We start from the raw sequence: 288,358 nt of genomic DNA on the forward strand, positions 1-288,358 counted from the left end.
CCTCCCTCCTTTTTTTTTTCAGTCATCATCTTCAGCCAGCAGTGCCACCGTGGGGCCAGTTGAGCCTTTAGTACTAGTGGCACATTTTGAGAACTGCGGTGGCATGGCAGCTGTCAAACCAGATCCCCTCCTGGGTGTCATCCTACCTTGGGCTATACCACTGGCCATAAAATAGCCCCAATCTTTCAGAGTTCTGACTGGGAATGCAATTGCAAACAGCAGCAAAAATATTTGTGGCTGGCCATCTAAGCAACTATTCAGGTACCACCGTGGGTATCGAACTGAATATGGTTCATTTGAATTCTGAATATAATAAACCACACTTCGCACAAGTACTTCGGATAGCCACTGTTGATGTAACTGTTCGTTGAACGGGCTTGGTCAGGGCGGTGTGGGTTGCAGTGGCCCAGGTGGTCTGATTGGGGGCGTCTTATGTCGCTGACACTGGTGGCACGTTTTTAAGTAATGTGCAATGTAAGGGGCTAACAGCCAATATCTATCTTGGATTTGGCACAACGTGAATAGAAATCAGGAATGGCCTGCTGTTCGCTAGAACAATCCAACAACGTGAAAGCAATCGCAGTTCACTGAAATCATTCGAGGTAAATTCTGTGCAAGAAAGTGAAGTCCAGTCTCGGCGACACTGAATGTGAGTAAACGGACAGCACAAGACCGTTCTGTACCCTTCATACAAGTGAGAGGGCCACTGACAGCAGTTGTTAACAGCAACTTATAAAGATTCCAGTGGCTTGCAGCCCCATGACATGCTCCGTGGCGCTGTTTATAACCCGCTAGTGCCTAGCAGCCCCGCCAGCTCTCGATGTCGTCAAAGCATCACATTCTTGCAAGGCTTAACATTAATGCAGATGTTGACCATCAATTCCATGGACAAAAGAACAAGTGATGTGGTAGTTGTGAAATGCTGAAACTGGTGAATGCCACTTGGAATCTGCAATGGTTAGTGCAAGTTGAATATACAAAAAATCCGGTAATTTCCAAAACTCACATTGACGCATGCATAAATTAAAATGCAGCACGAATGAAACAGCAACCATATCACCGCCTATTTCGAACTTTGGATACACCTGAAAGCCGCGACATGCGGGGGAAAAATCTTAATGGGCATACCTGGGCTTTTGGTGAAATTCTGGTCATGTTAGTATTTTTGGTGCAATATGGAGGAGAAATTTGCATCTGCATAAAGATGGCATAATTGGCGCAGCTGTCCCACCCCAGACATTGGATGCAAACTGGGTACCCACCTTGTTTGAGAGACATGAGTACACTGACTGTGGAGTGATGCAAGGTATTTTGCCCAGTTAAATCAATGATAGACATGCATCCCAGTAAAAGCATAGTTACTTTTATTCGCGGACATATAATACACATACGTTGGGTTCCTCTAGAGTCAAGATCATGTGGCATGAGTTCCAACTCTTAGTTAATGTCCCTCAGGAAACTTGCTATATGTCGATTCATTAATTTCAACCGCAATGATCTGGCTTGACTGGTGGGCACCTTTTCTACAAACACCTCATATGCATCTGAAAAAAGAAAAAAAGAAAGAATTTACATTGGTTCCATTTAAGTAATACTGGGCTTCATAGACATGGCAAGAAAAACTGGCTAAACTAACCAGGCAGTGGCTTAGTTAAACAAAAGGTGTGAGTCGGGTGCTGGTAGCTGCATCATGCTGATGCTCCCTACGATAAAGGCATTACAGTGTGATGACGGCAGAGTGATTTCAGTGCCTCAGAGGTTCACACCAGGTATTCTTCGGCATGTGCGAGAATAAGAATATTTGGCGAACTAATTGGAGAACAAAAACACCCTATGTTTCTCTTGTCCTGTTTTGAGTTTCATTCAGTGAGTGTTTAGAGTTCTGACTCTAGACGAATCTGGATGAAAAAAAGTGGATGTTGATGGACTACTACACTGTCACACGGGCAGAACACAAGCTTGCACACCGCAAAATGTACTGTACCATAGTGCATGCGAAGAACACAAGATAGTGCTCCAAACAATTTGATGGCGTCTTCATTACCTCAGCACTTCACTGGTCTCCCTGCGAGAGCCCCTTAAATCCTGCTCATGCTGCAAAAGCTACAAAATTATTAGAAAAGCTTGCTGATCATGGCAATACAGTCATAATGTGTATATGAGATTCAAGGTGTGCTACAGCATAGAATGATTGATTACACCATTTGAGCTCAGCATGTCAGAATCAGAGAAATCATGCAAAGCAGAATAGAGACTCTGTTCAGACAAAAAAACGCATTTTGTGCAGATTTAAATGCAGATAGATATTAATTAAAGAAGCAAATTTTCCTGGTGCCACAGCACAAAACTGTGTAGCATGAGCAAATCACTTGTCAGGAGAAGCAAGGAAAGATGTAACTAGTGCTTACCACAGGCTAAAATGCAACCACAAGCCCGCAAACACCAGACTACAGTAAGCGCAGGCCACCTGATTTTAATCACATGCTTAATGACCACAGCTCCTTCATCTGCCCTCACGTTTCTTTGTTTCTTTCTTGCCGTCACATCTTTCAGTTGGAGGAGGTGTCAATGGATGGATGGTTAAACCTTTACTGTCGTCGGTTTTCGAGACAAGGGGTTAGTGGGATCGGTAGCCGCACCAGATGGGCGTCAGTTGTGTCTTGATGGCGATCTCTTCGAGCCACTCGGTGATTCGAGCCTGGACGTAAGCGTCTGAGCAGCGCAGTACGGCTTCCCAGTCTTCAAGAGGTGTAGCTGGCAGCATAGTGGAGGATTCTGGAGAAGCCACGCACTCCTATGTGATGTGGTCTAAAGTGGCGCCGAGGTCACACTCCACATTGTCGGTAAAAAAGAACAATTGCCTGTGGTTCGACCAATGACCATCCCGAATAAAATTACGGAAGCACCATCCCCAGTAGAATTGCGGAAGCAACACTTGTGACGAACGCCGCAACGCCTTTGAGTCGCTGCACCGCGGAGGAGTCTGCGGTGGCCCCGACGCGCAAGCTGTGCACCTTGTGACGTCACTCCCTCCTGGCGCATGTGCAGCTGGCGCGGTGGCGGCACCGTTGAGTCACCCGCGCAGCGGAGCAGTCAGCGGCGGCTCCGACACTCTTCTCCAGCTGTGCTCCGTGTGACATCACTCGCTTCGCGCGCATGCGCAGATTGGCTCATCAAGGGCTCTGCGAAATGGCGCAACAAAAAAGGGGGAAGGGGGAAACCTCATCCCTGAAAAAGACTAATGGCTTTGGTGTTGCTGCAGCTTGTGTCCGTCTTATCAATGGATAACCAGTCCGATAATGCTGACTCTCTTTCCCTCTGGTATTTTGCTGCCGCTCAAGTCGCTGGAAAGTATGCGCTCCTCGGATGCCCAATATCATTCAGCTTTCGATGTTGCCTTTGCTATGATCAGTGTTGGCGATGCAGTTCACGTTGCTTTTGCATTCTGTCTGCCCCACTTCAGCACTTAGTCTTGGTGCTTAGTGTGTATTGGTATCTGTGCAGAAGACAGAAGACTGCTCTGCCTGCCTCGCCCCCCCCCCCCCCCCCCTCCTCTCACCTTTCCGTTGAACGCTGTGTGGGCACTTTTGCTGCCAACTTCAACAACCAGATGGCTTCTCACATGGCTCTTCATAGGTATCGTGCATTACACCTCCTTACTCACCACCTTGCAATACCACCTAACCACCTTGCGATTTCTCCCCAGCCTCTTCGGCGACCTGCTCAATGGCCTTAGCGGATTCCCTGAAATCCACTTTCTCTGAATCTTTGCTGTGTGCTTTGTCATCCGACTCGACGCAGTCCGTGTTGCATTTCCTTTTGCCCCGCCTGCCACCTTGAAAGCATCAACGTCCTTGTTTTTGTAGTCCTAGCCTTCTCAGTCTCGGCACATTTGTGTCACTGTTTTTCTGGCTGTTGGCCACTTTCTGGTCTTTGGCAGGTCCAGGTGAGGCTTTGCCGTTGCACGGCACAAACTGTTGTCAGTGGAGTCCCTGGCGTCTAGATGGCATGGTGCTCTATCACCGCCCTCTTGAAAAGTTGTGCCCGGCACCAAGGAAAATGTAATGGTAGTGCAATCCGAATAAGGGAACCCAAAACCAACCACACGCTTGACTTCTGGGTCCCGGACTGCATCGAGTTGTGCCTCACGGTGCCCACCAGTGAATCCGGGGGCGAGCTATAATAAAAGCTGTTGCATAGCTGCTAGACAGTCATGGAAGGGCTCTTTACGTTTTTCTCAGCTGGCCTGAATGCTGAATTTGAAGGTGGCTGAAGCACCGCAATGATCGCTTAGGAGTTTACGAGGAGGAAGTACCTGTAGATGTTCGGAGTGCACACTTGGAAGGTACTCTATCTTGCGGCCCCGTAATTTGGCAACAAGCACTGCGCCTTCGCTTGTGCACTCCGGCCATTCACATCAGTGGTGGAGTCAAGCTAGATACGACAACCGTCCCAGGACAAGTTTCCTTCAAACATATCATGCTGCCTCCCAAAAAAAGCTATACCAAAAATGGTGCACAGTGCTCGGGGACATTGCGAGCAGTTGGAGGCACAGATCAGATGAGAGTGGGAGCTGGGAAATCTTAGGTATCCGAATTCACAAAATCGACATGTTCCAAGTCTGCTGATTCTTAGTGACGGACTTCATGCCGGTGCGCATCCTACCAAGCTCCTCCCTAACAAAGAAAACTCGTCCCTATGCTGTGGATGTCAGTGATCCTCCAGGTGGTCGAAATTACTCTGGAGCCCTCCACTAAGGCACTCCTTTCACTCTTTCTACTTTCACTCCCACCTTCCTCCCTTCTCTTATGTGCGGTTCAGGTGTCTACAGACTGCACTTTTCCCTTCCTGTGAACCAAATATCATTATTATTTTTATTACCTCCAAAGCTGGAGCTGTTGCTTTAAAACCCGGTTCTTTGATACTTTACATCTCAGGGGCAGGCCAATAATTTCCTATAAAGCAGCGACATCCCTGTAACATCACGCATGCATTTATCATGTATCACTGATTCTAAATTGTGCACTTAACCACCTCACCCCCCCCCCCCCCCTTCATAAATGTGCTATGGATTAATGGATGATAATGGTTTCAAATTTTCTCAGCCAAACTTCATCTCATTATTTCTCTGTGCCCACTGCAGCATTGCTTTTTGAAAGAGGGATACAGTAAAACCTCGTTACAAGAGACACTCAAGGGACCCGAAAAAGATGTTTCTTCTAAGCAAGGTCTCTTGTAACCAAAAATTCTAAAAGCACTATGTTGATCAGTTTACTGCACATCAGCATATAAATGCACTCACATGCATTAACAGGAAATTGTTCAGGAAAGCTTAAAGGTATACTGAATAAAAAAACTGCCGCTGAGATTTCCAGCGCAGATGGTAGCTATCGCATTGGGAGTAACCAAGACAATCCACTTTATGAACAGAAATGAGCGGAAAGTAAGTAGTTTAATAAATATTTCTCAAATCGCCACACCTAATGGGCTCCTGTGAAAGCTCTGACAAAACCGGATATCACGTCACAACTACCTGCCTCCCTCGCCACCCCCATTGTGAGCGGTCACACCTGTTCATTTTTCCTTTCCCCCGTGGAACTCCCAAAACGCAAGGACAGACGTGTTTTTATTATTATTATTTTTTTTTTTGCTGCCGGTGTTTCTGCGCACAATTCATCGTTCCCTCCCAGGACGCAAACAATCCCCCTCGACCTCCCTCGTATGCAGCATTCCACACTTCGCAGCATTATGCACGGCGCGACGCAGGGGAACCGACACTGCGTGTAGCTGGCCAACCAACTTCTGGTGCGGGGGCGGCGGCGGCAGGATCACGGGGCCATGATGTTGCTGAGGGTAGTTATGACTTTACACCTGCCGGCTCAAAGGTCGGGAGCGCACTACCTCTGACCCGGCGGCCGCTCAGAAAAGTTAGAAATACAGCCATCCACTCAAAACTAACCCGAATTATGTGTCTGTACTAGTGTAATCTTGTCTTAAGAATGCATTTGTGGTGCTTTCTCAATATTCTTAGATATCTGTTCAGTATACCTTTAACCCTTTCGCTGTCCCGAATGCACCAGTACGATTTCGCGCTTCCCCCCCACGGTCTCACTGATGTACCGGTACGTTCTCTACAGTACATTCAAAACTTCGCACCTGAGTGCGAAGCTGGTGCATTTGAACAGGCTGCACCGTCTGTCAAATCTTTCTAAAAGTTCGTATTGTCGCCTCGCGTTGTGTTGGTATGTATATACTGAAATGTATGGAGCGACCGCGCCCATCCCCGCCACCTGCTTTGCTGATGGGCGCGGTCGCTCTGTGCGCGCTACTCTATCGCGCCAAGCGATCATGCGGCGCGCGTGCGTGCAGTTATGGGTTCAAAGGTTGTTCTGTCCCCTGCCGCAGGTTTGCAGGTTTTTATTTTTATTCTGTTGGCATGTTTGCTACGATGCGTCATGTTCAGGGGCTTGCGCCGTTGTCTCTCCAATAGGTCGACGCATGACTCGATCGCTGCTTTTGCTCTCTCTTTCCGCGTCCTTGCTTGCGGCTAGCAGCAGTAAAGGAGGTTGTTTTAGCCTCTTTCCATCTCCCTCTGCCATCTTGATATCACAGCGTGCCATTTATCTCCGTTGTGCAGGCCATCGAAAGTGTGCCCTCAGTGCGCGCGGTTACTTTCGGATGGCTGACTACGCGGGACCTTCGATTGCGGACTAGAGCGATGGCTCTTTTGATTATAAATACGAGTCGAGCTCGGATTCGATCTCTCAGGAAGTATCAAGCAGTTTTTTCTTATATTATCCTCATTTACCTAATTTATAATCAGGCAGATAATGATGATGTTAATTAACAACACCTGCAGAACACCGAAATGTGCATATTCCGTTGACTATGTTATTTGTATAGCAATCATAATAAAAAATAAATCGCTATGCTCGTTCCCTGAAACCAAGCCGACACTGGGGGTGCGTCACGGTCAGAAACGCCCGACAACGAAAAGGTTAATAAAGTTATTCATACTAGTATGTATTTTTGTGAGTGCAGAGTGCATTCCTTCCCACATTCTGGAGGCAAAGCACTTCACTTTGCAAGCCTTCCTGTTGCTCTAATACCTTTGAAGCACTCTTACATGCTTGTTACCTTCAGATGCTGGCACTTTTCCTCTGAAATGTCCTCGTAGTCATCCTCTACGGCACATATGTCATTTACTTGCGCGAGAATTGCACAATCTGTAAGCTCTTAGGAAACACACAAGATCTGCATCTGCTGATACGAGTTCTTCTACCTCAGCAGTCTCTTGGATGCTTGCCCAAGCTTCATCTTCAAGGTAACTTTCTACAGTATTCATATACGGGCCATACTTCAAGAAATGCTTCGGCACGGCAGACAAAGACAAGACGTAGAAAACACACCACAGTGGGCACGGCGGGCGAGGTGGAACAATGGCCGTAACTAAGCCCTTCTTCTTCCTTGTGCAGGGCTTCATGCTCTGTGTCGCTAGAGGCGCCACAACCTGCTGCGTGTTCCGTGGCGATTCCCCGCTGTCTTCAATCAACATATCACCGATCGGCAAGCATGTGACTGAACTGGAACCACCGCTACATGACAGCGCCACTCTGCCAGACATCTTTCCCAGATCTGTGACGTCATTGGATGCTTCACCTTTAAAAGAGTTCACGCACGATTTCATCCTCAGTGGGCACAGCGGGCGAGGTGGAACGATGGCCGTAACTAAGCCCTTCTTCCTTGTGCAGGTTGGTTTTTGCTCTAAATCTATTAGGAGTGATTGTCGCTTTTTATTAGTCCTGCCGTGCCCAAACCAGTGCTGTAAAATTGCTTATGACTGCTTTCTTGTCCTGAAACTTCTCGTGTGCGGTGATGTTGAGCCACAACCTGGCCCTACAAATGCAGCAATGTTGCAATCAATCATTGATGGCCAGAACTTACTATGCGCTGAAATAGCTGATTTGAAAACTAAAACTGAAAACATGATTGCTGACAGGTTTACGTTTTCGAGGGATTGAACTGTACATAGATGAGCTTAAACAAAAAAACACCAGTTCTCGACAATCTAGACACAGCCATTAAAATGTACGATAAAGTTGTGCGCTTTCAGGCACATAAACCTGCTGACCTGGAAGATAGAAGCCGACGATCAAACTTGGTCATCCGTGGCATCTCCGAAACAGCTAATGAAACTGAATCTGACCTTAAAAAGAAAGTCATTGACACATTCCGCAACAAACTGGGAGTGAAATGTGAATCTGTGGGCCGTATTCGTCAGCTTGGCAGACAGCCGGGAAATAGACCTATTATTGTGTTCCTTCAAGACTTCAACGAAAAGATAGCCATCTTTAAGAATGTCAGTAAGCTGAAAAATACAGGCATTTCGGCCCAGAATGACCTCTCGCAGGAAACACTTAAGAAATGTAAACTTCTGTGGGATAGTGCGAAATCTGAGAAATTGCAAGGAAAAGAAGCTTAGTTCATGACAAGTTGCGGATTGATAACGACACCTTTGTTTGGGATGAAGTGAACAATGTTCGGCAGAAAATATCAGACACACCCTAAGCAGAAGGTTTCATGACGTTGTCATGAAAAGTGTATCAGGCTCCTGAATATAAATGCTTGTAGTATTGCGAACAAAACGGACCAACTCGAATCAATTCTTACTTACTGCCCTCACATTCTTGTCATTACCGAAACCTGGCTTCATAGTTCAATCTGCGACGAGGATTTAATTATACCATCGTATAAAATATTCCGTAGGGACAGGGAAACCCGAGGTGGTGGCGTTGCTGTTGTGATTAAATCTGATATTGAGGCCTCCCTCTTACCACGAATTCAATCTAGCGAATGTTTGTGCCTGAAAATTAATATTTTTGGCCATTTTTTTGGACTGTATGCTGTATACAGGCCACCAGATTCGGCGCCTGACTTCTTATCAGAACTAAAAACGCATATGGCTGATTACCAGAAATATAAATTTTTTAGCTGGCGATTTTAACCTTCCATCTATAGACTGGGACCGCTTACAATCAGGTTCCGATTCTACTAACAATTCTAGTCTTATGTTCGACATTTTGTTTTATCATGATCTTGAACAAGTTGTGCATGAACCAACGCGTGTCACCGATTCCTCATCGTCACTCTTTGACCTTGTTTTTATTCCTCGTTGCATTGAATGTCAAAAATTCTTCGGATACATCTGCGCTGATAACAGTTAAAGATTACAGGCATGCTGATGATATTGCAGTATTAGATCACCTTAATACCGAGTTCGATGACTTCGATAGCGAAAACGATGTTCATGCTCTTTGGGATAAGTTCAAAGGTATATGCTTTTTTTGTTTAGATAACTTCGTACAAAGCAAAATTAAAAAGGCTGCAAAGTACACGCCATGGATGACAAGAGAAATAATACACCTCATACGAAAATCTAAAGACCTAAGAAGAAAGAAAGGGTCATCATGTGACGTTCTCAGTGGCATTCGACGTACCTTATCGCAGGCTATTCACCAGGCGAAAAGCTTTTACTTCAATAAAACTCTGCCTAGTTTTATTCAAAATGACCCCCAAAAATTTTGGAACTTTTTAAGCGACCGAAAGAAACAGGTTGAGAGGATTTTAGACAATGGTACTATGATTGAAGACCCCGAGCTTATAGCGCATCACTTTAATACTCACTTTAGTAGAGTCTTTTCTGATTCATCTGATCTTCAGTGTGAGAGTTCATCACATGCTCCTGATCTTCATATCTCATATCAGGGCGCTCTAAATGATTCTGCGACTAAAGGTTAAAGCTTCGCCAGGGCCTGATAATAGTCCGAATGCCTTCCTTCGTCGTTATGCTGAGCCCATAGCCAGATTCCTCGTTATCATCTTTCAAGCATCAATAACATCAGCAACATTGCCCCTAGACTGGAAATTGGCTAGAGCCGTACCAGTATTTAAAAAGGGGGACCGCCTTTCTGTTCTTAACTATCGGCCAATTTCGATTGTTTCATCTTCCTGCAAGCTCCTGGAGCACATATTGACTAGTTACATTAATGACTTTCTGGAAAGACACCACATTTTATCCCCATTCCAGCATGGCTTCCAGAAAGGGTATTCTACCGTTACTCAATTAGCTACAGTAACTCATCATATTGCTTCGATTCTCGATAAAGGTGGTCAAGTTGACATGATTTTTCTAGATTTTAGTAAGTGATTTGACTGCGTTCCGCATGACAAATTAATCTATAAATTAGAAATCATTGATCTTCCTAGTTTCATAATTGCTTGGGTATCTGAATATCTGACTGGCCGTAATCAATATGAGGAGATAAAAAGCCACACTTCTAACGTCTTACCAGTTACTTCCGGTGTACCCCAAGGTAGTGTGCTTGGCCCCTTACTTTTCCTGATTTTTTGTAATGATATTGTAAATGTCATTAACAAACCTACTAAAATCCGCTTATTTGCAGACGATTGCATCCTTATCAACGAGGTACAGAGTATCTCTGACCAACATGCCCTAAGCTCTAATCTTACCAATATTGTAGCCTGGTGTAATGAGTGGGGAATGAAAATTAACACCGAATAATCTGTCCTACTTCGCGTTACCAACAAGAAAAAAACCGTTTATATTTTCTTGTTCTATAGAGGGCATGCTGTTAACCGAGGTCACTAAATTTAAGCATCTGGGTGTGACGCTAACGAACAACTGGAAGTGGAACTCCCATATTAGCGACATCTGCACATCCGCGTTTCGCAGGCTTTGTTTACTGCGACATAAGCTTAAAGATGCCCCTTCACAGATGAAAAAACTAGCTTATACAGCCTTAATAAGATCCAAACTCGTGTATGCATGCGTCATCTGGGACCCACATAGTTAAACATAGATGCGCTTGAAAAAAATTCAGCGAAGATCTGTTCGTTTTATCTGCTCAAAGTACAGTCGCACTGACTCTGTTTCAAAACTTATGCATGATGATGGTATCAGAACTCTGCAGTCCAGACGCAAGTTTGTGCGTCTGAAATTTTAATTTTTATTAATAAACCGCAAACTTGCTCTTGATCCTAACCCGTATCTATCCCCTCTTGCAACACACATAACCCGCCATACCCATCCCCTTTCTCTTACACCATATTTTGCTAGGACAAACTTATTCAAATTTTCGCTCTTTCCCCGGACTGTTCATGACTGGAATGATTTACCTGAGTATTGCCTTCACTCGCTTGACTCCACTGACAGTGTGCTGCAATCAAATGATTGATGTTATCCTTATGTCTTTTGTTTTTGTAGCACTGCATCAATTCATCAATTTTTTTTTTTTTTTTTTTCTTGTGCCCTGATCACGTACCATTGCTCCGGTTTATGTATCTTGTGCTTGTATTTCATCGTACTCTACGTCTTGTATGCCCCTCCTGCCTGGGCCTTTCGCCTGCAGTATCACATAAATAAATAAATAAATAAAATAAAACATACCACAGAGTGCTCTGTGGTGTGTTTTCTATGTCTTGTCCTTGTCTGCCGTGCAGAAACATTTCTTGAAGTATGGATCACCAACTGGCCTACAAAACAACCCTTCTAAAATAAATAGGCCCTCTTACATCATGTCACTAAATTTAAACCCTGCTTGTCTGAAACAGTTTTTCACAGCTTCACTTCTCAGGACATTCCAGACACCTGAAATCACCTGAACAGCAAACTTCGCATCAATTACTACTGTACAGTCTTGCTGCCTGTGGAGCAACAGGCGTTCTACCAACCTTGTTTTGTACAGCAACTTGACAGAGTACATAATGCCTTTGTCTATTGGTTGAAGGTAGGGTGTGGAGTGTGAAGGAAAAAAATAACTTTGGTGGCTTTGAGCACGAAAACTTTTGTGCTGCATTGTCCACAGAGAAGGACATCAGGATTCTGAGCCTTCATCTTATGATCAAATTTTAACAGCGAAGAGTTAAAAATGCTGGATGTCATTCATGCATTTTGATTTGCTTCATAGGTGGCAGTAATGTGATGCCAGTGGCTGAAACAACGGGGTCATTTTCACTTCATGGGGAAGCACTCCTTCTCAGTTCCTGACATATAGTACAACAAAAAGGATGCTGATATGGAACAGAATTTAGCTAAGGAAATCTGAAGTGCATCATGTATGAGTTGGTACACTTCAGCTGCATTGCACGAGCATGCCTGGGTTGTGTCTCTTCTAAATACTAGTAAGAATTTACTGCAGGGACTTGAAAAAGTTGTCCTTAGTAACCAAGTGTCTCTTGTAATCATGTTTCTTGTATGCAATGTTGTTAACATGGCAGACACAAGAAAACCAACCAAACCATTTTCAAACGTCTCTTATACCTGTCACTTGTAACGAGATTTAACTGTATTTTGAAAAGGTTTTATAATTCGATCCATTTTCAATTCCTCATAGGAGCCAGATTATTTTGCATATCCTCACTTGATACTGCTCGACTAATTATGAGGGATCAAATTAGTAGACAGCTGATTTTTGGTTGGGGCTATTATGGCACATTACCTGGAGAGCTGCACACCATTTGAGCCAGTCTAATACAAAATCCCTTCTTCTGCTGACCGGTTCAAGTTTTGCCCGATTAAGTTTGCTGCTGGAATCTCTATCCATCTCCCGGCTCATGTGTCATGTATTATTATAACTAATACAGCAATAAGAACAGCTTTTAAATGAAAAAAAAAAAAAATACTGTACTTACTTGTAACAGCCACCAGCTTCCGGGGAGTAAGTTTTGGTTTCCCTGCAGTATTACGATACCTTACGCAAGGTTTGCCTGTAACACTCCGATTTTTCAGCTGTGACCTATTCCATAGAAGCCTCATTGTTTCCCTTAAAAACATGGAATCTGTCTTGTTCTTAAGCAGCCCCTGCCAGAGATCGGCTGTGATGTGCACTCCGCGGCCAAGTTCAACCTGCATAACACATTAAAAGTCCATGAACAAACTGTCAATACAATCGTGTTAAACAACACCAAGAAAAACAATTCTAGGGGGCACTCTGGACCATTAAATTGTGACAAGGCGAAAGCCTCTATGCGCGATGGTCCGAAGCTCTCCACTATGGCACCTTTCTTTTTTTCACTCCCATCTTACGGCACGGTTAAGGTGTCCACAGAGAATTGTGACAGATACTGCGCCTTTTCTTTCCTGCAGACCAATCTGAAACGCCGCTCATGCTTGCTGTACTGCGTCTGCTTCTGTATGCTGTGTGGTGCGGCGTTCAAGGAAGCGCCAAATGGAAGGCGCCACACGGATGCCGGATAGGACGCCCGGTGGGGTCAGCTTCATATATGCGTGAATCACCTGGTAACGTCATTACTGGACGTAACGTCGTCATGATGTCAGTTTCGGTTAGACATGGCTGAACGTGATGTTGTGATGATGACGGCACATTCGTTCCTTACGTTACCAGATGATGATGTCATAGTCACAGTCATCTCTGTCATTATCATCACTGTCACTAACCATCACTAACTATCATTATCGGTCACTATTTAACACTAACTAGCGACAGCAGTCTCCATGGCAACCGCACTGGCATGATGCTAGACATGGAGAACTAAGATGTTTCTCACGTGCCCGGCGTGGCTAAGTCGGGATGGTTGACGCCTATAGTGTGACCAAACGAACGACAATATCAGCCATTAAAAGCTTTTGCCTCAAAAAAAAAAAAAATCTTCATGTGCTTTCAGGATGCAAATTTTATCCCAATTGAAGGCTTAGGAAGGGGGCTCCCCGGGAATGAAAATTAGGGATGGTTCCCATATTGTAGAAAGAGGGGGGTGGCGAGGTTCAGAGTATAGAAGAATGCAGTCGACAATTTTGGTAGACATCAGTACAAAAAAAAAAAATCTGTAACAAATTAAGGGGTACCACCAGAAAAACAAGAAGCTGCAAAAGAGAAATCACCAGACCGAAGTTTTAAGCGGAACTTTGATCCCTGCCTTGTCCCAGAGTGAAGCTCTACCATAATAACTCTATCATACCTGTTACCCCTTATAGGTGTTGCTACCTAACGGCTGACAGCATTTATCTCACATTAAGTAAGCACTGCTACTGGGAAAGCGCACGTAAAGCCTACTCTGCTTTACAGATGCGTAAAAACCAAGGGTGTGTGAATATTTGAAACTTCGAATATGGATCCAATATGTTTGTTATTTGGTTGACAGTCATATTAGCAAAAATGGTATAAGAAATTTTCGAATTCACCGCACAACTGACATTTAAAATTTTCGAAACATTCAAAAATTACCGAATGAACCAAAAATTTTAGAATTGCCCACATTTTCGCCGCACTTCGCGCTTCCCCGCAATGATTGGCCACGTGGAGTATGCAGTGAACGAAACCGGGAAAAATCGCTGCGCTCACTTCGGTTTCATTTCAAATGCAGACGACCGTTGTCCAGACGTTTATAAGATAAGATTATTGAGACGCAAACAGCTTTAGAGATGTTCTTTCAGGCCCATTCAACAATTCAAGCTTTCACTCAATTTGGAAAATTTACTAATCTGTGCCCTTGAAGACCGAATTAACGAGCATTCGCTGTAGTGAGCAGCAATGTGAAAGCTACCCCCTTTTCATGCAGGTCCTCCCCGTACAAACGATTGGTAAGCGAAAACCTATATAAAATTTATAGAACTGCATTTTTCAGAAGGGTGTACACTTCTGTGCAATTGTAGTTTAATTTTATTTGAAAATACGACGTGAATTAAAAAAAAAAAAGGCAGACAAAATTTGTTATTTTTAATTTTTTTTTTTTTTCACTAACCGGATACTCGATTTTCGATTCGATATTCGAAGACACTTTTTCCCCATATTCGTATTCGAAAATTCCAGTATTCGCACAACCGCAGCAGAAACATAAGATAGGGTCGTGTTCTGTTATCGTAAGCCAAATAGCCCCAAGCAGCGTTGTGCATTTGATGCATGCTCCGAGGCTTTCCTGGCTGCAAGACATTTAGCTGTTGTATGCAAATAGCAGCAACTGCTTGCATCATCAGCAGCCAGACTAACTGCATGCTATAAAGAAAAAAACTTGATTCTGTCCCCCTCACCCCTCTCCTACTACAGTCACGTTATCCCTGCAATCGTTCAACTAATTCACCTCACTTTCTACAATCTCCAGAGCTGTTCTTGCCATGAAATTTATTTTGTCACCCAAACAGGGCATCACCAGTTGTGTAGCATTTGCTCATCACATGTTCTGCTCAAATCCATACTTTTGTTTTGGCTTTATCTAAACTACTGCATTAAAACCTCAGTGATATGATTCACAGGGTCATGGAAATATTCTTACCTACCGAAAAGTAGCAACGCCGAAACGAACAAAAATCAGCAGATCTACTACACGTCCACAGCTCGCCACTCACGGCGCATATAGTGTGACAGATGATTGCGAAACTGGTGATGTGCGAGCTGAGCGTCTTCGTGAACTTTTCGTGGTGCGTACAGGATGGCAGAGACCGTGACTTGGTGATACACTCACCGACTGATTTTTTGGAATCCAAAAATTTGGACATGCTCGATTGTTTGGACTGCTTCGCGGCACCGTCACTCGTTCCATAGGCCATAATGCATAACAAATGCCGAAATTTTGGAGACCTTACACCCTCTCATTTGATTTTTCGGATCCTCCTTGAGCCAACTCAATCGACAGCCCCTGCCCACGCAGACAATGACCGAAGCATGAAGCGCAATTTCTGTTTTGGAATGAGTCCAATATTATATTAAATATATCAAGAAAACCGACCTCCAGCGTTAAATTTGCAGTTAACAATTCTGGTGTCAACTGCACTTCGCAAGGCTGGACAAGGAGATGCTGCACAAAGGATGTGAAATTGTATCACGCGAATTTCCCGTTATCAAGGGTGCAACAGCTGAAATAGGATTTGTAGCAATTTTTGGAGCAGAAAAATCTTAGTTTTGGAGCAGTAAAACCCATATTTGGAGCAGCTTACGGAAAAAAATTCGGCATTTTGGAGCTAATATTCATAACCTGGAGCAATTTCACGGGAAAGAAGCCTTACTTCCTGTACAAAAATAAGGTCCGAACATTGGACTATATATATACATGTGAGCCATAAAATTTAGTTGGTTTATTTTTTTTAGGCTGTCTCACTTCAATTATGTTTTAGGTTCATTGGGCAAGTACCTGCAAACCATTTACAAATTAACACTTGAGAAACCCATAAGGTAGGGATCTATGCACAAACCTGTAAAAAAAGTTAATCCATAGGTACACTATACAAGGTCAAGCAAAGGAACATACAAGAAATAGTTTGTATCAACACTGCAAACAAATTTATTGCAGTTCTAACCACGTGTAGACAGAAATATCGACTAGAATACATCACGACTAGCACCAACACCAAATAGGCAAGAATGTCCCCATCATGACTAGGTGCAAGGCGAGCTAAGTCGCTCCTGCAGTATTACAATATAAATGCCTTACATGTCTAGTGCAGATGTTGTTTGCATGTCAATGCCTCACATTTTTTAACATTTGCTTTTCCAGTTCCTTGAGTTCTTTAAGGGCTTGCTCAAGGTTTCCATTCCCTGTAGTCAAAAGCAAGCGACCACTTTCAACCTTGTCCATGTCTTTCTCTTTGATGCCAAAGTTTATCATCTCTTCAGCCCTAGTGAGCAACACCTTGCTGGCTTGCACCTGGCCTTCCAATGCTTTCTTCTTTGCTTGAAGAGTACACTGGCTTGAAACAGCCTCCTCTCTTGCCCACTTGCTTGTGCTTTCTTCAGCGCTCATCCTCAGAGCATACTTCGCTCGAGACTGCCTCACACATCTCAAAAGGTCAGAGCTGAGGGGCACCTTACTTGCATCACCATCATAGCGCTGAAGGTAACTTTTAATGTGGCGCATTCCGTTAACACTAGCGATATTCAGAGAGCTCCGTCCATCTAAAAGGTACTTATTTTCACTGAAGCCTCGTTCTAGGTCAGCATTTCCGTGCGGCAGAGAAAACAGTGCTTTTACAAGTTTTGAAAGCATGGGATACTTTGTTTCACCTGTTATTGTCTTCATGCAAAATATATTTGCCCAGTAGTCATCTAGCCTTCCTTCCAGGGTGCCTTTGCTCTGATCGCACTTCAGCATGAGCCATTCATAAACGAGAGATGACACCTGACCATCACCCAAAACCTGAGGAAGTTGCCCCACAATGTAGTGTAAGGACCGTACTTCCTGCTCAGCATTCTCATACTGCAAACCCAGAAACCTTGCATGCATGACCACCTTATTTGTGAGGGGGAGCTTCTGAAGCAATGCTTTCGAGCAAGCAAGGTAAAATGCCCGAGCTCCGAGGCGGAACATTTTTTTCTCCGAAGGGTCCCAGTCTTCCATAGCTTTTTCTGTGTCCAGGTCAACTTCTGGTCGTGCCTTCCAAAAGGCAGCATCATCCAGGTTAAGCTTGGTTAACTCCTTTGCACTCTTGCTGCAAAATATTTCACTTCTTAAGAACCGACTCAGAACTCGTCACACTAATCCTAGAATTTCTTCATGAAGGACATGCAGAAGTGGCTGCCGCCTTTGGAAGAGTTTCTGGAACCCGGTGAAAAGCTCTGCAGCATTCCTCAGAAATAGTACTTTTGCATAAAGGTCCTTGCTGCCAAAAGCTGCAGCAAGTCTGCTGTGTTGGGTCTGGACACCTGGTCCCAGTCTACCACAGTTCTCCAAAAAAAAAGGACTGCAAGGCAGTGAATTGTTCTTCCACGTGGACTAGAGAATCTTGCAATGTCAGCCAGCGATTAGAGACGTGTCGGAGGAAGACATGAGGCTCTATCCCCAAAATTTCTTGATGTTCTTTCAGGCCCTCGGCACGCACAGGGTGCTAAAAATAATACTAAACATCCCTGAAAAGTTCTTCAACATCAGAACAAAATGCATCCAAGCCCTTCGAAAATGCATTGTGCACTTTGTGCAAAGTGCACTCCCCAACATCAACAAGATTTGGGTTTAACTTTTATTTCAGCTTAGATTTCACGCTCTTCATGACATCAGGGCCATCACTGAAAAAGCAAAGAAACCCTTGTTTTGGCAACTCAGTTAGGGCATCCTCTATGCACCCTACAATTATATCCCCAGTGGCACGACCGAGGTTAAAAGTTCAAGTGCTCGACAACAACTTGCTTTGCACTTTCGGAGAAATATCTCATCAGCAAATCCAACTGCTGCGCATGCTGTTCAAGCTTAGGAGTTTCGTCAATCATTAACGAAAAGAAAACATTTGGCCGACACAACTCTGTCAAAAGCTTTAATTTGAAGTAAGGCCCCAGACCATCTGAGATGACATAAGAAAGTTTTGCTCTTCCACAGGTAAAACTCTTCGCCACATCACTGTCGGGAAACATCCTTTTATAGATGTGTGTTGCTGTGTCACCCCATGAGTAGGGAATGCCTTTTGAAACAACAGATTTTGCAAATATGGTTTCAGCCTCACACACTTGGTCTTGCAACGAGGAACGAGGTCTCTCCCGTGAAAAATCTATCGTAGCTTGCACAGTCTTGGGCGCCAGTAGCACACCACTAGAATCGCTATGCTTTTCCGCAACCTCCACATGCTTCCTCATGTTTGCATGGCGCTTCACAGCAGCAGTACCATGCTGAGCACAGCAAATTGTCACATTGCACAAGATACAAAAAGCATCCGTGTCCTTGATGCCTGCCCTGCACCAACCACTGATCACATCATTGTTGCAGTCCACTTCATTCAGCACCGAGGCATTGAATTTCGTGCACTGCCCAGTGAAGAAAGAAAAAAATGTTCATTTTATAACAGGCAAAATGTTCACTACTATTACAAGCAAACTACAGCTGGAAACTAATCTTTTTCAGCCTCCGAAGGGACCAAGAAAGTACAAATAATCGGGCATTTAGAAATAACATTTATCCACTGCAATATTCATAGTAAGCCTCCCTATTCCTCCACCTGAAATTCATAGAAAATATAGGGTAGGGAACATGCATTTAAAAAATAGCAAAAAAATAGCAAAAGTAAAAAATATGTATTTTTCAACAAGGCATGGCTTAAGAACCTTAACCACAGGATGTTATCTTGCTCATAAGTACCATAACGTAATGTTTTTTACTGGACACAAAATCCGCTGCTTGCATCGCATAAGTGCAGCACCAGAACCGCATCATTCAAATCTGGCTGTGATCAACCTGTGACCAAAAACGAGCCCAGTATGACACAAAAAAAAAAGAAACCGATAAGCTGGGGATCTAAGGAATGGAGGTTCGATTCCCTGGTAGACAAGGTTTATTAATTTATTTTTTAAATGTCGATTCGATATGGTGTTTGGGCATCCGGTCTCAACGAAAAAACTTACTAATTTCGCGGTGCGTGGATGGCGCAACAGAATACCGGCAACTTCGAGCAGCAGCACAAAAAGTCGTGAGACACAATGTGACACCTGCATTAAAAGGTTGTGGCGCCTTAAACACAACCGTACTAGTAAAATACGATCCGCGAATTATGCCCGTCTGCTCTGCCGCTTCATCTGAAGCCTGGCAAACGATGACACCGTTGATTTTGGCGGCAGATCGCCCCCACCCCAAATAGGCGGCGTTAATATTTGCAGCACCTCTCTTTGTTCTCCATCTAACACACATCGAACGAATCGTTTGAATGTACTCACCTTTACTCACGATGAACGCCTATCGACACTGTAGCAGTGCGACCAGCTGGGGAAAACAATCCGAGGTAAGCGTCCAAGACCATCTCTCGGCGTCGACAAGCGGCGCACACGAGCTACGGTACCATACACATGCTCACCAACTTGTGTTTTCTTTTCATTGCTAGCGTTCCATGCATAGTTTCAAGCCACCAAGCCTCTGGCTGGATTGGATTGGCCACCGGCACAACTGCATGTTGCCAACGCAGCTCCGATTTTTCGCCAAATCTAGCAAACTACAAACTTTCGCGGCTAATCTGGCATTTTGGCGCAGCATGGCGCAATTTCAACAAATTTCACACTTTTTGCGCAGCTTGGCGCAGAAATACGCAGCTGTATCAAAATGGCGCAATTGGCGCAACTGCTGCACCCTTGCGTTATTCTTCCCCATTCAAGGTGAATTACTTGCATTCTCCGCCGTATCATGCTGCTACCCTCCCCCTCACGGCCTCTCCCAGATAGACAGCAGAGAGAGTAGGGGAGGCACGAATGGCCTCTGCCCCAGACCTCGTCTCTGAGGGCAGCAACAAAGAGAAAGGTGATGGGGCATCAAAGATGCCTATAAAAGGGATGCAACCATGCTGTAAGGTGCAGCTGTCAAGGTGATGCCACTCCAGATGTGTTGCTCCCTGCTCCCCTGCCCATCGCCTGTGCAATCGAGGAAGCCACCAGTTTGGGAAGATCTCTAATAAAGAGCTCTACCCACCGCTGGCTACTCCTCTCACTGTGTTGCTCTGTGCCACCACAAGTGGTGGCTGCCATCATCCTTAGGGGTATGTTTATTTCTCTCCATACTATATGTCCTTCTGTAGATGCCTTTATAGTCTAGGCACTGCACTTGTACAACCAGTTTAAATTTTCTCACTCTGGTGACGTTCTGATTTTTCGATGAACCTTTTTGAGAACTAATGTGCATGTGTTTGTGAGAAAGGGGGCATGGCGGCCGCGCTTGAAGAAAAAAAATTTGTGACTCGTGGTAATGCAGCATTAAAATAAAATTTTTAAAAAGACTTGCAGCAAGTCAAATATCGAATAACATTGTCGACTTTGCTATCTGATAGTGCTGAGTGTTGATAATTACTCAAAAATGGCGCTAGATATTCACTAGTGGTCTTTGACTCCGGGTGGTTTTATTCCATGAAAGCATATTCCGGAAGGTCCGCCCCATGTCCATCATGTATACCCGGCATTTACAGCCAGTTTGCAGCAGCTTTGGTTTGGTGCCTCATTAAAATCAGAGACTGCTTCTGAAGAACGGCATTATACAGATAGTTTATTTTTTCTACAGTGTTCTTGGGTCATTGATCTTCAAAATGTATACTCTACATTTTCTTTGTAAATATTGCACCTGTAGATATCACGCATTTTCTATCTTATTTTTATCGCCGCGTCATGAAAATGGCAATTTTCCAGTTTTTTCTGTGTTCCCTAATACATTTTTTGCTCTGCGACTTAAGTTCTTGGAAAGAGCATTCCATTATGTGCAATTCTGTATGCTTCAACGTGTGCTGCAGCATTATTTGTGGTGGCAAAAAAATATATTGCGAAACCTATGACAAACAGGCATTTTCTCATGGTAACAAAAGAGTTAACTTTGGTAGCTCAGCAAGTTCTATCCCATCTGCTGGATTGGAATTGCTTTGGAATTTCTTGACCGAGGGGTGGAAGCAGTCTCGGGGAAATTTGGGAGCAGTTCAGGGCAGGGAGGAGTATTTAATGACATTTTGGGGCAGCTTTAGAGCAATAAAACGAGAGCTTTAGAGCCTTTCAGTCATGCTGTCGGACACGTTTCTGGGATGAAATGCCTTTAATAACTTCAATAATCTATTCTGACAGACAAAAAAAAATATATATATATAAATTCCTTTTTATTTAGTACTCAGCGCTTGGAAGACTATGCAGGCATCTCTGACAAGACAGGAAAAAAAACAAACATGCACAGGTGTTTACAGTATGACAGCTCTCCTGGTCTAGAATTCAGGAAACACTAGCTATGCTTTCCAAGTGCTGCCACTGTGTATATTGAAGTTCAGAAAGTGAGCACGCACTTCCACACACTCTGTACTACATAGCCAGTGTGAAGATATGAAATTCCTTTTCGTCAAATTTGCAATAAAATGAAGCAGAAATAAGACAGCACATTAGAGAGTCACAATTATAGAATAAATGTAAACTGGTAATGCCGCATGTGATGTGAATAACGTTACTGCAGACTAAGAAATGTGAGCTCTAGTTACACCACGGAAAGTCCGTGTGCGAGGACACTTGGTACATGATTTGAACAAAAACGCCGCACTAAAATCTCATCTCAACCAACATCAAAAGGCCTGCACACACAGTGCTAACTAAATACTGAAGGTTCTGTTGCATCGAACAATATATAACCCGAAGAAAAAGAACACCCTGAAGTGAAACCAGAAGAAAAGCAAAGGAATCCACAGGAGGAAAAACAAAAAATTTCACAAGAAAAACCAAAGGACAACGGAAATCAGAAGAGAAAAATAACAACAAGAATAATAACAATAATAATAATAATAATTGATTCACAGGAAAGGAAAGATGCAGTATCTGTCATACTTGCTCTGTGGACACCTGAACCTTACAGTAAGGGAAGGGAGGAAGGTGGGAGTGAAAGTGGAAAGAGAAAGAGAGGTTCCTAGGGCTCCGGAGTAATTTAACTTGCCCTGAAAAACAGGAACAAAGGGAAAGGGAAGAAAAGTCCCTGTTGTCACTTTCTGCGGTCACAAGTTTCCAAGATATCCAATTTTTTTTTCTTCTTGCCAGTGATAATCAATGGTGCAATATTGCATGTCGTGCCTTTCTTTTTTATGACGTAGGCTTCATTGCCTAGTACTACATTGCACTACCCACAAACAACTAAAGAAATTTTGGTTGCACTTTTACAAATCTTGACACCCCCTAACGAGAAGGCAAGCAATTTGAAGGTGCACCTACCAGCCCATCCACCTCGGGGAGATCAGGCACAGGGGTCCTGTTTTGCTCCTAAAATGAGAAATGATTCATACAGTCAGACACTGGGTGCCATGGAACCATTTTACAAACAGGTTTTTCCCCAACCAGCTTCAGCTCTGTTTAATGAAGCGCACTGTAGTAGCAGGTGGCTGTTCCAAAGCAGCCTGTGCTAAATTCAGCCTGTGCGGAGCAAACTGAGAAAAGAAGCAAGCAACTGATCCCGCACCAGTACAGCAGACAACCACAGCAATGCCAGGTGGCCTTGCGCTGCCAGAGCATTGGCTTTCACTGTAACAAAATGATTGCCCCATTTGTTGGCACTGCCGTTTCACTACAGTCCCAAAAGTACCCGTTTCTCTCGTGCCTTTGTGTTATGGTATGCAGACTGTACACTTCAAGAAAATGCCATGGTGATTAATTGAGGCAGACTATTACAACCAGCCTGCAGATGCTCCTGGTGTTAGCAAGGTATTTTCCTGCAGGCAGCTTACCAGTCTTTCTTGCTGCATTCATTATGGTTTGATTTAAATAAGGGAGTAATTCCTCACTGACATCCATCCAAGCGCAGCCATACAGCTACAAAGAAAACTATACAGCTTTCTCAGAAACTTCGTCCTGATCCGGGAATCGAACCCGGCACCACCGCCTTCCCGGGGCTCTACCGACTGAGTTAGTCAGGACGGTCAGCAGATCAAATGGTAGGGCGAGAGCGAATTGATCTATAACTCGAAGTGGGAATGGTGTTGGTCAAATATTTAGGGGAATCCCCCAAGGTGGAGTAGATTTGTAATAAGGGAGTAATTGCTTATTGGCATCCACCCAAGCGCAGCCATACGGCTACAAACGAAAGCTAGACAGCTTTCTCAGAAACTTTGCATTTAAAGGAAAATTCGTCCTGATCCAGGGATTGAACGATCTGGTTTGGTTTGTGGGGTTTAACGTCCCAAAGTGACTCAAGCTATGAGAAACGCTGTAGTGGAGGACTCTGGAAATTGCGGCCACCTGAGGTTCTTTAATGTGCACTGACATCGCACAGCACATGGGCGCCATGCTTTTCACCTCAATCCAAAAGCGGCCGCCAAGGCCGGGATTCGATCCCGCATTCTTGGGAACAGTAGTCAAGCACCGTAACCACTGTGCCGCCCCGGGGCATAACGGTCTGCAGGTCAGATGGTAGGGCGAAAGCAAATTGATCAATAACTCGAAGTGGGAATGGCATTGATCGAATATCGGTTTAGCTTAAGTTTGGCCTAAGGGGTTTATTATCCTAAACCGAGTTATGTTAGCGACGCCGTAGTGGAGGGCTCTGTAAATTTTGACCACCTGTGGTTGTTTAACGTGCACTGACATTGCACAGCACGTGGGCGCTTTGTGAAAGCCTGCATCGAAAAGCAGTCGACAAGGACTGAATTCACTACGGTGGAGACTGATATATGTCTTTTTCAAGAAACATTAACAGAAAACAGTAATGAGAGACAAGTTGTATTTCAGCAGCAGATTACTCCCTAGTGACTGAGCTAGAGACCAAGGGCTGTTACTAAAATTTGCCCTCCCCTCTTTACATCATGCTGAAAGTTCCAAAAGGCCCCAGTCTCCTCTCGCGGTGTGGCCGATTCCAGCAGTCCACACTGTCCGCAGTCAGTTGGCAAGGCAAACAGTTAGCACTCGTTTCCAACCATTCCGTAGCTTAGGTGGCAGAACAACCCAAAGCAAACCTTCGAGAACTGTCGACGTACATGCAGACACTGTGAGAGTATCTTTCAATGCTCTCTTATAAAGACCAAAAAGTAAATGTTGCCTGAAGCAAGTGATGCAGATGCATGCCTACCTCGCCATCATCCTGAGTAGGAGCAATTTTGCTTGGCTCCTAAAACGAGAAATGACGATTCATGTTATCAGACACCGAATCCACTAAACTGATTTCAAAATTTCTTCCCCAACTAGCTTTGGGTTTGTATGAAAAACTGTGTCCAGTCGAACCTCGTTATAACAAACTAGTATTGGGTGAAAAAAAATTGTTCGTTAGCCTGGTAATCCTTTCAAAAGTACATGCACAAACTCCTACAAACTAGTCTGCTATTAAGCTTAAGCAAAATGTGCTCCACGTCGACAAAGAAGAGGTGCGAAAACACGCAATTTTCAAGCTAAAAGCTTTGTATAAACATGATATCCTGCCTCTCTTTCCACACTGGACAGCAAAAAAGAACACCCAAGTACCATTATTGCCCCCGCACACAGATTTATTTAAGAAACAGTCCAATCTTGGCAACGCTCGCGGCTTCCGCATTGTTTACAGGTCACTCTTCTCTTTATGGTTCTGTCATCGTTATTACTTGCATCATCTGCAGCAATCAGCTGTTAGACGATTTCTCGGTGGGTCAGTTCAGGCGCCATGCCACCACAAACAAGTCAACAATGTGAAGCCGGAGTTGAAGCGGTGACAAGGCTGACAGGCTTCCAATCGTTCTTCACAGTGTCTTTACATGTCTTATATCGGCACTTTCATCTTCTGTCTTGCATTCTAGACTGTCAGCATGCTCGGCATAACAGTTCGTGACAAAGTCAACTTTCTGCATTTGCACTCGACCATCATTATTTTCTTGATTTTTGTCACAAGTGAAACTGCTTTCTCCTTCTACATTACCATCCTACACGATTGAGTCAACAAACTTGTAGAGTGCAGCGTGCTTGGGATGGCTGGAATGATGGCAGGGCAGGGGTGTGACACCTTGGACAGCATGAATCATTACTCATTGGCAAGTGCTTTGTGCACAAGCAGGAACTTGTGGCACCTAAAAAAAATCTGTACCTGTAGATCTACCTGTAGATACTGTACAGGTATCTCTCGATGCACCCTTATAGGGCTCAAAGAGCAAGTGTCGCCGATAGCAGAAGCAGGTGATGCAAACACATGCCTACCTGGCCATCAACCTCGGAAGGAGCACTCTTGCTTGGCTCCTAAAATGAGACATGATGATCCGTGTTATCAGACACAGAGTCTACTAAACTAATTTCGCAAACACATGCCTACCTGGCCATCAGCCTCGGGAGGAGCACTCTTGCTTGGCTCCTAAAATGAGACATGATGATTCGTGTTATCAGATACAGAGTCTACTTTCGCAAACACATGCCTACCTGGCCATCAACCTCGGGAGGAGCACTCTTGCTTGGCTCCTAAAATGAGACATGATGATCCGTGTTATCAGACACAGAGTCTACTAAACTAATTTCGCAAACACATGCCTACCTGGCCATCAGCCTCGGGAGGAGCACTCTTGCTTGGCTCCTAAAATGAGACATGATGATTCGTGTTATCAGATACAGAGTCTACTTTCGCAAACACATGCCTACCTGGCCATCAACCTCGGGAGGAGCACTCTTGCTTGGCTCCTAAAATGAGACATGATGATTCGTGTTATCAGACACAGAGTCTACTTTCGCAAACACATGCCTACCTGGCCATCAACCTCGGGAGGAGCACTCTTGCTTGGCTCCTAAAATGAGACATAATGATTCGTGTTATCAGACACAGAGTCTACTAAACTAATTTCAAGATAATTTCTTCCCCATTTAGCTTTGGTTTTGTACGAAAAACTGTCCACAGTTGAATTTCGTTATAATAAACTAGTACAGTCGAACCCGGATATATCGAACTCGAAGGGGATCGCGAAATAGTTCGATATATCGATAACTCGATATACAGAAATCGGCTTGTGACGGCACTTACGATGCGCAAAAACGATACCGTATTTGCCGCGTAATCAACCCACTCGCATAATGAACCCACCCTCCACTTTTGCACCTGAAAAAAAAAAAAAAAAAAAAAAAGCGCTAAGGACAGCTCGCTCATATGCAAGCGACTGAGCGATCTCAGCGACGAGCGGCAGCGACAGAGCGAAAATTTTCAAACTTTGTAGGAACTACGTCCCTCTAGCCGCTCGAGCACCGCGGCAGCTCAAAACAAGGTTTCTGTGTCGCCGCGGCGGCAGAAATCGCGAGCATTTTCGCTTGCATGTCGATGGCGCGTCAGTCCGTTTCGGTCGTCTCATCCACAGCTCATTGGCAGCGTGCCAAGATGCTGCGCGGCGATAATGTCAGGGCGCGCGTTTATCTTTTGATAGCTCCTGCGGTGGCGGGGAGCGAACTTGGCAGAGTGCCCGTGATGGCTCGATTGCACAAGCCTGGTTCGATTTATCAAGCCGCGCTTGGGGCGGGCGTTATGATCGCAGCAGCTGACCGCGTGCTTTCGCTGATTCATACATGCAAAGATAAACGATAAAAAGAAATAATAATAAACATCCCCACAAAAAAAAAAAGAAAAAAAACCTGCCGCTTCTAAACGTCTGCAGCTGCCATATCTTACGCTACGCCGCGCGTACAGCACAACGATAAAAAAGGATGACTCGCAAAAAAAAAAAAAAAGAGAGAGAGAGAGCTTCTCAATATCTGCAGACGCCGTAGCCACGTCAGCCGCCGCACGCAGAGGGTTCGCAACACACGCTGGATAAAGCGTCCGATGTCTGAAAACGGGCTGAGCTGGCTTGGCGCATGCGTTGCGCGTGCTGAAGGAGAGAGATAGCTTGGCAAAAGAATGGGCACACCCATGCACATGGCTTGCAAACGTCATGTGCTGGCGCTCGGGAAACGACAACTGCAGATGCGCGCGCCTTTGGCGAATGGGCGCGGCGCTGCCCAGACCAGCCGTCGCCGAATTGTCCCCTCTCATTCCTTCCACGCGTGGCTTGAAAACGTCACGCGGCAAACGGCCAAGGGTGATACGATCGTCTTTGGGGAAGGCACACTTTCCAGTGCGTGGCGCGAAGTTCGATATATCGAACGACCGGTGAAATTGAGTTCGATATATGACGCGGCTTTCCTATACTTTTACATGGGATTTTCAAGGGGATATTTCGTGAGTACGATATAACCAAAGTTCGATATATCCGGGTTCGATATAACCGGGTTCGACTGTATTGGACATGAAAATTTGTTCTTAACTCTGATATTTCTTTTTGAAAGTACACGCACAAATTTCTGCAAACAATCCTGCAAATGAGCCTAAGCAAAATGTACTCTACATCAACAGCAAAAAGGTGCAAAAACACCCCATTGTCAAATTAAAAGCTTGGTATAAACATGAAACCTCGCCTTTCATTCCATGCTGGAGAGCAAAAATGAACACCTAAGCATTGATACTGCCCCCGCACACAAACAGATTTATTTAAAGAACAGTATAATCTTGGCCATGTTGCCGGCTTCAGCACTGTTTAGAGCTCACTCTGCTCTTTATGGTTCTGTCATCGTCAATACTTGCACCATCTGCAGGAATCAGCTGTTTGACAATTTCTTGGTCGGTCAGTTCGGGCGCCAAATGCAACTCAAATGCAACACTGGGAAGCTGCAGTTGACACGGTGATGAGGCTAATAGGCTGCCGATCATTCTTCATAGCGTCCTTATGTGTCATATATTGACACTTCTATTTTCTGTTTTGCATTCTAGACTGTCAACATGCGCGGTACAGCAACAATGTTCGGGACAAAGTCAGCTTTCTGCATTTGCTCTTAACCATCCTTAATGTCTTGATTTTTGTCACAAGTGAAACTGCTTTCTCTGCTACATTGCCATCCTGCACGAAGGAGTCAACGAACTTGCAGAGTGCAGCGTGCTTGGGATGGCTGGAGTCATGGCAGGGGCAGGGGTGCGTGGCATGACGAGGCGATGGTTCGATCATGTGGCGGTCCCATGCCATTCATTCCATTCACTCACTCACTCATTATTTATGCATCCATTAATAAAACCTTATTAACAATGATGAACTAAGGCCTAGAGGGGAAGTGGGTGGGTTAGCTGAGGGCGCCAGACTTTTAAATGAAGTCTAGCAGGGCATATGCCTGTCAGCCATTGGTGCTACCGTATAAACCATATTATAGGTCGACCCACTTACCTTGAAGTGAAACAAAATAACTAAAACAAGCAAAGAAAGTCGAGAAGCGCATATATTTACATTGGCTGTGTCCCTGCATCACCGGAGCTATGATCTCTCTCCAAACTTCCAGCAGCGTCGTTGGAAGACGACTCTGTGGTGCTGTGCTCGCTACCTCCCAGAGAGTGTCATCTAGTTCCATTAAGTGTGCTACTTACGCAGCATTCCTTGAAAGGCTGCATGCGAACTGCTCATCTTGTCCGTGGCACCATACGCCAAACCGCCGAACTGTCGCTGAGAGAGCAGCCATGTTGCTGTTCGCTTCGGCAAACATCACTTTTTCTGGAAAGCCACTGTAAACTGCCTCCACATGCCGTCATTCATTGCTAAAGAGGCGTTTTATACTCTCATAGGTCGAACGAAAGAGCGCACGTGAAAATAAATGCGCTTGGGACAAAAAAAAATAACAATAAAGCCAGCAACTGCAGGATGTCATACACTCTGATGGGCTAGTTGGTTTATATAGTTGGTTCATAATAAGTGAACGAGTAAAACTGCACGAAAAACGGGACTGTGTTGCAGCCGCCTTCAGTGTTGCAGCTGATGTTTGAAATGAAGCATGGAGTTCTTTAACATGCACTATAAAACACTGCCACAACACATTTTACCTCTGTGAAATTGCGACTGCAGCCTTGTTTGCCTTGAGACCAGCAGCTGAATGCCCCAGCTACTAATCCACAGTGACAGGTAAGTGAAAGCTAGTCATAATTACTTTGTCTGTGACAGTTCTGCTGACACTCGTCTTATGCCTGTATGATGACCTGCAATCCAGAGCCGCTGGCCTTGCCACGGTGTTTTTCACTTGAGGGTTTGCTTCACCACGCTCCGACAGCTTGCTGATCAATGTTGCTGCCAGGAAAGAAAAGATGGAAACATTGAAGTAGAGCATCACATATGTTGCCGTGATGCTAGATTCATAGGTTCATTCAGAAAAGAAAAAGCTAAGTTAGGCAATGACTTAGTTAAACAATTGGCATGAGACGGCGGCTGCTTTACGCTTCCTACACTCTCACTTCAATGCGGCTCTCCTAGCACAAACTTAATCCAAGATGACAGTTCTGAAAGTTAATGGTTAGTCCTTTAGGCTGACGCTTGCTGCTCTCATTGTAGCAAGGCATTTATCTCCCGCTGCACCACAGTTTTGCCAGCCACTGTCACGTAGCTGCCAGCTCACGCTGACTGTTTAACTAGGCTAGTAAATGATCTTTCACAAAACAGTGAGCATAGTAACATATCCTCCATGATTTTCGTGAAAACAGAATTTTTTAAGGTGGAAGCTTTATTACTCTTTTGTAGCTTCCTCAAAAAATGTGTCCGCTTGACCTTCAGAAGGGTGGTGTGACTTTGACCTAATTAAGTGTATGTGTCCACGATTACTTCCTTACCCCAAAACCTAGCATCAAGAAAAATATGAAAACCTGACCTTGACCCCACTAGGTGTTGACCTTCAAAAAGGAGGCGTGACCTTGATCTGGTTAAGTGTAGGTGTCAGTCACCATTCCGTGGTGTCCACCTAAAATATACTGCATCTTCCTTTTCCCAAAACCTTAACAAACAGGGAGGCAGCCTTGCGTTATGCAATGCCAGCATATGTTAAAGGCCTCCAGGCAGCTGAAGTTACTCTGTGATTCCGTAGACAGGACGAAACAATGAGACGTGCGTACGTTTAAATTGTTTATTCCCTGAGCAGCCGCAGAGAGCCCCCGAGTGCGCGGTGCTCTCTGTGTGGTTTCGCATCATGGCCATGGTATGGTAGAGTCAGGCACAGTTCTAATTGCAGCTCCGAACTTGTGGGAAGGAAGCTGCTACAACTCTACAACCCTCCACTATAGAACCTCTCTCACTCTATCTGATTTTTCTCGTTTCCCTTTTTCCACTTTCACTCAAGTCTTCCTCCCTTCCCTCAAGTCTGACAGATACTGCACCTTTCTTTTAAATCAATGTACAATATACAAGAAAAATTATGAAAACAGTATAGGTGTGATGTCCACACAAAAAAGTAGAAGGCGCTTTCATTTTCCGAAAACCTAACTTAAAGAAAAAATATTAAATAACCACAGATTGAAAAGGGGATGGCACAGACGCTATCGCTGCAATATTCACAGCTTTCACTTGTATCACTAGGTTCAAGCCATGCTTAAACCCCTGCAATTTTTTGTTGGCCCAGTTTAGCCATGTTTCTTTAAATTTCTTTCTCCATTTTGCATCTCATTTTGAGACAGTTTTACTTTATTTTCTCTTCCTACTTATTCCTTTTTTCTCTTATCGCCACCTATCTCCATTCCAAGGTGCTTTGGCTAGCAAGACTGGATATACTTCATGCAGCAATTCACGGTGTAGTTTCATTTCATTTATTAACCTTAAAGGCCCCTTTCGGGGTATTACATAAGGGGTGGGGTAGATAATCATCAAATGTTACACATATTTCACAGATTTTCAAGTGATATAACACATTTCAATGTTGGCGTTGAAGGACAATGGGCAGGTGATGGCAGCAACAGAGTGGGATAGATCGTTCCTGTCTGACGAGGCTCGTGGAAAGAAGGAAGAGGAAAAGGTTACGGTACAGGCGCATGGACGAGTGACTTGACGTGGGAGGCGAGTGCGATGAGATATCTGTGGCGGAGGTGCGCAGATGTACGGTTCTTGGCGGAGTGAGCAGTAACAGAACTTGTGGAAAGGGATAGGGTGGCGGTGCGGTAATGGCAAGAAAGACTTCGTAAGTTAGAATGCGATTTCAAGGATGATACACCGACTTTGTATGAATAAAGCGAGTGAATGAAATGGGCTGCGCGATTTTGGATAGCTTCAAGTGGATCGATGAGGTATCCTTGATGGGAGCCCAAAACAACTCGCACCAGGATGGGGTAGAGTGAAGAACAAACACATTAGTATTGCACACAAGAAGCTTCACAAAATGTGCACAATAAATCAACACTGTTAACGTCCACACAAAGGAGCCATAAGAATGTAACTCACCAAGCTTGTTCACGAGGAGCTTTTCCAGGCGATTGTTTTTCCTCTCGAGTGCGTCCACTCTAGCTTCGAGACATTTGATCTTCTTTCGCTGCATCCTGGTGCTTTCCCGCTCCAGGATCTTTCCCTGCCTTGAAAGAAGCTCATCATCCGAGCTCGAACCTTCTTCGTTCAGGAAATCGCGGATTCTCTTTTTCAGCGATACACTTCCCCTCTCTTCTCTTCCTGACAACTCCTGGAAGCATAATATGGTGCCAGTCACTCAGTAAAACTAGTCCTTCAAAAATGATAAGCATATGTTAATGAGGTAGATTAATAGATAGTGGCTGGCTTGTTGGCTCATCATTCAGAAGTCTACAGCGCAGTAGCAACACAAACAGAACCAGAGAGACGGACGCAAACACGGGCGCTGACTAACATCTTTTTCATTGTCTTCAACTGGCTTATATAGACAGCAGTTGTATGACAACACTAAGGAAAGAAGAAAGAAAAGGAACTAATGAAACCATGGCATGACTTCGTTCCTTGTAGCAGATAAACTGCAAAGACAAATTCAGATATTTATTGTGATAGGCGATGCTCCACAAGAGAATGTGTAATGGGAGGGGAATGCCACTTGCCCCTTCTTCGTGTTTTAACAGTGATGCACACAACATGGTACGAGAAAAATTGGCTGCGATTTAGCTTCGGTTAAACTAAGTGTGAAGAGATAGCTCCAACCAAGGCGCGCCTCTAATATACTTGAGGCTGACGTCAGCGATCATGTGTCTCGCCACGCAGCTCCTCATGCGTTAAGCTACTTCCCACGCCAGTTAACCTTTGACCTTGACTCTGACCTTTGGTGGGAACATATCTCCGCAAATTGATTGTGGCTTAAGTTCCAACTTCAAAGCTATTTGTAGGTCATCGGAAGCACATGGTGACCTTGGCTTTACCTCATTGCCCCGCCGGGGTGGTGCAGTGGTAAGACGCCCGACTACTGTGCTGGAGTACCCGGGTTCAATCCCGACCACGGCGGCTGCGTTTATGGAGCCGAAATGGAGAGGCGTCCATGTGCTGTGTGATATCAGCGCATGTTTAAAGATCCGCAGTTGGTCGAAATTACTTCGTAGCCCTCCACTATGGCTCCTCTTTCTTTCCACTTTCCCTCCCACCTTCCTCCTTTCCTTTATGGCGAGGTTTAGGTGTCCACAGAAACAAGTGTGACAGATACTGCGCCTTTCCCTTCCTGTGAACCAATTATTATTATTACCTTGTGCAGTGAAGCTACTGCATCAAAAGATTTGAATGTAACACAATAAAACTTCATTCTAAAGGCTGGAAGGTGATGTGCAAACCTTCTACCTTTAATTCCAAATCCTTTAAGATGCTCTGACATGTACAGTAAAGAGAGCATGCTACCGACAAGAAGTGGTCATAAATATCAAGCCATCTCAAGGAAAAGGAGCATACGAATGCACACACAATACATTTGAAACTACTGTAAGGTCAACTCCTGTTATCGGACTAAATTCATATACAGCAGAATCTCAGTGGTCTGTTACAAATGATACAAATCCATAAAATTCCCTGGCCCATGTGCATCCTGTACAATCTATAAAATTTGATGTGTTCTCGGCCCTTTCCCAAGCCATTACAAATGAAGTGAAAGCTCGTAATTTGAACCTCAGTCATTCGAAATTTTGATAATGTGAACAGCACTAATTGGCCCTGCCAAGTTCTATACAAGCCTATGTATATAAGAGCCCTTTAATTTGAGTCTTGGCCACCTGGCTTCCAGCACGTGGCCAAAAAAAAACACCCATGTAACAGTGGGGCATGGTTACGAGGCTACACGCTTCCGAAACAAGGAGAAAAAATAAAAGTTGTTAAAGCCATAAGAATAAAGGGCAAATCCAAACCAGTGTTATCAACAGCGCGGCAGATGGCAGCATAGGAGGGCAGGGGCTGGTAGCCGTGACAGCAGAATGCTCTCTGTTTCGTGCGACTCCAAGAGTGGCAACAAAATGCTCGTTAACTTGAGCCCCATTAACTTGGAAATATAGATAAGTCTCACTGTTAGCACATCCTAGCCAAAGACTTTGTAAGGCTATGGTGCCCATGTAATATCAGCACTGTAAGTTGTCAAAATAGCCTTTCTCAAACCTGAACTGTATGTTGCAGAGTTGAAAGTGTACCTCTGACGTTCATCATACAGCAAGCTTGTGAAATATGGCCGATTTCACCTCTAATAACAGGCAGACTAGTTAGTTTTTGGTTCCATTTTAATGAACTTCACGCCATTTGCACCAGCCCACGGCAATGGTAGCTATCAGTCAGTGGCAGCCAGTTAACTAAGTGCAGTTGCATAGCATTTAGGACGATCATCAATAAATAGTAGTGGGCGCTTTCTGCATTCGCATTCGCACATTCTTTCACTGCTTCGAAACTGTGTGCTCATCAAGTGCCGTTCAGCGCAGTACGCAGAAAAACCTCACACATGACACTAACTGCTTGCGAGGGGCACCACTGCACTGAGTCACACCGTAAAGGATGCCGGGGAGGCCCTTATTATCTTCCAGCCATTCTGCTTTGACACTCCGCACAGCATAAGACGCTATAAAGTATTTATGGGAATGCAAAAAATTGTCACTGCTGAGCTGTTCTTGCATAAAAAGCAGGAGACCGTTAAAATGTTTTCCGGCAAATAAATTTACACTGCAGGTGATTCTTGTCACTTTTTTCTAGGCCATTCAATAATTTGCACTTGTTATTTTAGTCCGTTAAGTTCGAATTAACGAGCTGTTAGTGCAAGTGCAAGCTTGGGAGCTGCGATCAAACCCGAGAGCACTGAGCACTATCTCGCATTGTCAATGATGTTACTGCGCAATGCCATGTGATCACAAATAAATCCAGTTAGTTATATAGACTGATTTGCTAGAATAAGTTTTCCATGCTTGAGCAAATAAATTTTTTTTGTTTTGTAGTATAGCTATCAGAGAACCATTTCTGGCAACACCCAGAGTAAGCATTGAAGCCCACGACACGACCAGTGCCGTCCACAAGACCTTTCGCCGTAATGCCGCAGGGAACACATGGCTATTCAAGCGTGTTGCTCTCTCGCAGACCATCTGACTACCCTGACTGTCAGAATCACAAGGACTCCCAGCGGTGGTAGCCATGCTAATGAACAAAGAACAGATCAGAATGGGCTAAGAGAGAGATGGAGTGCTACAGATGATAAAATAATGTCATGTAGCTCATGCCACAAAATCAAAAATCGGAAAAAGAGGGAGCAAGTATGGCAGTCAAATGCATTATTGAGATAGTAAATCTGCAGGGGTGTTTTTCTGATAGCACAAACTTCGGGTAATACTCAATATTCTTCCTGACCCATGTTCATAGGAGAGAAAAAAAAGAACATCATTGAATGCCTGCCCATCAGCATCCACTTAAAAGCTTCTACAATACAATGCCTGCAATGAATAAAAAGAAGGCATTTGAATTTAGTGTTTCAAAGCTGGATTTAGGCTATGATTGGATGCCGCACTAGAACACCTCACATTAGTTTTCGCCACTTTGTGTTCCTTAGCAGGTGCTGAATTGCACAGCCCGTGGTCATTTTTGCATTCAGCCTGCATGGAACTGTGGCCGCAGTAGCTGAGATTTGATCTCTCGTCGTTAGGTTTAGCAGCTAGCCATCAAAGCCACTGCGGAATTTGATAAAGGCTGAATTCACTGCACACTGTCAGTCTACCTTTGTATCCAAATCTTAGACAATATGTAAGCTTTTCATGTCGCAGCTGTATACCATTACAAGAGTCATCAGTAGCCCATACACATTCCTTATTACCCGGTCATGCACCTCCATAAACTTTGTTTGCATCACTCACAACAACACTACAGCAACAGATCACAATGCTAGCTTCATGTGCACATGTATACTTACCTCCACAGCTGGATGCCCATCGGAGGATTCAGCTTCAGAGTGTGTAGTACTGTCCTGCAATGGCGTGTGCTCCTCTGCCATTCTTTGAACTGGCCCAACTTGGGTGGCTGAAAAGAATGAAAAATTATATCACGAACACAGGAAAAAAAATGGCTGCCATACAAATAAAGCTAAGTTTGCGCAATTAAAAATCCTTTTTTCTCTCTCTCAACTAATGCATGGCTGTGCTGCAAATAATCACCTATGAGCATTAACACGGTTGAGTAAAATGCTAACTGTAGTGCACTCCGGCTCGACTGTACAAAAGATGCAATATAACAAAGCGTCCATGATTTTGATTTCCCCTGTGGCATGTGGCTGCTTCTCGCTGAAATCAGGTAGCTCATGAAGATGCTCTTGTTGTCTGGCGGTAGCAAACGCTTCCCGTGCTCCCTTCTTTGTGATGAAGTATGTGTCTTTCTCAATCTGGACGATTATGTAGGATTCTTCGTGCATTATGCTTAGCATGGTCGAGGGTACTATGCACAGTCCAAAACGTATTCGTCATAGTGGCCATCTTTGTCATAAATGCTGCCTTCTTTCCTTCTCCCTGCCACAGAGGTATGTTCACAAAAGCCTCTTTAACAGCAATCATCAAAAAGTACTGCGATCCTGAAACTCTGTAGATTGCTGCACCTATTGCTGGCAGTGGGTATGGGCGCTTCCCAGTTTTTGCATTTAGGAAGCGATAGTCGACCTAAATTTCCTTCGGTGTGGATTCCTGATGTAGTTGCTTCACTAAAATAACGAGTGACGACTACTACAATCTTGATGGTTACATGACTCCTTTTTCTCAGGCGTTCCTTTGTTTGCACTCTAACAAACCTCCTACTGATTTCACTTGTGCTATATACAGCAGCATGCGGACTGGTTTATTATTAGTGAGCCGAGCTGTGTGCTCCACATGAGCGCACAGTCCAGGATCACTCCAAAGGCTGGAAAACATGTGAATGGTGTCAAAAAGTATGGTACGTATTGCAGCTTGCCTGTTTCGCGAGTTGCAAAATCATGTGACTTCACTTGCATGATGAGTTGCGTGATTTCTTCCAGCGACGGACATTTGCGAGTCGCCTGCTTGCAAAGTCGTTCTTAATGACAGTTACACCTTCTGCTGTAGTAGTTTCCCCATTTTGACCGCTACACTGCGGTCATTGCAAAGGATCGCCTTTACCACAGATTTTTGTTTGTTGCTCTCGTTCCAAGCAGTTTTTCGCTATCTATTCAACTGTAGGAATTTAACCTGCGCATCAGATACAGTCAAATGATACATTGTGGCTGGTCTGCACATACAGCTTAATGTGATGTCTTTAACCATTTTCACATCCAGGGTTGTATTTAAACCCCGATGGCTATATGTCATTGTGTTGCTCTAAAGAGTGCCTGTTGAATTACTGAACGGCCTTGAGTATGCAGTCTGTGTCTGAAGTTATGTTCTGCACACATAAACTATAGCAGAGATGCAGTTGATCCCGTGTCCAACAAAGCCAGCATTTCTATGCAACTCTGATTTTCGTGGGTACAAGGATTATGTTACCATCTGCGCATGCTGCCACGATGCAGTTTGTTTACTGCTCTCGCACCGTTTTTTCTTCTGCCACGCAGTGGCTGTTTTCTCTTCCTCGGTGTGGGTGTTGAGTTAAATGCAATCCTGGGTGCAGTACCCTCAATGCAGGCAGCAAGCGCAAGTGTTCACCTTAAGTCCTGAGGGTTCATGTGGTCCGTGATCGCTTTTCAGTGCATGCTTGGGTGGCTTGTTCCATGGGAATGCCTTCGTGCTTGCGCCACTGCTTTTAATCGCAATTATGCAATTCTCAGATTGTTCAGCATGGTTGATAAATTCCAATGCATCCCTTTTTTTTTTAAATCAAGGAATGCCATCCACGAGTCCCACATTTTCTGATCATGCACGTCAAGTGAACTAATGTGCGATGTCATCATTTAGGCCGTACTTGCCATGGTTTACCGGTTGCAGTAGGTTGTCCACATGCTCAGTAAAAGGTTCTTCTTCCCTTTGTCGCCATGCGTTGACATTCTTGATCCACTCACATAAAAGTGGTTGGTTTGTGGGGTTTAACGTCCCAAAGCGACTCAGGCTAATAGAGACGCCGTAGTGGAGGACTCCGGAAATTTCGACCACCTGGGGTTCTTTAACATGCACTGACATCGCACAGCACAAGAACGCCACTCCACTTCGCCTACATCGAAACGCAGCCGCCGAGGCCGGGATTCGATCCCGCTTCCTTGGGCACAGTAATCGAGCACCTTAACCGCTGCGCCACCCCAGCGGGGCTCACATAACAGTGGCTGCTTGTCAAATTCTCTTCATAGCGACATTATCCAGGTGGTCAATCCCGAGGCCAACGCTATGTGTGCAATTCAAAACTGATGTGCGTTGTGCCGAAGGAGTATGGCTATGTACAGATATGTAGCTCACGTCACCCGTTTTGTGATCGAGAGCTGCCGGCTCCTTTGGTGGTAGTGACGAAACCCAGTCAGCGTCGAAGAGATGAACAAAGGCATCTTTATACATATGTATAGGGAATATTTACAGCAAATCGGCACAGGGGCCGAGGACTACCAGCTAGTCACAACTGTAGTTGCACAGCGACGGCCAGAGAGACTATGACGCGTCCCCTCACTGCGAGGGGCACGGCACTCAATGAGTGCTTGCGTAGGTCTTGGACTGCCAGTCTCCAGAGGCAGTGCGCTTGTTTATACAGTCTGTAAAAGATGTTGGCACCCAAATTGTCCAATTCGGAGGCAGCACGTAATGGCGACCTGAGAGGTCCAACCAGCGAGAACGCTGGTTGGACCTCGCCGCCAAGGGACCGGCGCCCGGGTGCCTGGCATTCCAGATATGTTAGAACATGTTGACCAGCGATGCTTCTTGTCAATGTACCGCTGCCTTGAGGAGCAGCATCGGGCTTGCGAAAGGGGTGTTGGTAGGAGAAGACGTTTGGTTGAACGGAATTTGGGCAGCTTGCCCAGGCACAACAGCAACCGTGAAATTAGAAAACAGATATTAAATACAGCCACTACGATCCGAGCACACTGTTTGTGCACGCTCTACACAGAAGTGATCCGTTATCTAAGCTTTCACTGTCCATTCTGGAGAACATTGGGAGACTTGCAGTGGGATCAGGTATTGTAGTGATTTAGACTGCAGCACTGTCGGTGGCCTGTCGCGTGGTGCTCCTGTTTGCCATGTTCACTGGGTGTCCAGTCAATGCCATTTGTCTTTCCAACAGCTGCGCCATTATTTGCATTATTGTCGTAAACAGTGTGAACTCTTCTGTGCCGTTAGTGTACCAGTTCATAGGCTCGTGGATGTTTTCCCAAAAAGTAAGTTTGGTTGTGGACCTTGGTGTAGGTCCTCTTCACTCCCGCGCTCATCGCCAAGTATTGAGTGCATCGCCTCATCATTAGCCGTGCCTGTTATTCATTCATTGTACATCATAATTTGTCTTGAAGTATGGGATGCCGTTTACTGACACCACAGAAGCCAGGGATTACTGATATGATTTCGTCCTGCATTGCTGACCTTGTACAGCTTTGTCCTGTCCGTTCTTGTTCATTGCTTCTTAATGGCGTTACTGCACCCATTGTTGCTTGGTTCTGTTGAAATGTGGTTTTTTCCGTAAGTTGCCTGCATTGCTTTCATTAATGAATCTATGTCGCTGTTCAATCAAAGAACCATATGATAAAACAAATGGTGTTCCAAAAGAAAGAAATTTATCAATTAAACTAGATAACAATAGGGTAGTTTAGAAGAACTTCTTGTAGGGCGAGTTGGTGCATGCTATTGTAGGAACAAGTTGCACACAGAAAGGCAAACACAGGAAAAATAAACACAAGGTGCGCAGATTGCGCTCTTTCTGCCTACCTTGTGTTTATTTTTTCTGTGTGTGTCTTTCTGCGCGCAATTTGTTCCCATAATAGTATGCACCAACTCGGCCAACAAGAAGTTCTTCTAAACTACCTGTCCAGTACGAGGGCCCTTTTATGAATCTTCCTCCTTCACCTTTGCAAGTCCATGCCTGTATGAACCTCACCGTCAGCTCGACATGTCGTGCCAGGTACCTCGACTTTTGCCTGCGAAAGAATTTCGCTCTTTCTGCCTACCTTGTGTTTATTTTTCCTGTGCGTGTCTTTCTGTGCACAACTTGTTCCTACAATAACAATAGGGCAACAATAACAATGAAACTTCAGGTGTTGCGCTCTTGTCCCAAACGTTTCTCTTCAATCTTGTACCTGCTTCTGCTGACATATGATACCTCCCACCATTTCTTCCACTTGTCATAGAGATGACTAGTACCTCAGCAAACAGTACTAATCAATATCTTATAATTTGTGTCTTCTAGTATAATTATCTCACATCCTTTTTCTAGCTCACTCTAACATTATTTTCTTTCATCTCTGGCACTTTTTTTTGCCCAGAGGTATAGAAATCCAAGGAGTGTTTGAACCCTTGCCACTTTTCATTTTAGCCATAATGTTTCTTGCATTCCAGTTTTTGCTAACTCATAGTTTTATGGATGATTGCCCCAATACCAACTCCTTTCTCTTTCTACTTCCCTCTGTTCTACTGAAATGTTCCCAACAGAGTCAGGATTATGTGGCGGTTGCACCAAGTCCAAAGGAAGCGTCTCCACAAACGCATAAACCCATATACCATGAAATCCTTTTGCTCTACCTGCTATTCGATTTCTTCCCAATTTAGCCTATCCCTGCCACTTTTCATGAAAATATTCCTTACATCTCAATTGAACTAGCTGTGGAGCTTACGTCTACTGCTTTTGCCATGGTTCTCGCATCTCTTCCGAAGGATCTTGGCTCCTTCCCCTGAGTCATCTTTGTCTGTATTGCTGATCTCAGGCCTTTGAGTCCCCTTAAAGAAGTTGTTTCGTGCTGACCTATCCTGCCCCTTATCCTCTTGAAAGTGGCACCACTTCAGTGAATGCATTCTAATGTAAATGAGGGTGCGATTCAGACTCGTAAACATCCCAGTAACTTACATTATGCTGTGCCAAAGTCATCACCTTCACCAGCTAGACGAAGGAAAGGCCAAAAGACTCGGTAGGCGGGTCAGTTGGGAGGTTGTTTTGATGGATACTGTCACATTTTTTTTAGGTATTTTAGTTAGAGGTGCGACGGCTCTTCTTCTAGACTTCAATTGTATCACAAGATAAAATAGCATCTTTAAGGAACCACACGACCTGCCCACCCATCGAGCCAAGCTGTTGGTCACTTCTCCAACTGGCTGAGGGTGCATGTTGTATCGGTTGCTCAGCTAACCTTTCCGAAAACTGAGCTGGTAGGCGGCACCAGTTTTTCATTAATTACAAAAACCCAGTGACTGCCAAAGTTACTTCTCGAATGTATATTCCCCACTGTGAGTGATGTTCACTCTCGAATAGGCCAGTAGTTTGCACACAGGAATTTTAGCGTGGAAGCACTATACTCAACACAAACACAACCACAAATCTTGTGTGGTCTCTGAGCTTTTGCCAAGCACATGGGGAAAAAAGACGACATCGAAGTGGAGCATATTTGAATCCAGGGATTTCTTGTAGAAGCAAATATGGAACATTGTAACCACCGCTGGAGCCAACCACCTCATGTTGGTGTTATTGTGCCGTTGGATAAAGTCACATATCCACGAAGAGGATTAGTGAACCATGTGTCTTGTTGTAGTTGTTGCCCTCACAAAAATGGCACATACCCACAATGGGGAATGGCCATGACCAGGCGGTGATTACAGTTTCATCGATTGCATATGTGGCAGAAATGTAATGACATCAGAAATTTGAGCTACTCCGTTCAGTGACAGAGATGTTTTACTGCCGCTCTCTCACGCTGCGTATTGCATGTCATCGTATACATCAAGTTTTATTTGTATTTCAAAATAACAGCTTGAGGGGCAAGTTGGTGCTGCATAGTACCCAGAAATGTGGCGCAACAAGCACAATCACAGAGTGTAGAATTAGTGACTGTCATGCTTGGACGATGTTTATGTTCTGCGGGGAAGAAAGTGCTACTATCTCCTTGGCAAAGAAGAGGTGTGTGAAGAAGATGTATTTGGGCATAGAAGAGGATGAGTGGTGAAGGGGAAGTGTGTGTTCAGATCCATATTACAGTTGATAGTGTGCGCCTGTGTTGTGTTTCTTCTCATGTAATTGTGCTTGTTGCCCCACATTTCTGGGTACTATTATCGGTGTTCAATGAATCTAAACACACCGCTATTGCATTGCCGCTTTAAGGTGCGCATTAAAGGTGGGAAACGGTTTCACTAATGGACTTGGCCCATCCCCAAAACCGACTTTGCGCAATTCGAAAATTGTGTGCACCTATGTTCAAAACCTGCTCCGCTACCCTCAATATTAAGTCCGGAAGTCTTTAAATGTGAATGTATAGTCGAGATTTGGATGCTCTCGCAAGATACTAAGTCGTTTGGCGGTGTCAACCCATCCGTATTTTTTTTTTTTTTTTGAAGCAGCGCATTATGTCGAGGCCCAGGGAGTTGGGATTACTTTCAAGCATAAGATTCGCTGCTGAGACAGCTAGATTACACATTAACGCCAGAAGATGGGCATGACACACACCATGTACATTTAGAATGAAGGCATCGAGAACAGACAATTGCGATCAGCGTTCATGCCATCCTGGTTCGCATGCAGTTTACAAATTAAAACCTTGGAAAAATAGATGACCGGTGAGCATGTAGTCACAAGATTTCTAATAAGACACAAGATCTAACCTCAGCACGACGAGCATGCAAGCGTCCCTTTAGGCCAGCCTTCTCTGTCCTACCTTGCGGTTGTCGCCGAGGCCGACAAACGTTGTCTAGACACGGTCACGGTGTCCAATTGAAGATCGCACACCGAGCCGCTGCTGCCACCGACGGTGTGTGCAATAGTCTGTGCGCCAGCGCTTTATAATGTACTAATTCCTACACAACGAAAGAAAGCACACAAGCGACCTAAGTTCACAAATGCGCGCGCGCGCTTGCCGCTAACACGTCTACAACCATGTACACAACGCTTTTTTGCAGTCTGTCTCGAAAAGGTCACGTGGTACGTTTTTTTTGTAAACGATGATGCACAAAAAATAATGTTATTTTACAAATTTTATTATAAATTGTTGTTAAAATGTTGTATATTGCCTTTTTGTTTTTGTTTTTGGTGTCACGTGATTTAACTGAGACGGACTGCGAGAAAACTAGCGCGCGCGCGCGCGCGCGCGCGCGGTTATCTGTACCGTCTGTACTGTTGTTTCGTTGGGTTCGGTCTCTTCCGCTGGTGGCAACCTTTTGTTGCACTGTCGTAGTCTGTTCTCGCTCGTAGTGAAATTGTAAACACAGGCGAGAGCTCGCGGCGGGAACCACTACCCCTTGCTTCTTTCCGGACACAAACGCGAGGTAAGTCTACGAGATGGCAGGCGCATTAGAATGCTTGCATGTTGAGCACGCTGTCTTTAGGGCAATTTGTTCTCTCAAGAAGTGTGCGTATGGGGGCATAAACATCGACTTCTGATTTGGTAGCTACTGGGTGAGGCGGGAATGGAGTGAGAAGCGAACCGAGGTGGCAGGGACGTTTCTGGCTTCTCTGCTATCGCCGCTTACAGCTTACATAGCGAGATGGGCACGATGTGTGTCGTGCTCGATAGAGTTTCCGAGGTGTCTGATCTCTCGGTCTTCTGGCAGTTGGTGTATGATCTTACCGGCGACTCTCGTGCTTGGAGTATAACATGGCTTGTAACTTTATTGAGAGATTCTGCTTTTCACTTGAAAAACAAGCAGCCAGATTACTGCTTTGAATGCGGCGATGTTCGAGAGGCCAGTTCTAATGTTACCAGATTGCTCCGGAATCTCTGAGTGTCTGTTTTCTGATCTTGAAGAGAAAGTCCCCTCCGCCCGTCAACCCTCTGAACCACAAATTGCTGTTATAGAAACACTAATCACTGTGACGCGCGCACACAGCCGTCCCTCGCGGGGAAGATGGGAAGCGTCGTGCTCTCGGGGACAGTGGGAAAGCCGTAATGTTGTGCCGTAAAGACGGTGCTGGCGGAAGCGGCACGGGAATATTTAACGCAGAAAAACTCAGTCGACTGGCACTAGAGTGATTATGCAGTCATATATGGCACCAAACAGCTATTGACGCGGTGTGAAGTAAAACTCCCAAATGTTGATGGAGCGTGCAGGGCTCAAGATCTTCCACAAATTCACTTTTTAGGATAAAGCGCAGATGAGCCATTTCAGGTTAGGTTTTGAATTTTCAACTGTCATCAGGGAAGTGCCAATTGGGCTAACCAAAATCAGTCTCAGTCCTGCGACTCTCCCGCAAACTTTTGAAGCATCATGACAAAGTCACTTTCTTCGCCAATGACATCATTGTGGTTCCCATCACTTAAGCAGCTTGCCAGATCTTATGCACTTTCTTTTTCCTTAATCTCACACATGCTTCAGCATTGGCCAGTGTGGTGGCACACTGTAAAATGGCTACCCTGTCTAAGGGAGGATAGGTAATCTGCTAACACACCTGGAGTGATGTGTGGGAAGAATGTAAAATGAAAAAGATGAAGACAAACGTAGCACACACCAGGGATGAAAGAGTATTTGGGCAGCACCTGCATGGTCCCTTGGCACAAATGCTTTTGTGTAATTTTGACACACCATGGCACCAAATGGTTTCTTGAAGTTCTTATTTTTTGTAATATGCCAGCAAGCCCCTAACCCAACTTCACATGTTTATGTGTACAAAGTGTCTCTAATTTAATACTTGGCACATGTTCGTGCTCTTTTGGATAGCCACCCGCAATCAGCTGGGGTACTGCTGCATTTGCAGTTAGTACCGTGACTTGAAGGCCATTTGCAACAAAATATTGCTTTGTTAGAATGTGTCTTAAATATGCAGGGCATGTCATAAAGCTTTATAGTAGGCGGCACATATACAGGTTTTGGCCAAAAGTCCTGGAGTTAAAGGATTTTTGACTCAGCCGCAAAATGAAACTGCCACGGCAACATTAAAGACTAAAATGCCGTGAAAAGCAATGAGGCAGTTGCTTGCTATGATCAGAAATTATTTTCTAGCATTTTAAATGCCATTTGACCTTTAAAAGAGTATAAACACCATATTTTGGTGGCATTCTTCTTGTAAATGATGCAAAGACATTCCTGCCTGCAGATCACCACGCAGTTTTTTTCTACGTCCGCTAAATAGTTTTTAATTAAATTTTCTTTTCTCGTTAGTTTCGGTTTCAGCAGCAGAGAGATGATTGGGATGTCACAATGAAGCCCAGATCATGCATGGCATGAAAAATACATGATATAATTGCTGACCGTTCACTTGCTATGGTTCCTGTTTTTGAGGCAGGCTAGCGTTATAGGGAATTCAACCAACACAGGGGTGATTATATTGCGATTTTGTTCACCCGTCATGTGGCCTAGACTAGACTTTGACGTCACAGTTGTTGAAGCCTAAACAGGTGAGAAAAAAAATTCAATTATATATTGTTCAGTATTCATGGGCTGATATCACGTGTTGATCTATGTATAGTAATTCTTTACGCATCATTACAAAGGATAAAATGCGAACCTAAAAATTAGGAGTCCATACTCTTTTAATGATTGCGTGACTGTGCCATTTTGCGGCTAAGACGATTCCTTGGCTTCAGGACTTTTGACCAAGAATATATCTGGCAGTGTGTCCCACATTGGGAAACTGGTGACATGTGACGTAGGTGTGGAAAACCAACAGCCCCCCTCAATCAAGCTGGGTCCATTATTAGTGAAGAGATTACAGATAGGAAGTTAGCCTGGAGGCTAAAATGTGGCTTGGCAGTCCTAGATTTGGTGCTTTGAAATTTCTCGATATTTCAAATTCACTTACTCAGCTGAGGGACTGCACAGCCATGAGGAGCAAGGTGGCAGGCACTGTGCGTTACACAAACTTGCGTGCCGTATGCCTTCCCAAAGTAGGCAAATGGCAAGCATTGACTTGTGTGGCACGTAGCCATCTGTTTTACTTTCATGTGGCATTCCGGTTCGTTCCTTGTCTGGTTTTGTCTCCTCTTGTGTTTCTGGCTTAAAAACATAGTTTTCACAAAAGCTGTACTAGCAGCTCCTTTCATCATTCGAGATAGTGGAATGAAAGCAGAAACCCTGAAACGAAAAATTGGTCTGTCTTTGCTATGCTTTTAATTCATGAAATTGGCATTCACCTCACTCATACTACGCGCTTCTAATTAAAGCCTCTTGATCCTGAAAGTAGTAACTTTGTCTTTAAGCTGTCTTCTTTCAGGCTGTCCACATTTTCTGGGAAACTTCTCATTTATCTCTACATTCTTGGGCAACATCATGTTTTAGGCCACCTTGTCACACTGAGCTTCTGATAAGCGGAGCATATCTCCTACGTTCCATCGAGTTCATCTTTGATGTATTCTGCTGTAGCTAGATTTCACGCTTAACGAGTAATGAGCCGAGAAAACTTGTCTTTGTCTTTTGTTGGAAGGAAGAAGTCAAGGCAACTCTGTCTACATTTTCCTTCTGCATTTCTCTTGCCACATGGTTCAGTAACATCGGAGCAAATACGACTCGGTAGCTCAAGGGGCAAACCGAAGTGCCTGGTCGGACCATGCAGTGCGAAACTGGCAGCCAGTCCGGCTTGGTGAGGACGTCCCAGAGCACGCAGACCCTCTCCTGCCGAACGCGAAGCGTGGGCACAAACACAAAGCCACTTCAGGGGGAAGTTGGTGAGCCACTTCAGGGGGAGGATGATGGTACGTGTGGCTGTACTCTTCACTCCTGGGCAAAGCTTTGCTTTGGTTGCAATGCTGAGCTCGGTGACAGTAGGGACTTGCTTCGAGAGTCTTTGCTTCTTCTGATATCTAGGTGTTCATACCTGCCAACCCTTCTGATTTGCCCTGAAGATTTCCGATTTTTGACCGAACTTTCCGGCTGTACGATCACTGCCCTGAATCTTTCGATAAGCGGCCTCTGCCCATGCAAGAATGTCATTCCTGTTTTTAACAGTGGCACCGTGGTGGTTGTTTCTTGTGGACGGCAAATTCATCAGCGGCCGCCACCACGTGGTGCAGCCGTACTAGATATAAAAGCTTCGCTGGCCTCACCTTCGATCTCGAATAAAAGGCGGCCTCTTAGTGCACTTGACGTTGGAAGGTTTGTCAGCTTGAAGTTTGTGTCGGTTGAGGAGGCGTTGAGAGAACACCTCTAGGAAAATAAAACAATTCCGATTTTTGATCTCGCCAGATTGGCAGGTATGCATAAGGCACGGCACGCGTTTCATATTCACAATATTCTTTTGACGCTGTACTGCTTCAGTTGTATGGGTCACACATCGTTGGACAGCTTCAGTGATCAATTTCTTCTGTTTGGTTCTAGGCTTCTAGGAAGTGGCAAAAACCATACTCACTTGCCTGAACCCGAGCTTCTAAGGCTTAGATCTGAACCTAGTTTCATTTTCATGTAAAACAACACTATACTACTCTATAGTATGCTGGCAGGGACCAGTGAGACTAAACAGCAGTTCAGAATTTCAGCAGTTCAGCAGATACCTTTGGTGCGTAGGCAGGGATTCTCGCTGCCAGCTGATGTGGGGAATCTGCCCAGGACGTACTACGAAAACTCAGCAGTAGCTCAGAGCTTGCCTTTTTCTTCCTATAGTTGGCGTTATGATGGTCAGCTGGAAAGAAAACAGGTATGGTCATATTGAGCTCCAGTGAGTGTGTGGGTTTGGACAAACATGCATGCCTGCATGGGCCACACCTATAGTGTTATAAAGAGGCTCCGTGACGTTGATCAAGCATGAGGTGATGGTTTGTTGTGTGCAAAGGATGGAAACTGTAATGCATCAGTGCGCAAAGAGGCAAAATCGTAATGTTTAATGTTTCAATCTTCTTCGGGAATGCTCGTTTTGAGTCGATGCTTCAGCCCTGGGAAAGGGTTGGCAGCCGTGCCTTTTCCAACGACTGGGCATTATTCAGTTTGAACCTAGTTCTTTCATGCGCGGGAAGGGGTCCAAAGTTCAGTTCTCTTGACGGCCGTCAGCTCTTCGCATGCCGCAGAAACCGAAAACAACAGCTGAAAGCAAACGAAAGCTGATAATAACTCCAGAGATGACGATTCCAAAATCACACTGACAGTTTGGCCAAAAGGAAAAAAAAGAAAAGCTGGTCAAATTGCGCCGAAATGTGAAGAGGAAAGCTGACCATGATGCGGGGTTGAAAGTTTGGGAGGGATTGATTTTATTAGCCTTGGTAATCCTACCAACAAGGAAACATCAGAGAGCTTCGATTGTGAAATCAATCACCCTTTCTTCCTGTTCATGGCATGGTTGCGTGTTTATGACACCATTCGAATGTGGTGCTAATGAGCTGCCCTGGCAATGCAAAAAATGCATACAAACGTCTGCTGCGTGTGTGCAAGGAGCAGTTCTTATTGGTAGCGCCAGATCTAAGAACTGGGCGAGTGAAAGCGGCAAGTGAAATGCATTTTTATCTGCCCTCTTTGTTTCGAATTTTCTGGAAAAAACTTTCGTTTGCCTTCTTCGATTATTTTAGTGCTTCACTGTGCACTGGTTTCTGGAATTCGTGAAGAATCCATTCAGCCACATTAACCGGCACAGAGGAAAACGTTGCGAGGCCCCTTTAAGGAACGTCTATCCCTTGACATTCTCAGCATGTGGCTGAACGCACGGGGGTGGTTGGTCATGTCGGGTTGATGATGCTGTACCAGGGACAAGTTCGGCCTGGCTTCAGTCATTCCTCTGACACGGGGCAGCAACTGCACCTGGACAAATGTATGTGCAGAATACCTTTTATTCCATGTGTTGTGAATTGGCAAAGCAGGGAACCCTTTTTTCCCCCCAGGCAAAAGCTGTAACTGGTCTGGCTGGCTATAGTCGGCAGGAAGTAGTAGACATTCCACACTCGGTGCAGTTGTATGGTTGCGAAACCTGCCAAACTGACGGACGGTCGAGTTTTGGTGGTGTGTAGAGGGTAGTGCCTTCGCTAACGGTACATCATTGGGTAAGGAATGTGTGCATGCGCCATGTTTCAGTACAAGAGTGCCTTTTATCTTGCGAACCCGTGATGTTGACCTCCACAATGTCTCGCATGGCATCAGCTCAAAGCACTGAAGTCATGAATAGAGTCGAAATGCCTCATTCTTGCTGAGTGGCACTTTCCTGCTACTTGTGACCCAGTCGCTTCGGTTTAGTTTATTACCCAAAAATTCCTCTGTGTGTGGGAGGGAGGTTAAGAGCTCTAGAAAGTGCTGTGTAAAATACGTGCACATTTATGAAATGGTGATTAGCCCTTTGCAGACATATACTATCTTTATGGCTGTGCAGCTAGTTAAGACGCTTGTAGTAAGAATGGGCTGAAGTTAAGCAAGCAGCACTAAAGCTAGCGAGGGAAAGATCTATCAAGACTAGACGTTCAGTTATGAAGTGCACCAGCAAGCGTTACATTTGCTGCTAGTCTGTTCCAAGGTTTTGCTAAGGTCGGCCTGTGCTTTATTTGACATCTTTACATGCTTTGGCTGTTTGTCATGTCAGAGATAAGCGCTAAATTGGAAAGGCATTAAACTTGCATAAAAAGGAATCAGATTGGAGATTTTGTACTTCTGAAAAAGAAAACTGCAATTATCAAAGGCATTTGACCTTGCAAATGTGTGCTCCGAAACTCTCGTTTCCTTGCTCCAAAGCTGCTTCAAAATGGCTTAACTACTGCTCCCAAAGCTGCTCCAAAATGCTCGAGCCTGCTTCCACCCCTGCTTCCACTTCCACTAAGACTTCATTGAAAACATGTTGGAACACGTTTGAGACGTGTGCTCATCAAATATTTTACTACGATGACTTGCAGCACGAGTTCCACCCTTCAGGCTAGGTTTCCCAAATGGACGGATGATTGCTTGGCCAGCGTTAAGGTCTGCCGATCTTGCAAACATTTCTCGCCAAGCAGACATTGCCGCTGCTCTGCAAGTGGGTGCCCACAGAGCTCCATAGCATGACCTTTGCCTTGAAAGGAAAGAGTTTGAGGTGCGACTCCGTGAAGTGTACCCAGTTTCTTTTGACTCCTACCCATGCTGCCTCTATCCAGAAGTCTCAAGGTGGCGCTTAAGACAAGACTCCTACCCCAGAAACTCGTATACATTGTGTTTAGCTGCATGACTAGCCTCGACAGCTTGTACTTGTTGAGCGGAGAGTGCGATCACTGTTGCTGTCATCGCATCTAAAACGTCAACTGAAATTCGGAGATGAAGTTTGTCTTCTTGCTACAGCAACATCCTCTAGACACTGTTTACGACCGATGTCTGGAGTTGCTCATCGCCATCGATGACTAGGTCATCGCCGTGGCTCTACCAAGCACTCGATTCATAAGGGCACAGGCATAAAATTTTGCCCAAGGCAAACTCATGGCCGTGGCTGACGTGTTGGTGATAACCGCAACGGGTGTGCCTGTCGGGAAAAGTCGACCACCTCCCGGCCTTCATCCTGGTCACCGCGGATGACTGGTGTGAACATTCGAAGAATGCAGGTGTGACTCTACAGTTCAGCAACAGTTTGCCGTTGTGCGCGAGTTGCACTCACTGTATACGTTCAACAGAGAACTGTGCTCCATAATCCTTCCTGCTTGGTTGATTACAGGCAGTGTGTACACCCGCCCACTTTTTTAACCTGAACGCACAAGCGTCGACCGTTGAGTCGATAAGCGCCATATGACGGGGCACAGCGGCGAAATCAGCGAGAATACGCGCATGCGCGCAATGAGCACTTCGGTGCAGCTGTCCTCTGCGAGGCTGTTCTGGGAACGGGACCTCACCCCTGCTTCTTTTGAGCACCGTTATCGTCATCATCATTTTTCTTTTCTGAACGCTTCCAAGAAGTTAAATAAGCGGTCAGGAGGTAGCGCTGGATCGAATGCGATATACGCCCGCTGATTAACTACATGCGTATCAGCATTTTGTTTCTTTTTCCTATGGATCACGTAGCACTTTCCCGTGGCAAATTCTTATCAATTCAGTTCGCTTACTTCGCTTATCAATTCACACCTTCCTCTCATACAGGAAAGCACGCGGTACCACGTGGCCTTTTCTAATCTTTTCCCAGCGGCATGTAGAAAACAGAAGGAAATGCGATAACGCACAAAAAAGCAGGTGGGGTTGGATCCGGTTCCCGTAACAGCCTGGCAGAGGACAGCTGCACCGGAGTGCTCATTGCGCGCACACGCGTATTCTCGCTCATTTCGCCGCTGTGTTCCGCCGTACGGCGCTTATCGACTCGGCGGTCGACGCTCGTGCGTTCAGGTTAAAAAGTGGGAGGGTGTACATAGCTACCAACATATATACAGAGAACACCATGAAAGTCGTAGGAGTGTATATAACCCACAGCATGATTACCAAGAATCTGGTGCTTCTGTTTGGTGACTTAACAAAAAAAGGAGTGACATTAAGTAAATAAAATCATTATTCAACATACAAACCAGTGTATTTTGTCCTCATTTCGAAAAATATATCAATCAGTGGGTCGTGATAGCATTGCTATGTCATTTTGTGCCAGCGCGACAACCATCGAGTCCTGACAGCACTGCTAAATAAGTAAAAACCAACAGGTTGTGCCATCAGCGGCAAAGTACCGTGAGGAAATTCTCTATATCCATGTTTGGCAGTGTCGATTCCTTTTTCTTTTTTTTTTGCTGCTTGCTTTTGTACCGTGGCTAGACAGTAGCAGACTGAAGAGAACGGGAGCTAGAAGCTCCATAGTCTCCCGTCCGGTGTGCACCCTGCCTTCTCTGCTGCGGTCATGGCGAGCCAGTGGCCCGTTTCTGGTGACACCATGTGTGCCTTATGATGATTGTGGGCAGAATTTGTAAACACCAGCACCGGTGTCTGCCATGAAATGGGGGAGTCCCAACTTTCAAAATAATTGCAAATTTGCAGGTCACTTCTTATGCACGCATGCAGGCTCAGTGGCATTTACAGTACACAATGCAAGTATTCTATAGAAACTGTTCGAACATGAGCCGTGATTGCATTGTGGGCTGTGTGCGATATTCGTGACACAAGGTGCTTTCATGCCATCGCCTGTATTCACTGTTTGGTGGTGCAGTCAGGCTGAGCTGCTCTTACGCAGTACGACAGTAATGCACGTAATGCACCTTGCACGAAGAATGAGAGGTTTTATTTGAAGCGCCCAGTTGGCGCCGCGTTTCTCGAAAGGAGCTGCCTCGACGATGTTGAACCTTGTGGAGGTGAGTTCATTTCCTTCGAATTGTTGCATTTTGTCAGTAACTGTTTCGTGGAACCTTTGTGTACTGTTATCATTGCGGGGTTGTAAAATGCTAAGAGGTTTAGGTTGTTATTTACAAATACGTAATGATTGTACGGTGATAATTTCCATCTCCCAGATGTTTAATTCTCCTTCACTTTGTGCCTCATCTTTCCCAGAAAGTTTGGAAGTGCTGGGCTCATCAGAAGCCGGCTGCCATTTCTGGCTTCTGATGAATCCGTCTGATAGTTTATTTTGTGGCATACCGGCTTGCAGTGAGTAGAGCTCGTCCATCACAAGTTTTTTTTTCAGACTACATACAGTGATGCGATTTTCAGCTAAAAGGTCATTTTGGCTAAACTTTAATTAAAGAAAATGTCTTTTAGGAGGTTAACCACTTTCTGTCAAGACCTTGAATTTCCACAGTGTGACTCTCGACAAGTTTGGGGTCTTGTTCCTCATTTTTTTTTCAGAAGTCGTTATGCTAACCTATGCTGTTTAGTTGTGCAATAATGCTACGTTCATTTTTTTTTTCATATACACGTTGGTCTATGCCAGTTTAAGCTTGATTTAAAATATTAGTCATAGGTAAGCGGTTGTTAGGTCTCAGTAATAAGATTTTTCTGCAAAGGAACAGTGCCGGTGTTAGCAGCGTCACTTGACAGCCCTGAATGAAGTAGAGTAGGCAAATTGGACAGGGAGGGGCAGTATAGAGAAATCTTGATGCAATGGTTTCAAGCAGTAGATTTTGGGGCACTGATTTCGACCATTGCCACTGCTCAAGGTGCTGGTGGACGTTTGTTTTCTCCGTGCAGAGTAGTTTTTGTTAACCCTTTCTTCAACAGATCATGACCTCTAATGTTTTTGTAAAAGAGCTTTTGGGCACGTTGGTTACTTTGCTTTCATGTAAGTCCAGCACGAAAGAAGACGAGCACAGTCGGTGCACTCACAACTGATTTTATTTTTCGCAAACGCATGGTAAATTAAAGGTTGCGTCTTGGATGCACGCACAGAAAAGAAGAAAGGAAGGACAAGTGCCACCGTCAAAAATGGATCATTTTTACACAGTATGACACATCAAGTGGCAGAGAAAAGGTCATGTTCTGCTTTGTACAAGTGAATTGAAGTATCGCTTGTGCAATAATCGCCCCTTTTCTTGATACGGTTAGCTTCCAATAGTTCACGTGCAGTTTGATCTTTGCTTTTAAGGCGAAAACCTTTAATGGCTCATGCTGTTGGGGACAAAGTGGGCCCCGCTTTTGCGGCGTTCTGATTGGTCGAGGCGGGATGCGTCCCTGTCATCTGCAATGCCACATTTGAACGCGCGCCAAGGAATGCCACGCGACAGGAGTGATTGTGTACAGTCCAAACTCACACTTGCCGGAGAAAGGGTGGTAGACACTGCGTCTTTTCTGTAAACCAATTATAAGTATATTTAGCACTGCAACGGATGCTGACAAGAGGCTAACGACGGGAGGCAAATTATAGGATAGGAAGGGTAGGCTTTCGCCATTCTCCTCTTAAGAGACATCTTAGAGACCTTAATTGTTTGCCTAGAATTCTTTTCCGCGATAAAGCCCTTCAGGCTGTGTAAAAAAAACTTTACGATGAAAAAATGCCGTCCCACAATAGCAAAAAAAAAAGAATGTTCCTACTTTTGCAAAGACGTCGGAAACGAAAAGCTTTCCAAGCAGATTATATCAGTTGTAAAGGCAATGCTTTGAATGTGTTTTTAGTGCAAAGACGCATGGACCAGATGTACCATTTCAAACTATTGCTAGTGAAAACGGAACATGGACAGCTGCTTGTTAGTCGGTTCCTGAAGAGATCTTCGCGAGTTCTCATCGTTAATGACCCTTTCCTTATAGAGAATTGTAGAGAAATTGTTGATTTCCTGAAAACAAACCGCAACATTGGCTTCGCATTCTCTGTGGATGTGAAAGATTTGCTTTATTCGATACCCCACCAGGAGTTGTTCGTATCACTAAAACTGTGCATTGACAAGAGTGGTGTCGTCCCTTTCCAGAATTTGGCTGGTATGTTTCAGTAGGATGTGCTGTCGGGCTAGTTGGTGCAATACTTCAGACATGATATAGTTGCGCGGGAAATGACACAAGACAGGGTACAGGACGAGCGCAAACTACCAACTGCTTCAATTGGAAGAAAAAGAGACATAGTTAAACCCTCGACCACGCATGTGTTCATAGCTTAATCGCTCTCAACCCAACCGGTATCGGGAACCAGCAATGACATGGCTAAGCACATATGACTAAACGCTTATAACAAAGGTAATGAAATAGAAACAAATTAAAACTTAGCAATAGCAGTCAGTCAGTCGTAGCAAAAGCAGAGTCAAGTATTCGAAGAAATAGCAGTCAGAACCTGAAGTGTAAAAACAACAAGCAACAAGGTAAAATAACAAAACCAAAGGTAAATAAAAAAAAAATTGTAGCAATAGCAGCGGTCCCTCGTAGCCAAAGCAGTGTCATGTATTCGAAGCAAAAGCAGTCAAAACCTAAAATGTAAAAATAAGAAAAACAAAAGATAAATTGTGCGAATGTGAAATTCAGACCAGCTTTGATTGCCAATTAGCAAGAATTTTGGACTAAGCTATCCTAAGTCAATCGTGACAGCTCTTGCTGAGACCCTCCTGCAAAAGGTAAAGTAGAGCCTACGACCACATAGACGGGGGAAGTTGAGCACACCTTTCGTCCAGAAGTTGCCTCTTATCTGTACTCGGTCTCGCATAACTTGAAGAAAGTGTGGCGCACAGGTTTGGGGTGCCGCTCGTTTTTTCGGCTCCGGTAAAGCTTGGCCACCTATGACCTTGCATCTCCGGTAAGGAGTCCAGTAAAGCTGGATGCAGGAAAAATCATGCCAAGCCTAAGAAAATCATGCCAAGCCCCATGTACAGTGCCAGTCAGGAGCGTTATATGAAATTCCATTGTCATACGGAAAAGCCTATATCTGCCAATCAGGCACCTGTGTAAATGGTCGGTTGAGGGAGCATGAAAGAAATTTAGAGAACAACGAGGATGTGAACTTGGTTAAGCATTTGCAGATCTTGCCAGGAACGTTCACTGCATTTTGATGGTGCAAGGATTCTAGGCAAAAGCAAAAATCAAACTGCGCATGAACTATTGGAAGCTTACCATATAAAGAAAAGGGGCAATTATTGCGTAAGCGATACTTCAGTACAGAACAGAATATGACCTTTCCTCTGCCACTCGATGTGTCGCACGGTGTGAAAATGTTCCATGTTGACAGTGGCACGTGTCCTTCCTTTCTTCTTTCCTGTGCTCGCATCAGTGACGAAACCGTTATATTTCTCGTGCGTTTGCAAAATGGAATCAGTTATGAGTGCAACGGTTGTCCATGTCGTGCGTGTTTTTCCTCCCTATATGCTCGTCTTTTTTTTTGCGCTGCAGTTATGTGAAAACCTCTAATGTTGTTGGTCACATTTGTTTGCTTTCTCGATCATTTGAAATTGGTTTTTCAGTATTGCTGAAGTTGGTTAACACAACTTGCATACTGCTGTGTGTGGAACCAATCTTTGCTCTCGATCATTTGAAATTGGTTTTTCAGTATTGCTGAAGTTGGTTAACACAACTTGCATACTGCTGTGCGTGGAACCAATCTTTGCATGGGGGAATCTTTTAGTTCACTTCAGTGTAAGTTTTGTTCATTGGGGAGAAATATGAGACCTCTCGGCTTTGGACGAATCTTCCTTGCTCTGGGAAGGTAGTGCTGCTTGGAGAAGCCCACATATTTTTCGTAGCAACACCGTGGCGGTTTTGCAGCCACTACTCACCGAACTATTAGCGATAGATTCCAGGGATGAAATCCTGCACACCAAAAATGCATGATGCAGCGGTGAGATTTACAAGTCACTTCTTTGCCCATTCGTAGCTTGATTAACCAAGCTTCTCTTGCCATACTTTTTGGGGCAAAAATATGAGAGCTTGAGCCTGGTTTCATTGCATGCGTCCAATGTAGAAAAACTGAGCAGTAACAGGATTGCAACAGCTGAGGTAAACTGCTAAAACCCTTGTGACGACGCAAAATGAAAATGTGCAATGCTGGTACTCACAAGCAGTACTACGGAGAAAAATGTGACTCAGCTTTTAAAATGCACACATTCAATCGAGCGCCTGCTACAGCAGCACCAAGAGGAGTCATGTGATCCCACTTGTTTGTCTATGTCTAGCACTGTTCACTCTAGCGGTGGAGCTTGCACTCAATGTTTCAGTTTTATCTGGTGGTAATTTTAAATGTGCTTTCAGTTGATAATGTTGCCAGGTAATTTACTGGGTGCACCGTGCTGCCATCTGTTGGCAGCACCTGCATGACACTGGAAGGAAAATGTGTGCTCTTCTACTGTGCAGTGAATCTCGGAATATGTAGTTTTCATGTTTATCGCTTTGTCATTCTACATGCAGCCTATCCGAGCCATTAAATAGACTTATTCGGCAACAAAGTACCTTGCCAAGTGAGCCGGCTGCGGCAGAATAGTTCCCCGAGGCCTAGGATGCGTTTGGGTCACAGTCTTTCTGTAGTTTTTTATAATGAGTCGGTAGGATTATGAACATCTGAAGTTTTATCTATTTTCTCAATAGTGCCGATTGTTTCAGTTTAGTGCAATGTCCAGTATATTTGGCGAAAAAAATTAAAAAAAACACACAAAGGAATATAGTAAACCCACGTGCAGTTCAAGTTTCGATATTTGTGTGTTTTATTGTGCACTGTGACCTGAAAGTTATGTTTTGACAGTACACAGAAATTCAAGAAACGGGACTTGCCTTTCTGGCGTGTGCATCAATCCTGCACTGCTGAATGCCGTCGGGCTTCAGCTTGTTTTTTTTTTTTTTTTTGAACGTTTTATCAGAAATTTGAGCAATATAATTTCATCAGTGCTGCCTAAATGATGCTAGAGGACATCCAACATATTGGAGAGGATGCACATACACCTGTCTCAGAAGCATAAAATGTCAGTTTGGTCCGCCACTATGACTGTGCCATGATCACCATTTTGCAGCCTTCACTTAACACATGTTCTGCAGGTATTATGGACCGGTTGCGCCAATATAGTCTGAAGGGAGTGGCTGCAGGGTCACTAAACAATGGTAAAAAAAGAGGATTTGTACTTGAGAAGCGTTGAGCCTGTGCAGAACATCAAGTCGTGCCATTGTGGTGAAAATCAAACGTGAGCCTCGTGGATTTGGTGGGGCAGTGCACACAGCGCCATTCGGCTCTCAATTAGTGCACTGGAAAAGATGCCAGGCCTTGAGCATACAGAACCGGTAATCAAATGCTTAAACTAAACTATGGAGCTGTGCTCTGGCTAGCTTCTTTGGGGTCGGCTTCTACTTACTAAGCAGTTTAGTGACAGCTCGATGGCAATCTTGCTTTGTGGAGTGACTGCTGCAGACATGACTGTGTGAACTCCCTGCCCTTTTGCCTGTTCTCAGAGGTAGTGACCACGATTCCTCGCTTTGGGACGTTAAACCCGATGAACCAAACTGGCTACCATTATTCTTGCAGTTTCTAAACTTGGATCGAAATCAAAGCTTGCTGTAAGCTTGGTCGTGTACATCTCACATTGCCACGTTAATAAACCACCTTGTAAAGGCATGAGTAAGGTCTTGCTGTTAATATTACATGTGATCATAGTGCGCAGTGTACGAACTCTGTAGCTTGAAAAAATAAAGAACAGTTAAATCCTTGTTTTTAAAAAAAATAAGAGGGTCTCTTAGATGCCTCTTAAGAGGAGAATGGCAAAAGCCTACCCTTCCTCTCCTATCATTTGCCTCTTACCGGCATTCGTTGCAGTGCTATATATATTTATATAATTGGTTTACAGGAAAGGAAAGGCACAGTATCTGTCACACTTTCTCCGGCAAGTGTGAGTGTGGACGGTACACCATCGCTCTTGTCGCATGGCGTTCCTTGATGTGCTAGACAAGAACACATCTTGCAGAATCTCATGCACAGATCTAACGTCTCTGGAGGCGCAAGATCTGTCAACGCTTCCACAGATCTCGCGCACGGGATCTGTTTCCATGAGCCTGGAAACGCTTTCGCCTTAAAAACTTCGAAATTGTTTGTAGCATCCTTTGCTCCTGCAACAAAAAAAAGTCTCCTGATCCTCCTGGTGGTGCAAGATCGATGCTAGTGTCGTTGAGCTCACAGCCATTATATTACTTTCGGAATGCTGTACTAATCCAGTCTCTGAGCATATGTTGCTTGCAGCACGGTAATATAATCTTGTTAATTATGCATTCAAATTAACACACTGTGCTAAAACTTGCACGTGTATGTTTCAGCAGGAGAATCGTGTAGCCTGCTCATCAGTAGTGATACCTGACTGCTTTCCTTATTGGCTTATGCATGCGTGAAGGAGGGGGCTTGCTGGCTGTTTTACCTGGTTGCCTGGAATGTGCACTGATGTTTGTTCTAGGAAATTTAGTTTTCGCTTTTGTTTTGTGTGTTTTCATGAATAAATATTTTTAGTTGCTGACAACATAGTTGTAAATTGATTCCACGTCGACAAAATTGGGCCTGGACTCTGCTTTTGCGAGAGACCTCATTGCTCTGCAGGGGCCAATGAAGATACTGTAGTCTGTGGCCCAAAGGAATCGTTAATAGTATTTCTGGACACATCGCACATAATGTTTTGTTAAAATCACTACGTAGTTGTGCTTCAAAGAACATATCACTGAAACAACAAGCTCAGAGCCAGTAGACTGTGTTCACAAGATCACTCCGCGTATTGCTCCACTGACGGCTGAGTGGCAAGCCACCACGTTATTCCGTGAAAAGCCCTCTGCATGTTGGATGACCCCTGCTGCTTGCGTTGAATTAAAAAAAAATAGCCATGGGTCAGGATGTTTGTTCTAAATTTAATTGGGTAATTGGCCACACGGAACAATGATTCGAAGTTTATAAGAAGGCTCGGAAAGTGTATGTTGAGTTTTCACCACGAAAGACAAAGTCAAAATTCTTCTTAGTAGAGCTGTAAGTTTTTTGCGCACCTAGGCAGGGAAGCTATGGTGCGTAGGTGTTTTTGGTTCAGTGTATTCGTGCCTAAAGGAGAAGAGATATCAGATTGGAACGGCGTGTTCCGCCAGAAGGGATGAGCATCTCACATTAGAAAACATGGACGACCATGCGGATCATGCCAACAAGCGGTTTACAATTGAATTTTTTCTCTCATGCTGCTTTGAGCTCCAACAGCCACCCAGTAGCTGTGCTGTAACAGACAAAGTTATGTGAGGATACAAAAATACAGTATTTTGGTCGCTCTTTTCAACTCACACTAGCTCTTGCGCAATCCTGCCCTAGAGTTGGAATTACAGTGAAGAAGCATCGATTAATATATGGCTGTTTTTGCAAAACTCGCGATCATGAACTTAAACATCAGTAGCGCCACAGCTGTCGTTCGACTGTTGAAACCAAAATGGCAGTAGCGAAAAATTCACTTGCAAATAATTCAGCTGACATAGCTGAAATCCACATCATGACTCGTACATACTATTGTCTTGCACACTGTTTCAAAAAGGAAAAAAAAAACACGCAAAATGAGATGTCTGTGCCTCTTTAAAAGTGCAGATGTAGAGTGATGAACCCAATTAGAGTGGAAAAAATGGTTGAGTGGTATGCTGATCTCAATTAAAGACGCAGACACACCGTGTTTAATTAGCGTGTTTCTGCTTTGGAATTATGTTTAGTGTAGAGGGCACTACCTCTCCACCAGCGCGGGCATCTAGCAACCCTGTACTTCGAGTTATGCTTACGTATTTGTTTTTGTGTCGCAATCAAGACATCCACAATTCGGTTCCAGAGGTGTGCTGTGCTCGGCTCTGTCAACTATGCTGTAGGTCATGCCGCTGGCCGGTAATACATTGCTAATAAGCATGGATCACCGCATAACATTTTCCGGCACAGATAGCAAAAAAATAAAAATAATAGAAGTTTTTCTATAGACAAAGTTACCAATAAATTTTGTCAAAAATCGCTCAGAGAGTAGCGCTGTTTAAATCGGAGGATACTTACTGAAGAAACAGGGAAACCTTTCCCAAAGCTTTATCTTTGCTTTGAAGGCTTCTCCGTACAGCACGGACGCCATGTAATGGCTGCGGCTTAAGCACCAGTGTGGGTGGCTTCCCCACATTGCAGCTGTGCAGCCTTTTAAATGGTACTTCAGAGTGAACGCAATCAGTTTTCCCCACCTTCGTGAAGGCGGACATGAGAGCAGGATCATTGCTGCAGGGCCTACCGCGTTGCAGCCTCCATGTCACTGTCGACGGGTGCGAGAGGTGTAACATATGCTGGCCGCCTAGCTTTCAGCCTTCCACACTGCTCCCTCTTACGCATTGCAGTTGACGGGTGTGAGACAACAACACAAACACTTCTGTGTTGCGGTGAAGCCTGCTACTTAGAGGGGGTGCTGTTTTGCGCAGAGGAGTTCAATATACCCCTTTTAGGGCAAACTGCACTTAATGTCTTAAATGAATATCACGTGTGTTTATCAAAAATGTCTAGGAAGAGTTTGATATGGCCAGTAATTTGTAATAGCTGTATTTGTTATGTCGACGTTTGGTCCCAGGTGGTCGAAATTTTTGGAGTCCTTCGCTAGGTGTCTCTCATAGCCTGAGTCGCTTTGGTACGTTAAACCTCGCAAACCAGATCATCATAATTTATTTTATTTTCCCATATATGATTGCATGGTGGTAGCTGAACGATGGTTATGACGTCATGAGTGAATTTTTCGTTGTGATGATGTGTAAGACATTACTGTTAGTCACAAGCTTCACCACTGACTCAACAAGTGCTGGCGTTGGAACTCGAGGAGCAACTCGGATCACATGACTCTAAGTGCTGCTGCGGGAGCAGGCGCTCGACTGAATTTGTACATCCTAAAAGTTGAAAGTCTCGTTTTTCACCAGAGTTTTGTTTCTTTGTGAGTGGCAGCATTGCAAATTTATATCTTTAATCATCGCTGGGGCTGCTGCAGCTTATTTAATCTGTTCTCCTGGTCCTTTACTGTGCAGTACCTCAATGTTGGACGAAACAATGGAACCTGGGTAAAGCTCTCATTTTTTTGGGTAAAAAGCTCACTTAATCAAACTACAAATGGGCAAAGAGAGTGGTCATTCTCACGTGTGCAGCAAGCATTTCAGCAAGCAAAATTTCGTCTGTATGGACTTGGCACTAAACAGGTCAGTAGCACCCTAAGGACAAATGCGCACATTCACCTTGTAGTGCTTATCACTAGTGAAGCCAACAAGGACTGATAGATCCAGCAGAATGAAAGATCGCTTGGTTTCTTCATGTAGAAGTACCTTTCCAGAGCAAGGGAGGTTCATCAAAAAGCCAGGAGTTGTCGGAATTCTTCCCATTGAAAGCATCGGTGCCCGACTATAACAGTTTTCTCTGGAACAAACTAAAAGGTTCTGTTGCCACGTGCAGCAGTATGCATGATGTGTTTTCATAGGCAGCTTCAGCAGGAATGAAGTAGTAATTTCAACTGATCAAGAACAGAAATAAACATGAGCGAGAATATGCCAAGTTAAAGGTCACCAAACTACTTTGTGCGGAGAAAACAGCCCGAGTGGCTGTGATTGCAGTCAGTGTACGAGACATCCGAGCATGGAACATAACTCTGCATAGTTGCATTAAAAGATATTTCTCTTCATTGTCCTCAAAGTCCAACTTTCCTACTCAACTCTTTTGAAGGAAACACTCGAACGACATCACTTCTAACAGCACTGCTTCCACTGGCCCTGTCCGAAGGCGCTCCACATCTCTCGGGCATCTCACAGCTCCATTTGTCTCACAGTGAAATCTTATAGCCGAAATTTCATGGCCACTTACCTCTTACTAACTGTGTGGCTGCAAAATTTAGTTCTTAAACAGGCCCAGACCAAAATATGTATTAAAGAAATGAATGTTATATTTACATGCACTGAGCTGCGTAGGAAAGCATTGGACAGCAGTTCACTTTTCCTTACCTCACTTGGTGCATTACATGGGCACTGGTATCACCACATGGTATTCTGTTGTGACTGCTAAATTTTAATTGAATTTTTTTTTCTTTTCCAGTTTCAACAGCCAAACGATGGTTGTGGCATCAAAGTTCCGCATAGATCATACGGGGGATAAAAAATCTGACATAATCACTGCTTCTTCACTCCTTATTCTTGCTTTTGAGGCAGGCTAAGTTTAACATTGTAGCCATTGAAAACAACAAAGCATAAATTATATCGCTATTTTTTATATCTTTCACATGATCTAGTCTGGACTTTGAAATCATATAGCCATTGCTCGGTTGTTGAAACCGACACAATTGATGAACTATGTTTGATTAGGAACGTTTAGTTCTCATAGACGAATATTAAGTGATGATCCATCTACAGTAATGTAGTAAGGCAGTATTTGCTCATTGTCATCAACCCAAGTTCAGCCATACGGCTACAAAGGAAAGCTGTATAGCTTTCTCCGGAACTTTGTAGTTAAAAATTCGTCCTGATCCAGAGATCGAACCCGGAACCACCGCCTTTTTGGGGCAGTCGCTCTACCAACTGAGCTAACCAGGACGGTCAGCAGAACTGATGGTAGGGCGAAATCGAATTAATAATTCGAAATGGGAATGATGTTGGTCACTTCGAGTTATTGATATCAATTCGCTCTCTCTCTACCATCTGTTCTGCTGGCCGTCCTGGTTAGCTCAGTTGGTAGAGCGACTGCCCCGGAAAGGCAATGGTCCCGATCAATCCCTGGATCTTGACGAATTTTTTTTTAACTACGAAGTTTCTGAAAAGCTGTATAGCTTTCCTTTGTAGATGTATGACTGCGCTTGGCTGGATGTCAATGAGTAATTACTCCTTTATTACAAATCTACTCCACGTTGGGGCATCCCCCAAAATATACAACCATACAGTAATGTCATACACATCGTTAACCAGGAGAAAATGTGCAACCGAAATTTGGTATTCATGCATTGTTAAGAGTTGGTGTCAGTTAAAACATCAAAGCAGCAATTATATTCCAGCCCTTGTATGCCTCGTGTGTTCGTTTACTGACTTGCCGCATTGCAGAAGTTGTTCAGCAACCTGAAACTAAAACTGCAGGAAACTTCAGATGCAAATTATTTATTAAGTGCTGCAGAATAGCACATAGCGACCCAAGTTTGCTTGTGTGACGCACATTATTCCAAAGCAGTAACACACTAGGAAGAATTTAATGTATCTGGTGTTTTAGAGCGCTGTGGTGCCAAATTGTTTTCTGTAGTTATATACCTTCATTTCTTTTCAGCCACCCAACTTGAACCAGTCTCTAGAATGGCAGAGCAGCACGTGTCATTTCGAGATGATATATTCTTCGAAGCTGAGTTCGACAGTGAGCGACCAGATGTGGAGGTGATTATAGGCTTTTTGCATTAATATTGTGTGTATTATTATTCCAGGACTGTTGTGAATTGCGCTAGTAAATTTTACTTAGAAGTACTTTGTCGGATGATAAGAGACCTGTGTGCATTCTGCTGGTTCCTCTCTCTCTTGATGGGATATTGGGACATGTGAAACCAGTGTTACTCCATTTTCGGATAGGATAGAAGCTTTCAGCGAAATAAGTGACTGAAAGTATTTGAATGAAGTAGCTCAAGGATGCTTTCTTATGATTGAGAGAGTGGTTTTGCCACTTTTCATTGTTTGTGCAGTTGAGACCAGGTGCACACTAATGTGGCAGAGGGGCATGGTGCAGAAAAATGGCAGAACTGAATTCCCAAATTTGTGCCTAGAAATGCATTTGCAATTTCCTCTGCCAGATGCATAGAGGCTCATGTAACTGCATGTTTAAGACCCCACCCATGTCTTTACGTGAGTGTGTACGGTTCTTAACGTCAACTTACAGTTCTACAAGTTCCTCTCTCATTGTGGTCTCGCATCGGGTATTATAAATAAAGTTTCAGTCTTGTACATCCGCATAGGCTGATGAGCCTGGTTTGCACTGAGGAGATACCATGTCCACAAAGGGAGGCTTCTTTCCAGAATGTCGCCCTTGAGTCAATATGAGCTCAAATAAGCTTTATTGAAAGCCATTCAAACTGTCAGTCTTGACGCACTTGCTAGGGTTGGGTACAAAGGGACTGAAAAGCCACTTACGCCAAGGAAAGCATACAGGATGCTTTTTTTCTGGTAATCAATCAGTTAGAAAGTGAGAACAAAAAAAAATGCAATCTCTTGCTGCCAGTTGGATCCAACTCTACTGGACCATTTTAAGAGTGTCAAGCAATCATGAGTGTTGTGGAAAATGCAATTGCTCTTTGGCATCTCATTGTTACATATCATGACAGCAGTTGCAAAATAATGTGCTAGCAAATGTAACTGATGATTTGGCGTCTGCCTTCGTTGGTGTCAGGCTCGAATGCCTCTTTGAGATGTGGCTGAGTTGATTGCTCTAGAAGAACTTGCTTTCAGCAAGCGGCTAAGCAACTGTATTCTTCCAGAATCGGTCCAGGAGAGAAGGGCAGACCGCATCAAGGAGGAAGAGGCTTCGTGACTTTCTGAACGGAGAAGAGTCAAGCTCCGATGAATTGTACCGCAGTGGGGATTCAAGGTCCCAGGAACGTGAAACCATCAGGGGACTGCGAAAGAGGATCAGGTGCCTCGAAGCTAGGCTGGATGCAATGGAGAGGAGAAACGACCGCCTCGAAGACCTTCTGGTGGACAGGCTTGGTGAGTTTTTATTCACGTGTGTGGCTTTAGAACCATCTTTGCGAGAGAAAATAACCTCAATCTGTCATTCTGGCATTTGGCAGGGGGAAGATGTCATGGCCGAGCATGGTGATTGGTTGCCTAGACACGTGATGTCATGAGACCATGTGACATAGCCCTGTTTGCTGGTGTGCTGGTAGTTGGGAGATTAGTTGGGAATGTGGCAGGGCCAAGAGTAGTAGCAGTAAGATCTATTTTTTTATGACCTCCTGCGAGGGCTAAAGAAATGAATAGCGGTGTGCAAATATTGAAATTTTTAAATATGAAACAAGTACGAATATGGGAAAAAAAATCTCTTCGGATATCGAATATCTGATCAGTGAATGGAAAATAAATGTAGCAGACATTGTTTGTCTTGTTTATTTCAAAATTCATGTGGTGTTTGCAAATAAAATTAAACCAGAATTGCACAGACGCATACACCCTACATATATCCAGTATACATTATATACAGGATTCCGCATATTAGTTTTTCATGGGATGGGCCTACATGAAATCAACTGGAGCTGTCATATTGATGTTGAATACAGTAAACTCTCACCAACTGGGCCTTCAAAGGATGAGAAATAATGTCCAAATTGACCGAAAGGTCAAATCGTCGAATGGGCCTGCAAAAACTTCCAAAAGCCATTTCAGTTGAAATAATTTTATCTGATGGAACACCTGCACGATGATTTGGTATGTTTAAGATGAAATCCAAGCGAGAACAATGTTTTATCACTGTGTCGTCAAGAGCTTTGCTTTGCGCATACTATCAGGACGACCCTCTTCACAAAACAGCCCCATCACGTTTTGAGGATGCTTCACTGCATAGTCCACGCGGTCGAGCATTGCGATTAAGTGCAGAGTGTGATGAAAATACGGTGAACTCGAAAACTTTCGGGGTAGTCGAAATGCTCGAAAAGTCCAAATATCAGTTTTTTTTTTAATATGAATACAAATTGAATAACGAGCAGTTTCGATTCATATTATAAATTTTGAATATTCGCTCACCCCTACAAATGAACAAAGGACAGTAAGAAGCAACAACGAACGTGGGCTGCAGGGAAGGAAATTCTAGCTTCTAATGCTACTACATTGCACTGTTAAGACTACTTACCTTAGCATCACCATAATTTATTTCACATTCTGTCATGACCTTTGCAGAGGGCATTAGAGGGCATTTTTTTTGTCTGTGTGTATGCTCCTTTGTGCAAGTTAGCGGCCAACTGATTTTTGAGGGGCTCACCGGGAACCACGAAAATGTCAATTTGCAAAATGCGAAAGTTTGAACGTCACCGGTAGGATTGCTTTAACCAAACTTTTTTGGCCGTATGGATGGGGAAGTGGCCAGCTCTCACTTATGTCTTGTGTGACTCTGTCTTGTACTGCGTTGTATAGGCAGATAACTAGCAGTGACGACGTTTATGACCTCAGCATTTGATGGCTTTACTGGAGCGAAAGCTTTTACCGTTTTCACCACCTCGGGGACACCCAGCCTGTGTATGGGATGGTCCAAGCCACTGCTTCCGAAGCGATGTCAACGAGTGTGAGAACAGTACGGTTGAAATGAAAGCATGAGCCGTGCCATGAATATTTGCCTCACCACCACCACCAGTCACTTGTTGCGCAGTGTGGAGAAGCCTGCTGCCTATTTCACGGGCACATTGGGTTCTGAGTAGTTTGATGTATCTGTTTTAGGGCAAACTACGTTCAGTTTGAGAGGTGCAGTTTGCATGTGCTTTTTCAGAAAAGTTGACAAAGGGTACTTTGTAGCGAGGAATTTGCATATACAGTCGAACCCGGATATATCGAACTCGAAGGGGATCGCGAAATAGTTCGATATATCGATAATTCGATATACAGAAATCGGCTTGTGACGGCACTTACGATGCGAAACAATGATACCGTGTTTGTCGCGTAATCAACCCACTCTCATAATGAACCCACCCTCCAATTTCGCACCCGAGAATTGGGAAAAAAAAATGCTTTAAGGCCAGCTCACTCACATGCAAGCGACTGGGCGATCTCAGTGATCTCAGCAACGAGCAGCAGCGACAGAGCAAAAATTTTCAAACTTGTTGGAACTGGTCCTTCTCGCCGCTCGAGCCACTGCGGCAGCTCGAAAAAGGTTTCTGTGTCACCGCGGCGGCAGAAATCGCAAGCATTTTCGCTTGCATGTCGATGGCGCGCGTCAGTCCGTTTTGGTCGGTTGTCTCATCTGCCATGCCAAGATGCTGCGCAGCGATAACGTCAGGGTGCGTTTATCTTTTGATAGCTCCTGCGGTGGCGGGGAGCGAACTTGGCAGAGTGCCCGTGATGGCTTGATTGCACAAGCCTGGTTCGATTTATCACGTCGCGCTTGGAGCGGGCGTTATGATCGCAGCAGCTGACCGCGTGCTTTCGCTGATTCATACATGCAAGGATAAACAATAAAAAATAAATAAATGAAATAAACATCCCTGCAAAAAAAAAAAAAAAGCCTGCCGCTTCTTAATGTCCGCAGCCGCCATATCTTACGCTACGCCGCGCATACAGCACAACAATAAGAAAAAAAATGACTCGCAAAACAAAAAACAAAAAAAAACAGACAGAGCTGTTGCTTCTTAACATCTGCAGGTGCTATAGCCACGTCCGCCGCTGCGTCGCCGCATGCAGAGGGTTCGCAACACATGCTGGAGAAAGCGTCCGACGTCTGTCTGAAAACGGGCAGAGCTGGCTTGGCGCATGTGTTGCGCGTGTTGAAGGAGAGAGATACCTCGGCAGAAGAATGGGCACACCCACGCACATGGCTTGCAAACGTCATGTGTTGGCGCGCTTGAAACGACAACTGCAGATGCGCGCGCCTTTGGGGAATGGGCGCGGCGCTGCCCAGACCAGCCGTCGCCGAACTGTCCCCTCTCATTCCTTCCGCGCGTGACTTGAAAACGTCACGCGGCAAACGGCCAAGGGTGATGCGATCGTCTTTGGGGAAGGCACACTTTCCAGTGTGTGGTGCGAAGTTCGATATATCGAACGACCGGTGAAATTGAGTTCGATATATGACGCGGCTTTCCTATACTTTTACATGGGATTTTCAAGGGGATATTTCGTGAGTTCGATATAACCAAAATTCGATATATCCGGGTTCGATATAACCGGGTTCAACTGTAGTAGCACGGGGCGTTTTTGCCTGTCATCAAAATACTAGTTTTGTTGCTGTTGTGATAGCATGGCTGGGGCTGCGGTACAAAATTTTCTTTTATAGCCCGAGCTGCTTGCCTTAAAAGCACCACAACTTTCTTCCATTTGCCATATTCCTCCCATATGGTTCACTAGCTCATGTTCGTTTATTCCAAAAGAAAGGACTTGCCAGAGATGGGTTCTGACAACTCTCACTGCTGTTCAAGCTTGCAAATCCATGGCCTTCCACTTAAGAGGCTCCTTTTTAGCTTGAATTCCACTTGATTTAATTAATTATGCTATATTTCACTTAAAGTCAGCATGAATGAGGTTCCACTAAAGTACATATCAAATGATGGCTTGGCAGCTGTGCTGGGACAATTGTGAACATGGATTGAAAATTTAGCAATCAGTTCAATGCACCCGAAATATCAGGCTATCTAATCTTGCACAAGCTCTGTGAGACATTTCATACTGCTGCAAATAAGTCAGATAACCAAGCATGTCCAGAATTAGGCGTTGAAGTACAGTAGATCCTCACTGATACGTTCCCATTCGTACGATTTTCCTATTTCATATGCTCAAAATCGCGCGTATGAAAACGTACTATAGAATTTCACTGTTTCCCTTCTGGTTACTATGTTCCCTATTTTCCAGTTGCTATCTTCAAAATTGTGACAAAATTAGTCATATCATACGCTTGGTAATCAACCGATCATGCGCTCACGTTCAAGGCGGTTGAACATTCTTTAAGCATAACTGCTATTCGAGGAGAACCATCTGGAAGCAACCAAGGAAATGACTCCAGCTCCTCATTGCCACCTATGAACTGGATTTGTTAACTCTTTTCCGCGCTTAGGATAAAGCAAATACGGATTGACTTTTTCGAGAACCAGAAAGGAGCTGTTCATACTTGATGCCAAGAAATGCTAACCAACACTATGCAGTGAATAATGTCAACTGGAATGACTTCATACCTCAGTCTACATTTCAATTTTTCAAAACTTGTTCATGGATCATGGATCATGGAATTTCCCAGATAATATGGTTTTACTGTATTTTGTTGGTTACTATAATGATGCAGAAGAGGTCCTCTATGCTGGCGTTGACAGGAATTGCTGGTTATGCATGTTTTATAAAGGTTGTTTCACATAAGTTTAGTGTATTTGCTTCTTTGCTGTCCTCATTCTTCTTTTCTGTTTTTTTTTTTTTTTTTTTTGTAGTGTAACTTTTAACTCTGGATTGCACCTTGTCTGGTCTGCACCATGTGATAAATAAAATTGATTAAAGTAAATAAATCCAGGGCCAGTGCAGCCAACTTTGTGAGGCAGTATTGTGGTGGGCACTGCATTCTGATGTTGTCCGTCTCTATTTTTTGTTTGCCAGCACCTCGGTTCAGCACGCCATCGCGGCAGGGCCGTAGATCGGGCCCTCAAGTGAATGGCACAAATTCGCCAGCTCCAGCAGCTCACAGTGCTCATCATCGGGACATATCAAGGCCTCGAACAAATGCAAGCACCGAAGTGAATGGCACCAGTTCACCGCCACCAGCGGATCAGAGCTCTCACCATGGGGTCGTACCGAGGCCTCAAACAAGTGAACGCTCTCAAGGGAATGGTGCGAGTTCACCAGCGTCAGCAACTCAGAGCACTCACTATAGGATCATATCGCCAAGCGACGACACAGCCACCAGCAATGTGGTAATTATCACTAACCTTCTCCTTTTAAATTTAAGTGCCCTTTTCCAAAGCAGCTCGTTTTGCAGCATCATCTGCATCTCCTAAAGTTTAGGGAGGTATACGAATCACAGGGTCACAAAAAAAATTCGTATCATCCGAACATTCGTATCATCAAAACGAAATAAAGTAAGTGTGCAGAAGCATGCTAAAGGTAGTCGCACAGACCTGTTTACATCCGAGGTTTATTACAGTGGCGCGGTCACAGCTCGCGGCTCTCGGCGCACACAGCTTGACGGGCGATCGCGATGCCAAAGACGTGCAGGCCGCGTGCCTCTGCGGACTTCTCGCAGCCTGTACAGCATGACCGGAGATGGCGACATTCAGTCTGCGCCGTGCCGCAGACTGCTCGCGATGTGTACAGTGTGACTAGTAGTCGGTGAAGCACGCGCACCTGCCGCATGCTTCACCGACTACTACTCACGGCTGTGCAACGCTGCAAGCTTTTAACTTTTTGCAGCATGGAAAACTATTGCAATTGCGAAAGAGCCATATCCCCACTTAAGGCAAAGTATGACCTTACTTCTTCTTCTTCATCATCATCAGCCTGACTATACCCACTGCAGGGCGAAGGCCTCTCCCATATTGCTCTAATTAACCTGGGCCTGTGCTAGCTGCATTCATTTGACCCTTGCGAACTTCTTCACCTCATCCGCCCACCTAACTTTCTGCTGCCCCCTGCTACGCTGTCCTTCCCTTGGAATCCAGTTTGTTACCCTAAGCGACCATCGGTTATCCTCACTTCGTACTACATGCCCTGCCCATGCCCATTTCTTCTTCTTGATTCCTACTTTACAGTATATAAGCAGTGGCAAGTATCACTATTGCAGCAGTCTTGCACATTATTGCACGCAGGGTTTTAGGGTTATGCCATAGGCGAGCAAGGTGTGAGCTTTGCTTTTAACTGTGGGCTTAAAAGTTCTCCATGGAAAGTGAGTTTTCTCTCTAGGACACTAATATCAAAAACAAAGAAGCCAAAGGTGCATGCAAACACGCTTAGTGCAACAAAATGGTGTGCCCGCCGACCTAACCACACCAGGCAGTGGCTTCGGCTGCTGTCAGTGAATGGCCACAACAGCCATAACGTCAAAATTGGGTGCAATGCGACTGGCAGGCAGCATGTGTTCAACTGCACTGTAGTTGTGGTTCGTCCTGACAGCACACTTCATGGTTTAGAATTCTTCCAATTATCTGAGGCGCTAGAAAATTAATTTTGAATTGACCCCCAAACAAAAAGGATGTGGAATATTTCTGCATGTTGACAGGAATTAGACACATATAAGCGTTTTTCTAGCGTTTATGCAAGATTACAGAGTAGAAAGGGTCAGCATGAGAAGGTTGACAGAAGGTGGTCTTACAGTTGATACAAAATTTATAGGCCAACCGCGTCTCACCTACAGAAGGGATGCAGGAAGAAAGTGACCCTGGTCGCACCTCGCTCGTCTTTCCTCATAACATTTTCCCCTTAGACTTATTTTTATGACACAGTAGTAATGATTAAGGACTTATGCATACAAAAGTATAACTCATAACCCAAATTTATTTTTCCTTTCTAGTTATGCTTTCTATGTTAGTCGCGGGCCTGGATGAAATGAATTTGCTTGTAGACCTCTTAGTGCGAGACGACAAAAAGACGCCTGGTAATAGCTAAGGGCCGGTAACAATTAAGGCATGGCTGCGACTCGTGAGACTGGTGTCACACTTCATTTGTCGCAACTTCAGCGCCAACTTCAGGGAGCTCAGAATGGGAATGTGGTCTTCTCAAGTACCCTCCAGACCATCTAGTCCATTCACCAGCAATTTATGTGCTTCAAGGGTGATAGTATATCAATGGGAAATGATGGATCCACATAAGAAATCAGCCAAAACTCACTTAGTGGGTTGTAGTTACCCTTGATGTTTCAGTAATGTGCTAGAAACATTTTTGCCCTGTTTCTGAAAACCTCATTTTTGGTGCATTCGGTATTTTAGAAGAGTGATATTTCTTGCTCTACATCAGCTATTGTTGTATTTTTTTCTTGCTTTTACTTTTACAAGGTGCTGCTCTATTTAAAAAATTTTGAAATGAATAGTTTTTTGAAGTCAACTAAATTCCCTCTTTGAGTTCCATCCTTGAAAAGCTGTAGCTTTCATTCGATTGTCCTTTAATGTTTATTTATCTATGTTTGCACTTCTTGGTTATGGGGGATTGTTTATATATGTGCAGTCGGACCCGGATATATCGAACTCGAAGGGGATCGCGAAATAGTTTGATATATTGATAATTCGATATACAAAAATCGACTTGAGACGCCGTGTGCGATCGTGAAAAACGATACCATATTTGTCGCGTAATCAACTCACTCGCATAATGAACCCACCCTCCACTTTTTCCCCCGAGAATTTGAAAAAAAAAAACAAAAGAACTTTAAGGCAGGTTCACATGCAAGTGATTGAACAAACTCGGCGACAAACGGCAGCGATAGAGCGAAAAATTTCTAAATTGTTGGAACTGCGTCGCTCTAGCAGCTGCGATATCTCAAAATAGGTTTTTGCGTCTCTGCGGCAAAAATCGCAAGCGTTTCCGCTTGCACGTGAAACAGCCAGTTGGTGGTGCGTCCCTCCGTTTCGGCTGCCGCACCCATAGCTTATTTAGTGGCAGCATTTTAAGATGCTGTGCAGCGATAACATTACGGCGTGTTTATCTTTGATAGCTCCTGCGGTGATGAGGAGTGAACTTGGCAGAGTGCCAGTAATGGCTTGATGCACAAGCCTGGTTCGATTTATCATACCGCGCTTTGGGGCGGGCATAGTCCGCTGGCACAGAATCATTGGAAAGCGTGATAGCTGCAAATGCTGTTTGAAGCGAACAATGCTAAAAGGCGGTGTCATGATCGCAGCTGACCACAAGTTTTCGACTGTCGCAAAAAGAAAAAAAAATGCCGTTTTTTAACGTGCGCAGCCACCTTAGCTACGCTACGCCGCATGTTCAGTACGACAAGGAAGGACGGCTCTCGCAAAAAAAAACATCTGCTGCTTCTTAACGTTCACAGTCGCCATGGCTTACATACTTTCAGCACGACACAGTATGCGCATCGCACGTCAGCCGCCGCGCGCAGGTTGTTCTGTGTGTCTGCCACGGGCCGAGCATGCGTATTGCATGCTGCTGCGAACGAAAACCGGGAAAAAGAGAGAAAGCTCGGCAGAAGAACGGGCATATCCTTTCGCTTCGCTCTATCGCATTTTTTTCCCTCTCTCGAACTCCACGGCTGCACTGGCTGCATCTGCTCCGTACCAAACCTGTTCCCTCTCGTTCCTTCACCATATGGCTTGCAAACATCACATGCTGACTTGCGACAAACTATCACCGCAGATGCTCATTCCTTTGGGGAAGGGGTGCGGCACTGGCTTAGACCAGCCGTTGCCGAACTGTTCCCTCTCATTCTTTCCGCGTGTGGCTTGAAAATGTCATATGGCAGACGGCCAAGGGTGGTGTTATCATCCTTGGGGATGACTCACCTTCCAGTGCGTGGTGCAGAGTTCGATTTATTGAGCAACCAGTGAAATTGATTTCGCTTTTCAACGCAGCTTTCCTATACCTTTACATGGGATTTTCAAGGGGATATTCCGTGAGTTCGATATAACCAAAATTTGAATTATCCGGGTTCGACATATCCGGGTTTGACTGTATAGAAATCTTCTACACAAGTTCTAGTGTTTAATAGCCACGCTTTCTCTAAACAAAAGACATGCTTTTGTTGGTATAACTAGCTGTCTTTTTTTGAAGAAAAACATTTACAGTTTTTGAGTCAGCACATAAATATGCACAGAGGATGAAGGTTTCTTGAAAATATGTCCCAAAACAAAGTAGGCCTCCCAGAGCTAGAGCTAGGGCCGCCGATACCTTATGTAAAAATCAGTCCGATGAGGTGAGGCGTCTGATGTTTGAATTATTTGTCATTTTAGGAGCCAATTGAGAGTGCAACACTTGCTGATCTAAAGGATGAAGATGAGGTAAGCACGTGTTTGCATTGTTCGCTTTTCTGTACCTTGACACTTGCATGTCGTCCTGTAAAAATGGTGATTTTGGAAATGCCCAAAGTGGCACTGAGAGCATGCTCCGTTTCACGAGCTCTTTATGTTGCAGCATGGAAGGTGGGGCCGGCCTGGGCCAATCACAATTGAGAGCATAGAATTTTGTTTCTACTCTTTTTGCGCTACGTGGAACTTGTGTGGAAATGTGTGCTTACTTTCTGAGCTGTGGCGTGGGCAGGAGTGACACTTGAAAAGTGATGATGTAATGTGGTAGGTATTGATGGTGTGGGCAAGTGGTGCTTTTAGGACGCATTTATACTCCGACTTATGCACGGCGATGCCACATTATCCAAAGCGATACCCTCTACACCTCGGCTGCGCTTGGCCACCAACAGTTTGGATGGCTTTTGAGGGCTCCAACCGCTGTGGACAGGTGTGACCGTTAGGACAGGCGTGACCGTTGGGACCACTAATTTCAAGTCGGGCATCATGCCAGACATTCTGCGCATGCGCACCGACAGCGACACAACGCTCGTCTATGTCCGCGCGGCTGAATTGTGGGGGGTCATGTTCTCGGCAGGAGTGGCGTAGCCAACCTGTCGTGTCCGACCAATGCCGCCACCCGTGCTGTGAGAATGTCGGAGTATAGTTAAACCTCGGTATAACGAACTTCAGTATAACGAAATCCTCGATTAACGAAGTTACAAGGAATACGATTGACGACCCATTTTTCGAACACCCAAATTTTCGGACATGCTTGATTATTCGGACCTTTTCCCGACCCCAGGACATACCTTATAAAAGTCAATGTATTACGCTGCTCGAAATTTCAGACACTTTAAGAACGGTTATTTGATTTTTCGGACATTCCAAGCGTCAGCCGGGCCAACTGCCCCACATTATGAGTGGTGTCGCCGCCATCTTTTTGTTTACTTTTTTCTTTGATAGCCTCGAAACCGGTGCCGGCCTTTTTTTTTTCTTCTTCTTTTTAGCGTGATCGCTTCGACTGCCTGTTCCTCTGTGTTTGCTATGCTTTTCACGTACGTTGCCGAGCGTACCCAGTAGGCCTAGCCGTGGTCACGCTGAAGCGAGAACTGCGTTCTGTCGCAACTGTGGCTCGCATTCAATCGAATCGGCTTCAGTTCTTCAAGAAGCTGTCATTCAACGGTGTCGGTATTGTGATCCAGTGGTTGGTGGTTGTGGTGTGCCTCGACAGGGGGAAAACCTACTTTGTCGATTTGCTTGAAGCAGTTAGTACGCTCGCCGATATGTGCAAGTCTGTAGCACCCACAACGCTGCGCAATTGCTTCCGCAACGTGGGATTTGTGCTGAATGACGAGTCGGCTGCCTTGGACGAGGAGAGCGTCGTCGAGCAGCTGTCAGGCAGTGAGCAGCTTATTCACGACCTTCGCACTGCTGGTGTCGAAATTCCATCGGCTGTCTCGTTTTCAGAGTTCACAGACATACCACGAGTTGGAACTGTGCGAAATTATTAAAATTAGAAATTATTCGCCAAGTACTTGTGGAGTCTGAGAGCGACGTCGACAATGACTCACCTGCAGCAGCGCAGCCGACGCAAGCTGAGCTGATGCAAGCGAAATTCAGGACCTGTTAGCACGGCAGCGGAGTGCGGTGCAGAAAAACATTCTTGACTTTTTCCGGCCTCAAAGTAAATAATAGGCAATAAATTGAGCTTTTTTGGTGCACATTTGTTTTTTTCGGACTGCCCGATTTTTTGGACATTTTCGTGGTCCATTGAGAGTCCGAAAAATCGGTCATCGACTGTACATCACACAATGCCCATTGGAAACCATGTGTATTTTACCTCAATATAACGAAGTAAATGTTTCTATAATTTCATTACAACGAAATCTGCTGACAAATTTTACGACAAATTTTACCCAGAAGGACAAAACTTTCGCAGAGGAGACGACGGCCAAAGGGAAAAGCGCGCGATACTTGTGTAACTCACGCAGATGGGCCTCCTGGGGAGCGCGGCATTCGCTCCCTACAAGCAAGTGATAAGCGATAAGCCGCTCCCCCGCCTCCCGCTTTTAGTGCGTAGTACTACTAGCCGCAATCACTGGTTTCACCGGTGTCTGTCCGAAGCCGTGGGCTCACTGTCGCGGGGGGGATTCCGAAGGGGCGGCCAAGTTTATTTATGACTTTCGCGCGGGTGGTCGCACTTCAGAAGTGATGTAGGAACACATGGAAATGGGCGACGCCAGCGGTTCGATCCGTTCCGATTCTCGGAAAAGTCTCGCTTCGACCATGCCGTGAAGGAGGCAAGCCAGAGCAGTTAAAAAGCACAGCGTAAGCGCAGTGGTTGTGGGTTCAGCACTAACTACTGTCTCACGGTTTGAGGGGAAAGGGTGCGGAAGCCATAAATTGTGGCTAAACACTGGCTGGGGAGAATGCACGGCCGAGGGAGCTGCTGTCGGTGTCTTCTCGGGAAGATGCATGGACGCCCTTTGAAACCGCCGCCCTTGCGCAACCGACCAAGGGCAGTGATCGGAATGTTTGGGCCTTAGGCTTGTGAGTTGTTTGTTTTGGAAGCGCAACCGTCGGCGCTGTTTGTCTTTGTGACTGCTGGCCACCTCTTGCGTGAGCTTAGGGAAGATATTGGAGAGAGTGTAAATCGAAGATGTGTGTGATAATGCATGAAAGGTATAACGTTGATAAGCGGTACTATGCACCTACTTCGTATTTGATTAACTATTCAAATCTATCCCTCTGTCTTTTTGCTTCGTCTCAAATGGAGAAGAGCGGCGGCTCCATACCGTCCCCCCCCCCCCCCCCCCCTCCCCTCAATTTCTGCTCTGCTCACCCCTTTGCTAGGACCCAAAGAAACTCTTCCCCGTGGCTTATGCGTCAGCGTGCACGCCTGTCTGTTATCCCTTTCTCGCGCTGGCCACCGCTTCGTTTGTGCGCTGCTTGCCGCTCGATCGGTTTGCCTATTCCGACTCTCCTTCGCTTTGGTAGCTTTGGTTTCCTGTGTGCATTGCCGCAGCAGCTGTTTGTGCGCTGCTTTCTGCTCTATTCGTCGATTCTCCTCTACGACTCTCCTTCACTTTGTCACTGCCTGGGTCAGCGTCTCTGCCTGGGTCCTTCACAGGAGGACGCAGGCAGTGACACTGACGCTGAAGCCCCAAGTAACCGTGAAGTGCTTGACACAATAAACGTGCTGCGGCGCTACGTAAGTTTAACAGGACAGCAAGAAGCGATGCAATCTCTGTGGGATTATGAACACAGCGTGAGGTCATCTCTGATAGCTGAGCAGATGCAAAAGAAGGTCACGAATTACTTTCAGAGGAAATAAAAACGAAGTCCTTACAACTGGCAAGTGCTTAGGTAATGTTTCCGCGTGCTAGGCACGGAATTTCGATACAACGAAATTTCATTAAAACGAAGTAAACTGCCGATTTTTACAACTTCGTTATATTGAGGTTTAACTGTATAACAAAGCCTTTAGAGTGCGTGGAGGAGCTGGATCATGGGGGCTTAAAGACGTGCCTGCATTGCCCTATCGGCACTCTCAGAACTTGCGTGTTGGCTTAAGGCTTCGATGCCTACATAGTAGCTTAGAAGAATGCTATCATCTAGCTAGCCAGCAACATTTGTAAGAAATATAGCAGGTGCACTAATTATGATGAAAACAATAGCGTGAAAGAAACACAAGGATGGAAAGAGAACGCAAACACGCGCTGTCTGCATTGTCTTTCCGTCCTCGTTTCTTTCGCGCTATCGTTTTCATTGTGAACATACACAGACTTGCCCAACTTTCTGCGCTGCTTACAAAAATTATACAGAGTAAGCTTGGCAAGGTCAGGAAATTTTTGCGTTTTTGTTTTGTTTTGTTTTAGTATTTAACAGTGGGCTTTAACTGTGGTGAAATTTCAGTGCCCAAAGTAGCTTGTCTTGGTTCCTCTTGCAGTTTTCTTCATATTGCACACTTGCCCTCAGAGCTGGCTTTCTTTCTCATTGTGTGTGCAGGTTGATATGGGCGGAGGAGTGTGCATCTCGCGCAGGAAATGGAATCAGCTGTTAGCAGCGTCGAGAGACTCCCTCTTTTGCAAGGGCGCGGTGAGGCTCCTCTGGAGTACGTCAGAGCTGAAAGATCGCAGTGTCACGGGGCAACCTTGTCGGCGCTTCGGAGGAGAAGGAAAAAGGGCCCTCACTCCTGTGAAGCTGAAAGCTGTGGGAAGTAAGTGCAATCGTCAACTGTAGTTTTAGAGCCTGTTCCACCAAGCGAATGTAGCACACCTCATAAGTGAAAGCTGTAGTTGCCGCTGGTTACAGCTTAAACCGAGAAATTCAGAATGCTGTAGCCTATCTAGTGACAGTGCGAAAAGCACATCATTGGCAATGTTTTGCTTTGTTTTTAAAGGTGCACTGGAGAGAGCATAAAATGGAATGAAACTAAGGGTGTAAAAATATTCGAAATTTCCAACACAAGTCAAATGCATTGGTTATTTGATTTGTATTTGAAAAACTGATATAGTATTCAGGATTTGACAGAAACGTTCTCACTTTGGTTTCATCTCAACTGCAGGCATTCCTTGTACACATGTTCATCATATAAAATTACTGTGACGCAAACAGTTTTCGGCAGGTGTTGCAGGCCCAGGCAGCTTTCAGTTATAATTAGAACATTTTTTTCCAATCTCTTAAGGCCAAATTGGCTGGGTTCACCGAATTGCAAAGTTTGAAGTTTGCTGTATACAGCAGCGATATGGCAGCTCTACCCAGTTTCATGTTAGCCCTTCCTTTTCAATATGAAATCCTGTATAAAATAAACTAGATTTTTCATTTGGGCATACACTTTTGTGCAATTTAGTTTATATTTATTTACAAATACCCTGTGAATTCTAAAATAAACAAGACAAACAGTGTTTGCTATTTTTAATTTTCTATATATATATTTTTTTTTCTGATCAGATATTTGATGGTCCAAGGCCTTTGTTTTTTTTTTTTTGCCATATTTATGTTTGATAATTTCGATATTGGCATGCCTCTACTTTTATGTGCTCTCAAATTCTGCGGGAGCACATGTCAAGGCTGTGAAAATTAAAAAAACTAGGTTGTGGCGCATACAAATGATCTTCTTTCCTCTTGCGTCTTGCTCCCTTGTAACGTCTTTCCTACAGGTTGGGTAGCGAATAGGTCGTTGCTCGGTTAACCTCCTTACCATTCCTTTCTGTTGCCTTCCTCTCTCTCTCTCTCTCTCTCTCTTGGGTTGCCATGCTCTGCCATCATGCAAGAAGCGAGCAGACGGCAGGTTGCTATGTACCTGAACTCCTTGTCTGACTAGTCTCAACTAATGGTAGCCAGCCCGCTTCTTTTCCTAATTTGCCCATGCTACCTGTAGCCCTTCTCCTGACTAGCCCATTTTTGGTGGCGGTGTAGCTAGCTTCAGGTTGTAGCAGTTTTTTCTTGCAGTGTGGTTTTATCTTATTGCATCAATATATATTTACAGGCATCCAGCTCTATTTGTACGAGTAAGAGACTTCTGTTCTTTCTTTTAAGAAATCTCGCTTCTGCTTTTCTTATGTCCTGTAAGATTAATTTGGCTGAAATGGAGCTGAGCTTAAATTTTCTAATTCAGCGATTTAAAGTAGTGTACATCCGGAAGCTGTTAATGCGATGGCATCAAAAGCCTGTTTCTCTGGGAAATCCGACTTGGGTGTTGTTGGCGCTGTGAGCGATAATTCACGGGCATGGCACTGGCAGGTGATAGCTGGGAGCTGACATGGCGCCACGTGACATGGTATTTATGTCACGGGGTCTGTCTTTGTTGCATATTATGGTAGCTTACGACTGTGTAATAAAGAGTTGTTTGTAGATACTAGAGGCACCAATTGTGGGATTGGTGATTTAATGAGGGAAGGGGAATGTATGCGATCAAGGAACCAGTAGGGGAGCCATGCACAAAGGGCTTTAATACTGTTGCATCATACCCTTGAAGCAGAGCTTGAGTGTCCGCCTTCCTCAATCTGCATTCATGCAAAGCATGGCTGTACAGTCGAACCTGGATATATCGAACTCAAAGGGCATAGTGAAATAGATATATATCGATAATTCGATGTACAGAAATTGGCTTGAAACGCCGCTTGCGATCATGAAAAATGATACTGTATTTGTCTCTTATGAATCCACCCTCCGCTTTTGCCCCCAAGAATTTGAAAAAAAAAAAAAAAAAGCGTTAGTCAGTGGTGCGTCCCTCCGCTTCGGCCCTCGCATCCCAAGCTCATTTATTGGCAGCACGCCAAGATGCTGCGCGACGATACCATCACGGCGTGTTTATTTTTTTACTGTACTTTTTATATTAGCTCCTGCGGTGGCGTGAAGTGAACTTGCCAGACTGCCCATAATGGCTTGTTTGCACAAGCCTAGTTCGATTTATCACGCCGCACTTGGGACGGGCAGAGTGCACTGCCACAAAATCATAGGAAAGCATGATAGCTGCAAATGCCGTTTAAAGCGAACAATGCTAAAAGCCGGTGTCATGACCGCAGCTGACCGCGTGCTTTCGTTGATTCATAGGTTAAAGAATGGCCGACTCTCGCAAAAACAAAAAAGACACTTCTTAATGTCTGCAGCCGCCATAGCTTACGTTATGCTGCACGTCCAGTGTGACAAGGATGATCGACTCTCTCAAAAGAAAAAAGAATTCTACCGCTTCTTAACATCCGCAGACACCGTAGCTTAAGCTGTGCCACACGTTCAGCACGGCACAAGGCGTGCATCGCACATCACCTGCTGCACACAGGGTTTACAACACACACTGGAGAAAGCGTCCGACGTTCTGTCTGCCACGGGCTGAGCTGGCTTGTCTGCGCATGAATAGTGCGTGCTGCTGTGAACGAAGACCGGGAAAGAGAGGAAGGGCAGAGAGACAAACTGCAGAAGAATGTGCACATTCTTGCCCTTCGCTCTATCGCATTGTTTTCCCTCTCCCGAACGCCACGGTTGCATTGGCTGCGTCTGCTTTGTACCGGTTGTTGCCGAACCGGTTCCTTCTTGTTGCTTCACGCTCATGGCTCGCGAAAGTCACATGCTGGCATGGCAAACGATCACCGCGGATGGGCGCGCCTTTGGAGAAAGGGCTGCTCTGGACTAGCCGTCGCCGAACGGTTCTCTCTCATTCCGTGTGTGGCTTGAAAACTTCAGGCGGCAAAAGGCCGAGGGTGATGCGATCGTCTTTTAGGAAGGCATACATTCCAGTGCGTGGTGCAGAGTTGGATATATCAGACGACCACTGAAATTGCAGTTCGATATACGACGCAGCTTTCCTATACTTTTACATGATTTTCAAGGGGATATTTCGTGAGTTCGATATAACCAAATTTCGAATTATCCGAATTCAATATATCCGGGTTCGACTGTAGTACTCTGAATTGTAAGACTGTAGTACCCGTAACTGGTCATTGTATTTGTTTGAAAGTTTTCCATTTTTTTCTTTGAAGCTCGTCATTGCAAAATCTCAACTACTACAAGCCATGAATCATTCTTTTTTTTTTTTTTTTTTTCAGATGCATTCAAGGTGTTTGTAGAGAAGACACCAAGTCGCGTGCCATCAGCGGAGCGATTGAAAAAAATGAACTATTATATTTCAGAACTGCTCAATGATATCAAGAAGTGACGTGAGCACACACCATTTGTTTTTGACTTCAAAGGAGGTCGCAGCAGCTCGTTGTGCTGCACATGTACATGAATAAAAAGCAGATGTGCTTTCGCTGGAATACGTGTGTACTGTTTAAAATCACGTAGTTGTGTATGTAGCTGACAAAACTGCATAGCGGATTTGCACGTGCCTGTCTTGTGTGAGTTGAAATGAGGCAGGCACAAGTTTTGCATCCAGTATGCTCTATATCGCGAGGACCTGTGCATATTAGCTTCATGTCTTATAAACACCTGTACACACCATGCTTCATACCAGCGGTTGGGCTACCTATTGGCAAGCTCTCGAGGCCATCTGCCGCACTCTGCGTCTCTTTCTATGTGTGTGTTTGTTTTGATGGAGCGTAAAACATTGATCAGTGTGCGTATTCACGTTCGTGCAAGCCTTCACTCGCATGAAGGAACAAACTGCTACCTAGCTTGGCTGCTCAGTTTCAAAACTTCCAGTAAAGGACATTTCAGCCACTTGCCCGCTTTCACTCGCAGCCAGTGACAGTAATAAATAGCACTTGTTCGACGTGAGATGCCATCATTTTCATTATGTCCTCTGTTTGTTTATGTTTATGTTTAGAAATGTTTGTTACCTTTATTTTTTTGTGCTTTTTATCACTTCACGATCAGTGATACCCTGCTGGAATGGGTCACCGGTTAGGGCTCTTCGGGACCTGGATAAACACTGGCCATGGTGGGCACATTTTGGTGGAGGCAAAACACTAGGTGGCCGTGTACCGTATGTTGTCAGTACACAGTAAAGAACTCTAGATGGTCGACATTATCATGAGCCCTCCACCTCAAACCAGTCAAACCAAGTCAAACCAGTCACCATCACTGATAGTTTTCATAGTTGGGTGAGGCAGGTTCATTCAAGATTTGCAAGATGTGAAAGAACGGAGTGTATATTGTGTGCACATATGACAGGTTGCCTGCCTTTTGATGCAAGTACGCTTCTATGGGAAGCAATGTTTGCAAAAGGCGAAGGTCGGGTGTCCACAGAACAAGTGTGACAGATGCTACGCCTTTTCTTTCCTGTTAACCAATTATTATTATTATGCAAATTTGAGTTGTAAGGGGCTCATTCTTGCTGTATGTCTCGCGTGAAGGGTGTGGTTGTCGAGAACCTGTTGACGATGCCTTGGCAGATTGCATTGCACATGGCTGTGGACCTGCATCCCTCATGAAACTGGTTGTCGCCATAATTGTACACTGCACTGAAATGCAATCTCTACCTTTAAAATTGTCACTTCTGCCGTATGGATGTTGCTGACATCTTTCAAGGCTGGCCACACTATTTGTTGCACTCGCATCCATGAGCACTTGACAATCCTTTGCATCATTTGTAAGCAGTTTTTAAAGTCTATTCTCGATGATTCTGTTGCCTATCTCGAAGTTTTTTATTTTGAAGTTTTAAAATCCCACCAATTTTATGCACCATATTATTGGTGAAAATGCTCAATAATACGGAGCTTTATTTGAGCACTAGGGTTGTACAGACGGTGAAATTTGCAAATTTGAATAAAAAATATGGAGAAGAAATTCATTCAAATATCAGGTATATACTAAGTATGAAAAAAAATTAAGAAAGAAACGGGTAGGCAGATGTCCTTGCATGTATATATCTATATATATCCGGAGTGCCAGGGAATTGGGTCACTTATATTTAATAATAGGCTTTTTGTGGTACAATATGACATATGCATCATTATAATACCAGTGTTGTTGGACATCAAAAAAAAAGGTGGTTGATTGATGATTAATATAACGCAAGTTAGCTAATTTGATACTATACTTCGTCTCGCAAGATATTTGCAGCACTGCGAAAGGCAGAGGATTCGTCTCGCAAGATATTTGCAGCACTGTGAAAGGCAGAGGAGCCGTTGCAATCGTGCTCCTAAGTGCCTCTCGCCCCTGCGCACTATAATATGCTCCTACAGTCACCCCCGCCAAATCGGGGGGGCGAGGGGCACGTTGGAGCACAATTGCCTAATGGAGCCTTGCGCTGCCCTGGGGGCACCGTGAAAACGGTGCTAAAAAGCGCCCCCTAGGCGTCTGCTGGGTAGTACAAATCCCCGGCGTTTGCATTCGAATGCAAGGAGTCGGTATGAATCCATCGCTTTAATTTCTATTATGCATGAATTACAACCAATTTAAGGCGTTGAAAATTCTTTTAGGGCTGTCACGACATAAAAACAGGCAATAAATAATCCAACGTCAGGCATTATACGACATGCAGCAATCGGAGGCGAAGTCTCGGCACGCTGCCAGTGAATATAACCAGACGAGTGTCGCGTGAATTCATGGAGCTCTACCTACACGCAGCTAGGCTGAAGCAAGTGAATACACGAAACCGCAACACGGATAGGTAGCATAAACAGCCCCCTCCGAGGCACAAACAGTCCTTCCGATGGGCACCTTGAGCCGGCCGTGCATGGGCCGTTGGAGTTTGCATTCAATGCATGCATGTGAGCTTGTAAATTGATCCTAAGCTAGTTTTTGCTTTTTACGCGCCGTTTAGCTGACGTCGTTAGGTGCAGATATGAGAAGGCACGCTGACCTCGTTTCACTGCTAAACTGCTAATGGCCTTTGATTTATGTGTTTGCAGCTCTAGAGCCAGAGCTTTTGCCTGTTGGGAGCAGTGGGAACTTTGCATATTAGAATTAAGCGCTCTATCAGATCAAGAACGCACGGTGCATGACCGAAATGCTGTTGTCGGCTGCTTAGTAAATATATATATGCCACAAATGACGTCTATTACTATTTTCCCTTGAAAGTGAATGGTTGCTTTCATGGAGATAGCAAACGTTTTAAATAAACTCTAGTTTATCGTCCTCACCTTTCGTTGCTTGGCGTGTGCACGTGCAGTTCTTACTTACACAGCTGCCGAAAACAGCAGCATAACAGACGGTCTCGCTCTCGATCACAAATAAACACGCTATATAGCTGTACTCTATATATTTCAGCTTTGAGTCGGTGGAGAGACCAACTTAGAACGAACGGTTTTGTTGAAATTGTTAACTTTTTCGTGGCACCGACGCAAGCGAAAATAGCAACGGTGACAATGTTTCGGCACGGATGGTACACGGCAAAATCAAAGCCACATGCTTTGAACATTTCGCCAAAAGGCAGCCGCAGCATTTTTTTTTTCTTTTTTTTTTTTAATTTTAGGCTACTGCTGGTTCACAATGATGTCCATGATACATGATGACTCTTTTCACGCTCACGAAGGGGCAAAAAGAAGCACGAATCGACATAGAAAGCCTGCGAGATATTGGCTGCAGCATAGGCAGAGCCGCCGTTGTACTACCCAGTCAGGCTTTTCTTGGCCGCCATGGGGCGGCGCCACCCTACTCAAAACTCCAGCTCAAAATTGGACCGGGGTGCCTCTGCCTTAGTGCTGGAAATATCTTGTGAAATGATCATAGTTAGGTGCCTGGTGGCAGTAAGGGACTTGTATGTGGCCGCTATCAGTGACCATGTCAGTTTTTAGAATTTCAAAAAGCAATTTCTCCTGGCATTGTCACTCAATTATTAGCCAGAGTCGTGCCAAAATCTCTAAGAATCCAATTCAATCTAACCTTATTTTGTTGCTCTTAGAGGCATGATCGGGCTAAAAGTGATTGAAGGTGTGCGTCGTGCTAGTTTTGACTGGCAATGGCATGGGGTTATTTCTTATGCTTACACTGTGCACGAACTCTCAGAAATATCACAGACAAAGAGGGCACCTTTTCAGTGCCAAATCGCCCAGATATGCACACACCCAAAGGCTGAAGGAGGGTGTTGTTTGACCATCATGAACGAGCCATCGATGCATGCTCGCCAGAGAGCAGATGGCCGCTGTCTAGGCGGGAGCTGTCGCCAAATTGTAACAAGTCAACCACTAACATATTCAAACTGCGTGCCAAAAGAAAATGGCGGCAACGCATCGATCAGTTTGCGTTGGTGACAGTGGCCTAGTGCAACACTCGGTGGCGGTGCGGCATCTCTCAGCGCACGCCTGTAAGCCTGATCAGCCGTGTGGAGGGGTTGCTTGCTCGGAATGTTATGGTAGTTATGCAACCTGTAATGTGACAATACAAAATTATTTCAAAAGTATAAGTCATGTATTGATGCATGTGCCAACGAAATGCATGATGGGCATTGGCACCTAATTGGCTAGGACTTGAGGAGGGTTGAAAAGGTCGTGAAATAACCACAGGTCTAGCTATAAAATTGCACTGCCCCCCCTCCATGTTGAAATAAGTAACTTGAAAACGCAAAACTGGAGGAGCCTTTTGAGAGGGTGGCCGCATTGCACAAGCAATAAAATGATAGTGAAGTTTTGCCAGCCTGCATGGAGGAGCAATGCTAATGTAAGCAAGGATAATGCTGACTGGTGGGACTGCTTTTAGAAAGAAAAATAAGACCCGTCTTTTGGGACTGTGGGAAAAATGTGATTTTGTTGGGTATTGGAAAAAAAGTTTTATTTTTAAAGTATTTGCATCATCTTCCTATAACACATATCGAATGTAGGTACAGTCGACTGTCGAATTCAGCCTTCAAAGGACCAGAAAAGAGGTTCAAATTAATCGAAAATTTGGTTAATTGAATTGGCCTGAAAAACTGCCACAAACCATTTGCATCCCGTTAGTATTCTCTAACGAACACTTTTAAGATGTTTGCCTGCGTTTGAGATGAAACCAAAGTCAGAACAGCGGTTTTTCCTGCATTCTTAAAGTGGTTTACTTTGTGCACACTGTCGAGAACGATGAAGATATGCTCCAAATCCGCCTTTTGCGGGAGGATGTGGCGCCTTCATGCGGGAGCGGGCGAGAAACAAATTGGACGGCAGTGTAGCAGAAGACGCGAAAGCGCACCATACGAAATGGCCACGCCAACGCAGGTAGAAAGCGAAAGCTCCCCCCCTTTTTTGGCCTCGGGGCAGAAAGTAGTGACAGTGATTGCAGTATATCATGTTCACGCAGTATGAGGGAATGTACCGCGTTTTCCGCACTCAAATACTATCTTCGTATTGTAAAAGCGTCTAGCGCGGGCTGTGTTCGATGTGACAGAAAGACGCTCTCAGCGTGCAGGTTTTCGGCAGACAGGAGAGCGCGGAGGCAGAGAGAGAGAGGGGGGGGATCTCAAAGAGCAAAGCAGCCAGGGGTTTGTTGATGCTGCAGAGCTAGGTGGAATCGTCTCCTGTGACTTCGAGCGGCGCATGTGTGTGGGGTGTCGAGTTACCAAGCACAATGCGGTCACCGCAGCGCCGGCATGGTGCAATGGGCGTCGCTTCTTCCTCGCGTCATCTACAAGCATGCAGCTATAGGATTTCATCTACGAAGCTCGGCAGAGAGTCACTTATACACACCCCCTGAAAAGGGCATTGTCCCTGCCGGAATGCACATCTGCAGGAAATGCACGGCATTTTTCTGGCAACGGATGATTCAGCGCTGTAGCCGGTTACTGCCCTCAGGAGTCAGAACGGATGTGGTCGCAGTGGTGAAAAGGTTTTCGGTGCACAGAGAATGGTCATTCTGTTGTGAAAGGATCCACAACCTTTCTGCCTCCGCCGCGATTTCTGCAGAATCAACGACTTGGTGACACATGTGCATCTCCTACATATCGGATGCGCATCTCAGTCAAGAACCAACCCTGTTCTACGTCCAGAGCGATCCACTCTGCAAGTGAACGAGCATGAACCCTCCAGGAGACTCATTTATTGTGCCGGGCGGTTTCCTTGCCGTTGCAGACGGTTGGACGTAGACAACGATTATCAAGCTCCCTAACGTAGTGCATCTAATTGCGTACACCAAAGGAACAAATTCCGAATGCTTTGGCGTGCACGAAGGCGAGCCTTTAATTTTAAAAAAAGTACTGTGCGTTGTGCAAGAGTGTCAAGTGCATCATATGCTTCGAGCATCAAAAACGCACATACTACAGGTATGCATGCATCTAAAGGAAATATGCACGATGAAAAGTACCTACTGGAGTTTGCACCCAGCCTGTAGCGCACCAGTGATAGCTGCAATGAGGATTTCTTCGGTGCGTGATTGCTTTAGTTGCGCCGGGGCCTGAAGGCGATGTATTTTGTCGTTTCTTTTCTTTATGTGCGAAAGGGCTAGGTAGCTTAGATATCACAGGCCGCTGTGTGCGCTAGGCCATAATATTTAGCATGTTTTATCGTGACTGCCGCCTGACTAACAAGAAAAAAGATACTGTGTTTTAATGCACTGCCCTTCGCGAGCCTCATGACCACCTCAACCACTCGGCTCGCGAACGGCGGTGTATCACAACAAACGGCCATTTTTATTTATTTTATTTTTAGTCAGGCGGCAGTCGCGATAAAACATGCTAAATATTATGGTGTAACGCACACAGCCACCTGTGATATCTGCGTTACCCGGCCCCTTCGCACATTAAGAAAATAAACGACAAAATACATCGCCATCAGACGTGCCGAACAAATGCTCATTGTGGCTATCACTGGTGGGTTACAGGCTTGGTGCAAACTCCGGTAGATTCTTTTCATCATGCACATTTCCTTTAAGTGCATACATACCTGTAACGAAGTGTTTTTCGCACAGTCGAGAGTACGCAGTCGGTTGCTATGGTCGGCCATTCACATCTTGACGCTTGGTGGCCCTATTTCAAGCTTCACATCGTTGTTGGTCTCGGCTCGCCGAAGGAAACCTGAAAAACCGCGTCTTGCATCTCGGCACGCTTAGAGAGTGGCAATCGTACGCGGCAGATGTGGTTGGCATTGCTTTGCCAAGCCTGTGACGGTCACCGTCCCGCCCGGTGCCGCCAGCCCCCGTGCACTGGCGGCGCCGAGAAATGCCGTCGACGTCGTCCAATGTGTTTCCATCAGTCGCCGCTACAACTTCGCACATGCGCAGGAAACTCGCGCAAAAGGCGGATCTACGAGGGTCTCCGTTATCCTTTTTTACGGTGCAACGCAGTTGCAGTGCTGCTGCTTCACGAAACAGCCACAATTTACTGAGGGTGTTTTACGGCACAGCCGATGCGGTGAAGCGTAGTGTGGGAAGCGTTCGGTGTAGTACGAATGACCAATTCGCGAAGTTTCAGCGTACTGTAAACAGCACATGGATGCACGCAACCCACTCCATTTTAAACTAAAAACAGGGAAACGCTGAGTAGCATCCACAACACTGCGACTGGCCAAAGTGCGCTCTTGATCACAGCTGCGAGATAGCCTGAAGTTAAAGTGAAACCAAAACTGTGTGACTTCCTGGCCGCGGTGGCCACATTTTTGGATGGAGGCAAAAAGCAAATGCCCGTGTGCTGTGCAATGTGTGTGCACATTAAAGAACACCAGTTGGTTAAAATTTCCAGAGCCTTCCACTATGGCGTCTCTCATAGTCCGAGTCACTTTGGGATGTTAAACCCCATAACATCTAAACCAAAACTGGAACTGAGCTGCGTTTTGGAAATGGAGAACTTCTGGCTGTCGTGCCTGCCACAACTCGCACAAAGTTCATGGACTTCATTTTTTATGCAACTGAGGTTCAGTGAGGTACCTCGATGCGATCCTCTCCTAATTGACTGGAGCAAGTCTGTCTATTGTTCGAATTAATGACCGTCCGGCATCATACACTTACATAAGTGTTGGCTGGGAATGTGCTTCTAAATTAACGGAGGTCAAACTAATGAGATTTTACTGTATTTAGTTGGTCTTTCGCATAGAAATATAATTTCACATAAAGATTATACATAACATGAAAGAAAAGCTTGATGTGAACTTACTAAAAAACAAAACACGAACTAAAAAATGCATGCATGTCAAATTAGGAAATGACCAATGTAATTCAAGTTATGCAAAATATGCCACAATGCCTCTCCTTATTTGTGAAAATTTAGGATGCCTGCAAGTAAGTTTCTGTGGTGCTAATTCAATGCTATGTTGTTTTTTCCTTTGGTGTGAGAATTTTGCATGCCTATGTGCAATTAGTGTTTGGAAACAGTGGTCACTGTCCATTCCCTGCGGGGGTTGCAATTCTCAAATAATGATTCTCGTAACTATGTTAACAAAATGCATTCAAATCAAATTACCAAGGAAATGACATGTTGCATGGTGGAGCCTGTTGTGAAAATGTGCCGTGGTTCCATCATCATGATCACCACCAACCTGACTAACTTCTGTTACCCCTGTCCAGCGCCAGCTGTTTTGACAGTCAGGAAATTTTAGCAAGATTTTGATGTGACGGGAACTTCGGTGGATTTTGATGTGACGGATTTGCAGGATCTTGATGTGACGAGACGGGAGCATTTGAAAAAAGTAATGTGCAAAGCAGCAGGCAAAGTGACGCACAGCTTGGTTCAGACTACAGTGCACATTTCAGCTGCTTTGTAAAACTTGTTTGTACTAGGCGAGGGTCCATATATGGGCATAGCTGGGGTTACCTACTAGGGGTCCAGGGCAAAGTAGAGTAAGGAAATGGGTGACCGCAAAAGGTTGAATTCCTCAAAGAGCGCGAGGGATGTACTGAAACATTTCTGTTTATATCGGAGGAGGTGGACGGTGCTGACATCATGCTTGAGAAACCGATTGCTAAGCTGAATATCACATCTTTCGTAACCCCATGCATATGAGAAGTGCAAAAATATGCAAAATGTTACCATTTTGCTAAAAAGGAGGTGATAAAGAATTGCATAGTTATTGATTATTTAGCTTGCTGTCCCTCGCTAAGCAAGCATGAAGGTAACTGTTGAGTTGGAGAAGCCTTAGGCTTAAACCGTAACTGTAGTAATTACTTTGGAAGTGGCACTTGACTGTAGTTCATATCACACCAGCAGTTTCAGGGATAGAGAAATGTTCAAAATATTAGCAGTCCTCTACCCTCCCCACCACACTTCCCACGTCGCACCCTTTTGGGCCCCACCATTGTTGTTGGGGTGCTTGGCTGCTAATCCCAAGGGCACACGATCAAATCTTGGCCGTAGCAGCCGCGTAATGGGCTATGCCAGTGCATGGTAAAGAACTCCAGGTGGTCGAAATTTCTGGAGCCCTCCACTATGGCATCTGTCGTAGCCACAGCTGTTTTCTGACCTCAAACCTTAGAAACGAAACGTAAACCATGTTTTCTCTCGAGGCTTCCTTCTTCGAAAAGAAATCCTATATTTAAACCGCAACCACTGGTAAAAGCTGTGCCCAGGTGGATACAAGTCCTCTGCTACAAACTTTTGCTAGTCAGGGGATATTTCCCATTAGCTCTTTTTGACTTTGTTTTGTGACTGTAAAGTATCCTGTCTTTCATCTTCAAAACCTATGAGTGCAAAACAAAAAGGTCGAGCAATAGCTGTGGCCTGGCTAGATGCTGTTTTTTGAGCTAAAAGCACGGACGTTCAAAACTGACTTTACAGTTTCTCAAACCAAAAGAAATGCAACAGGTGTGCAGAAAGAGACCGTGCACAAAAAAAAAGGAGAGAGTGAGCATCTACGGTGTTTGTTGATGCCAGCTGCTGTTAAACTCGAGCTCCGGCTGCACTGCTGGATGGAGCTTTAATGTCTCGGGTGTCCCACGAGCGGAGCGGCATGAGTTGGGAGGGGTCAAATCCGTTCTGGCAGCAGGCATACCAGCGCCGACGCATCACCTCTTCCTCGCTTTCTCTGCAGGTTTGCTGGCTTATCAAGTGCGTGTTATTAGAGCCTAGTTTAACTTGACTCCATCCCACTTCCGTGACCTGCTCCTGTAACTATGGCAGAAGTCTGTACAAGATGCACACCCCCCTCCCCCCCTTTTGTCGCAAGGTGTCATCCACAAGGGGTCCCTTACACATCCATGGCTGAGAACCATTGCCACACAGCTTTCACAAAAACCTCTGAGCCAAAGAAAGTTGGCTAGGCAACTTTGTAAACCGATTGTATCCAATGTTGCACCAATGAGTCAGTGATTCATTCCGCCATCGGACAGCCATAAGTCTGCCTCATGTGGCAGAAGCCCATATGTGGCCCTTTTTTGGTCAATGACCCCTTTCCCAAGTGTTTGACCCCAGAAGAGCCGAGCACCAGGCCGGGGTAAATATTGTACCCATTGAAAACCAGTGGGTACCCAGCGGCACCGGGGTTCAAACCTAGTACCTCATACAAATTGTACAATCCATCACCTATCGTGATCAGGCTGCGTGTTGTGCCGTTCCGGGCACCACCTGCACGCAAAGTAGAATGCGAGAGCACTTGATGTCTTTTTCGTCCTTCTCGGCGGTTTCACAGGCTTGTTTGTGTTGTCGCACTATTTTATGTTGTGCGTTGGACAAAGACGGCGAGGCTTCGAGTTCAAGGGCCCACGCACATGGAGCTGCAGTCTCGGACCAAGTACATTTGATTACGGTAGGTGTACTACATGTTTACTATACTTGGGGAAAGCTTCCTGAGGCATTATGGAGCAAGGTACAAGCACATCTGCTGAGCACAAGTACATGCTCATTCAATTCTGAAACATGCATCTGTGAATGCGGGAGATGTGCACTTATATTGTGTTCCACATGACCACAGCAAAATGTCTGCTAGCATTCATCGTATTTTGCTATCTGCTTTTTTGTAGGCGAGTTTGTTTGCAAAGTTGATCGGTTTGGTTTATGGTTTTTTTCATGTCCCAAAGTGACTCAGGCTATGAGGGATGCCCTATTTGAAGGCCCGGAATAATCTTGACCCCAAGGTTCATTAGCATGGGCTGGTATTGCGCAGTACGCAAATTCGTTGCGTGTTCTTTCTATCAAATTGTGCAGTGTTTTGGTCACTGTTGGTATACAGGCCTGTTGTGTTTTGCCTTCATCGAAGTGTGCAGTGCCGGTCACTGCTGCTCCTGTGACATCGAGTGTGTTGTAGTAAGGGCATCTGAGCCGTTGGAGCACCTGTGGCTTCAAAGCAATCTGTACCAGCCGTGTCTTAAAACATGAAAGGCATCACAACCCATGTGCTGGGTCGTGATGTCTGGGCATGTTAAGGAACCCCAGGTATTCGAAATGAGCAGATACATCTACTCTGGCATCTGCCACGCTGAAGTCTGTACACCATATTCTCACTCGAGTCTAAACGTGACAGCCATGCAATGCTGCGGGCCAGGCCGTGCATCATTTGAAACAATTTTTTTTTCTTAGATTTGTACATGTGACAGCGTGCTTCTGACTTTCCGACTTGCAACAATAAACTGTAGCAATTAATAGAAAGCTGTATCATCTGCTTCGAAATTTAATAGCTATTTCCTGTTTTTCGTGCACAAATTATGTGTGTAGTCTGCAAATGCTTAAATGCTATGCGCACAAAGTTATTGCGCACGCCAGCTTTACGGGGTAACAGAGTTTGCAACTCCACACTAATTGTGATGTCAATATCTGATGTCATGCATTACATTAGATGTATTTCTTCATTACAAAGCTTTTGAGGCTCGGCTTGAAGGTGCTGCCTGGTTGCAGTGCTGTTTCTGTCGTAAATTTCTGTCGCGCTTCTTAACACAGCTGATGACGAAACTGACACATATGGCTGTCAAGCAAAAGTGCTGCAGCATGAGCTTCTAAAATTGGCTGCGGTTAAACTGAGTGTGAAACGATAGCTCCGGCTCTCTATGTATACTTGATATTGACGTCAGCGGTTATGTAGCACACCATGCAGCTGCTCATTCATTAAATACTTCCCACACCAGTTGACCTTTACTGACCTTGACCTTCATGTTTAGTGGGAACATAGCTACCCGAAGTGGGTTGTGGCTTAAGCTCAAACTTGACCTCGAAGCTTTTTGAAGGTCATCGGAAGCATATGGTAACCTTGGCTTCACCTTGCATACTGAAGCTATCTCTTCAAAAGCGTTTGCACCGAAGTGTCGTTTGCAAGCAGCAATCGAGGGCATGCCAGCACCATAATGGAACTGTAAAAAGACCACTTGTGTTTTGAAGATCACCTTGGCTCGGCGCTATTCAATCCATAGGGGGACAGTGCCATGTGATGATCTTACCCATTTATTTTCACATGTAACGCAGTACTAAGACAATTTTTTTAATTTGCTACCATTGTGAATAATATGGCCCACCTTATTCTCTACACATCCTGCGATTGTGCATGAGCTCACATTATATTTTTTGTATGTGGGGTACGGCTTGCTTCCTGAAATTATTGTACAAATCTTGACTGTTTTGTATGGTCTTAATCCTTAAGTAGCTTTGACACGCATCCTTTTTCTTTTTTTTTACCGCTGCATCATATTTGCATTTTGCAACATATACGTTGCACGGGGTTTTTTTTGGAGGCAATGGTTGTTTCTTCCTGCTGTGACACCGCTTCTGCATGCAAATGCATTTACCTGCTGCGCTTTGACGAGCACGTCTGCTTACTTTTATTTTTCCATAGTTTGTGCATGAGACAGTTAAGATTTGTGGGCAATACTACTCTACAAGTAGTGGGGCTGTAGGGCTCGTTTTCCCACTAACCAGCCATCACAGTGCATAAGCATGGTCATAATTAAGCTTCCTTAACATTATAAAAACTTTACGCTGTGAGCAGCTATAAGGGAGGGGCACATTGTGTTCTGGCCGCTTTACAAAATGACAGGGGCACTGGATCAGTCACATGAGGCCCTATCTGCAAGACCATAGAGCGATGCACACATTTCATCCAAGCTCACATCGGGAATAGGAGAGAATGTGAAAAATTGCAGGCATTATACATATTATATATTGTACTTCGCCTGACCGAAGAGCAACCATGCATGATTATATGCGGTTAGGCACGAACCCGGTCTGTCATCCCATCTTGCTGAGCTGTTGCCGCTGAACAGCGGCCCAAGCCTGGCTCAGGCCCACAGCTTCAAGCCTGGGCCCTACCCGTCATGCAAGGCTTGGAGTGGGCTGGGCTCATTCTCACAGTGGCACAGTAACTCTTATGCAAAAATAACTGGCCGACAAAGAAGCTCAGATTGCATTACCACTACAAGAGATAAGTTTGTTTTTTATGCACAATGAGAAGTGATAACGAGTTGCATTCGCCTGACCGACTTTTTGGACTGTGGCCTCGTAGATGCGCAGAAATTATATATATATATGGCCTCGTAGATGTGCAGAAATTATATATATATATATATATTCACAGGAACTCAAAAGTTCCAAGAGACAAACGAATAAGGTTGCATACACGCATATTAACTATACTTCGCGTTCCCTGAACATTACTGATCAGTCATATTTTTCAGCCCGAAGTGTCTTAATTATTAAAGTTTCATTGCTGCCAGTAAAAGTCTTCCTTTTCTTTAGAATGAACACAATTTGATGGATTGAATTCATGGCAGAACTGGTCATTTTTCAGAGACCAAAAGCAAAAGGCCATGCTTATATCGTGGTGTGTATGGGTGTAGTAATTTCACAACTTTCTTTATTTCAGCAGACGTTCATGCAAATTAGGAAACTGTTGAGTGAGAAAGGCATCATCAAAAGTGTTTTGGAGTAATTTAGCATACGAACACAAGGATTCGACCTCACTTAAGGCTGCAGCGCATTAGTGCCGTTCGCCCCTTGATCGATAACAAATACTACCTAGCTCGGCATACTTTTGTTGTTTCCCAGCCTCACACTCCTGCTCACAGTTTCTTCACTAATATCACCTTTTTTCTGTGCGGGGGGGGGGGGGGGGGGTGGCTGGTGGCTATCCCTGGGTTCTTCAGTTCCAACTTGTCATTGTCATTGATGGATTGAACAGTTGCAGTAAGGAAGCTCGCTTGGCACATTCAGTGCGAGAGCAGGCTCTTGGTCTTGATTTCATCTGCCTTCATTTCGTGCCTTTATTTCATATGTGTTACTGCTGTAACACTCTAAGTATTGTTCACTCTATAATGGATAAAAATCCGGACGTCGGCCTTCTATGTATGGGCCTGAGCCCGACCCAAGCCCACAACTTTAGGCCTGAGCCCGGGCGAAGCAGCTCATCCTTCGGCCCAGCCTGAGCCCATGCAGTGTTCGAATTGCTGCCCTTCCTCTCATTCTTCTCTGGCCACAATAAACTTGTGGAGACAGGTGCTGCCTCTTTTCTTGCGTAGCACTCCGCGGTGGCCCAGTGATTAGGGCCCTCGACTGCTGGGCCCAACTGAAAAGGGGGTTCAAACCTGACCGCGGCGGCTGCTTTTCGGTGTTGGGGAAAAGCGAGGCGCCCACACACTGTGCAACTTTAGCGCACGTTGGGGAACCTCAGGTGGTCAAAGTTACCAAAGCACTGCAGTTTTCCACTGCGGCGTTCTCATCATAGCCTGGGTCATAATGGAAGACACTGTTGATGTCTGCATAGCTGTGTCTCTGTGATGCCTGCTCTGAGTTGTTATTGGATGTCATAATATTGCTTTGCTTTGTCCTTTTGTCTCTGCCTATTTTCACGTTCATTTCATATCTCCTTATTTCACTTATTAAATTTCTGTAATACGTTTATTTTCTTCCAGTTTTCGTATCATTGAAACTGAATATTTTTGTAATAGTATTTGACCTTGACTCGTCAGTACCAGTGACCTTAAAAATATCTCTAAATGGGTTTAGAACAATATAAAAATTTCAGTAAGATCCTTTAGAGAAGTTTTTGAACTAATAACTTGAATCATGCACAGCCTTGAAATCTGCTGCAACCACTCCAAGTCCAGCTGTCACAGACATCGCACCATCGGCACAGAAGACCCAGGTACGCACATACCTCTGCACCCGATGTCTCTGGAACTACTGCGGTATTTTAATGCTTTATTTTGATGTTTGCCAGGCTCCCTTGCATAATTTATACAAGTATGAGATGCACTGCTAAATTTGTATGAATATCCTCAATGTGCTAATGTTCTATGTGTCGGCCAAAAGTGTTGTAAAAGATGCAAGTCATTCTAGAGTGCTATGTGTCATGTCTCTTGTAGTATTTATTCAGAGTAGTATCATCCGTACTGTTCAGCTAGAGATGCTTTTGCTAGTCCCCCCACATTTTGCAACTCTCAGTTCCCTTTGAATGAAAAAGGGTGTTGTTAATCATATGACATGAAGCAGAAAATTTTTTCTTCTGATGTTGCCACAGCATGTTGTTTTGCAAGCCTGGATTTAGGAAACGTAACAGCACATAGGCTTGCGACCACAAGACACGGGAGAGCGTGACGTGATGCAAGCGTCGCACTTGTGTCACGTCATGTTTTAGTGTGTCTGGTGGTTGCATAAACGTAACAGCGCAAAGTCTTGCAACCACAGGACACATGAGAGCGTGACGTCACACAGGAGAGTCACATGCTTGTGTCACGTCACGCTCCCGTGTGTTTGGTGGTTGTGTGCCTTTGCGCTGTTACATTTCCTAAGTCCAAGATGCACCAACTTGCTCAAAAAAAATGTTTCAATGCGAAGTTTTCGGCATCCCATTTAAGTCGCTGTTATGGCAAGAACGTATTTGTAAGTCAAAGTGTAGCACAGTAGGAAAGCGGGCATCCTGCAGCAGAGACAAGACATTTACCAAAGAGAATTTAAAATGGTAGAGCCAGTTAAGCTTAAGTTCAGGAATGAAGTTTTCACTATATGCCAATTAAGCTGTCTCTTGCTGGTCTGCTTACGGCAAGCAGTGGTCAAGAATGTCTTGAGGTATAGCACTGAAACCCCTTGCAGATAGTCTGCTTACCTTAATCAGAACAGCAATGCTGTTCAGCTGCTGCTATTCCAGGATGCATTTGAGGTATCAAACCCTTTTGGATCAGCGAAAAAGAAGCTTAGAGTCATAAGCATGTATTACAACATTGCTAATCTTTCATTGCATTCCTTTACAAAGGAAAAGTAAATCCAAGTGTGTGTGCATTTCACAGAAAAGGAAAGATTCCACAGCACTAACAAACTCACAAATAGACGCACATAAGACAGGTGCTGACTCAGAATTCTTTTTTGAAACAACAAAATGAAACTTGTTCAAAATGACAAAAAATGAAACATTTTCGACCATGTAAAAAAAAAACAAATGCTCCACACCGACCGTCGGAAGGTATGTATGTCACGTTAGGCCTTCCTTATCCAAGCAAAATTAAGATGGCTTTTCTACTAAATAGTGATACTGAGGTGTCACTGATGCATTCCGATCCCAGCCTTTTTATATAAGAGGCTTCAAGCAACTCATGGGTGAGAGTGTCCCTGCTCCTGCTTAAAATCCTAATTTCTGTGAACTTTGTTTCACACTTTGGCTTGAAATTGCACGATTGGCAGTGGGCGAGTAGATGTGAATTTGAACTGTTTGTCGGAAAACGCTTGTGCTCTGCAGCCCGATCATTCACACATCGGCCAGTTTGGCAGATGTGTGTGAATACATACCTTGCCCACGGTGTGGGAGCATTTGTTTGAGCATGGTCAAAAATGTTTCACTTGTCATTTTGAAGAGGAAGTTTCATTTTGTTGTCGTTTTGAAAAAAGTTGGAGTCTGCGCCTGTCCTCTGTGTGTCTAGTTGTGAGTTTGTATTTGTTAGCTCTGTGGAATCTTTCCTGTACAAAGGTTTTATAATGTTCACTTAGTGATAGCCTTACAGTAGAACCCTGCTATAGTAAGCTTCAGCATAGTAAAAACTCGAATATATTAAAGTAAAACTGAAGCCCTACTTCCTCTTTCATAAATGACTACATTTTCCCCCTTTATAAGAAAGACATTTTTGGCAAAAATCGGTTATAATAGAGTACGTCCAGCCACAGTGACAACTTCCCATAAAATGACATGGCCGCACACATGTTACCCAGGATTGTGAGGCAAATTTTTTTTTTTTCTAAAAAAAAATTAGCATCGACAGTTTTTTTTTTTTTTTTCAAGTGGCTTTACCACCAGGCCAAGCAGTAGTCAGGAGAAGCAGGCTTTACGTAGACTTTGGAACCGTGAGGGAAACCATATAGCGCATAGGAAAATCAAGTAAAACTTCCTACAAACATGTAAAGAAGGCGGTTTGGTCCATTCGGAAAGTAAAAGAGAGTAAAAGTGGAGCAAGAAATAGGGAAGGTACGAAGGAAAAAACGGGCCGAACATTCGCAGCACTGTGCAGCACAAAGAACGAGTCAGCGGTGGCAAGAAATGGAGGCGCGCCGTGTGCAGTTTTGCAGCGTATGACTACAGTGCGTGTTCCTCATCTAGTGCCTTTTAAAAAACAGAAGCAGCGGAGATGACCCCATGTTTGTGCAAGGCTTTTGTTTTCCCATGAAATCAAACTTGATTGTATTCGTAGCCATGTTGCCCTTATGCTTGAGAGGTACTTCCACAAGGTATGAACAAAAAATCTTGTAACTGAAAAAAGAAAATGGCATGAAGAGACGATAAGAGAGAGATGGAAGGTGTTATGGGAGATTTTTTTTTTTTTTTTTTCATTAAGCAACAAGTCGTGTTTCGTATTTAAGCAATTAATTACCAGACAGCATCTTCGGGACAATGTCATCACCAACAACTGATATAGTAAAGACCCTGATATAGTAAAGATTTTTGACAGTCCCAGTGACATTAGTATAAAAAGGTTCTACAAGCCAATTCTCGTGAAACTAGGTCATGATGCTGTGGTAGCTGTTGCCAGTGAACGTAAGGATCTTGAAGACAGCAGAATTTCAGAGGGATAGCGACAATTTTAAATGGGCCTTGGCTTCTATTTTGGGTGACAGTTTGGGAAGCCATGGAATTGATGGTTTCACGGGAAACATTTCTACGTCGATCTACTTCTGTTACTAGTGCGAAGTTAAGAAAGAGGACTTCGTTAACAACTCACATTCAATGGATGCACTGTGCTCACGGGATATGCATTGCATCCAAGTGAGCATGGCTGACCGGGGACACCATGATTGAACAGGAGTAAAATTCGACTAGTCTCGCAATGCCTTGCAGTCATACGTTTGCTAACTGACATCGTGCGATTCTCATGACATATTATTTATTAATTTATTTATTTATGTACAGTACCTACAGCGCCCTCACTGGGGCATTAAAGGAAAACAACATAAATAAAAACTGACATGTGGTATAGAAATGGCCCAAGAAAACCACTTTGTACTTCAGTCAGATATTGTAGGTGCCAAATTTGTGCATGCAGTTCATTCAGTATTTTAGTACTTGCCTTTGCCTAACATAGAGGGGTGCCAATTTTGAAGCTGGCTCTGTCATCTGGATTATGGACATGGTAGCTTAAGAGGAGCGAAGATTGCATGTTGTGTGTTAATTGAAAGAAGCATTTCATTTATTGGCACCCCTTGAACAATCAAGGAATGCCGCAGCAGAGGTCTTAAATTAGTTGCATTCACAAACGAGGATCGAGTGTGTAAGATGTGAACAGTTCTCGCATATGAGCGCATTGAATGTGTATGCTTATGCATCCATGTCGTAACTGTGACCCAGGATGTTGATTTTGTGTTCTACATGTGAGAAATTTGGCAATTTGGACATGATTTGTGTGCCTATGTGCAGAAAGCAAGTAAATAATTTTACATCACTGATATTTTTTGCTTCCTTTGGCAGAAAATGGAGTCAGTGGCATGGGTAATACGAAGACTCGTCCCTGAAATTCCCGAGGAAGAACTTGCTAGTGTAGTTCACTATTTAAAGTCGGAAGGTTATGAGCGTGGAAAAGACCTTGTTTACCTCGAAGCCGAAGATCTGAAACCACATCTGAAGCTGTTTTACATTCGGAAGCTTTTGAAGGGACTGAAGACCTACTCATTTCATGAGCCCTCTAATAGCATTAGCTCAAGTCTGGCGCAGGCAGAGGCATCAGCATCAGCTGTGCGGTCTGTCAGTCTGGCGCAGGCATCAACATCGGCTGTGCAGTCTGTCAGTCTGGCGCAGGCAGCGGCGTCAACATTGGCTGTGCGGTCTGTCGGTCTGCTGCAGGGAGATGCATCAACATCAGCTGTGCAGTTCGTCGGTCTGCCGCAAGAAGAGACATCAACATCGGCTGTGCATTCTGTTGTCTCAGTTAGGCCAAAAACCTCCCAGAATTGGCTGCAGGACTTCCAAATCAATTGGGCTGAATTTCCTGCTGAACTGTTGAGAGATTGTGAAAACAAAAGAAGGCCAAGTCCACGGATGAGGCGCCAGCTAGTAAAGATAATTGGGACATCAATAGCAAAGCACGATCCGTCACCTGGGATAGTAACAGTAAAACATATAACACGGTTGGTGACATGGAAATACCCGCAGTCGTTTGCAGACCTGACGTCAGCTGGGGATCTCATTGGCGACGGCACTGCCTCATTGTCTCGCCAATTGGCTACGTTCCTTGAGAACAGGCTACGACCCTACCGCAGTACCAAGCGAGAAAGCAACGATCTGTCGGAGGAAGTTCAGCTTCCAGCAAAGAGGTTCAGGGGTTCAATGGACTCATATGGCTGTGTTGCTTGGCAGCCCGACTGCCATCCAGAAACCTGGGAGAGCCTCGCTGAAAAAAGGTGCCTGCTTCTAGAGACCAGTCCATATTGCAAAGCTGAAATCTTGAAGCTCATGGCCGACACATACCCATTGCAGCGCAAGGATATTAATGAAAAGAAGCTAACCGCGAAGAACATGCGGGAGCTATGGCCATATCTCCTTGAGGAGTCACACTTTTTCAACCACTTGAGCACTCTAGTCGGTCTCCCTTTTTGTGAGACATTTGTCCTTGGACTGACACAGAAAGGGCGGAGAATTGTTGACTACATGTTTAAACTGTCAAAGAGTGGGATGCGCACATTGCTCGAGAAGGTGACATCTGCTATGGACGAAGAAGGACAGCCGGTTCCACGGCATTATTTTGTACTCGAACTACTGTGTGCCTTCTTCGGTGAGGACTACACCCAGGTGGTTTCTTTTCATTCGGTATGTTGTTTTGTTATTGCACCTTATATACATTGAACTTTCTCATTTGATAAGCATCATTTTACAACTTTCCGAGCCTAAGCAAAGTTAAATACACATTTGCAGTGTCATTAGATTTAAATAATTTTGTTTCTAGAAGTGAAGAATGGGAACTTTCATTTTTATTGAGCTTGGTATGGTTGCACTTAAAACAGTTGCAGTGTTAAAATAGAAAATTTTCAGCTCAAATCTATTACCTTCAAGTGTGCCCTGCCTAAGAGAGTTCAATATATTGTCGCGTAAACAGCGACCTTTACAGTTGCGTCCGAGGTCCAAGGCGTGGCAAAGGTTCTACGAACAGCGTCAGAGTTCAGGCTCGAGGTTAGCACACTTCTTCCTCTCACACTTCTGCGCTTCTTTGTCGTCAACGCATGCTACATTAGCCCCCCCGTGCGAAAAACATCGTCCCGATGCTATATTGAAAGAGGGACAGAGTAAAAGGGGCCGCTATCTGGCATGAAAAGGCTTCAAGCGGACCACGTGGACCACTTCAGAACGCTTGGGACGCCGGGGCTCTGGTTCCTCGTGCGGAACGACTTCATAGTCCAGTTCACTGACGCGTCGAAGAACACGGTAGGGGCCGAAATAACGGCGCAAGAGTTTTTCGCTAAGTCCGCGTCGTCGAATGGGGTACCAAACCCAGACAAGGTCACCTGGCAGATAGTCTGCAGTCCGCCGCCGCAGGTTGTAGCGTTGTGCATCTCGGCCTTGCTGCTGCTGTATTCGCACCCGTGCAAGTTGACGGGCCTCTTCGGCACGCTGTAGAAAAGAGGCGACATCATCATTTGGACCTTCGTCTATGTGGGGCAGCATGGCGTCGAGCGTGGTCGTCACTTGTCGGCCGTAAACTAGGCTGAATGGAGTCATGTTGGTAGTTTCCTGAACGGCGGTATTGTATGCAAATGTTACATACGGCAATACTTCGTCCCATGTCTTGTGATGGACGTCCACATACATTGACAACATATCGGCAATGGTCTTGTTCAAACGTTCTGTCAGGCCGTTTGTTTGCGGGTGGTATGCAGTCGTGCGACGATGATTGGTGCGACTAAGAACAAGGATATGCTGGATGAGCTCTGCAGAAAATGCAGCTCCTCTGTCAGTAATGAGTACTTCTGGTGCGCCATGTCTCAGGACAATTTGAAGAACGAAAAATTTCGCAACTTCAAAAGCGGTAGCACAAGGAAGAGCAGCGGTTTCTGCGTAGCGAGTCAGGTAGTCAGTAGCTACTATTATACACCTGTTCCCACAGGTGGAAGTAGGGAACGGTCCGAGCAAGTCCATCCCAATTAGCTGGAATGGTCTGGACGGTGGCGTAATGGGCTTTAAAAGACCGGCTGGCCTCAGAGGCGGAACCTTTCGATGTTGGCAGTCACGGCAACTTCGAACATAATGCGTTACATCGCTTGGCAAACGAGGCCAGTAATACCGTTCTTTAATTCTGGATATCGTCCGAGTGACTCCCAAGTGGCCGGATGTGGGTTCGTCGTGGCAGGCTTGAAAAATCTCATCCCTTAAGCTTGCTGGTACAACGAGGAGGTATTGGCGACTGTTGGCTGTAAAATTCTTCTTGACGAGAACGCCATCACGGAGACACAGAGAAGACAAAGTACGACGGAAAGGGCTAGGGACCATGCTGCCGGCACCTTGAAGAAAGTCGATTACCTGGCGAAGTTCGGGATCATTCCGTTGAGCATCGGCAAAATTGTCTGAACTAATTGCACTCAGAAATGCGTCGTCGTCACCTGAGGCGTCCGAAGCTGGTTGTACAGGAGCACGAGACAGGCAGTCAGCGTCTAAATGCTTACGACCTGACTTGTAGGTTACAGTGATGTCGTATTCTTGAAGTTGTAGGCTCCACCTGGCGAGACGTGCAGAAGGATCTTTAAGGCTTGTCAGCCAACAAAGCGCGTGATGGTCGGTCACCACTTTGAAGGGTCTGCCGTACAGGTATGGTCGAAACTTCGAAATAGACCACACGATGGCCAGGCATTCCTTTTCAGTGGCAGAGTAGTTTGTCTCAGCCCTAGACAAAGCCCGACTAGCGTAGGCGATCACACGTTGTTCACTGTTCCTTATCTGTACTAGGACAGCGCCCAAACCGACATTGCTTGCATCCGTGTGGAGTTCGGTGTCTGCGGTTTCATCGAAATGTGCTAGAACTGGAGGTGACTGCAGGCGACGTTGAAGCTCCTGAAATGCGTCCATTTGTTGGTCGCCCCATGTAAACGGTATATCAGCCTTAGTAAGAAGTGTAAGGGGGGCGGCTATTTTAGAAAAGTTTTTCACGAAACGTCGATAATATGCACATAGTCCAAGAAAGCGTCGCACCTCTTTCTGGTCCCGCGGCGTCGGAAAATTGGCGATGGCAACTGTTTTTTCAGGATCCGGCAGAACTCCCGCTTGGTTCACGACATGGCCCAAAAACTTCAGCTCTTCATAAGCAAAATGGCATTTTTCGGCTTTCAGAGTGAGGCCCGACGTTTGGATGGCGTCTAGTACTGCGTCTAGGCGACGGAGGTGCTCCTCGAAATTCGGGGCAAACACAATTACGTCGTCCAAGTATACAAGACATGTCGTCCACTTCAGATCTCCAAGAACGCTGTCCATGAGTCTCTGAAAGGTTGCGGGCGCGGAGCAAAGGCCGAAGGGCATGACTTGGAATTCGTACAGCCCGTCAGGTGTAATGAAAGCAGTCTTTTCGCGGTCCCTTTCATCGACCTCTATCTGCCAGTATCCAGACTTGAGATCCATGGAGGAGAAGTATCTTGTGTTGCACAGACGATCTAAGGCGTCATCTATTCTGGGCAAAGGGTAAACATCTTTTTTCGTAACGTTGTTCAGTCGGCGATAGTCTACGCAGAAACGAAGTGTGCCATGTTTTTTCTTCACAAGTACCACAGGTGCAGCCCAGGGGCTGCGGGAAGGGCGAATGACATCGTTATCGAGCATTTCCTTCACTTGGTCTCGGATGGCAGTACGTTCTTTAGGGGAAACTCGATAAGGCGACTGGCGGAGTGGTCGAACAGTTTCGTCTGTAATGACGCGGTGCTTTGCAAGGTGGGTTCGACCGACGCGTGATGATTTGGCAAATGCATTAGAGTAGCGACGGAGGAGGTGCCGTAGTTTCTCTCGATACTTTCGAGGTAAGGCCGGGTTTATATCGTACAGAGGTTCAGTGTTGTCGGAGGGTTCTGTTGCTGAAGCGCTGGTGAAATTGCATTCATAACTAGTGTCAGTTATGGCGTCGAGATATGCGACAGTTGTCCCTCTGTTCAGATGTTGATGTTCATTGCTGAAGTTCGTGAGAAGAACATCAACTTTGCCATTTTCAACAAAAACAACTGCCCTGGCAACGGCGATGCCTCTTTCAATAAGCAGTTTCTGTTTTGTCTCGACGACGCCTTCTGTATCTTGGATTGGGAGGGAACCCACGGAGACCATAATGCTTGAACGTGGGGGCACACTAACATGGTCATCAATAATGTGGAGTGCAGCGGGGAGCAGGCTGTTGGATTCGATAGCATTCTCAACTGAAAATCTCACGGACTTATTCTGCAGATCGATAATGGCGCCATTTTCGGTTAAAAAGTCCATACCGAGGATGACGTCACGGGAACACTGAGCCAATACGATGAACGTCGCCAGAAAAGTTTGCCCTTGTACAGTGATCCTCGACGTGCACACTCCCGTGGGCATAATTAGATGTCCGCCAGCTGTGCGTATTTGCGGGCCACCCCATGATGTTGTGACCTTTCTGAGAGCTTTGGCAAAGTGTGCACTTAGAATTGAATAATCAGCGCCAGTGTCGACTAGAGCAGTGACGTCTATGCCATCAACGGAGATCTGCAGGTCGGCAGTTTGTTGTGTCGGGCGGCGACAGCTTCGTGGGGTTCGGTCTCGACTTCGATGCTCTGAAGGAGTGGTGGGGCGACTGTCGGCGTCGTGGTTACGTTGAGGATCAGCGGAATTTCGTAGCGGCGTCGATTCTGCTGGTGGCCGTATGTAACGAACTGTAGTTTGCAGTGAAGAACTGTCGTGGGTCTGTGGAGGATCTTGAAATTTTCGCACTGTAGCAGCCGCACCTCCAGAGGCTGCTGCATCTAGTTTCCCCTATGGGGACTTTGGAGTTGCTCCTGGCGTCCAGGAGAGCTGTAACGGCGAGGCGACGGCGATCGGAGGCGGCTTGGGCCTGTGTTGGAACGCGAAATGTATTCTGCGATTTCGCGTGGCTGCTGACCAGGCAACGGACGACGGGCATCAAAAGAAAACCCACGGAGGCCGAGTTCCCTGTAGGGGCAGCGGCGACACAGGTGTCCAGCTTCGCCGCAATGGTAGCACAACGGTTGGTGATCGGGCGTTCGCCAGATATCGGTCCTTCGGCGGCGTACGCTCGGCCGTGAAGACACATGGGCGACCGGTGCGCGAGGCTCGTAGGATGCTGTCGAAGGCGGCAGGTAGCGGCTGGTGACCGCGGCGTAGCTCAGGGTCTGGGGCAGCGGTGTAGCTACGACGGGTTCAGGCGCGGCGACGGGTGCGGGCCCGGTGACGGGTGCGTGCACGGTGACGGGTGCGGGAACACCCAGCGCCTGTTGTACTTCCTCACGGATGATATCGGAAACTGTGGCAACCTGTGGCTGTGGAGGAATCCGCAGGTATTTGGCCACCTCTTCCCGGACTATCGCCCGGATCGTATCACGCAGCGATTCTGACGAAAACTGTCCGGCTTCACCTGCACTCGTGGCGTTCAGAGACACTGTAGTGCGCTGGTATTGCCGGGCGCGCATGTCAAGTGCCTTCTCGATGGTAGACGCCTCACTTATGAATTCGGCGACAGTTGTTGGTGGACTTCGCACCAGGCCTGCAAATAACTGCTCTTTAACACCTTGCATCAAAAAGCGCACTTTTTTCTCTTCCGACATGGTTGGGTCCGCGCGTCGAAAGAGTCGCTTCATCTCTTCGGCGTAGGCCGTAACAGTTTCATTCGGATGTTGTATACGGCTATTTAAAAGCAATTGCGCTTTTTCCTTGCGAAGCGTGTTGGTAAACATACGCAAGAATTCCGCCTTGAATGTATCCCACGTTCGGAGTCCGGCTTCTTGATTTTCGAACCATGTCCTCGCAGAATCCTCCAGTGCGAAGTAGACATGGCGAAGCTTCGAGTCAGCGTTCCAGGCGTTGAAGGCAGCCACCCGGTCGAACTGCTCCAGCCAGTCTTCAGCATCCTCATGTGGCAGGCCGTGGAAATGTGGTGGATCCCGCTGGTGGTTGAGCAGGACAGGAGTTGTCAATACCGGGGGATTCATAGCGCTGAGAGAAACGCTCCTTGTTGGTCTGTGGTCAGGGAGAGGACCACACTCGGGAGGCAGACCTTGCAGTCGGCGGCTGCTCTGGTGTACTGGGGTCTGCACCTTAGGGGTGCGTCCTGGGCTTGTAGGGGGCGTCCGGCTCATGAAAATCGTACCCGGCAGCTCCACCAGATGTCGCGTAAACAGCGACCTTTACAATATTATAGTTACAAATATGATACATACTCAAGTGCATAAAATTCACTAAATTACAACATGCTACTAAATAAGTGCAGAACTTGCAGGATATAAGTCTACTTGCTATAGAAAAAAATAAACCACTAGGGGAGCAAGTCTAATAAGCATCCAAATGAATCGGGGCAAACCAGCATAACGAAATGGTTGATTAGATCCCATTAATGTTGCAGTTTGCATAGTGATCTGCAATAAAAACAGGATTGCATTGCATTCCTGTCTTTCTGACGAACAACATAGAGGAATCAGTAGTTGAAAGTTGTCACCTAGTACAGTCAAATCTCGATATAACGAATCCCGTGGGACCGCAAAAAATTATTTGTTATTTTGAAATATTGTTGTAATGAAAAATCTGCGATTATAAGCCAGTGGTCAAACCTCGGTATGCACATAACGTACCTTGGCAGTGGGCACGTGTGTAGACAGGCAAAATCTCAAATGAAAATGTTGCACTAACTCCAAAGCTGATTTATTTGAAGAAATCAATTGTTTTCTTCTGCCGCGTGCAGCAAACACGACCGTGCACTACATTACACCACTACAGCACATACACCTTCCACTTTGCGGAACACCTCGTCGCATGCGTGATTGCACCAAGCAATGAAAGTACGTATTTGTCCATGTGCAAAACAACAAGAAAAAAACAATATAAGAGTTCGATATCACCTCATCTTCAATGCTCCCTGATGTTTGAAAATCTTGTCTCGGTCTTTCAAAATGATTGCGGTGGTTGATGGGGCAATGCTACCAGTCTGTAGAGACCGAATCGCTTTTTCCTTGCGTCGATTTCTTTCAGTGAAAGCGGCTGCGTTCATATCTGCTAGGCACTTCGCTGGCTGATATCATCGCTCTCGCACAAACTTCGCAATAAAATCATCCGTGGCATAAAAAAAAAAAAAAAAAAAACTTCCAGCACGCTCGAACGCACAAACTACTGACCCGCGTACGACACACAAGAAAAAAAAAACACAGGTGGCTAGGCCTGCTGGCTACTGCGTAATAAACTATAACTTCGTGGTTGCGCTAGGAGCTGGTACTAGATGTGCTGATGATGATAGCTACAGCTCACGGACCATACCCACAGAAGCAGCGGTTTCTGTTTCACACGAGAGGTGCAAGCTGTGGCGCTGTTAATTTTAGCTGAATTCGTCATACTGATGTTCCAAAATTATAGAAGAAATAAAATGCGTTCGTTATGAGGAAATATACGGTATTTTGAAATTCGTAATTCTGAAATAGTTTTACATTGAAAACAGCAAGTCTGCCGGACATTCTTAAAAAATTTGTTCATTTGAAAAATTCATTATTGTGGTGTTCATAGTAATGAGATTTCACTGTATGTCCCAGAGCAGGGATACTCAAACTGTGTTCTGCAGAAGCCAGGGGTTCTGCGAGTTCTCACTAGAGTGTCCCTTCACCCCTCCACCTCTCTTTCTGCTTGTTGCAATGTGCAGACCAGTCATAGTGTGTAGTATGGCGTACAAGGGGTCACTTGTTAGGGTTTGTGAACTGCTGTGCATGGCGACTGAAGGTATGAGCCACGCAGCTGGCTTAGTCAAGCCAAGATAGGAAAGCGTAGGTTTCTTATTGAGCATTTTTTTTTGGCCGCTTTGATGGCAGCGTTGGCACCGGGATGAAGTTCTGCTGCTGGCAAGCCCATTTGCGTCGTAATGCCAGCATGTGTCGTTATAAAGGTTGGAGCATGACTGAGAGGTGGGCATTTAATAAAAAGCTGATTGGCAAAAGCAAGCAAACAAACAAATGCTTACAAAATATGAACTAAACGACAGGTAAAACAAAGCTTGGTTCATTCGCAGGCAACATTAACATTGCCTAACTGACGGTAGTGGGTGGGAGGGGGGGGGGGGGGGGGTTGGCTAATGTTGATGGCTGTTGAGGGTTCTTTGAGGCAAAGAAGTTTTAGAAACCCTGTATTCATGGTATGCTGATTTTCACTTGAGAGCTTGGTGGAATATGGCGTGAGAGAACAGTAATAGGGCTGGATTTTACTATAGCACTGGCTTCTACTATTTTTGTTCTTTTTTCATTGTTCTTTTTCAACTTTGGGAAACAATTTAGAATAGTGACATCAAATAAAGAAACATTTGATACCTTGACACGTGTCTAAAAATTGCTATTCATTCTTCATCCAATTCATAATATGTTATCAGTAATGTCTCATACAAAGGTGCTATATTTGCTATTCATTTTTCACCCTCTTCAGAATGATTTGTTATCAGTAACATCCCATACAAACCTGTTATCTTTCTTTAGGCAGCTGCTGTTGTTATATCTCTACGCACAGTTTGTCACTGATATTGCTTTCATGCTGTGCTATATCTGAGATACAGGAACAGCTGTGATGGGCACTGCCTTAGGGCTCATTCAAGTTTGGCTCATTGCAAAGTTTTATTTCACATAACTGTCTCACTTTTTGTGTATTGCATACTTCTCAAGATTTTGTTCTTCGCTAATTTTAGGACACAGCTGAAGGGAGGCTTCAGGGACTGCCACCGACCCCACATCTGGCTATTATAGGTATGTAATAATGTCACATGTAACTTTTTCTCTGAGCATGCTTTGCGTGTAGTCAGGTACAGCTCAGCACATTTACAAATAACTGTAAAGGAACCTCTACAGTCAGTGGCTACAACCAAATTTTTGGATCGAAAGATTTCCAACGGATCAAATATCGACTCATATTGTCGACTTTGTTATCTGATGATGTTGCATTACCCGAAAATGGCACCAGCTCTTCACTAGTGGGCTTTGACTCTGAGTCAGGGTACTTTTATTTCACGAAAACGCATCCCTGAAGGTGCACCGCATGTCCAACATGTATACCCGGCTTCTACAGAAAGTTTGCAGCAGATTTGGTTTGGTGCCTGACAAAAACCAGCAACTTGCGACCTACGAAAGACGGCCATTCTCTCCGAAAGAGTTAACCCCGCACACACTGCGTCGTCTTCATCAGGCCAGCCCAGGCACTTCTTTCACTTGCTGAATGCCAGCATGGTACACCAGATAACATTGCCCCCTCCTGCGAAAACACAGTCCTGGTGCATTCTAGGTGCATGATGCATAGTGTGGATGATACAGCTTGAGGTGTGTCACATGCACAATTTTGGAGGCTAGTGGTGCAAAAGATTTCATGTTCAGAAGTGCTTTCATATGTGACATCGGTGGCTCAGAGCAAGGTGCGGTAAGGGCCTGTGTAGCGTGGGAGTTTTTCACACAAGCCCACCCGGCGGGATGGGAGCCAAAGCAGGTCGAGAGAGCCGGGAGCGTAGTGCACATCGTCGGGACGACCATTCTAACGGCATTGCTGGGAGCCTTGGGAGGCAAAGAGCATGTCGCGAGCAATGTGGTGAGCACCATTAGTGCGGGCGATGGCATCACATGCGTAAGCACTGGCGGTGGCGTCAATAGCTGGTAGTGGTGTATTGAAGGGAAGTAATAGCTGTCGGCAAAACAGCAGATAAAAGGGAGAGCAGCCAGCGGTATTATGACAAGAAGAGTTGCAGGCGAATGTTACAAATGGTAGATTAATGTCCCAATCCCAGTGGTTGTCAGAGACATACATTGACAACATGTCTGTGAGCGTACGGTTGAGGCACTCTGTGAAGCCGCTGGTCTGAGAATGATAGGCAGTGGTGAATCTGTGGCAGAGGGTGCACAGATGAAGTTCGTCAACCATTGTGGAGAGGAAGCAGCGATCACGGTGCGTGAATAGCTTATGAGGGGCACCATGATGGATTAGCATGTCGTGGATAAGGAAATCAAACGTGTGTAGCGCAGCTAGTTGGCATGGCACAGATAATGGCGTAACACATAGCATAATCGGTCATGGCGACAATCTATTTGTTGCCCGAGATAGATATTGGGAAGGGCCCAAGCAAGCCAACGCCAACATGGAAAAACGGGTCAGTCGGGATGGAGATGGGCAGCAGCTGTCCAGATGGAAATATGGATGGTTTTTTCCAGTGCTGGTACAGCTCACATGCAACCACGTAATGCTGGATGGAGCGATAGAAACCCGGCCAGGGGAAACGTCAGTACATGCTGTAATATGTACGGGACATGCCAGAATGTTCAGCCATGAGATCATCATGAAATTGCTCAAGGATGGTGAAGCGCAGATGTTTGGGAATGACGAGCAAGAGGTCAGCGCCATCAGGTCGCATATAGCGGCAGTATAGTGCATTCCTTTGGAGGATGAACATGACGAAGGTAGGATGGGAGTGGCCGATAGTGAGACGGTTGATGATAGACCGTAGCACAGAATCCAAGCACTGTGTGTAAGCAGTGTGGGGAAAGGCGGATAAAGGCAGGACGCATGCATCGTCACAGTCCGTAGAGCTAGAAGGGTCGGCAGGGTGGCGGGACAAGCAGTCTGCATCTTGATGAAGCCGACCAGACTTGTAAGCGAGGAAAAAGGTGAATTTTTGTAAAAGATAGTCTAGTTTAGTTTTGATTTTGTACTGCAGCAAAACCTCTAACTTCAGCACAGTTTTGGTCAGTGCACTTTAATGTGATGGCTCAGAATGCACCTTTAACACTTTGAGGGTCGCATTTATAAAAAAGAAAATCTTTCCCTGATGGTCAGATTACTTATTGCAGATTTTGAAAGTATGAAATGAGTAAAGTTGGGGAAAAGTTGTAAAAAAAATATTAGGAACCGTATTTTGGAGTCAACATTGCCTGATACTGCAAACTCAGGAAACTCAGTAAACAAGGAGAGTGGGAATACCTCGTGAGCATTGATGATAAGCTAATAGCAGCCCCAACAAGGATGGAAATCAGCTTCTGTGGCCCCTGAACCAGAGTGACCATAAAGATTAAAATCATGTTTCACACCCCTCTGTTGCGATGAGGTGGGGAAGCTGAAATCGCTCAAAGCAGTTGCCGCAGGCCGGCCGATACAGTGCAGCTAGGAATCAGTTCCGTTTGTCCCCTGCACTGAAGCGCCCATAAAGATAGAAATCAAGTTTTGTGTGCCTCCGTTGTGATCACGTGGGGGGACCGAAACCAGGAAAGGGCATTGCCCCTGACCGGCCGACACGCTGCAGCTAGGAGTCAGTTCTGTTTATCCTCGCAAGAAGGCAGCGCAATAAACTTCGAACGCTTCTTGTAAGTCCTAGGAGGTGGCCTCCCGGTGAGTATGCATCGACATTAGGGCGCAAATTTTAAACGGAGGATCGAAACTGTTCCCGTACAGCAAAGACATTGCAGGACGAAAACCATCACTGTATATTTACGGCAAAAACCCTCAAAGGGTTAACAATGTTTGCTGCTTGTGGAGTAATTGGGTTTTCCCATGCAGGCTCAAGCTTGGGTGAAATTCATCGAGTCGTGTTGACAGTGGATGGAGAAGAGTGTATTTATACAACAACATTGGAGAAGGCAATGGCACTTCTTCTAGGGGCATTCTTTGTGTTCAACATCTCCTATCCGGCCGGCTGCGCTCTCACTATGGAGTTTTTGCAGAGGTGAATGAGTTTAAAGTAATAGGAGAGATCTCTTCGTCAGGAGTTTTACCAGTCACAAATTTATTCAAGTAATAAGTATATTATTAAAGGTACAGCACTTTGGCTTGTAGGAAAAGATATAATTTCATCTGCAGTTTTCAGGCATTTTCCTCTGTGCTGTGGCTTCGTATGTGCTGGATTCCACAGAACAAGGTGCACAATTTAAATATTGAAATGTTTACAGTTACAGCTTATTTGCATTAACCTTGGTCTCAGTGAAATTGTGTGATGTCATTTGCTGAAGAGCCTTAGTTTGGTAGCATCTGCGGCTTCGTTTTTGTGTTGTGTCCGGCTGCGTTAAGTAGACTAACTTTGCAGATAATTATCTCAGCAAGATGGCGATCTTGAATATTGTACATTGGGGCATGTGATGGCTATGAAAATTGTTGCATCTTAGCTCATATATTTAGTGCATTTTTCAGTCACTTGAATATTTAAGAACATTTAATATTTAAGGTAATGCTATTATGGAATCATGTACATTCTATTCACTCTGCTGAGTGGAAAGCATTCAATATGTTAGTGAGACGTAAGTCTAATTTACTTGACTCCAGGTCCAGTGCAATAACTAGTGCATGTAACCACTGGGAACTTCCTCAGTTTCCATCCTGTGTTAGTTAGTCAGCAATTAGGGCTTGCACAGTACTAATATAAAAAGGTTCTGTTTCATTGTCATCACTCGTGATGATGTGTAGAGGCTGCTTAATTGTTTTGGCTTCATTTTGGTGTCAGTTTGGTCTTTTAACCTAACTGTAACCTGCTGCTGAAGAAGGTATTGGCCTCTGTTCCTCTTGAAGAATGTATAGTAGCAAATATGGATAGCACAAAAATAGTGTCGAAAATTTCTGCCCCCACGATATTGCAAATCTATGTCTTGAGCATGCGCTGCCTCATAGAAGGTGATGGATTATATAAACATTCAGAATGGCATTACAGATAGCTGGTGCCAAATATACAGTCATAGTTTGTAACATTTTAATCGAGTGTTGATTACTTGGATAAGAATCATTGTTTGCTTCATTCTTTTTGGTTATTCTTGTTTTATCATTAATTTCGAAGTCATTTCTTGCCTAAGTATCTTCCATATACTCTTTTCAACTGACTTGAATTTGTGCAATTCCTTTTCATTCTTGCTGTCCTTTCTCTATAAGCTTCTATCCACCGCTTAATAAAAGTTTAAACACCATACTAATCAGTACATATGTTGTTACTATGTGTTGTAACTACCGGGTGCATATATGTTTCTTCTTTCTTTTTTCCCCCCACACTGCTTTCTAATGCTTCGTTGTCCTGAGAGTAAGTAATCAAATGAATTCAACTTATTTTACTGTTTTTTCCAGGTACTTTGGGGAAATAAATCCTACCAAGGGGAAAGGGAAAGGCCATGTGGCATTGCGCCAACGCACAAAGATTGCGCCGAGGTTGCTGAGCCTGCTTCACGCACTTTGACTAGTAAGTTGACCTTTCCACCTCACACACGAAATTCCAAACGATAATGCGCCCTCTACCAGGCTCCCTTTTGATGCCCGCTCCACTGTTCCCATCTTAGCATCCTCATTAAGGAAAAGTACACGTGCCCTCATTCCCCCGTGTACATTCCCCCTCCCTCATAACTTAACGAGATTGGAGGAGGTTTCTCTTAGAAGGATAAGAGCTGCGGTGGCCGTTACCCCGTTGGTAACATGCCGATGGGAATCTCAAGCAGACATCGGACCAACCACCCACTTAGGGCATGGGCCACTTAGGGCATCGGACCATGCCCTAAGTGTTCCACGCCAGCTGCAGAAGTGGATGTTCGCCACCTGCTGTGGACTTGTGCAGGGACAAGGGCATCAAGGGCACAGATTCTGCAGGAAGTGGCTGTCCAGATGGCAAGAAGGGAAGAAGGGAAGAAGACTTCTCTAAATGGCTCACTGACAACGATTAGAGCGGGAGCCTGCTCTGGTCTTTACGGAAAATAATTTACATGAGTTTCTATAATATACCTTATGGCAAGTTTGCGTTACAAAAAAAAGAAAAAATTTTGACCTTTTAATTGGTCGCAGTCACCGCTGTCTGGCTTGTGTTACTGTGGTGGCTTATAGCTGTGTCTAGAAATAATCTACCCAGTGCACTGGGATTTTCTCTACTCATGGGACTTCACGAAGAGTATTTCAGCAAAGTTTGTTTCAGAGCAGGTGGTTGGTTAATGGTTTATGGTGGAATTCTTTTTAGCGCAGAACACAAGGGGGAAATGACAGACAGCACCTGTCTTGTCCCTCTTATATGTTGCGATAGAAAGGATTTCACCTTAAAATACATTAAGCGCTAGTTAAAAGCACAGGCTGGTCAGTATGCCGGGAATGATGCCCCATTTAGTATTGAATAGCTAAGCTACAATACATCAAAAATAATTTAATTTTGGATTGAATATTTCTATGTGAGAATAAGACAAAGATATATTTTGGTGTCATTCGATATTAGTTGTGGTAGTCAGAGTACTGAGTAGAAAACACTTTTGCTATGATTATTTTAGGCAACTTATGAATTTTCAACCATTGCTGTTCGGCTTTCTCAGACTTGAATCGGGTTATGTGCAAAATCACTGAATCTGTTAGTCGCTGGCCAAAAAATTCTGACCCTTGATTTTCAAACGTGCTTAATAATTGGGAGCTCTTTGTGGCACTTCGACAGTATTCATATACATTATTATATAAGCATCTGAAATTCAGGCTCATTATTACTAATTGTTAAATTTTTCGGATCTCGTTCACATTCACTGCAGTGTCACTGCCAATAGCCAAGCCTCCGTTAATATGTGTGGTGCAATGTCATCAATAAAAATATAATCAAACAATGCGAAGTTCAAGTGAGAAAGGAGCCTCTAGGAAGCAAGGCTAATATCCTCAAAGATGAGGGGGGGGGGGGGGGTCAGTACGCACATGCAGTTGCAAGCTCGTACAGTTTTTGGATGTCTGCTGCCAAAACATGCACTAGTCGAGGTTGCAGAACTTACCTGTGCAGAGTTATTCCTGAATACAGCAAAAAATCTAACTTGGCCTTCAAGGGACATGAGAAATTGTTCAAATTATTCAATCACTCTAAAAAAAACTGCCAAAAAGCATTTGCATCACTGTCATTTTTTGTAATTAACGCTAGGAATATTGTTGAAAACTGTGCAACGACAATGATTTATCGCTGTTTCGTTATGTGCATTGATTTGCACACACTGTCGGGTCTGTCGAAGGTGCGATCCAAAACGGAATGGAGGCAGGAATGGAGGCACGCGCGGGTCACCTTCATCCCAAAACCGGGCAAGAAACTCTCAATCGAGAATCTGCGGCCCATCTCCCTCACTTCTTGCATCGGAAAGCTAATGGAAGATGTCATCCTTCAGTTCAGTTCAGTCGTTCAGTCATGTCCGACTCATGGACCATATCACGTCACGCTTTCCGGTCTCTCACTATCTTCCTAACATCACATAACTTCATCTGCAGCGCCTCGAGGATGCCATCTAACAACCGCGTTTGCTGCCTACCCCTTCTCCGGTGACCCTCAACTTTTCCCAACATCAAATCTTTCTCCAGCGACTCCTCTCTTCTCATCAGATGACCAAAGTAGCTGAGCTTTAACTTTAGAATTTGACCCTCCAATGAGCAGTCAGGGTTTATGGTCGACAATATAGACTGATTTGATCTTCTGGCAGTCCAAGGAACTCTCAAGAGTCTCCGCCAGCACCACAATTCAAACGCCTCAATTCTTCGGCGGTCAGCCTTCTTCACAGCCCACTCTCGCATCCATACATCACAACTGGAAAGACCATAGCACGAGTTATACGGATCTTGGTTGGCAGTCTAATGTCTGTGCTCTTTACTAGGCGGTCAAGGCTAGCCATGGCTCTCTTTCCCAGAAGCAGGCGTCTCCTAATTTCATGGCTGCAGTCTCCTTCCGGGGTAATCTTGGAGCCCAAGAAGAGAAAATCTGTCACAGCTTCCACGTTTGTCCCTTGATGCTCCAGGACTTGATAGGGCAAGACGCCATGATCTTTGTCTTTTTAATGTTAAGTTTTAGCCCAAACTTCTCACTGTCTTCTCGTGCGTGCATCAGAAGTCTCTTGAGTTCCACTTCACTTCCTACCATTAAAGTGGTATCATCTGCGTATCTTAACAGACTGCAAAATTACGCGGAAAATCATGAGTTCCTCCACGGCCTTTTTCGCAGTGGACACAGTAGCAATGGTGCCTTTTCACAGCTGGCCCCGCCACATTTTGAGGGTGCTTCAGAGCAGAAACTGAAACTACTATGCTGTGAAGCATCCTAAAAACTTGGTACTTTAAGAAAGTCACAGTGCTAGGCTCGTTTTCATGTCTAGAATTCGCCTGAGAACATGCATTTGCCCACGACATGCGGTGGTACAGCCACCGAACGCTTGTTGTTGCCTGTTGTTTGTGTGAAAAATTTCTTGTGAGACATTCTAGCATCTGAATGAGCACAAAACTGCTGACCTCTTCTTCCATCATAGCAGCAATTGATGTTAATGTAAAGCAATTTTTCTCTATAAGGTTTGATTTTTTGGTCATTTTCATGGTCCCTTGCAAGTCTAAAAGATCGGTCATCGACTGTATATGGTCTTGCAACTGTCACGAATGCGTTCTTTCGAAAGGATCCATTTATTAACGTGAAAGCGTTATTTTGCTATATTCACAGATCTTTGTCCGCAGACTGTGTCCGCAGAACATGTCCGCGAAATTGTGTCTGCAGCAGTTGTTAGTAATTGTGAAGTGGAGGTTAATGAGGGGTGTGAATCAATAGAAGGTGAAGTATTGTTGCTGCAGAGAAAACAATTAGGCCAATAAGTTAATTAGGTAAATAATTAGAACTTGTTCACAGGAAAAGAAAGGTGCAGTATCTGCCACACTTGTTCGGTGGACACCTGAACCACACTGTAAGGGAAGGGAGTAAAGTGGAAGTGAAAGCGGAAAGAGAGAAACGGGTGTGTAGACATCAAGGATTTGAGGGAAGTAGAACCAAAAAAGGGCATAGGAAGGGATTGGCACGCAAATTTGAAAGTACCAAAGACTAAAATGGGCAAACAAGTGAATTAAGCTACTGGAAGCAACCAGAAGCAACCAACTGCAGCATCCGTGCTTTCACATTACTCCAATGCAGATTCTGCAGTACTCTTTAATTTTCTGTCCGAGTTGGCCACTTGAGTGATGTGTTTCTAGTGTCTTCACTTACATACCTGCTCTCAAAAGACTGTGCCTAAATCAGAGCATACTCAATGCCGCTGTAGTAAAATTTCAGCCTCGACAAATTTTGATGTTCAGTTCAGTTCAGTTTATTACCTTAAAAGTCCTCCGTTGGGGCATTACATAATGGGTGGGATCTTATACAAACAGTAAGTGTAATGGTAAGTAATTATTGACAAAAGTGGTCAGATACAATTTGCAGAAACGAAGATGGGCAAGTAGTAGCAGAGATTTCGTGGGGAAGGCCATTCCAGTCTGTGGCGGTTCGGAAGAAGAATGAAGCAGTGAAGGTGGTGGTCCGGGCGCGCGGGCGCGCAACATGAAGCTTATGGCTGGTTCGATAAGCTAGCGTGCTGCTGCTGTGATGCAGGGTGCTTGATTAAGGGACGAAAAAAAGAACTTGTGATACAATGAAAGGCTGGAAATGCGACGCCGGCATAAAAGTGTTGATAAACCGGATTCTGCTTTTAGAGATGAAATGCTGATGTTATACGAATATGATGCATGAATTAATCTTACAGCGCTGTTTTGAACTGATTCTAACGCGTTTGAGAGATATGCTTGATGCGGATTCCAGATGGGCGATGCGTATTCGAGTTTCAGCCGAACAAGTGATTTATATGCTAGTAGCTTTACATGTTCCTTTACAGTTCTTCACAGTTCTAGGCGTGTGTTAACAATTGTGTAAGGGTTACACCTAAGTATTTGTAAGACTGCACCAGTTCTAGGCGTGTGTTAACAATTGTGTGTGCCTGCCTTGAGGTACAGAAAATTACAACTTTAAGCATTCACGTCCTTTATTCTGTTAATTGAGCAAAAGAAAACTTACCAATAAAGTGCAGTAACTATTTTTTCTTCATATGGGAAACATATAGGTAATCTGAATGGTTATGGTACGCATAAATAAAGTAAGGAAATAACATCTTTTCTTATGGCAGCACAAAATTCAGGCTGGGCCGTTATCGTAACTTATGTGGTTCGTCTGGGAATTCAAATTGCTTATCTCCTGCTTCTTTTGGAAGTAAGGGCCCAGAAAAGTGAACTTGGGAAAATGCAACATAGACCTCTGCCTCTCACAATGCACGGGAAGAGGCAGGATAGAATTCATGTTCATGACAGAGTGAAACAGAGTTCATAAATAGGAGGTAGCAAGATGGGTGTTATGTTCTATTTTCAGAAAGTAGTATTTTAATTTGGTTACTAACTGTAATGGTGCCAACAGAATTCTGCTGTATCACTACGTTTGCTTACATTTTTCGCATTTGGAATTAGCGTCAGCCTTCAATTTTTTTATCAGTGGGGCATGTTTATTATGGTTCCTTGTTGTGCGATTTTTTAAATATCCTTAATATGACCCTTGTCTCTAATCTTAATATACGTCATATCTTTTCCAGGTACCATGGACCTCTGAGGAAACACCAATGGCAACAGAGTGAGCCATAAGTTCAAAATCTTTTTTTGTTAATTTGCAGAGCATTTTGAAGAATAAATGTCCTACTAAATGTGCAGATTTTTGTTATTTCTTTAATGAAGTTATTTCATAACTGCAATTGAAGCTTGACAACAGTAACACAGTAACAAAGGATACAAGCAAGCTGATGGGCCTCTGCCATTGTGTAAGACCTTGACAAAAATTAAAAAGAGTTAGTCCAAGTGACCAACAGAAACAAAGCTAAACTTTCTCTTGAAGTTCGATTTCTGACTTCCTCAAAGTCAAGCTTAAATTTGGCTGGAGCAAAATCTCAGCCCCTTATAACCGAGGCTAATGTGAACTTTATCTCTACTACAGTATTTCTCAAATGGAGGTCTGCACACCCGAGGTGTCCCCCAAAGTGATTTTCAGGTTTCACATAAGCCACACACACACAAAAAAAAAAGGAAAGGTTGCACGAGACCTCTGTCCTGGTTAGACACAATTTTGAAGGTTCCAAGTGTATTGCATGGATTATAATAGCTATGTGTCCCTGTGGGGCATGGTGCTTGCAGAGTGCCATCGCTCTTTCTGTGTCCTACCTTCAGGACCCTTGAAGAGGAGGCCATATCATACGTTTGGTTCAAAGCACGGAGGTTTAAAGCTGACTTTATTTTCTCAAAGAGAAAAAATCACGCGAAGAGTGTGGAACCGGAGCGCACGTGAGAGAATGTCCGCAGCGTCTTTTGATGCAGGCATCGATGCAACACGAGCTCTGGATTCACTGCAGGACGGTGCTGCAATGCAAAGCATCTCAGTTGTCCGAAGAGTGAACGGCGTGGTGGTGTTGGGAGGAGTCTAATCGTTTCTTCCGACATGCTTACCGGGGCCGACACATTGCCTCTTCCCCACGTCCTCTGCAGGCCATGATGCGCTGGTTTATTAAGTTATGATGCGCATTCTTTTTAGAGGCCAGTTTAGCCTTGATGCGTTCTCAGTTCCGCAACCAGCTCAGTCTGCCCAATATTCCAGCTCACCACACCCACCCAATTTCAAGGAGTCTCCCACTACTCCCACTGGTCCGCATGGGGTCCCCAGCACATCCATGGTTGAGGACCACTGCTCTACAGGACTGTAGGTGGATTGTAGGAAAGTCATCAACTGTGGTGCTGTGTAAATGTATCTGCAAACAGGAATGCTTAAATGACACAACTACGAGCCTAAATGACACGGTACTGCACTGTGAAAACATGTCAGGTCACCGTATAGACAGCATATGCATTTCAGATTGAAAAAAGAAGTGCTTAAATGGAGTAATACTCTACAGCACGACAATTCAATTGACAATGAACCATTAAAAATGACAATGCACTGTACTTAGAATGAAAACACTCTGGGCCATCTTGTTATTAAGTGACAGTGTTGTCAGCAACCAACAGAAACTGGCATGGTACTGAAAAGAAGTCTTTATTGGGCTGACTTTGCACCCTCAATCAACTAAGCAACTCGGCTGTGCCAATAGCAGCAAAGATGCTCACTGGTCATCGAACTAGGAATGCCCACTGGTTTCGGTAGCACTCAATTTAAATTCGGCTAAGAAACATCAAGATAAGTCTGGGACGATATGGAAACAGTTGTTTTTTGCTGCAATCACTTGGGAAAAATCTGGGCGCATCTCACGCTACAAAGTGATAAAGCTGCATTTCAAGACACCGAGCATGAACAAACAAAGAGCATAAGATTGTTTCATCACTGCGATAATTGTTTATGCTGGTGGCTTTTGAAAAGAATTAATAAAAATCTTAGTGGTTCGTGGCAATATTATCAACCTAATTGTATTTCACGTTGACAAATAAGACATCGAATCAACCAAAAATTGTCATTTGAAAATGAAAGTGATTGCATTGACAGTCTGATGCTTGGAAATAGAGCTGCCAGGATCGTTCTCGTCATTTTGATGTTTTTTTTTTATTATTTACCAATGGATAGGCATAGTGATGAGGGCTGACACTAGGTGTCCTTACAAATTGGGTGCCTCTACTGACCATCAAATAATGGTTTCAAACTTCTGCTTGTATTTTGCATGCTTCAGCGAATGGATGTGAGCTGCTTGGCATGCTTTAATGCCCATGGTACTTCCCAGGTTTGCTTGGCTTGGCTTTGCAGACTGCAGCACTCTTCATATTTGTATCATGGAAAATTTAAATCAGTTTTTGTTACTCAGGTACAAGTCTGATACCAATAAATTTGAACAGCAGAGTGAGCATATAGAGGTGTACTGTTCCTGTTGGCATTTCTTTTTGTCACTATACAGTGTAATCCACCGATAACGATGCCAGATATAATGACATATCGCTTAATAAGATCAAGTTCTTGCGATTTATTAGTTTTTCCATTGATCCTATGTAATGATAAGCCATATATAACCGATTATAGGGGGATATTGGATACTATATGATAGCTTTCTGGCTGCCCAGATGATGTTTAACACGAAAATTTGTCTGAATGTTTGTTAAAAAGTAAAATACAGTCGACCGATTTTTCGGACTCTCAACGGACCACGAAAATGTCCGAAAAATCGGGCAGTCCGAAAAAACAAATGTGCACCAAAAAAGCTCTATTTATTGCCTATTCTTCATTTTGAGGCCGGAAAAAGTCATGAATGCTTTTCTGCACCACGCTTCGCTTCCATGCTAACAGGTCCGCCTGAATTAAGCTTGCATCAGCTCAGCTTGCGTCGGCTGCGCTGCTGATCGTCGTCGTCGCTTTCAGACTCCACAAGCACTTCGTGAATAATTTCTGCATTTGTAAACCCAGCGCACAGTTCCAACTCGTGGTCCACGTCTGTGAACTCTCAAAACGAGACGGCTGATGGAATTTTGACACTAGCAGTGCGAAGGTCGTGAATGAGCTGCTCACTGCCTGACAGCTGCTCGACAACGCTCTCCTCGTCCAAGGCAGCCGACTTTTGTCATTCTGCACAAATCCCGCGTGGCGGAAGCAATTGCGCAGCGTTGTGGGTGCCATCGACTTCCACGCATCAGCGAGTATACTAAGTGCTCCAAGCAAATCGACAGAGCAGGTTTTCCCACTGTCGAGGCACACCACCACCGCTACCAACCACTGGATCACAACACCGACTTTGTTGAGTGCCTTCTCGGTGCCACGTTGCACACAGAAAAAATAAAAAAAAACTCCTTATAAAATCCGGAAACAGCTTCTTGAAGAACTGAAGCCGATTCAATTAAATGCAAGCCACAGTAGCGACAGAACATAGTTCTCGCATCAGCACGACCGTGGCTTGGCCTACTCACTATGCTCGGCTAACACGCAGAGGAACAGGCAGTCGAAGCGATCAAGCTAAAAGAAAAAAAAAAGCACACTCCGGTGGGAAGCAGCAACTTCCCGGAAACGAAAGCTGCTAGGCAAATAGTATAGCCTCGATCCAGCGTCAGTTTAGCTGAGGAGCGGCACGCAAGGCCAGCATCGGTTTCGAGGCTATCGAAGGAAAAAGTAAACAAACAAGATGGCGGCGACGCCCCAGTTGGCCCGGCTGATGCTTGGAATGTTCGAAAAATCGAATAGCCCTCCTTAGAGTGTCCGAAATTTTGAGCAGCGTAATACATTGACTTTATAAGGTATGTCCTGGGGCCGGGAAAATGTCCGAAAAATCAAGCATGTCTGAAAAATTGGGTGTCCGAAAAATCGGTCATCGACTGTACTAAGAAGAAAATGACGTGGAAACTGCACACAGGCTGAAAACACACCAGCTTGGAAATATTTGTGAAGAGTCTTTACATGCAGTTAGGAAATGAGTGCTATCATCATTTCAATCGCTGCCATCACCATGCAAAGGTGCGGCTACTGTCGTCGCCATCACCCGATTGTGTGTTCATGGATGATGGCGCCGACGAAGGCGATAGCTCTCGAGGTGAAACCGTGCAAAAAAAATATGAGCATTCGCACGCTGTGATTTTAACATTCAGCAAGGCTGAGTATGTCCTGTAGTTCATACAGTTGCTTTTCATGCGAAAGGACTGCTTCCCGCGTGCTCATTAGTGGTAGCGATGCTCGCAGCAGTTGTCAAGCTTCAGCTGCCACTCAAGCAAGTGCGAATTTCCGACTTTTTTAAAGGTATACTGAATTTAAAAAATGCTGCCGAGATTTCCAGCTCAGATGGTAGCTGTCGCATTGGGAGTGACCAAAACAATCCACTTTATGAAAAGAAATGAGTGGAAATTAAATATTTTAATGAATATTTCTCAAATCGCCGCACCTAGTGGGCTCCTGTGAAAGCTGACAAAACCAGATATCACGTCACAACTACCCCATTGCGGTCGGTCGCACCTGTTCATTTTTTCTTTCTCCCGTGGCACTAACAAAATGCAGGGATGGACGTGCTTTTTTTTTCCTTTTCTTTTTGTGCTGCTCGTGTTCCTGCGCACAATTCATCGTTCCCTCCCAGCGTGTAAACAATTGTCCGCAATACGCGCCCTCCATATGCGTCCCCCTCGACCTCCCTCGTGCGTAGCATTCCACGCTTCACAGCATTGTGCACGGTGCGACGCGAGGGAACCGAAACTATGTGTAGCCGGTCAACCAACTTCAGGTGCGGAGGCGGCAGCAGCGGGATCGCGGGGCCTTGACGTTGCTGAGGGTAGTTGTGACATCACACCCGCCGGCTCACAGTCGGGAGCGCACTGCCTCTGAACCGGAGGCCACTCAGAAAACGTCAAAAATACAGCTATCTGCTCAAAACTAACCCGAATTATGTGTCTGTTCTAGTGTAATCATGTCTTAAGAATGCAAATGTGGTGCTTTCTCAATATTCATGATATTTGTTAAGTATACCTTTAAGCATGCTCAAGTTGTTTTGGGCTGTTTATCTATCTTGTAGTAAAGGATTTGAACGATTGTTCGCATTGTTTGACCTATTCACTCATCATTACTAAGTAGGCAAGTCTACAGGCATGGGAAAATAAGTGGTTTTCCTTTTTGTTTATTTTGTCTCAGTCCAGATATAACAAGAATTGGTAATAACGATTGGATTTCTTGATTTTCTCAGTATTGTTATAAGTGGACTGCACTGTAGTACATTGATCGAAAGGGACCAGATGGCTAAATGTGCTGAACAGGACTTGTTCACGTCCCTCTCATGAGCAGCCAGCGTCTGTGCTTTATTTTGGGGACATTTTCTTTTCTGTGAAGTGATCTTTCATGCAGATGTCAGAACACATGGTGGCCCTTATGTCAACCCATTTGTCTCACAGATCCAGCATTCGTGTATCAAAACTTTTTGGGGCAATGCAGGGCAATGCAGACAACACTTCTCAAGTGTACGCCACGCACTGTGCCGAACCGGCTGCTGATTGAAGAACTGCAACTCCGAATGCATCGAAGCGATGTTGGCGTGGAACTTGCGGCGAAATCAGTCTATTGGAACACGAGTAGAATAGCTTTTATATGTTGTTGTTGTAATTCCTAGTCGTAGATGACTGCGTGCAGAGGAAGCCCATAGCAGACATTTTATAAGCTCAAGGCTCGCTGGCTTAACCACTCTAGCTCGACTGTTAAATGCCTCGTGCTTGGTTGTGCAGACAGATACAATACTATCACTTGGTAGGGATACATTGTCGGGATACAGTTCATTACTTATTGAATGACAAGGATGTTTGTGTTGATCTCCCTCTTTGTGTCCTCGCTTTGTGTCGTGCTCAACCCTGTTTTTTTTAATGGGCCTTGCCTTTTATCGAGCAGCTCGTTAAAATCCCACCAGTCAAAGCGGCCTGTGTTTCACCAGGACTTGACCGCCGAAGTATTGACGGTGTCTGCCGCACTCACGTGTCTGGCTTTATTTTGCACACACTGTGAGCCGCGTCAAACTCAGACAGATTGAGGTACTGCTGAGTCAGTCTAAAAACAGGTTAAGTAAAATGTCTCATTCGGACTGATAGTGGCCAGGAAAAGGTCCAAAAGTACCGAAGTCGAGTTATGTTATGGGCCTTCTCAGAAAATAACCAGAAAGTAGCTAAGGCTCCGAGCTTGCAATTTTAGGAAATCATGAAGATTAGGGAACATTTGGTATGTTTTCTAATGTTCCGAATGTCTCTTGCAAAACAAAGTTTCAGCCTTTAATGTCAACACATCTGGCCAATGTTTTCTTACAAGCAAGAACTATCATATGACCTCAATTGCTGCTCTCGTCTGAGCACAAACATGATTAGTAAAGGTGGCTATAAGAAATTTAGGATGCAATCCTATATGCGCTCGGTGGAGTGGTCACATAGTTGTGGCTTCCGCTTTTAATATATGCTGACAGTGTTTTATTATGAGCTGATAAAGAACAAGTGGTTTACTGTTCATAGTGGATGTTTTGAGGATGAAGGGAGACTCACTATGCTTTACGTTTCGGGTAAATAAAAGGGGTTTGATGATACTCAAGTGAACCGCTGATAAAGGGCTTCCAATACAAGGTCAGCAGCTATCTAGCACCTAAGACTATGAGTGATGGTTCACTGGGATCACCTACAAGTATTGAAAATGGGTTACAAGGTGCAATGACTAATGGTGAAGACTGTCTCGCATGAGAACCACATTAATAAATGTAGCTTCACGCATCATTGCCTCTGGCTGTGAATGCAGGAAATCCTTTGATGACTGGGCATATTTAGCAAGATTGGATGCGTATTACAAACACCGTCGAACGGTGTTTTTCATTGATTCGGGTAGTGTTTTTTGTTTCTAATGCTGCTTGACATTGCAGTTGGAGATGCAGCATCCTGTCCTGTAGACAGTCTGACAAGTCTTCCGTCGAGCTCGAAGGTGGATGCCACTGAGCACGCTGGAGCAGCGGCCGTGACGAAGCAGAAGGAGCTGCACCCATCATGTGCGGAGAAGAGCGCTCCCCCAAAAAAGAAACGCAACTGTGCGTCAAGGCGGCGATTGTTCGGCTGCGACTTCTGTCCATACACCTCGAATAAGTCGGGACGAGTGAGGCGACACATGATGACTCACACTGGACAGAAGCCATTTAAATGTGAAGAGTGCTTTGCTACGTTTAGGGATATAGGGACTTTACGGGTTCATTTGCGAATCCACACCGGAGAAAAGCCTTACAAGTGCAGCTTGTGCCCTTTTCAATTTACCCACAGTTACTCGCTAAGTGTGCACACTCGTAGACACATGAACGGGCAGTTTCACAATTGTGACATGTGCTCATATGTGGGCAAAACAAGCAGCTCATTGGCTCGTCACATGCAAAAACATGAACCTGTTTCATGTCCTTTTTGTTCACATGTCTGCTTCGGGAACAACGAGCTCGTAGACCATATAAACAACAGTCACCCGAGGAACTTGAGAGGTCGCGCCTCACGTGCCAGTACTACGCCACCTCCTGAGACCACTGAAGCAGGAGGTACACCTCAGTCACCTGCTTCAGTCTCCAGCTACTCGGACGATATGCGCGATGCTCAGTACTCCGATTCAGTCTCGTTTTCGGATGATACAGATGATGCATAAAGAATAATTGAAATTCATATATGCTCCATAAATGGCATGCATCAGGTGAGCATCACAAAGAAATTGTAGGAGACGTAATGGAGACCATAAGCGAAGCATGAAAGCCATTTGAATTTCCACATATTTCTTCAATCTGATTGAAGTAATGTCAAGTACTTAGCGAAATCTCCCAACATGGAGAATTAGTATGATGGAATATGGAGTAATGTTAAATGATTAGAAAATCTCCCAATGTGAAGAATTTGTATGATCGAGTACGGAGTGATGTTAAACATTTAGTGAAATCTCCCTATTTGGAGAACTTGTAAGATAGAGAAATCACAAATTATGTCCACCTAAGCACAGCTATGCACACGTACAAAATAAAGCTATATAGCTTTCATGGAAACTTCATATCTAAAGCAAATTCGACATAATCTGGCGATAAATCGGGGACCAATGCAGATGCAGCCGTGGTGTGATTGATAAAGGTCATGTGACACATGCGCATTAGCATGATGCAACTTGTTGGACATTACTGAGTATGCTTTGTAGGTATGTCCAGCTATGCTGGCAGTGATGTACTGCACAATTTGTTCCTTTTTAAATGAAAAGGCTATACTAGAAAATTAGCAGTGGTACCACTGAAATACCTGTTATATACTTTTTTTTGCTTGGCACATGCTTTCACTTCGAGACGCAACATCAACATGCATCTGGAACCTTAATTGACTGCTAGTATACTTTTGGCGGACTGCTAGTGCATGTCATTGCAACCCGATTGATGTCCAGAAGTTTCCGGAGTTTCTTTCAAATAAATGTTTCTGCGGTCTTTTGTATGGTGTCAGTTATTGTTTTCGGGCTTAAATGTCACTGCTTGCGCTATGCCAGATTGGTGCCAGTGGGCAGTTGCACAGTTTACCCAAGTTTATGTTCTCACTGCTGCGCACACACTCAGATTGTGGGTGTGGTAATTTTGGATGTTGACGATATGCTCGTGTGATCTCGAACTCACACAATCAATGTAACACATTTCACCATCTTGGCCAAATGCTCCTGACTTATATAGTGCAGACAACACTTTCCTGTTAATGAGGTTCTTGAGCCAAGGTGCCACCCAGCAAATGAAACTCCTTCAGTTTGTTTCTGGCCAACAGAAATGCTGAAAGGGGGCACACAGCGAAAACAGTAAAGGAGCTATTAAAAGGATGCACATCATGCCGCTTTACAATGCAATTTTAGCACCAAGCCACCAGAGAGGTCGGACGTGTCGGTCACACACAACGAGCTCCATCATGCAATGTTTCGATTGCGCCTTGCCCAGATCGGGCCTTCTGGGAAACCGCTCGACTGCGCAGCGAGCGCCACTTTCCTCACAGCTTTGACTTCGTGATTCTTACCGCTATGCTCAGATGTCTATCCCCACAGCGTCAGCAAACTCTCCCATCGTCAACTCCTTGTCTGATGTAAAACTGGAAGATGCTGATTGAACAAGCAACCAGAATCAAGGATGGATTATCTCTTACCTGGGCCACCAGAACCTGCCCACTGCCCCACGGCCAAACATTGATCTCTATATCAAGGCCGCCAAATTGCTACCCGCCTCATTGCCAATGGCACAATGTTGTACCACATCCCGCCTTTGCCATGGCGACTAGCCTCCCCCCTACAGTCGAACTCTATGCCTCCACCCCAAGGCAGGTATTAAGATTGCCTCTAAAACTAATGCAGTGTCCAAAATTGATGCAATGTTGACATACTCTGCCTTCGCCCCAAGGCCCATACCAAGTTCTCCATCACCAACTCCTTGCAATGTCTGTTGTAGAGCTGGTGTACTCCATATGCTGGCACATTGCCACACCCTCCAATTCCTCCTAGGGAGTCATGCATTGAGTTTGCTCTGGACTCCGCACCGACAAAATCATGTAAGACCTGATAATACACCAAGTGACCATTTTGATGGCAAATGATGGGCTCAGCTGAAATCTAGCTGATCACCATGGTACCATGGTACTGCGCAAGTGTTTTTCCATCGCACTGCATTTCACTCCTACCTGCACCCTCTAAAGGCTCGCAAATTCAAAAATTGCTGCTCGTGTGGACCCCGTGCCTACACTTGCCCTGAAAAATCTCCAATCCAGTGCTCTACCTGTTAGAGAACTGAATTCGGCTCACGAAACTGTCTCTTGCTCACCCTGGTGTTTCCACTGCAGTGGAGAGCGTCCCACTTTCACTCTCCTCAGTGTCCGGTACAACAAAATGACCAAGCTTGGTCACGACAAAATACGAGCAACATCTGTGTCACCGGAATGAACTGCTTCCCACAATCAATCTCCACTCCCATCAACATCAACCAACCCTCCCCACCAGCCCAGTACATTTACAGATGCTCTCTCGGCAACACCCACATATGTGGTCCACAGTATGTGCCTGCAACCTTCCAAGTACTGTTTCCAATAAGTCTCTTCAGGCAGCCCCTTTGACCCTTCCAGCAGAGGCAATTGCTTTGCATTGGCAGTGCTGGGGATTTGAACCCCCTGTCATCTGCAGCACCTGCCTCTCCATCCCAGCCAAGAGTACCCTTGAACAAGGTAACCCCAGCAGGGAAGCCAGCTGTGAAACAAACCTTCATAATACTCCCTCCTCACTCTCGCACCGTGCCACCCTTCTTGATTGCTTCAGCGCTTGTGAAAAACATTGTTACCCTCACTGAATGTGTCACAACTACCGAAACAATGCCAAGCAACATGATGTTCGTCAAACTCTTCGTCTTTCGCATTAAATCTAGTGCTTGGGGGTGACCTGTTGCTATTGACAGGCCGTGCTCCTTTCCAAAAATAAATTACTAAACTAGGCATGCATCATAACATACGTACATAGGAAAAACAGTAACACTGCATGGGGTGTAGTTTGGCTGTTTATTCGCAAATTTCCATTTGCATCATTTTTCAAACACTTCTGTTAATGAATTCATTGCACGCACGCTCAGAATTTAATTAGCGTCAAGTATTGGATTTTCATTCTGATCATTTGAACCATAGTGTCTAGCAACCGGGAATTAGGGAAATTTCATTGCACCGGGAAAAATCGGGGAAATGTCAATGAAACCATGAAAAATTTCGCAACGTCGGGAAAAATGACACGATATATTCTGAGGGCATTTTCATTTTAAGCTGGCACACAGCAAGTATGCTATTCATGTATATTGTGTGTGTGTGTGGGTGTGGGTGTGGGTGTGTGGTCTGGACTGAGCGCACGACCCCCACCGCGGCCGGGCCGCAAGGCGCGATATATTACTTTGACGCCAGCGCATGGCTGAGCTGCCACAATAGAAAATAGAACTACGCACGTCAGTTGGGCACTCAATTTTGTGTCGAATCGACGGAACGCATCAAGAGGACCACAGGAATACCAGTTTTTCCGAGGTGGGACTTTGTTTCCAATTTTTTTCGGACTTTGCGGTGGACTACGTGCTGAAGCTAGGCCTAACGTGGCCTAGCGTCTCGCGGCGCCCTGGGATCGCGGCGGCCCCGTCGGGGACCCACCCCTAGCCTCGTGAAGCTGACTAAAGCTTAAAAAAATGGAAATTGTCGAAGGAACGCCGGTAGATCCGGAGGAATTTCAAGTGCCTGGCCAATGGTATACCACCAAGAAGAAGAAATATGTGCCGCTCGAGAAGACCGTGCAACAAGTTGAGAAGCAGCGAGCTGCTGAGAAGAATGCTGGAAGAAAAATGGCTGCGAAATCGGTGGAAAAGCAGCATGCTCGCCTACCCGATGGCGCCGAGAAAATCATGTTGAGGCCACGTGGCGGCCTCGTGCGTCTGCTAAAGTTTGGCAACGCAATCTTGGCTGACGCAATAATCGTGGCAGCTGGTATCCACCCAGGCGAGGCCGGGGAGGACGTCATTTCGACGAATATTAAGCAGCACTCGACCCTCGTGGCAACTACAAGCGCCGAAAGGAAGAGACGCTACGCGAGCCTAACCCACCTCGTGTTCGAGGGGGAGAAGATTGAATTGACTGCCTACGTGGCGACGCCGGAAGATTGCGGCAAGGGCGTGGTACATGACGTGCCACTTACTTATACTGACGAGATCATCATGGAGATGCTGAGAATCCACGGCAACCCGCCAGTTTTGGGTGTGCGGAGACTCGGCAAAAATTCCAGAACTGTACTAATTCTCTTTGAAGAGAGAGAAGTACCACGATGGGTTCGCCTGACTCCGATGGCGCAGCGGTGTCAACTTTACCGCAAAAAATATGAGGTTTGCAATGCATGCGGAAGACTCGGTCACAGGGAGGACGTCTGTCCGGACCCGAGCAACCTCAAGTGCAGAAGCTGCGGAATGGAGAGGCCACCGCAAGGTCACCAATGCGAGACAAAATGCCAGCTATGCGGCAAGGGCCACCTGCTTGGTGACCGAAAATGTAAGGAAATGTTCAGGACTCCGTACGAGGTGAAGAAGAAGCAATGGGAGCGAAAAGTCAAGGATAAGCCAGCGCACGACGACAACAGAGGGCGACCGAAAGTCAAGCAAGAAGGAGGAGGAGACTTCCGCGTTAGAGAAGACTCCTTCCCAAGTTTGGAATCCACCGCTAACGAGACGCCACCGCAGCAGCGAGGGCGTTCCAGTTCTCGGTCCATGGGACGCTCCAGGTCTGGGTCCAGGAGACGGTCGAGTTCGAGGGACGCGGCCAACACATGGACCAAGCGGAACGCCAGCGGAGACCAGAAAAATGTAAGCTTCAACAGCGGGGCCTCCCAGGCTAAACCTAGGAAAGATAAGAAAGGCGAGGAAGTCGAAATTCTTAAAAAAGAAATTGAGGAGCTTAAGGGGGTGATTAAAAAGCTAACGCAAAATCAAAATTCGAAACAGCATGCGGAAAAGCAAGGGCCTCCCACTCCCGCGAAGCAGCTGCCACCTGCTCAGCCAGTCGCCCCGCCACAAGCGGCGCCACCGGCGAAAGGGGATGAGCAAATGGCGACTGAGGCGTCTCGCCCGCCCCCGGTGAAGCGCAAAATTAATGAAACCGACCCGTTTCAAGCCCTCGAAAATAGGCTTGACGAAAAATTGAATTCATTCATGAGCCAAATGACCCAATTCATGAACCAAATTCAGAGCCAGGTACAGGCACTTGCAGGGGAAGTGCAAAGAGTTCGAACTGAACTCGTAGCCGTCAACACGTGGCAGCAGAATGTCGAGCAAACGCTAACCCAGCTGCAAAATGGCCAGGTGCGTAAATGAAAACCAAATTTGGCAGTGGAACTGTCGCGGCTTCCAGCGCAAGAGAGCGCTACTGCAGCAATACCTTCCACTCATAACTGAGACCCCCCTCGCAATCGCCCTTCAGGAAACAGGGAAGGGAGCCAAACTAATGGGATACCAGGTGTTCAACAGCGACAGAGGCGTGAAATCGACGGTGGCGACCTTTGTCAAGCGCAATGTAGCGGTGATAGAACACGATTTGAATTCGAGAGATATCGAGAACGTATTTCTCGAGATATTAACGGGACGAAAGAAGGATCCCAGTCTATTCCTTCTTAACCTTTATAGCTCACCCAAGCAAAAGAAAATTAGATTTAGGGCCCTTATGCGCAAAGCCATCAAGGCGGCCGGGAATAATCCCTTGCTGATTGTTGGTGACTTTAACGCCAGACATCAAGAATGGGGCTATGCTTTACAGGACCCCAAAGGTAGGCAGCTATGGGAGGACACGCACGAGCTAGGTCTCACCCTCCATACGGATCCCGATCATCCAACGAGGACGGGTAACAGCGTATGTGCGGACACATCCCCAGACCTGACATTTTCAAAAAACTTACAGGGTTTAGACTGGCAAAATTCTGAGCAAAATTTTGGCAGTGACCATTTCATTATCGTTTCGGTCCTCAAAGAGGGCGTCAAGACGCACAGGGCGTGCCAACCGGCCGTTACAGAATGGGATCAATTTAGAGAAATCAGGGCAACCGCGCAATTAGAACGAATTGAGAACATTGAGGAATGGACGGAGGCACTCAAACGCCACGTTGGTGAGGCGATAAAGACGCTGGTAGGAGAGGACGCTCCTGGTATAGCAGATAGCCGACTGCTCCACATGTGGGACGCTAAACAAAGCATGGAACGCAGGCTGAAGAAACAAAAGTGGAACAAGAATCTTAGAAGACGAATCGCGAGGCATAACAAGGAAATTGAAAGCTACGCGATCAAATTGTGCGAACAAAACTGGCTCAGCAGATGCGACGAAATGGAGGGAGGCATGAATCTCTCCAAAACGTGGGGCATGCTCCGGCATCTGCTGGACCCAACAAATTCAAAAACTCAATCGGGAATAAGATTGGCAAAAGTCAGGCACGCCTTTGAAGGTGACGATGCGGCGTTTATGAATAAGTTAGTAAAAACGTACGTTGCAGACAACCAGCGTTCCCCACTCCCGAGCTACGGTGGCACGCCCAATGAGGCGCTTGACGCCCCCATCACGGAGGCAGAGGTAAGGGCGGAAATTGTAAGACTAAAAACTAAATCAGCCCCGGGCCCCGATGGGATCACCAATAAAATGCTAAGGAATCTAGACGATGACTATATTAGTCTACTAACGGAATTCATTGGAAAAGTTTGGGAAACGAGCCAGTTGCCAGATCAGTGGAAAACGGCAAACATAATACTAATACCCAAACCGGGAAAGCCCCCGCAATTGGAAAATTTGAGACCGATTTCCCTAACCTCATGCGTAGGGAAGTTGCTGAAGCACGTAATACAGACGAGATTAACGTGCTTCATGGAGCAAAACAACCTGTGGCCGCATGAAATGGTCGGTTTCCGACCACACTTGTGCACGCAGGACGTAATGCTCCGACTAAAGCATGATATCATAGACTCGCGATCGAGAGACGCCAAAGTGATCCTGGGCCTAGACCTCACCAAGGCCTTCGACAATGTCAGGCACGAGGCTATTCTCGAAGGGCTCGAAGTGCTCGGAGTAGGGGAGAGAACGTACAACTACATAAAAGACTTCTTATCGGGCAGAAAAGCCTGCATGATATTTCAAAATTTAGAATCTCCTACGATAGAGTTAGGAAGCAAAGGCACACCGCAGGGCTCAGTGCTATCACCTTTTCTATTCAACGTGGCAATGAGAGGCCTCCCGGGTAAACTTAACCAAATCAAGGGGCTAAATTTTAGCATGTATGCGGACGATATTAACCTCTGGATTAACCATGGGAGCGATGCGAGTACGGAGGAACGCCTGCAAGCAGCGACCGACATCATTGTCGATTACGCGGCTAAAAGGGGACTTTCGTGCTCCCCGCATAAATCTGAGTTGTTCGTTTATAACCCAAAGTACCTCCGCTGCAAGAATAGCGGGGAGTTTCATATTCCGGTGGAGGGCAAACCGGTGCCAAAAGTAGATCAGATCAGGATTTTGGGGATGGTCATTCAATCCCACGGTCACAACGGAGAGGTCCTGAAAAAATTAGAAAGTTACGCGATGCAAACCCTCGGGCTCTTGAGGAGGGTCGCCACTAAAGGAAGAGGCCTCAAGGAGAGAAATTTGCTAAAACTAATCCAGGCATATGTAATAAGCAGAATCAGTTACGCCGCGCCCTACCTGGACATCAAGGCCGGCGAAAAAGAGAAGTTAGACTGCCTGATTCGAAGATGCGTTAAGAAGGCGCTAGGACTGCCCGTGGGTACCTCGAGCGAACGACTGCTTGAACTCGGGGTGCATAAAACGTGGGCAGAATTGGCGGAGGCAGTGCGAGTCTCCCAATTAGAGAGACTAAGCATGACCGAGACGGGCAGGGTAATCCTTGCAAAAGTAGGCCTCAACCCAGACAGGGGAGTTCAAAAAAAAGTCACAATTAATAGTGAAATCAGGAATGCCTTGGTAGTCCCCCCCTTCCCTAGGAATATGCATCCAGAATTTAATGTCGAAAGAAGGGCCAAACGAGCTGAAGCTCTAGAGCGACGGTTCAAGAACATGGGAACAAAGGAAGTAGTCTATGTTGATGCGGCAAGTGGCAGAACAGGGGCGGCGGTAGCTTCGGTAGTCGATGGCCGAGGGGCACCGGTATCCGCGGCAACCATCAGAGGCCGCAACATAGAGACTGCGGAGGAAGTTGCGATAGCGCTAGCTTGCGTAGGAACAGAAGCCAAGTTCATAATTAGCGACAGCAAAACTGCCATTCAAAATTTTGGGAAGGGGAGGATATCGCCGGAGGCGGCCAAAATCCTCACCCAAAGAACAATAAATAGGAAAATTCAGTTAATTTGGACACCCGCTCACGCTGCCGTCCCTGGTAACGAGGCGGCTCACGAGCTAGCCCGAGCTCTCTACTTCCGGGTAGCCGTCGAGCCCCCCGAACACTGGGCATACGACGAGCGTCTGCAAAATTGTGGGGAAATCATCGACCATTATAAATTGGGACGTAGACTGGTACCCCCGCCAGATGTTAGACTAAATAAGAGAGAAGCTGTCGCGTGGAGGCGGCTACAAACTAATACGTTCATGAACCCGGTCTGGGCGTTTCACGCGCTACCAGACTTTAGAGACAATGATCTCTGCAAACACTGTGGGGCGAGAGGGACCCTCGACCACATAATTTGGGAGTGCCCACAATCTCCAGGGATAGGGCAAAATATTACAAGTAGAGAAGCCTGGGATACCCTGCTGCGAAGCGCGGACCCTGCGATCCAGCACCGCACCGTCCATCTGGCGGAAGAGGCCGCAAGAAGCCAAGGGCTACCTGCCAGCCTCTAATCCGCGGGCGCACGACTCCCCGTTTCCGATGGAAATAAAAGTTGTACAACCAACAACCAATAAAATATGCGGAAGCGCTGCGCGAGAGTAGGGGAGTAATACGCGACAAAAAGCAGTCATAATCGCGCCGGCAGCGGCCAGCGCAAAAGCGATCGGCGAGCTGAGCTACAGCTGAGGTCCGTTGTGACACTTCAGCGGTTGACCGCTCACTTCGCGATCTCGCCGCAGGTTCCGCGCTTCGTGTGCTCGATAAAATTGCTAAACACTTTCATGTCCACAATCACAAACTCGGTACCGGCATCGATTCCGCGCTAATGCCGAGGTGAAACTCGCGTGGATCGTGGAAAGCTTCCCGACAGATCGGACTCCCGCCGTACGCGGCGCACAAACCTGCCTCAACAGTTGGCCGTTTTCTACCACTACCAAAAGACCGCACCCCCAGAGAAAAACAACCAGGCGTTATTTATAAAATTCCGTGCTCCGGGTGCCCGGCCTTGTATATCGGCGAAACGAAAAATCTCCGTCGGCGGATTTTACAGCACAAAAATGACGTCCGGCAATTTAACTCGGAAAGCAACCCCCTCGCCGAGCACTCTGAACGCGCCGACCACAAAATAGCCTTTGAGGAGGTGAGCGTACTTGATGTGGAGACACCAATTAACCCTTTCAAAAGACGTCACTTCGAGTCATGGTTCAGCCGGCTGACAGCTTCAGTAATGAACAGGAAACCGGGGACACTACCCTCCTCGTAAACAATTGGACTTCGATCGCCACTTGTGGAGAAAGGGGCAGCGTACGTAGGCCGCTGCCAGCTACTGCGGGCCTCGAACTTTAGTCGCGCGAGGAAGGGACCGAGTTGGTCTCGAAACGTCTGGTTCTAATAAATAATTTGGTTGGTGATAAGTGTTTCTCTTCTGTTTCAAGTACCCAACCAGGTGGAGTTCCGCCGAAGATGTTCTCGTTCAAGCCCTCCGTGTTCGACCCCTTCTTACCAAAATGGATAGAGAAGACCACAGTGGACGGCGTCAGGCGCAGGCGAATGCCCTGCACCGCCATATGGGTCTAAACAATATTTTTTTATGTGGATGTTGCGGGCCCGCACTATTCCAGGGGAGGATGGTACACAGCTGCAGTCGTTCACGAGGAAAGACAGGTGGGCGGCCTCACTTTTAAGGCTCCTAGCTCAACCCACGAGGGGGAGGTAGCAATCGCCCTGGCTGCCTCCCACCCTCAATCTAAATTCATCCTATCTGACTGGCGAGGGGCCTATCGAAATTATGAGCTGGACCGGATAACGCCTACAGCACAAAGAATACTTGGAGAGCAGCTTGAGATCAGGATCTCCAGACCCGATTCTCATTTGGACTCCAGGCCACCAGGGCCTACCACGGGAATGATGTCGCCAACTCGGCCGCCCGCGCACTCACTAACCGGGCCCCCGGCGTAAACCCTACTGATCTGGACCAGGACACGCATCCTCTCAACTTTTCAAGAAATCTGTGCCTATTACCGGGACTCGCACCGTCAGTATCCGGCTCCTCTCAAGAGGCTAGAGAAAGCGGGTGAAAGAATACTTCTTAAATACTCTAATGAGCCCGGCAGTACTCAAACATTTCGACCTTTCCTTTTCTGGCCTCTGCCCTTTCTGTGGATAGGTGGCTGACACCTTTCACGTGGTCTGGGCATGTCAGCTATAAATCCTTGTCTTTTACCAATAACCCCTTCCCCTACCCTAGAGGACTGGGAGGCGGCCCTGCTCGGCTGCTTGGATCTAGCGGCACAACCAGCACTGGTCCAGCGAGCTCGTGGGGCGGCCCGCGTATTTGGGTTTTCTCGGTACGGTGGCTCCGCAAAGGAGAAAACGACAGAAGAGACGAAGAAAGCGGGCTGTTCCGACTAGCATCTACCGCCCCCAGGAGCCGAGCAGTCTAGCGATTAGCGGCGCATGCTTTTTCAATGGGCGTCACGTTGGACGCGGCACTAGCTTGAGAGAGCCTATAATACTATTACTACTACTACTAATACTACCACTACTAAATAATAACAATAATACACAGTAATATTTCTCTGCTAATTATAATTATTAATATTATTATTATTATCATTAGTAGTAGTATAGAGGAAGACTCGTTTCACGAAGTTGGCACTGAATTGTCTAGTTAACGGCCGAATTAACTGGCTAAATATCTTCACAATTTTAATTAAATAATAATAATAATTTGTTCACAGGAAGGGAAAGGCGCACTATCTGTCACACTTGTGTCTGTGGACGCCTTCATCCCTTTCCTCTTTCTCTCTTCCTCCCACTTCATCCCTTGGTATCCACAGAAACGAAGAGGGGTCCGTGTGCTGTGCGATGTCAGCGCACGTTAAAGATCCCCAGGTGGTCGAAATTACTCCGTAGCCCTCCACTACGGCTCCTCTTTCTTTCTTTCCACTTTCACTCTCACCTTCCTCCCTTCCCTTACGGCGCGGTTGCGGTGTCCACAGAAAACAAGTCAGACAGTTACCGCGCCTTTCCCTTCCTATAAATAAATCAGCTTGGTGTCCACAGACACAAGTGTGACAGATACTGCGCCTTTCCCTTCCTGTGAACCAATTAATATTATTATCATTAATAATTAGAACTGTGAAGATAACATTTAGCCAGTTAATTTGGCCGTTACCTACAGACAATTCAGTGCCAACTTAGTGAAACGAGTCTTCCTCTATACTACTACTACTACTACTACTACTACTAATAATAATAATAATAGTATAGGCTTTCTCAAGCTAGTGCCGCGTCCAACATGACGCCCATTGAAAAAGCATGCGCCACTAATCGCTAGGCTGCTCGGCTCCTGGGGGCGGTAGATGCTAGTCGGAACAGTCCGCTTTCTTCGTTTCTTCTGTCGTTTTGTCCCTTGCGGAGCCACCGTACCGAGCAAACCCAAATACGCGTCCGAGTAACCTCTCCTTTTGTAATAAATGCTTTCCACCACCACCACCACATTAAAGATCCCTAGGTGGTCGAAATTATTCCATAGCCCTCCACTACGCCTCCTATTTCTCTCGTTCCACTTTCACTTCCACCTTCCTCCCTTACCTAACGGCGCGGTTCAGGTGTACACAGAAACAGGCGTGACAGATACTCTACCTTTCCCTTCCTGTGATCCAATTATTATTATTATTATTATTATATTTTCGACCGTTCTAAGACTCGCGTCTCCCCTTCATTAACTCTAAGGCTGTTAACTTTAAGAATTTTCGCTACTGCAAGCCTTCACCTAATTTTATTTTCCAGCTGATTGCGCATTTATCAACAATCTGAAAGTTTGCAACTTATATGCAGGATCGCTACCCCTCGAGACCGGCAGTGACCTATACTTCGTCTCACAAGATGTTTGCAGCACTGCGAAAAGCAGAGGCACCCCGGTCCAATCAGGATCATGCGCATTACAATAGTCGACTGTGCTCCTACGCGCCTCTTGCCCCTCAAATTGGCGGAGGTGACAGTAGGAGCACAATTCTCTATTATAGTGCGCAGGGGCGATCGAGGCACCCTATATACACCCGAATTTGACTAATCAAAACCGCCGTTTTTTGATACATGGGGCCTACAGGAAATTTCGCAACTGTTAGTCTTAAAGAGCTCTGCTGAGGCTGGCATCAGTGCGCTTTTAATTTTCAGTAAACTTTCGACATTTTTACCCACCATTCACACTAATAAATGCCTCTCACTAATGTAAATTGGAGAATATGATTAATAAAGTGTAAGGTGGGGTTTATTGAGGTACTCAGACTGGGCAGATCAGCGACAGCGAACACAGTCAGGTCCAATACGCGCAGCGATCACGAAGTCACTGACTGGAGCGTACGTTCCCCGTGCACTTCCTCTTCAGAATTACCCGAGGGACGAAGAGGAGCCATCCTGGCGACTTACGGCGTGAGCAAGACGTCAGGGTCGTAATAGGGTTTGAGGCTCTGGACGTGAACAATCTCGCGTCTGCGCCGGCATAGGTCATGAGACGGCGTGCGGTGACAGCCGTCGAGGCGACGGTGAACGGCGGTCGGACATGGCTGAGCGGACTGGGGAGAAATGATGGCTGGCTGTAGGCTCAGTAGGCGCGGAATACTGAGGTGTCTAAGCCCAGTACCCTGAACCATGAGTAGGTGGTGCTGACACTGGGAGACGGTTCCAGGAATAACAGGAAATATGTCCAGCCAGCCCGCAAGTGTAACAAATGGGCCGGTTATCTGTCGTGCGTCAAGGATTGCGTGGTCTTGGTGCAGGTCGAATGAACTGCGCAGGTTCTCGAGCAGGAACAGGAGTCGGCTAAACGTAGGCAAGTTGTGGCGGAGCATATGTAGGTGGTGGTCGGCAACAACAGCCGCATATGTCAACAGGGCTGCGACAGGCATGAATTGAGGGGCTGGAGGAAGAGATTCAGCTACCTTTTTTTGAATAATCTGGCGCAAACTGGGAGCTAGGTGTGATGAAGGCTCTTCGTGGCAGAACATAAGGGAGAGCTGTCGAGCAACTTCTTCCCGAATGAAACTCTTGATTTGTGGCAGGAGCGCAGAATATTCGCCTGCATCTGTCAGGCCAGCAAGCGACTCAATGTGCATGGTGTTCGCGCGAGTTATGGCCCTTTGTTTGCGCAGTTCATCAACTTTGACACAGTGTGAATTTCCGCGACGGTACGGATATCTCGAGCTGTCAGCATCTGAAAGGCATCGTCATCGGTGCCTTGCAGAATGTGCTTGATTTTGTCGGCCTCTGACATCTGTGCGTTCAAGCTTGCAAAAGTCGACGACGTACCCGAAGTAACTCGTAAAATTTTCGCCAGCCTGCTGAGACCGCGCATGCAAGCGCTGTTCAGTGCGGAGTTTCCTCACAGCCGGACGGCCGAAAACTTCAGAGAAGCTGGCTTTGAACACGGACCGTGATGGAATGTCCGCTTCATGGTTCCGAAACCATAGATTTGCTGCGTCGGTGAGATAGAAAATCACGTTGCTTAGCTTAGTTTCCGCGTCCCATTTGTTGTAAGCACTCAACCGCTCATAGGACGTGAGCCAATCCTCGGTGTCATGGTCGTCAGTGTCGCTGTAGATGGCGGAGTCTCGCTGGCGGGGGGAGCCGGGACAGATAATGGGTTAGCCAACTTGTACGACTAGGTGGTTGCTGTCTCCAGGCTCCGCAGGAGGGGGTAACGTGCGGATGCGGAGTTTCAGGGCGATAGGATACATCTCACCCAGCATCTCCACCAAATGTAAGATGGGGGTTTATTGAGGTACTCAGACTGGGCAGGTAAGCGACAGCGAACAGTCTGGTTCATGGAGGAAGAAAACAACTTGGGAGAGGCCCTTGCCATTCCCAATGCATTGGAGAAAGTGTGGCGGAAGTGACGTCAAAATTTCGGGTTAGCCAAGTCGGGCCATTAGCAACGGCTACGCTGTTGCTATGAAAACTCGGGCCACTAGCAACAGCGTTGCTAAGGGCCCTAGGCTTGCCCTCGGTACTTGAGCGTCGCGGAGAAAGGGTAAAAGAGGAGGAGAGACGCTGCAGCGCCCGGTCGCGGCCCGGCCGCGCCGGCTTCAAAAACATGACGTCAGGGCCTCTCCTAAGCTTTCCTTCCTCCATGGTCGGGTCCAACATGCGCAGCGATCACAATGCCACTGACTGGAACGTTCCTAGTGCACTTCTTCCTCTTCACAATTGCTTTTTGCTGGGAGTTATTCGTCCATGCTCATTATCAGCTGCTACATTTTTGAGCCTGTTCACTCGTGAGGGATTTGGACCTAAAATAATCAGAGAAAACCTGGAAAAGTCAGGGATTTCCAAGATAGTGGTTTGCTAGACATCGTGTTTGAACCCTTTGACGCCTTCATTTTTTTCTCCATTAATTTATCGAACACCAAACTTTCTCAGTTATTGAAAACTAACTTTTCATTCTGAGAATTTTTACAGCCTTGGATTGTTTACTATATTTTTTTTTCAGGTTAAATTCTTTAGTTGATCAAAATATACACCCTATTGGACACTGGGATCGCCATAGGAATAGAAAGAAATCGAGATCTACCGCCGGTTGAGGCGGAGTAGATTGCAATAGCCATTGCCATTGCACGACCAGGCGTGAAACACGTCATCAGCGAGAGCAAAGCGGCGGTTAGAAATTTTAGCAAGGGTAGAGTCAGCAATCGTGCTGCAAAACTTCTGAACGAGTCGTCTCTCGCCGAAAGCGTGACCATAATCTGGACCCCAGCACACGCCGGTCTCGCCGGCAACGAGGCTGCCCACATGCTCGCCCGCTCCTCGCTACCTCGGGGTGCTGCGGACGCCTCCACAACATCTAAAACCAAAGAATGTATAGGTACCTTTAGGGATGTAACCGACAACTTGAAGAAAGACCGGAGGATATATCCGCCACCGGTTAGATCCCTGAGTAAAAAGGAATCGCACGACTGGAGAAGACTCCAAGCTCGAAATTTCTTTTCGCCCCTGTGGAGGAGTTGGACGGGTGCCAGAGGGCGGAAGAGGACGGTGCAGAAACCGAAATTTGTAAATTTTGCGGCCACGTGGCAACATTAGATCATATAATATGGCGATGCGTTCGTGCCCCAGGGCGCAACGCGATTAAAACTAGCGATGAATGGGAGACCACGCTAAGAAGCTCCGACGAAAAAACACAGCGATTCGCCGTCCGCCTGGCGGCCGAGGCTGAAGACCTCTTCTCCTAGACGAGGCCGGGTGTCCTCTGGCCGCGGTGTGACAGACTGCCTCCCCGGACGCCTGCGTGCGGACTCGTAGGTGGCTGCTGCACCATATTCGGCGGAAATAAATGTTCTTCCTCCTCCTCCTCTACGTTTTACATAATCGTTACCTAGGAGCTGAATTAGCATCAGCAAGCATTGGCTTTTCATTCTGAGCCATTTGACACCTTTGAAGTATAATAATTAGTTCAAAGGAAGAAAAGGCACAGCATCTGTTGCACTTGCTCTGTGGACACCTGAACCGAGCCATAAGGGAATGGAGGAAGATGGGAGTGAAAGTGAAAATAGAGAAAGATGAGCCGTAGTGGAGGACTACGGAGTAATCTCGACCACCTGGGGATCTTTAACTGCGTTGACATCGCACAGCACATGAACGCCACATTTCACCTCCATGGAAACGCAGGGTTCGAGCCCAGGAACTCCCGCACAGTACTCGGGCGTGTTAACACTGCACAACTCCGGCGGGGCCCCTTTGAAGCCCGCATTTTTCAGGTTATGTATTTCAATTCATCCAATTCATCAATTGCTAAATTTTTAATGGGCATTACAAATAATTTGTTCACAGTGAAGAAAAGGCACAGTATGTTACACTTCATTTTGTGGACACCTCAACCGCGCCCTAAGGGAAAGGAGGACAGTGGGAGCAAAAGTGGTGCTTTAGTGGAAGGCTTCGGAGTAATTTCGACCACCTGGGGATCTTTAACGTGGAAGGTGGCTGGTCCTGGCCCCGATGGGGCTGGGATAGGTAAGTCAACGCCGCTTGCGGCGGGGGCTAGCCTGCAACCGAATTTTATTGCGAAAGCAATATTACGCCAGGTTTCGCCTTTTCGCTGTACTGGAGCCTACCCTTCACGGTCGGTAGTCGGTCATGTCACAGCTGACGTCGACATACCAGAGCGAGAGACAGGGTAGCAAGTCGGCACTTAACTTTTCGCGTGGCAGAATATCAAATACTGCTAGAAACATCCTCCCGGATATCAGACTCGACTGAGAGAAGTATGTACACCTGCCCACGCATGGAACCAAGGCAATGAGGCTGCTCATCAACAAGCTCGATGTTTTGTCGGCTGAGCGGTGAGACCTTATGCCGAGGAACAGCGATCTTACACAACACTTCAAACTCTCTATGAGAATATGCCCACCACCACAATAATCACTAAAAAGACAAGAAATTGTTTGGAGGAAACTACAAACGGACTCCTTCCCCAACCCTGCGGTTTATTCACACATATTTCCCGACAACATAAGCTCATCATGCACCAAGTGCGGAGAGAAAGCCGACATTAATCATATCCTGTGGGATGGCTCAGAGGACCCGCCTCCCAAGGCTCTCATAGAAGCTCCCTCACGAATCCTGGGTGGAAGTGCTGCGTAACGCGAACCCCGATATACAATTGGGCGCCGTAAACCGCACTGAAGAAGTCGCCGCTAGCCACCAGCTAACGACCACTTGGCTCTTCCACTAAGACCCAGTAAGGCTACTCCCGACAATAAAGTTTTCTCTCTCTCTCTCTCTCAGCGCCGTAGCGACGCTTCACGGTCGAGCGCGGCTGCTGCGTTTCGATGGAGGCGAAACGAGGCGTCCGTGTGCTGTGCGATGTCAGCGCACGTTAAAGATCCCCAGGTGGTCGAAATTACACCGTAGCCCTCCACTACGACTCCTCTTTCTCTTTCCACCTTCACTCCTACCTCCTCCCTTCCCTTACGGCGCGGTTGCAGTGTCCACAGAAAACAAGTGAGACAGTTACCGCGCCTTTCCCTTCCTATAAATATAAATAAATCAATCACGGTCGAGCGACGGCGGCGGTCTGTCACGTGACTATTGACGTCGTACCAGAGCGAGATATGGGGTAGCAAGTTGGCTCTTCGGCGCGTAGTTACGCTCCACGGTCGAGAGGCGGCGCTGGCTGGTCACGTGACTACTGACGTCATACCAGAGCTAGAGACGGGGGACCAAGTCGGCTCTTCAGCGCGCCGCAGCTACGCTCCACAGTCGGTCGACCACCTGCAAACGGCATCACGGGCAGGAAGAAGGAACCCAGTATTTTCGTCCTAAACATATATAGCTCTCCTCAGCAGCGCAAAATTAGGTTCAAGACATTATTTCGCAAAGCAATGAAGGCAGCCGGAGCCAACACCCTTCTAATTGTAGGAAACTTCAACGCCTGCCACCAAGAGTGGGGATATAATAGGCAAGATCCGAAGGGCAGGCAGTTATGGGAAGATTTTCACGAAATAAACCTCACCCTGAAGACAGACTCTGGCTGCCCGACCTGGGTGGGAAACAGTGTGACTAAAGACACAACCCCAGACTTAACATTCACCAAAAACATAGAGGAGCTTAAGTGGAAGAACACAGAGCTCTACTTTGGAAGCGATCACTACTTCCTCGAAATAACGCTTAAACGAGGAGTCAAAGTAAGACGAGAAAAGACCATCACCGCAATCGAATGGGAGAAATCAGACAAATTAGGGAATCCGCAAACATGGAAGAAAATATTGAAAATATCGACGATTGGGCAGAAACCCTCATGCACTACGTTAAATCCGCTACCATTACCCTAGAGGGGGACAACGCACCGAAAACAGTAGACAGGAAACTCCTACACATGTGGGAAGCAAAAAAAGGTATGGACGCCTCCGGTGTCAGAGATGGAACCGAAACCTAAGGCGAAAAATAGCCAGGCACAATAAGGAAATTGAGGATTATGCAGTTAAACTCTGCGAGCAAAATTGGTGTAACAGGTGCGATGAAATGGAGGGCAGCATGAGCCTTTCAAAGACGTGGAGCCTGCTACGATATCTTCTTGATCCCGACAGTTCGAAAACACAATCAAACACAACAATAGCAAAGGCAAGACAAGCGTTCGGGGGAACTGACGCGGAACTAATACTAAACTTGTAGACACATATGTCGGCGATACAACATCCCTCCCTCTTGCGCAATACGCGGGCCCTCCGAACGAGGCCCTCGACGCGCCCATCTCAGAAGCAGAGGATAGAGCCGAAACCTTGAGCTTAAAGACGCGATCCACTCCCGGCCTCGATGGAATAACAAATAAAATGCTACGAAACCTAGACGACGCTTCCATAACGGCACTCACCAACTACATGCAAGAAGTATGGAGTAGCGGTCGTCTTCCCTAGCAGTGGAAAACTGCAAACGTTGTGCTAATTCCAAAACCTGGCAAGCCACCGAAATTGGAAAACCTCAGACCTATTTCTCTAACCTAATGCATTGGAAAGCTTATGGAACGCGTAATCCAAACCAGGCTAACTAATTTCATGGAGAAAAAACGACCTGTGCCCGCACGAGATGGTCGGGTTCCGACCGGGCCTGTGCACGCAGGACGTGATGCTCCGATTACAACATATGACATAATTGACTCGAAATCCAGAGACGCGAAGGTAATTCTAGCACTAGATTAACAAAAGCATTTGACAACGTAAAACACCAGGCAATTCTCGCGGAACTGCAGAAATTAGGAGTCGGCGAGAGGACATATAGTTACGTAATGGATTTCCTGACAAACAGGATGTTGAAACTAAAGTTTCAGAACCTAGAATCCCCCACTGTCCACCTGGGAAGTAAAGGAACGCCGCAAGGCTCGGTGCTCTCCCCCTTCCTCTTTAACGTGGTGATGAGAGGCCTTCCCTCCGCTCTTAAAGTCATAAAAGATCTAAAGTTCAGCATTTACGCGGACGACGTTAATCTCTGGATGAACAATGGCAGCGACGGCAGCATAGAGGAACGCCTACAGGCGGCGGCGGACGCCATTGTGTCCTACGCGGCCGAAAGGGGTCTTTCGTGCTCTCCGCAAAAATCCGAACTTTTCATATATAATCCAAAATCAATGAGGTGCATGGGCGACTTTAACGTAGAAATTAAGGTCGACGGCAAAACCGTACCAAAAGTCCAGCAAATTGGAATCCTCGAACTTTTTATTCAAGAGGACGGGTATAACAACGGAACGATAAAAAAAAACTCACTACCTACGCGACGCAAGTAACAGGGATATTTAGGAGAATTGCATTCCAAGGCAGAAACCTCTTGAGACTGATGCAGGCGTACATAATAAGCCGAATATGCTATATGCACACCGTTCCTCAACATCTGGACCAATGAAAAAGATATGATATAAGCACTCATCAGGCGTTGCGTCAAGAGGGCGCTGGGTCTACCCATCTCCTCTTCTACGGAACGCCTGATAGAAATGAGAGTGCGTAATAGCTGGACGGAACTTGCTGAAGTGGTGAGAATCGCCCAACATGAGCGATTAAGTAGGTCGAGCACGGGTCGAACCTTCTTAGAATAGATGGGTCGAAAAACAGATAGGGGCACAGCCGACAAGGTTGCCCTACCGCCACAATGTCGCGAGAGCATCACTGTCCGTCCTCTTCCCCGCAACATGCACCCAAATTACCACAAGGAGAGACGGGAGAAGAGAGCAGAAGCACTGGTTAAAACAGCAAAAGAATTCAGAGTAAAAGAAGTTTCCTACGTAGACGCTGCAAGCGGCCGCGGCAGTAGCCGCGGTAGTCGATGGTAGCGGAGCACCAGTCGTCTCCGCCACCATCCGAAGCAGAAGCATAGACACGGCTGAAGAGGTCGCAATAGCGCTCGCTTGCGTCGGAACAAAGGCAAAGAGAGGACTGCCGATGGTCGCTTATGGTAACAAATTGGATTCTAATGAAAGTTAGGTGCGCGGAGGAAGTTAAGAAATTCGCAGGAGTCAAGTTGATGGAGCTAGCACAGGACCGGGATAATTGGAGAAATATTGGAGAGGCCTTCGCCCTGCGGTTGGTGTAGTCCGGCTGATGATGACGTGTCATACATGAGATGCACCTCTATCAAAGCTAGCGCTCTTTCTCCGCAGCCTGTGTCCGCGACCATGGTGGTAGCGAAAAACTATGGTGGAGCCGCTAAATATTTCCTACAAGGGCTGGGCCGGCTCCTGATCATGGGTGGAGGCCGGCAGCCCGTGCCTGATGGCGACCGCTTCAGCTCAGTCAACCAATCTTCTTTGTGAAGCTGCTTCTGAGCTGGACAACGCGATCTTCCAACCCTCGTTGTCCTTGGCCCCATTTGGCTGGTGGTTGAAATTCTGTGCATCTGAACATAAAATGCTCGAATGTAGCTCTTGGGGCCCCGCAAAGGAAACATTCGGATTGATGATAGACGGGGAGAAGAGTACCAGCTGTGCTGGCGAAGGAAAGGTGCGGCTTGAAGGTGTCTTCGTGTTATTTGTTGTGATTTAGTTAAGGAGGGTTGTGGGGGAGTGTAGTGAAGTCTTTTAGACTGATATGTAATGTCGTTGTACGTGCTCAGCCGACCTCTGGTGCTGCCTAGGCCCTCGGTATGTTTTGCTCGGTCGACGTATGCTCCAGCAGCACAATGGGCTTCTTCGTTACTGGGGTCGCCCGTATGGGCTGGTACCCAGACAAGTTCTATGGGTTGGGGTGGTTGAAAGTCCGCAGTTAGGATTTTGTGAGAGGCAGCATGTAGTTGGCCTCGGGCGAAAGTTTGTATGTTATTTTAAGAATCGCTGAGAAAAGAGTGGTAGTGGAAGAGGTTATCGCGATGGCTATAGCGGATTTCTCCGCTTCTACGGACTTTCGCGCAATGATAGAGCCTGATGTGATGTGTCTGTAGCGGCTGGACAACGCGCATATCGCATAAGCTTAGCGGTGGGGATATTCCGCGGTGTCGACGTAAACCGTGTCGGGTTCGTTCGCATGGGCTCTGGTAGGGCACGTGCTCTCGCCACCCGTCTGGCCTGGTTGTAAAGTTGGTTTGTGGGGTTTAACGTCCCAAAGCAACTCAGGCTATCAGAGACGCCGGTGTAAAGTAGGTGGAATGTTTAGGAAGTGGGTGGACAGAGAGATGATTGCGAACTGTCTTTCGAACTGCATAAGTTCCCACTGGAGGGGCACCTAACGGCCTAAGTTAGAGATAGGAAAGCATGTGGTGACCAGTTGGGGTAGTGGAGAGCCGTCCTAGTTGTGCGATGCGGTGGGCTTCCACTAGTTCGCTGAGGGTGTTGTGAAGAGTCGAGAGGTTGAGATGCGTTTAGGTAAGCCGAGGGCTGCTTTATAAGCTTGTTTGATGAAAGCATCTACCTTGTCTGTCTCTGTTTTTGTGAGAGCACCAAGGGATGCCAAGGCGACTGAAACCATAGCCAATCAGTTCACCTATTATCGCATGGTCTTCACGTTGGTTCATAAAATAACAGTTGCAGAAATGCAACTTGTGTAATATTCAATTTTGCGCAGCAATGCTACTCGAGATTCGCCCTCAAAGATGTTGTATGAGCTGGCGCTGGATATCCATACTGCCGGCGTCGAAAGGCCTAAACGTTTTGTCTAGAGTTCCTTGCACCAAACACCCAGCTGACGAACGAAACATGTGGCGTCGTTTCGGGATGAAGTATGAGTTCATAAAGCGGCCGCACGTTTAATGGCTTCCGGGAAAGAGTAAAGACAGTCAACCTCTGCTCGCCATGTGTTTTTTCTTTTTGTGCATGCTTTCATCGCTGCTTTTTATTAGGGATAACCGATTTCATGCTCTAGGGTCATGTATACGATGATGAAGTGTTGGCGGAAAACATCTGTTTTGCGGAAGAAGGATGGATAGTTGGTAACGGTTCATATTGAAAGGTATCAGAAAACGCGATGCAAGACGGACAGAAAGACAAGAGCGAGTGTGTGTTCTCCTTCTGTGCTCATGAGTCTCGTTTCGCGCTGTGTGTTCTCCTTCTGTGCTCATGAGTCTCGTTTCGCGCTATGATGTTCTGCAGAATTGTATACCCACAAGAATAGCTGCAGCGATTAATTACCTCGGGAAGCATGCCTATACTAGCGACCATTTATGATCGATGTTTTCATGTTCTGGTGGTTTTCCTTGAATAGGTTTGATGGAGCTTTGCCTACAGATGTGGTTTTTCTTAAATAGGCCCGATGCAGCTTAGTCTATAGATAATACAGGCTCATTATCAATACGCGGTATGTAGAGAAACTGCACATGCCACAAGGCTCGTGGCTTCGGTACCTGTACTGAGCGCCAGGTGCCTCGTAGTGGTATGATAGGTTTTTCGTCCATGTCACGAAACATTGACCGTGGCAGCGGCTCCGCCGTCGGGAGCCAATCCTTTTCTTTTCATCTCTGTACCCCGGGTTGCATATTCACTGGAGTGCCTGCTCTTTACCTTCCATGTCCTTCAAGCAACAGATGAACCGGGGCACCTTTTGGTTTGACTGGACTGGATGGGAACGCCAGTGTTTTCAGTAACGTCCTAGGCGACCTCATTCAGTGCTAAAAACGCCGTTGTGCATCTATCGTTATAAAATGGTACGGCAACTTTGCTGATTCTATGACAGGTTAATAGCCTCGGCGGTATTCTGTCAGGCTTTCTTGCTGCCTCTGCGTGGTTTCCGTACATCATATTGTTGTTAATTACAGTGCACCGCAATTAAACGGCTACAGGAAACTCATTTTTGATGGGAGAAAACGTCGATACATAAAACAAGCATGCGCGGGACGATAACTGCGCCCGATGCTGTCTCCTGTCGTGAAATATTTAGTGCCTATAAGCGCCTCGGCAGATAGTATGGCAACACTCCCTTTTAATCGCGTCTATGCCCTTTACACACGTATATATATCGGGCCGGTCTTCCAGCGGCCAAGTAACGCACCTGGTGTGCTGTTTGTGCGACGTGTCCCATAGAACTGCCGCTATGCAGGTCACCGCAATTGCCCTTGTGTCGCTCTTATTTCTCTCGCTACATCGCGGAAGCCGTGCTTTTCTGGACAGCAACCCTGAACTAGGAGCATATCAAGACGACGGGAAGGTAAGGGCAGCTATTTGAGTAACCTGTAGAGTTTCTCATATTCGACACACTCAACAAAAGGCTGTACCAATGCTTGAACAGGTAATCCCTCTGAAAAGGCTGAAAAATTAAAATCTAGTGTTAAATATGATAGACACTTCATGGTCCAAAGAAGGTGCGTGATTGCAAGAATTCCCACAAATCGAGCTATATCATGACGCACCGTGCTGGCTCGAGCCTATAGGGTGATTCCGATTATAAGCGGGCATCTGAAAGTTGAAGGCCACATAAAAAATGTTCAGAAGTAAGCCGACCGCGAAACGAAAAACAATTGGAAGCGACATGAACGACAAAACCGGAAAACATTTAAACCCTCGCACTCGCGCCATGCACGAGGATTTGCAAGCTCCGCTTTTGTGATTAGTGAAATTCATTTTACATAAGTCACAGCTATATACTTCCGTTGGCTGCGAGTGAAGGTATTAATTAATGGCTACAGTGCGGTAATAAGGCAGGGTTTAAAGTGGCACCATTTGCTTGACAGTCTTTGACTATCAATGGGTTGTCATTTTATAATGAAATCTGAAATAAAAGACTTAGGATTTCCTTATATCATTTTCCTAAACAATATTTTTACAGCTTATATATGAATAATACGCTAAGTGGTCAGACGTTATCCACAACTAGGTTGCAGATACAAAATCCTGCTTCCATTGAAATAAAAACTAAACGCTGGCATTAACGCATGCAGCTTCCGTGACGCAAACACACTGTGCGTGTATCTCAATTCGACAAAACTTCCCGGTCTGTAAGTCGACTCTTTCGGCGGCTTTCACCTCATCTAGAGACCGTCTTTCGTCTGGAAATATTGTTACAAAGAAGAATTTAGGGTTTTTACTGACAGAAGACGCTGAAGTGTGTGCAGTTAAGTGGGCAGTACTGTATTTCCCGCTGTGCTAATATGCAGAATGGGTGAACTGGCCATATCAATGTCCTTCGTAACATCTTGGTGGAGGCTGCAATTCGAACACAGTACCCAACGCTGGACATCCGCAGTGGTCGTCACACTGGGCCAATCAGCATGTCTACTGCCGCCGGCCTGGTAGCTCCTGCTTCCTCTTTAACGGCCCCAAAAGCCGTCGTCATGGTCCAGCCCCGCGACTCTGGCCTATTCAGTTGCATTGACGATAACGTGGACGTCGACGACTGGCTCGACCTGTATGAACGCGCCAGCGCGAATGATCGATGGGATGCCACTCTGATGGTCGCCAACCTTATCTTCTTTCTGACTGGTACGGCGCGCAAATGGTACGTTACGCACAAGCCCGAACTAACTTCATTGGAAATTTCTAAGCAAGAGACGCATGATCTGTTCAGTAAGCCCATCGGTAACCTGCTCGCCACCAAGGAAGACCTGGCGTCACGCGCACTACATGTGACGGAACTGTACGTTGCCTACATACAAGATATTCTCGCTTTGTGTCGCAAGGTTGACAAGGAAATCACGGAAGAAGACATAATCAGGCATATCCTCAAGGGGATTGCCGACTACGCCTTCAATCTTCTATTATGTAAAGATTGTAGAAGCGTCGATGCCGTGTACAGATCGGTCGGGTCTTCGAGCAAGTTAAACTTCGTTGAATATCATCTCGTTTTGACCGGCTGCCAAACACTGCTGTTTGTTTCACCTGGGCAGATTCAGATACTTTAAGATATCCGTCTGCAACAGATAATTTCACACGCATCATGCCCCGAGAGCTAGAGGCACTGGCACCTGTGGTCCCCACTGATGTTTCAGTATCTTCTAACTACGTTGCTAGTTTCCTTAATAAAAGAAGTCGTCCGTCAAGAGGTTGCTAGTATGCACATCTCCACAGGCCATACCATGACCGAACACCGCAATGTTCCCGAACTTGCTGTTATTGCCTCTACCACTCCCCGTAATAGTTTCTACTCATGATATATGGCTCTCGAAATACAGCTGAATGGCGCGATCCTGACGAACCCGTCCCATATGCCTTTTCTGTCATCTTGTCGGACCTATCTCCCGCAACTGCCGTACCGCAAGCCGTTGGCACTCAGCACCCCGCTTCAGCATTAGGTAGGACTTTTACCCACCACGCCATTATGCATCACGTTACGAATCGCATTCGTCTCCACTACACGACCAAGTCCCTCCCGCACCGCCCCGAAGTCGCTCACCATCTTCGGAATCCCGTCGCTTCCACCCTCCTGTTCATCGCCGCAGCTCGTCACCTTCCTACACAGGCCACTTCGAGGGAAACTAGGAAATACAGCTCCCGGAGGTGACGCTGCATTCTCGACCCGGACTTCAAATCCTCTACCGACCTCTCTTGTACCAAGTAACTTGATCACTATTTCAGTGGATGGTGTTTCAGTTCCTACCCTTATTGACGCTGGTGCCCAGATATCTGTTATATGAGCTCCTCTTTTCGCAGTCGCCTTAAGAAAGTAATCACCCCAGCCGCGACATCCATCGTCCGCGTAGCCGACGGCAGTTGTGCTTCTGTAGCCGGCCTGTTTACTGCTCGTGTGAGTGTCGTCGATCACCATAGGTCGGTCCTTTCTCTTCTCTCTTCTACCCAGCTGTACTCAATACGTAATTCTTGGCTCAACTTCTTATCTTCTCATCCCGCCCTCATCGACCGCCGTTCTTCCTAAAATATATCAGCCCAGGTAACGTGCAATGTCAAGAAATGAAGGAAATCATTTGTTTAATGCTTAAGTGCTTTTAAGGCCTTCAAAGCACTTATGTGTTTTATGAGAGACACAAACTTGATTGAGAAACTGTGACTGTGCTCCTCGCCGCCTTACCTTTCCTATCATTCTCTTCTATCTTTCTCCTTTAAACTCCTCATTCCCCTTCCCCAGTGCAGGGTAGCAAACCGGAAGCTTTCCTGGTTAACCTCTCTGCCTTCTCTCTCTCTCCAAAGTGTGTACATTAATGTGATGCAACCTATGTTTTGGTAGTCGTCAAGAGCGTTTATAATTAATTTAGTAATATATCAGGAAAAAAGTTTTGCGGCGCGATTTCTGAGCTGTCTAACAATATAACAACCGGTGCTGTACACAGCGCTAATTACGAGCGCCGTGTGCGCCTGTGCACTTCCAGTGTTTTAAAAATGTTTAACTTCATGATCTGCTGCGGTCTTCTGGAGAAAATCGAATAATTGGAAATTTATTGCAATATATACAGTAGCTACAGGCACAACATCGATTGCTTGAATTCGTAGTGCATTTCACTGCTTCAAATGTCGACTGCTCAAATGCTCAAATGTCGACTGCTTCGCACCAGGCCACCACCACAAACAACCACTTCGCACCAGCAATCACAAGATCAACACATTATACGAGGAGCGATTTCCCAAATTTGCAGCTTTTGTTTTAAGCTCTGGCAGAACGCAAGATCGCTTCTTACAAATCATCGTAAACCTTCATCAGCAGCCGCTTTTGTCAGCTGAGTAGCAAGTTTGGCCTCGTTCAATACTGGGGATTACGGACCGCGGAATGAAACCGCATTTCTTTGTTTGAGACGACGCTGAGAAACGCTGGGCTGGAGGCTGTCGGGCAACTTTGACCGCCTGCTGTATCACCTGCTGACCCCTATAAAAGCAGATGTAAAGCTACCTTTGTCCTCATTGGTTTAATTTCGAACACATGTACACGAACTCGTCAATAAACGCACAGTTTATGTTTGCTACCCAAAAGCTAGGCTGTCTTTCTTCTGTGGCTGTAAAGGTGAACTGCACAACACTGGAGACGAGAATGAGTTTCGTAAAGTACAGAACCTGAAAACCAGTGAAGAGAAATGACAGTGAGCCAAGCAGCGAGGCATCAAGTACACAAGTGAACGTCGCACCGACCACAGTAAGCATCACCCGTCTAAAACATATCGTGTAGTAAGAATAGTCGACAGCCAAGTGGTCGTGAACCCCGCTGCGTTGGCGCAGTGGTTAGGGCGCTCGACTATTGTTTCCGAGGGTACGGGACCGGATCCCCGGCCTCTGTGGCCGCTTTTCAATGGATGCAAAGAGACAGGTGCCGTGCGCTGTGCGATGTCAATGCACGTTAAAGAACCCCAGGTGGTCGAAATTTCCGGAGTCCTCCGCTACGGCGTCTATCATAGCCTGAGTCACTTTGAGGTGTTAAACTCTATTAACAAAAGCAAGTAGCCATCATAAGAAGGACTTACTCGGTACTTGCATATAAATCACACCTATAAGAATGATAAGGTCAAAGGCACTGTAAGCCTTATCGGTCCCATGACATATGCCCTGCTGAAATCGGTGATCTGCACAGAAGCTGCCGTCGGCTCGGATGGCTGAGACAATGAAAAATACTTGAAAGTTCAAAAACTGTTCAATACTTTTGAAAAAACACTGTCGAGCGTTCGACGAAACGGAAAGTAAGTCTTTTTAGCGTTGTCATACATATCTTGTCGTGCCTGTGCACGGGGAGCGTGGCATGAACATCTAAATTGCGAATCGATTTTTCAGTAAGGAGTTGTTTACTGGTCTGTCGGAAAGAATGATGGTGTTCCGAATGTCGGGTATTTCACTTTGAAAAGCAACTGTTAATGAATGTCGGTGATATTTGCTGATCCAGCAAGCCAGCTGGTGACTCTGTAAATGAGCTATGCTTGAATTGAGGTACTCGACGTTGATTTATCTGTTGAGAAGAAGCTCAGAATTATTTTTTATTGCTTTGGTACTTTCGACATCCCCAGCCCCTGCAAGGACCATGGCGCCTGTGCAGAATGGGATGCTGGCTACTTGAGTGCAAACTCTGATAACCACGCGATCATGCATGTTTGTCTACAAACATGTGGTTTCGGCCGTTTACAAACATGACAAGTTTCGATCCGAAATCAATCACCGCTTGATATTCAGCTACAAAGGCCATGTCTAGGGACCTGTATAGCGAACAATAGTGCAGGAGAGGGAGAGAGAGGATATGCGTGTCTACTGACGATTTTGCGATGCGTTCATCCCGACTGCTTAATAAACATGTGGTCCAGGGCTCTGAATGGTTGGTCCTTTCCAATCAGTGGACGTTACTTTGGTAAGCTGCATAATAAATGTTTCAAACATCTTTGAGTAGCCCGCACCATTATCTGCTAGAGCAATACATTTACAGCTGAAGGCTCTTTCAGATGTCATTGCCAGGGTGCCCTACTGTTATTTTGTGTTCCAGCGTTCTCATCTCAAAATTACGTCGCTAACGTTGCTCTGGGATTATACTCTCTTTCAGCGGGCGTAGTACTAGATGTGGAATGGGCTTGTATCGTCGTGGTGGACGCACTGTGTCCGTTTATCTCTAAAGCATCTTATATGTACACGGAGTTGTCGCAGTCAAGTGACAGTGCCACATGCGCATGAACAAACAAACAGTGAAAACATCCACGACATTTTGAATTAGTATTGACATTGTTTCAACCAAGGAAAATTTCGCAGCGTTGTTTGTCCCGTGTAATTATATACACTTGCGTATTTTTTGTTTTGCAGTGCTTCCCTATGAAGGAAAGCTGGTACATAGCCTACAGAAACTTCGAGAATGATCCGTACTTCGGTGGCACATCAAAATGTGCGAAGGCCACGGAAATCACTCCCTACGTGCACAACTCCTCGATCGTGGTGCTGAAGTATGGTAAGAAACAGCAGTAAGTCTGAACAGAACGTATTTTAATCAATTTATGAATTATATGGTAATTACTTGAGCATTTGGAAACCTAGGTTAGAAGGAGATTAAGTCAGCACAGAATATTGTTACGTGGCGACAAGCAAGAGAACGGCACAACATGGTGACATGCATGGTGAAGGATGATTTAACGGCTGGCCTAGCGCGAGGGCTCTTCTTGCGCTACTGCCGATCTTCATCGCAACACTTCCCGGGGCCATTAATAAAAGATCGTGCGTGTGTGTGTGGGGGGGGGGGGGGTAATTAAAATAATTAAAATATTTTAATAAGGAAACGGTAATTTCATGGAAACTTAAAAAAGGTTTTTGCATTAAAATCGCTTCCTTGGTAATGCAGTATTTGTTTACTTCGTCGCAAAATCTGTTTTTGCGCTACGAAACATGCTTTATACGGCAACATTTATTATGTAAATTAGAGACAACCAGTAACGTAATATATTACGACGTAAAACCTCAGAACCCAGCTGAATAATTCCACGCGAATATATTATTCCGCCTTTTTCCCTGACGTTTTCGTACTATGCGCTCTGGGAAGTTTTTCGTGCCAGCCCGAAAAATAGCATTCTAAGTTTAAAAGTGCCCAGCATCTTTGTGTGGAAAATGTAATTTGTATGAAACGTAACCAGGCACTCCATAGGTACCTAGAAGCGCCCTGCATTAAGAGAGGCGGGGAAAGAGGAGGAAACAGGAGCCGCTTGAAGGGGAAGCTGGGACTCCGAGCTGGTATTCAGATTTAGAAAAATAAATAATTTTATTTGAGTGCGTTGCACGGGTTCGGCTATGGCCTCCCAATTACGTTGCAGACTATATTAAGCGGCATGAGGATCTAAAAACAGGTATAGAATGGTTTGTACTTTTTTTTGCCTAAGGAAATCTTTATTTCACAGGCGTAAATGTATCCTATATTCTTGAAAGTTAACTTGCCGCTAGTTTCATTGCCTTCAATTTATAAATGTGAGAATGGCATAAATCAGCATTAAAAAATTATTTAGTTTCGCTGCTACCGGTACACCGCTGGGGTACAAGTGCATTTGTGCTTAATGTCTGCAAAAGCATAAGAAGGTTCTTTTTCATTAACCTCAGCTTAAAGCAATCTTATTTCCCAGGTACACCAAAGTGAGCCTCACTTCTGGCTGTGGGTACAATGCCCAGAACACGGCAAACGTGGTCATTTTCGGACGTAAGTAACAGTTACCCATCGTAGGATAGAACGATAGAAGAAAAATGGCTACACAGTGTGAAAGTGATCTGAGCAAGGGTTCAGGGACAGCTTCAATTCACAAGACAAGCTACCGTTTAGACAATGCGACTTGTCTTCGTCTCTGTTCAGGCGAAGGCAAGTCTAAATGCTGGGTTTGCTTGCATACTGATGTTACTTCTCAACTTTAGTTCTTCCCGTTTTCGTACTGAGTTACCCATCACAGTGTTATAGTGGCCCTGACGTCAGTGTACGGTAGAACTGAGAGTTGGGAAGTGGGAGGGGGTCTCAAATGCCGGCTATGTCTGTTGCATTTTAAGGAGGCCAAATGAAAATAAAAACAAAGAGATCAAATAATCACCGAGGCCCTTACAACATGTGTAAGCAGAACTTTGTGAACCACTTGTAGCGATCGGTGCGTCTTGTACGAGTGTAGAACACCTGCCGATAATGTTAATGCACTGTACATATATATATATATATATATATATATATATTTATATATATATATATATATATATATATATATATATATATATATATATATATATATATATATATATATATATATATATATATATATATATATATATATATATATAAGTTATTACATATATAGTGGAAGTTATTACATCTGAGGAAATCGGAGAGGACAGTGGTACAAGAGTTGTGCTAGTCATGTATGCAAGAATATATCACCTCATTCAACACTCTTAAAGCACTTGGCCAGGACCTTTGTTTCCAAAAGTGTCGTGTCAAACCACCGGCTAACCGACGCTTCTGTCGTACATAGGTCACGTGTCGTGGTGGCTATTTATTGAGTTAGAAGTGATATACTGCCCTTTTGATAAATAAGTCGTTGTCTGTGTCACCAGTGCATTTTGTCCATCAATATCTTCTGTGGTGTTGAATACACGTAGCAATTTTTTTTCATTCATTTAGAGCGCCACTCCAAGTTCAGCATCACCGCTGCCTACATCGACTGCAACAGCTGCAAGGTGTTTCGCAATAGTTATGCGCCCGGAGGTAAAGTACAAAGCATCATATATCAAGGAGGAAAGTCTGCCAAGACATTACAGAGTAGATGTATTAGCGTGCTGAAGAAGTACAAAGCCAAGACAGTTTTCTAGAGCAGTCTCTTACACAGCACATAATCAAAGATAATGAAGGATGCTGTGCGATTGGAAACGAGATTGTGACGGTGATGTTCAATCCATGGTCTATTAGGCTGAACCTTCACCGCCGAGTATCTAGCAAGACCAGCTTTGACCTCTCCCCGTAGTGAACGTCACGCAGCTGATAAATGTTCAGCAAATGAACCTGTGCACCGTGAGGAAGGCTGCTTGGGTGCGTTGGCATTCTCAAGATCTCACTGGTGACTCGAGCTCCATTATCAACGAAAATCTGCAACAGCATTTCAATTTCTCCATTTTCTTTCGCAGCACCATGCGAGGGGTAAAAAGTGTGATGTCCTCTGTATATGCAGCATTAGCTTAAATTATTTCACTTGAATAATGTTTAGAAAAAGAGTATTCATTTTTACCTTACATTAGTAAAACTCTAAGAACATGTTGCACTTGCCAAATAAAAATAGATAAAAAATTAGACACACAACATTTTGCGCAGTTAAATCAGGGCTTTCTTTCGGGATATCTTCCGCTGCTTAATGCTCTGTGATATGGTGTACTGCCAGCAATCTCGTGCCATATAATTTGTGGCCGTAATTGCATGCTAACGCATCTAATTACTATAATTTAGAGCACATTAATAAATCCTCTTCAGGCTCTGTCTGTGCGGACACAGAAACCTCAATAAAATGGAATAAAAATTGTGCCCCTACAAGAGAGATGCTTCCTTAAAGCAAACGAAAATCTTGGGTAAAAAGGCCATGAACGATCGTAGCGACTGACGCATATTATTTTATGGTCAAGTGCATGTAGCAGACATGGTTAGTTGCAACATTTAAACTAATATCTGCAGAGCGAGAAATCAACAATTAGAAAATATGTGGCTACGCCGGCTACCAGTCGTGCCGCGAAAGGCTGCATTTAGAGTAATCGCTGAGTCTAATGTTTCTGTGTGTTTGCTTATGGGGTTTATCGTCCCAAAGCGACTCAGGCTATGAGAGACGCGGTTTTGGAGGGCTCCAGAACTTTCTGCCACCTGAGATTCATTAACGTGCACTGACATCGCACAGCACACGAGCGCCTTCGGTTGCACGTCCGACCCGAAGGGCAAGGTAAAGAAATCCCAGAGTACGGAGGCCGACCAGCTATATTAAGAAAGGAAAATTGTTTCGAAAGAATAATTCTGTTTTCCCTGTCTCTTAGTCAGTCCCGTAATTACGCCCCTGACTTGCATATCTGTTAACTGACTCGAATACATTGGCGGCGTTTCACGCAGGAAATGGCTGCACTCTGTGGAAGCCCGAAAGCAAGATTAACCAAGAAAATCGCTGCTGCGACTTTGTTTTCGCCCTCTTGTGCAGTGGATCTCCAAAGAATCAGGTCTACGACATGTGCAAGTAAAGAAGGTTTCACGCTGTGCGTGGGCGCAGCCGCACATACAGTTTGCTACGCCACCTTCGCACGTACTACTGTGAACGCTGAAAAAAAAAATGCATAGCAAATGCTCAACCGATAAGAAGGGCGAGCACCCGAACCTCGGAAATAAAGAATTCCGTTATTTTAATTAGATGTTATATTTATTGTCAATGCTGCTTATTTTCCTGATAATAATCCTGCTACTCAAGTGCTGTATTTAGCAAAATAAATGTACTACTGTCAAAGCATTGGTTTGCAAATGTGCGCGTGCATGTACAAGGGTAGTGGGCAGAATTTGTGGACAGAGCCTGCCGCACGAACTCTCAATAACGAAAAAAAAAAAAAAAACACCATTGCCTTCACTAAGTATCGAATTAGCGTCAGAAAAAACAGGTCAGCGTTCCTGGCCCACGCACCTGCCCACTATACTAGCGTCGCTTTTTTATCTCCATGTCCTTTATTTCACAAGGGATGCACGAATGACTAGCAGTATGTCTGAATGTATCGGTAACTATTTCTAACACACTGATAAACCCTGGTGCACATGGATGAACTTTCAAGACAACAATTATCTTCCGTACAGAATCCTCAAAATACATTTTGGAGAGCTATAACATGAATCTCGCAGCGTCAAACAGCCATTCGGTGCTCCCACATGCTAGGCGAAGCTAATGCTATATCATATAAAATTTCACTTTGCCCTCATTTTGCTACAGATGGAAACCTAGTTTCGGGATGGTTCAAACGCAAATTTTTGTGGAAAGTTCGCAGTAGGCATCCCAAAGCAACTGTCCTCACCAATTTCTTAACGGAAGTTCATCAGCCTCTACGGAACTGAAGAGCGCAAATAGAAGTGAAGAAGAGAACACAAGGACAGGCGCTAACTACTACTTTATTCTTCATGGACACTTGTGCCTGTGCGCGCGACATTATTAACTTGGATCAAATGACTTGCCGGATCCTTGTCTGCTTGCACAAGTGTGGTCTCAGGTCTATATATGCGTTGTTGCCATGAAGAATAAAGTAGTTGTTAGTTAGCGCCTGTCCTTGTGTTCTCTTCTTCTTCTCTGTGGATTGTCTTCTGTTTGCTCTTCATTTCCGTAGAAAATCATGAACCAACTAGGCCCAACCAAAGTTTTATCAACAGCCTCCGGCTGTCTAGACAAAATACAAATAACACAATATTGTAGAAAGATTTTCTTTCCCACATTCCCCATCCTCATGGCAGAACGCCCTCACGCAATTGTAAGGTTTTCACAGGAAGTTTTGGTATACACATGGCTTTACAAATTTCAGTGTATTTTACCCCGGCTCAGAAAAGTATAATGACCTGTACACAGGAACAGGCAAGATTAAATAAGATTGTTTACAGCCATTTTCGATTGATGCTGCGTATATTATTTAGTAATCGGATGCATAAAAAATCATGTTCTTTGGATCATGGGACAAAAATAACCATATATTGCATCACGGATGTCAAAATTGTCAAACATCCTGAAAGGTGTCAAACATTGTCACAGTTTGTGCCAGCTTATTAGACAAACGGTGCGTAGAAACGAGTGTTTTGCATCTTTTAAGAATAAGAAATGGGTAACGGCTTGATGAAAAACATTATGAGGAGCCCTAAAGTTCGCCTCATACCTCTTTAAAGGTATGATGCGATATCGTAGGCTGCCACCCGATATATAAAGGCATGCTTTAAACAAGCCGCATGACTGTGCCTGCATACCTAGGGGTAAAATGTCTGAGTCAGAATGCAAGAATCTTGGCAGGCTGATTATGAAATCGCTATCCCATATGAAAGGAGAAACCAGAGTTTTCCTGCCAAACCTAACGTTAGGCAACGCTACATCCAATCAGCGCGCCCAAGTCAGCTGCCAGCTACGTCCTGCCTGCGTGGTGCTCGTGATTTTTAGCATACAACGCTGACCCTATGATCTCTACCAGCACCTACGTGGCGGAGAAGGTTTGTTGAACTTGTTTTCTCATAGCATGAAGTCCAAATGAACACTGCAAAACATTGCGTAGCTGTTTTATATTTAATCTAGAACAACTCAAAGCTTGCAGCATATCGCGTCAACAGTGTACCTTACATACCTGACGACGCGTAACTATCTATACCTATGTACTTGGTTCATTTTGTGGAATAGCGCGAATGAGATATGGGAAAGAAGAGGAGACGACACGGGCTTGTACTTGGATCTGCTGTGTGTTACGGCGAATAAGATCGCTGCTACCTTCATTTATAGCCATTTCGCTATGGGAATTTCTCGCCGTCAGCGCCGCTACCCTACCCTAAAGGGTGGTACCTTCGCAGCGACGCCCAGCATGCACAAAGGAGGCTCCTTTGTCCTTGCAGCAGTTCGTGTAGATCACCCTGGAGCATGGCTTGCGTCACGCCTCATGGTACTATGGGTGCATATTGCGTGATCGAGGCATGACATGGTGGGGAGTTTTCCCCCTGTATTCACGTGGTATGCCCTGTCTTTGTTGCGTGGTACCGGTAATGCTAATGCCTAGCTCTTCACATACTTTCCTTCTTATGGCTGTGAGACAGGCGGAAAGTTTGCGTTAGGAGGTGAGCCTCTTAGAGTTTATTGATGGTGTTGTGGATATCAAATTTAAGGAGCCTGTTGGTCGGCACGGTGAGGGGTGGCCCTAGCGCCTGTTTGCAGGCCTTGCGGTGTGTGGTGTAGATTTGCTTGAGGTCGCTCTTCCTAGCACGAGATACGAGGTAACGTGGGGCATGCGGCTGACCATAAATGCCAGAATTAGTTGGAGCGTGTCGTTCTCTCCCATACCATTTCCTTGATCGTAATATGCGAGATCATTTTGCTGGCTTGTTCGCTGCGAAGCTTAGTGATAGCGGTCGCGATAAACTCTTTTCTCTTGATGTGCAGGCCTCCGATGCGATTGGTGTCTGCTTCAGGAATGAATGTATCGTGGATCTTAATTTCGATTGGTTAGTTGCTGCCAAGAGGGTGCATGACTAGAAGTTCGGATTTGGGGATTTGGTAGAAGAGATGAGGCCGCTGTCGGTGACGTTCTGAACAGTGTTGGCGGCTTCTGGAGTGCATCCTAGATCGGTCCTGCTTTGGCTCTTGTGGCGTAAATGTTGATATCATCTACATTCAGGGCATGCTGTATGTCGTTTAGGTGCTGGGTTGTTCCGGTAAGGCCAGGTTAAATAACGGGCGACCACTCCATAGGACGGGCTCCTCATGTTCATGTGGATGAGGCTGGATATTGTATCGCCCACTCAGATGTGTACTTGGCGATTTTGCACGAACTCTTGATTGACGTAAAGGTGCAGGCTCTGTAGTCCATGCTTTGAACGTTGGCCAAGATTTTGGACTGCCTCACATTACTGAATGCTCACTTTGAGTCGAGCGTCAGTATGGCGCGTAAGCCTTGTTTACGGTTTAGGTCAATAACCTCATGGTTGAGTTGCAGGAGGACATCATGGGTTGATAGATGGCTTCGGAAACCGATTATATTGTGGGACAGCAGTTTGGTGTCCGCAAGTTAGCGGGGGGGGGGGGGGGGGGGGCTGTAGTATGGTGGCTCCCTTCTAGCCACCATAGCTGTAGCACAGCTTTCTCTTTGAGGTTGTCTGTGAACAATGTGATTGATACTGGGCTGAAATTAGCGATGCCGATTCTCTTTCTGGCTTTGGGAATGAAGCTCACGCCTGCGACTTCATTCTTTTGGCGTCACGGAGCACCAATCATTGACATAAATGCTTGAGGTTCTCGAGCGTTTCTCTGTTAAGGCTAGAAAGAAGGCCGACTGTTATAATGTCGTGCCCTGGGGCGTGCCACGGCGCATTGTGATGAGTGCCTATGTAGAAGCCGCGTTTGAGATCTGGATTGTTTTTGCCATCTTTTTTTAATGTCTTGGGTATCAGAGCGATATTTATCAGAAAGAGTGTAAACTGCTCGTCTGCTATGCTGTTGCTCTTTTCGATTTAGGAATATCTACCAGGCAAATGCGTAGGTTAGATGTTGATGTAATTCCGTGACTGGCATGAAGCGAGTAGCATTTGGTGAGCCAGTTACTTTTAGCTAACGCCCAAGCATAGTTTTGTGGTCGCTGCGTAAGACGTGCTATCTTTAGTTTAAGCTTGTGGTTGTTGCGTTGCTTTTTCCACCGCGATAAGACGTCGCCTGGTTTCCGGGAGATGGAGCAGATGATCATGTATCGAACTGCTTCCTTCGGAGGCTTGAGTGTGCGTGTGAATTTCTCCTTGGGGTTGATGAGTGTTCGGGCCCATGTTTCGTATCGATATTTGTGGTTAGATGCGGGTCTTCGCGGCACGGAACTGCGTCGAATTAGTAATGCACTTTTTGCCTCGGCGTGGGCGATGTTTTTTAGATCCAAGGCTAATACGAGAAGGCAATGATCGCTATCCAGAGTTTTCTGCGTAGTGCCATTCGTAGTGTTTGGCATTCATGACCAATGAAAGGAGAGGTACGGTTTCTTTGAAGACGCCGTTTCCGATTTGCGGGGATGCTGCAGGTCTGTGAGACATGACAGGCCGATGTCAGAAACCGTTGTCACCAGTCAGGACCTTTCATTGTCTCCTTCCTGTAGCCCCATATACCACTATGTGCTTTGAAATCCCCGACTATAAAAAGAGGCGCTGTTTCCGCCGTGTGGGTGGCCTTTTGAAAGATTTCGTTAAAGGCCGCCATTTGGTGCTGCGATCGACTGTCGGTACATAACACATGCGTGCTTTTAATGGCATGAGTGCTAGATAATAGCTGCCTAAAGGTATACTATATCTCTATCTCATTTCTAAATCTATTGCACGTGCTGTGAAGTCCTTGTGAACCAAAATACATGTAGAACGGTTAGTTTGGCATGTGCCATATGAAGGGAGTTTTACATCGGTATTAACGTCCTGAAGAGTTATAATCTCGGGTTGAGAGCACAAGATATCGATGTATTGCTGTAATGATGCTTGTTTACTTTTATATATTCTGCAGTTCCGGGTATTATTTGGGCAGCGTTTTGCGAGCGTGAATCTTGAGTTCTGAAATTATACTATCAAGGTTCATGTCCATGCCTTTAAATTTTGAAACAAGATGAGTTTTCTGTTCAATTATCTTTTAAATAAAACGGATGTGCTATAAATGTGTTTCAAATGTATTGTATTCATTGCAAATTAATGTCATAATATTTTGTCCCTGTGCATAAAATTTAGAAAGAGAACATATATATATATATATATATATATATATATATATATATATATATATATATATATATATATATATTCTAGTAGTACAACACTACAAACTTTTCCAAATATAGTAAAAATACTTTTTTATACACTCATAATAATTTATCATCCCAGCAGAAAGAATACAAATAATGTCCCAAAAGTGTATTTCTAGCATGCTTCAAATGCACACACAATTCACGAGAAATATGATGCACTTTGCGGAACGGGAAAATATTATGCGGAAAATGCACCAGAAATATACCCATCAATGCTGCTAAGGAAATAAAACATGAAACGCTTTCAGAGGTGACCTAATACCCACGTTACACGGGCAGTTTCAACTGCCGTTCAATGTAATGACAGTTCAGCTTTTCAACTTACGTTGAACTGAACGGCAGACGACTGTAGTTGCACTGAACATCTCGCAAAATTTAGTTGTGTCTAAGGATCACGTGATCCCGCCATGTGCAAGTAATTTTGACTAAAAAAGGGCTTTCTTTTTCATTATAAAAAGCTTTATACAATGTTTGAACTATTTATAATATTGATTTGAACATTTTGCGCTTGTTTTCGTTTTAAGTACATCACAAGTGAACTCGGCACAAAGTCAAGTCAATCCATTTGAGGCACGTGTGGCTGCCCTGCTTACTCATTGTTTTTTTTTTTTTTATGCCGCTTCGCGCGCTTGGGTTTTCGACCTCTTTTGAGTAGTTGAAGTTGCGGACTGTAACTAGCGAGCTAGCTAAGGCAACAACTTTCCATGGATTTGAGAACCGATAGCAGTTGGAAATGTCGCCGACTCAACCGACGCAGTGCGTCCGCTGGCAGCCATCTTGTCAGTTGGCTGGTTCAACTGCGACCTTCGACTTAAGTTGAACTGAACTGCAGTTGACATTTCAACTGCATTTGGCGTCCGTGTAACATCGCTAACTGCCGTTCAGTTCAACTGATCGTTAACTGAACTGCCATTGAAAACAAGAAAACAAGAAAGAAAAACAAGTATACCAAATAAAGTAGAAGAAAAACAAGAATAACATGAAAAAAAAGGCCACTATTACCTAACATCCCAATAAGCAACCTTTGTCTCTTTTTTTGTGGTCCTTGAAATTGAGCTTTGAAAAGTGTACACGAGATGAAATTAGATGCATATTCAGCGTTCCCCGGCCATTACTCGATAAATCATCCGTGTGTGTGCTTGCTTGTGGAAACTTAATGACACATAACTGGAACAATAGGCATCGCGTAGTGAAAGACGTTGTCCCTTTCGGATGTGAATGTGGCATTAGTTACGAGAATTATGTATCAGACATTTGTTGCTCAACCATTTTTATCACAACTGTACAAGCGGTACGTGGCACGCGATTACTAAATTAATTTAGTTTAAAGCTGTTAGTCAAAGAGCTGAAAGAATAAGTGCACATTTTTAAAGTAAGTTTCAATCTCAAGCGATACTAGAAGTCTAATTCACCCGAACTAATTTCATAGTTATAAAAATACAATTTGAATGCATTCCTAACGCGCTAAAAAACACGTATGTATTTTTCACATATTCGAAATATGCTTGAAACGTACTTTCAGGTCTAGCGTTTTCGACAGATTTAAAAAATATATTTTGAACATCGAGCAAGACTTGAAATATACTTCACACGAAATAATTTCATGTTTACAAATGTGCATTTTGATTACATTCCCGACATACAAAAGCACATGCATTTTACGTATACTAAGTTTGCTCGGAGTGTACTTTCAGGTATAGCATTTTCGGCACTTATATCGGAGAAATAGGGAAATATAAATGACAAAACTATAAAGGACACCCAAACAAGCGACTAGATGTCCCCATAACAGTAGCTGAAGTGGTGGCAGAAATCCGCATACCATAGACGAAATCAACCCCAGGGCTGGATGGGATAATGAAAATGAAAAAGTTGATAAGGAACTTGGATAACGGCTCGATAGCGGAGCTAATTTCATGCAAAGGTGTTGGCAAACACAGGAAAACCGAGATCAAGGAAAATTGACAGACATAGTGCTGATGTAAAACCCGGAAAACTTCCCAAGGTCGATCATTTGAAACCAATCTCACCCACGTCATGTGTAGACTAACTATTCGAACATGTGGTTCAGACAAGACTGAACAGATACATGGAGGAGAATGAGCTATGGTCATAGGGTTCAGCAACATCCTAGTATGCAATATATGCTCAGGATATGCCATGACAGTAAAATCAAGATTCAAAGATGGTAAAGGTATCTTAGGATTGGACCTGAAGAAGGCATTTGGCAGTGTGAAACACGAGGCTATCCTCTAGTGCCTCACGGAAATAAACGTATGGGAAAAGAATGAATGAATATATAGAAACTTTTTAACGGAGAGAAAAGCGAAAATCAGATATCAGAGGTGAATCACAGATATTCAAACTTGGGAATAGGGGCACACCTCAAGGAGTGGTGCTATTGCCTGAACGTTTCGACAAAGTCATGCATATACTCCTAGAAAGGCTAAGGAATTAGAAGTAATAAAATTCAGCCTATATGCAGATGATATAACAATTTCGATAAATAAAGGTAGCGATGCTGAATTTGAGCAGACACTGCAAGAGGCAGCAAACAACACCATACAATATTCAAATAGGGGGGCATGAAATGTTCTTGAGAAAATCAGAATTCTTTACATAAATCCGAAACACATAAGGCAAAAAGCACAAGCGGACTTAAATATAGAAGTGGAGCGATAAGGAGTCTCGAAAATCGGGCAATTGAGGGTGCTGGGAATGGTCCTCGAAATAAACGAATGCAACGAAGAAACGATAAAGAAACTTAAAGAGCGGGCCATACAAGCAATAAACCTTATAAAAAGAATAGCCAAACAGAAAATCCTTAAGGATAGTAACCTAATAAGGCTCATACAAGCTTTCGTAATACGCAGGTCGGCTATGCAATGCCACACTTTGACCTGAAGAAATCAGAAAAAGATAGAATCGATAGCATGATCAGAAAGTGCATTAAAAGAGCACTACACCTTCCAGCAAGTACCTCCACGGACAGTCTAATGGTGCTGGGAATACACAACACATTAGACGAAATAATTAAGGCAGTACTAGCTACACAAAAAGCAAGCTAAAGAAAAGTGAGGGTGGAAGGAGCATACTGAGAAAAATAGGCATGCTACGGAAGAAATACTGGAAAATTACAGAGGAAATGAGAGGGGCGACAGGAAACGGATCCATATCCCCCAATACCAAAGAACATGCTCCCAGAATATAAGCAATACGAGGGAAAAGATAAGAAACACAGACAAGGAGATCCGAGGCATAAAATCCGGATAGCATTGCATATGTAAGGGCTGCATCTTGCGGCGAATGAAAAATGAACGCAGCCGTAGTCAATGGCAAGCGAGAAATGGAAACAGCAATATCCATAAAAACAAGCACAATACAGGCTGCAATAGCTTTGACTCTTGCTCAGACCGAGGCAGCACACATAGTCAGTGGTAGCAAAACAGCAATCAGCACCTACATGGCAGGAGTCACAGTGACGACCACGGGTAGAATCCTGGATCAAAATCCAATAGAAAGAGATGTCACTCAATCTGTCAATGTAGGCATGCCCGGAATCGAGGTGGCACACAAACTAGCATGAGATCTCACCCAGCGGGCTGGAGCACGCCACCGGAGTAAGACAAACAATAGTACGTGACAAACTATAACGAAATAACAACAGAACAGAAACTAAGCAGGAGGGTCCTATCGCCACCAGACCCAAGTTACGAAAAGAAGCAATAGCGTGGAGACAAATACTACAGACAAATAAATACTCAAACCCAGCGTAGTCAACCATATGTAGCCGGAATATGATCAGACCGTTAACTGTTCGTGATGCAAGGGAGAATGATCTCTAAATCACATCATGTTAAATGTGCGAAGTCATCAGGTAGGGCTAAAATGTAACAAAAGACACCTGGGAGACCCCACGGCGAAGCTGAGACCCAAGTGCCCAACGAGCAATTGTTCGACTGGCAGAAGATGCCGCCATGGTCCAAGAACTATCGGCCTGAAACTAAGGCGACTGTCCTATCTTCGGGCTCAACCCCCGAAGCGCTGGATGGTCACTCTGTTGGACAAATAAGTTATCTCTCTCTCTCTCTCTCTTTCAACATATTTTAAAAATACATTTTAAGCATTCACCAAGAGTTGAAATGTACTTAAGACAGATTAATTCTATATATATACAAAAGTACAACTGTAATGCATTACCGGCGTACTAAAACGAATATGTACTTTTCACCTATCCGAAATATGCTCGACGTGTATTTTCATATAAGTTTTGTTTGACAGATTTTAGAAATATATTATCAGTTTTGGCTATGTAACTCAAAATCTATTTTTCATCTTTTGAGAGCATTCCTGAATGCAAATTATATTGAAAATTGCGAATATAGAACAGTATATTACAAACGTAATACTTTTTGCTAAGGGTTACGTCCATGAACGGGCTCTAGAAGTTGCTTTGCTGTCTTCTCTGCCAGTGTCTCGAGTGAGGTGTTTGTTTAGGATTTCGTGAACGATCACTTCGGCAGGTTAGTGAAGGTCCTGATATTTGAGTGGTTCTAATTGAACTGGAAGACGCCTGTAGTCTGCTACCCGCAGGCGTGTTAGGCGGTTTTGTTTCTAATCCAGGAGGTGGTCGCCTGCTGGGTACCGTTTGGAGGTGGTGGGCTGGCTCTGAGGTCCTCTTGTTGGTCTACCTTCCTTCAAGCGGGTAGGGATTTTCGCAGTGGACGAGGTTCCGATGTGAGGTTGAAGGCATTGGCGCTGCTGATACGAGGAGATTCTTATCGGAATCCTAGCATGCGCCTTAGCGGGATGTGTATATTTCGCTAGTTGTGCTTCAAATCGTCCATTCGCCTCTCTAGTGTCTGTTCAGCAAACTTGAGAAGATGGTGAAGCAAAATTTGCCCAGCTCCCCTTGTTTAAAATTAAGCGATGCTGTTGAGCTGTGGACGACTGCCTTTTGGCTCTGGCGGTGTATTGTGCGAAATGGCTGACCGGAGGCTTGCCTTTCATCTAGGGTCCTCTTGATTTGCGCTTGGTTTTCCTTCCGAAGCGTTATTTCCACATGCAGTGAGTGGAGCTCATCAAGTGGTCTCTGCCACATAAGAGGCACTAGGCTTGCACTCGTGTCCCGTCCTTAGTTGATCTGCACGCATGACATTGTTGGCCTGTGGGTTGGGGCAACCATCTTCCCTGCAGCCATCAGTTCCGCATCGCGTGCAGGCCGATGTAGTCTTGCTGTAGAGGCGAACTTGAACCCCCTCAACCCAATACACTACTATACACGACACTCTCTGGCCTTCAAAGGTGATTGCCGCCATGCTAGACTTGCCAAATTTCCGTACAACTAACACGAGAGCCGAGGTGAGTATAAATCCTCGACAATGTCACCTTCTGATACTGTAAGATTGACTGCAGTTACTCCGCGACACGTGTCCTCAGTCTGCCCGGCGATGAGTAGGCTATTGATTAAAAGGACTTGCCTGATGAGTTGAGCATTTTGGATTACGATGAGTCATGTTTTAAACCCATGTCGGCCAGATAGAAAGTGCCTGCGACCAACTTGGGTGTTATTATTGATGTTTGATGATGATGACGATGATGGATGATAGGTTGAAGGGTGTGATCGTTACCTGAATATTTCTTTACCTGAAATTAACAAAGAAAAAAAAACGGTGGTGGATCAGTTGATTAGAGCGCTCAACTCCCCAGGGATGGAGGTTCCATTCCCGGTGGAGACAACATTTATTTATTTATTTATTTATTTATTTCCGGAGCTCGTTACGAGAGACAACGGCGACGGCACGCAACTCAGGAACAGGTGCCAAAAGCTGCGCTCTAAAACAACAAAATAAGGTCTGCATTTTCATGCGCAGATACGTATCACATGAGAATCTTAGAGATTTCAAAACTGCCAGAGCGAAAGCACGATACACCCGGCGAAGTGGCCAAACACATCATGGCAGGATTATGTGTCGTTAATAAGAGCTAAATTTGCGTCAACAAAATTGTGGCAGCAGAATATAAAACTTAACGGCAGCTTCTCACTGTTCACAGTTCCTCTTTCGGCAACACCTGATATACAAATTCAAGAGGAAGAAGCGGACACATCGGGGAACGCATCGCGACAGTTCCTAGTTCTTCCCACTACACTCATTCTTTAGTGTAGTACAAGAACTAGGCAGAAAAACAGACTTCCTACAGTATTTGCTCTAATGAACTTATTCTAATTCATCCTCATCAGCCTGACTATACCCCTGCAGGGCGAAGGCCTCTCCCATATTTCTCCAATTAACCCGATTCTGTGCTAGCTGCATCCACTTGACCCTTGCGAACTTCTTAACCTCATCCGCCCACCTAACTTTCTGCCGCTGCCTGCTACGCTTTCCTTCCCTTGGAATCCAGTTTGTTACCCCAAGCGACCATCGGTTATCTTCTCTTCGCACTACATGTCCTGCCCATGCCCATTTCTTCTTCTTGATTTCCACTAGAATGTCAGTAATTTGAGTTATTTCTGCGACCCAGTCTGCACGCTTCCTATCTCTTAATGTTACTCCTACCATTTTTCGTTCCATAGCCCTCTGCGTTGTCCTCAACTTAAGTAGAACCCTCTTGGTTAGCCTCCAAGCTTCAGCCACATAGGTGAGTACAGGTATGATGCAACTGTTGTGCACTTTCTCTTGAGCGATACCGGTAAGCTGCTAGTCATAATCTGCGAGTGCTTGCCAAATGCGCTCTATCCCAATCTTCTTCTTGTTATTTCCTTTTCATGGTCCGGATCTGCGGTTACTACCTGTCCTAAGTAGACATTTTCGCCTACTACTTCCAGTATTTCGCTACCTAATGTAAACTGCTCTTCCTTCCCGAGGCTGTTGAACATTACCTTAGTCTTCTGCATATTGATATTCAAGTCTACCTTTCTACTTTTCCTGTATAGGTCATCAATCATTTGCAGTTCATCCCCCGAGTTGCTTACCAAGGCAATGTCATCAGCAAATCGCAGATTACTGAAGTATTCTCCATCTACCCCTATTCCTAACTGCTCCCATTCCAAGTCTCTGAATACTTCCTCTAAACAAGCTGTGAATAGTCCTGGGGATATCGTGTCTCCTTGCCTAATACCTTTCTTTATGGGAATTGTGTTACTTTCTTTATGGAGAACTATGGTTGCTGTGCACCTTGTACATTTATCTTCCAGCACTTTCACGTACGGCTCGTCGACCCTCTGATTTCGCAGTGCCTGCATCACCGCTGAGGTTTCAACTGAGTCAAATGCCTTTTCGTAATCAATGAATGCTATGTATAAGGACTGGTTATATTCCGAGCATTTTTCAATTACCTGGTTGATGGTATGAATATATGATCGATAGTAGAGTACCGTTTCCGATAACCTGCTTGATCCTTTGCTTGATTGCAGTCTAAGGTTGTCCTGATTCTATTCGCGATTACCTTAGTAAATACCTTATACGTAACAGACAGTAAGCTGATTGGTCTGTAATTTTTAAGGGTCTGTATTCTAATTACTCTGAATAAAAAAAAAAAATCTTTGAAATCCCTGCAGAGACTGCATGAGAGAAATGCGAAAGCCTGCATCGCGCTCCTCTTGTCCGGTTTTTACCAGCAACGTTATCGCTCGTGAGAGCTCGTGCCACTCAGTGAAAAGTTCTTTTCTTTGGCGCGCGTTCGTTGCAGTGCGCCTGCAAATGTAGGATTGGCGGTTTGGCATCCATTCTGCCTCGTGGCTTTCTCGTAGCCATCTGACATTGTCATGCAACTTGGCTGTCTCATGGTCTGTCACGTGATACTTTCATGTGCACGTGCCATTTCATTCAACCTGACTGTCACGTGACCTTATCCTATTAGTGTTAGCGTCACGTCACATTTTCATGCACCTTGGCTCTCGCGCGGCCTTTCAAGTGATGCTCTCATAGTAAGGTGACATTTGTGATTCATGACTTACATTTTTCTTCAGCCAACTGGATGGCCCAGGGCATGGCACTTTTGTGACCCACAAGTCATGTACTGCGGTAGGGTTAGTTGCTGCGCTAGTTGATATTCATGCTGTGTTCACTGTATTCACTGTATTCGTCCTTCTTTCTTTTTCTTGGACGTGTGCATTTGAGTTCTGTTTGTGAAACCTGAAATCTTGCAACCTCCCCTAGTAATTGTAGGCCAATAGCCATTACAAGCTGTCTTCTCAAATCGTTTTAAAGCGTTCTGAAAATTAAGTTAGTTGGCGAGCTTCCTCTGCACGCTGAGCGAATTCCTCGGCGTCCTGATCGAGATCATCGGTGTCGGCATTCGGGAGCAACATTGCATCCAGCATATTTGTTACTGGTCGCCCGTAAAGGAGGCTGAATGGTGTCATGCGAGTGGTGTCTTGGCGTGCCGTATTGTAGGCGAACGTGATGTAGGGAAGTATTTCGTCCCAATTCTTATGGTTCACGTCGACATACATGCAAAGCATATCTGCGAGGGTCGTATTGAGGCGTTCCGTCAATCCATTGGTTTGAGGGTGATAGGCTGTAATTTTACGGTGACTGGTACCACTGAGATGATGAACGGTCTCCAAAAGTTCGGCCGTAAATGCAGTTCCTCGGTCAGGTATAAGTGCCGGAGCGCCATGCCTAAGGACAATGTTCTCAACGAAGAACCTAGCTGCTTCGGCAGCGGTACCCCTTGGCAGAGCCTTGGTCTCCACGTAGCGGGTCAGATAATCGGTGGCGACAATTATCCATTTATTTCCGGCTGTAGACGTCGGAAATGGTCCCAGGAGGTCCATACCAATTTGCTTAAAAGGTGTCGTTGGCACTTGAAGAGGGTGGAGTAGGCCGGCTGTCTTTACAGGGGGTGATTTACGGCGCTGGCAGTCTATGCACGTACGTACATAGTGTTTCACTGTCGCCGGCAGTTTTGGCCAGTAGTATCCGTGCTGTACTCTAGCCAACGTGCGGGTGTAGCCTAGGTGACCGGTGGTTGGCTCGTCGTGGCACGCTTGTAAAACTTCAGTGCAGAGAGCCGTTGGGACGACGAGTAGATGACTGCTTCCTCCAGGACGGAAGTTCTTCTTGTAAAGTACGTTGTTGCGAATAAAGAATGAAGAGATTACTCGGGCGAAAATCTCAGGCACAACCGCAGTTCGCTTCTCCAAGAAATCAATAAGAGGGAGCAATTCCTGGTCCTCTCGCTGCTGTTGGGAAAGCGTTGCGTCATCTATGACACCTAAAAACGCAGTGTCTTCATCAGTCATAGTGGAAGGTTCGACCGGCGCTCGCGAAAGGCAATCTGCATCCGTGTGCTTCTTTCCAGATTTGTATATAACTGCCACGTCGAATTCTTGTAATCGAAGACTCCAACGCGCGAGTCTCGCTGAAGGGTCCTTTAAGTTAGTCAGCCAACAGAGAGAGTGATGGTCGCTGACGACTTGCAAGGGGCGAGCGTACAAATAAGGGCGGAACTTCATAACCGCCCATACCACTGCAAGGCATTCTTTTTCGGTTGCCTAGTAGGTCGCTTCTGCTTTAGATAGGGTCCTGCTGGCGTAAGCAATTACTGTTTCCACACCATCCTGGCGCTGCACCAACACAGCACCTAAGCCCACGTTGCTGGCATCCGTATGAAGCAGTGTAGGGGAGTCGTCATCAAAGTGCGTCAGGACAGGTGGTGTCTGTAGACGCCTCCGCAGTTCATTGAAAGCTTGTTGCTCTTCGTCACTCCAGCGAAAGACAGCGTTGTCACGCGTCAGTGAAGTTAATGGCCAGGCAATTCGTGAGAAGCTATAAAATAAACCGACGGTAATAGACGCAAAGACCCAGGAAGCGCCGCAATGTCTTTTTGTCCGTAGGTGTTGTGAACTTGGCGACTGCGGAGAGCTTTTCAGGATCAGGCCGGACACCTTCCTGGCTAACGACGTGACCTAAGAATTGCAGCTCCTCGTAACCGAAGTGGCACTTCTCGGGTTTTAGTGTGAGGCCCGCAGATCTTATCGCCTGAAACACAACTAGCAAACGGAGTAGATGCTCTTCAAATGTAGCCGAAAACACGATCACGTCGTCAAGATACACCAAGCATGTTTGCCACTTAAGTTCCGAAAGTACAGTGTCCATCAGCCTCTAAAATGTTGCTGGTGCCGAGCATAAACCGAACGGAAGGACCTTAAACTCATACAATCCGTCGGGAGTGACGAATGCTGTCTTCTCCCGATCCCTCTCATCCACTTTGATTTGCCAATATCCACTTTTCAAGTCCATTGATGAGAAGTAACGTGCATTTCGTAGGCGATCAAGGGAATCGTCGATGCGAGGGAGAGGATACACGTCTTTTTGGTCACTTGGTTGAACTTGCAGCCGGTTGTTGCAAGAAAGCTCTTCTTCTTCCTCTTCAGCCTTCCAGCAGACGGCTTTCTTTTTCTCCGCTTCCTAAGATGGCATGGGTGGCCCCTAACCTTTCTTCTATATTTAATTTACAGGCCTCTATAAATATATTGCTGAGAAAGGACGAAAGAGAGAAAATACATGTGTTTAGTTTTCAATATTCGAAGCTCTTTGCAGCTTCTTCGTTTCCATAATTTTGTATTCCAAATTTAGAAAATTCCAAATTTTTGCTTCGTATTTTTTCTTGTAATAACTTTTGTGATCCTAAATGTTCTGTTTTCTTTTTAGTTGTCAATTACTTTAATACACTAATTCAGTTTGTGTAGGACATTTGGCAGTCCACACTGAACCCTGGTCAATCCCTCTTCGTGGGTATGTGCCAAATATCAAGACAGAAGAAGAAGAAGAAGAAGAAGAAGAAGAAGAAGAAGAAGAAGAAGAAGAAGAAGAAGAAGAAGAAGAAGAAGAAGAAGAAGAAGAAGAAGAAGAAGCCGGTTGTTTCTTTTCTTATAAGCGACGTGTTTGGAGAGCAACGTCTCACTGTTGGGCCTGTTTTTCTGTAGTAATCCTTCTTTGCTACGGAGAGGACATCGGAGGCTACGTTCTGAAACAAGTGGGTGATAATCTTGACTTCTGTCTTATGCAACGGGATCAGTATTAGTTCTTGAATTATACTTGTTGGCGTGTTTCTCACAATTTCTTCAGGACTAACACACTACTGCTTCCATCATGTTCACAAGTTGGAATGAATTTTTTAACGACAAATTGTGCAAAAATATTTTCAGGCCTGTATAAGCTGGCGTTTCTCAGGAACACTGCACCTAACTCCGGTCAATACCCCATGTGAGGGTATATGTCATTTAAAGTGGAAACAGCGGCTGACTCCGGGAGTCCTGGTCATGAAGGTGAGCAAACACTCCGCACTTTTGGATATTTCAATACACGTCCTGGGCGTTCACGGTGAGTGCTATGAGCACTACCCTAGTGAAAAAGCCCCTATGAGTCACAATAACCTCATACAAATTCTCGTGCTAAACTCGTACAAATCTCATATCATCTCATACAAATCTCATTCAACCTATGAGAAATATATGAGATTGTATTGCATTTGTATGAGTTTAGTATGAGAAATCTGTATGAGGTTATTGTGACTCATACGGCTGTTTTCACTAGGGTACTATATTCGATGTGCAATTCGAGTGCACGTTAAAAATCCAGGGTAGTCAAAATTTCTGGAGCCCTTCACTACATCGGCTCTGAAAGCCTGAGTGGCTTTGGGAAGTTAAGCCTCCTAAGCCAAATCTAACCAAACTGTATTCCAAGACAAAGTTCTGTTTCTATGGAGCGAAATCTATACAAAACCGAAGCGCACCAGCTTACTCCGCAGCAAAATATTGACTCTGAGGAATTGTTTTTTTTTTATGTTTCTCCGAGCTTAGCACGCTAAGTGGAAGCTTCCAGTGGCATAAAAAATCCGCTGTCTGTCGTCGCCGTCGTAAAAGGCAGCGTGAACCAAAAATCTCAAGTTGTAGTGCCTGTAACAGCGACCTCAGAGGGGGCGGCGCGGGATGTGACCACGTTCCACACAATATGTGGAGGCTCGCGGTCGGCAAGGCGGCAGCTGCAGCCGAGGCAGAATAAGACATGAAGTATAGTGCACTGTAACCTAAAGCGCGCTGTGGAAAGCATGCGCCCCGGTGTTGTTCGTATGGAGCGGGAGGGCCGTTGCATTAATATGTATGTCGTAGTGATGTTTCGCACGATGTCTGTAGTTGTGAACGTCGGAGTAGCTGAAACCCCGCATGTTTCCGGTGCTTTAGGGACAGTATCCATGTCGGCGTGAAATTGATGTGACCAGCCTAATGCGTTCGCTTTACAGCCTAAGGGTTTTCAGCTATCTCATTATTAATAAATCAAAACATATGAAAAAAGTCGCGGACCCCCTTAAAGGGTCCTTGAAATGCTACTTGTGGTAGTATTCTTATGGAAGATATCCATACACGTGTTTCGTAAAGTATTCGAGTCAAATTTACCCAAGTAGCACAGCAACGTTATAATAACGTAATTTATATGTTTGATTCAAACGTTAATAGAATATGCCTAATACAGCTCTTTGCGAACATTGCTTACACGTTATGTACGCACGTAATTATAATGTTATTATAACATTATACATACGTTTATATAACAATTTAATAGCTTAAAATAATGTTAAAATAGCAACAACGAAGAACCAAACACCGCAGTTTCGATATTACGCGCATGCACGATAGCAGCTTCATCAAATTTGTATAAAGAATTCTACAGAAGCAACCACAGCACAATACAACTTAGCGCACAACTATATATAAATCATGTCGCACTCACCTGTTGCTGTTATTTTTGTGTCTGTAGGAAGAAAAGAAAAGAAAATGCACGGGCCTGCTACTGGCTCTGTAGCTGAGTCACCTCCGCTGGCTCGTGCAGACAGAAGAGATTGATTGATTGATTTATAGGAAGGGAAAGGCGCGGTAACTGTCTCACTTGTTTCCCGTGGACACCTCAACCGCGCCGTAAGGGAAGGGAGGAAGGTGGGAGTGAAACAGGAAGGAGAGAAAAAGGAGCCAAAATAAAGAAGAAAGAAAAGGAAGAGGGAAAGAAAGATGTGCGGCGCAACAACAGTCGTCATCCACCACCAAAGCGGGGGGCGGGCGCAATGACGGTCTACAACAGTTAAAAAGTCAGTGGCAGGATAGCCCCCGCCGCAAGCGGCCGTGACCTACCTGCCCCAGCCCCATCAGGGGAGTGTACCTTTGCTGTAACCCGTGTTGGTGTTGTTGAGGCTGTACGAAGAAGAAAGGAAATGCACGGGCCTGCTACTGGCTCTGTAGCTGAGCCACCTCCGCTGATTTATTTATAGGAAGGGAAAGGCGCGGTAACTGTCTCGCTTGTTTTCTGTGGACACCGCAACTGCGCCGTAAGGGAAGGGAGGAAGGTGGGAGTGAAAGTGGAAAGAGAGAAAGAGGAGCCGTAGTGGAGGGCTTCGGAGTAATTTCGACCACCTGGGGATCTTTAACGTGCGCTGACATCGCACAGCACACGGACGCCTCTTCGTTTCGCCTCCATCGAAACGCAGCCACCGAGGTCGGGTTCGAACCCGGGTACTCCGGCACAGTAGTCGGGCGTCTTACCACTGCACCACCCCGGCGGGGCGAGCCACCGCTGCCTCGTGCAGGTAGTAGAGAAAAGAAGAGGGAGAGAAAGACGCGCACCGCAACAACAGCCGTCGTCCATCACCGAAGCGGTGGTGGGTGCAATGACGGCCTACAACAGATAAAAATTCGGTGGCAGGGTAGCCTCCGCCGCACGCAGCGGTGACCTAACTGTCTCAGCCCCATCAGGGATACCCCGGGTGCCCCGGGCTATTATATTTCTAGGCACTATACCCGGGCTGATCCTTATATATACCCATGAGCACTGCCCTGAAATGTGGTAGTGGTGAATTGTAAATAGGCGCATTTTTTACATGATTCTTAAAATATATGTATAACCTGTAGCTGGCATGGTGTAAAGAGGTTTAATTGCAAAGCTATGTTCGTAAAGTCTATCATTACTGCTAAAAAGCTGAGAAAAGGCCTTGAAACACTGCTAAATCAGGTACTTATTTGAAGGAGTCATGTTGGAGGTGTCACCGTTAGCACTGTGCTTCGGGCAGCATTCCACAACCATGTGCTTTGTTTGTAGCACTCCTTCAGTGAAGCCTGGGGTATCCATTTTACAATGCTTCTGACAGCATTATTTAAACTCCCCTTTTCATGAAAGCACTGTCATGAGGCGTTTTCTCACTGATAGTATGCATTTTTTAACACTGTATAGTAACGTTTGCATAACGTTATAAGTTTATGCTTCATAAACGTTACTCAAGCATATGCCCCGTCGGGGTGGTGCAGTGGTAAGACGCCCGACTACTGTGCCGGAGTACCCGGGTTCGAACCTGACCTCGGCGGCTGCGTTTCGATGGAGGCGAAACGAAGAGGCGTCCGTGTGCTGTGTGATGTTAAGTTAAAGTTAAATTGGTTCACAGGAAGGGAAAGGCGCAGTAACTGTCACACTTGCTCTGTGGACACCCGAACCGCACGTTCAAGATCCCCAGGTGGTCGAAATTACTCCGTAGCCCTCCATTACGGCTCCTCTTTCTCTCTTTCCACTTTCAATCCCATCTTCCTCCCTTCCCTTACGGCGTGGTTGAGGTGTCCACAGAAAAAAAGTGAGACAGTTACCACGCCTTTTCCCTTCATAGCTATATATCAATCAGAATTTTTACTCAAGTACACATACAATGTTTATGAAGAGTTTTGTCTTGACTTCCTTATAGCGTGGTTACTGTTTTGACACTAAGCATGAGTCATTGTATTTGTGCAAGCCTCATGTCTTATATTTTCGTTTTATAGCTGTGCTTGCTTTAGTGCTAATTTTCATTTCTGTGAGGGACAATATGACAATATAAACACCTTCTTCGCTAAGTTTAAATGTGTCATACAAATGTTTTATTGCTAACGGTACTATTCGGTCATAACGTTGTGGAAACGTTTGTAATTTAACAAATAACATTAAATGTTACATTTTAACGCTAGGTTAACGTTATTACATAACAAATAACGTTTTTTCAACGCACATAAGAAATATATAACGTTACTATAACGTTTTGTGCTACCTGGGTGAAAGCTTTCCGTGGAGCGTATAGCTTAAAAATACTTTTTAAAGAGTGTTCGACCACGCGCCACCGATTTGGGGACGCATGCCTGCTTGCACTGCGCGCAAATCTCCCATGTGAGGTCGCATTAGATTGCTGGTTGCGTTCGCTCACTGGGCGCTGCCAAATTACGCGGGCGGGACAGTGCGTGTTAGGGTGGCGTCACGGCGTGTTTACTTCCTTTTTTGCTGCGCGCCAGCGTGCGCTGAGTTGACGGTGAGGGGAGGAGCGTCGTCTACGATCGCCCATTTCTTGAGGGCTAATAAAGGTAGCTTAAATATTGATTTCTGATTCACGTTGACGCTTTATGGAATATCTGCTGCTCGTGTGCGTTTCCTAGTTCTCTTTGTCAGCTTTTCATGGGTCTTTTAAGCTAGCTCTGCGGTTAAGGGTATGAAGCGAGAGCGTCAGCGGCTACCGTTTGCAGGTCACAGTGGGATTCTGGTCCGCGTACATACACTTTATTTCCACCTTGCTTATTTACTAATTCCTTATTTTGTGTCATTATTATCTCACGCATACCATTAGCTTACATCCGTAATGTATCACGGTACGTAACAATCCGGGACAAATATTAAGTCCCGCCCAGTCGAAAAAATCTACAGAACTCTGTCAAAAATACGACAAATTATCCTGTAGTTCTGTCGTAACCATCAGAGTTTTCTGTAGTTCTGTAGTACTTTTCTCTAGTTTTTCTGTAGTATATTTCTGTTGTCTGTAGTTCTGTAGCACTTTTTCTTGTAACTACAAAAATGTCTGATGCTACGACAGAATCTTCTGTTGTCACAACAGGTTTACCGTCAAAAACCGCACAGAAATTCTGTCGTAACATCAGAAAAGTTTCTGTAGTTTTTTCCGACTGGGCGCGCTTAACCAAATAATTAAACATGCCTGCTTCGGGCATGGAGACATGTCTAACTTGAAGGGTTTAATTGATCTATTTAATCTGAACCTAAGTCCGAGTTGGTGCTTTGTGTGTGAAGCAACTCTGTGGTGCCGCAAAAGGTGTATAAATACATGCCGCCAATTTTGTCCAGGTGACGCAATGTGTGTTCTCTCTTAGCGAAAGTAAAACCACGCAAGAGAGATTTAAGCAGGTCGAACGACAGCTGAGATCTATCTGGCCGGCTTTCGCTTAACTGCGGCAATCACCAGCGAGTTTAGTGGAGTCTCCAAAAGAATGCCAGAAATACGCTGAGCGAATCGCAAAAAAAAAAAGGAAAAGAGGAGAGGAAAACAACGTGGGGCATTACATGCATTAGAGAGGAGCGATTGCCAAACTTATCTGCGTTTTTCACTGGAAACGCGACGCTTGCAGTCTCAAGAGCAAGCAGGCGATGCACCCAACGCAGCCTCGCCCCAGACTCGCGCTTCCCCTCCGAAGCGGCTGACCAAGGGCCTGTCACCAACAGGTGGCTCGTCGTACCAAACAGGCACACAGGTGAGCAGCTTTTTTCCCTCAGCTATTTACGTACATTCTTCACGGCACACTGCTTACGTTGGAGTCCGACGGACACGCGCCAAGAATAGATGATCAGATGTAACGCGTGTTATACACTGATCTAGTTTTTCCCATTATTCGGGCTGCAGTGCACTTGTCCTTGTAAGGATGGACATTTCCGACACAGCGCTAACGTCAGACAATGGGGCGAAAGATGGTGCAACGTTCCCGTCATTGGTCGGCGGAATCTGCACGCTGGGGCTAGTCGTCGTGTGCGCATATTTAAGTGCGCCGCTGGAGACATCCGGAAGTGGTGACGGTATCGGTAAGAAAAATACTCGTCGGCGCCCTCTCGCAGAACGATCGGCCAGAGGTGACCAGCCGGCGCTTCTTCGTAATGTGGGTGCTGAGCTCAGTGACGTTCGTGGCGGTCGTCATCCCTCTGGCGCTGGTCCTCATCCCTCTGTCACCCACCTTGGGAGGCCGAGTGACGCATGTGCCACAACAGGTGTGTCCCAGATGTACTTGAAAACCATCTTGATAGTTCTGTTGTTGTTGTGGCTGTATTAAGAAAAGAAAAGAAAATGCACGGGCCTGCTACTGGCTCTGTAGCTGAGCCACTTCCGCTGCCTTGTGCGGACAGAAGAGAAAAGAGAGAAGAAAGAAAAAGAAGAGGGAGAGAAAGACGCGCGCCGCATCAACAGCCGTCGTCCACCACCGAAGCAGTTGTGGGTGCAATGACGGCCTACAACAGATACAAATCGATTGCAGGCTAGCCCCCGCCGCAAGCGAAGGTGACCTACCTGTCCTAGCCCTACCAGGGCCAGGATCAGCCACCCTTCACCACCTCCCTCCTGTATGTCACAAAGTGCCACTTTACCCAATTTAAGGTGTGCGGCGCGTCAAAATGGCTTAAAATATAACATTGGGCGAGGTAGACCAGCCATAAAACTTCGTTCTAAGAGTACACGCAATAGCTCTTGTAGCACCGTGTTTTTATTCCTCGAAATTTCGTAATACTTTTTTGTTCAAATTCATGGTTGAGGAATGCAAATGCGCAGTATCTGCGTCATGTCAAAGTGCGCTCGCTTGCGTCGGAACGAAGGCTAGATTTATCTTTAGCGACAGTAAAACAGCTCTCTGGAATATTGGAAAAGACAGGGTCTCGCAAGAAGCCGCCCAAATTCTAGAAGCTGCAGCTAAAATCGATCGCAAAATCACCCTAATTTGGGTCCCAGCACACACGTCCGTCCCCGGCAACGAGGCGGCCCATTATTTAGCCCGAGATCTTTACTTCCGGGCAAACGCGGAGCCGCCCGACTGCCCGGCGATGGACGAACGTTTGCAAACCTATTAAGAAATAATCGAAAATTATAGATTAGGAAGACGTCTGATGCCGCCACCGGATCCTAGCTTAAATATTAAAGAGGCCATAGCCTGGCGGCGATTACAAGCCGGAAATTTTCCGAACCCTGTCTGGTTGTTTCACACCCAGATAGATAAGAGAAAAAAAAAGATAAATGTAAAGCCTGCGAAGCGAGGGGGACCCTCTACCATATACTTTTAAAATGCCCTGAGTCTCAGGGCGCTAGGGACAACATTAAAAGTAGAGAAGCCTGGGTAACCCTGCTGCGAAGCGACGTCCCCGCTGACCAGCAAAAAGCCGTCCGCCTGGCGGCTGAGGCCGCGAATAACCAATGTATATTCGCCAGTCCTTAGTCGCGGAGGTTCCAGCCCCCGTTCCTCAGGCCTGCGTGCCAGGAACGGTGAGTAGGGGGCCTCCTAAATCGGTGGAAATTAAAGTTTAATCATCATCATCATCAACATCGGTGGACCCCTACTCTTAAAAGCTTGAAATTGAAGGCACATATATCATCGCTTCGAATGCTTTTCGCAAACTAAGCTTAACGTTGACAAGAAATCGATACTTAACCTGAAACAAAATGGTGCACTCTGAACGCAGCAAAGAACAAGGTGTCGTCATACTATTTATACGACATGTCTTTCGTCTTTTTTTTTTCGTGCCATTGGGAACGCTGTCAATATTCTTTGACGCTGTACGGTGACGGCTTTCGGCACAACGGCCACAATGTATTCTCGCACGACACCAGGTGTCATGCTCATCGTCAAGGTTACAAGAAAGCATGTAGTACATTGTGGAAAAGGCTTAAAGCGCTTCAGGACGTCTCACAGTGACGTTGGCTGTTTTCTGGGTTAGGGGCGCCATTGGCCGATTGTGATGATGGTGGGGCCATTTTTGTGCCATCACGCTTGGTGGCTAGGGTGGAGGGATTTCGGGGAAGGGCAGAGTGTGGGAGTGAGCTGGCTGACGCCGCCTTCAGACGCACGTGGCACTATAGGCTCATGCAGGCCTGCAGGGTACAACTCAGGCTGGGCTCCTGCAGAAAATTCAGCAGCGTTTTCAAACTGAACAGCGCGTTCCACTTCATTCTCTCCTCGTGATGTGTAGCGCCAGGAAGCATCTGGTTCTTCTCGGCCAATCAGTGCGCGTTCACTGAATCTCCTCTTTAGTACGCATTCTCTCCTTCCTTCATGGCGCGGGTAAGACATGCACGGTGAAACGAGGTCATCCCACACTACGAATGTCTTATTCTTCGAACCCAATTTAGCGCAAATGCATGAGATATAATGAAAATAACAATACTAGGCAGGCAACGCGACGGACTGCCAGTTAATTGTTCACCGCGACAGCTTGCGGCGACTGTCGAGCATATTATCAGGATTAGCCTAACGCCTGCTCGGCTAAGGGATATTTAGTGCTGCTGTTTGACCTTTTCGTTATACTGAGGCAAATATTTCGAGCAAGACATTTATGTACTACAATTGCAGACAGCTTTATTTAATTTTTCACACGTATTCTTTCAAGAAACTCTCCACTAACAGTTCTTGGCTGTCATGAAATAAGCTTTGTGGTCGGAGAAATGAAGAGAGCAATTAAGGTATCGGGAGGATGCGGGAGGCAGCACGTGAGTCCATAGGAGCCAATTGCGCGACAAGCAGATAGCAGCGACTGACTGATGCCGTTGCGTTATTCCGTTCGCTCAACGGTAGGGTCCTTTGAGCAGCGTCCTCTGGCGATAGATAGCAGAAAAATTGTAATGAATCGGAGTGCCTTTAAAGCTTACCGTCCTCGTTGCCTCAGTGGCGCAATAGATGATTACAACTTAGAGACACCTGTCGGTAACAATCGCCGTTTACCTGCTGAGAGGCAACCACTGAGGAGAAATAAGTTGCGGGATCCTACCGTTGAGGAGGCGGAATTACGCAACTGCGTTTCGCCTTAGGATGCACGCACCACCCACATCTGGATTCGGAGTGGATTTCCTGCCCACAGGAATACAGCCGCGGAGAATTTTTCAAACATTATATAAGAGAAAACTTCGCTACGCTTATTTTTATTATTATGTAGCAGCAAAAGTCAAGCTGTCAGGCTGCTTGACCTTCAAAAACGCTGTGAGACCTTGACCTGAATAAGTGTTGGTGTCCAACCAGTCCATAGTGTATACGCAAATGTATACTGCTCATTATTGCCCTCGATACTTAAAGCAAGAAAACAAAATGTAGGATTGAAAGGGTGCTTTTACGGTTTTACAGGGGCTATTTAGTTTCTTTCAGGTAGGGAAATTTAATATTTATTTTTGTTTCTTTGTAGTCAACCGGCCTAATTGCGCGTAAATAAATTTTAGATAAAAGGGCTCTTAGTTGTGGAATTTTTCAAACGACATTCTATTTGCATGACCAAACTATAGAAATCAACAAGTGAACTTCAATATTTGCTAAGCGAGAGCAATGTACGCTGAGGCCCGAAAACTGTTGAGCTATTGAGCATATATGCGGGTAAGCTGTAAAATTAAAAAAAAAAAGAAAACTATCGTGAAAAATTGCTTAACATCACCCGCGGCACGCAGACGCTGGCACCGAACGAGGCGGGCAAGGAACCTGTGCCAGATAGTTACCAGCAGTTCTGCTCCCAGCAACTGGCCATTGTGAACCACTCGGTGCCTTCCACCGGCGCGGTCGCCAACGCCTTCCGTGGAGACACGCGCCACTATCAATACCGCGAAATCTTCTGCGTCTTCGACACCAAGTAAGGTGCCAATATAGTTAGCATGGTGCCTGCATAACAACCCTGTGAAGGCGCCTCTGCTGAGTTTTCGTAAGCCGTGCTAATATCGAGGAGTAGTCAGTGTGGATAGATAAGGCACCCCAAAGGTTGAATCTGGATTACTAACACCTAGCTCGTAGTTAGGGACTACTTTAGTTTTTAATATACGCAATAAGAATGCTTGTTGCATTCACGCACACAAGGTTGCTAAACACAGATTAGCGCTTAATACATGTCTAGGCATTCGGGCAGAACAAATGGATCACGTAACATTCATGCTCCATACGCTGGAATAAATGATTGTCCAAGAACGCTCAGTGTTTTGACCTTGCCGTTAGAAATACATCGATTCTAATTGAAGCATTTTGGATCTGATACAAAATGTGAGAGCAAATAGTGTAGTAGGGCGTACCGTTTGGTGTGTGCATTTCTGTTTGAGAAGCCTATAGAAAACTGGAGCAGAAGACAGGGCTCGTTAGTTTGCCGTAAGTAAGAAGCAGTGCGACAGCAAAACACATGCAGAGGAAAAAAAAAACACTTGCGCCTTACTTACAACTAATTTTAATTCAGGAGCGAGTCAGAATAAATGCGTTACAACGGCGCAAGAAACCCAAGTAGGCCTATGACGGTGCAGCTTAAATAAGACACGAAGACTCGGCAACCTTAGTTACTGATTATCCCCGCACGTCAAGGAAGGCCTCGTGTTCTTTTGTTTTTGTGAAAAACGCATAGACGCGGTGCTAACACATAAGACCCAATCAAGGGCTACTTCAATCGTCTCGATGTCGTTCGTCAGTTTCCATTGATTTTCGGGCAGGATTTTGACTCCAACCTGCTTGCACTTGTTTTGTGGATATGTCATATTTATGCTGAAATTCACTTAAGAATCAAACTCAGCTGGAAGTTCAGCGTTTGTATTTTCTTCATATCAGCTTGTGTTCCTTGTGCTCAGCTCCTTAAACAGAATTGACAAAAATGCATGGTCAATATATTCGCCTGCACGAAGGTTTTTTATTACCAATTTATATTATAGCATATACCTGCTGATCTGGTGGCAAATAATCGGGAGGTTTTAAAGGAAGGAGAGAACTGGCTTCGTCCGCCATCAATTTAAAAATTTTTATAGGGTACAAGTAGTTTTTTTTTTACCAATCGAAACTTAGTCGTCTATTGCAGCTATACGTTGGCAGCCTCAAGGGGAAGGTAACATTTGCCACTGCAAAACTAGCCTTCGTAGAACGCTGCATCAGCAAACATGCGAGAAAACTTTCGAAAGACGTGACTTTTTCCAGCTCCTTGTCCGACGGTGTTGATGGCCTTAGTGCTTCCGCTGACGGCTATGCTGGCGTTTGCGATGCAGCTGATGGTTGAGCGCAAATGCTTTCGCCAAACGTACTTTCGTGCGTGCAGGGGAAATTTTCTCGGATATTTAGAGCAGTGAGGGCATTGCGAATTGCGCTAAACATTCGAAATTCCTCAGAGCTAATAAAAACGGGAGGGGAGGAGGGGGTGAGCACTATATATAGTGATTTTTAAACTTGGTTAAATCCAAGATTATCCCGGAAGGAGACTGCAGCCATGAAATTAGGAGACGCCAGCTGCTTCTGGGAAAGAGGGCCATGGTTAGCCTTGACCGCCTAGTAAAGAGCAGAGGCATTAATCTGCCAACCAAGATCCGTATAACTCGTGCTATGGTCTTTCCAGTTGTGATGTATGGATGCGAGAGCTGGACTTTTAAGAAGGCTGACCGCCGAAGAATTAAGGCGTTTGAATTGTGGTGCTGGCGGAGACTCTTGAGAGTTCCTTGGACTGCCAGAAGATCAAATCGGTCGATATTGTCAACCATAACCCCTGACTGCTCATTGGAGGGTCAAATTCTAAGCTCAGCTACTTTAGTCATCTGATGAGAGGAGGGGAATCGCTGGAGAAATATTTGATGTTGGGAAAGGTTGAGGGTCGCCGGAGAAGGGGTTGGCAGCGAACGCGATGGTTAGGTGGCATCCTCGAGGCGCTGCAGTTGAAGTTATGTGTTGTTTGGAAGATAGTGAGAGACCAGAAAGCGTGGCGTGACATGGTCCATAGGGTCACGAAGAGTCGGACACGACTGAACGACTGAACTGAACTGAAACTACAAACAGCTGCAACATTTTAAAAACTCGCGATTATAGAATACGTGTAATTTATATGTCTACGATGGCCGGCTCATATGTCATTTTTTGCTTGACCATCAGTTAGCCTTGACGAATGTCGCTCCAAATGTATGTGCGAAATGGAATGTTGTCATGGTCCAAAACCATGACAGTTTACAATATCTGCTTGGTTTCTTAAATACGGAGTAGAGTAGCTCAGATAACGTATATCTTTGCAAAACGGGCAGCTTAGTTCGCCTAGCTTAAAGCTGAAGCTGAGATGAGACAGCCGCAGAGAGCTCAATTCCCACATCGCATCATCCTTGGGAGAAGTCTTCTTGACAAAAGTCTTCGTCTTGTAAGTCATCCAAGAAGAGCATCGACTTACAATGGGAAGTTTTTACGGACATGTTGTCGAACAGCCGAGCGAGGGCTTTGTTTTGGGAGCCGGTAAAACTGCCCTCGCCCTATCACACTCAACGAGGCTAAGCACGTGACTCGGTGTCGTACTACTGTTGTTCTTATGTCTCGTGATGCTGCAGGTACTATCGATCGGCTGACGCTGTGTACCTTCCGGCCCATGTGCCCTATGATTTCTGCTCTGCGCTGATCTACTCATCAGTGGCTGTGTTCCACGAGGGCGTCCAGTGGCGCAGGCCCAGTCTCGATGCTATATTCGCAGCAAACCTGACGGACCCTGGGCCAACCGGACTGAAGCACAGGGGTCATCCAATAGCCGTTTACCTCATGGTGGGCGGGGAGCCAGAAGACAGTGCCAATTTCACCAAGGTGTTCCGCAATGAAGAGCGGCTCATTCGCTTCACGTATGCAGTGGGCAACTTTATGATCGACCACAATTTCACCGTAAGTCACGGATGCCCTTCTGCTAACCACTTCGAAAAGAATGTCGTGTCATTAGTTTACCTTTCTTTTAACTTTGTGGACATCATTCGGCAGCGTAAGAAGAGAACATTGTAGTGCTGCCACCCCAAGTTGCACAGGAAAGATTTTGCAGGGGTTATCACTGTTAAACCGATTATAATGTGAAAGCATGCGCGTCTTAACGATTATCGCGCGCCGATGTTCATACCGACGTCGACGTTGTAATAAACACCTTCATAATGCGGCTAGGTGGTGACTGGCAGCTGCAGTGACTGGCGTTGATTCTTCGATGCTTTGTGTGAGTTAACGATACCTCATTGTATCACAAAATTTAGAGGAGCTTCGGACACCTCGTGGTGATACGAGGTGTGAAGGTGGTGCTTTTTTGCTGAGTTAGGTACATTAGCCGCGCAGCAACATTCATTTGGTTAAATTATCGTCGAATATGTCGAATGGTAGCCTACGCTATCGCGTCAACGACGCAGCCTATATGTCCTCCGCATTAATCGTTTTGCAGTTGAAGCTACTTATTTAGGCTTCTGGGGATATGACATGCCGTCATAATTGTTATTTCTAAACTTAAATTGAAAAGAAATTCGCCGCCACCCCGCACACGCCAATGGTTGCTCAGTGGTTAGTGTGCTTATCTACTGCACCAGTGTACCGGGAATCGTGTCCGACTGGTTGAAATCAGGTCCGCTTTTTTTATCGTGATGCCGACGGCAAAATCAAGAACGATCTGAAAAGATTGTTGACCGGTGGGGGTGAATGTACAAGTGTTTCTCACTGATATAAAACCAAATCTAGTCTCACATTGATAAAATTGGCCCCCAAATTCGGTCTAACAATGGTACTGGGGAAAGGAATCAATTTTTATATATTCACTCAATATTCCTGGCGATATTAGGCTAGCATTCAGCCGACCTCGAACAGGCAACAGCAATACAACTTTGCTGCAGCTTATAAGCCCAGCGTCGCTATTGGCAGCAAAGATCACATAAAAACGCTCTATACGGGCCAATATTGTTCTTATTGAGCATTTGTAGGGTTCACTCAGTCTGCTATGTCATCATCATCATCAGCTTGATTATACCCACTGCAGGGCGAAGGCCTCTCCCATATTTCTCCACTTAACCCGGTTCTGTGCTAGCTGCATCCATTTGACCCCTGCGAACTTCTTAATCTCATCCGCCCACCTAACTTTCTGCCGCCCCCTGCTACGCTTTCCTTCCCTTGGAATCCAGTTTGTTACCCTCAGCGACCATCGGTTACCCTCTCTTCGCACTACATGTCCTGCCCATGTCCATTTCTTCTTCTTAATTTCCACTAGAATATCGGTAACTTGAGTTATTTCTCTGACCCACTCTGCACGCTTTCTATATCTTAATGTTACCCCTACCATTTTTCGTTCCATAGCCCTCTGGGTTGTCCTCAACTTAAGTAGAACTCTCTTGGTTAGCCTCCACGTTTCAGCCCCATAGGTGAGTACAGGCAAGATGCAACTGTTGTATACTTTCCTCTTGAGCGATACCGGTAAGCTGCTAGTCATAATCTGCGAGTGCTTGCCAAATGCGCTCCATCCCAATCTTATTCTTCTTGTTATTTCCTTTTCATGGTCCGGATCTGCGGTTACTACTTGTCCTAAGTAGACATATTTGCCTACTACTTCCAGTACTTCGCTACCTAATGTAAACTGATGTTCCTTCCCGAGGCTGTTGAACATTGCCTTAGTCTTCTGCATATTGATTTTCAAGCCTACCTTTCTACTTTTCCTGTCTAGGTCATCAATCATTATTTGCAGTTCATCCCCCGAGTTGCTTAGCAAGGCAATGTCATCAGCAAATCGCAGATTACTGAGGTATTCTCCATCTACCCTTATCTCTAACTGTTCCCATTCCAAGTCTCTGAATATGCTAAGTCTGCTATGTATAAAGTATTTACTAAGGTAATCGCTAATAGAACCTGGACAACCTTAGGCTGCAATCAAACAGAAGATCAAGTATGTTTTCAGAAAGGATACTCTATTATTTATTATATCCATACAATCAATCAAGTGATATAAAAAATGCTCGGAATATAACCAGCCCTTATATATATATATTATTCATTGATTAAAAAAAACATTTGACTAAGTAGAAACCACGGCGGTCATGCAGGCATTGAGAAATCATGGTGTTGACGAGCCATACGTGAAAATACTGAAATATAAAAATAGTGGCTCCAAAGCAACCATAGTTCTCCAAAAAAAAAAGTAAAATGTCCATAAAGAAAGATGTCGGGGAAGGATACACGATCTCCACATAACTAATCACAGCTTGCTTAGAGGGAGTATTCAGCGACTTGGAACGGAAGCAGTTAGGGATAAGGGTAGATTGAGATCGAATACCTCACTTATCTGCGATTTGCTGATGACATTGCCTTGCTAAGTAACTCTGGGGATGAACTGCAAAAAATGATTGATCACCTAGGCAGGAAAAGTAGAACGGTAGGCTTGAAAATCAATATGCAGAAGAATGAAGTAATATTGAACAGCCTCGGGAAGGAGCAGCAGTTTAAGTTACAGCAGTTTAAGTTAGATAGCGAAGCACTGTATGTAGTAGGCAAATATTTCTACATTGGACAGGTAAAACCGCAGATCTGGACCATGAAAGGGAAATACCAAGGAGAATAGCTGATTGGCATGGAGAGCATTTGGCAAGCACTTGCTTATTATGACTCGCAGCTGACCGGTATCGCTCAAGAAGAAAGTATGCAACAGTTGCATCTTACCTGTACTCACCTATGAGGCTGAAACGTGGAGGCTAACCAAGAAGGTTCTACTGAAGTTGAGACAACGCAGAGGGAGATGGGTCGAAAATGGTAGAAGTAACGTTAATAGAGAAAGCTTGTAGAGTGTGTCAGAGAAATAACTCAAGTTACTGACTTTCTAGTGGAAATCAAGAAGACGAAATGGGCATGGGCAGGACATGTAATGTTAAGAGAGGGTAAGCGATGGTCGCTTGAAGAAGAAGTTTGAAGTTTATTTTTAGTTTCTTAATACAGAAACTAAAGGACCCCGCACAAAAGATGCGTGCTTGCACTTGACTAGGTTCAGAGCCCCATACAATTTTTACACGGGGGAAACAGCGCGGTACAGATGAAATTATTTTCTCCACTCAAAGATGCAAATTAACTATAGAAAAGTACAACAGTATTAAGCACTCAAATAGTTGAGCAAATTAAAAATGAAAAACAACAACACCAGCAGTAACAGTAACCCTCACTACTCCGTAACTTCAACGAAAAGCATGCGTGCTTTCGCTGTACATCAAACCTTCTATGGCATGGATTGATTTTTCTGTGTATTAAATATGTTTGCCAAATTGGTATCAGTAGATGTGCCCCATACGAAAAGACAGTAATATATATGGGACTGAATCATTGTAGGGTAAATAAGCGCTCTAAATGTTTCAGGGATTTGGTTTCTTATTCTCCACAATGCTCCTATCTCTCGAGGCAATGTTAGTTTAAGATAGTTCGTATGTGCATTCCACAAGAGGCGCCCATGAAAGAAAACTCCTAAAAGTTTTATCACGTTTGTGCGCTCTATCACATTGCTTTGAAAGTACAAGAAAACGTCCGTAGTAAATATGCACGAGCTTTAAAAATAATGTTTTTAGTTTTGCTTGTGTTAAGCTCCAATTCATTTGCAGTTAGCCATTCAGATAGTTCACATAGCCAACTGTTTGCGTCTATTTCTAGTTTAGAAAGGCATGGTGCCAGAAAAGAGGACATTTGTGTCATCTGCATAAAGGAGCAATTCTTGGGTGAATAGAATACTGCTACATCATTTAGGTACAACAGAAAAAGCAACGGCCCAAGAATTGAGCCCTGGGGCACACCTGTTAAAATTGGTTCTAGTGTAGAAGAGGGTGTATTACATATCATACATTGCCTACGGTTTGATGAGTAACTCTCAATAATATGAAGTGCTCGTCCTCGTATACCATACATCGGGAGTTTATCCTGTAAAATATGGTGTTTAAAATAGTCAAATGCTTTGCGTATATCAAGGAGGATTCCCACTGTAAATAATGTACGTTCAATGTTTTCTATGAGCCTTTGCTTCACATACAATAGAGCTAACTCAGTTCACTTATTTTTCTGAACTCCGTACTGGTACGGTGAAATTAACTTCAATATATATAGAAAGTCTGAAAGTCGACAATAAATAACACGTTCTATAATTTTCAAAAAAAAAGAAAAACAACAACACAGCACAGATATTGGTCGATAATTGTTAAATTGTTTTTGGCCCCATGTTTATGTATCACAGTTGCTCTAGCCAGCTTAAGGTCATCCGGAAATAATCCTTCCTGGAGCACACAGTTACAAACATGTCTAAGCGGTCGTGAAATCATGAGAACAACCTCTTTAATTGGTCTAACTTTAATCTCATGCACGCCTGCTGCCCTCTTGGTATTTAGAGAGTTAATAATAGAAAGGATTACGGCTTCATCTGTAGGTTTTAAGAAAATTATATCTTCTACTCGTGTCTGCACATAATGTATGGAACCGCGTGCTGATATTGTCAAACTTTTTATGTTCCCTGAAGACAGAAAGTGTTATTTAGCCTTCCAGGCAACTCAGCTGATGTAAGGGTCACTCTATCAACAGTCACTTCCTCCGGAAGCATATCAGTAGTGCAGGGACCGCATATGTTTTTATAAACTTTCCAAAATGTTTGTTGATCATTTATAGTTTCAAACTTGTGTAAATATTAGGCATTTCTTGCCTTGCTTAGGTCTGAGTTCAGTCTGTTGCGAAATTTCTTGTACTCCTGAAGTTTTGAAATATCTTTGGCTCTCAGGAACTGTTCGAATAGCTTGTTACATCTCATAATATCATTGTAAAGTGCCGTAGATATCCATGGCTTTCGCGCTTTTTTATGCTTTTCCCAGACGCGCTGAAGAAATGCGCGATCATAGGGTAACAAACTGGATTCCAAGGGAAGGAAAGCGTAGCAGGGGGCAGCAGAAAATTAAGTGGGCGGATGAGATTAAGAAGTTCGCAGGGGTCAAGCTCAGGCTGATGATGATGATGATGACGACGAGATATTTAATCGTTCTATTAAAAACCGACACCTCAGTTTCATTATTTCATTGAAGCAACCCATGAAATATATGAAATAAAGGATATAATCAAATGGCCACAGCCGCACAGATGATAAGTGATTCCTACATGCACTGCATCACAGGCATTTTATTGAAACAACATTTAGATTTCAAGTTAGTTGTAATGAAAATCCAGGTTTGACAACGCAGCTTGTAACGCTACCGTAGATAAGCCAAACTGCCCATAAGTTGCTTTACGGAGCAGCCTTCAAATTTCTCCATGTGTCCTATACGAGACCAAAACCCTGCGTGTTTCTGTCAGGGAACCTGCTACACTGCCTAGAAACAATCTCTTCGTCCAGTTTCTGCCCGATGACATTTAATGTGTTGAAACCGCTAAGACGCGTGTCTGATATGGTTCCCTTGACTAAATACGACCATCGCAGAATAGTATGGAATGATGCAGCCATTATGCGACGCAATGTTGACACAAAGATGGTCATTACAAATCTTGCTGTATTGATTGTAATTCCAGCTTGAAAAGTACGAACCGCATTATTGGCTGGAAACGTGCTCCCTGTAGCAAGTGGCTCCCATTTCTATTTTTAATTGAGTCCTAAATAAAGTGATTCCCAGTCGAAGAAAACTACAGAACTTTGTCAAAAATACGACAAAATATCCTGTAGTTCTGTCGTAACCATCATATTTTTCTGTAGTTTTGTAGTACTTTTCTGTGGTTCTGTAGTTTTTCTGTAGTTCTGTAGCACTTTTCTGTTGTAACTACAGATATTTCTGATGTTTCTACAGAATGTTCTGTTGTCACAACAGGTTTCCCGTCAAAAACCGCACAGAAATTTTGTCGTAACATCAGAAAATTTTCTGTACTTTTTTCCGACTGGGGCAAGTGACAAAAGTAAACAAAACTTGTCTATTGCATAAAAAGAAAGGATGGATGACTACTTTTCTTAAAAAACAGGTTTATTTTAGCAGTTTTATTCGTTCACTTCTATAGCACACCAGCTACGGTAGTGCAGTGGCTAGGGCGCTCCACTTCAGTGCCCAGGGATGCTGGATGAAATCCAGGCCGCGGCGGCCGCTTTTCAATGGAGGCGAAAAGCAAACGCCAGTTTGCTGCGCGATGTCAGTACACGTTAAAGAACCTCAGGCGGTCGAAATTTCCGAAGTCCTGCACTGAGGTGTTTCTCATGCCTGAGTCGCTTTGGGACATTAAACCCCATAAGTCAAACCGAACGAAACTTCAGTAGCAGGGATGATTCCATCTCCTCTGCAGTAGCGATAAAATAGCGTACTTGAAAGAAATATTTTTTCGCGATGATGAAAATCTTTGCATACACAGAATACTGACATGTTTGTGAAATTCGCTGAAAGCAGGAGAAAGAACACACATGTTAGGGGACACTTAAACTGTGCCTTATCGGCAATAGGTGATAGAGCCCTATGGTCTCTTGAATTGAGATATTGACTTAGCGCCGCTTTCAAACTTGGAACGTCGAGGCGATTCTGCCTTGGGAATGGTGTATCAGCTTTTCATTACTTCCGATTGATGCTGTACGATGGCGCCACAGAATTTTTCAGACATGTTTCCAACTGATCCTTGAAACCTTCATCTCAATCACGGGTGTGGAGACGGCTTTCCGGCCGAATGATGCTTATACATTATCGCATTAAAATAAAATAGTATATCTACATCGTTTCGAGCTGAGGAAGATGTGAATACAAGCTCTTACTGAAATAGGTACCGACACTTAATTTTTGGTTACCTGATTCATTATGGGCATTGACACGCAATACATCGCGCAGATCACCACGTGTTTTTTTTTTTTTTTCACATTTTACAACCGAATTTCTTTTTTGTAGCGAGAGCTACATTGGCCGCAAGATCGCATTTTCTCCGTGGCAGTGGCCGCCCAGTGGTGGTGGCTGAGTGTTGGTCGCACCGCTCCTACATCACATGTGGCGAGCTACATCAGTGGTGTAGTACTAATGGCTAACTTGTCACTAACCAGTGCTAATTATTGGCTAACTATTCACTAACCAGCACTAACTAATGACTAACTATTCACTAACTAGTAATAACATAGTAATTGGGTATGACTAAATAGTGATGAGTAATGACAATTACTGGCTATGACGTCATCACGCGGTGATGTCCTCAGGCAATTCACGCATCTACGAAGTTGAGCATGTCGCTTGTTCGATCCCGCACCACACAGCATATAGAAGCAGACCCAAGTGCAGCAGGCAAAACGGTCCTTCAAAGGGGATTACAGGAAAGAAAAGGCGCCGTATCATTCACAGTTCTCCGCGGACACCTTGACCGAGTCAAAATAAAAAGGAGGAAGGTAGGAATAAAAATGGAGATAAAGAAGGGCAGTAGTAGAGGGCTTCAGAAAACCGAGTAAGAGACGCTTTCGCCTCATTGCACTTTAGAGGTCAGAAGTGCCCCTAATGGCCTAAATAAAGCTGTTATCTTATTTCTAAACATGAATGACCACAGCAAGCTCAGCCAGACAAATGTACCTCTCGCTACGTATATCCTGGCATAGCTTAATGCGCAAGCACTAAAAGCGAACATGCAAGCGTTGATCGAGTTTGCTAGGCTCTATCGCCTCGGCGGCAGCTTTTCGATGGAGGCGAAAAGCAAGGCTCCCGTGTGCTGTGCGATGTCAGTGCACGTTAAAGAACCCCAGGTGGTCGACATTTCCGAAGTCCTCCACTACGGCGCCTCTCATAGCCTGAGTTGCTTTGGGACGTTAAACCCCACAAACCAACCAACCAACCGGAATTTAACCTGTTTAGACCGATGGCACCTTTGGAAACCCAGAGTTTAAAAGTTCTTTTAAACACCTTTGGAAAGAACCGTTTAAATTACCAGCGCCAGGACATGTGGACTGTGATATCGCGATCTGGAGGGCAAGTTAGTAGTTAAACACAACTAAGTGTGCTACTTGGCTCTGAAGAACGTATGAGCGCTCACTCTCGCACTAAGACTATAATGGCTCCAATTATGGTCTTGTTGTCGATAATCTGCAGCTGGACTGCATTGGCTCTTCATTCAGTTGTAATTGTGGTTGCAATTGGTTCGCAGGAAATCAAAGTTGCAGTATCTGTCACACTTGCTCTGTGGATACCTATCCCGCGTCGACAGGAAATGGAGTTGTTATGGCTGTAGGAAGAAGGAAAAGAAATTGGACGGGCCTGCTACTGGCTTTATAGTTGAGCCACCTCCGCTGCCTCGTGCAGACAGAAGAGAAAATAGAAAAGAAAGAAAAGGAAAAGGGAGAGAAAGACGCACGCCGCAACAACAGCCGTCGTCCACCACCGAAGCGGTGGCGGGTGCAATGACGGCCTACGACAGATAAAAATTCGATGGCAGGCTAGCCTCCGCCGCAAGCGGCGGTGACCTACCTGTCCCAGCCCCATCAGAGGAGAAAGGGAATGGAGGAAGGAGGGGGTGAAAGCGGAATAAGTGAAAGGGGTGGCGTAGTCAAGGTCTCCAGAGAAATCGTCGACATCACCTGCCCTTTATCGTTTGCTAGCAATCTAAACAGCATTTTTTGTATATGATCACATATATTGCATTGTCTTGTACCTTTTCTGCTCATCCCAACCCTTATGTAATACCCCGAGGGGTAAGGTAATAAAATGAAATGAAATTGCGACCACCTGGAGATCTTTAACGTGCACTGACATTGTACAGCACACAGACGCTCTTCGTTTCGCCTCCGTAGAAACGCAGGCACTGATGGTCGGTACTGAACCCGCGTACTCCGGCACATTAATCGGGTATCGTAACCACTGCACTATCGCAGCTTTTTTCTTTATTGCAACTTCAAAACCTCATTTTACACACACAGAACATTAAGCGTCGAATATAGGTTAAAAACCACGTCAACTCGGGCTGCGTGAACCATTAAAATTCGCGCATGCGTAGCAGCGCTTACATTGTCGGAAGCCACTCAGGCACTTGGCCTTGTGTCTTGAAAACATAAATAACGCTGAATTGTGGTCACGCATGGACACTGTCAAGGGTTTCGATAGTGGCAGAAGCTACGTTGTCGTGTTTCTCATGCGTGCCGTTCCTGCCCTGGACAGGGCTTGCTCGTGGACTGGGACTACCCGCACGGGCCCTGCGGCGACAGGACAGACAGCGACAACCTGCTGAAGTTCGTTAAGTTGTTGCGGAGTGTGCGGTCGGAGCGTCCCATCATTCTAGCGGTACGGCCCGAGCGGGTGCATTCGTACGGCCTTGAACAGCTGCTTCCGCTGCTTTACAATGTGGTGTTGATGACGCACAAGCCTCCGGCCGGCCGTCGCTCCTTCCCCACGGTCCAGTGTTCGGCCCCCGGCCACATCGTGGCGTACACATTGTACACCATACGGCAGCAGTTCGACCCCACCTTGTGGGCCCGCTTCATATACAGCGTAGCGGTGAGCCTTACGAACGCATGTTGGGATTAAATAATGCCTTCATTCCAGCAGGAAAACTCCGAGCGATGGCCTAACCAAAAGCTATATATTAGGATAATAGGATAGCGTTCAGAAACGGGCTGCTAGGTTTGTGTCTGCCGATTATAATTTCCAAAAAAGTTCCGGTGTGCGCGAGAAGTTGGGATGGCCGTTACTTGAAAACAGGCGCAAATATTTGAGTCTCTCTTTCTTTTATAATGTGCTTAATAATAAAACTGGAATTCCAAAAGAGAAATACATTAATGAACGCAGCTACATTTCCGCCCGCACTGACCACCCACTTAAGGTTTGGTTTGGTTTGTGGGGTTTAACGTCCCAAAGCAACTAAGGCTATGAGAGACGCCGTAGTGGAGGACTCCGGAAATTTCGACCACCTGGGGTTCTTTAACGTGCACTGACATCGCACAGCACACGGACGCCACTCCGTTTCGCCTCCATCGAAACGCAGCCGCCGAGGCCACTTAAGGAGCGCGAGTACAACTGCCGTATAAACGTATTAAAATATAGTTTTTTTCCCACGAACAGTGCATGACTGGAACTGTCTCCTTTCGTGGGTCGCTACCGCTCCTCCTACATCGTTTCTGACCAATTTGGAAAGCCACCTGTCAATATAAGTGCAATAACTGTTGTCCGAGTGTATTATGTTGCTTTTTTTGAATTTTTTTCAAAGTTGACTATGCCTAAAGCTTTATTATTTAAGCAGTGCTGTATTTTAAAATATATCTTTTTCTTGTGTGTGTGCGTGTGTGTGTGTGTTTAGGGTATGCTTGCCTTTCTACAATGGTTTTTATTTTTTGTTTGTTTGTTTCTGCTTCCATAGTGCGTGGGTTTTCTGTATTTTCTGTGTAGACCGCATCATTTGCCTAATTTATTGTGTACTAGATGTTTGTTCTTATTTATGATGTTTCCCCCCTACAATAATGCCCCTGTGAGGGCGCTGTAGGTACTGTGTATAAATCAATATAAATATATAAACTACCATCTGTCTAACAAGCTGTTTGCAGCACCGTACAAAAGTAAAAAGCTTTGTCATGAATGTTGGTGCATAGTTTGTAAGAATTCAAGCGCACCAACGACGATACACGAGTAGAGAGACGACAAGCGCTGAACGGAAGAGCTGCAACAATAAGCGTGAAGGAAGACAACGAGAAAGCGCTTGTGTTGTTTTCTCCCTCTAACTGTGCGTCACCATTATTGCGCCTGAATTCTTGTATTCAGCACCGGGGCAGGCAGGGCTATCTTGTGGCAATCAGAGTACAGTGCACTACGTAACCGCGCAGCTACGTCTGTCACACTGCCGAATGTGACAAGTGGTTTTATCTATCTTGAAGAAAAGTGTACCAGAATAGATTATTTGTGTAGCATGGCGCGCTCGGTGTCCTTTCATTATTTAATGGATGAAAGTCCGCTCAAAAGCAATTGATCCAACTTCTTTCTTGTTACCACCAGTCAGTATCGGCTCCTTTGTAGTCTCATCAGGGTAGTTTTATATGTTCGTGGCCACTGTACGAAGTAGCTGGGTCGACTAAAGGGCACACATGTCAGCGAAGCGAAATGCAAAATAAGCAAATATAAGGTTAAAAGTACCGGAGGCGAAGCCGCAGAGTGTGTGCCGCTGCAATCGGCAACGCGGACATTTCCGAGGACATTGTTGGCTTTTTGTCTCTTATCTGAAAGACCATTATCCTTTGCTGATATTTAGTATTCCAGCTTCTTAGGAGTTGTGCGTCGCCATTTGAAAAACAATCAGGTCAAAATCGTCCAGCTTCTTCGTTAGCTCACAGTCGTTATAACAAGAGCCGCTTTTTCAGCGGCTACACACTGTCCGCTTCCTACGTCTGAATTCAACACTATTGTGTAGCGTTCACGCTCTCAAAAATTAGGCTCTTCTTAATCAAAATTAAATTACGCGCACGGAACGTGATGCTTTTCAAGAACGTTCTAAGCGTATAGATGCGTAAGCTTAAGGTAACGGTGCATTTGGCGGACGGCACACAGTCAATGTGGGCGACAACACCAACTCGGGCGGCGTCATTTTGCTGATAGCCAGCACATGACCAACTCGCAACAGACTTCCGCAGAGATGTGTCCGCGCTGGTTTTGTCTTAATGTCAGGACAGTTTGGAAAGCGAGTATAGTTTATGAAGGTCTTTCTTCATGCGTTGAAAGATAGTTCCAGGGTGGTCAAATATTTGAGGAACTATTTGCTGCGCGCCTGAATTCCCGATTGAACGTGACAGCTTCACCTCCCACAGTGCGTCACAAAACCTTGTGAATGGGAGCCAAAGAGTTAAATACAAACCATTAGGTTTACTGCTCTTCATTTCCGTACGATATCCGCGAGAAGAAGCTGGTCAGCAGCTGTGAATTCGACATGCAGAAAAGGAATTTCTCGGCAGCTTCCGTCGAAAGCTCCCAATTGGACATATTTTTGCGGTCCGGACAGGTATTTTCGCACGTGCATTTCATGCGGGTTTTTTCGGCTCATAAACTAAGCACACGGAAAGAACTATGGGTGCCTCAAGCACATTTACTTTCATCGCCTTTCAATTGAAGAGGGCGACATGAGACTGACTTCTATATTTCCCTAATCTGAATTCATTATGCCACAGAAACTCCGTGCACGCAACAGTAATCTTCCCGATCAAGCAGTAAATTGCCGGTAACAATTATTGGAGAAAGACGGATCCAAATAGTATTACTTACTGCCATTCCAATACGCCACTGCTCTGATCAGAATAAGTAATATAACCTCAAAATATAATTCCATAATGCTTTTCGTCTGGTGAGGATATTTAAAACAACCTGAAAATACCGTTCCAAAATGTTGTTGGCCTGGTCGGAATGCCTATCAACCTAAATAATCAAAGACTATATTGGTGTAGTTAGAATATCTAAAATAATTTGAAAATACCATTAAAATTCGGCCGATCTGCTCAGCATATCAAAAACGATCTGAAATTACCATTTCAAAATGCTTTGAATCTGGTCAGAATATCTAAAACATCCTGAAAATACCATTTAAAGACTATTGGTCTGGCGAGAAATCTAAAAAACCCTAAAATGGCGGTTAAAAATAATATTGCTCTGGAGAAAATATCTAAAACAGCCGGAAAATACCATTACAAGATGACACACTTTCAGCCACAATATCTAAAACAACCTGAAGATACCATCCAAAGTGCTATCGGTTTGGTAAGAACATCTAAAACAATCTGAAAGTACCATTTCCAGATTTCCAGATCAGAATATGTAAACAACCTAAATGTCATTAAAAAATGATATCGGTTTGATCAGAATATCTTAAACAACCCGAAACTGCCATTTCAACCGCCATTGGCTTTCGCCTTAAAATAGTGTTCATTGAAGAAATTGGCGCTTAACGCTGTTTTTTTGTTACAGGCAGAAAACATGAAATAAAAGACGAGTAAAAAAATTTGCATCATTATTTTCACTGTGACAGAATAAAAATGAAGAAATAAAAAGCAAAAAACGCCGCATAACAGAAAATGTTTCTCAATTTACAAAAATGTTCTATCAGTTGTAAACATAAAAAACTAAATTCACAAAAAAGTAAGAAATATAAAACAGCAGAACAGAAAATTTCAGTCCGGACAGCTCCCATAAAATTTCTGTAATTTTCAACAAACATTGTTTACAGTGTATCCCAAATCTTTAGTTTCATTCGAATGAGGAGTGTGTGCAATTCCCGCACGATGTCTCGTGGGTGCGACATCACGACCCTATCATGATATTTCTAGATCATCGTCTATGGTGGCGGCGAGTTTTTGAAGCAGTGAGCTGGAAACGCTATCGCTTAAAACACCTCTGGTAGGCAAGAACATTACAACTCTTACAATCCGTTGTAGCCAGACATCTGCTCAACTGGGCAGAAAACACACGCGATGAGACGCTTGCTTTGACCTACGGGTTTCAAATGTTCCCAACGGCCAGCAGAGTTCGTGATGTCTGCTCCGCCCACTATGTATGCTTCTCTGCCCTCCAAAGAATCAATAACTGAAGATGTGGTGCAGAGTTTATCTTTGCACTTATTCATGGGTGAGGCTTTGAATAACGGTGATAAATAAAGACGTAATAAAAAAAATCAATTCAAACCATTACATCTTCGTGCTCTGAAACTCGCCTTGTAGCATTGCTAAATTCGACTAAGTGCTACCTGCAGCTATTATGCAATATGGCGCTTTGCTACGAAAGCGTTATGCCACTGCCTTTGCCACTGCTTATTAGTGCTTTAGTTCCTAAATGTTCAGTGTAGAAGAAGAGGAGTGGTGAAGAGGATTTGTGCAATGACTAACTTAATCAAGAATAAATTTATAATTTGGAAACCTTTTCATAATATAAACTGAGTGGAGTAGTTGTAAACCTGTGCTCGTAGAACTGCTACATTTGTTGTTTTATATATATTGTATTGTGGCTCGCAAATGCAGGCAGGTGCGGAAACCTTCACCACCGAGGGTTCCGTGCAGCTGGGCGCTCCTAGCAAAGGCCCCTCGTCGTTCGACTACTTCACGCTGCAACCACGCCGCACCCGCTACGACCTGGTGTGCCAGCTGCCACTCAGCCGCCACGGATCAGACGAGTGCGCCGTGGCCTACGCAACCGTACAGGGATCCGTCGACGTCAAGGTTGGAGAGCCCCTTAGCTGTGAAAAATATTGAACTGCCCATCGAAATGATCCCTTTTCTCCTTACGTTGGCTCGTAGTTGTCCTCGCGACTAAGTATATAAGCGACCATCAAGCAGTTTGCAGTGTGTCCAAACTGTTTTGTTGCCTCTATCCCGGATCGAATCGCTGCTCAGGAGAAAGTCTTGTTTCTTCGACTCGGCGCTGGACGACCAGCACAAGCTGTTATACTGGATCAGGCTTACTGAAGCCGTTGAGAGCGGTGGATTGGGCTCCCCTCCTCGACAAGTCTAATTTCTTATTATACGAAATTGATGCTTTTTTATGGTTGCATGTGGGCCTGGTGACAACTTCCATATTGATCTTTGACATGGTATCACACGCGGTATAAATTATGGCTTGATATCAGGTCACAACTGCAGCCACGACATCCGCACATCTCCTCCCGTATGATACCAGCAGAAATCGTAGCATTCCGTCAGTCATAATTCCATTGAAACAGCAAGTGTCGTTTTAGCAGCTGTCTGAGCGGAGGTGAAATTATGGCTTCGCAGGTGGCCGCATTCTCGGGCCCGAAAGAGATCAGGACCCGCATGGCTCGGAGCTACGATCTTATTCTCGGCAACACACCGGTTGTGGTGTACGATATCGACCTAGATGACTTCCAGGGCAAGTGTCCCGGCAATGTGATGTCTCCGCAAATCGAGGCCTACGCCACGGGCGCTTGGGACGGCTGAGAACAGAGTGATGCACCTGCACACAGATTTAAAGATAACTTCCTTTGGCTACAATGATTACAACGAGTTACTCGGCAATTCGCACCACCCATCAGAACTTTAGAACTTCTGTTACAAAATAAATATAACTTATTGAGAGTTGAAATAAGCGTTTAATAAAGGAATATCAGCACTTCCTTAAGGTTCTCTCTGTTGTTGGTTCAAGAACTAAAACTGCACCAGTCCATTTGTACCTGTTGGAAACCCGTATTTTAGAAACCATAAGATATTCGTCTGTGCAGGTGGATTTTAGAGCAAGGCAGACATCCTGGGTAGGGTAGAGCTTGGTGATAAAGGTTCTAAATAACTCAAATTACCTATACAGATTTGAAAATGAAAGCCATTCACAATAAAGGTGAGCCCTAATATTAAATTTTCTTAATTGACGGTGTGACTAAAATATAGAATGTCAAAATGGGAATTTCGAAAACTCGATACGTTCTACGCATTTTAAATCTAATCAGGCACCACAAATTAGCTAACATATTCAATATTGTCACGGGTGGAAATAGGCAAGCAACAACGACCGATTAGGCAGCCTGCGTTCGCAACCCACTTCAGTATTTCCGTCTTCCCACGGAAGACGTGTGTCAGTACCCTCTTCTCAGAAGAATCCTCGCGAATCCAAAAGTATAGAAATGACAAAAATTAAAGGTGACTTAGGAGCAGACAATGTACAAGGCAGCAAAAGTTCAGCCCGCACAAACATTGTACTTAATACGAGATATATGGTTACAGTCTTCTGACATGCTCAATGTCGGACTGGGGAGCATGACGCGACGAGCTGACTTCTCCAGGAAGGATTTTTCAATTGACGGCAGTAACTCTGTGAATGACCTTATATGGCCCAAAAAACCGACGCAAGAGTTTTTCGAAGTGACCTCTCTACCGGATGGGGATTCATACACAGACATGGCCTTTACAACGGTATTCGACGTCCAGGTGACGGAGGTTGTATTGCTGGACATAACTTTGTTGCAGATGAATGGGAAGCCTGGCCAGTCGGCGGGATTTTTGGGGGCCGAATTCGTCGGCGTTGGAGACGGAGGTGAGTATACGATCCGGGATGAGCTTCTATTGTAACGTAGCCACTTCCCGTCCATGATTAAGGTGGAAAGGCGTGTTGCCTGTAGTTTCTTGCACTACGGTGTTACATGCAAACGTGGCGTAGGGCAGAACAGCATGTCAGTTCTTGTGGTTGAAGTCTACTTACATGGGGATCATATCGGTCAGGGTTTAGTTTAAGCATTTCCTCAGGCCGTTCGTCTGGGGATGATGATCAGTATTTCTCCGGTGAACTGTGCAAGTGAGCCGTATTACATCTTGCCCAAGCTGAGCATTAAATACAGTTACGCGGCCTGTGATAACGACTGCTGGGGTGCTATGGCGAAGCACGATGTTTCCTACATATACCAGCAATTTAATCAGCAGTACAACAATGGAGGACTTTTGTTTCGCAATAATGTGATAAATAATTGGTGGCCACATCAATCAACCTGTGCCCTTGAGGTGACGTAGGCAACGGCCCCAATAAGTCGATTCTGAGTTGGGGAAACGGAGTTTTCGATGTAGGAACCGGTTAAAACAAACAGGCAGGCTTGAGATGGTGTGCATTAAGGCGCTGGCAGTCACGACAGCATTTCGCATGCCGTCGCACTGTGGCCGCACCTTTGGACAAGTAATATTTCTGACGTATTCGGGCTAATGTGTGACTGAAGCCTAGATCTCCAGACGATGGTTCATCGTGACAGGTGCGCTGACATTCGGCGCGAGGAGCGAAATGAATGTCTAACAAGAAACCCAAGCTCAAGTTTCGGCGCGCGACTACAGCGCCGAGAGGGCGAAGCGGCCTTAATCGTAATAATCGCGCCGCCGGCGCGGCCTCTTTGACACTAGAGGCGGCGCGCGAGCACTCGTGCTGTCCTGTCCAGCTGTAGCGCAGCGGAGTCTCCGTACGGGTAGTTTTGTGTGCTGCTTCCTCAGCGGTGTTGAAGTGGATTTTACTGCGAAAGCAATATTATTCTAGGTTTTGAGCCTTCAGCGTAGCGCAGCGGTAGCCGCGTGCGTCTTACCCACGTGACGCTGTGACGTCACACCCCACGTGACACTAGGGTGAGAGCTGGGCTACCAACTCAAGCTGTCGGCGTAGAGCGGCGGTGGCCATGCTTTACCCACGTGATACAAAAGCGAGAGATGGGCTACAACTCAAGCCGTCGGCATGGCGCGGTCGGCTCTGTTGGCAGGAGCTGCCAACTTGGGTCTCTCGTTTCACATGGGACAGTTATGTCAGAATCAGCCAGCCAGGACCATGGGATTCACGTTACTCCTATAGAAGGCACGTACATACGGCTTGGTTAAAGCGGGGCTTTATATGTGGGCTGAGGGAGAAGAAAAAGAGAAGAACGCTCGGTCACCCGCAGCTAATGCTTTCGCTCAATATTTGGTTCAGCAGCGTTGAACTCTTGCAATTTTTTCGCGACGGCAGAAACAGCCCAAAGAAAACAGAAGTGGGGTCCGAGATATAGGGAACCCAAGCTCAAGCTTGGTGGCGCAACGCCAGCGGCGAGTCGTTTATGCTACTAGAGTTTTGACAAGGGAGGAACGCGGCGGGCGCTGCCGGCTAGACGCCGACGGTAACACCATCGCGTGGCACCTGGCATGCGCGCTCTCGCAGTGGATGCCTTTACACGAAAATATAAAATGATTTGATTCAGTAATTATCCATTCAATAACGGTGGTCTCCTTTCCGGCTGGGAAAGGTGAGATGATAAGTGAACAGGCTAACTGTTAGTTCAGAGACTGGAAGACGCCCAATAAATTAAAAGTGACTGTCGCTAAAGGGAAAGCATTTCTCGTAGGTTCAGACTTTACCGATTGATCTTACTAAAGCACTGCATTTATAGCATGAATGTTTTTCGACGAACTGTCGGGCAAAGATGTCGAAAGGTTGGCTATTGCCCCACTGGTGCATGAGTTTACTTCGTAATAATTTAAATGAAGGTTACCGCAGCTTCGTTTTGAAATAAGTTCCAGCTTTGCAAAGGCTTATTGCATAGAAAAGAAACCCACTTCTCATGGGATGACCATGCCTGCTATGAATAAGCAAATTTGAGCTAGCATTGACTTTTATCGCTCTTTTAAAGGGGCTATTAGCTCCCCAAACTTTCCTCAGCAGATGCAAACCTTGTTTGCATCGCTGTTCAATCCTCAGGGAGCGAATACAAAGAAACATAACGCACTAAAAATTGTTATGATTTTTTTTAACATCGTTAGGCATGTATTTGCGCTTTAGCTGTTTACGCATGTGCATCGCGTACACTGGTTTGACGCCATCGGCGCCGAACAGTGCGCTTTCACAACCAGTTGTGCGCCAGTTGTGCTCCTGTATAGCCCATATTATCTCCAAATTTAACCAAACACGGCGTGAGAACCGAAACAGATAAGACAAGCTTCTAATCTAGCCTACTTTTCCAGAGCCTAAGCATTCCGCTGCCTCATGAACAATTAGTGGAGAATATTTATATGAATGGAGAACACGTGTCTATTACCTACCAAGGCTTTTCAGTCGATAGATACCACTGCTACAGAAGAATTTCTCCAGCACACAAATAAATTTCATCCCAAAGAGACAGCGTTTACTTATACAAGGATGCCATATGAAAACCAATAAAGCCTGATCTTTATATTCGATAGCGCAGAACATCGATCGAGTGCACCACTGGGTGCTTCGATTCGTAGTGCTTATAGACTGTTCAGTATTTTGAGCATATACTGAAATCAGATTTTCGATGCAGGAGAAAAGCAAGGTTCCCGTGTGCTATGCGACGTTAGTGCAAGTTAAAAATCCCCAGGTGATGGAAATTTCTGGAGCCCTCCATTACGCCGTTTCTTACAGCCTGAGTCGCTTTGGCACAATAAAGCCCATAAACTATACCAACCAACCAAAAACTAGGGGACAACTCTGCTCCGCTGTTAAAAGTAAGACGTGATAGCGTTTCAAATCTGCATGAAAGGTGTATCATACTTATATTTTGTCTATTTTTATTTTTATTTGCTTATTTTATGTTCACTGTTATTTTTATACATCGCATTTGCGGGAACATTTGTCAGCCGCTGCCCGTTTACTCTTCATGGAGTTGTAATACCGTACGTCTTCAGGCACAGATTCTTGGGAGTAATTATTGATTACAGACTATCTTGGTCGAAACATAATAACATGGCGAAGAAAAGGCTAATCAATATTTGCCATGTACTTCGTTTATTAGCTGGCATCAAATGGGGTCCAACTGAGCGCTCCTTACTACGGCTTTACGAGACTGTCGGCTACATCCGGTGCAGTCTCCCAGTACTCTCTAATATAAGCATTTCCTGCTTGCGCACATTAGAGAGCGTGCAAGCGCAGGCACTGAAAATATGCCTTGGACTGCCCAGATGCACCTCTAACAAAGGCACAATTGAAGAGGCACATGCTCACCCGATATCCATATACCTGTCACATGAACCACTTCTGGTATGTTTACGAGCACTTACATGGCAACGTTTTCACCCACTGAAAAAGATTGTGGATGAGCGGCTAGAATGCAGTTTTACAAGTGGACTCCGCTGTAATCGGTCGCAAGTACCAATAGGATATGCCCTCCCATATCACCCCGTCCAATTACCATGGGTGATGAATAAACGTTTGGCGCGCCTTCGTGTTCCCGGGATACTAAAGAAATCAACGGTGCCCCTTACTGGTCTCAAACAACTTACTCTGGCGCACATCTGGTCAAAATATCCTAATTATATTCACGTATACACCCACGGATTTGTGTCAGCACAGGCATCCGCTGCAGCTGTGGTCATACCAGCTCAGAAAACGACTCTACATTTCCTTTTGGGACATACTTCTACATTCACCACTGCTGAATTTGTAGCCATTCGGCAATCTATTCGCTACATATGTGGGGAGTCATCTCGAAAATGGTGTACATTCACAGGCTCGAAGGGTGCATTGCAAATTTTGAAAATTTCTTACGCCCCACTGACTACCAGTCTCTGACACTAAACTTTATGGAGCTCCTCATATCTGCCGGACTGCAAGGCCACAGATAATGTTTTAATGGATCCCTGCTCACTGCGGGCTCCATGGAAATGAACAAGGCGATGTTGAAGCGAAAAGTGCACTCAGCAATGGCCTCCAAACAGCTATGCCGTTTTCAAGAGCGGATACGACGTGTCTTCTTACGAACTCTATGAAGAATGCTACAGCAGCTTACTGGGCCCAGCCAGACACCAGACACATTCGTCTAAAAAGGCTCGATCGAACATTGAAATTTTATGTTCCGCGTGATATTTCGCGTCATCATGCATGCTTGCTACACAAACTTCGTTGAAATGTGGCTTGCACGCGCAGGTACTTACATTTAATTGGACAGGTGGACTTCCTGGAATTTTCAACTTGTGGCATCCCCGAGACAGTGGATCATATGCCATTGATGTGTACAGTGTGCGCGTGTGAATAAAATGCAACTTCCTGTTCTTGCCCCAGACAAAAGGAACGGCTTTCTTGGTGCAGCCAGATAAAGGCTCCACGAGTTTAGAAAAACAGCTACAAAATGCCGATAGTAAGCACAAAGGCCCAAAAATTTGTTCACTGAGCGCTTGTTGGGGTTAGAAACACTCCCACTGCGGTCGCTTCCTGAAGAGTCAGACCTGGTGGCACCACAGCTGACAAGGTGGTCTAGCAATTAGAACTCGTCGAAAGCAAAGGGACACTTCTCCGTTTTAGGGAACCGGCCAGCAGAACGGATTATATTGAAGCCGGCATGAAGGCGACTGACGAGCTCTGGAAACGTCTCAGAAAAACAATGACGTCATCTAAGTAGACGAGGCTTGTTTGCAACTTGAGACCGGAGAGTACGTAGTATCCATCATTCTTTGGAATGTGGCCGGTGCAGAAAACAGACCGAATAGAAGGGCCGTAAACTCATATAAGCCACCTGGCATTACAAAGGCGGTTTTTTCACGATCGCTTCATCGACTTCAATGCCGGGGCGCTGTGGAACGGTAGCTGGCAGCTGACACGGCCAATACCTAACTGGATTAAGCTGGCCTGACACTGCGTTTGGCTAGAGTTGCCAACTGGAGTCTCTCCTTGCATATCGGTGGTGGATATGAGAATCCTCTTGCCACTACCGTTGCATTCAAGTTAACCCTAGGCAAAGCGGGCACACTCATATGGCTTGGTTAAAGCGGGGCGTTATATTGCAGCAATATGTCGGCTGGTAGCCTGTGCACGATATAGCGTCGTCCCCTTAAATTCGGAGCTTAAGTGTGACTATAAGTTTCTTCTCTCGCTTTGTTCCCATTCGATTATTCGAGTATTTGTGCGACTTCGTAACTGCCTCCGAAATTAGTGTTTTATAAGAATTGCAATGCCCACCTCTCTTTCTATGATGCATGTGAGAAGTGTGCCTTTTGGCAGTTGGGCTGTCGAGTGAGTACTTAAATTCTCCTTGGCGCAAGACCACAGGGAAGTGATAACAATATTCCGGCTGCCGCTCTATCTTTCGTTATACTATTCGTCGTATGACTTATTAGGTTGAATGCCGCTGCGAAAATAATAAATTCTCCATGCACTGAAACGTGCCTTTTAAATTAAACAGGGAAGCTCTACTTGCAAACGCATAGCTCCATAGCTTTGTATCTCCCGTTATCTGACATCTGTTGGGGCCCCAAAAGGGCATCATTAAAAGCAAATACATGATCATGTTTTTAAACGTCCTGCAAAGAACTCAGTGAAAAGCTTTAGTTCTAAATCCTTAGAGTGCGTGGTCGCCTGTGGTTACTAAAGCTGATTACTAGCCGCATAATTGATATTTTTGTCCGAGAGCTATTGGAAGAAACGCATATTTGGCTGCCACGTTGAACCTGCTGTTTCTTTCAGGATTATGGTAATCGATTGACGCTCCAACTAAAGGACATTATTAAGAAAACGACTTACTACCATAGTGGCTTCTGCTATCCACACAGGGTTTATCTTTGGCGGCCTTTCTATTGTCTTTCGGTACAAGATTGTGCAGCTCAACAACGGCTGCCTGTTTTGTAAGTATTCTCCGCATATAGCTATATATAGTGTGAAAAATACCTAATCTGGAAAGCAAATAGCTTTGTGCACACAGTCAGTACTCAGCCATGTATCACCATCCAAATTCGAGGTGACAGATGCATGCCTGTGATTTCCCCCCTCAAGGCTGACCCATATAACAACGTCGAAGCTGGAGTTTCTGGAAATTGGGTTTTAATGCAATCTCTTTAAACGTTGGTGACCTCCTACTAGATGACGCTCCTAAACGTGGAGTACAGCAATCGCGTAGAATTGCTATACGCGGGAAGGAGCGACAGCTGGAGGACCGACCACTTTTTGCCGAAGTGGTTTTTGACGGAGTAGAGGATGTTTTAAGTCGTTTATGATCAAAAACTTAGGAACTTTATTTCAGCAAATTTAAAAAAAAAGTGAAACAATTGGCGTCTTCATTGCTGCTAAAAGCGTGTAGAAATTATATAAGCCCGCTATCGAATATTCTCTCAGTAAAGGAAGGGAGTTTTTTGGAAGGCAGTGCTTCTCACCCTCAATGCTCACTTTGAGATATTTAGCTTTCACTTTCGTCTTGAATAATTTTACTTCTTGTCCCCATTTTTCATACATTTTATTTTAGATTAGTCCTAGGTTCGCTTTTATATTAGAGAGATTTAGCATACCGTGATTCGCGATCCGCCACCGTGGCCCTCTACCGCTCGTGGGCGACGCGCACAAGCTGATTGGTTCCGATGCGGCAGGTCTATGTGCTGACATCCAGTATGTGGCGCCATTTGTCGGCGGCAGGGGGGTCTGGGCATGCGCAGTGGAACGCGCGGTGGCGGATCACGCTAGCGGATCGCGGTAAGCTAAAACTCTCTATTGCCTCTTCGCCTTTTGTCATGTTGCTGTTATATTCTACCTGCGCATTTAGCTTTTCACTATGGTTTCCTACTGAGATATTTACTGACATTCATCACAGTGTTTTTCCGTGTTACTGTGTTGGGAAATGTATCAGAATTTTTTATTTTTCTTAATTTTATTTACACTTATTGTTGAGTTTAGCGTTTTTTAGTTGTAGATAGCCTATTTCTTTTTCGATGCTTTTTTTTCGACCACTTCTCATGGCATTCGCAGCATTTCAGATGCAGTTGGACTTTTTTGAAATTGATTGCATCAATGGATTTCCTTCTGTTCTCAGTTTTGTTTCCTTCCTGCCCGTCAGTTTGCTTATTGGCGTTTCATTATTCTATGCCCTTCTTACCTTTGAGTGCCACACATCCTAACCAGCCTCACGCGGGTCTAACATCTCTTCTGCATTACTTTATAATGCGTCGAAACTGGTCGTATGTCAACGTTTTCCGGTTAATTTATTTTAGCCGGTTTTAGTGCTTTATATTGGTTCATGGTTAGTTCGGGGCTAGTCATGTCATGCTTTGTTGTTTTAAACACGAGGTTGTGGCATGTCTAACATGTGATGCGTCTGTTTCATATTTTTTTTTGAGATCTTGCGCGGTGTATGAGGCTTCGATATATTTCACAGTACATATTATGAGTCGTGCACCAAAAAGAGACGTTTGTATTAGCTTTTATGTGTTTAATTGTGCTGTTTGTCAAGCATATGAATGATTTCATGGAACCTTGCGAATAAGTTAAAAATACGCAATCTGTGTACGAGTTTCTTGGCTTCGTCGTTGTTTTTTCGCGCGCAGTTCAGAAGATGTAGTCATGAGCAAAAGTGGTATACAACACCCAGTCGGTGACGGAGCTCGGGAAAACGGCATAAAATGCCATATAACGGTAGCGACAGGGACAGCGACCGTGACATGTGCATGTGGATAAAATGAGGCACCGCCACTATTGTCTAGATCCCAGATAGCTGTGGTTAGATGAAGTTGCAATGCAGTTTTCCCGACCTCCGCCACCGGCTGAGTGTTGCATACCACTTTTGCTCACGACTGTACACTTATTCCCGTATGCACGCCTCGATTTCAAGAAGCAGCGAGGTCCGCTCACATGTGAGACGCAAACTTCCGGCATCCGTATCGACTCCTCGTGCACATTGGAGCGTGGAACAGAACCGAATTCTTCTCGAGCCTAAGGTGGTTTTGACAAACGTGTATACCATTGACTACTATTTATTGATTTGTGGCGAACAAAGTCATAAGGCCCTCATCGCTTATAATTCTAAAGATATTGTTTATTTCTTTGGCTTCAAGCATTGCGTTGCTGGCAAAAGTTTTGTACTTGTTCTTGTTCATTCCTTTGCTAATTAACAAAAATTATCAAAAACAGCGGAATTCTTGTTAAGTTCACCACAGACTCCGTATTATAAAGACGAGAACGGTTTAGTATCTGGTTTCGCGGGATGACCAAAGAGGTAGGTTGGTCTTATTATTCTTCAACTAAAAATTAGCCAAGTCGCTGTGTTTCAAGAGAGGGTCTACGACCTTGGGGGCGGCGCCATATTTTAATGTGTTCAAACGCTCTTACCATAGTAACAACTCGTCGGTATCGTAGTCGTCAGCACCGTTGCAGATGCAGAGGTCTCGTTGACGGGGGCCGCCGGGACAGTGGATGAAGGCATGCTGTCTACAGTGGGGATGGTTGAATTAGGCATTCCCGATGTAAAAGGGACGATGTGGCTATGAAACCCTAGGGCGAGTTTGGTTTCACTGCAGCCTGCACCAAATTCAAAAGGCGGTTTCGTCTGTATAGATACTGCTCCATTTGAGATGTCCTTCATAGCCTAGGACAATGGTTCAACCTGCACGGTGTTCTTCAGTCCATTGAGGACAACAGTTTGCAGATAGAACTCTTGTTTTCAAGCACGCTTTTCACTTCGGGTTCGTTATCTTCTTCTAGCTCGTTCATCTAGCATGACTGCTAGGTTAAACAAAAGACGACAGCATTGTGTACAGGCATCTCTTTTGTCGTTTATTTCTTGGTCTCTTCAATAACGTGCCATTAAACGAGGGGGTACGATGGACTCGAAGCAATGCCGCACATATTCTTCTTGCCGCGTGCTATCATCCCGTAACCATTGATTCCCCAGTGGCGTCCATAGCTGTAAGTCAGAAATATATCTGATTAGGCGGCACTGAAACATTTTCACTCATTATCAGCCAAGAACGACGACAAACTACGTAAACGCGACAGCGCGAGCTTTCCTTTTTCAAGCAGAAATAATTAGGAAGGGCTCTCTGCGCAAGATGGCTAAGAGTAATTGGGTTCCTGCAGCTGAGATTGCACCTCGGTGACGCACACAAGAATTAGCGGATCCGAGTAAGCACAGCAGCCTCCCAGTACTCGCAGGTGGAAAGCAGCAGTGTGGGCATGCTCTGAGTATGTAGTTCAGCTGGGCCCTCTTTCAGTAAGAAAATTTATGTGCGCAAATAACCCGATTTGGTAGGAAATATTGTTAATTCTCGCTAGGTGACACTGTGTGCCTTGGTGAGAGATTTGTGTTCTAGGGGTATTGGTTGCTTCCTTGATTGAAGTGTAGAGGGATATCTAGGCTGGAAACCCTGAAATCCCTTGGCAACAGCACAAGATGTTGCCCCGTGGATCGCTTGAGGAGTCCGCGGGTGAAAGGGTGAGGAGCCTTTTTTCCAGGAAAGAAGAGACGTGCTAATGTGCAAATTACCTGTATATGACACTCAGTTTCAGGCAATCGGCAATTTTAATTAAACAGTAAATTTTACCTTTGCTTTAGTTCCTTATTGATGCTTTGTAGTCGCTACTATTATATAGGAGCAGATGTTAAGGTTAATGCGAGGGCGATCGCCACGTCCTCAGCTTCCTCGCTCTCTCTGGTAACGATCGATCCGACCGCGAGCTGTTCATGCTTGTAATTAACAGTCACAATCGTGAAGGGATTACGTTCCGCGTGCTTGGTTGCAACGACATTGACCCAGTCTCGTTCTGAGTGGCATTGCTTGTGCAAGGCTCCGGCTCTTTCCACTCACCTGTCTAAAATACATCAAAGGAGCATATTCTTTACGAGATGTGGAATTTTATGTGTGCCTTCGCAAGGTCATGGGTCGTGATGATAAACTTTTCAAAAGATTAACTGTAATTCCTTAGCGGAGCAATGTGAGATTTTATCACTAGACACGGCGTCTAACAATAAGACGGTAATTGAGGCTTGGATGCAGTTTTTATAGCGACTGTATAGCGTATTATAGTTTTGTGCGTTGCCACACGAAACCCCCATCGTACAGGGGAGCCAGCGCTGTACCACTACAGCCTAAACACGGGAACAGTTGTGCATTTCTGGAAGACTGAAGCCAAGTCAAGGTTGTCAGCTGCCTAGCCACAAGACCCGCTCAATATATTGATCTCTAGTTACTTCGTGCACGACCGCATAAATTACTGAACATTTTAACACGAGAGCGTTATGGTTCCCGATAGAAAATTCCGCGACGGAGTTGGGGTCGGCGAACTTAGCGAAAAATCCCTGGCATGTCGCTGGGAGGCCGCAGCTCGTAGCTTGCATGGCTAGGAACTGATGCTTCAATAAATTCTGCGAATTGACGGGATTACATATCCCAAATTTCGGAGGAGTTTCCAACGTGGGCGATACTATAAGGGTATATGACCACATAAATAATTCGCCGTTTTACAAAATCTGCGTTGTAATAAATCTCATTTAGCTGATTGTGATAAAAAAATGGGCCTATTTGCTACATCAAGCATATATCGACGAATAGTGTATGGCGAGGTTAATTTCAGTGGACTAAATCTATGTCTTAATTTTCATTTAATAATTATCTGCAAATAAAAATTAAACCTAACCTTACAGAATTAAGTCGTAGATCGCTAGATAGCTCATACCTACCTTAATTAGAGGCTTTAATTATGTACCGTTAATTAGTCGGCTTTGAATAAATGTCCAAATGTACGCTACAACGTCGTCATATATGATTGGAAAGATTTCGTCAAGTTTAATGCGAAATCATGTGTCACCATGCAGCTATCGCTCGATCTATGGTGTAAACTGGATTAAACCACGTGGTCGTTTTGAATGGAATTTGCTTCGCAAGGCATTCAAGTCGAAGGAGAACGGGCCGAGGCGTCTTAGGTTTTCGAGTTTCTACAGAACGCGAACACCGCTCGCCGCTCCTGCTCAGAGCCTTACGCGCGATGAGCCGAGCTATGGGACTGCTGATTTCAGAACGTGGACCTCGATTTTTGCTCCTGCTTTCTACTCAGAGAGCTTGTGTACCCTGTAAATAACTTCCTGTAGGTATTAGCATGTGTGTGGCTTTTACTGCGTAAGGACGAAGTTTCCACAATATGCCTATGATGATGACAGTGGTCTGATATTTTTGCTTATATCAAACAGCAGAAATTGCTGTGCTCCATCTCCCCAGTGTGCAACATATGAAGGCTGCAGGTGTCTCGTCCAATAAAAGCTGCAGGAGCACAGCACATCCCTACTGAAAAAATTGTGTCAGGCAATAGCCTCACATTTTCTCACACAATCTCACTCAATTCACATAAGAAATCACATACAAGTCGCATATAATTGCATATTCTTGTACATTATCATAAGTTATGTACGATATTTTATGATAATGACATGCACCGTATGAGAGTCTATGTGATTACATGAGATTTCATGAGGTTATTGCCCCGTAGAACGTTTGGTTTTTCAGTAGGAATAGCTTCATAAAACTTGAACAGTCGAAAGCTATATTTTAGAGAAGCATTGCAGTAAGTATAAAGATTGAAATATAGCTCTCTCTTTTCGGAGTGAGCGTTTTGTGCGTGCGTCTTCGAGTGCGTCAACGCTTCGGCACAGGGACCATGATGATGTGTAGACATGATTATAACATAATAACTTCCGGTAATGTTTAGCTAGCTATAGCTTAGTTAAAGTTTAGTTAGGGGAATACAAAAGCTTACATCGAATCATTACCTTTGTAGCATTCTATTTTGCACCCACTACCTTCTTAAATGTAAGTTCTGCTTCAAGAATGAAAAGAGGAGATGGGAAAACTTCTCACCAGCTTTTTACAGTCTGCCGCTTATACGTGCTCTTTTATCTTAAGAAGCTTAAATGGTAGTCACGTCGTTAAATGGCGCAATACCTGTTTTTTATGAGCCAGTACTTCTTTCCATGCTTGACTCCGTAGCCAACCACAAGAACGACATGAGTTAGATTAGTTCTCGTGCACCTTGGCTCATCGATGATACCTGTGCAATGATAGGAATATGAGACCTGTGTCCTCAACTAATGAGAACGGTCATTATAAACTAAATGAGGACTTCAAAAAAAGGTATGGTTCTTAATGCATTGCTTAAAACCTTGGTGTCTTCTCGGGAATGTTGCAGTAGAAATTCGCCTTCACTAAAAGGATTTGTATACATTTGTATACCTAACCTATGTGTAGAGGTAAATGCGCAGGCAGAAACCATCGTACCTGCCACTAATTTACCCGCTAGCTTATAGTTTGCTTCACTTATGTGTAATGTTGCTGGCGAATCATATAGCTGATCTAAAAGCTCTACTCTTGTAATTCTTGAAATGTTTAAGCATGGGTCGAAGACGACATATTGACACGCTGCATTCTTTATTTTCCCTCTGTGCTGATCGCGAGCGTGTGCCTCCTCGAGGCGAAGAAACCGACGTTCGTTTCCTCGAGGCGAAGAAACTGAAGTTCTGTCGAAGCAGGCCTGCTAGTTTCCTGCCGCACTGTGACTTCTGTTACTCCTGTGTCCCGCGGTGACTTTTGATCAGAGACTTCACACCGTGACATCTGGTGGAGGTGCTGGGTACGCAACCCATGCTCCGAACACCTCCAACCAGCCGAGACTCCAGCCCTCAAGGATCTCCTACCATCGAGATTACGCCTACCCATCAGAGTAGCCGACGGCTTCGAGGGCTTGATCCTGAATTCGCGCCTCTAAAACTTTCTCGTACTGCGAGGCCGCCACCATCTTCTCCAGCACCACCCTCGGAGACAACACAACCACCCGTAATGACGCAGGTAGACACCACTGCCCCCTCCTTCGTGTTGCAGCAGCCGCGGGAGATACCCATCTTCCAAGCCTTTCCCGGCGACGACCCGGAAGACTGGCTAGATAAAGTTGAGCGAGTAGGCCAGTACAATCGCTGGGGCGACGACCAGAAACTGCAGCATGTATTTTTTTCGCTCGACGGTTCAGCTCGTACATGGTTTGAAAATCATGAGACTACTATCACAACGTGGAGTTCCTTCAAGGACCAGTTCCTGCAAGCTTTCGCCACCGTTTTTCGGAAAGAACGCGCCGAGCTGCTCCTACAGACGAGAGTTCAGCTCCCTAACGAGAGCATCCTCGTTTACTTCGAGGACATGACGAGGCTATTCCGTCGCGCTGATCCAAACATGTCCGAAGAAAAAAAACTTCGCTATCTTATGAAGGGAATTAAGGAACAGATCTTGTTGGATTAGTGCGATGTCCCCCAAAAGGCCATCGGGGAATTTGTATCCGAGGCCACTACCATTGAGAGGGCTCTAGAGATGCGATCTAAGCACTACGAGCAGCCGTCCATCCCTATTGCTGCCACCATCGCGGACACTGGTAGCACTGACGTGCTCCGTGAGACCATACGGGCCATCGTACGCGAGGAGCTGCAAAAAACTATTTTCGACGGCAGCACCCCCTCAAGTATCCAACCTTTCTCAGATGGTTCGGGAAGAGGTCAACCAGGCACTCAACCCACCCGAGCCACTCCCGACAATGCCACCACAGCAGGCCATGACCTACGCCGCAGTCACTCTTCGTGCCTGTCCACCTCCCAGTCAGCACCAAGCAGCCCCTGCATACACTCGTCAAGCACCTCCCGCTCCAATTTCTCAGGTGCGTCCACGCAAAAGCGACGTCTGGCGCACTCGCGATAATCGCCCGCTGTGCTTCCACTGTGGCGAAGCTGGTCACCTGTTCCGCGATTGCTATTACCGACGAATGGGTCTGCCGGGATTTAGCGCCGACGCGCGAAAGCCGCAGCATGGTGAACGACCCCCTGCCATTGACGCGTACTTTGGCTGAATCATCCGGAACGCCCTATGACTACTCGCGGTCGCCTTCACCGCGCCAATACTCCTCGCAGACACGTGGTAATGCCAGCCTGACGCGGGTCCGCTCCCCTAGCCCCCATCGGGAAAACTAGACGCGGCAACCTTTGGAGGGAAGGTTGCTCATCGACGAAATTCTCAAGCTCCTCCACCGCTGCAACCGGATGGCCACTCCGTTTCACGACGACACGACGCGCCCCATAATGATCCGCTGCCTCGGCGCTCCAGTTCTCCGACGACACGAAATCAGCTAGTACCACACCGCAGCCGTGACCGGACCCCGCGACGTTCCGGCAACACCACAGCCGTAACCGCCGACCTGAACATTTCAGTGGACGGAACCGACGTGACAGCGCTTGTGGATACCGGCGCCGATTATTCTGTGATGAGTGGGCCTTTCGCCGCCACTTTGAAAAAGGTGACTACACCCTGGACAGGCCCACAAATTCGTACCGCCGGAGGCCACTTGATAACGCCGACCGGTACCTGCACTTCTAGGGTAACTGTGCAAGAAGAAACGTACTTAGCAACCTTCGTCGTACTTGTCCAGTGTTCCCGCGACGTCATCCTTGGCATGGATTTCTTAGCAGAGAATGGAGCCGTTATCGACCTGCAGACTAAGTCAGTGACCTTATCGACTGAGAACGTAATACACAGTGCTTCAGAGCGACCGACAGCACTGCACATCCTTGATGATCACGTCACTATTCCGCCCCGTTCCAGCGTGATGACGTCTGTGGCTGCGAATACACTGTGAAACTTTGAAGGTGTCGTGGAGAGTAAACAGATCTTACTTTTCGAACGCAGTCTTGCTGTAGCCAGAGGAGTCGTTCGCCTCGAAGACGGCAAAGCAGATGTCCCACTCACAAATTTTGGCGGTGAGCACCAGCATTTAAGCACTGGGACTGTAGTGGCCAATATTTGCGGTATCACGCATGTTCGAAAAACCTCTGGACTTGCGACGCTGTCATTGACCGAAATGGAGAGGCCTACCACCGATTTACACTTCGACATTAACCCTGCGCTATCTCAACTGCAGCATCGCCAAGTGAACCAGCTCCTCCAGCGCTATCGGGCGACCTTCTCCAACTCTTCACGTGTTGGCAGAACCGATCTCGCCAAGCATCGCATTGTTACGGATGATACCGTGCCACCTCTCAGACAGTCACCTTACCGAGTGTCTCCGACTGAACGCGCCGCTATCACCCGCCAAGTGAAAGAGATGCTTCGCGATGATGTCATCCAGCCCTCGCGGAGTCCATGGGCTGTACCTGTCGTTCTTGTGAAGAAAAAGGATGGTACGCTGAGGTTTTGTGTTGATTACCACCGGCTAAACAAAGTTACAAAGAAAGACGTCTATCCCCTGCCACGCATCGACGATGCTTTGGATCGTCTCTGCTCCGCGAAATATTTCTCTTCAATGGACTTGAAATCCGGATACTGGCAAATAGAGGTAGATGAGAGGGACCGCGAGAAAACGGCGTTTATTACTCCGGATGGGCTCTACGAGTTCAAGGATATGCCCTTTGGTCTCTGCTCTGCTCCGGCTACTTTCCAACGGCTTATGGACACCGTACTTGCAGATCTCAAGTGGCAGACATGTCTCGTTTACCTTGACGACGTTGTGGTCTTCGCTCCAACGCTCGAGGAGCACCTTCGGCGCCTTGAAACTGTTTTGCAAGCCATAACATCCTCTGGCCTTAAGTTAAAGAACGAGAAATATCATTTTGCTTATACGGAGCTCAAGTTCTTGGGGCACGTCGTAAGCCACGCTGGTGTCCTGCCGGATCCAGAGAAAACGACAGCTATTGCCAACTTCCCTCCGCCCAAAGACCAGAAAGCTGTTCGACGATTTCTTGGCTTATGTGCCTACTACCGGCGCTACGTCAAAGATTTCGCTCGACTCGCCGAGCCCCTAACACGTCTGACAAAGACAGACACGCCTTTCACTTGGGACGCACCACAGGAACAAGCATTCAAAGAGCTTCAACGCCGCCTACAAACACCTCCCATATTGGCTCACTTCGACGAAAACGCCGACACGGAGCTTCACACCGATGCAAGCAACATAGGCCTGGGCGCCGTTCTAGTTCAAATCCAGGGCGGCCAAGAACGTGTAATCGCTTACGCCAGTCGCTGTCTATCTAAAGCGGAATCGAACTATTCCGCAACAGAGAAAGAATGTCTAGCCATTGTGTGTGCGACGTCGAAGTTCCGGCCATACCTTTACGGGAAACCATTCAAGTTAGTAACTGACCACCATGCCCTATGCTGGCTTGCAACCCTAAAGGACCCTTCAACCCGTCTTGTAAGATGGAGTCTACGATTACAGGAATTCGACATAACTGTCACGTACAAATCTGGCCGTCAGCATTCGGACGCAGACTGCCTCTCACGGGCCCCTGTAGATCCCCCCGCAGATGAAATTCCTGATGAGGCCATAGTGCCAAATGCCATCAGCACAGAGTGCCTCGCGAAAGACAATCTGCAGATCCCGAACTTCGTCACATCATGGACTATCTAGACGGTGCATGTACAACCGCTCCGAAAGCTTTCAAGCGGGCTCTGTCATCGTTATGTGTGCGCAATGGTGTCCTCATGAAGAAAAACTTTTCCGCCAGCCAAACGCCGTACCTCATTGTTGTACCTATGTGTCTACGTGATGAAATCTTACAAGCTTGCCACGATGAACCAACCTCTGGACATTTGGGAGTCAATCGCACGCTTGCAAGGCTCAAGGAAAAGTGCTACTGGCCTCGACTTCACTCAGACGTTTCACACTATGTGAAAACGTGTCGCAACTGTCAGCGTCGTAAGGTGCCGCCGACTAAGCCCACCGGGCTCTTGAAGCCAATAGACCCACCGTCGAGGCCTTTCCAGCAGATTGGCATGGACATGCTGGGACCATTTCCCCTTTCACACTCCGGTAACCGGTGGGTCATTATTGCCACGGATTACCTTACACGATACGCGGAAACCTCCGCTCTACCCAACGGTACTGCCTTAGAGGTTGCAAAGTTTTTCATCAATTGCGTTGTCCTGCGCCATGGCGCACCGGAGATTTTGATTACTGACAGAGGAGCCGCATTTACAGCCGAATTTCTGCAGCAGATTTTAATTCACAGTCATACTGAACACAGGAAGGCAACACCTTACCATCCTCAAACGAACGGCTTGACCGAACGCTTGAACAAAACACTCGCTGACATGCTCTCAATGTACGTCGACGTAGAGCACAAAACGTGGGATGAAGTGCTCCCGTACGTTACCTTTGCATACAATACAGCGGTCCAGGAAACAATGAACATGACACCTTTCCGTCTGGTCCATGGCCGCGAAGTGACCACAATGCTTGATGCCATGTTACCACATCTAGACGACGGCAACCAACAACCAGATGTTCACACCTTTCTGCACCTCGCCGAAGAGGCCCGTCAGCTGGCCAGGCTGCGAATTAAGAATCAGCAACGCCGCGATGCCCAACGATACAACCTCCGACACCGTGACGCCCGGTACACAGCTGGAGATCGTGTCTATGTTTGGTTTCCTGTACGTCGACGAGGCCTCAGCGAGAAACTGCTGTGTCGTTACTTTGGTCCGTACAAAGTGGTAAGCCAAGTTGGGGACCTAAACTATGAGGTTGTTCCTGATGGATTTAAAAAGTCCCGACGCTGCACGCTCCCGGACGTGGTCCACGTGGTCCGCCTGAAACCGTATTACGACCGATAGTGTTGACTCTTTCTGTGCGTGAGCAACTGCCCTTCGTGCAATGGTTTTTTTTTTATCTCTACCCACACTCCCAGCATCGGGACGATGCTTCTTGTACCCGGGGGGGGGGGGCAATGACACGCTGCATTCTTTATTTTCCCTCTGTGCTGATCGCGAGCGTGTGCCTCCTCGAGGCGAAGAAACCGACGTTCGTCTCCTCGAGGCGAAGAAACTGAAGTTCTTCTGTCGAAGCAGGCCTGCTAGTTTCCTGCCGCACTGTGACTTCTGTTACTCCTGTGTCCCGCGGTGACTTCTGATCAGAGACTTCACACCGTGACAATATGATACCGATCGGGTCAGCGCTGAAAGGACATTTTAAAAGCGCGCGTGGTGCTATGCCTTCTTCCTGCCTAATAAGAGTTCAACGTTTCGGGCGCCCTCTTTATTACCGCGCCGCCACTCTAAAGGGTGGCAATTCATTATGGAGGTTTAGCCTACCATGATCCGCGATCCGCTACCGTGATCCGCCACCGCACGTTCCAATGCGCATTCCCAGATCCATTGACACCGATAGATGGCGCCACAACCGCATCAGTGGTAGACGACGGCTGTTGTGATGCGCGTATTTCTTCTTCTTTTTCGTCTCCCTCGTTATGATGGCACATACCCATAGTGGGGGATTGGCCAGAATTCGTTGTAGGTGACATAATATAATTGATAATGTCTATTTGATTGTATGATAGATAACCTAATAATCTTGCCTATTCTTTATATTTCTTCTCTTTTACTTTCTGTCCGTACGAGGCAGTGGAGGTGGCCCAGCTACAGAGCCAGTAGCAGGCCCGTGCATTTTCTTTTCCTTCTTCCTACAGTATCAACAACAGCAACAACTGGAAAAGCTGTACATTGGGGCGCGTATTTCGTATTTCTCCAGCACAGATTGTACAGTATTCTAGGAATCTTTTGGAAGTGTGCGCAGTAGGAGAGCGGGGAAGGGGGGGGGGGGGAGGTGCACCGGTAAAGTCGATATTAGCCAATATTAAAATAGAGTTATCCTATCGCTTAGGGTGCTATGGGAATAGCGGAAAGCCAGTGCGCAGCACATGCATCCCGACCAAGCCATAACCTAGGCACCTTTTTCGCAGCACTCAGGGATTATGCACTGACGCCTCGCTGTCCAATATTCTCCTAACCGGTAGGGTTAGCGTATTTTAAAAATCGCTAGTTTCGTAGAATTGACACTAAGAAAGAGCAAACAAGAAATCAGGAAAATTGTCTAAGCGATGGCTGGTGTACGTGTATAATTCCTAGCAAAAAAACTTGGACAGACATCCGACAACAGTTATGCAAAGTGTGGTAAAATATAGAAATTAAATGCATTACTGCATCAGTACAGACACAAACATCAATGTTAAAGCGGTTCTGATGGTTTGCCTACCGTATCTGTAAAACCTCAGGGCGTAGAAGCTGGGATCAATAAATGCGGATATGGGCCCAACAGTTGCAACGGCAATTTTCAGCTGGTTCTCCGAGCCCCTCTTGAGCTTCACGTAGCCTGTCACATTGGCGCCCACTTCGGCGTTCTCGAATTTGCATTCTTGCCTCTGAAAACACAGAAAGTGAGGTTAATCAAGTTTTTACTCAATATTGTATATAGTTCTTTTTGTCCAAATGGCGCCACAGTGCCATGAATTGCAATAACTTGGCATCATTCCAAAGTGCTCCAAAACGTTATGACGTAACGGTTTTTGTGCGCCTTCAGGGCAATTTCATACTTTCGCGCTCCCTATTTAACGACCATCTACTCGTCAATTTAGAGGCTAGTTTGCTATGCGAATTGGAACTGATTACGTTTACAGCTTCATTAGTGCGCCGGTTATATTAGGTGTAGGTTTCCACCGGAAGGTGACGCCTATATTGCGCCTACTCTTTTCAACGTTTAACACTTTTCCAAACTCTGTGACAACCTCTCGAATTCGAAATGTCAAGCAAACGAATTCCGAATGATACCAAACAGCGCTTTGGCACATCTAATTTCGTTTAAAGTCTGGTAATATCTACCTAAATATATATATGATAGTGGGTAGAGCTCGTTCCGCTGAATGAGTGTCGTACCCGTGACCTGGAACTTTGTGAACAATGGTCACACATGTGAAAAAAAAAAAAAACATGTACACTGCCGCGTTAACTATTAGGCGACTAAAAGCGTCCACAGAATGTTTCGCCTTCACAGCGCTCATTGCCCCAAAATGCTAAGCACTGACCACCCTTCTTCAGAGGGCGCTAAGCAGAATATCAAGATGTGCGTGTACCGCCATCAAGAACAAACTCTATTCGTTCTCTCGAACGTGCAAGCAATTTCTTGTTTTTGATCAAGCGAAGTATACTGAGTTGCTCGATGACAGCTAAATATTTGACAATATGTATTTTAATGAACGGAGTCGGTGAAATTTGTCTACAATGCTGGAGCGGTGCCTGCGGTGCAAATAAAGCCTAACCTTAAAGCAGCTACGTTGTTAAGGGCAGTGGTCTTGCGTCTTTGTGTTGTCGCTACGTTGTGGTTTACGAATCATCAGTGGTAATCAGTACTTGCTTTATAATTTCGCGAGGACAGGACAGAGCTACAACTTACAACTGAATGGAATCGAACGACCAAAAACACGTCCCATCATTAAGCAACAATACGCCTGCGCATACCTAGAAAAATTGATAACACTCTTCATTGGCAAACTAAAACACGAAAACACCAACAGTTATCGCTCATGGTATGAGGCACAATCTCAAGTACGTATTTTTAATAATACGTACATGAGATTGCACTTCATATCATGAGCGATAATTGTTGCTTTTTTCAGTGTTTTTTTTTTTTTGTGTTTTAGATTGCCCATGAACAGTATTATCAATTTTTCTAGGTATGCGCAGGTGTATTGTTGCTTAATGATGGGACGTTTTTTTCGCAGTTCGATTCCATTCAGTTGTAAGTTGTAGCTTTGCCCTGTTCTCGTCTTTCTAGTCCTGTCTTAACGATACGTTTTTCGCTGAACTATGTCTGACCAACTGGCCCCACAGTATACTCTGCTAGAATTGAAAGCTGATGCGCCGATTCTTCATGAATGAAATCTTTGCTAGAATTGAAAGCTGATGCGCCGATTCTTCATGAATGAAATCTTTTATCTGCTGCAGCAGAGAGGAGCTGTCGGGGGCAGGCGTCAGTCGGGCAAGCGATTCCACTTTGGTGCTGACGAGTCAGCGCCCTTTGCTTGCGCAATTACTCGAAGCTCTGGCAGAGCGTGACGACTTCGTCAACGGTACGCAAGTCACGAGCTATCAATATGCTATAAGCGTCGTCGTGTAGGCCTTTTAATATGTGCTTGATCATTTCAACTTTCGACATTTTGGGGTTCACCCGCTTGCAAAGCCGACGATATCTTCTATGTAGCCTGTAAAACTTTCGCCCATCTGCTGCGACCGTTCACGCAAGCGCTGTTCAGCACGGAGTTTTCTGACTTCCGGACGGCCAAAGACTTCTGAGAACATCATTTTGAAGGAGGCACAAGTTCAGATATCCCCCTCCTGGTTCCGGTAGCACAGGTTAGCCACGCCAGTGAGATAAAATATGACTTTGTTAAGGTTTGTTTCAAAGGCTCAGCGTAACATGCCACACATATGCTAATTATCTGACTTTCTGAACCGAGACGGGATATAACTTTTGTAGAATGGGTTCAGCAAACCTTGTACTGATCATGTCCGAGCCCAAATCGCGGCGGTTTTCTATACGGCGGATTCTAAGTCCTCCTCATGCTGCAAAAGAAATTTCATTTAAAATCGGTGGTCGCTGGTAGGCGGGGATTTCTCCATCGTGGTCATTAACTAATATTCGCTGAAGTTGAGGCACGTAGTTTGGGCGTAACCGCTGTCACTGACTGCTGTATCATCATTCCAGCTCACTTATTTTACACCAGCAGCATAAGAATTATTTTCTGCCACTAAATGGAGTATATTCTTCATACTGGTATGTTCGTTTTCGGGCATATGTGTACACGGCATATACAGCTCATAGTCTATTTCATTTTCGACTGAATAAAACATTAGTAGAAAAAAAAGAAGTTTTTACATATCATATTGCTTTTTGATATGGCTAAATAATAAAGCTCTGCTCAAAATCTCCACCTGCTTATCAGAAAACTACCATTAACTTTATTAGTATTCCCAGCTCGGCAGCTCGCAATACTAACACAAGTGATGCCAAAGGCTCTAGAACCTTCCAGATTACTGTTTCCTTATATTTGAAAGGCACACTTACTCTTGCTACATAGGGGTAGCTCTCCTCTGTGGCGATACCTCCGTTGTCCCTTATGTAAATGAAGCTTGACCGGGGGCTACCACTGCGGCACTTGGAATCTTTGATCTCCTTTTCCACGCAGTCGATCAGATTTTGTTCGCTCAGGGACACGAGCTTACCAGTCTTCCTGAAATGCTGGCCTTCAAGAGATCCCGTCTGTAGATGATATAAATAAAAAACTAGTAGAGCTAAGCTTATTGTCATAGTACGTCAATTAGCTTGAGCTGATGAGAACCCCACACCCTGTTCTGCCGTAATAGCGATGTCAAAACATTTACTCGATGCTGGCACTCACTGGCCGCACGCACTGAGCATTGGCGCGATTTCATGACCAGCTTTTGGCTGCACTGCGAGATACCACCTTTACAATGAAAGGATGAATATGTTGTCTTTTTGCCGCCGTGGAAATGCTATAAGAGAGACTAGGTTCTTTTACATACATAAAACGGGGAACCTTCGAGTGGCGACACATATATGCACTAGCCAAATCGGAGGCGAAGCCACGTATTTCTTTTGATGATCTGCTTTTCTATGGCAGTACGCATACCTGCCTGAGTAACATCATGCGGAGTCATCTGCCAGTGCTGCCTACCACATTTTCGTTACTGCTGCTGTCATATCTATATGGATCATCTTTGCTTACCAAGGCCCAAGGAATGATAAAGGCTATAAATGGGCATTCGATTTATATCGCATCTGCATCCTTGTTCATCCATCGTTTGCATTTGGTTAGTACGAGTGGTGTTTCGAACTCTTTATCTAAGCTTTGTTACCTGATGTTTTATTCTCTGGAACACTTACCTAAGCATTCTCTAAAATTATTACTGCTTTTTTTCTTTTCTTTCTTCCCATCGCGTTCCCAATAAACACAAAACAATCTCAGGAGACTCTCCAATTATCCAAACGCCCTGGATTCAGAGCATACCTACTGGGAATATGGTTTGGTTTTGAGTTTTAACGTGGCTAAGCGATATGGCTATGAGAGATGCCGTTGTGGATGGCTTTGGATATTTTGATCAATTGGGGTTTTTTAACATGCAATTACATCGCACAGCACACGGGAACCTAGCTATTCTTTGCCGTCGAAAAGCGGCCGCCGAGGCCGGGATTTGATCCCGCATCCCTGGGCGCAGTTGTCGAACACCCCACTCACTGCGCCACACAATCGGGTACTGAGGATATACTTGATAATCATAAACTGATCATAAAAATTGATCATAAAATATCTTCACAAGACCTATTATTCTGGATAGCGACTGCTTCTACTTTCATGTTTTGAGTAACTTTCAATGCGTACTTTAAGCACTCAACGAGCATATATATATATATATATATATATAATGTTAAATATTGAGCAGCACTGCTCTTAAGCAAAACATGCCTGTTCTGATAACTTTTGAGATTTAGGCAGCAAGCAGCAAATCGAGGTTACCAGCTGTTTTTTTTTTCTCTCGCGTCCCGATTTTGTGCGCTTAAGCATTGCACAAGTTTCGGAGTTCCTAAAAATTGTGCAGAAATGAATGTAAACAGCAGTGTTATTACTAAGATGGCAGAGACATAACTGGCGATGCGCGTTTTACTGTTGCTGTAGGCAAACATACCGCTATAGCTCTCTCCTAATGGTGACTTCGTCACTGCTGTCTCAACACATTACAGAGCGGCTCAGTAATGGTCGTAGCGTTGCTGGCATGTCTCATCATGTTTTCCGCAATTCGAAAGAGACATCAGCGTATCGTCGAACACCGAGGCCAATTCATTTAGAAAAACGTCTTATATACCTTATTTCTGGAATCAAGAGTTATTTCCTTAAGACCAATTCAATCCGGAAAGAATTTCGGTGTAATTTACATGTTTGCTTTCATGTGTGACATCTATTCATTAACTTCACACTCTCTTTTTTTTATGTAGCAGACTGTTAATTGGACTGCCTCAAAATGAAAGCACAAAATGTATAGCCAGAAAAGTTGCAAAAGCCAAAGACGGTAGTGCTTAAATACCTTGAGCATTATCTTTCTTGCACTCAAATACAGAAGGTTAAACTTTTGCAGCTTTTTTAAAATATTTTTTTTCTCTATTTCCCGATTCTTGAGGATCGGGGAGCAAAGGCGAGGAGCTTCGTTTCTGCAGGTTCGTTTACGTTTCGTTAAGAAATGGCAGGCATTTTGTTGGAAATTATTGCACGTTTCTTGCATGCACATCTTTTGCCTCATTAAAGAGTAAGTGCAACCAGACGCCTCGCCTAAGGTACATCAGCACTGCATTAACAAGGCCCAGGACTGCGAAGCAGGTATCAGTATAATGGTCACATCCATTCACTCGGCACATTGGACAAGTCTTTCTTGAATATACACTCCTCTGCATGCCAGTAGCATAATAAATGCATAGTACAGTTGGTAATTTCGTATAATGAAGGGGTGCCTCAGGCTTCGCTCAGCTGCCGCAGCCTTTTTTTTTTAATAACTCCGAAATATAATGATAGTCTTGTAGTATTTCTCTGTGAACGAGTGGGAAGCTACTGCTTTGCTTTCTTCTTTTTCGTCTGTTGATTTGGGTTAGTTTTGGGATCAATATAATAGTGCACTAGAAGTTATTTTTTAATAAACTATAAGGTAAAATCAGGATGAGAAGTGTCAGCGCACAGAAAAAGGAGTCTATAAAAACAGGCTGCTTATATCGTGATGAGGTGGTGTCAAGGAGAGAAGTTTCAGGGCACGGAAAATAGAATCTAGGTAGACAGGCTGCCTATCTGGTGATGATCACATTAACTCACTCCCCTGTCAGCTTTTCAACTGTACTAAAACGGTCTCAGGTCACTTACTAATACGTTTATATTTCCCTCCAAAGGCACCCTACTGAAAAACCAAAAGTTCTACGTGGCAATAACCTCATAAAATATCATCTAATCGCATAGAATCTCATACGGTGCACATCATTATCATAAAAAAATATTACATAATTTATGATAATGTACAAGAAACTGAGACCTTATGCAATTATATGCGACTTGTATGTTATTTCTTACATGAATTGAGTGAAATTGTGTGAAAAAATCTGAGGTTATTGCCTCATAAGATGTTTTCAGTAGGGCACCCACTGTTACAGGATAATATGTGGTGCTTTGCAGGTGGGCACATTTCTAGAAGAATTAAAACAGCGACAGCTAAGGATGTACCTTTTGCCATAGTGATTAATTGTGCCATGCACAACTCCACATCCTGCTTGCAATTCGAGTATAGCACGCTTGCAAACCTTGAATGTTGCATAAAAGATCCTGGAGCTTGTTGCTGAGGCAATTCTGAGTAAGGGCTTTGGATCAACAAATGAAATGGTATTTGAACTCGTTTAAGATTGTCGTAGGACTACCTTAGAATGAAGAAATGGATTCCATATAGACTGGCTTAGGATTGTCTAAGGGCTATCTGAAGATGTCTGAACGGACATCCTGAGGACTTCTGAGTAAGTGCTTTGGACGCACAAATGGTTTGCCGTATGGGCATTTCCGGACTACCTAGGATGTCCTAACATCCCGACTAAGGCATACTGCGGGAATTCTGTGGAAAGTTGCGCATTTATTAGGTTTTGATCACTTTCTTTGAAGTTTATAAATTTACACATCTGTCGTTTTCATGTTACCGTATTTCTTTTCCTTTAGGTGCTAAAATAGTTTTCCTCATCTCAGATGTTCCTCTTTAAGTGTATTTATGTAGTTTTCGCCTAATCGATTTGCACAGACCTTTCTAGTTCTCTGTATGCGAAACAATATTTTCCAAACTGTCAACGTTGCTACTCGTGCCAGTTTGGGTGGCTTTGCGCCTACACTCTTTACAGATCGCATTTTTAAGTTGTGTATTTGGTTCAGTTGCGCATTTGATATCAGACGTTTATTACAGGCTTTCTGGGACCTCATTTGTAGTTCCGTAGTGTGTTTAGGATTGTTACTTTTAAGTGTAGTTTCTTTCTGGCCCTCAAATTATGCAATATACTTTTCTGCTTAGCCTCAATAGTAAGCTTCATGTTTTATTTTTGTTTTTGATTTCTTTTGGGGGAATACTGGGCTAATTGACTGCATAAATCATAGCATCTTGTTTCAGAAGCTTGAATGTTGTAGAATAGGAGGAAACGAATTATATTATTTGAAACTTATTACGTATTTAGAAAGCAGTATGTCCAAATATATGAATGTAAGTGCTCCACGAATAGTATCCTGCGCTGTACCCCAAGGGAGTATCCTTGCTATTTAATCTATACGTTACTAATATAATAAGTGCGAATCAGGGGGTCGGGACGCGAACAAAAAGCAGAGGCGTGATATAATTTGAGGGCTCCAGGGTTCCAGGCAAATAGAAGGTATCAGGTAAGTAGCCTGCATTCAGTACTTATGCAGCTCCACAAGATGTCACGCTTTGGGGCCAACATCGAAGGTTACAAGGGGAGTGACTTTGATTGTATTGAAATGAAATCTTTATTGCCTGAAATGCGCGCAAGAAAATAAAGCACCTCGACCTCGGCGATAGCACCAAGCCTGCTCGTAGGTCGGCAAACTGCAAATATTTGTTGCACTAGTCAGCACTCTATTTAAAGCCAAACAAGAAACACTAGATAAAGTCTCCTAAGTTGACCTGAATATCCTGGAAATGTGAGGGGCTGAAATTATTCTATATACAGCTCGGTGCATGTTGCACGGCAACGAAAATGATACCGTCCTGACAAGCGGCTCTGATAGGGCACATACCTGTAGAACCAACTGCTCGCATTATCTCATTCTACGCTCTACAAGCAGTACGATAAGGTTGTATGCCTGTGCCTGTAGATAGCAAGAAATGTACTTTGAATAGGGCGTGCCATTATCGTTCACTAAACTCCCGCTGCGGGAAGAAATGAGGAGAGAGCAAGAGGATAAGAAAGGTTCGTTCTTCAGTTAAACACGGACGACAATAAGGAGCTTTACTACGTGTAACCGTATGTAACAAGCTTGCATGACACCCTATGGTGCTATATAAAAAATAGCCGGCTTGGTTCATGCTTCGAAAAATCCTGTTGCGAGCGCGCACTGACGACTGCAGTGCTACGCTGTGCAGGCTTTTCTGTATCTCCGCCTAAATCAGTCTTCATTGTGCATTTAGCAACATCTCCCGCCTTTTTCTGTACGAAAGCTATCAATACAACAGTTGCACCAAAAACAACGCGCGTTGTGTCGGCGTTTTTTTCACCATACTAATGACCACACTCTCCAGGCTAAGCCATTTTGTTCAACAGCTCAATGTTGCCCGTCTACCGCCGCTGATTTTACTGCTTTCAGAGTTCCAGTGACTTCAGCAGCAGTAGCTCTGCCACTCGGTGCTTTTGCAGCCAATGGCGAAGAATAGGAAAGGTGAATACGCTCTAAGTTCCACATTAGACAAATAACGAAAAAATAGTATTTTGCACGTAATAAGGTAATTCCGCATAGAAGTGGCACACCGCGAGCATCTCCACTAACGTTTCTGTTAACAGCACTTTACTGTGATCATTTTGTCAATAAATGATTTTATTGTTTACACAAAGATAGCTAAATACAAAAAAATATGCTTTCCTTGATGACAAATACGTTTTAAAAACCTACAAGCTTCCATGGTTAAAATGCAAATATATTTACTGCGGTGATGGATCAGGTTTAAATAGATTGCTAGAACAACGGCGAGTATAAGGCACTTAATATAATCTCAGAGTGATTGATCAGTAAACCTTTATTTCACATATATACTATAAGCTACACGAAAAGTTTTTACTCTGCAGGCACGGCCGCTTATGTAGAACTGCGAGTTCTATTATCACGGAGATTCCAACCTCTTGAAGTGGACCTTATTTTCATAAAGCTGGAGGCAGCGTAACTGCTTTTCTTCGCCGTCCTGGACGTATGCTCGAAGGTTACTTCTTTTGTTTCGACCTTCGAGGTCGAGAACTCGTTTCGGAAGTGCCACGCGTATATTCTCTTTAATAATAATAATAATTGATTCACAGGAAGGGTAAGACGCAGTATCTGTCAGACTTGCTTCTGTGGACACCTGAACCACGCCTTAAGGGAAGGGAAGCAGGTGGGAGTGAAAGTGGATAGAGAGAAAGGGGTGCCTCTGGACATAATTCAGGGACGTTTGGCCACGTGGCGATGGCTACAGGCTCGCGAGCACTAGTGTATTTCTGAGAATAGTGTCCTGTACCAGCAGACTGCTGCTATCATTTTATCGAGAAGCACAAAAATATCTGCGTCGAAAAACGCTATTCATAGTGGTCGAGCCCACTAGATCTACTTACCGCACTGAATGCCCAGCAGGCACCGCATGAGCCCTGATTCTTCACTGGTGTCACGTAACCTTTCCTACGCCAATCCAAGGTCCTGGGGAGTTTTCGCTCGATAATGTTGGCTGGTTCCAGAAACTCCGTAGCTCCTTCGTCGATATCGGTAGCATTACCACAGCCGTACTGTTCTATATACTCATCCTGATTCTTTCGCAATAAACGGAAAAAGAAAGCGATGCAGGTGATTTGGCAAGGTTTTCCAAAAGCGAAATATGTCTTCGGTTATAACTGTAGAGCTGGCAGCATGGTTTCGGAGCAACTGAAGGTGAGACAGTTGTGGTAAAATTGTAAATTAGTTTAAGGGACAGGTGTAGTATCGTCACACGTCTTGGCAGACGCTGAACACCACCATAAAGAAATATAGGAAGGTATGATTAGATGATAATAAATATTTATTAATTGCTTCACCGGGAAACAACGGAACAGTATCTGTCACACTTGCTCTGTGTGACTATTCCTGTCCCTACGGAGCTGGGACGGGAGGTCAACGCCGCTTGCGGCGTGGTCTAGCCAGCCACTAAATTTTTATCTGGTTGGTTTGTTGTACCAGACCTTGCTTGTCTTCGCAGCGGTCGCTGGACATCAGCAGCCAGCGGAGCCCTGGACTGAGGGCAACCGACCATTGTAAAAGAGTGGACGAAGTCGACGGAGAAGACTCTTGTGGATACAACAAGCAGACATCTCTGAAGACGTCCAAAAACCGCCAAATAATATAGGACTAAATAAAGTTTTTCCTCCTCCTCCTCCTCTGGTTGGTTTGTGGGGTTTAGCGCCCCAAAGCTACTCAGGCTATGGGAGACGCCGTGGTGGAGGGCTCCGGAAATTTCGACCGCCTGGGGTTCTTTAACGTTCACTGACATCGCACGGCACACAGGCGCCTTGCTTTCCACCTCCACCGAAAAGCGGCTGCCGAGGCCGGGATACATCTGCTGTAGGCCGTCATTGCACCCGCCACTGCTCCGGCGGTAGACGACGGCTGTTGTGGCGCGCGTCTTTCTCTCCTCTTCTTTTTCTTTATTTTCTCTTTTGTCCGCACGAGGAAGCGAAGATGGCTCAGCTACAGAGCCAGTAGCAGGCCCGTGCATTTTAGTTTCCTTCTTCCTTCAGCCACAACACTTGCTCTGTGTACACCTGACACGAGCGGGAAAGAATGGGAGAAAGGCGGGAGTGAAGTTGGAAAGAAAGTATGCCGTAGTGGAGGGCTACGTAGCATTAGTTTCGTTCAACTGGGGATCTTGAGCGTGAGCTGACATTGCACAATACACGGACGCCTCTCCGATAAAATAAAGGCAACAATAATAAGGAAAGGGGAAAGGTGCCAATGAAGTCGGAAGAGAGATAGGAGTGCCATTGGGAGGACTTCAGAATAAGTTCGACCACCTTGGGATCTTTAGCGTGCACTGACTTCGCACAGCAAAAACAGATACCACTTAATTTCCCCTGCATCGAAACACAGCCGCCGGCGGTCGGGATCGAATTCGGGTACACCGGCACAGTTGGCCAATGAGTTGCACCCAACAGGACACTGCGCGTCTTTCTAACACATGTGCAAAATGATTGATTACATCCTTATGCCGTTCAGTCAAAGCCATTGGCGGGCCACGTCTGTAGTGAGAGGCATCCTTTAAGGGAGATTTGCATAACCTGTTTTCTATCTGTAATTGGCTTTACATGCGTAATGTGTAATACAAGTCATGTATAATGGACACAGTGGTTACGACGCTGGAGTATAAAGCCACGGCCGCGTTTAATGGAGACGAAACGGGGCGCACGTGTACTGCGTGATGGCAGACCCCGTGAAAGAGCTCCATACTGTCGAAACATCCGGGAACCGTTACTACCGTGCCCCTCCGGCCAAAGTCGTTTTTGGCTTTAAACCCGTCATTAACCAGACCAACTAAACAATAATATAATACACAATAGACGTAATTATTTTGCTACAGTTGTGACAACGCTTCCCTTTGAAGCAACAACCTATCGCCGGTTCCAGATAGGCGGCAGCCTTGCCGCTCTCCCATTTTATGGTGCAATAAATATTCAGCAGAACATATTACACTGACCATTGCCACGCACAGCCCGGGAGGCACATCGGCGAAACTCTGTAACTGTATCCGGTTGGAGGGAGGGGTTCTGTTCTCATTGGTGCTGCCACTGCTGAAGCTGCCGATACTATCTTCTACCTCTGGTTTCGCTGCTAAACTCGAACACGCTTGGATCTTATGGCGACACTTTCTGCGTGGTATTTTGTTCCACATGTTACTGCCACATTATATATGCTACAGCAGATGACTTTTTGGGTTGGGCAGGATTAGTGATTGAAACAGACAAAAATTCTCTTCTTTGCACATTACTAGTAGTCTCCCGCCTGGAAAATGAGCCCAGCTCACAGCCATGATAACAAGTTTCATTAAAATTACCTTATAACATAAAATCCGCCGAAGTTTGTCTTTAAATTACTATGGACTGTAAGGAAAAACCAATTACTTGGTACACTTTCGAGTAGTACTTACCATGTCTCCAAAGTGGTTCATAGCGAGGCGGTAGGATACGAGGCCTCGATGAAATTTTTCGTTATGCTTTGCAATCTGCCGTCTGTTTTCCGCGAATATTTGGAATCGAAAATCGTCTTCGGCGCCCTCTAAGTAGTTCTTTCCTGTTAAAAGAAGAAACTACGTGTTAGGACGACTATCTCTACCCCAATAGATTATGCTCCTAATGCCATGGCAGCTCTTGAAGGAGCTCCAGCAACATCCTTCGAACATGGTCGCCGAAACCTAATGACGTTTGGAATAAAATAAAGCATTTGTGAGTGCTTTGTTAGCATAATATTTTTTTCTCAATCAATCAATCAATTCATTTCCAGTTTTCTTTACAAAGAAACTCAGGACAGGAAAAAAAAAGCAGTCATTACGAGCGCTTGACAAGCCTCGCCACCCCTACAAAGAGGCAGTTTTGTAGCGACTGAAAGGGCGAGATTTATGTACACTTGTTTTAACACATAGAAAATATAGAAGATAATACACCACTCAAAATTATCTGGGTACATCTGATATGTCGAAATGAAAAGACAAGAAAAGGAGAAAGCAAGAAAAAACAGAGTGGTCCGATTATATTACAATTCGATACATATTTCCACAAGTACAGTTAATCAAATTAATCAAGGAATGTGTTCCGAATAGCAGTGGAAGAATACTCTGCAACTGTAGTTTTTCAATCGCTGCTACGTTTCGCCTATTGTAGATAACTTGGAAGTAGTGACCAGAACATCTTTGTTATTTCTGGTTAACAATAGGTATTGGCAAGCATCCGTAGGACATTCATTGCCCTTCTTCTCTTCCATCTACTTCAAATTCCGTACTTACAACATCCCCAGGGTGCGCAACAACGCCTCATTGACACTACATTAATAGAAGAAGACATGCCAAAGAAAGGGTAAGGAGGTCTTGGTGTTCCTTCTCTTTTCTGCTGTCTTGTGCACTGGCATTGGAAGCCGAGAAACCTTAACTGATACTCGTTTGAGGAAAGGGGTTTGTTGAGAAAAGTTGTCACCGAGCTGAGGAACACCCTGAATAACTCACCGTGTTTGATTTTAAAGACCTGCCACTCAGCCTTGAGTTCTTGTTGGTCTTTTGCGATGAAGGCCGCGGCGGACGCTGCCCACACAAGGAGGCAGCCCAGCATGAAGGCAGAGATGAGGATCAGTGTAGAGCGGAGTCTGGGTGAGTTCATATTTCCTTAGCACCCGGCTTGGAGTAAAATTTATACAGACTGAATACGAGGATTGTGAATTTCTTTTTCCGGCTCACTATTCGTGACAGAGATGGGTTCTATTTGGGCACGCAGCTGCTACTTTGTATGGGATTACGTCGTCTTTCAGACTGCGAAGAACTGCTGAGCTATAAATCTTTATGATCATGACAGGATTCACCAGTTCGGGCCTGTTTTCCGCCTCTCGTTATATCGTGTTTTCGGAGTTTCTGTTCCTCGTTCCGTGCAGCCGCACAGTTTTTATAAACACATTTGTTTTACCATCACTCCTGCACCTGATAGAGCGCCTGTGTGCTCTAGGTCAGTAAAGGTAAAGAAAGGCTTATTTTCTCAGCACCGATAAGAAAAGCTGATCACTTGTATTTCAGGCTACCCAGCTCGTACGCGCGAAACAAACTTCCTCCTTTTGAAAGGACCTTTAGCAAAATACGAGGCCATTTACGGCCATGGACTATCTGCGCATGTGAACAATAAATTGGAGGCCATATCTTCATCAGCATCAGATTTGAACCGTATTTCAACCGCGAGTGGAACATTACCATAGTCTGTGTCCGGAACCTTAATGGCGCTGCAATTTCAATAGCGATGTTTACGCCGCGAAGTGGCGATATTCAATTTAAATAGGCAGCATGGCCGCGTTTGTGCAGACGACCGTGGCATGAATCGCTAGGCCATGAAAATCTGTGGACAGAAGCTGAAGAAGGAAGACATATTCAGAATCGTTAAAGCCGTTACGGGCTGAGCGCAGAGTAGGGGCGTAACAGTGCACACTATTCCGTGAGCGGCTTCGTCCCTGTATCCGCCGCTGTGCCTGAGTGTCCACGGCTTGTGAATGCTAAGCTACACTTTCCACGCACTTGCAATTTTGCTGTGACCGCACTCCGAGGAGGCACAGAGCCGTTGCCTATCAACTGCTGCAGTTGGCGGACGTCGAACGCTCGCAGCGCGATCTGGAATGACATCACACAGCTGGGCCGGTATCCTCATGAGAAAAAAAACGTCTCCACCGGGAATAGAGCCTCCATCCCTTGTATCTCCAACGAAGCGCTTTAACGACTGCACAACACCTGAGATTGTGAGTATTGCATTTAATTCTCCTCTAGTGTGAGGAAGATAGTAGTGATGATGATAAACTTGTCAGCGGAGCATTATGGGCGAGTGTGTACTCAGCATTGGACAGGATTGGATTGGGCTAGAATCGACTGAACTGTATTGCTTTGAACTTGTTTGGATTGAATTGGACAGTATTGGATTATATTTGACTGGAATGAACTTTACTTGATTGGACTGGATTGGATTCCACTGGATTTAATGGGATTATATTGAATTGGAGAGAGTAGGCAGGTACAAATGCATTCGCTGCGTATATTTTGGCTTAGCTGAGCTGCCATGGTATATTTGTTTTCCGTTTGCGATGTGTCACGGGCGAACGGATCCGTAGCAGGCCTTCAGCTAGCTCGGCGCCCACAGTAGTTCGCGTAAATCCGTCATTCACTGCTCGTTGTTGGCTATTCGGTCTCAGCATGTTTTGCAATGATGGAATCTTACGTCCGAACAGAATTATCCATTCGATGGTGTGCGCGCACAGCACAGCATCAGCAGTCATGGTTAGGCCGCCATTCCGCCGAGCACTTGCTACCCGGCAACGTAATGTGAGTAGCGATGCAAGTCATCAGGGCATTTTTGTAGCGCCTCCAAGCCACGCCAAGGCTGTGAAGCACGCTGTAGCAGAGGGCTGCAAATTAATTTTGAGCACTTGGGTACCTTTAACGTGTACAGAAATCTTGACACACGGGAGTTTGTTTTTTACTTTCATAACATCTTGGCCGCTGCTTCTGAGATCGAGCCCGCATCTTTTGGATCAGCCGCACAAGGTCTTTGGTCATCCTTAAACACCTAAGGAACCGGAAAGTTTCTCAAAAGTGTGCCCGTAATCGAGCCTATTAGCGCGATATGGTGTCGTCCGTGCAGCGCGAGTGCGGAGGTTGCCTTAACCTTACCGATGAGATCGTCCACGCAAAAACAGAAAACATATAGAGGCCAACCAGGACAGTGTGTGACATTTCAAAAGAAACAAATACATATTCTTGCCCCAATGCCATCGCTCGTCATCAATGTACGACAACGTTGTACTTTCCTTCGCTGCCAAGGTTCCTCTCCTATTGAGTTTCCGACGCGAAATAGCTACCCACAGCCTATTGTCATTCCCCGGAAACTGCAGCAACAGAAGTCCCGGGTGCGTCACACACAAAAAAAAACATCAAAAAGCAAATCAATAACGCGCTATGTTTTGTTTAGTATACAAAGCAGTACATAAACTAAAATGCATATGGAATAAAATGTTTGCTGCTGTAAAATTGGTTGCAGTAATCTGCTGATCATCGCAGTTGCGTACGTCACGCCATTTTTAGTACGTTGAACAAGTTAAATAAAAGCGCATTTAAAGCCTGAAATTCCCGTCCCTTCTGTGGCGCAATGGATTAACGCTACCTATCTCAGCACAAAAGCATGTGTTCGAATCATGGGTCTGAAGTTTTTTTTTTTTCAATTTAAACATTCAAATAAATTACTGACATCTTTCCTGAGGTGTGTTCTGTTTTAGGCTGCATAATGTGATGAACCCGATTCTTAATAGCAGCAAAAATAGCCGTGAACGGACCATGGTTAGACTATGCAATTTTGCCTTCGGTGAGTGTATGTTACCTTTAGTGCCTTTACGTTGCGTTCAGGCATACCATTCAGCAGCAATCGCAGCTTAACTCTCCGAGAGACAGATAGTGAGGATAAAGAAGCTGCGGGACTCCACCGTTGAGAAAACGGAATTACGTCGCGCCGATATCAAAGTTAACTCATTCAACGTAGCAAAGGGTGCGATGGACGCAACCGATGTATTAAGCTCTTCTTTGTAATATTAACCGAAAAAACCATTTCATTAATAGCGCATTTCAGTTTGCTTACTTAGCTGTATGCTTGAGCAAAGCATAAGGATTTATCGATTTGTTTTAGTTCACTTTTTTACTGACGAAACCGGCATTTCCGTTGCTGAAGTTTTTGGGGATCCGAAATACCTCCCAAAGCCGCTAGGAAACATGAACACAGAAATGTCCACATATCGGTTGTCGGTCATTATTTTATTCTTAAACCTTAAGATAAAATGATTGTCGAACCGATAAGGCACGCCATGAGGATGATTGTGAGCACTTCTTGATGGTGGCGCAGGATTGCACTTCCATGCATATGTGTTTGTCGCCAATACATAATCTCGTAAAGCGATTGGATGGAATAAGCAACGCTCGTTGATTTCCAATTATCATATACCCTTCATTGTAACACAACGACGTGGAGACGGAGAGAACACATTTTATTGCTTCTGCAGCTTCGTTATAACGAGAGCAAACATCGGTCCTCCCAATTAGCGCCCGCGTGTGATATGCTTCCGCTTCTGCTAATAACGCACAAGCTGCAGTGAAAACTTTAAAGTTAAGTCACATATCATTAATTAAAAACGTATGAGGCACGAATCAATAGTCACCTGATCAAACAGTGTTTTCGTGCATATTTATAATCTCACTCACAGGTTTTCCTTAATGGGCCTTGATGATGTCGCAGTACGCCGTAAAAGGAATTTAATATTTGCTGGACGAGCGGCCATGAAGGCCGATAAAAGGAGTTTTTTGGCAGCATTATTTGGCAGTGAGGACGTAAATGTTAAAAGATATGCGCTGACAGCACTACCAATCTTTTCATTAGTGTGGGGTGAAATCACGCTTCTAGCTGCTCTTTAAGAGGCAACTCATATTCTATACGCGGTAGTGGGCGGTCAAGACATGAGTGTATGCTTTGAACGCGTTTATAGGGAAAATTCTGCCCACGATTTTTTTCTTCATATTCTAACATATTGGGCGGTTTCTAAAGATTTTGTAATTCTCAAACAGGAAACAATTCAGCAATGTGCAACGTACAACGCAAACGTGGTGGGACGCTGTAATAGAGAGCGGGAGTTGATTGCAGAGGCCTGCGCATTTTGAAAAATACCTGCATAAACTGCTTTTGAGATCAGTTCACAAAAGACACAACCGCAGCCTAACCACGAGTTCTTAAAGCTATGGCTATAAATTTAGATGTTGTCGAACAAATCCGAATTCACCGTTGCTGGCATTGAGTGGCGAGCAACAAAAAATGGAGGTGGCTTTGGCAGGTGGTAGCTGAATGTTACATGGCTGGGATCTGAGTGGCCACCGGGTTATAAATACCACTTACACAATTTTATGTAAGTGCTACATAACTTCACATTTGGTAAATGTAAGCGAATATATGTTGTAATATGTTATGAATGAATGTACGAGCACCCTCTGCCTATGTTTGAAACGTGCCATACTGCACATGGGACTCCACCTGATCATACATTCTTACACTCTTAATCTCGTTCCACATAGGTTCCAGTTATAAGTCGAACTTTCAAAAAAGTTCCGCTTATTCAGTGGAAGGTTTCTAAAAGTTCCACTTATAAGCGGAATGTATGTAAAGCCAGATTAAGAGTGTATATACGTACTGTACGGGTCTCGATCCCATGAGTGCATCATCACGAGGTGTCGTCTTACGATGTAACAAAATTTAGAACCTGATAGCGTGTCGCTCACGATATCGCCCTTTTTCTGAAATTAGGGTCCGTATAAGCAGTTTTGTGGTTTTTACCCTTACTTAGGGTCATCTCAACGAAGGAAACAATGAAACCGGATGTGAGTTTACTTGCCATTCCGGTTCCGGTGTTTACACCAACTAGAAAGGGTGCAAGGGTGAAAACGGCACTACTTAAAATGACGCAAACCTGCATCATTATAGATGCGGAAGTTCTAATAGGGTCACAAAATATATACAGCTTATGTACACAACTTCTACAGTAATGTATATGGTTGACCCAGAGAGACTCATGTATTTATGCAGTCTCTGGTAAGCCACTGTCTGATGTGGTTGACTCAGTGTCCTGAAAAGAAACAAAGAAGAGAGAGTTAACAGAACATGTTCATTCGACCAAACTGAAGCGCCCTCTAAAAACAGTAATTAAATTCTTCCTTATTTACTGTTCAACCATCTCAAGCACTGTTCTCACCCCATGTTTGTGAGAACAAAAACATTATCAGAAAGTGAAATGTAACTAACTTGTTTCAAATAAACCCCGATGGTTAACTTTGGAGTGATGCACGCACATCTGCACAAAAAGCACCCTCAAGGTTTGCAACAAGGCTGAGTCCAATATGACTCCTCTATACTTTTGATTCTACATTGTACCGATCACCCTTCTTGGCACAAAACTCCATTCTCAAACTGGATCAATTATAACAGTATGACGGTTTAGTAGGCCTATGATTAACAAAGAATAAATAAAATATATCTCTGTTTTGTTTGTTTTTAGGGTTTAACGTCCCAAAGCGACTCAAGCTATGGGAGACACCGTAGTGGAGGTATCCAGAAATTTCGACCACCTGAGATTATTTAACATGCACTGACAGCATATTTGTGCTTGTCAACGGAAAGTTAGATGGCCAATTAAAACATCCCACTGACCCATAAAGAAGTCCACATACCGAGCGCTGAGACACCGAGCAATCTCCCTTGCAGGATCACATGGAGGCGCAGCTCTTCTTCTTCCTTTAGCGCCCGCAGCGTCCAGGGCGGCACAAGCCACGGCACTTGCACGCTGAGGCCCTCGTAGATCGCTGCGGAACCACCACCGACCAAAATCGTTTTGTAGCTTTTGTAACACGCATGAAAATATTTGAAGCAGCAGCTTTACAGGTAGCAGCTTGTTGAATAGGAGCAGTCAAGTGTAGGCAAGCCACCAAACTTTTTTTCAGTTAGAGAAAGATCACTAATGCAAAACAAATTGAATAGACGAACCATTAAACCTCTTGATCTGACTGGTCATAACATCCCTAGATAAGGTAAATCTATCTGGGAAATTGTATTTTGAATTGTAATGCAGCAAATGTGCCAACGTATCATCTAATGACACCTTCCACTGTTCATATGATTTTAACACAGCACTCATTTTAAAAACCACCTGTACAATAAGTAGCACAATCCTGCTGCTCTAAAAAAAGGCTAAAAGTATTTCATACAAAACACAAAGTCAAACAGTAGACATTGCTCTACAATATGCGGTCATCACAAAGAAAATTACATCGAAAACTATTTTCCGCCTCACAATCCCAGATCACCATCACCAGTTGCGGGCAAATTACACCCACTGCATGACTAAAGCTTCACTATGTCCCTACAATCAACCCTGATCCTCCACTCTACCCTTCCCTGGCTCCTTACATCACAACATTTCTTATCACACACACCCATCTGAAAGCAACCCGAACAAATTCCTGCTCTTGACAGCAAACCGAAAAGGAGTCCATCATCATAATCAGGAAGAATATTGCGCCATTGCCAAGAGTCAAAGCACAGCACACAATAAACGTGCCTGGAGTGGTGCAAGCCAACCGAATTTTTTTTTTCATGCACTTTATGGCCGAGTTAAGTCTAAAGCCTACACGGATGATTTTGCTGTTATTATCTCCCTGGGATTTCCTGCTGTGGGTGCCCCAGAGGAATCACAGTCTGGCATTTAGCACCACACATTTTTTCCAGCCCTTTAGATTAGCTTCAGCACCCGTTCAAAAGAGCTGCTAAGCAAGGAACGATCCTGTTCAAGCCGAGATTTGCAGGCTCATTGGCAAAAACATTTTGAATATCACAGTACTCCAACTACAAAACATGACGTGATATCTCACCATTGCGATAGCAATTTCTTAACATCAATCATTTTTTCAAAAGCAGTATGATAAATATGATAAGCGGGCAGCAAAACTACGAAATTGAAAATGCAATAATGTGAAACTGGATAGCACTGGTGAGATAAAAATGCTGACGAGAAAAAAGCAACCAAAAAGAAAAGAAAAGTAGTAAAACGGAAGAAATATAAATGTTATGTCTATTTTTGTAAACGCAACGGCTGCATGAATTGAACAATAGCCCTACAGTGCCTATTACTATTTGCAAATACAGCAAGGGAGAAGGGAAATGCTAATTTTGTGTGTGAAAGCAGCTCCTATGGGCCACGCTAAATAGGTTGTTCAGAGAAAACCGTTTACACCAAGACCAACAAAAGGCTGGCAAACAGTTTCCTTAGGAGCAGATTTCTCTTGAGACGTTGACATATCCTTACAGCATACTGCTTCAATAGTCCCATGAGGACGCGCCTTCTACATCAAACAGCACAAAACACCACCGCATAGTAGCTGACCTGAAAATGATAGACCTAAAGCTCCCCCCAGTTGTGTTGTACACAATAGAATGGCACTATTCCGGCTCCGTCTCAATGGTATCATCGAGTTCACTATCTGTGCTCGTCTCCAGGTTGTCAGAGGTAAGGACCGGTACATTTACGGTCTTTCTCTGTAAAAGCAACCAGTCATCAGTGATAAAAACTGATTATAATGTTTATTTCTCCACAACACGTCAGCCAAAGTAGGAATACGAAGCCATCGCTGTCAGTCGCTTTGTGTGCAAATAAGAGCACTAGATTGTATTACTGTACATAACAGGAACAATTGGTGAAATCATCCCATCTGGAGTAGTATAAATTTGTGTCAAAGTTCTATGTTCTTACAGCATAGCTACTTGAGGGAAGCTATCACTGCTGACCCATTCTCGGCTACATTGGCGGTTTATTTTCTTTACCGACGTTTCAAAATATTAATGTAATCACCGCTTCAGTAACCTAACCACCGTTCCTATATTATGCACTCCTTAACCTTAGATATGCGGATGATACCACTTTAATGGCAGAAAGTGAAGTGGAACTTAAGAGACTTTTGATGCGCGTACAAGAAGAGAGTGAGAAGTTTGGGCTTAAACTGAACGTTAAAAAGGCAAAGATCATGGCGTCTTGCCCTATCAAGTCCTGGAGCATCGATGGAGAAGAGGTGGAAGCTGAGACAGATTTTCTCTTCTTAGGCTCCAAGATTAGCCTGGAAGGAGACTGCAGCCATGAAATTAGGAGACGCCTGCTTCTGGGAAAGAGAGCCATGGCTAGCCTTGACCGCCTAGTAAAGAGTAGAGACATTAGTCTGCCAACCAAGATTCATATAACTCGTGCTATGGTATTTCCAGTTGTGATGTATGGATGCGAGAGTTGGAATGTGAAAAAGGCTGACCGCCGAAGAATTGACGCGTTTGAATTGTGGTGCTGGCGGGGACTCTTCAAGGTTCCTTGGACTGCCAGAAGATTAAATCAGTCGATATTGTAGGCCATGAACCCTGGATGCTCATTGGAGGGTCAAATTTTAAAGTTAAAGCTCAGCTACTTTGGTCATCTGATGAGAAGAGAGGAGTCGCTGGAGAAAGATTTGATGTTGGGATAGGCTGAGGGTCACCGGAGAAGGGGTAGGCAGCGAACGCGATGGTTAGATGGCATCCTCGAGACACTGCAGATGAAGTTATGTGATGTTAGGAAGATAGTGAGAGACCGGAAAGCATGGCGTGATATGGTCCATAGGGTCACTAAGAGTCGGACACGACTTAACGACTGAACTGAACTGAACAGGTGGAAGCGCAGTTTGTAATGCGACATTTTGACATTGCATTCATCCATTTACACTTTGAGGATACTCTGTACCACGAAACTAAATGCAATAATTGCGCCAGATATCACTGCCACACAGCGAAACGTCTTGATGGGGTGCCTTACCGAGACTTAGAAGTTAGGGCAGATGTTTAAACTTGACATTTCCAGCTACAACGAAGAGCCTTTTTTGCGAACATTTAGCTTTTGGTACTACGTCCACTACTAAAAACAGTGGAGATTAGTTTAGTTATACTGCATTCTCGCACCCTTAAATAAATACAGTGCTAATTTTATCACCTTGAGAGGTCGCCTCTTTGGCTTCTTGGCAGAGAGGTCATCGAAGAACATCTTACGGCCACTTTTAAACTTTCCAAGCTCCTGGAAACATGCAGAGCATCGGAAGGTATTCTGTGGGACTGAATCTGTTGACCGCAGCCTCTCATGCACAACATGTGAATGAGCATTTTGTATTAACCCTCCTAGGCAGGGAAATGAATGTCTCTGAGAAAACAGGTATGGATATAAAAAACATTCAAGCTTTGCTCAATGATGTATAAAAAGGAAAGAAAATTCATTTTAACTGTGGTTGAATGAATCCTATAAAGAGTTTTTATAGAGTTCATCGCTGCACTGAACAAAAGTTTAAATCTTTGTAGTTATAAAAAAGATGATTTGTTCTTCAAATCTCTATATACTAGCATGAGCTCAAGCTACACGAGTGGCCGGTGAACAAGTTTATACTGTTAAAATTGTTCAAAAGGATACGAAAGCTATGTTCAATTCAAACTATAGCGTGTTTGAAATCAAGGCAGTTTTTGTAATTCGGACGAAATGGAAAAGATTTTATTGTCAGTTCAAATGAACCAGAAGTTTGAAGGGAGCAATTTTAGAACATAGAGCTATCACAGTGGTTAAGTGCCGCAAATTCTCCCGGTGACATTATTGGCGCACATGGTAAAATAGCGCAAAAAGACGAACACAACAGAGAAGAACACACTTCTGTTTTGTGTTTGTTTTTTCAGGCTGGGTTTTTAAGAGTATACATGAGGTTGCCCAACTTCTCATATTAAGACATTATGGGTACCCTACTACAGCCAAACCTGTTTATAGCAAACAGGTATATATTCACAAGAGTTTGATATAACTGAAATCATCAAGTTAAATGTTTCAATAAGAGGGACACAAATTATTAAATAAAAGGAAGACAACAATGAGAGATGATGTCGGAGGTTTCAACGCCGCTTTCAAGCTGCTCGTCGTTATTAAAAGTGCCGAAGTAAACTGAGAGTCAAATGCTAGTTAAGCTGGCCTCCCCGCATCAAGGAGTTTCATGAAAACATTAAACGCCAAAACACTTCACACTTTTCATCATATACTCGTACAAAACAGTCTACATGCGCCAAACATTCGCTACAACTGGCCATTGCAAAAGAACTTTGAGTTGAGCTAGTTGGTGCACCATTTTGTTTAAATACACAGCGCAACAAACATAGGACAAGCGAGTAGACGGGAACAGCTCTGACTATCAACTGCTTTAAAACAGTTATTTTAAAAAACAACTGGCCATGGCACAGGTTCCTGAGGAACTGTCTGCGGATGTGGAATATACAAACTGGCGGGCCACAAACTGCGTAGGGTGCAGAATCTTTCGTGGCGCTGTCCAAAAGTGCGCGATGCGCGCGTAATCCACGACATGAGCACGTGCCGTCTCCTCCCCAGACACCCGTGCGGTGTTACTGAGATTAAAGGTCTGTTATATGAGTGGACGCATTTGTAGCATGGTAACTAGATATAAAGTGCATTCTCTTAGAGACAAACATGAAAAAACCGGGCATATTTACCTCCTTACCTATGTGCTAATATATGCTTGCCTGGTTAGTCTGTTCAAATATATCTAACACAAAAACAGCAAACAAAAACAGAATAAAAAGAAAACTCAAAGGAAAGCGCTTATTGCGCTGTGCTTAATGCCAGCTCAGTGACAGTTGATCGCACCCGAGAATTCATCAGTAACAGGGAGCTTACTGTAGTCATTTAATTGCAAGCCACATACGATACATTAAAAAACGCTGCATGCGTTCGTTAAATACACAAAACGTGTTATCTTTCTTCCTTATATTTAATCTCAAAAATGCGCAACATAGACAACACAGAAGAAGGACGATGACAGCTGCGGACTTGCTACTCACATCATCAGGTGAATATATAAACAAAGAGGGAAAGGGCATAAAAGAGGACCCCCCTATGTTGGAGTTTATTTAGTTTATTTCTTTCTTTTACAAGAAAGGGGAAGCCAAGGCAAAATGCGAACACCGAAACTGATAAACAAAGGCTACAGATGCGGAGGCGATTCTAGTAGCACAACCTTACTTTTGAGCAACAAAAAAGAAAAATTTCCTTGAGCTTTGCTCAGACACCATTTTTCTATAGCCATTAGTTTTCTGCTTGTTTCTGTTTGTGAGAATGTGGGGGTCCTCCTTTCTGCCCTTTTTCTGTTTTTTTTTAGTGCGAAAGCAATACTGCTAGCACTTGGAGCCTTTGTCGTGTCGTGGCGCCTTCATACATGACCTTTCACGGGACCGTGTGACGTCACGCCAGACCGAGAGATGGGGCCCCAGCTCGCGCCATCGGACGGTGGCGGTGAGTCCTTACAGGAGCCACAGCGGTGACGTCACGCCATTTTCACGTGACCGTGTGACATCACGCCAGACCGAGAGACGGGGCCCCAGCTCACGCCATCGGATGGTGGCGGCGAGTCCATACACGGCGCTGTGTCGTAGCCGAGAGAGGGCGCTCGCTGTTTGTGACATCACGCTAGGAGGATAAATGGGGTTGTGGCTCGGCTCCTCGCAGTAGTCGGGGCGCAGCCGCCAAACAAGGAGCAGCCAAGGGTATTGCTTTCGCAATCTTCCAGGCTTAACCAAGCTACACCTTCTGCCAATTTAATTGTTCCGCAGACGCTAAGTGTAAAAACAGCTGCATGTTCATAGTTATACCGCCATTCATTCTATGTTGTCAGTGTTGCGCATCTTTTCAGACCATTAACCAACTAGCCTCCAAAGATTATTCTATGCCATGCTATATTTACGTTCAACTGCCTACAGATAATGTTGCACAGATTTTAAAGTAGAGAGTAAATATTAAAGACGAATTCAATGGAGAACACGTGCACAATTCCTTAAACATAAAAGGTCCCCAACTGACAGGATTATTTCACCAACATTTTCGTTTGTCGTACCTATGAGTGTTAATGTTGGCCTTTCCGGACCCAACATCTACACTTTAGAAACTGCACCACATCTGCCTAGACAAAAATAGGAAAGGAGGCGAATAATTCGCACATTCACAAGAGCAGCAATATTTGTGCACTTGTAAATCTTATACAGTTGTAGATGCCCCGGCAACATTCCAAAAATTCAAAAACAGAGCAGTTATATGAATAATGCAAGGTACGACATTGGGGCCGTTTTATGGCGATGACAGTGGACCAGATATGGTTGCAGCGTTCTCACGTGTTACAGGCTCCATAAAGTAGCTGCCCCTGTGATAGAAGTGCATACTCCCTATAAAGAAATACCAACCCTAACCATCTCAAGAGCTTCCAATTGATCTGTCTTCTTCTGATTTCATCGTGGATGTACTGGTCTTTGGATATCTCCTGAACCTGCAGCAGTTCCAAACAAGACAAAAATTTAATACAAACAAAACATATTTAAGTCCATGACTTGTGCGAAAAAGAAGTAAAAAGGGAAAACATTGCTGGGAATGCTCAGAACATTCCATGCATATTAAGACGAAACCTATTTGGACCATATGTTGATCTCCTAAATTTTGTTCTTTATTATATGCTCAGTTGCTGTTGAAATTTATGTTGAGTTTTGCCTATTTGCTGTTAATATTTGTGACGAGCGCTCTACCGCTTTGATTTTTATCTTTGGGATGCATGATCTGGTGATCTGGGTATCTACAACTCTGAAGTTGGCTTATCTGACACTTGTGGCAGCAGCATCTGACCTTAGATACATGTTGCTCATCGGGCCATTGACGCAGCTATTACTAGCTACATTTTCCTGGCGACGGTCACCACGAGCGGAATTTCGAGTTGGTACACTCTTCACCACGCGCAGCGGTAGCACAGGGGTTGAAAGCACTCTGCTACTTAGCCTCAAATCCCTGTTTCGAACCTGATCGCGGCGGCACCATTGTGATGGTGGCGAAATACAAATGCGGCCGCGGTCTGTGCGACACCACGTTTTTTAAGGGTCCTCAGGATGTCAAAATTATTGCGCACCCACAACTACGGCACTTCTTTCTCAGTCTTCTTCCAATCCCACCTTTCTCCCTTTCCTTACGACGTGGTTATGGTGTCCACGAGATCTGCACAGTAACTACACCTTTTACCTCACTTAAGAAAATTTGCATTTTGAGGTTCCTGTTGCGGCGGAAGTTCTGTCTCTCCAGAAAGACTAGGGCATTGGGTATAGTCACTATTGCACTGTGTAATGAAGCACCAAGTGCCATATTTCACAGTGTACACTCAAACATCTAAGCATATACGTAGGCGAATCTAAACGAGGTAACAAGGTTTTCGTGTGCTGTTTACACCCGTCGCATTAGCTAAATGGTTAAGACGCTTGGCTACAGAATCGGAGTATCCGGGTTCGAACCCGCCCCCGACGGCTGCGTTTTAATGGCGACGACCGAAAAGGCTGGCTTGTGTTGTGAATTCTCAACGCACGTTCAATACGCGAAAAAAAAAAAGAGGCAAGGTGCATTCCGATTGCCTCTTTTTTTTTTTCGCGTTCCTATTTCGCTGCCATCTTCTTCAGTTACCGAACGGCGCGAATCAGTGAACACCGATAATTATGACAGACAATTCATCTTTTTGTTATCATACAAAAGCCTACAATTTTGTACTAAATGAAACGGTGCAAAACTATTGGGCTCCATGTGATCACTTTTCGCTTTGATTTCCTTTACCTGCATGAGACGACATTGAAACAAATGTTTTTCTTTTGTTTCCAGTTTTTGACAAATTGAAAAGAAAAACACAGAAAAGAATCCACATGCCGCCTACCGACAACATGACGTTCAGTTCAGTTCAGTTCAGGCGTTCAGTCGTGTCCGACTCTTCGTGACCCTATGGACCATGTCACGCCACGCTTTCCGGTCTCTCACTATCTTCTTAACATCACATAGCTTCACATAGCCAACATGACGTAGGCTTTGTTATAATAGAATTCTTTAAGCATTGCCAATGGTTCCAGGCATTGAACCCATTCTGGTATGCATGACAGCATTTTCATTTCCTCCGAAAACCTCAGCACACAGTCCCGAAAATACATGCGCGTAGGCCGTGCATCGGGGTCGCAGTAATAACCAGCTAATCTCAACCGCCATATACAAAGGAGGCCCATCAGCATGATGTGGTTTTCGGGGGCAGATACCTTATGCCATATGGGCCAACAGGTCATTCTTTTTTTATAGTCCTTTGTACTATAAAAAAATTGCCTCCAAACACTGAATACATACGTGGTGTATGGTTTCAGGTAGCTTACAAATGAGAAAGTGCGAACCCTTCGGAACTAGAAATCACTTTTCATATAAAAATGTTTTAACCGACAAAATTCCTGTGTGCAGCTACAAGAAGAAGGTTTTTGCTGTTGGCTCTACTTTCATTCTTTTAACCCTTTTTTAGTACATCAGCTGCAGAGCCTCCACCGTACAAACACCTTCACAACGGGACTGGAGAGACCACATCACGCAAATTGTTAAGCTTTTTCTTCACTTTCTACAATACTCTCTCGAGAACCGTACAAATAAACTTTAACGCCGTCGGCAACCTTTTTCCGAAAACCGCGCAATCTTCCGGGTCGGCTTTCCGTTACAACGACGAACTCGGGCATCATGCGAGGTGCGCAAAAAACAATATCTGGCTTCGCGAGAAAACAAACATCCTGCTATCTATCTGACGTAGAAACAAGTGCCCTAAACTAAGACCACTATTCATGACAGACCTGAACAATTTCGTGTAGCCACACAGCTCCCAATGTGATGACCATACAAATACAGCAAAGATGCAGTGAAACCTTCGCACATTCACTCTCGAACACCGCAGCGCTTGCATCACATACTATAGCTTGCTTATCTTGGTTGCGTTCGCCTTAAACAATTGCTGGTGGTTTGGCTACGGTCAAACCTAGTTTGTACGCGATACTTTCTCCACGTCCCTCTCCTCTTGCTCCACAATCCAGCAATGGCGTAGCGCTCTGCACAATAACCTTCATATACTCAGCCACAATCTGACCTCAATTATCAGGTGACACGGAACCATATAGTACTCAGATCATAATTCATCGCTTCGACTTTGGACATTGCTACCTTGGGGTGCGAAACCACACCGACACTACAAATGTATCGCGGTTTGACCTTTGGCTCCCTTGAAGGTCATATTCATGTTTACGTGGATACCTTGGCTGCAGCATTTCGACCAGTGACGCAGTCATATCCGGGTTTGACTGGAGGGGGGAGCTGGCCGAGTTTTTAAGCAAGAACAGCGTCTGCTGTGAACATGGGCAAAAGATATTCAGCTCAGTTCAGTTCAGTCGTTCAGTCGTGTCCGACTCTTCGGGACCCTATTGACCATGTCACGCCACGCTTTCCGGTCTCTCACTATCTTCCTAACATCACATAACTTCATCTGCTGTGCCTCGAGGATGCCATCTAACCATCGCGTTCGCTGCCTACCCCTTCTCCGGCGACCCTCAACCTTTCCCAACATCAAATCTTTCTCCAGCGACTCCTCTCTTCTCATCAGATGACCAAAGTAGCTGAGCTTTAACTTAAGAATTTGAACCTCAAATGAGCAGTCCGGGTTTCTGGTCGACAATATTGACTGATTTCATCTTCTGGCAGTCCAAGGAGCTCTCAAGAGTCTTCGCCAGCACCACAATTCAAACGCGTCAATTCTTCGGCGGTGAGCCTTTTTCACAGTCCAACTCTCGCATCCATACATCACAACTGGAAAGACCATAGCACGAGTTATACGGATCTTGGTTAGCAGACTAATGTCTCTGCTCTTTACTAGGCGGTCAAGGCTAACCATTGCTCTCTTTCCCAGAAGCAGGCGTCTCCTAATTTCATGGCTGCAGTCTCCTTCCGAGGTAATCTTGGAGCCCAAGAAGAGAAAATCTGTCACAGCTTCCACCTCTTGTCCCTTGATGCTCCAGGACTTGATAGGACAAGACGCCATGATCTTCGTCTTTTTAATGTTCAGTTTAAGCCCAAACTTCTCACTCTCTTCTTGTACGCGCATCAGAAGTCTCTTGAGTTCCGCTTCACTTTCTGCCATTAAAGTGGTATCATCCGCATATCTAAGGTTGTTGATACGTTTTCCAGCAATCTTCACTCCAGCTGAAGACTCGTTCAGACCAGCCTTCCTCATGATGCACTCTGCATATAGGTTAAATAGGCAGGGCGACAGTATGCAGCCTTGCCTCACTCCTTTCTCAATCGGAAACCAATCAGTAAGACCATGCCCAGTTCTGACTGTGGCCTCTTGCCCTTTATACAGGTTCCTGAGGAGACAGATGAGGTGAATTGGAACTCCCATCTCTTGGAGAGCTTGCCACAATCTGCTGCGATCTACGCAGTCAAACGCTTTCGCATAATCAATAAAGCAGAAGTAGATGGGTTTCTGGAACTCTCTTGCTTTTTCCATGATCCAGCGAAGGTTGGCAACTTGGTCTCTAGTTCCTCTGCCCTTGCGAAACCCAGCTTGCACGTCCGGAAGCTCCCGATCCACATACTGCTGCAGCCTACCTTGGAGGATTTTCAACATCACCTTGCTAGCATGCGAAATAAGCGCGATCGTGCGGTAGTTGGAACAATCTTTGGCACTGCCTTTCTTTGGAATGGGGATGTAAACTGACCACCTCCAAACATGTGGCCACTGCAGGGTTGTCCAAATCTTCTGACATAATGTATGCAGAATGTTAACAGCGTCATGGTTGAGGTTTTGAAGCAACTCAGCTGGAATGCTATCAATTTAGCTAGCTTTGTTCTTAGCAAGGCTTTCATTCATGTAATGTATAACATACTTAATGGATAGTTAGGCATTGCAACGTAGACTACACTGAGAAAAAAAGAAAAACAACTCTACATGTTGGAATCGGGCTGCATCAAAAAGGAATGTTTTCCTCCAAGGCTCCTACCCTCAAAGCAGAACCTTTGGAATTCACTACAATTAAGCAGCGATACAAACATAAACCGGTATTACAGAGGCAGAAGTACTCAGTGGACCTCTTATAATTCCTAGTCTTCTAGATTGCCTTAAAGGCGCTGTCCTAGGGCAACGGTGTACATGGTTAAATGCATTTCCACATACCTTCCAGAGAAGTTTAATAGTAATCACCTAAGCTAGTCATAAACTGTACCATTTGTGACACAACTCATTCGCCTCTGAAATCTATCTCGCCTATGGTGCCATTGATCGAAGGTATATATCTGGCATAATGATCTTCCAACCTATTCCCATGTGAGTAACATGCGGGCAAAATACACAGCCTCTTAGGTAAGAAGTTTTGCATCTATAAAAAAAAGTACTGCACTGCCAACTTCCTCTTCACGTTTCCTCTTCAGGTTAATCAACTTCAGCTCGAATTCATTCTTGAGCTTCTCAATCTCAGCATCGAATTTTTCGATGTCAGGCCGCCTTTTGGCCTGCGCCTGTTCCCCCTCGTGGTGTTACTGACGGCCACGGTGGTCTCTATACGCTTCTCCAAAAGCTGCAGGCAAAGCAAGAATTGGCGCCACTAGTAACGTACGATAAAAACCGACAATATGCTCAGAGTGAATGCGCTTGCGAGGAGCAAGGAGGACATGAACACAGGTAGCTTTTTTGTGCAAGCAGAAATCACCTGTGACCAAATGTTGTTTTTGTACTTTGCGACGACTTAGTATTGGCTCTGAGACGCTAGCTCTGAAACTATCTTGCAGCATGCAAATTTAAATTAAGCACTAGAACCTGTGTGTGTTTTGGTTAATGGTTTAAGGCGTTTATCCTCCCAATACTACTTAGGAGGCCAATATGGATCCCTCCAGATAATTTTGAATACGCAGACATCATTATAATGCAAAGTCATCGTGCGGTATACTTGTACTTCCCGTCTATAGAAACGCTGCCTCCGCGGAGGGGGTTAGCGTGTTCTAATTGCTACAATTACATCTTGGAGCGTTCACATTTGTTCGAAAAGTATGACTCAAATAGATTTTACAGAAATGTTTAATAAATAAGATTTTAGGATGAAACTTCTGAATTCAGTAACTTCGGTAATACTGTAAAAAACATGGTACACTTCTGAGCCCAACGACTTTATAAAATAATGTGTCATTGTAATGGTAATTTTACAAGCTATAATTAAGAATTCATTATTTCAATATGCCCTGAAACTTCGGCCTCCTGCTTTGAAGAGTAACATAGTGGTTGGCCCTACAATCAGGAAAGTGCGGTAAGTAACGTCCTGTTTTCGCTCTTCAGTCGGTGCAGCAATGGATAATTAGGACATATTTCCGCAAAATACAATTCTTCAAAGCAATCTGTTCAAATAAGTGAGGAGAGGCAGCATCACTCTTTCCATTGGTACTGTATAAAGCCAACAAATGGCAATGGCCACATGCTTGGTTACGTGTTCATTTTTAGGTCTCAGGGCACTGACCCAGCAGCTTAATGGCATACACATTATTAAAGCGGAAGCATATCAGAAATGGCAACAAGTATGCCAGAAATTCACCAATGTTGCATCCGCATGTCTCTCTTGTTTTCTATGCTGTCGTGGATTTTCGCTGATGAAATCAAAAAGGAGAAGGCTTAAAAATTGTTCGGTGCATATTGATGTTTGTGCATGGGTGGAAAATGCATGCATGATGGTGCTTATGTGTTGTGGATTTATAACTAAACGGTGATTTTGTTTCGTCAGTTTGTTTCGTCGCACAAAGGAGCGTTCTGCAGCTAAATATACTGTGGAAGAAGTCCAGGTTGAGACGGCAAGGTCGAGACGGCAATGCAAGGGATGCCGTGTCTGGCGTTTATTCCGATGGCCAACCGAGCGCGTGCCCCCGGCAGCACCGCGGGATCATGAAGATGACAATAATATGTACACGCGAAAGAAGAAGATCCTTGAAAGGTTCACAATATCCTTGGTTTTAGAATTTGCTGCAAGAGTATTGTGCATAACATTATGTGATCAGTCTAGGCATGTCAACCAACAGTGAATTGCAATAATGTGAAACAAAAATTGCTCTTTTGCAAGATAAATTTGTAGTTCGCAGCGTTCAGTCTGTAACGTGCCTGCAGGAGCACATTAATTGTTGAAGAGGCCCACCAACTAGCAAAAGTGCGAATCAGCAGCAGCAGCAGCAGCAGCAGCAGCAGCAGCAGCAGCAGCAGCAGCAGCAGCAGCAGCAGCAGCAGCAGCAGCAGCAGCAGCAGCAGCAGCAGCAGCAGCAGCAGCAGCAGCAGCAGCAGCAGCAGCAGCAGCAGCAGCAGCAGCAGCAGCAGCAGCAGCAGCAGCAGCAGCAGCAGCAGCAGCAGCAGCAGCAGCAGCAGCAGCAGCAGCAGCAGCAGCAGCAGCAGCAGCAGCAGCAGCAGCAGCAGCAGCAGCAGCAGCAGCAGCAGCAGCAGCAGCAGCAGCAGCAGCAGCAGCAGCAGCAGCAGCAGCAGCAGCAGCAGCAGCAGCAGCAGCAGCAGCAGCAGCAGCAGCAGCAGCAGCAGCAGCAGCAGCAGCAGCAGCAGCAGCAGCAGCAGCAGCAGCAGCAGCAGCAGCAGCAGCAGCAGCAGCAGCAGCAGCAGCAGCAGCAGCAGCAGCAGCAGCAGCAGCAGCAGCAGCAGCAGCAGCAGCAGCAGCAGCAGCAGCAGCAGCAGCAGCAGCAGCAGCAGCAGCAGCAGCAGCAGCAGCAGCAGCAGCAGCAGCAGCAGCAGCAGCAGCAGCAGCAGCAGCAGCAGCAGCAGCAGCAGCAGCAGCAGCAGCAGCAGCAGCAGCAGCAGCAGCAGCAGCAGCAGCAGCAGCAGCAGCAGCAGCAGCAGCAGCAGCAGCAGCAGCAGCAGCAGCAGCAGCAGCAGCAGCAGCAGCAGCAGCAGCAGCAGCAGCAGCAGCAGCAGCAGCAGCAGCAGCAGCAGCAGCAGCAGCAGCAGCAGCAGCAGCAGCAGCAGCAGCAGCAGCAGCAGCAGCAGCAGCAGCAGCAGCAGCAGCAGCAGCAGCAGCAGCAGCAGCAGCAGCAGCAGCAGCAGCAGCAGCAGCAGCAGCAGCAGCAGCAGCAGCAGCAGCAGCAGCAGCAGCAGCAGCAGCAGCAGCAGCAGCAGCAGCAGCAGCAGCAGCAGCAGCAGCAGCAGCAGCAGCAGCAGCAGCAGCAGCAGCAGCAGCAGCAGCAGCAGCAGCAGCAGCAGCAGCAGCAGCAGCAGCAGCAGCAGCAGCAGCAGCAGCAGCAGCAGCAGCAGCAGCAGCAGCAGCAGCAGCAGCAGCAGCAGCAGCAGCAGCAGCAGCAGCAGCAGCAGCAGCAGCAGCAGCAGCAGCAGCAGCAGCAGCAGCAGCAGCAGCAGCAGCAGCAGCAGCAGCAGCAGCAGCAGCAGCAGCAGCAGCAGCAGCAGCAGCAGCAGCAGCAGCAGCAGCAGCAGCAGCAGCAGCAGCAGCAGCAGCAGCAGCAGCAGCAGCAGCAGCAGCAGCAGCAGCAGCAGCAGCAGCAGCAGCAGCAGCAGCAGCAGCAGCAGCAGCAGCAGCAGCAGCAGCAGCAGCAGCAGCAGCAGCAGCAGCAGCAGCAGCAGCAGCAGCAGCAGCAGCAGCAGCAGCAGCAGCAGCAGCAGCAGCAGCAGCAGCAGCAGCAGCAGCAGCAGCAGCAGCAGCAGCAAGCAAGTATATAAGTTATTTATTTCAAAAAATTATATACAAATACGAGCCTGCCCAAGCCAACAATGGGCTTGTGGGGCAGTGCTCGGCAGAATGGAGCAAGCCAAGGGGCGGCACAGTAAGTCAATTGCACAAGACTCAAACTAAAAACTAAAGAAAGGCAGTAAGAAATGACGGTGAAGAAAAAAAAAATAAAATAAAAATAAAAATAAAAAACAAAGAAAGAAACAAAAATTACACATACAGATCAAAGATATAAGATTTTACTTCTTTCCGCGTTCTGGAAGATAAAACATTATCTGGCAGGTCGTTTAACACATCAGGTACATAGAAGGCACGGACACGTTTCCCGTATCTTGTCCGTACTCTTGGTAAGTAAAAGTGGTCGCGTGGACGTAATGTTCTGGCGGGGACATACGGGAGGCAGAACTCATTGTTCCATATATAGGAAAGGATTATTGTTTCTTTGAATAACAGCCTGAACGAGGGCATGTGCGAGCATGAAAAAATACCGGGATTGTTAGTAATGTGTACACCATACATCACCGCCCGAATTATGGATTTTAGTAAAGAATCAACTTTATTGCGCCAAAACACTGAACAGAAATAAAAAGAACAAATTCCATATCTCAGCACACTGTACGCCAATGCATGTGCTATTGTTTTCGTTACGTAAATTGGGCATAGTGCTTTAATAGAATACAGCAGGCAGGCTATTTTGCGCAGCCTTTCACAAACGTTAGCCAAGTGAGTGTTCCAAGACATGTTAGAATCGAAATGAACACCGAGATAATTGACACTTGAGAGGTATGGAATAGGAGAGCAAGAACAATTGTTACACAGAGGAGAATGAACACTGGAGTGATGACAGGAATAGATTTCAGGGGATCGTGAAAACATACTAATTTAGTTTTATTTTGGTTAATAGAAATTAAGTCATTACGGTACCAACTGATAACATTTGTAGTGTCAGTTTGTAATTCAGCCACGGCTTGATGGTAATTAGTATGACGAGATACTAAAAGCGTGTCATCTGCGTATTGAAACACCCGACAGTGAAAAATTGCTTGACTGAGATCATTAACGTACAAGTTGAATAAAAGGGGAGCTAAAATCGACCCCTGGGGTACTCCAGCGCTCAACTGCCTAGGTTTGCTTTTAATATTTCCGAGAACTACTACTTGGATTCGACCGTGCAAATAATTCTCAAGGAAAGTTAGGAAAGGCCCTCGGAAGCCATAGCTATGAAGTTTACGAAGTAAAATTTTATGGTTTACGGAGTCAAAAGCTTTTGATACATCTAGAAATAATGCACAAGCGAATGCACTAATTTCAAGAGTACTGTTAAGGTAATCGGTTAATTCATCTAATGCTAATCTAGTGCCACGCCCACAAGTAAATCCGTACTGATTAGGCGACAGTATGTTGTGCGCATCAACAAAGCTCTGCATTACGTGAAAAATATGATTTTCAAGTATAAGAGCAATGCACGAAAGTATCGAAATTGGCCTGTAGTTTGTGACAACATTGACCTGTCCGCTTTTGAAGAGAGGAACTGCAAGAGCTTCCTTGAGGCCAGGTGGAATTTCTTGCGTGGTTATAATGTTATTTATAATTGCTAAAAGAACATTCTTCAGGGCCTCGAAATTTCTGCGAAGGACGTCCACAGACACACCATCTAATCCAACCGACTTGTGCTGTTTTAAGTTAAATAAAATATAGCGAATATCATCCTCGGTACACTCAGGCAGGAAGGCAGACTCAACTACCGATTGTGGCATACAATAACTAGCCGTATTACCGGACAAACTTGCTGCAGTAGACGAGAAAAAGGAATTAAATTGGTCTGCTAACGTTATAGATGGTGGACCGAAATTCTTGGCAATAGTTTGGTATGCGCCTTTCCGGGGACGACCCCTTAATTCGTTAACCACGGACCAAGCCTTGGACGGGTTATTTCTAAATTCAGAAAATTTACCTTGGAAGTGCTGTCGCTTGGCACCCCTAAGCACAGCAGTGACTTTATTGCGAGCCATCTTATAAGCTTCACGAAGATACTGATTATTAGGTGAGCGACGACAACGCGCCCAGGCTAGTTCTTTTCCAGCTGTCGCGGTTAGAGCATTTCCATTTATCCACGGGCATCCCGGCTTTCGTTGCTTTAAGACGACTAGGTTTTTTGCAAGAGTGCACTGTCCGCGTATAAACGGCAATAAAAGATTTATAGAGGTGACTGGCAGGAACTTCTGCTAGGAAAGATTTCCAGTCGTAGCGTTGCAACAACGAGTCCAGCTTTCTTTTATCAACCTCTATCTGTGATACTAGGTTGTTAGCCGGAGCATGCTGAGACGATAGAAAGCTACACCCAACATAGAATTGATCGGATAGCTTTTGCTCAATAATAAACGAAAATACCTGGTCGTTCTCAGTGCGAACGTTGACGTGATCTATGCATGAAGACACAAGTGATGTACCCAAAATTTCGACACGTGTAGGAAGGTTGATAATATATTCTATTCCAACGTCAGCAAGCGTGTTCAAGTAATCAGCTACAATGTGTCGTTCTTTCTTCAGCACGTCAATGTTAACATCACCTATCATGCACGCGTGACCAGATGGAAAAGCAAGTAGACGCAATTCGTCCACAAACTTTCTGACACTTTCATTTGGCGGCCTATAAATAGCGAGCAATGTGATGGCAAAAGATTGTGTGTGAATACCAAGGGCTAGCGATTCAGCACTTGTGAAAATTATGTTTAGAGGACTTGAAATCCAACCATTTTTAATGAAAATGGCAATTCCACCGCCACGGCCGTCCTTGCGCGTCAAAAAATGATTGTGATAGCCTTGGAGTTGAAAGAGACTAGTATGTTCCTGCCCAATATTAATTTCAGTTAAGGCAAAAACATCAGCTATATCACGTACTGCACCAGCGTGGACACAAAATTAATTCCAGTGCTTGCGAATACTACGCACGTTTACATGAAAAACAGCGAATGTGCCTTCACCTGGTTTTAAAAGAACAGAAAAAGAAGGAAAGTCTCGAAATTGTTCGCACGAAGCCATGAATCAAGGAAAAAGATTACAACAGACAAAGCAGGGAATAGAAGAGGTCAGACTAGCCGAGACAGGTCACAAGGGCTCATTATGCGCACAACTGGGTCGCCCTCCTTCTTACGGGCATAAATTTTGCCATGTTTCACCCATACGAACTTGAATTCGGCCTCCTTGGCCTTAGTCTTTGTCTCCCAAAACAGTTCGCTGTTGTATTTCGTCAAGTTTTCGACAAAGAAAACCGAGGGCTCATTTTCCTTCGCCAGAGATTCCAGTTTCTTTCGCTTTGCCAGCCAGCTGTCACGTATGCCCGCCGAAAGGAAGCGCACTAAAACTGGAGCTGTTTTGCTCTTCCTGGGCAACCGGTGCACAGCTACAACATGACCTGGCAGGAATGAGTCAATGCCCAGTTGAGCAGCCAGTTCAGCAATGGTAGCAGTCAAGTTTTCACTAGGAAGTTGGGGTAGGTTATGAATTTCGAGGTTTGAGGACCAACTATACTGTTCAGATGCATTTATTTCGCCTCTAAGATCTTGAATGACAGCTGCCTGAGAAGCGACCTGATCCTCAAGTACCACCACTCTAGAAGACAATTCAGTAACTTGTTTCTCTCGCTTTGCTGATTCTTTCAGCAAGGAATCATATTTATTTGAAAGAAAGTCAACCGAGTCGTGTATTTCCTGCATTTTTGTTTTCACTACTTCGATCTCGGACTTGAGGCACAACAGTTCGTCTATTTTCGACGGAACCCGGGAAAGAGATTCAACATTCTCGCGAATAGAATCCAGCAACGATAGCTTTTCAGCAATAGCTGTTAACTGGCTAGAACTGCCTTGGGAAGAATCCGCTGATCTGCATGTTTTGCATCGCCACTTTTCTCTCTTTTTCGGGCCCATCGACGAAAATGTGCCTTCAGACACGCCTGAGCACTCATGACCGAGGTGATACAACGATGCACAGTTGGAGCATTCCATGCACCGGTCTTCGTCAGCAAAATCATCCCCACATTGAGCACAATTTTGTCCCTCCATCACAAATGCGTACAAGAGAACACACGCGGTAGATCAAGCAAATGGCAGTTTTGCAGTTGGCGGCATGGTATGTACAGAAAAGTTGCTACAGCGAAACCAGCTCACCTGCCGTAACAGAACAAATCGTTTAGGGCCGGCTCTGGACGTGCCGCCAACTGCGCTTGCTGCTTGCAAGCGACGCGCTTTTGTGGGGACGATGACGGCGCTTGTTGATCAGAGCACCATCTTGTGACGCGAACCGAAGTCAAGAAGAACTGGAAAAGTTCCACGTATTTTCAGCAGAGCTGCCACACCTACGAAGCCATCCGTGCAAAAGAGCATCCGACGTCCGATGACCACTTGAAACTGTTGCGACGTAGTTACGCACCTACAGTAACAGAACAAATCGTTTAGGGCCGGCTCTGGACGTGCCGCCAACTGCGCTTGCTGCTTGCAAGCGATGCGCTTTTATGGGGACGATGACGGCGCTTGTTGTTCAGAGCACCATCTTGTGACGCGAACCGAAGTCAAGAAGAACTGGAAAAGTTCCACGTATTTTCAGCAGAGCTGCCACACCTACGAAACCATCCGTGCAAAAGAGCATCCGACGTCCGATGACCACTTGAAACTGTTGCGACGTAGTTGCGCACCTGCAGTAACAGAACAAATCGTTTAGGGCCGGCTCTGGACGTGCCGCCAACGTGCCGCCAAGCAAGCAGCAGCAGCAAGCAAGCAAGCAAGCAAGTAGCAGCAAGCAAGCAGCAGCAAGCAAGTAGCAGCAAGCAAGCAGCAGCTGCAAGCAAGTAAGCAAGCAGCAGCAGCAGCAGCAAGCAAGCAAGCAGCAGCAGCAGCAGCAGCAGCAGCAGCAGCAAGCAGCAAGCAAGCAAGCAGCAACAGGCAGCAAGCAAGCAAGCAGCAGCAAGCAAGCAGGCAGCAAGCAAGCAAGCAGCAGCTGCTGCAAGCAAGCAGCAGCAGCAGCTGCAAGCAATCAAGCAGCAGCAGCAGCAAGCAAGCAGCAGCAGCAGCAAGCAAGTAGCAGCAAGCAAGCAGCAGCAAGCAAGCAAGTATCAGCAAGCAAGCAGCAGCAGCAGCTGCAAGCAAGCAAGCATCAGCAGCAAGCAAGAAGCAGCAAGCAAGCAGCAGCAAGCAAGTAGCAGCAAGCAAGCAGAAGCAAGCAATCAAGTATCAGCAAGCAAGCAGCAGCAGCAAGCAAGCAGCAGCAGCAAGCTTGCAAGTAGCAAGCAAGCAAGTAGCAAGCGAGCAAGTAAGCAAGCAGCAAGCAAGCAGGCAGCAGCAGCAGCAAGCAAGCAGCAACAGCAGCAGCAGCAGCAGCAGCAGCAGCAGCAGCAGCAGCAAGCAAGCAAGCAGCAGCAGCTGCAAGCAAGCAAGCCGCAAGCAAGCAGCAAGCAAGCAAGCAGCAGCAGCAGCTGCAAGCAAGTAAGCAGCATCAGCAGCTGCAAGCAAGCAAGCAGCAGCAGCAGCAGCAAGCAAGCAGCAGCAAGCAAGCTTGCAAGTAGCAAGCAAGCAAGCAGCAGCAGCAAGCAAGCAGCAGCAGCAGCAGCAAGCAGCAAGCAAGCAAGCAGCAGCAGCAGCAGCAGCAAGCAAGCAAGCAAGTAGCAGCAAGCAAGCAGCAGCAAGGAAGCAGAAGCAAGCAAGCAAGTATCAGCAAGCAAGCAAGCAGCAGCAGCAGCAGCAGCAGCAAGCAAGCAGCAGCAGCAGCAAACAAGCAGCAGCAGCAAGCTTGCAATTAGCAAACAAGCAAGTAGCAAGTAAGCAAGCAGCAAGCAAGCAGGCAGAAGCAGCAGCAAGCAGCAGCAGCAAGCAAGCAGCAGGAGTAGCAAGCAAGCAAGCAAGGAGCAGCAGCAGCAGCAGCAGCAGCAGCAGCAGCAAGCAGCAAGCAAGCAAGCAGCAGCAGCTGCAAGCAAGCAAGCAAGCAGCAGCAGCAGCAGCTGCAAGCAAGTAAGCAGTAGCAGCAGCAGCAAGCAAGCAGCAGCAGCAAGTAAGCAAGCAGCAAGGAAGCGAGTAGCAAGCAAGCAAGTAAGCAAGCAGCAAGCAGCAGCAAGCAAGTAGCAAGCAAGCAGCAAGCAGCAGCAGCAGCAAGCAAGCAAGCAAGCATGCAGCAGCAGCAAGCAGGAAGCAAGCAAGCAGCAGCAGCAACAGGCAGCAAGCAAGCAGCAGCAGCTGCAAGCAATCAAGCAGCAAGCAAGCAGCAGCAGCAGCTGCAAGCAAGCAAGCAGCAGCAGCAGCTGCAAGCAAGCAGCAGCAGCAGCAGCAAGCAAGCAGCAGCAGCAAGCTTGCAAGTAACAAGTAAGCAAGTAAGCAAGCAGCAAGCAAGCAGCAGCAAGCAACTAGGAAGCAAACAGCAGCAAGCAACTAGCAAGCAAGCAGCAGCAGCAGCTGCAAGCAAGCAGCAGCAGCAGCAAGCAAGCAGCAGCAGCAGGCTTGCAAGTAACAAGCAAGCAAGTAAGCAAGCAGCAAGCAAGCAGCAAGCAAGTAAGCAGCAGCAGCTGCAAGCAAGCAAGCAAGCAGCAGCAGCTGCAAGCAAGCAGCAAGCAAGCAAGCAGCAGCAGCAGCAGCTGCAAGCAAGCAAGCAGCAGCAGCACGCAAGCAGCAGCAGCAAGCTTGCAAGTAGCAAGCAAGCAAGTAAGCAAGCAGCAAGCAAGCAAGCAGCAGCAAGCAAGTAGCAAGCAAGCAGCAGCAGCAGCAAGCTTGCAAGTAGCAAGCAAGCAAGCAGCAAGCAAGCAAGCAGCAAGCAAGCAAGCAGCAGCAAGCAAGTAGCAAGCAAGCAGCTAGCAAGCAATCAAGCAGCAGCAGCAAGCAAGCAGCAGTAGCAGCAGCAGCAGTAAGCAAGCAGCAAGCAAGCAAGCAAGCCAGCAGCGGCTGCAAGCAAGCAAGCAGCAGCAGCTGCAAGCAAGCAAGCAAGCAGCAGCAGCAGCTGCAAGCAAGCAAGCAGCAGCAGCAGATGCAAGCAAGCAAGCAAGCAGCAGCAGCAGCTGCAAGCAAGCAAGCAGCCGCAAGCAAGCAAGCAGCAGCAAGCAAGTAGCAGCAAGCAAGCAAGCATCAGCAAGCAAGCAAGTATCAGCAAGCAAGCAGCAGCAAGCAAGCAGCAGCAGCTGCAAGCAAGCAAGCAGCAGCAAGGCCGAGATGCCGTTCGCTACAGCCTCCGGTGACGGACTTTACATTATCTTCCAAATACTTTATCTGTGTTTGGTACCGTATTCGTCGCAGCGGGCTCAGTGGAAAACTCTTTGGCCGTTATTTCGGTCCATGCCGCGTTCTTCGACGTCAACGACTATAAATTGTTGCTTATGGAGATCCAGATCCCCGACGTCCCAAACGTTCTGAAGTATTCCACGTTGTCCGCCTGAAGCCTTATTATGCGAAATCACAGCGACTACGATTCTGCCCCACAATATAATTTAGTATCAGTCGATGCTTCCCGAACAGGGGTCACTTGTAGCAAGCGGCGAAGGCGACGAAGTCCTGAGGTGTGGAAGAGAGGAATCGCTCTAACTCTTAGACTGAGCTCGAGCCCTGTTACGAAGCCCTGAGCTCTGTTTCGGACGCAAAGCGAACGCTCTAGTTTACGCGGCAGTATAAACGACAGTTTTCAGTATAATTTCCTGACGTCATTATGCATTTGTGATGACACGATAACGCGTCCAAGTCATCACTTTACCTTAATGATTTTGTCCAACGATACTTTCTTTTCTTCAATAGCAGTGTAACCATAAAATGTATTTGGGAAGCTTTTTGACGCAATTTATTTAATTTGATTTCCCCGTAACTATGACAGAGATAGTATTTCCACATTGTCCTTATTGATTTCGTTGTGTTTTGCTTCTCAGCTGTACTACAAAATAAGGAAATCCGCTTGCCACTTTTAAGGAAATTTCATATAGAGCCTACAGCCAAATATGGATGTGTAAAATGTCTGAAAAGCACATTTTGAAGAGATTTAAAAATATTGCCTTCGAAGCAATGGTTTAGACACAATATTTTATTTTAGAATGTAGTCCATTAGGCTAAAGGAAGAAAAACTTCCGACGTGCGCTGCGATGTTAGGACATTTAGTTAAAGAACCGACGTATCTATAAAATGTGATAGGTGTCACGTCAAGGTACTACCCGCCCCCACAGATCACTGCGTCGCTGCATACTGCTTTAACACAAAAAAAATTGGTCAGCAATAATGTAACCCTGTTTGCTACCTTTTCAGAGTACAGGACACACTCTGTACATTTAAGTAACATTTTGAGCAATAAGCAGTGCTACTTTTCCTCTATCATTCGGACAAGTGTGATAAATGAGAACCTACAGTTTTCACGTTTTATAGCATTGTCGGAAACAGTAAAATGCAGAAATATTTTTGTAATGCTTTTTATCCTCCCATAGGGACCTCTTACTAAAATGTTAAAAAAATTTGGGATGAAGTTTTTTTCCTTGATTTTTTTAAAAAAAGCTATATGTTCAAACGTGCCATACTTGGGACCGTGTTTCATGTGCTTTCATTCTATATATAACAAAGACGTCCTTGCAATTATAGCACACAGACGCTCATTATTTTCACGATTGTGTAATGTTCCTTTTAGCCTTGGAGAAACAACTGATTGAAAATAGCCGCATTTGAGGTCTAGTGTTTTTGCAAATTTAACCCAGGAGGCAGTGCTTTTTTCACAGCATCAAAATAAACCTGGAAACCTTTTTCTACCTTGTACTTTTAACAGAATAAATACATTTTGTGTCCTGTATATCTCGGTTCGTAGGTCATTTTAAAGTTCTAAAGAGTGCTTTGCATATAAAAGCTCCTTTTGTTACGATGTTAATAACTTTGATACTCCTTAAATGTTACTATACCCGCAAAACTAATTCCACTACTGGCTAACGGCGAAATGTGTGAATAATGCATACAATATTCAATAAAGTTAAACCTTTGAAGTATTTACCCAGTTTATATCTCGAGGAATCGTCCAGCTATAATTGATTATTATTCCAGATAAAAGTTCAAGATGCCCGACAAAAGAAGTTCTCAAACAGATGGTTCTATGAAGTGTCTGGTGCATTTAGAGGACTTCCTCTTTGGGTATATTTGCTGCTGTGTTCTTGAGTAGTATGCCGTTATAGCTGCATCCTTGTACTGCCGCCATATATATTGCGTGCAACACGTGCGTATATAGCTAACTGCAAAAAGGCAGTGCACTGAAGGACGCAGAAATGGTCTAAAACACGACTTCAACATGACTCGCCCAGCTGTTTTCAAGAACAGATCGAGGGAGCCTTAGCTGACTTGTAGCCCACCTCAGACCGCCTGACGTCCGCAATCAGCTACATCAAGGTTACTTGAGTTGCCTACATGAAGGTGGACTTGAAAAGCTGAAACGTAGTCATCTTTTAGACGGGTCAACGCTTCCTCAGATGCCTAGTGGGTGGTCTCAGCTCAAACGGCATTATAAGATGTAGGCTATCCAGTGTCACTGGTAAAAAGGAGACACACTGGTTCAACAGCAGTTTCTATCATCTTAGCACAAAATTTCAGACTATGTTGAATCCATGTTGTAGGGCAGAATACTTAGCCAGTGTGTGGTGCTTTACTTCGTCCTCACTGTACGTTGGTTCTTGAACGTGATAACTAGAAGGATCAGCAGAAATGGTAATACTGAACGACTAAAGAGTTCAGGTACATTTTTCAAACGCGCATTCTGCACACAAACATTTCGCTGTCACTGCAATTTCACTCTTTAAATAAGTGTCTCACGACTCAATTCTAACACTTCATTTCTAGGTTCGTAGCCAAAAACGATGTTTAGGAACACTGCTTTCAACACAGTTGTACTCGGTGCTAGTAGTGCGCGCACTATATGACATTGAATTCGTGTAAATAATGACTCATGATATTGATGCGAACTGTTGAGCAGATATGCATTTGTTGTTCATAACATCACTGAACACTCCCTCTCTAGTGGCTGCCCGAAGAGGACGGTAAAATACGAACAAAGGTGAAAGGAGAAAACATTTAAAACACTCAAAACCCATGCGCTCTAAAAAACCTATAAAGAACTTGAAGCAGTTACACAACCTTTACATAACACAATTAACGAACAGATTGCCATATAGCATACAACATACGATATATATATATATATATATATATATATATATATATATATCACCAAAGTTTTCGGGCATGCAAAAAAGGGATGATAGGGCAATTGAAATATGTTCTATTGCTAAAGTATTTAATCCTCTTTTGTCGCCGTTACCAGGCACCAATCAGGCTGAAGCGAAGAAGGTGCACTTTTCAATTGCATTCATGGGCGACCCTGGTGGACACTTAAATGCCTCAGCGAAATGGGGGCTGTGCCTCAGAGGTACATTGCAATGGTGTAGAGCTGACGATGTGTCTTTTCTCGAGCACAGTGCGTAGCAGTAGGTCATGAAAAAAACTTGCTCTTCCGTGTAGTGCTCGAGGCCTGCCAGATAGAGCGCTCTAAAGTATCCTTTCATGGCCGCTTCTTCAGCAACCGCCGTCTTGTACGCGAAAAAGGATGCCTCGAGCGCCGGTATTGATGGGAACAGGTTCATGCGAGGTTGCCCCGTCTCGCCCAGGTCGCAGCTGATGCGGCGGCTGTACTCGGCGGAGTGCGATTTGCCCCACCAGATAACGTTTTCACCTCGGTCGTCGATTTGCGTGCCTCGTGAGTCTAGGCTCTTGGCTATCTCCCTGGCAATCAGAGACCCCGCCGAAGCATAGTTCACGGCGAACGGACCATTCGAGTACAAGAGCGGCGGATCGATCGCAGAAATCGGAGCGCTGATTTCGTTAACCAGATACGTATACGAATACGGTGTGTGGTGAAAACTCCTCCTCTTGCTGTAAATATCCTTGAAGTGTTTATGTCCTAGCAAAATTTGGTACTGTAGGGAACAGTTGACGAGCCAGTTGAAGACGAAGCCGTTTCCCTCTACGTTGGTAAAAGGAGCGTAAAATGCATCAAGCTGCAGAGGCGAAAAGAAAGGCTCTGCGGGCAAGATGCTGATATCCATGGAGTCTATCTTGCGCTCTGTCGTCTCCCTACTCCGGATGTCGATCCAAGAAGCGTTTTTTGCCAATGACTTGAACGCGGTTTTCACACTTATAATGAAGTTCGCGACTTCTTGCCGCGTCTCCGGCGTCGGAAAGCGCGTCGTCATAAAATGGGCGGAACTTAGCAGCCCGAATCGAGAGTTGACGAACTCGAGGCAGGCACGCTGCTTCTTTTCTTCGATGTTATCGCGAAACATGAGCTCTGGTTTACCCGTCACGGCCCACAGGTGCGACTGGATGAACATCCAGGAAATGCCAGTTCTGATGTCAGGGGCGCTGTACGTTTCGAAAAGCCTTCCGATGCTATTCAGGATTGTGGGTTGCTCGAAGACTATCCAAGTGTTGTCTGTTACAGTGATGTCAAAATTATCGAAGTTACTGTGCAGGCTGTAGAACCAGATTCCCTTTTGAATGGATGGTGTCTTACTGTTCAGCGTTTCAATGAGGAACCACGACTGTTGGCTGTGCACAGTCGTTTGGCTGTCAGCCAGGAATGCCCTTTCCAGCGCCTGGAGCTGTGCGGTGGTGATCTTAATTGATTCCACGTCCAAAGCGGTCAGATGCTCCCTGACAATTCTCGCGTACTCAATTGCGCTGAGGGGCCTCTCGATACGATCTCCCCATACGATGTCGTGATTGCGTTTTCGAAAGATAATAACGTTGCCACTCACATTGCTGTAGCGTATATCCAAGCTGAAGAGAAAACTGATGTCATAAGTAATGGCCATGTAGACCATCAGGTTTAGCGGGTGTACAGTGAAGTCTTCCTTTTCTGGTTCTTTTTCGGGCCAATGGAGAGAGATAAATTCTTTAAACTCCTTTAAATACCTCACGTTTTCAGAAACTTCGTCCCGTTCTGGTGTGGTGCATTTATAATAAAGCCGGCTCGGTTTTCCGACGTACCACAGATCATCGGTCACCTCTTTGATGTTGCTCTTGATCGCGTCCTCGTTTATTTTGTCGAGTACAGAGAGGTGGGGGAACGCTCTCTGCCAGCCGTCACACACGAACGAGTAAAAGTCCTGGCATGGGTCCACGCTGGTGTTCAGCGTCGCCTGCAGTCTCCTCGAGTGGGCGACACAGCTCTCTGAAGTGCAGCGCACGGGCGATCTTTCCGACGTAGAGGACACAAGCTGGTAGACTAGGACGCAAAGGACCAGCGTCACCAGGATCGCGATCACCACACCAAGGAGCAGATGAAGTCTGCTCTTGTCCGCCGCTCCATCACGAATGAAGGTCCCCGCCGGTAGTTCCCTTGTGATGTCCTGGCCATGCAGCTGAAACAAGACACAGAACGTAAGTGGAACATAATAGTTGAGCGGCGTCATTATCAAAAATAAAAAAAAACTGAGTGATTTATAGGAAGGGAAAGGCTTGGTAACTGTCTCACTTGTTTTATGTGGACACCTCAACCGCACCGAAAGGGAAGGGAGGAAGGTGGGAGTGAAAGTGGAAAGAAAGAGAAGCCGTAGTGGAGGGCTGCAGAGTAATTTCGACCACCTGGGGATCATAACCGTGCGCTGACATCGCACAGCACACGGACGCCTCTTCGTTTCGCCTCCATCGAAACGCAGCCGCCGAGGTCGGGTTCGAGCCCGCGTACTCCGGCACAGTAGTCGGGCGTCATACCACTGCACCACCCTGGCGGGGCTATCAAAAAATTGGGAGGACGCTTAAGCTTCGCCTTCAAGAGTGGAACGCGATAGCGTTATTGCACCTCGTTCGCACCGCCCACTCATTCGCTCGGTATGCTCTTGAGTGATCTAAAGAAAGGAAAGACGCTTGATTCTACAACCCGTGAGGGTGCACGGCGAAACGTCAGGGGCGAGTGGCGCGCCACCTGTCGTGGCAGCGCCGCACATTGCGAGGAGGGGTTCTTCTGTGTTTGCCGCAAGATGGCTCTGCATGTGCGCAGAGCGCAGAAGAAATGTAGCGGAAACGTACTTCGCTACTCGTGTAACTGCGACTTCTGTAAGTAACATGCTCATAATTACCGATATACACCGCAGTATAACGTTCTACGGCACGTTTCTAAGGCAACACCGCATTCACTAGAAGCGCTTTGGTACCGCTTTCAAGCATCGAACTCGTGGCTGAGTGGGACCCAATATTTCACTGGGATGTTTTACAGCGCACGCTTAAGAAACAGTTACCACTCGATCCATATGGAATAAGGTTCTTGCCGATAGAAACATCACAGGATATACCATATGATTTGATTATGCTTCTGGGCCTGCACTCAATATGGAAAACGAGGATGCAATTTGAACATGCTGCTCTTGTCGTGCGTCCTCTTCGCGAGCATTTTGTTGAAAGTGTCGTTTCACTAAGAGAGTGTTACCGAGCACTCCCTGATCCACCAGAATGGATTGCCTTGCCTGATGTTTTGGTGTCGATGAGAATTTTAATCCGTGTTTGCCGAAGCCTGGCTTACGCGTTTTATGCACTGTATTTCTGATTTCACTTTCAAATGGAAGTCGGCAATAAAGAAAAAAAAAACTCGTGGCTGAGTGGTAGCGTCTCCGTCTCACACTCCGGAGACCCAGGTTCGATTCCCACCCAGCCCATCTTGGAAGTTGCCGGGATTTATCGCTCACGGCCAACGCCGCTGACGACACCGGCTTTTCTGCTACACGAGCTCCTTAACGCTACCGCGTTAAAATCCAAGGTGCCACTATAGAGCGTTTTAGCGGCGAGGGGGAAAATAGTCTCGAACTAAAACGCGCAGCCTCACATCTCTCTGGTATGTGCGGGCGCGGAGATTGCAGCAGGGGCTCCAGGGCATTCTTCGCAGAAAGTGCCCACGCTACGCAGTCTTTCACACATAAAGCATGTTGAATTGCCGAAAAGCGTCTAATGTTCTCAACCGATACGAGCAATGCTCAGTATTTTATTATTTATATTCTATATGATGTTTTACATAATCTACCGCTGTACTGCCTTCTTTTCTTTCCTTCCCCTCCCTGGTCGTTTGACTTCTTTCGGCCGCTTCTCTGCTAACAAGTTCCGCGGCTAGCAAAATTTTTTGGGATACTTTGTTGTTCGAAATAACAAGGAAAAAGCAATCGAAAACTCATGAATAATAGAATATGAAAAGATCAACAGCACTGGGGTATGTGCGTGTCGCTGCACGATGCTCAAGTTGCAACTATTTAAATCGGGCGAAGACGCGCGTCCTCGTGAATTTCGAGCACTACGAAAATGTTTCGTCTTTGGGAGCCTTTCGTGCGAGGCCCGAGCACCGTTTGTAGAGAAAGTAGTGGAAAGATTCAATACCTGCACCACAAGTGGATCATATGCTTCGAAGTAAAAATATACGAGATACCGTCCGGCGAAGAAAACTTATTAAGGCGCAGTAGTCGCTTGACATTTACGTAAGTATGGAATAACATGCATATCCCGCCTAATAAAGTGGTTATGAACCTATTATTAGTGAAACAGTGCCACAAACATTTTTCCCGAAACACGCGTCTCATACGCTTTTGTTGCCGATAATAAATGTGCATGTGGTCATGGGAACGCGTCATCCTCTAAAATAAGCAAATCTTGCGACACCTCAGGGGCTATGTAATAACTGCTCTGAATGCAAATTTTACTGAGTTTTTTGGGGGGGATGTTGAACTCCACAAAATCGAGCCAAAGCAATCCATTTTCCCTGAGGTCCTTATGGGACACTATTACATAAGGACACCATTTCATAGGATCAATTGTCGATTTCCTGCTCCATCTGCCGGACGTCAGCATTACGTCAGCATTCGACGAACGCAGCTAGGTGCCGGTCACGGAAATTACAGGATGGCAGCTCCCGCCGTATAGTCGAGCACAGTCATCACCGCTACCGGCGCTCAATTGGCAAACTGGTGGCATAGTGATGCAGGCAATGCTGAAATCCGATCGCCAAGCCCTCATTGCTATGGATGGTTGACCACCGCTTGGTTACCCGATAATAGTGACCTAGGGCAGAGTCAATGGACCCGAAGAGGATAATGAATCCTTAATAATGGAACCCCTGTGGAGGTGCTGCAACTCTTCGCAGTAGCCATTGAAGCAGTAAGCAGAGTATATGCATGATCGGTTGGCCTAAAATTGCAGCGCGATTAGCATTGTTACTAAAACTGACACAAAACGGCTATATTCGCTTGCTTGCATTGTTAAACTGTTATGGTAGCCCGTCTCTAGAACACAAACGTAACACAGTAATTGTAATCAGGACAGCACTCCTCGGCCGACCTATTAGGCGCATCACTTCTGGTCAATTCTGACCAAATGGCTTGACTGCGACTGAAAAGCTTTTTTTCGAGGAAGGTCAGGTGCCCACAGAAACAAGCGTGACAGATACTCCGTCTTTCCTTTCCTGTAAACCAAATGTAAAACGCTGGTGAACTTTTGATGCGTTCAAGGGAGCACTGGTTTTGTTCGACACGGGGCGCACGATGCAGCGTAAGCAGCATCAACGCTGAGGCTTTCGTACAAAGTGTGATTCCTATCAAAGTCATCGCTAATGAAAGCATTACTTTAAAAGATGGTATCTCTGAAGCACGTGCAGTGGGAGGTCTGGAAGCATGGCCGCCTGCTAACACAGCAAAATAACGTTTAATAATTGAGGCCACGGCAAACAAAAGTCTTTGAAAACGCCCTGCTGCTGCAGGATATTCAGCGAATAACTGAGATAAATCGTTGCTATTTTGTCTTTCAGTCAGGTACTTTCAGAACGCAAAAATTTGCACGCGAAAGCTCCAAAATGCTGATGTGCGCTATTCATCTCCTGTTCCGCAGGGGCGCCGAATCATATCAGCGCGGCGGTGGTTCACAACTTAGCCGCTAGATGGCACCACCTACACAAAAAAGGTAAAAATTGGATAAATTCGATGGAAAAGAAACAGAGTGTGGAATTATCCCGAAAGTGGAAAATGCAGATCAGAAAGGAAGATTTCTTTGATAACTCAAGAGGCAGTGTCCTACTTTTTGAAGCTAGATCAGGGTGCCTTAGAACACGCAGCTACAAAAAGAAATTTAACAATGGAGATGACGCATGTGCTGTATGTGGAAACTCCAGTGAAACAATTGACCATATTATACTCGAATGTAATGGTATCCATCCGGAAGTTACGTGTATATATATATATATATATATATATATATATATATATATATATATATATATATATATATATATATATATATATATATATATATATATATATATATATATATATATATATATATATATATATATATATATATATATATATATTGATATATATGCTATACTTTCAAATCAAATACTGCAGCGTAGCTCATACTTACAGTTGTGTTAAACTATTTCACTACACTAAGGGTTTATTTTTTATGATGAGTTTTATGATCAAAATTAAACTTTATTCTAAACGTGAAGTCACGTATAGTTACAATAGTCTCGGCAAATAGAATCCAAAATGGAATGCTAAAGAACCAAAAAGCCAAGCAAAACACAATTGTCGTGAAACGCTGTTGAACCAAGTTATACGGCCAATTTCTTTCCACTTCAGTTCAGTTCAGTCGTTCAGTCGTGTCCGACTCTTCGTGACCCTATGGACCATGTCACGCCACTTAAGCAGAACTAATACGCAGCTTACCTGATTGGCATCGCTCCCACGACCTGCGCATTAGCGGGTGAAATCCTTTGCCTAGGCCCACTTCAGCTGGAGTCAGCTCTCCCTCTAATTAAAGCTTAAAATATATCGTTCCGGCCAGAAAATTATATGCACAGATATTCGTGTTTCTTCAGTACCCGCTTGAGATGTAGAAGCGAACAGTCACTTAAGTTGTCAAGATAAAAGTAATTCAGAGCATGAGAAATAACAGTGCATGCGACAAACATGAGCAATGATTGAATTCAGCACATTGAAAAAAGCAAGTGGAGGAACATATAGCTTCCGATGCTTCACAAAAACAAAACAAAACATAATAAACCCGACCATCACACTGATACAGGCAAATTTATTAAACTTAAAAGCAGAAGGTGCTATCAAGTTTGTGGCGTTTGTGACCCGCTACCGAATAAACAAACAGCAAATGATCACCAAGGAACGTTGGTTCAGGTGGTTCCACAGTTACACAACATTCCCAACAGGAGTACCAACGTCAAAACATTTATGTTTTTTCAAACACAATTTACTGTTTAAAGATACTTGTGATTGAAATGGCAAGTTGATGCAATAGTCAGAAACAACAAAGTAAATAACTTAGTAAAATTAAAGAAGTGCTCTCTGCTGAAGTGTATGCAAGGCATAATTTCCTCTTCGGAATACAATTTTTCCCAACATTCTCATGGTTTACATGGAACTGCAAGCCTCAATGCAAACTCAACATTACACAAATTTGTTTTTAACTACAAACCGTAACACTAGTCGCCTTAATGTTATGATCCTGATATTGCATGCTGAACTTTCATTGGTTCTTAAAGAAGGTAAACACTAAAAGGACGGACCTCATTTTCTCATTTCTGCTAAACATATTTCACTCATTTTTTATGCTATGAATCTTGATTTTATGTAGAGCTCCACTATATCTTCTCAAAGCATGTAGTCGTGCTTGCTCAATGATCATAGTCAATGAGGTGCTATGCCACATGCTCAGCACATGCTCAGCGCATGCTCAGAACATGCTCAGCACATGCTCAGCACTTCTAGCACTAGGTGCTGTGATTTGATATAAATTGTCTGAATGACTTCGATTTTTATCAACTGATGCGGCGCCTTCTGTCACTTGCTTAACAATTACATAATTTAGTGGAGAGCTACTACTTACGTGTCATGCACGCGAAAGCAATCTTTTGTTACCCTAACCTAATCTAGTATAACACAAATTAGTCCCCGTTAATTCAACCTTATTCAAAGAGATTACCTTTAATCGAACATATACCTTCTAGGAGGAGGAGGAGAAAGATGAGGAGCAAAGGCAGGGAGGTTAATTGGTAAAGGAACTGGTTTGATACCCTGCACTGGGGGAGAGGGGTAGGTAGGTGAGAGTTGGGGGTGAGAGAGCGATTGGTGAAGATAGTACAGTCACATCACAGACATGTCACATCACTCAGTAGTACTTGCCAGCGGGCTAGTCTGCTTTACGACTACGAAGACCTGTGGCGCTGCATGGTTATACCCAAAAACAATACGCACACAAGAGAATTAAACCAGGACGTTAACACAGATGATGCGCATCACATCACGTCACAGTCACATCACGTAACATAAAAAATCATAGCCTTTCGATCAGTCCTGTGCTTTTCATAAAGCGGAACCTTCTAAAATTCAAAATAAACCTTTCGAATTCAACATAATTACGCTCAATAAAACGTACGTCAGCCATAATCTATGTTTATCCGAAGTGATCATAATTAATCCCACGTAATGCCTTCCATAATTCATCCTAAACTAACCTATTTTAACTTAATCCGCCAAATCTAATATATCGTGCTAACAAAACGTAATATGAACTAATCTCCGCTTACTCACTAATTCGCCATTGATATAACGTAATGAAATCTTAATTCCATTTTCTCCCCTAATTATTCTTACTCAGCCCATATTGCAACTTCCTACTTTATCCGACCTAGCACGTCTTTCCTATGCATGACATACGACGCCACAACATCACAAGCACAAGACTTTCATTATTTTTTCAACACGTTTCCCTCAGTTTTCGGGCAGGGCGACGGCTTTTCGGGCGAATGATGTGTATGGGTTTCCCGCAATGATCGCGAGCAGATTTATGAGCCATCTATACTTAGACAGTAGAAACTGTACCGAGCCTATATAATGATTACCGGGCGCCTGTAGCCTCCCCGAGGATAACAGCGCTGGCGCAGAGGGTATACGCGCAACCGTGCCATTTGTCCAGGTAAATGAAATAATTCTGGAGTAAAATGAATCGAAAACAAGCGGTGTCTGCCTTTTACTTCCCAGCCCTCGCGGCAAGAAGCTCGTTACCTTAATGTTAGCGCCTCAGTATCCTTCAAAAACCTAGCAGAAAAGAAACAGCCACTGTATGCCCGCACGTACACACTGCAAAGCAAGTAGTACGGCCAGTTAGGAATCAGCTTTAACGAGTGCATTTTGTAAATTGTTACTCCTGGTGTCGTTTTCAAATGGCTCTTACAACCGAAAAGCCATGCATGAACCAACAATGTTGGTGGCTAAGCTGCAGAGCCAGTAGCAGGCACGTGCATTTTCTTTTCCTTCTTCCTACTTACAAAAAAAAAAATCTACATTGACCAGTACCAGTTGTGGCTGTAAGAAAAAGGAAAACAAAATGCGAGGGCCTGCTACTAACTCTGTAGCTGAGCCACCTCCGCTGCCTCGTGCAGACAGAAGAGAAAATAGTGAAGAAAAAAAAAGAAGGAGAGAAAGACGCACGCCGGAACAGCTGTCATTCACCACCGAAGCGGTGGCGGGTTGTTTTTGTGGCTGTAGGAAGAAAGAAAAGAAAATGCACAGGACTGCTACTCGATCTGTAGCTGAGCCACCTCCGCTGCCTCATGCGGACAGAAGAGAAAATAGACAAGAAAAAAGAAGAGGGAGAGAGAGACGCTGGCGGGTGCAATGACGGCCTACAACAGATACAAATTCGGTGGCAGGCTAGCCCCCGCCGCTAGCGGCGGTGACCTGCCCGTCCCAGGCCCTTCAGGGCCAGGAGCAGCCACCCTCCCTCCGCCTACATTGGCCACGAACCAGGCGTTTCGCGTAGCGGGGGCACATAGCTGTTGCCTAGCAACCAGCGTAGCTGTCGAACACCGCTCACTCGCAGAGCCGTCTGGCAATTAAGACGCAACAGAAGAAGCTGTCTTATCATAATGCAACTGCAGCATAGCTAGACCTAGCGAGCAGCGAATCTTAATTCTCCTATACAGTGAGGATGATACTAGTGATGATGCTAGGCTATAAAGTGGCGCATTTCGGGTGAGCGTGTACTCAGCATTGGACATGATTGGATTGGACTAGATTACATTAGATTGAACTGGGTTGGATTAGACCCGATTAGACTGGTTTTGATTTATTTGGACAGGACAGGGCTGGATTGGATTACACTGGATTGGACGGAATAAATATGGATTGGAGAGGAGTAGGCAGCCAAGCGCCATGCACACATACTTTCGCTACCAATATATCCTTGCCTAGCTGAGCTAAGCCACGGCCAATTTTTTTTAACGTGCGCTGATATCGCTAAGTATAGAAAATCACCAGTCGGGAGTACTGAGGAGAGCGGCTGTTCCTGTCCCTACGCGACTGGTACTGGTAAGTCCCCGCTGTTTGCGGCATTGGCCAGCCTGCAACCGGCGTTTGTACCTGTTGTAGACCGTTGCTTTTGCGGCTGTAGGAAGAAGGAAAAGAAAATGCACGTGCCTGCTACTGGCTCTGTAGCTGAGCCACCTCCGCTGCCTCGTGCAGACAGAAAAGAAAATAGAGAAGAAAGAAAAGAAAGAGGGAGAGAAAGACGCTTGCCGCAACAACAGCCGTCGTTAACCACTGAAGCGGTGGCGGGTGCAATGACGGCTAACAGCAGATAAACATTTGGTGGCTGGCTAGCCCCCGCTGCAAGCGATGGTGACCTACCTGTCCCAGTCATTGCACAAGCCACCACTTCCATGGTGGACGATGGCTGCTGCCACACCCGTCTCTCTTCCTTTTCTTTATGCTCTATTTTCTCCTCTGTCCGCACGAGGCAGCGGAGGTGGCTCAGCTACAGAGTCAGCATCAGGCCCGCGCAGTTTGGTGGTGGTTGGTTCTGACTATAGGAAGAAGGAAAAGAAAATCCACGGACCTGCTACTGGCTCTGTAGCCGCGCCATCTCCATTGCTTCGAGCGGACAAACAAGAAAATAGATTAGAAAAAAAGAAAAACAACAGGGAGAAAAAAACGCGTGTCACAACAGCCGTCGTTCACCACCAAAACGGTGGAGTTTGCAATGGCTGCCTACAACAGATACAAATTCGGAGGCAGGATAACCCCCGCCGCAAATAAAAGGCGGTGACTTACCAGTCCCAGCCCCGTAGGACCAGGAGCAGCCACAGCCACCCCTCCGCCTCTATCTTCTTGAGCCCCCCCCCCCCCCCCCCTTGCCCATTTCCTTTCCTTCTTCCTACAGTGGCAACAACAATTACCCTAGTTGATGGAAATCACTCTGGATACCTCCACACTGGTAACTCTTTCGGATTCCGCTCTCACCTTCCGCCCTTCCCTTTTGGCGTGGGTCCAGTGTCCAGAGAAATATTTGACAGGTACTGCGCCTTTCCTTTGCGATAATGCCAATATACATTTGCACTCACGCTTCTCAGGCTTGGTCGCCGATCCGTGATTGTGGCAAAGCTTGCAGACAGAGGCCATCGTTCCATAGTATACCAGGATCGACCGCGGCTGCGAAGTGTCTGGAGATCTCTTTCTGGTCCCTGAGAGAAAGGGCAATGCATAGCTTCTGCAAACGATGGCATTGCAGGCACCCGAACAGGTGAGACGCATAGAAATGAAGGGGGGGGGGGGGGGGGTAAAAAGCGTAACATAAACTAATTTTTCAACAAGTACAGCTATAGGTAAAGCCAGAGCTCCCTTTGAAGGCGGACTGCACTCCGCGAAACCCGAAATCTGGTGAAAACTTGACACAGGCCGTCGTTACTTCGTCGTATACCGTCACGTGACGAAAACCTTGTAAATTGCGATGATCGTTGCAGTAGCCACCCAGGTTCCTATAAAAAGTGAAGGTCTTGAGGTTTCACCAGAGACCGCAGCGCACCGACAAATTTCTCCGAGGTTTGGGCAACATAAACTGTCCACTTTTCGTCTTGCTCCCTAATAAACGCATCGTAGCATCGCTGGCCATAAACTGTCGGATAGAGATTTTCCCAAAGAGCCTGTTGTTTCTTTAAAGACACATCTTAATTCGTAGCACCTTTTCGTGCGTAATAACCGCCAAAAATGGCTACGGCCTGTTCTCAATTCACACCACCCTACAAATGCCGACAACACAAAAGCGCATTTGTCGAGAATATTTGATGAATGCGATCAAAATCACTAAACGGAAAACCTCAAAAAATAAAGATGTGAAAATAAAAACAGGCACTACACACCCCACCCTTAATTGTAAATATCCTGGGGAAACATCAGCTCTCGACGACAAGTAAATGTGGCAACGAAACGCTCCGACTAAGTGGTGGGGTACACCTCAAAAACGTTTTGAAGTCAAATTTCAGATTTTCCGGACCGCTAGCACACCTACTGAATTTATGAGGGTTTCACGTAAGCTCCCGCTGTAAGGGTAAAATGCGAAAGCGTAAATGCTCCCGTCTCCGGCGTCTCTCTGCATCCTCATTCGTGTGTACGCATTTGTCTACAAAAAATCACTAATGCCTCACTATGCACCCCTGCTATTTACTTATACCTGCCAAGGCAGCCGCGGGGTGTGCCGCCGCATAGCCCCCTGATTCGTCCGAGTGACGTGGGGTCCACTGAATAACGACAGTTCTGGTCGCGAGTTGATGGCGTTTCCCCACCCCTTTGATTCATCCTTACTCGACCTTGGGTGGGCAAAACACCTCTTCTCTTGGCCTTATGCACTATACTCGGACCAGTCTTCGTAACCTCGGTCAGCATTGCATGCAGATGGCCACATCAGACCACCTTTTACGCGAAAAAGCCACCTGACCCGAAGTCAAGAAGTCGTTTTGAATACGCTCATCGCCCGTGCGGCTTACATGCCATGTATTATGGCCCGCTGGCGTCAGTATACCGAGGAAATGATTACGTGCTTCCACTGTACGACTTTAACGCCCGGCGGCATATCGTACCTACACTGGGATTGCGCTACTTTTTCTACTTGACACTCCGAGATCGAACACTGGCGCCTGAACTACCGTTCCGTTCTAGGAACTGGGGCAAACCCACAGATGATATTTGCCAACGTATTCAGAAATGTGGTGCCAACTAGCCCCTCAAGCTGTTATTTTGATATTTGCCAATTATGGCTCCCTTAGTAGCCTGGTTAGAGCAATATGATTTGAGTGACGACCTTAACAATGAAGATTCTGTCTACTCCCCTTTATTCCCATTCATGACCATGACCCTACCCATTCAATAAAGGACATTCAATCAATCAATCACATATACCACTAGCCCACAATCATTAACTGAGCACCTGGGATGGTTATAGTAGCAGCATAGTAGGAGCACCTGGCATAGATATAAATCTCCGCTTTAACCATGTCTTACAAACGAGCCTGTGCGGCGTAGGACTAGCGTCTGACAGTTATTTCAAGAAACGAGTTCGGCTTGTCAGACTTCCGCTAACTCCCCAAGGGTGGTGCCTCGCGGTGTCGCACACTCACGCGTAGAACGCCACCCTACGACGGAAGTCGAGGCGTCCTCAGCACACGGCGTTTCTTCTTTAGCAGGCGATTGGATAGAAGCTCGGGGAGCATTCAAACGCGCTGCTTCTACGTTCTTGTCACGCCAGTGTCTGCTCGTGGCCGCGTACGCATCTGCATAGTTCCGCATATCATTGCCGCCATCGTCAGATCTGCTGAAGCTGAGCAATGGCACCCGATGGAAGGAGAGGTTGGTAGTCTTTTCCGGAAAGTGATCGTTTTGCAAGTTATACTGGAAGACAGAAGACTGCTCCCTCATGTCGATATTGCCATGATTACGCTGCCGCACACGAAGGAGCCCAGTCGGAAAAAACTACTGAAAATTTTCTGATGTTACGACAGAATTTATGTGCGGTTTTTGACGGGAAACCTGTTGTGACAACAGAACATTCTGTAGTAACATCAGAAATTTCTGTAGTTACAACAGAAAAGTACCACAGAACTACAGACAACAGAATTTCACTACAGAAAAACTACAGAACTACAGAAAAGTACTACAGAACTGCAGAAAAATCTGATGGTTACGACAGAACTACAGGATGTTTTGTCGTATTTTTGAAACGGTTCTGTAGTTTTTTTTTTGACTGGGAGACACGGCCGCCACGTACCGCAACTACCTACCTAATTCAGTACAATTGCAAGCGATCTCTTCAACGCGACAAAGCAACCTACCAGAACGACTGAGCGTGCTGCATGTTCTACATAAGAAAAGCACAGGTTGTGCTGTTCTGTGCATTCACTGCCATCATCATAGATGGCAGGGACTATACATTTTTCAAAGCGAAAGCCTCAAATACAACTATGCAGCGGGCTCATTTCAATACCGTGGTTAGTACCATCTACACCCATGTGCCATGCCAGTGCCCATCTCATGCTTACATCTGATTCCAATTACGGAAGAGTAATTTTTGTATTCGGCCCCGACGCGGTGGTGGGTAAGACGCCCGACTACTGTGTCGAGGTACACGAGTTTGATCCCGACTGCGGGTGCTGTGTTTCGATGGCGATGGCGAGGTGGTGAGGGGTGGCTTCCCGCGCCCTACGGGGCTGGGACAGTAGGTCAACGCCGCATGCGGTGGGGGCAAGACATCCACCAAATTTTTATCTGTTCGGCATTGCACACGCCACCCTTAGGTGGTGGATAACGGCTGTTGCAGCGCGCGTCTCTCTCTCCCTCTTCTTTTTTCTCTACTTTCTCTCTTCTGTCTGCACGAGGCAGCGGAGGTGGCTCAGCCACAGAGCCAGTAGCAGGCCGGTCCTTTTTCTTTTCCTTCTTCCTACAGCAAAAACAACAGCATCTCAATGGAGGCGAAGCGTTAAATATCTCCCGGTTGGCCGAACATACTCCGCAGACTTCCACTAGGGCTCCTCTTTCTCTCTTACCACTTTTACTGCCACCCTCCTCTCTTCGCTTACGGCGCGGTGGTTCAGGTGTCCACAGAAATAAGTGTGACAGATACTGCGCCTTTTCTTACCTGTGAACCATAATGCCTATGTAGGTGTGTGTCTGTGTGAGTAGAAAGTTCATGCAGACTAATGGTTCACTCGGCCTCTCGTAGCCTTATTCACCGAAACTTCGCTTTGAAAGCATGGTGGTGTAAACATTTATTGGTATATGTACCGAGAGGTATAGACACTAGGTGGGATGCCTAGACAGGCACTCCATTGGCCTTTGCTGCAGCCCGGGCGCGCTGCGTTAAGGCCTTTTGGGCCTCTAGCGTGCAGCAGCCGGACATGGTCGCCTCCCAATTTTCTCGAGTGGGATTGGGGAATAGGGGGCAATGATGGGGTTTTCTGGCAGGCGTACATCATGTGGTAGGTGTCAGACATCTTCCCACAGTGCGAGCACAGCGCATGAAATTGTGGATCAAAATGTTTAAGAGTAGCCGGGCACAACATTGTATTGGTGGGCAGGTACAGGAGCCCCGGCTCGTTAGCCTTCCCTAGCCCTTTGCACGGGATGGCAAGAGTTTGGTTCGTGGATTTGTAATATCCACATATCTCTTTAAATTTGTAATCTGGACTTAAATCCCAATCTTGGTTCGTGTCGTGTCTTGTGGGAAATGCCCGGAGAGAGAGAGATCGCGCGGGCGGCGGCGTCCGCTGCCTCATTCCCTTGGATACCTTGGTGACCTGTAGCCCAAACGAGTGATTGGTACGCAGGATCCGAATCTCGACTACAATTTCGGTAGATGCGGTAATCTCGGGGAGCAGTCACCCTTGCTGGATGTTCCGACAAGCCCCTCGCAAGTCAGTTATGTATTTGGAGGAGGAGTCAGAGGCTGCAAGGACGATGGCAACCTCTTCTGTGTGGGTTGGGGACTGGGCCTTGAACGTAAGGCCGTCTACTGTTTTGCCCTTGTGGATGACCGCGGCTGTGTACCAACCCCTAGGGTTCGGGCCGGAGACGTCCACATAGAAAACTCCTGGTTTGCTTCCATAATGGCGGTCCAAGGCTTCCGCCCATGCCAGGCGCCGACCATTATGGTCCTCTTTGGACATGTTGGCGTGGAGAGGCCGCACATGGAAGGCGTGTCTCCATTTTTCGGGAATGCGATATCTCTCCTCTGTGGGTTGAGTGTGTTGGATGTGAATTCGGGTAAGAAGACGGCGATCCGACTCTGTCTTTGTTAGACGTGTGTAATGATTCGTGAGGGTGGTTCTCCCGAAGCTCCTTGAAAATATTCACCACACCAAGCGCCATACGATGGCTAGTAGAGGTAGAGACCGGGAGGCCCAATGCTCGTTTCATGATTTTACGGAGGATAACTTCGAAAGTCTTCCTCCTGTTGCCGCAGGTGGAGGTAGGGATTCGAATGCAAGATTCGACTGGTTACGAATGCGTTCGCCAGCCGCAAGGAGTCCTTGCATCGCAGCCCACCGCGCTTGTTGGAAACCCGCAGACCATGCGGCCCACCTGGTCCACCACCTGCCGGAGCTAGGCGAGTATTGTGTTTAAAAGCATTCGATTGGACATACATATGCCCTTGGGTAGAAGCCCTGTTGCTGGCAAGCCTTCAACTTCGCTAGATGTGTAAGCGATATGCAAGGGGTAATTGCTTTCACCGCCTGAAACGAGGCAGTATAAATGGTTCCATCACAATTTCGATGACAGTGCCTGGAAAACTAGCGCAGCATTGTGACCGAACAGTGGCGAATTCATGTAGACGAACGACATGTATAGGGGTCGGGGTGAAGGGTGCAAGATCCTGGTAATGATGGGGCTGGGACAGGCAGGTCACCGCCGCTTGCGGCGGGGCCTAGCCTGGCACCAAATTTTTATTTGTTCTATATCATTATTGCACCCGCCATCATTCGGTGGCGGACGGTGGCTGTTCCGGCGCGCGTCTTTCTCTCCCTCGTCTTTTTCGTTTTTCCCTATTTTCTCTTCTGTCCGTGCCCCGCCGGGGTGGTGCAGTGGTAAGACGCCCGACTACTGTGCCGGAGTACACGGGTTCGAACCCGACCTCGGCGGCTGCGCTTCGATGGAGGCGAAACGAAGAGGCGCCCGTGTGCTGTGCGATGTCAGCGCACGTTAAAGATCCCCAGGTGGTCGAAATAACTCCGTAGCCCTCCACTACGGCTCCTCTTTCTCTGTTTCCACTTTCACTCCCATCTTCCTCCCTTCCCTTACGGTGCGGTTGCGGTGTCCACAGAAAACAAGTGAGACAGTTACCGCGCCTTTCCCTTCCTATAAATAAATCAATTTTTTTTTCTCTGCTGTCCGCACGAGGCAGCGCAGGTGGCTCAGCTAACCCGATCTCGGCGGCTTCGTTTCGATGGAGGCGAAACGAAGAGGCCTCCGTGTGCTGAGCGATGTCAGCGCACGTTAAAGATCCCCAGGTGGTCGAAATTACTCCTTAGCCCTCCACTACTGCTCCTCTCCTTCCACTTTCACTCTTACATTCCTCCCTTCCCTTACGGCGCGGTTGAGGTGTCCACCGCAAACATGTGAGACTTACCGCGCATTTCCCTACCTATAAATGAATCAAACTCACACTCTCCGGAGAAAGTATGTCAGGTAATGCGCCATCCTTTTCCAGTAAACCAATCAAATTTATATAGTTGTGAGCGAGACCTGTCATATCCCGCGAGATTCCACGAGATTAGGTCTTGCCTAGCGTTCCACCCATCTGCAATGAACGCGCGCCAAGGAACTCCACGCGAAAGGAGTGATGGTATACCGACAACTTGCCGGAGAAAGTGTAACATATATTGCGCCATCCCTTTCCTCTAAAGCACTTATAATTATATGTGGCACCGGGACGAACGCTGATAAGAGGCGAATGATGAGAAGCAAATAATAGGAGGGGTAAGCTTTCGCCTTTCTCTTCTTATGAGACATTTAAAAGACCATATACTTTTAACCAAGCCCAACGGGAGTGCCTCCATTTTCTGAGTCTCGTCATAACACAATGTTAAGGGTCTCGATTCACAACTACTTGCGAAGAGATTGCTCTCATGGCAAATAAGTTAATTATTCTTGCATGTCCTATGAACGTTTGAGTAGTTTTGCGACCTTTTATTCACAATTTGTGCGCTCTTCTAATCATTTCCAATTCGGGCGCTCCACACTGACGTCAGATTTTTTCAAACAATGGAAGTTCGCTCGACTATATAGCGTGCCTCAATGCGGGCTCTCCCCTCCGCCGCTATTCTCGCAAAGGCACCAGCGCCAAAGATTATTTGCTAAACTTCAATCTCGGCAGTTGCGCGTTATAAAAATATTACGAATCCACGCTGCGTAGCAAAACGATAAAAACTCTGGCTAGCGCTGCGCAGTCAGCAACAAAATCGTTGGGAAGGAAGCAGTAGCGCAAGATAGCGCTGCTCCATGCCAAATGTCGCATTTGGCATAGCATCGATATCCGAACAGGTAGTATAAATATTTGGCTTAGGTGTCCCCATTTCTGTCATATGGCATTAAATTCAATGTGGTAACTGATGACGCTATGACTGCTTCCGAATTTCTTTACACACCTCACGTAGGCCGAATTCCAGGCACCCTTTCAACAAGAGCCTGGCTTTTCACGTCGTAAATGTTACTCTATGCCATTAAGTACATACAGAGACTCCAAGACAGGGTGCGCTGAAATAGTGACCTGAAGACTACGGCTACGGTGTCGTTTCTAACAGCACCGGCTAGGTGCTGTTAAAGATCAAAATTACTCGGCGTAGTTTTCTAACGGGCAATCGTTGTTACAAATGAGCAGCAGCTTCTGCATACACTTGCCGCCGCAGGCAAATGACACTTCATGAGCGCGTTGCTCAAGGTTGGCCGTGATTTATGAACAACCATGGAAGTCTGGTACCTTGGTCATTTTTTTTAAACATCATGCTTATCATCAAAGGCCTTGGAAAGCGCGTCCAAAATACAAGAGTTCGCTCTGAATTCACAAAATAAGCCCTAGGCACACCATGGCATTTACCTCCGACATTAACCCTATTAAGTGTGCAACAAGCCCTCGCTGTGGTCGCAAGGCTTTGAGACGTGTTTCGATCCCGGACGGTTTCACAGTGGAATAAAGGATCGCATTATGTCACTTCTTCAGTGGCAGCTAGTGATTACCTTGGGAAGCCGGCCAGGGTGCCGGGATGGCCGTCGTACGCCGTACGACCCATCGGACCGCTCCATCAAGGATACCGACGTTGAAGTGTGCGAGAAGATACGCTTTCCACAGTAATACTGTGACGGTGGCGTGAAGTTCTGGTCTACTGCACAGGACCAGGACCGCAGGAAGGCGAGGTGCTGATCTGCGTAGACTAGGCCTTCTTCTTCTTCTTCTTCTTCTTCTTCTGCCTTTATAAATGGCACAAATCCACGAAGTGGATTGCCCATAGACTGCCAAATGTCCTACAGGTACTGAATTAGTGCAATAAATTATTATCAACGAAACAAAAACCTAAGATTTCGGATCACAAAATTGAATGAAAGGACAAATATACGGGCCCCGCCGCGTTGGTGCAGTGGTAAGACGCCCGACTACTGTGCCGGAGTACTCGAGTTCGAACCCGACCGCGGCGGCTGCTTTTCGATGGAGGCGAAACGAAGAGGTGTCTGTGTGCTGTGCGATGTCAGCGCACGTTAAAGATCCCCAGGTGGTGGAAATTACTCCGTCGCCCTCCACTACGGCTCCGCTTTCTTTCTGTCCACTTACACTCCCACCTTCTTCCCGCGCGGTTGAGGTGTCCACAGAAACAAGCGTGACAGATACTGCACCTTTCCCTTCCAATGAACCAATTATTACATACGGAGCGAAAAATTTGGAAGTTTGTAACTTTGGAATATAATTAGCAAGGGAGTCTCTCCGTAGCTGTGATGTAGTTATATAAATACTGACAAATTTGAGGAAACGCAAATCATTTCGCACTTGCACTGTGGAGGGTAGAAGCGGGACCAACAACGTAAATCCGAATTGTGGTATTCGATTTTCTAAATGCACCTTCCGCTGATGTGAAAACCTTCGGCAAACGAGAAGGAGATGTTCAGTATATTCAATCTTACCGCAAGCCTCACAAAGGTCAGCGTTACGTCGCACTGCCGTGCATTACATGAACGAACTTTCCATGAGTATAAGAGCTGTTGGTGTTCTGCTGTAGATAGCAACTTTCTGGCGCCCGCGGCTACAGTTTGCTTCCCTTAGAATTGAATTTGTTACCCTAAGAGACCGTTGGTTGTCCTCTCTACGCAATACATGACCTGAACATGCCCATTTGTTATTGATTTCCACTACAATGTCCATAATTGGCGTCTGTGTGGTGTGCGATGTCAGTGCACGTTAAAGATCCCTAGGTGGTCAACATTACTCCAGAGCTCTCCACTACGGCACGCCTTTCTTTCCTTCCATTTTTCCTCCACTTTCCTCTTTTTCCTCAATGCGCGGTTAGTGTGACATACACAGCGCCTTTCTTTTCCAGTGAATCAATAATTATTCCTATTAATATTATCACATTATTGCGAGTTGTTTATCTGACCACTCTGCGGGATTGCTATCTCGTAACGTTACACCTACCAGTTTTCGTTCCATAGACCATATCACTGGCAGTTAAAGCATCTTAGGGGTTTGGACATGCAAGCATAGACTTCGATTTTGTGCAGCTTAGTTTTTTTTTTTTTGGCTCCGCTTTAATTAAAGTGTAGTATCAAGTATTTAGCAGAGGTCGCTTCGTGGTGGGATTTTCCTGATGGCCAGTTTGATCAGCGAACTCATTTTTATCAGCGATCCCACCATGCATCTCGGGGATATTAAGAAAGTCAGAGACTAAAATTACTCCAGACGTGGTATTCGAGGCTCTATGAGAGCATTGAGAGCATTATCATGGGGAGCATTGGCAAGAAACTAAATGCATGCAAGTGTTGCTTGTTGTGCATCATTATTCATTAATAAGCTCGAAGAGAAGGTGTGCGCTTACAATTTTACTGAGTTTGTACGTTTTGCTAACCCCTCGGTCAAACATATGGAGTCTAGAAATGGGGCCAAAATGTTGACTGGCTTTTGATCAACACCAGAGTGCATGACATAATATATTAAAATGTTTTTCCTTTTTTTTTAAGCATTCTACCATGCCTTCGGCCCGCCTTAATTTGCCGAGGCGATCGTGTAGTTCAGTAGAGCGAGCCCTAAAATAAGTTTTTGTGTGCCAGATTGCCGGTCATCTACGACGAAGACCCAAGGCAGTTTTGCCGACTCCAGCTGGGAATCCTGAATATAACGAAATATGGCGCAACGCATGGTGATTCGCCACACAAGGAGAACCCTAGCCGCCAGAAAAAAAAATGGAAAGAGCAAGAAAGGAGGAAGGGGTGGAATAGCTGTAAAATATAAAATATGAAAACAAACAAATGAGGGGAGGATAGGAAAATGCGACTTCTGATTTCCCCGGTCGTTTCAGTCCGAAGTTGCGGTCTACGGGAAGCGTGCGCCAAAGTGGTGTGTTGCCTCCAACGCTCAAAAGCCAGGGCATCTTTTCCTCGTACACGGCGATGCCCCACACGGCTGAT

The 288,358-nt window shown here is 45.4% G+C and overlaps 5 protein-coding genes and 1 pseudogene across 12 annotated transcripts; 2 read left to right on the forward strand and 4 right to left on the reverse strand.

Annotated features, from left to right (window-relative positions):
• Positions 1-1,324: 1,324 nt before the first annotated feature.
• On the reverse strand, positions 1,325-42,451 carry LOC146178824 (uncharacterized). The gene is made up of 11 exons (XM_084578569.1): positions 42,411-42,451; positions 35,562-35,668; positions 31,637-31,868; positions 29,370-29,506; positions 26,129-26,167; positions 25,705-25,743; positions 25,593-25,631; positions 24,502-24,540; positions 22,656-22,703; positions 12,712-12,925; positions 1,325-1,544 (listed from the first exon to the last, which is right to left on the reverse strand). The coding sequence occupies exons 2-11, from the start codon at positions 35,640-35,642 to the stop codon at positions 1,438-1,440; spliced, it is 975 nt and encodes a 324-aa protein (XP_084434695.1). The 5' UTR covers positions 35,643-35,668; positions 42,411-42,451; the 3' UTR covers positions 1,325-1,437.
• Positions 16,468-18,776, reverse strand: LOC146178825 (uncharacterized; annotated as a pseudogene).
• Positions 42,452-42,817: 366 nt separating the features above from the next.
• Positions 42,818-119,091, forward strand: LOC146178826 (uncharacterized). Of its 8 annotated transcripts, none has more exons than XM_084578570.1 (8): positions 42,820-43,017; positions 46,171-46,376; positions 95,802-95,872; positions 99,674-101,008; positions 109,071-109,128; positions 111,914-112,079; positions 113,459-113,570; positions 118,744-119,085. In XM_084578570.1, exons 2-7 carry the CDS (start codon positions 46,232-46,234, stop codon positions 113,565-113,567), a joined length of 1,884 nt encoding a protein of 627 aa, XP_084434696.1. In that variant the 5' UTR covers positions 42,820-43,017; positions 46,171-46,231; the 3' UTR covers positions 113,568-113,570; positions 118,744-119,085. The 8 variants fall into 8 exon arrangements, 7 of the variants coding, with proteins under 7 accessions (XP_084434699.1, XP_084434698.1, XP_084434696.1 ...); XM_084578574.1 differs by lacking the exons at positions 95,802-95,872; positions 99,674-101,008; positions 109,071-109,128; ... (1 more) ...; positions 113,459-113,570; positions 118,744-119,085 and adding exons at positions 63,200-63,303; positions 64,392-64,620; positions 69,187-69,500; ... (1 more) ...; positions 77,544-77,754; positions 81,083-81,292 and having other exon boundaries at positions 42,832-43,017; XM_084578571.1 differs by lacking the exon at positions 42,820-43,017 and adding an exon at positions 91,485-91,555 and having other exon boundaries at positions 46,246-46,376; positions 118,744-119,091.
• LOC146178827 (uncharacterized) lies at positions 117,476-126,957 on the forward strand. Its single transcript, XM_084580044.1, has 3 exons — positions 117,476-117,498; positions 118,744-118,781; positions 125,524-126,957. Exons 1-3 carry the CDS (start codon positions 117,476-117,478, stop codon positions 126,276-126,278), a joined length of 816 nt encoding a protein of 271 aa, XP_084436170.1. The 3' UTR covers positions 126,279-126,957.
• An 86,094-nt stretch (positions 126,958-213,051) lies between these two features.
• Positions 213,052-236,262, reverse strand: LOC146178828 (cathepsin L-like peptidase). The gene is made up of 7 exons (XM_084580045.1): positions 236,112-236,262; positions 235,044-235,186; positions 232,489-232,680; positions 226,159-226,353; positions 223,294-223,459; positions 216,180-216,285; positions 213,052-213,151 (listed from the first exon to the last, which is right to left on the reverse strand). Exons 1-7 carry the CDS (start codon positions 236,260-236,262, stop codon positions 213,052-213,054), a joined length of 1,053 nt encoding a protein of 350 aa, XP_084436171.1.
• Positions 236,263-267,151: 30,889 nt separating this feature from the next.
• On the reverse strand, positions 267,152-286,195 carry LOC146178829 (neprilysin-2-like). Its single transcript, XM_084580046.1, has 2 exons — positions 285,926-286,195; positions 267,152-269,242 (listed from the first exon to the last, which is right to left on the reverse strand). Exons 1-2 carry the CDS (start codon positions 286,193-286,195, stop codon positions 267,152-267,154), a joined length of 2,361 nt encoding a protein of 786 aa, XP_084436172.1.
• Between the last annotated feature and the right edge of the window lie 2,163 nt (positions 286,196-288,358).

The sequence above is a fragment of the Amblyomma maculatum genome, chromosome 9, assembly GCF_055883805.1.
Source record: "Amblyomma maculatum isolate TAMU_Amacu chromosome 9, ASM5588380v1, whole genome shotgun sequence".
Lineage (NCBI taxonomy): Eukaryota > Metazoa > Arthropoda > Arachnida > Ixodida > Ixodidae > Amblyomma > Amblyomma maculatum.

Excerpts from the sequence above, each read along its gene's own strand:
- LOC146178824 (XM_084578569.1), bottom strand. The coding sequence starts at position 35,642 with ATGGCAGAGGAGCACACGCCATTGCAGGACAGTACTACACACTCTGAA. Across the intron at positions 29,507-31,636 it reads GCTCCTCGTGAACAAGCTTG|CAACATTGATCAGCAAGCTG; the intron begins GTGAGTTACATT and ends CTTTCCTGGCAG. Across the intron at positions 25,744-26,128 it reads CTCCCGAGGTTGATGGCCAG|GAGCCAAGCAAGAGTGCTCC; the intron begins GTAGGCATGTGT and ends GTCTCATTTTAG.
- LOC146178826 (XM_084578570.1), top strand. The coding sequence starts at position 46,232 with ATGCAGTGCGAAACTGGCAGCCAGTCCGGCTTGGTGAGGACGTCCCAG. Across the intron at positions 46,377-95,801 it reads ACTTCAGGGGGAGGATGATG|CCTTGAAATCTGCTGCAACC; the intron begins GTACGTGTGGCT and ends AATCATGCACAG. Across the intron at positions 112,080-113,458 it reads ACTATGGAGTTTTTGCAGAG|GTACTTTGGGGAAATAAATC; the intron begins GTGAATGAGTTT and ends TGTTTTTTCCAG.
- LOC146178827 (XM_084580044.1), top strand. The coding sequence starts at position 117,476 with ATGGGTGGGATCTTATACAAACA. Across the intron at positions 117,499-118,743 it reads GGTGGGATCTTATACAAACA|GTACCATGGACCTCTGAGGA; the intron begins GTAAGTGTAATG and ends TATCTTTTCCAG. Across the intron at positions 118,782-125,523 it reads GAAACACCAATGGCAACAGA|TTGGAGATGCAGCATCCTGT; the intron begins GTGAGCCATAAG and ends TTGACATTGCAG.
- LOC146178828 (XM_084580045.1), bottom strand. The coding sequence starts at position 236,262 with ATGAACTCACCCAGACTCCGCTCTACACTGATCCTCATCTCTGCCTTC. Across the intron at positions 216,286-223,293 it reads CCTGAGGTTTTACAGATACG|GTATCATCGATGAGCCAAGG; the intron begins GTAGGCAAACCA and ends ATCATTGCACAG. Across the intron at positions 213,152-216,179 it reads TACTGGCTCATAAAAAACAG|CTATGGACGCCACTGGGGAA; the intron begins GTATTGCGCCAT and ends TCTGACTTACAG.
- LOC146178829 (XM_084580046.1), bottom strand. The coding sequence starts at position 286,195 with ATGGGCAATCCACTTCGTGGATTTGTGCCATTTATAAAGGCAGAAGAA. Across the intron at positions 269,243-285,925 it reads ACCCTGGCCGGCTTCCCAAG|CTGCATGGCCAGGACATCAC; the intron begins GTAATCACTAGC and ends GTCTTGTTTCAG.